This window comes from Leptodactylus fuscus, chromosome 1 (genome assembly GCF_031893055.1).
Source record: "Leptodactylus fuscus isolate aLepFus1 chromosome 1, aLepFus1.hap2, whole genome shotgun sequence".
In the NCBI taxonomy this organism is placed as follows: domain Eukaryota; kingdom Metazoa; phylum Chordata; class Amphibia; order Anura; family Leptodactylidae; genus Leptodactylus; species Leptodactylus fuscus.
The window spans coordinates 82,811,998-83,100,355 of NC_134265.1; the positions used below are offsets into that span (position 1 = coordinate 82,811,998).

At 41.8% G+C, this 288,358-nt stretch overlaps 3 protein-coding genes and 1 non-coding gene across 7 annotated transcripts; 3 read left to right on the plus strand and 1 right to left on the minus strand.

The window, feature by feature from the left end:
* Positions 1 to 2,359: 2,359 nt before the first annotated feature.
* On the minus strand, positions 2,360 to 55,520 carry C1H5orf63 (chromosome 1 C5orf63 homolog). 2 transcript variants are annotated; one of them, XM_075272548.1, is made up of 4 exons: positions 55,454 to 55,520; positions 29,776 to 29,883; positions 25,153 to 25,209; positions 2,360 to 2,674 (listed from the first exon to the last, which is right to left on the minus strand). In XM_075272548.1, the coding sequence occupies exons 2-4, from the start codon at positions 29,881 to 29,883 to the stop codon at positions 2,498 to 2,500; spliced, it is 342 nt and encodes a 113-aa protein (XP_075128649.1). In that variant the 5' UTR covers positions 55,454 to 55,520; the 3' UTR covers positions 2,360 to 2,497. The 2 variants fall into 2 exon arrangements, with proteins under 2 accessions (XP_075128649.1, XP_075128658.1); XM_075272557.1 differs by lacking the exon at positions 55,454 to 55,520 and adding an exon at positions 38,565 to 38,646.
* Positions 55,521 to 68,602: 13,082 nt separating this feature from the next.
* MEGF10 (multiple EGF like domains 10) lies at positions 68,603 to 146,944 on the plus strand. Of its 2 annotated transcripts, XM_075272294.1 has the most exons (25): positions 68,603 to 68,882; positions 94,720 to 94,850; positions 96,284 to 96,385; positions 97,793 to 97,893; positions 102,972 to 103,064; positions 116,901 to 117,147; positions 117,542 to 117,662; positions 119,430 to 119,566; positions 119,846 to 120,058; positions 124,019 to 124,193; positions 126,844 to 126,964; positions 128,066 to 128,229; positions 128,848 to 128,950; positions 132,718 to 132,864; positions 132,985 to 133,119; positions 133,242 to 133,370; positions 134,349 to 134,477; positions 135,380 to 135,508; positions 135,630 to 135,758; positions 136,688 to 136,924; positions 138,118 to 138,245; positions 139,247 to 139,370; positions 140,992 to 141,198; positions 141,744 to 141,772; positions 144,574 to 144,715. In XM_075272294.1, the coding sequence occupies exons 2-25, from the start codon at positions 94,738 to 94,740 to the stop codon at positions 144,583 to 144,585; spliced, it is 3,225 nt and encodes a 1,074-aa protein (XP_075128395.1). In that variant the 5' UTR covers positions 68,603 to 68,882; positions 94,720 to 94,737; the 3' UTR covers positions 144,586 to 144,715. The 2 variants fall into 2 exon arrangements, with proteins under 2 accessions (XP_075128395.1, XP_075128394.1); XM_075272293.1 differs by lacking the exon at positions 141,744 to 141,772 and having other exon boundaries at positions 68,604 to 68,882; positions 144,574 to 146,944.
* A 40,536-nt stretch (positions 146,945 to 187,480) lies between these two features.
* LOC142190906 (U6 spliceosomal RNA) lies at positions 187,481 to 187,590 on the plus strand. Its single transcript, XR_012714553.1, has one exon. It is a non-coding gene; the product is annotated as a U6 spliceosomal RNA (small nuclear RNA).
* Positions 187,591 to 189,672: 2,082 nt separating this feature from the next.
* PRRC1 (proline rich coiled-coil 1) lies at positions 189,673 to 210,745 on the plus strand. Of its 2 annotated transcripts, none has more exons than XM_075272273.1 (9): positions 189,673 to 190,048; positions 191,977 to 192,114; positions 193,511 to 193,909; positions 197,102 to 197,247; positions 200,044 to 200,146; positions 200,389 to 200,552; positions 202,609 to 202,712; positions 202,916 to 203,018; positions 206,187 to 210,745. In XM_075272273.1, the coding sequence occupies exons 2-9, from the start codon at positions 192,006 to 192,008 to the stop codon at positions 206,394 to 206,396; spliced, it is 1,338 nt and encodes a 445-aa protein (XP_075128374.1). In that variant the 5' UTR covers positions 189,673 to 190,048; positions 191,977 to 192,005; the 3' UTR covers positions 206,397 to 210,745. The 2 variants fall into 2 exon arrangements, with proteins under 2 accessions (XP_075128374.1, XP_075128375.1); XM_075272274.1 differs by having other exon boundaries at positions 191,990 to 192,114.
* The last annotated feature ends 77,613 nt before the right edge of the window (positions 210,746 to 288,358 follow it).

Genomic DNA, 288,358 nt, shown 5'->3' on the forward strand with positions numbered 1-288,358 from the left:
CTAACACGGTACAAGGATATATATTTTTTCTTTTACATCTCAATTTAGTCAGTGCCAGGGTAGTTGTAGCCCTAAAATATTACCCTAACACTGTATTATGGGCATATTACCCCTTGGAAGCGTTCCTTGAAGGACAGAATATCCCCCCACCTACAGCAGCACACAACGAATAGTGTAAGACACAGAGATACAATCATAAAGCACCTAAAGAACGCAAACACAGGCACTTAACAGCCCGCTTAATATAAATTGCTGTAAAGGTGATTGACCTTTGGTGGTTCTTTTGGCTAATTTAGAGTATTTCGATCAATTTGTTCAAAGTAGCAGCAAGTGTTCAGCTTCACGGTACAACAAAAGAACAGCTGAAATCGATCCTTCAACACCAACAGCTGCGTGTGGTCAGACCAGGCGTTCATATTGAATTCTGCTGCACTACTAGAAAATACATGATAGATCCTAAATGGGAAATACATGAACTTTTGGGCTGCTTTATACAGAAATTGCTAGCTAGATTTTAAACCAGTCGCATGTCAATTATTGCTGTGAGTTCTACCCACGGATTTCAACCTTTGCAATGCAAATCTGCAGGTGGGCCGCAGCAAAAAACCACTCACATTTGAACAGTTATTGCTGCATCGGCTTGCATAAACATATTGCTGAATTTCTCTGGAGAAACTCTGCAGTATTTTCACAGTGTATGACCTAAGCCTCATCCACACTTCCATATACAAAGCTAAAGGCTTATTTTTTATTATTTATTTTTTTATGTAAGAACTGTATGCAGTTTTTAATTGCAATAATGGCTAGCGCATGTCTACTGTGCCAGTAAACCAGAGGCTAAGGCCTGTTAGTATACAGATGAAATACACAGTAACAGGGGCTGCTAGCATTACTGCTATTAAAGACACATGCAGTTTTGCAAACATGCAGGACTGTGCAAACTCAGCCAAATACTGACATATAATACAGATCAGGGCGGGTTTACACCTGACCCCGTTCTCTGCTTTGTGGGTCTCCGTCTTCTGTCTGAGAAACCCTGAGAGGAGACGGAAACACGTCAGTCAGTGTCCGCCTTCTGGTCTATGCGGCTAAACCGTTTTTTCTAACCGGACACAAAGTCCTGCATGTCCGACTTTGTGTGTGGTTAAAAAAAAACAAACAAAAAACACTTTCGCTGCGGAGACCAAAAGACGCTCATGGGAAGACACTTTGCAAACCCATTCAAATGAACACGTTTGAAAACTGACCGCCGGTTTCGGTCTCCTGTCCAGTTTCTCGGGCAGAAAACGGAAACTTGTAAAGCGGAGACCGGGCGCAAGTGTGAACCCACCCTCATATGTATGTACGGAACTTATTGAGGTCTGTATTTAATTCTTTACGTTCTGAGAGGATTCTGTCTCTATATACATCTATATATATTCTGTCTCATTACCTCTATATACATTACATCTTTATATGTCATCCAGATGTAAGATAAGATCTGTATTATGGATCTCTTTCTCAGGGAGACTACAGCAATCATATGGCATTCTATAAAGAATACTATGGAAATTACTGCCTAAGGAAGTGTATAATAGTGCCCGACCACCAGACAAAGATCCTACCAACCTAGTATTCATTGCAATGAAAAGGATCTAAAATGTATCTCTTAATATAAATAAAAAAGTGAATGTCTATACAAATGTGAAAAATAAGCACCTGTAGTGTGCTGTGCGTCCTGGTCTCAGTATATGGGTAATATCCAGTAGTTATAGCACTGTGAGAAACACCTATAGATTCCTGCAGAGATGTAGTCATTTTAAAATTTCTGCTGGACACCAGTCTTAATAAAGGCCCTGACTGGCGCAAGGCCCCAGCATCATAATAAATCAGGTACGTCCGCCCGCCAGACTAGAGATCTAAGACCAGTTAGGCTGGTGTGGATTTCCTTTGTAAATCATGTCAGAAAACTAGCATTATAATAAATGTGTTGGGGGAGAGGTGGTGAGCGAGGGATAAGAGCGAGCCAAATGTGCACTACAAGATCACCCATCTATGCCAGAAAATTAGTATAGCTGGGATAACAAATTTGTCCTATTGCGTTGCAGGCTGTGGTATAATGTAGGAAAGTAAATTTTGTTTCAGTTTTCCCAAAATCCACAAGTGAAGAAAACAGATCTTAAATCTGCAAGTGTGAATGTGCCTTTACTATTATTTCATTTGTTTTTTTGGACATCTATGGGTGCAGTGGATGAAGTAAAAACAATAAAGGTATCATCAGCCTTTATCAGGACAGGTTGACTATTTTTTGGGTTTACACCGATCACACTGACCACAATGCAATCTCTTAAAATAATTTTATTTGCATTTTTTTTCCCATACATTTGAATCATTCAGCTGCACCACTGCAGACCGGAAAATCTATTATTACCTACATTCAGTCCAATGTTTATTGCCCAATTATTAGAGAACACAGACAGATGTGATGTCTTCACGTTATATAGAAATATGTTCCACGTCATCTAACCGCATCTTCGTGTTCCAGCTTGCTAAGGTATCTCTCCAATTTCTTAATATTTACTCTGTGCATCATAAGGAACTGTCCATTAAGGTGAAACACAGGAATATCATGTTTATAGCGGTCATACCAAGCCGTGTTCTCTGGAAGTGTGATGTCCACTTGTTCTAGAACAAACTGAAAAAGAAAGGAAATGAACAACATAAGCCACAAACGTCATTCTTAACGTAAAATGTAAGTAATCCTGTTATACAGGTATATAAGTGCAGGGACCTAACTGAATGACATCACAATGATCAAAATGTGTTATTCTACCCATTCATTTCACTTTGTTAGGAGGTCATCATTAGAGTTTGACCAATTAGCTCTGATAAATCAACAAGAATACATTTTTATTTTAATTTCTTAAAATGACTTTATATACAGCATTAGCTTTATAATAGCACAACCCCATTATGTAAGCACAATACAAATAAAGATTTCAACTACACCACTGTCAGAATATGTAGTACAGAACATTGTCAAAAAGTTGCACGTACAAAAAAAAAAAAAAAAAAGTTGTAGAGCTTCCCCCTGACCCTATATAAAGGACCCTTGGCCAAGAGTTGATTTTGCTTGGAGAAGTTGACAACATTTGATCATTCTGCCCACAGCATCCATCAAAAGGGGTATTTTAATTTTAAAGGGAGTCTGTCAACAGGAAAGTCAGTATCTAACTAACGGTACCTGGCAGAGCGTCTTCTACACATTCCAAAAATGTATTTTTTATTCTGCATCGCAACTCCATCTTCATGAAAATCAGTGTTTTATTCTTATACAAATTAGATGAAAAGGGCTTTCGGGTGTTTCTTCTCCTCATTGCCACTCAGCTTCGCCACCAACTGCTCGATTGGCTTCTACTACTTTGTCTGCAGTTAGGGGGTTATCTAGAACAGAGAGTGAAGCCCTTGCAGGAGAAAAAAATCCTCTAAGGCCGGGGCCCTACGGGCCGGAAAAATCGCGACGTTTTACAGTATCTGCAAAGTGGATGGGATTCATGCAAACCCCATGCCTACTTTACGTTTAAAAACGCAGCGCGAACACGCTGCGATTGCCAAAACCGACACGGTTTTGGAAATTGCAGCATGTCAATAATATCAAGGGAAATGCTGGCGGCTTCCCCGTAGTTATAATGGTAACAAAGTTTGCGGAAGAAAACTCTGTGAACTTTCTGTTCAACGCACTGCGTGCAGAACTGCAATGCGTCCCATGGGGCCTTAGCCTAAAAATAGTAATAACACACTGATTTTCATGAAACCGGAGTTGCAATGCAGAATAAAATATACATTTTTGGAGAGTGCAGAAACCACTGTTGTTTTGATACTGATTCTTCTGCTAACAGACTCTATGGCATATCCATATCCCCTAGCCCAGACTGGTTCTGAAGCATCTGCGAGCATAGAGGTAGCCACACGTGCAGTCTTTTATAGGAATTCCAAAGACAGGCAGTGGATGGAAATTTTTATCTTATTTCATTTATGGTATATTCATAAGATAAGATGAGAATGGCGCTATGAGATAAATGGCTTTACTATCAATCATTGCTGTATGTGCTGATGTAACTTGGTATTTTTTATTTTTTTTATTTCATTTGGATCGCCTATTAAACTTAGATTTGACTGTCCTGCCATTACATACCACTATCTATCTGTGATCCTAGAATCATTGCTGTTTGCGCTGCTGTAACATGTTTTATTATTTGAAATACTTTTACCATTCAATTCGATGGCTTGTTACACTGAAATTTGTCTGTCCTGCCGCTTTCAGTCAGTGATCCTGCTTCCTGCAGATAACTGTTGTGTGTAGTTTCTCATCTGACTAACTTGTACCATCTGTACCACCCATTAAGATCTATCTACTCAAGTGAAATACAATAGATATTTATAGATATAAGGGCCATATTGTTTACAATGATAAGATTGAGAGAACAGATTCTGTACAAGGATATGCTCACTCAAGATCTATCATTCTATCATATCAGGAGTAACTTCTATTGCCACAGCAAATACACACATGGAGACGTACAGAACTCAGTACCCTATATATGCTGTGCTAGGAAATAACGGAGAATATCTAAGCAAACAATATAATTAGATTCCTGAACTCACTACAGTCAGCCTCTCTTATTCATACCAAATAGTATATGCACACATATCAGTTAAGGTCGACAGAAACAAAATAGTATATGCACACATATTGGTTAAGGTCAACAGAATTTGATCGGTGGGGTCCAACACCAAGCCCCTGCCCCAATCAGCTGATCTGGCTGCCTCTGGGCACTGAATGCTGTAGAGATGTGTCAATCCAGAAGAAGCTAGGCCTAAAGCTGAAGTACTTTGTTGTCTCTGCTATACAGTGGATGGGGTTGAGGCTTGTGCCTATTATCTGAATAGAAGTAGAGCTTCTTGTGGCTCCTTACATCTCTATAACTTCCAATGCCTGGAGGCAGCTGGATCTGCTGATCAGTGTGAGGCCTGGGTATCATCCCCCCACTGATAACATATTTTATCCTTTGGATAAATCATCTATATCAGGGGTAGGGAACATACGGCTCTCCAGCTGTTGCAAAACTACAACTCCCAGCATGCATACTTGCCCTGCTGTTCTTGGAACTCCCATGGAAGTGAATGGAGCATGCTGGGAGTTGTAGTTTCACAGCAGCTGGAGAGCCGAAGGTTCCCTACCCCTGATCTATATGAAAAAAAAACCTGGGGGTGGAAAATCCTTTTAAATAAATTGTGATAATGTTTTGACCCAATTTTATCCACCACCATGTGTGAATATACCCGGTTAGTGTTGAGCGAGTAGTATTCAATCAAATTCCTTGCCGGCATAGGAATGTGTGTAATCGGCCGAACACCAAGGGTTTATACGCATCGAATAGTTGAAGTGTTTAACCCCTTGCGGATTACAGGCATTCCTATGCCGGCGAGGTATTCGATCGAATACTATTCGCTCAACACTATACCCTATAACAGTGATGGCGAACCTTTTAGAGACCGAGTGCCCAAACTGCAACCCAAAACCCACAAAATTTTCGCGGAGTGCCAACACGACAATATAGACTTAATACTATGCGGATCCACAATTGCGGACAGTTACTGACCAAAAATTACAGTCATGTGGGGCTTTACAGAGCTTTCAATAATACAAACAACGTTGTACTGAAATGTAAAGGTCTCGGCATTTGGTACTTTGAACAATTAATTTTCACTATTTACATCGCACAGGATCTGTTTTATAGTTACCGTGTAATATTCTTACATCCTGTACTAATATCACGTCTGCTATAAAACAGATACTGTGTGATATAAATAGTGAGGGGACCCCAGACAGTATTATATGCTCTGCAGTGGGCCCACCACACAATATTATATTCTCCACAGTACCACAGTAGCCCCCCAGTGTTATGTGCTCCGCAGTAGGTGTCCCCCCCCCCACAGGATTATATGCTCCACAGTGGCATCCACACACAGTATTGTGTGCTTATAAATAGCCCCCCCCCCAGTATTATATGCTCTTTAGTACACCCCCCAGTATTATAAGCCACCCCAGTATTATAAGCCCCCCAGTATTATACACTCCCCCCAGTATTATAAGCCCCCTCAGTATTATACACTCCCCCCAGTATTATAAGCCCCCCAGTATTATACACTCCCCCCAGTATTATAAGCCCCCTCAGTATTATACACTCCCCCCAGTATTATAAGCCCCCTCAGTATTATACACTCCCCCCAGTATTATACACCCCACCCAGTATTATAAGCCCCCCCAGTATTATACACTCCCCCCCAGTATCATACACCCCACCAAGTATTATAAGCGCTCCCCCCAACATCATATACACAGTGAGCCACTCTCATACTCACCCCTGAAGAGCCGCCGACATCCACCTTCTTGTCACTGGCGGCGCTGATGATGTCATCGCGCCCGCGTCGGGGCAGAGGTCAAACTCTGCAGCCAGTGTAGGCCGCGGTCGCGCGATCCGCGGCCTACCCTGACAGCTTTTCAGCTGTATGTGCATTTGCACATACAACTGAAGGCAGTGATCGCTCATCAACGGGGAATCCTGTACCGGATTCCCTGTTGGTGAGCGATCCGGGCGACCGCACGCGTGCCAGCATGGAGGGCTCTGCGTGCCCTCTCTGGCACGCGTGCCATAGGTTCGCCATCACTGCCCTATAACATCAATGATTCCATTATCTCACAGCAACAATAACTAGGCCTTACATTTAATGATGCTGAATTTTATTGTAATCCTCAAATACTACTTCACATATTTCATTTTATATGATACACCGAAGGATTCAGCAGAATTACTAAATAGTATTTCCATGCTAAATGATGTGAAAGCTCTCTGCATACTTTATTGTGCACCGCTGTGTGCTGAAAGGAGACAAATGCCTGTAAATAGGAGCTTCAGTCTTGTTAAATATTTCATTTAGCTTTCTAAGAGCGAAGAAGGACACAAAGTGCAGAATTACAGGTCAAATGGTCCTGACAAACACATTTAGAGGAAACCGAGGGTACATAAATACTTCAGTAACAAGGAGTAAGCAAAACCGCTGTGCATTTCAGGGTACTAGCCAGCACCTCAAACATGGAGCCTATTGTTAGATCAAATACTAATCTGTAACAAAACTCATTACTAAACTTCAAAGAGAAACCTGGAGGAATGTGTGGAGAAACTGCTGCAAAGTGTGAATGTTTTTAGAAATAGAAGCATTACGAGTTTATTTTGTCAATTAACAAAATAAAGTGAATGAAGAAAAGATCAATATTATATTATATAAAAATCGATATCAACATTATTTAGGTTTTTCTCTCCTGTTCTTTAGTTCATTATGTGGCTTCTAGCAATTTTGCAATTTTCCCACCTACAAGAAATGAAGAGTTCTGTAAATTTTACCATAAGTACACTTCAACTGTGAGAAATACAATCTAAAAAAATAATAAAAAGAATTCAGAAAATCACATTGTATGATTTTTAAATAATTTTATTGTATGAAATAAGTATTTGATACAATAGTAAAACAGAACTTAATATTTGGTACAGAAACCTTTGCTTGCAATTACAGAGGTCAGATGTTTCCTGTAATTTTTGACCAATATTTCACATACTGCAGCAGGGATTTTGGCCCGTTCCTCAGGTTTCGGGGCTGTTGTTGAGCTACACTGAGTTTTAGCTCCCTCCAAAGATTTTCAATTGGGTTTAGGATTAGAGACTGGCTAGGCCACTGCAGGATCTTGAAATACTACTTACGGAGCCACTCCTTAGTTGCCCTAGCTGTCTTTTTCAGGTCATTGTCATGCTGGAAGACAAAGCCACGATCCATCTTCAATGCTCTTACTGAGGGAAGGAGGTTGTTGGCCAAAATCTCGCGATACATGGCCCCATTCATTCTCCCTTCAGTACGGTGCAGTCATCCTGTCCCCTTTGCAGAAAAGCACCCTTCAAAGTATGAGTTTTCCACACTCATGCTTCATGATTTGGACAATGTTCTTAAGGTTTGTAGTCGTCTTTCTTCTTTGCTGAAACATGGTGAGTGAAGTTGACACCATAAAGTTCTATTTTGGTCTCATGACCTACTCCCATGTATCCTCTGGTTCATCCAGATGGTTATTGGTGAACTTCAAATGGGCCTGGACATGTGCTGGTTTGAGCAGTGGGACCTTGGGTGCCCGGCAGGATTTTAATTTTAGTATGTTACTAACAGTAATCTTGGAGACTGTGGTCTCAGTTCTCTTCAGGTCATTGACCAGATCCTCTGTATAGTTCTGGGCCAAGTCTCGATCTTTCTCAGAATCATCCTGACAATCATCTTGTGTTCCTTCCATCTTCCAATAATTGGCAACATATTGTCCTGTAGCCCATCCTAGCCTTGTGCAGATCAACAATTCTGTCCCTGGTGTCCTTAGACAGCTCCTTGGTCTTGGCTATGGTGGAAAGGCTGGAGTGTGATTGTGTGTGTGTGTGTACAGGTGTCTATTATATAGGTAATGAGTGCAGAGTAGGAAAAACTAACAGGTCTGCAAAAGCCAGAATTCTTGCTGGTTGATATGTGATCTAATCCTTATTTCATTCAATAAAATGCAAATAAATTATTTAAAAATCACACAATGTGATTTTCTGGATTTTTTTTTTTTCAGATTTTGTGTAGTGTACCTACAATAAAAATTACAGACCTGTCCATTCTTCATAGGTGGGAAAACTTGCAAAATTGCCAGTGTATCAAATACTTATTTTCCCCACTGTAAATAGGTCATCAGTATGAAAAATAACTGGTGGAGGAAAACCCCTTTAAATAAATTCTGATGCTGTTTAGATGCTGTTTTATCTACTCCTCCTTAACTATGTGTGAACATATTGTATCACATCAATGACGCCATTGACATAAGAGCTAGATTTCAGCTTCTGGCACACATACCATCCAAGATGTGCAAACATTAGGAGGCAAACACATTTTAATATTGGTGGATCTAAATAAATGAGCCTCAGTAGGTATTGCAAATCCTGTATAGTGGAGCACGGAGGTTTCACAGCTGTACTAAGCAGCACTACAGACTCCGAGCACAGGGCTCTGTCTTGTACCATTGATAAGGGCTGCTTCCTGACATTGCAGTCCTTATCAAATCTGTTACAGTCAACTCTGAACGTTTAACACCATGTGTGTACTATCTGACAAACCAAAAAGTCGAAAATGTGCACTGCTTGTAAAATAAAAGCTGTTCGCTAACATTGTTTAGTGTCTCATAATAGGATTTCACTGGGAGCCCATGAAATAACAGTGCAGAAGATGGGGAGGCCACCTGGAGAGTCAGCTGTGTGGAATACGAGCAGAGCCAGGATATCCATTATAGATGAGAGAGTTAAATACTAACAGTATAGTCTGGAGTCTGCAGTCTTATTTGTGTCTGTGATACAAACTGTCTGCTTCACATACACTATAAAAGATTGATGGTTGCAAACACAATTATAGAAGACAAAGACGAGGTAAAGTCCTGCTTAGAATGGGGGGGGGGGGAATGAACATTTTGTGAGTGATAACGCTGCTATAACTGCAGTTGTGCACGGCTTCTGTGTTTGATCAAACATGCAGAAACAACATGTGACAGATTAATCTGCTGCACAACATGTGCCAGATGGAGGTCAGGGACAGGGACAGGTTTTTCTATACACACCTTGATTGAAGGGCTGTTTGACTGTGGATAGATACGGAGAGTAGACAGGTATCCACCTGACACAGCAGGCAACTAGGTACTGGCAGACCACTCAGCGTGTGGCATACAATCTCATACAGATAAATGTTAGCAGTTTTGGATTTACATTGATTTCTTACAGCTTTGTTTATCAAAAGATAAACAAAGAAAGCAACAAATGTCAAGGAAAATAAAAAAAATATATTAAAATGGAACCTTGCAAATAAAATGTAACAGTAACCATTGCTAAAATGAACCGGTATAGGTAATGCAGCCGTTGTAAGAATGTGAGAACAAATAAAGGGTTAACAAATAATATCAGAACTTTAAAAATAAATAAATAGAGATGAGCGAACAGTAAAATGTTTGAGGTTCGATATTCGTTTCGAGTAGCCCCTCAATATTCGACTACTCGAATCGAATATCGAACCCTATTATAGTCTATGGGGGGGAAATGCTCGTTTCAGGGATAGGCAACATTCGATCAAATTATACTTACCAAGTCCACGAGTGAGGGTCGGGCTGGATCCTCCGAGAAATCTTCTCCGTGCAGCGTCCCCGCGGCATCTTCCAGCTCTGAATTTACTCTGCCAGGCATTGGGCCTGGGCAGAGCCGACTGCGCATGTCCAAACTACAAGCAGATGCCTGGCAGAGTGAATTCAGAGCCGGAAGACGCCGTGGGGAAGCTGCACGGAGAAGACTTCTAAAGGTAGGAGAAGAACCAGCGTTGACTGGCCGACTGTATAGCATTCGGTTCTGCTGGTTCTGCATCGAACTTTTCCATTCGAATAGCGAGTACTACTCGCTCATCTCTATAAATAAATAATAAAGAAGGAAAAAGGGAGAAGGAAGCAGGATATGAGAAGTAGAAGTTAGCAAAATGAGGCAGGGGAGGTGAAAGGTTCTCAACCCCCTCAAGTTCATTTGGCGGGTGGACTTATGTCTGAAGATAACACACCCATTGGATCTAAATTGTACTGGTTCTGCCAGTTATAAGCAACTAATAATAAGTGAATTTACATCACCATCATGCACGTGGTTGTATATTATGATTAGCCATAGTATTCATAGAAGGGCACCCAAGTGCTTGGGCATTTATAATACTATATCTCAGTTTGTCTCCAATTTAGTACAATATATACTTATACAGGTTGCCCATAAATTCAAAAGAAAAAAAATCTTGGTTTGCTCCATTAGATCCAGTAATTCTGGGAAAAACTGCTCTGAACCTTCAGCACCCCATTGCATATTGCACCTTTTATAAAGTAGCAGCTGCTTGCAGCCGAAATCCCAACCACATGTGACTGCCAATGATTACATGGTTATTCACTATAAAGGGTACCAGGCAACACTCTCATAAGCATCTTAGACAAGGTGCAAGTTCATAAAAGGGGACTGACAACAATCCCCCCAAAAATGTCCAGTAGAAAAAAATATGCAACAGCACACTATACTATACACACTATACTTTAATACCTGCTTAATGTGTATTTTATTATGTCACATATCATCCACAACTCATCACTTATAAGTGAAACCTCTATACGGGTTCATCCAAAAATAATTACCGATTATTTCCTGTATATGTGCAATATTATGGGTTACGTAAACCCTTTATCAGACATGAGGTATTAGACGTGGCGAGAGCCCATGAAGGCGGAGAACAAACTCCTGTTTACTCTGCCTCCAGGCTTGCTTGGCTACATGATCCTCACTGGTCATGAGAAACAGGGCCCTGTGCCCCCCATGTTTGAATGGAAAAGCAGATGCACATTTCCATCTCCACTTTATTGATCACTAAGGAGCTGACAATGATAGCCAAGCTGAATGAAACTGCACCAGACATGTACATCCATCTCTCCATTCACACAGAGACAAGGGAGAGGGGACAGAAGGAGGTGTTTCATGATCAATGGTCCCAGAGATAACAGAATTGTCTCTAAGGGAGCGTTCACACTACTGTCATTGTCCGACAGGTAGTGTCCGCTGCTAATGTCCGTTCAAAATCTTGCACGGACATTAGCAGCGGACACTAGCTGTGTCTGTGACATTTTTCATTCATTTAAATGGTGATCGGGTGCGTCGTTTTACACTCCGTGCCTGTCCTTAAAGGGGTTGTCCCATCACAAGGATCCCATCTATACTGCTGGTTAATGTAGATGTAAGACTTTTCCTAAATACATTGCTTCAGCAAAACTGCTTTGTCTGTCCACTATCTTACTTTATTCAATTTTTTGTGGCCACAACCCTGACTTAGCTGCTCCTGAGTCAAATGATGTATCTGCTGCTCTCAGGGGGGAGGGAGGAGGGGCTAAGTGCAGGGAGCGAGCCTGTGTATCTAGCTATTCCTGTGTCTACACCACATGACCTAGCTTCCTGTTAGCAGATAGGGGAGAGGAGCTGCTTTCCCCCTACGCCCAACAGCAGCACAACTGGGGTATTCCTGCCCCTATGAGCTGTTAGGACAGGTGGAATTTTTAATTACCTAACAGCTTTTGACCTCTATAAGAGGCCGGAAGACCTGCTCCTCTCTTGTGTTTTTTTCTGTCCTGTGGGACAGGACAGGTGATCAGGGGGGGAGCAGGTGTTCTGACCTCCTATAGGGGTCCACTACTCTCCCCCACCGGTACCTGACAGCAGAAGATCTTTTTCTGGACATCCTCTTTTTTCAGCAGAGGTCCCCTTCTCCCGGCGGGGACCCTGCCGGCTCGTGCACGCTCCTGTCCGACTGGGGCGCCGGGTCGGGGCTTTCCCGTAGGAACGCTAGACCTAGGAACCTTTCTCAGGTTCCTCCGGTCCGCCGTCTAACAGGGTCCGCCGCACATGCGCAGTGCGCGGGTCTCGCGGCGGACGGGAAGAGAACAACCCCTAGACACGAGCATTGCACGGTAGTTCGGGAGGGGGGTCCCCCGGTCCTGGGGACCATACCTGGGTCAGATCCCCCTCCCCCTGTCTTCTCCCCTCCCTTTTTTTCATGAGATTCTGGCTCCGTTGTAGCCCCTACCCCTTGGGCGGGGCTCCGGGCAAAACCCCGCCCCCTGGCCTATTTAAGTCCCCTTAGAGCTTCAGTTAGTGCTTGTCGCTCCGGTTGCAAGCACATCAGTTGGTGAAGCTCCCTGGTCAATTTCTGTGCTGTCTTCATTGACTAAGGTTTGGTGGACATGGCCGGGGGGGGGAGGGAGGTTGGAGAGTTGCATCTCTGAGTGCAGTAAGTAGTTAGTGTATCCCTTTTCTTCCTCCTCAGAATGTCTTCTTCTTCCTCCACTGTTCCGCCTAGAAGGAAGGCTACTTCCAAAAGGAAGCGTCTGGCGTGCGCTTCTTGTAGAGTGCCGCTGCCTGATGACTCCCAATATCGCTTCTGTCAGGGGTGCAGGGCCCCCTCTGTTGAAACAACTCCCATGCGAGAGATGGTGTCCTGGGTGAAGGGGTACGTCCAGGACTCCATGAAAAGAATGGAAGCCGTCTCCCTGGCCAAGAGGCCACGGCTGGATTGCGAATTGTCCCTGCCGCCTCTGGAAAAGCTGCGCCTCAGGGATGTGGAGTCGTCTTCTAGTACGGAGGAGGAGAAGGAGATTTTTCCCCTGGACAAAATGTCCAGAGTATTCAAGACCCTAAGAATCAGAGACCGGGAAGGCGGGGAAGGCTCTAGCCGTAGGTCTCGTACCCTCTTCGGAGATGCTCCGCCTGATGGAGGGCGAATGGAGGCACCCGGAGAGATCCTTTGCGCCATCCACACGCTTCAAGGCACTTTTTCCCGTCTCTGAGAGTCAACTAAAGGCGTGGGGTCCCCCGCCAAAGGTGGACGTCGCCGTGGCCAAGTTATCAAGGCGCTCCATCCTTCCATCAGAGGATGGCTTGGGCCTCAGGGACCCCATGGATCGCCGAGTCGAAGGATCTTTGAGGCGTGTATATTCGTCCGCCTCTGCCCAGGCCTCTTTGGGCATGGTCGCGAATGAGGTAGCAACTGGCTTACGCGCAGAACTGTCATCCCTGGCCAAGGACATCGATTCCGGCGTGGATCGTGATGATCTCCTCGCGGCAGTGTCCGACATCACGCTGTTGGTGGATCACCTGACAGAAGCTACCCATTTTCAGACCCGTCTGGCGGCTAGATCCATGGCACTGGCTACTGTGGCTCGCCGACCCCTATGGCTGAAGCCCTGGAAGGCTGACCTTACTTCCAAAAATAGCCTCTGTGGTCTCCCCTTTGAGCCCGGACGGCTGTTCGGAAGGGAGCTCGACCACATCATGGAAGGCTGGGCCGACTCTAAGAGCAAGAATCTGCCACAGCCCCTTGAAGGTCGGAGTACCTCCTTTCGAGGAAGAGGCACTCGAAGAGGCACCAGAGGCCAGCGGCGATCCGGGAAAGGAAGAGGTCGGGGCTCATCTCGTGGCCGTAAGAATGCCCCCTTCTAATCCCCTCTCAGTACACCCCCCCTTCCTACTCCCCCCCCCTCGGGTGGGCGGTCGTCTTTCCCACTATGTGGAGGCCTGGCGGCAGAATATTCGGGACCCCTGGGTCATCCAGATGATCCAGGAAGGTTATAAAATTAATTTTGTTTCCCAGCCACCAGAGAAGATGGTAAGAACCCGCCCTCTTCAGGGCCCCAAACAACTTCATCTGGAGAGATTGATTCAGGAGTACGTGGACAAGGCCGCGCTAGAGATGGTTCCTCGCGCAGAACAAGGCACAGGCGTCTACTCTCCAGTCTTCTTGGTCCCCAAGCCATCAGGCGAGTGGCGTATGATCATCGATCTCAGGTATCTGAATCACTTCATCCGCAGGCTGCGGTTTCGCATGGAAACCATAAGGTCAGTACTACCTTTCATGCACCCTGGAGATCACTTCGTCACTCTGGACCTGAAGGACGCCTACCTCCACGTACCCATCTTTCTGGCACACCGAAAGTTCCTAAGGATTGCCGTAGATATACAGGGGAAAGAGGCGCACTTCCAGTTCGCAGCCCTCCCGTTCGGCATATCCTCCGCCCCCCACACCTTCACAAAGGTCATAGCTCCGGTCACTGCCGCCCTGCGCCTTCAAGGCATATTCATAGTCCCGTACCTGGACGACTGGCTTCTGAAGGCTCATTCAAAGGAGGTTCTTACCACGCAGGTGCAGACCGTCGTAGCTCTACTAGACAAGCTGGGGTGGCTGGTAAACTGGCAGAAGTCAGTGATGGTGCCATCAACACGAGTTCAGTTCCTGGGACTTATTCTAGACTCTCTCAACATGACGGTCACTCTACCCTCTCCTCGCAAAAGGAAAATTGTTCGGGCGTCACATCATTTGTCTTCCACACGGAAGGTCACCATCAGGACGGCGATGAAGGTCCTCGGATTGATGTCCGCTGCCCTAGATGCAGTTCCTTGGGCCCTATGGCATATGCGCCCTCTACAGAACGAGATCTTGAGAGTCTGGAATCACAGTCCTTCAGGTTTACAGAAGCCAATCCAGTTAACCATCAGCACCCGGCAAACCTTGCCCTGGTGGACCCATCTGCGAGATGGGAAGTCCTCGGTCCAGCCCGCCTGGACCCTGTTGACTACAGATGCCTCCCTCACAGGCTGGGGAGCTCATCTGGGGGAGACCCCGGTTCAAGGTACATGGAATCAGCGGGAGAGGACGCACTCATCCAACTGGCGCGAGCTTACTGCAGTTCATCGAGCCCTTCTGTCATTTGCACCACTTCTACGAGGGAAAGCGGTCAAAGTAAGATCAGACAATCTGACGACAGTCCACTATATCAACAAGCAGGGAGGAACCAGGTCCCCCTCGCTCATGCAAGTCACCAACCTGATCTTCTCCTGGGCAGAACGAAACCTCTCCCAGCTGGCCGCGGTACATATCCAGGGCCGCCTGAACATCCTAGCGGATCAACTCAGCAGAGGCCAGCCGACCGCAGGCGAATGGTCCCTGAACCAGGACATCTTCCACTACCTGACCAGGAGGTGGGGTCTCCCCGAGGTGGATCTGATGGCCACCCAACACAATGCCAAAGTAGAAAGGTTTTGCTCCCTGTACCGGGAAGACAACCCTTTGGCTGTGGATGCCCTGTCAATACCATGGAGGTTCGAACTGGCATACGTGTTCCCTCCCATCCCGATGATACCGAAGGTATTGGCGAAACTCAGGCAGGACCAGACTTCGGCAATAGTGATCATGCCGTTCTGGCCAAAAAGGGCATGGTTCACCGACCTTATCCTTATGAGTCGGGGGAACTACTGGAGGCTTCCACCAGTCAGGAACCTGGTGTCACTGAACAGTCGGCCGTGCCTGGGCCTAGACAAATTCAACCTCACTGCCTGGAGGCTAACCGCACCATACGTGCAGACAGAGGATTGTCCCAGGGAGTGCTAAGTACCTTAGCCCATTCAAGAGCAGAGGCAACCAATCAGAGCTACCAAAGGATCGCCCGGATATTCCGAGATTGGTGTACAGGCAGCCACCGCGATCCAGACAGAGATGCAGTCCTAGAGTTCTTACAGAACGGCTTGGAGAGAGGACTAGCACCTGCCACCCTCAAGGTTCAAGTGTCAGCTCTATCTGCTCTCCTGGAGACACGGTTATCACAAGATCCTCTTGTCAAACAGTTCCTTAGGGAGGCTGCCAGGCTCCGCCCCCAGGTACGGCCCCCTGTCCCCAGGTGGGACCTGGCCGCAGTTCTACAAGGGCTATGTGCGCCCCCCTTCGAACCATTATCTGAAGTGGACTGGAAGTACCTGTCATTTAAAGTGACCTTTCTGTTGGCAATAACCTCCGCCAAGAGGGTTGGCGAATTGCAGGCTCTAGCAGCCTCCGAACCTTTCATAACTTTCTTTCCTGACAGAGTACAGCTAAGGTTCGTCCCAGGATTCTTGCCGAAGGTACCCACACTTCAGAACACCAATCAAGTGATCACCCTACCGTGCTTCTTTCCCTCCCCTGCCACTGAGCAGGAGGAGAAGCTACACACACTGGATCTGGTAAGAGCACTACGTATCTATCTGGATCGTACAGCACCGTTCCGAAGATCAGAGAATCTTCTGGTTAATGTGTTTGGCCACAATAGAGGCGCTAAAGCATCAAAGGTAACCCTGTCTAGATGGATCAGAGAAGCTATCAGCTGTTCCCTACGGGCTCAGAATCTTCCTGTTCCAGATTTCCTACGAGCCCATGCCACCCGATCAGTGGCGACATCATGGGCAGAGACACGGTTCCTCTCTCTAGAGCAGATATGTGCTGCAGCCTCTTGGAGCTCACAGCTGACTTTTGCCAAACACTACAGATTGGACTGGCGTACGGCCGATGCTACAGCATTTGGGCACTCCATCTTGGCATCAGCCTGCCAGGAGGTCCCGCCCTAGGGGAGATAATACTTGCTAAATCCCCAGTTGTGCTGCTGTTGGGCGTAGGGGGAAAGAAAGATTATGAATGATAATCTGTTTTCCCTTAGCCCAAACAGCAGCACAAGGCTCCCTCCCTAAGAGGTGCTATTGTACAGATTTTGTGTATGTGTGTGTAGCTCTTGGCATAGATTGCTCTGTATATCATACTTGTTACTAACACAAGGGAGGAGCAGGTCTTCCGGCCTCTTATAGAGGTCAAAAGCTGTTAGGTAATTAAAAATTCCACCTGTCCTAACAGCTCATAGGGGCAGGAATACCCCAGTTGTGCTGCTGTTTGGGCTAAGGGAAAACAGATTATCATTCATAATCTTTCTTTCATTTCTTCTGTTCTCCCAGTTATCAGGCTAGCTAATTCAATTGTATTCATTATGGCAGAGACAGGCAGTCTCTGTATGTCACACAGAATGGAGTTGCTGCTGCCTGTACTTCATAGTCCAATGTGGGTGGGCGGAGCTACACACAAATTTGGGGGCGGAGCTAAACGGCAGGTTGCCTGTGAAACCCCCGCCCACCAAATGATGCAAGAAACCAGGAAGAAAGAAGATTTTACAAGAGTGAAGACTGCTGAGTATGTGAGGTGGGAATACCCCTTTAACTGTCTGTTCCTAAAGATGTCCGACTTTTCAAGTGGACAGAAAAAACCTACATGTATTTTAAGTGAATTGGTATGTATGAAAAGGGATGACTCAATATTGATACTCCCATATACCAGATTGAGATGATGTCCTGGTGGGGGCCATGGCTTGGACCTAAGCTCTCATCTTTGGATTTTGGGGGAAGCAACCTTGAGACTTATCCCTTTTCATACCTGCCTATGGATTAATCTGTGTAGATGCTCTATTTGAAAGGTGCCACGGCAATACCTCCCTATGTGTCTTCTGGCTTCATGTTGATGTGTGCCCATACAGATCAATGCACTTCCTCGTTTTTTTCGTGTACACTAATAAAGCACCTCACTCCCTCTCTTTCTCTCTCCATCCCCTCCTTGTTTTCTTCTCCCAAGTGTTTCCAGTATCCTATTATGTTGCAAGATACCTTCAAGGCATACCTGTGTTGGTATTCCAAAGTACATAAATCTTTGACAGACAGGGAATTGGCTTGGACACAGTACTGAGCACTATGGCTGCTTTGATCAGTGTTTCCAGCTCAGTGTTTCCACCAATATTATCTTCTGACATCTCTGAAATGGTAGAATGTCTCTAAACATGGAATTGCCATTTTACGGACACTTTGACAAGTCTTCATTTGGACTGGGATTTTTTTCTTCAATAATTCTTCCATTCGATTAAGGGAGTATACGTTTTTTTTCACTGTACATATAGGTATTGCTTATTCCCTACTCCTTTCTACTCTATTAAAACGACTTCAGTCTCTTACTCTCTTTAAGCTGATCTTTCGAATCCTATAGTGTAATATTTTGTTACTTAGATGTAAGACTATAAAACAAAGGTAATGCTTAAATATCAATTAACCGTAATTACCTGATTTAGTCCAACAGCTCCTGAGAGAGAGCAAACACTTAATAGAGCAAGAGATGATGCCTGGTGTTTGATTTAAAGGGGTTTTCTGGGATTTTCATATTAATTTCAGGCTATCAATTTCACATTGGTCGAGGTCCAACTATAGGTATGTATGGTACAGAGCTCAATCCCATTCAGGTAAATGAGACTAAAATGCAGTACCAGATACAATGGGTAATGGATCAGCACCTGGTAAACAGGAGCAGCAGCACAATCATTCCATGGATCAATGTTCTATTCAGTCCCATTGCTCACAGTTAACTGTGATGGTATTATTTATAATGGAAGGCATCTAGGAACCCCAGCAGCTCAGGCATGAAGTGGCAGACCATGTAAAGCTACTGACCAGGGTCACTGTGCACTGTGGCACATAGCAGAACGTTGGTGACTTTTATGCACTAACTAAATAACCAAAGCTCCTCAGCACAAAAATTGGGCACTGGGAACCTCATAACATGGGTTTTCAAAGGAGAGCAGCCATATGCAAGCTTTAGAAAACCAAGTACAATGTCAAAAAGAGGGATAATGCTATGGGGTTATAAGGATGTTGGAGCATATCCGACTCTCGCCTCTGCTAGCTGTAATCTACTGTAGTCTGCATTGCTTCATCTTCCCTTTAAGCTTTGCCTTTTGCTTTGAAGCAAGTCTGTCAGCAAATCTCTGTGTAACCGAGACGTCTCTAAATGTTATTTGAGCTAAATCTAATAATTTGCCATTAAAAAAGCGTTGAGCCTCTTGCTGATTTTGAGAGCTGACAATAAACGTAAGGATCATCATCACGTCTGTACCAATTCCTACCATTCAATGATGCTCACATTCTGTCTGCACACAGCATTAAACATATCTGGATGCAAATTAAATACTTCAGAAGTGTGACAGCTCCTTGTGGCAGACAGAGCTCAACCTATATTGCTCAATTCCAGCAATCATCACCATTAATTCGTTGTGACTTGTGTTTTCCATTAAGATATCAAATTACTCTCACGGTTCCTACTTGTAAAACAAAATATGCTGGGATTCAAGGCACAGAAATCGGAGCCATCGCCCGCTCTGAAATATGGTTTTCAATAAGAAAGCAAATATGATTAGAGATGGGATAATATATGAAATTTGATTCATGGGTCCAATTTATTTACCCATATATAATGTATTATTCCTGCAGAGTAGTTTTGAATATTAATAGCCCGATCTTAAAGGGAGTCTAGTGCAAAATATTGCCCCATTCTAATGACTTTTTGTAACATAAGAAAACATTTTGCATAGAAAATGAGAAGCGTTCAAGATAAATTTAACTATTATTATCGTAACATAAAGTTGGATTTCTCCCCATTGTCATGGCACCATCTGTGTGATGGAATATGAGGTCTCTTCAGGATTGTGATTTTTATTTTTAATATATTTTAAAGACAATAACTTGAGAAATAGCAATACAGATCTGTAGATGATATTCCTGCAGAAGTCATAAAAAGCTTTACTCAATAAGTACGTTATCTGCTCATATTAATGTAAAGAGTCAATGAAGTGCCAAAGGGAGATTGAAGTCTGAAGTCAGCAAGATACAGAGCGGGAGCAGCTCCGCACATTGAGATTATTTATTTATAGCGTTGTTTCAGGTGATTTTTCAGGTCAAGCTGTTATTTGTGTATATATGAGGGGGTAACACTGTTTCTGGCCATTATTTCACTTCTATTGTGCAGTGTATAGCAGTATTTTTCCCCTTTGCATGCTGAAGCTGAAGTTTACATTCCTCTCTGAACTGGTGGCTGGAGAATACCGTAGTTGCCAGAACACTCCAGAAAGGAAAGAGAGGGGAATCTGCTTTGTCTTCCTTTCACTCAAAAATAACACCCGGGCGATGCAGGACATACATAGAGAAGTAATGACCCGTACTGATGTGAATAAAGCACTTTGGTTGTTGGGACAAGTTCCTATTTAGCTCCAGCATCACAGTAAACCCTTGTTCCTGTTCTTATTTATTTCTACCTTTGCTCACTTCTGACCCTACCATATGAGCCAAGTGACCTGCTGTCCTGCTACAGACAAAAATAGCAGGGATTTCCACTTAGAAGTCCAGGGAGTAGTACTACTCAGCAATTGAAAGCCTTCTTGTGACTTTGAGCTTTATTCTCTGTCCAATATTACAGGATTTTTTCTCCTGTTGACTGATTTCTTTTACTGAACTATTTTGTTGAACATTTTTATGTTATATTCCACAATTCTGCTTCACATTGAGAACGTAACTATAGCAGACATAATGTTCAGTACAGTCCAAACTGCACAATGTTCAGTACAGTCCAAACAATATTGAGTTCATGTATCTTCTCTAGTCCACAAAGGTCATTGTCTATGGTGTTGTAGGGATGCTTTGTGAAAAGTGTAAGGTGACTGTTTAGGAATAAGGAGATGGTTTGCCGTTTTAAGTCCTGCCAAGTGTACAAGTGTTGGCTTTTGGAGTCACCTTGGCTGTTATATAACATGGAATTGAAGCTAAGAAAAGTTGTGCTGCAATAAAATGTAGTTTTAGGTCTCATCACAAGCAGCTGTCCAAACTTTAATACATCCTAAGTACAGGGAAACATTTAACTTTGAACTATGTACCTAAATAGACAAGATTATACATTATGCCCATGGCTTCTCACGGTGTGTCCGTACCAGAGAAAATTCTTACAAACTACTTACACAATGGTATAAGACGCCATCTTGGCTGCATAGCATAGACTCCTCTATTCCAGATACCTGGTGGAGGTGCCTTAGAGGGTTCCTCCATATTTGGTGGAAATGCCCCCTGATCAAACCTTTCTGGGACAAGGTAATCAAGACCACAGGTAGGATTTGTTTCATGACCATACCGCACAAACCGGAACATGTCTTGCTCTTTTTCCCCCATGACGACTTTCTTGCACGTGGGGAAAACCAAGCTACCCACCTTTCAGCTGCAGCCAAACTCTTGAGTCCATTACATTGGAGAAACATAACTCCCCCCTCCTTCACTCAATGGGTCAATAAAGTAAATGACATCTTTAGGACAGAGAAACTAGCACATTGGACCAACATGTCGACCAATCTTAAGACATGAGTGCCAGGGTTGGCTGTTAAACAGAAACCCATATGTTGACAATTTTCTCTTTTTTTTTTTTTTTTTATGTAGATTGTGAGCCCCCACATAGAGCTCACAATGTACATTTTTTCCCTATCAGTATGTCTTTTGAAATATGGGATGGAAATCCACGCAAACACGGGTGGGATTCGAACCCAGGACCCCAGCGCTGCAAGGCTACAGTGCTAACCACTGAGCCACCGTGTAGCCCCCATTGTGTATTGAAATTAGCGGATTTGCCCATAGATCAACTTACAACCACATCAACCCGTAGACATCACATGTCCACACTCATCCCACTACACCTGTCATGTTCCCCCTGACACACTTTTTCCTCTTTCACTTCTACTATGACATGTTTGTTTGTTGTAATTGATAGAGATGAGCGAACAGTGTTCTATCGAACACATGTTCGATCGGATATCAGGGTGTTCGCCATGTTCGAATCGAATCGAACACCGCGTGGTAAAGTGCGCCAAAATTCGATTCCCCTCCCACCTTCCCTGGCGCCTTTTTTGCACCAATAACAGCGCAGGGGAGGTGGGACAGGAACTACGACACCGGGGGCATTGAAAAAAATTGGAAAAAGTCATTGGCTGCCGAAATCAGGTGACCTCCATTTTAGACGAATAGTGGATTTCAAATCCGGGTCATATGAGAATGTGAACTTTGTGACTAAGAGACAGGGATAGCTGTACAGGCAGGGATAGCTAGGGATAACCTTTATTTAGGGGGGAATGTTATTAAAAATAACTTTTTGGGGCTCTATCGGGTGTGTAATTGTGATTTTTGTGAGATAAACTTTTTCCCATAGGGATGCATTGGCCAGCGCTGATTGGCCGAATTCCGTACTCTGGCCAATCAGTGCTGGCCAATGCATTCTATTAGCTTGATGAAGCAGAGTGTGCACAAGGGTTCAAGCGCACCCTCGGCTCTGATGTAGCAGAGCCGAGGCTGCACAAGGGTTCAAGCGCACCCTCGGCTCTGATGTAGGAGAGCCGAGGGTGCACTTGAACCCTTGTGCACCCTCAGCTCTGCTACATCAGAGCCGAGGGTGCGCTTGAACCCTCGTGCACACTCTGCTTCATCAAGCTAATAGAATGCATTGGCCAGCGCTGATTGGCCAATGTATTCTATTAGCCTGATGAAGTAGAGCTGAATGTGTGTGCTAAGCACACACATTCAGCTCTACTTCATCGGGCTAATAGAATGCATTGGCCAGCGCTGATTGGCCAGAGTACGGAACTCGACCAATCAGCGCTGGCTCTGCTGGAGGAGGCGGAGTCTAAGGTCGGACCTGAATGGAGACTGGTGTGGAGCGATCTTAGACTCCGCCTCCTCCAGCAGAGCCAGCGCTGATTGGCCGAATTCCGTACTCTGGCCAATCAGCACTGGCTAATGCATTGTATTGGCGTGATGAAGCAGTGCTGAATGTGTGTGCTTAGCACACACATTCAGCTCTACTTCTTCGGGCTAATAGAATGCATTGGCCAGCGCTGATTGGCCGAATTCCGTACTCTGGCCAATCAGCACTGGCTAATGCATTGTATTGGCGTGATGAAGCAGTGCTGAATGTGTGTGCTTAGCCAATACACGCCAATACAATGCATTAGCCAGTGCTGATTGGCCAGAGTACGGAATTCGGCCAATCAGCGCTGGCCAATGCATTCTATTAGCCCGATGAAGCAGTGCTGAATGTGTGTGCTTAGCACACACATTCAGCTCTACTTCATCGGGCTAATAGAATGCATTGGCCAGCGCTGATTGGCCGAATTCCGTACTCTGGCCAATCAGCACTGGCTAATGCATTGTATTGGCGTGATGAAGCAGTGCTGAATGTGTGTGCTTAGCACACACATTCAGCTCTACTTCATCGGGCTAATAGAATGCATTGGCCAGCGCTGATTGGCCAGAGTACGGAATTCGGCCAATCAGCGCTGGCTCTGCTGGAGGAGGCGGAGTCTAAGATCGCTCCACACCAGTCTCCATTCAGGTCCGACCTTAGACTCCGCCTCCTCCAGCAGAGCCAGCGCTGATTGGCCGAATTCCGTACTCTGGCCAATCAGCACTGGCTAATGCATTGTATTGGCGTGATGAAGCAGTGCTGAATGTGTGTGCTTAGCACACACATTCAGCTCTACTTCATCGGGCTAATAGAATGCATTGGCCAGCGCTGATTGGCCGAATTCCGTACTCTGGCCAATCAGCACTGGCTAATGCATTGTATTGGCGTGATGAAGCAGTGCTGAATGTGTGTGCTTAGCACACACATTCAGCTCTACTTCATCGGGCTAATAGAATGCATTGGCCAGCGCTGATTGGCCGAATTCCGTACTCTGGCCAATCAGCACTGGCTAATGCATTGTATTGGCGTGATGAAGCAGTGCTGAATGTGTGTGCTTAGCACACACATTCAGCTCTACTTCATCGGGCTAATAGAATGCATTGGCCAGCGCTGATTGGCCGAATTCCGTACTCTGGCCAATCAGCACTGGCTAATGCATTGTATTGGCGTGATGAAGCAGTGCTGAATGAGTGTGCTTAGCACACACATTCAGCTCTACTTCATCGGGCTAATAGAATGCATTGGCCAATCAGCGCTGGCCAATGCATTCTATTAGCGTGAACTGAGTTTGCACAGGGGTTCTAGTGCACCCTCGGCTCTGCTACATCAGATTGCTACATCTGATGTAGCAGTGCCGAGTGTGCATCAGATGTGTAGTTGAGCAAAACTGACTCAGCACTGCTAAGTCTCTGCATTCGCATAGGAATGCATTGGCCAGCCTTCGGCCAATCAGCGCTGGCTCTGCCGGAGGAGGCGGAGTCTAAGGTCGGACCTGAATGGAGACTGGTGTGGAGCGATCTTAGACTCCGCCTCCTCCAGCAGAGCCAGCGCTGATTGGTCGAGTTCCGTACTCTGGCCAATCAGCACTGGCCAATGCATTTCTATGGGGAAAAGTTAGCTTGCGAAAATCGCAAACTGACAGGGATTTCCATGAAATAAAGTGACTTTTATGCCCCCAGACATGCTTCCCCTGCTGTCCCAGTGTCATTCCAGGGTGTTGGTATCATTTCCTGGGGTGTCATAGTGGACTTGGTGACCCTCCAGACACGAATTTGGGTTTCCCCCTTAACGAGTTTATGTTCCCCATAGACTATAATGGGGTTCGAAACCCATTCGAACACTCGAACAGTGAGCGGCTGTTCGAATCGAATTTCGAACCTCGAACATTTTAGTGTTCGCTCATCTCTAGTAATTGATAGTTTTTTTAAGCCTTTGTTACTTACCCTTTTTTGCTTTGTATACCGAAAAATGAAGTACAATGCATTTATTATTGATGTATGTGTTCCCCTTTGCTTTAAATGTTGTACTCAATAAAAACAGTTTTCAAACAAGGTTATACATTACCCTGTCCATATATGGTACAAGAACTTCTTTAGCTTCATCACATAGTGGACATGGATTCTAGAAACAACACACATTGAACACATTTTTAGCTTGAAATATGGCAAATATAAGAGAGCATTGCTGGACTGTGGTCACATATATAATAGGGGCTGTCATCTCTCCTGACATGTCTGTTTTATTTGTATTCCCAATAATATAATCATTCTCAGACAGATTTCCTTAGAACTGTGTGTGGTGTCATTCCTCTCGTATGCCTCCCAGAAATTTCAGAATAAATTGAAAACTAAGAGTTATCAGTTAAGGGATTATTCACACACCCCTAGGACAAGGGAAGTGGCAACACCCAGTTTTTAGGAGGAATAAAAAAAGGAAGCGCGCACAAAAGAATTATAAAAGCAAATAATTCTGCTATATCTTGCACAGCCAAGTATTTACTAAAACAAGGGGTGGGAAAATGTGCTCTAAGTGCCTTGTAAATTATAATACTGGTACTGTTATATTTTATTTTTTCTGTTGACTGATTTCTTTTAAAGGGGCTCTATCATTGGGAAAAGTCATTTTTAGATAAGCACATCCTTGCATAGCAAACACTATTCCACACGTACCTTTTATATGGAAATTGCCTCAGCATATTTGGTATAAGTCTGTTTTTATCTATATGTTAAAGAGCTTCCACCGTGCACCGGAAGTGTCTCTGTCTGCTCTATGTGTATGTATAGCAGAGGCTGCTGTGCTGATGACATACATACACATAGAGCAGACTGTGATCACAGACACTTCCGATGCACGGGGAAGCTCATTAACATATGAATAAAAATGGACTTATTCCAAATCTACTGAGGCAATTTACATACAAAGGTACATGTGAAATATCCTTTCTAAAGCCTATGCAAGGATGTGCTTATCTAAAAATGACTTTTCCCAATGATGGAGCCCCTTTAAAGGGATTCTACCATTAAAAAACTATTTTCGAAAACCGACTGCAGCGCCACCTCTATGTTCTTCTGTATTCTCCCCTTCCTTCTTCAGCTTGATGTCGGACGCCTGCACAGTACGCTCTGTTCGGCGAAGACTTCGAGGAACGTACTGCGCATGCACAAAATTGCGGTGTCAGCACTATGGCCGCGGGCATGCGCAGTACGTTCGGCAATAGTTCGCCGGACAGAGCGTACTGCGCAGGTGTCCGACATCAAGCTGAAGAAGGAAGGGGAGGATACAGAAGAACATAGAGGCAGCGCTGCAGTCGGTTTTAGAGCAGCAATGGGGACGCCCCCATCGCATCTCCTGCGCTGGGGGACGCCCCCATTGCTTTGAAAGAACTAATTAGCATACTGCTACAAACCGGTATTTCGAACGAACGATGCGGCGGCGAACACTTCCAAAGGTAGGAGACGAATAGCCTTTCTAAAGGCTATTCCGACGTGCTACCTAGAAAAAATAGTTTTTTAATGGAAGAATCCCTTTAATGAACTATTTTGTTGGACATGTTGGAATTTTTATGTTATATTCTAAAATTCTACTTCACATTGAGAGCAGACATAATGTTCAGTACAGTACAAACAATATTGAGTTCATGTATCTTCTCTAGTCCAAAAATACTGTCTGCACTTCACTTTATTCTGGGCAAACCGACAGCAATACCATGTGTCCTAGTTTTTTGCCATTCACTTTTTCATAACATAGTATGTCTCTCTACAGACGCCATTTGTTAAGTGTAAAGGATGGGAACGGAAAGAGTCAGGAAAAAGCAAAAAACCTCGGAAGAGGTGTGAATAAACTGTAACACTTATTATAGGGATATGTGTGTCCCTTAGAAGTGTTAACAAGCCTACCCGTTGAGCTTAAATGGCAATATATATAGGGTTAGGAATATTTATTGCTGCCTGCACTTTTTTCATAAAAAAAGGACTCATTTGGTTCTTCAAGATGGGCTGTTTGATGGTGAGAACTAAATAGTATTTTCTGGCTGTTTATCATTCATAGATTGAACGTTTCAGAAGAGAAATTATTTATAGATGTATATAAAGGTTGTCAGCATTGCAAACTCCATTTTTCATCTGATACGATGTTGTCATGCACTGCCAATTTACAGGAGCTCTGCTTATTCAAATTACATTCTCAGACAGGAGAAAAACGGATTTATTTCCCTCTGATTACAGCCCATTACAGTTATAAGTCAGGAGAAGATTAGAATGCATTCAGAAGCAGAGCCAATCTTTTCGTCATGTGTATAAATGACAAGAGTATAAAGAAACAAAAAAAAAAGGAAAATAAATTATGCGGAGATTTTTGCATCAGTGAATGAAATAAAGAGCATTATCTGATTTACTACTGGCAGCATACATTTACACAAAGCCTTCATCAGAGACAGACTTCTGTACCAACAAAAGGCACGTATCAGCAGAGCTCATATTTTGTACATGTGTACCCATTATGTGACAGTACTTTACCCAGAAAATAGTGTTGATTTTACAGATCATAAAAAGTTGGAATCACATCTAATTTGTAATACTGATGTTTCATTTGCATCAGAAAACACAAATAACAAAAAGACTCAGATTAGCATTAATTCAATGTATCAGATTCTGTATACAGGACCTTATGAAATAGTTTATCACAGGGAGTGTGCCACCTTCTCCAAGCTGACTCATCTGCCACCAGTGCCTTTATATATTTACAGTGGTCCTACTATTATAAATGTGAAAGTTTGTTTGTTCCTCAATCACGCAAAAACTGCTGAATGGATTTGAATGAAATTCGGCACATAGATAGATTGTAACCTCGATTAACACATAGGCTACTTTTTATCCTGGTATATTACATGGTTTCCCCACTGTTATGAATTTATTTTCATATACTATATTAAACTGATCTTGCAGCAGTTTATCTCAGAATCTGATAAAGCCAGCTCTGTTATCTCTCTATGTAAACACTCAGCTAACCCTCAGTTCATTGTGTACAAGCATTTGCATATTATCTGATATGCTCCAGGCAGTGTTGACACACTGAATGGGAAAACACCTTTAATCCAAATTGGGAGTTTGCTACTTTTAAACATGCCGTGAAAAAGAAAAATCTAATCTGTCGCAAAATTCTAAAACAACGAGAGCTATAAAGGTAGCTAGAAATCACAGAGTTCTCCTGAAGTGGAGCTAAGGGGGTTCATCAGCGCCAAAAACATGCTCATTATATGGCGTCCCAGCGAGCTGTTGAGATGCCGGAACAATCACGGGCACAGCGCGAGGAACGAGTTCAGTGGCAGGCCTGCTTGACAGCTGTTGAAACGCCGGAGCAGGCGGATCATCGATGCCAACAACACGCTCATTATATGGCGTCCCAGCGAGCTGCTGAGATACCAGAGCAATCACGGGCACAGCGCAAGGAATGAGTTTAGCAGGAGGCCAGCTTGACATCAGCTGAAATGCCAGAGCGAGAGGATTATCAACGCCAACAATAAGCTCAGCAAGCTGCTGAGATGCCGGAACAATCACAGGCGCGGCATGAGGAACAAGTTCAGCAGCAGGACAGCTTAAGAGCTGCCGAAATGCCGGAGCAGACAAACCATCGACGGCAGCAATTTGCTGAATATAGGCAGATCATCGACGCCAACATGCAGACAAAGTCGCGAGCAGAGGCTAGTATACAATATACCTTTGTTATCTAAGTCACTTTTGAAGACTTGGAGAAAAACAACTTTGAAGTGACATGTAAGTGAAGCAGCTAGCGCACTCTGGTCACACTTCAGCTCCAGGAGAAGTGGGATGGGTGATGTTATAGCTGTGGAAGGATTAACGCCAATGGGCGGCATAGGCAGGAGAGGGGAGGGGTATGAGAGGTGGTCTGGGAGCTGAGAGCATGGCCGAGTACATCAGCTGCCTCAAATGTAGATTGCTTCAGAGTTAATTTTCTCCAGATTTACAATAGTCACATACATAAGAAAGATATATTATTCTCTGTTGCAATGCCGTGGTGGAAGTTAAATATGCTTGGGGGAGGTGGTAGACTCCCTTTGAAGAGAGTCTCTCACTAGGAATCTCTACATCAACCCTGCCACAGTGCTGAACACCATCATACATTTATATAGTCTAACAGGTGCACAGTTTCCTCGAAAAAAATGTTTGTTTTTTGTTTTTTTTAGAAATTTACAAATTAGGTTCAAGTGCGATGGAGGTGTGGCAGAACCACAAAGGGTTCTGTATTCATGCCTGAAAACCTGTGGTTTTGACATGCCCCATAGCAGTTGAACCTCATTTGCATATTTCTAACAAAAGCTATTTAAAGTAAACTTATCTGAAGCGGAGGCCCCACGTTGCGGAATTGCAGCTTTTTTGTTGCAGTGTTTTGAGCCAAAGCCAAGAGTGGATTGATTAGAAGGTAGAAGTATAAGAGTTTCCTATATATTTCCTTTTGTAACCATTCTTGGCTTTGGCTCAAAAAACTGCAGCAAAATCTGCAATTAAAAAAAAAAGCAAACAGTTTCTGCAACGTGGGTCCTCAGCCTTCGGCATGTTAATTCCTCCAGAAAGTTAAAACTAGTATATTACTACTGTCATTTTATAGTTTGAAGATTTCATTAAGTCACTAGCTGACATGTTTTTCCCACTAAACATACACATACTTTACCTTTGTGAAGAGTGTGAGCACTGGTTTTGGCTTCTGGGGTGTATAATGCCTTTTTGTCACTTGAAATGCTAAATATTTCATTCTGTGCAAATGTCGTAAAAGGAACATCTGTTGTGAGGATAGAGAAAGAGGAAAAGAACGGAAAGAAAATGAACATTGAGGAAACATTCTGCCAACAAAATAATCCAAAATATCTTAGAATTTCCATTAATCATACTGCTACCATAAGTTTGTTTTAAAGACTCTGACCTCTGGATCACTATTTCTGATATAAGGGCCGCATCACTCTGTGTAACCTTCACTGTATTTCTATATGCAATGGTGTGCTGATCAGCCACTGTACAAGAAACTGCAGTGCAGTCCCATTCAAGCTGATAGGCCCACAGGGACAGCAGCATACAGAGAAAGCTTACAATGGGAGAACTTAATGAACAAAGTACCCCTTCAGAAATAGTGGGGGTCCAAGAGGTCAGGCCCGCTGATCATAAAGTGATGGCACATCCTAGCAATAAACCGTCACTTTATATTTTGGGAATACTCCTTTAAATCTTTGACAAGTTTCGTCAGTTATAGTTGTCAGAACAAAACTCCTGAGCCATGCCAACAGTGTTAAAGGGGCTCTATCAGCAAAATCATGCTGATAGAGCCCCACATATGTGTGAATAGCCTTTAAAAAGGCTATTCAGGCACCGCTAATGTTATATTAAACTACCCCCCGTTTTAAAATAAAACTCTAAAAAAGAATATGTTAAACTTACCTATCGTGCACGGTGGGCGGGCATTCAGGGTCCGACGTCACCTTCAGCCACGCCTCCTCTTCCAGCGATGTCTTCGGGTCCCGTCTTCCTTGAGCGCTCGTGAACTGCCATTGATAAAAAATGGCACGGGTGCATGTGCAGTAGCATGCTGCTACTACTACTACTACTACTGCTGCTACTGCGCATGCACCCGCGCCATTTTTTATCAATGGCAATTCGCAAGCGCCGGAGGAAGACGGGACCCGAAGACATCGCTGGAAGTGAAGATGACGTCGGACCCTGAATGCCCGCCCACCATGCATGATAGATAAGTTTAACATATTCTTTTTTAGAGTTTTATTTTAAAACGGGGGGTAGTTTAATATAACATTAGCGGTGCCTGAATAGCCTTTTTAAAGACTATTCACACATATGTGGGGCTCTAGCAGCATAATTTTGCTGATAGAGCCTCTTTAAGTATGTTATAAAGCCCTTTTATTCTGCTGTGGATCTCATACACTGTCTACCAATAGGTATTCGGACACCCATGCAAATGAAAATATCTGCGGTCGTGATGTACGTCACGCCTTGGTCCCACTGCATGGTAAACTCAATGCCAACGCCTATTGCACTATTTTAGACTAAGCAAGCTTTCTTTTCTGAAACGCGTCAGCTAAGACGATGTTTGTATGGTAGGGGTTATTTTTGCCAGATAGCACCCATGTTTTATTCTTCAAGGGGTATTCCCATGTACGTAATCATATCTATATTTGTAGATAATTAAAAGTTAAACATTTTTGCAAATAAGTAATTAAAAATTCTGCAAAGTTTTAAAGATTTTCTCTAACTTTCTTAGTGGTGACATTCTGTGGTCTTGATCGGTTGCCAACAGTTACGACCACTAATGCAGAAACTTTCTTTGGTCTGGGAATTGTCAGGAACCCAGCCATGATTTTCTTATTGTAGCCGGGTTATCAGGCAGGGGGACTACATGTATCAGGAGATATCCCGGCCACAATAAGGACATCATGGCTGATTTTCTAACCTTAGAAAGGTCTTAATAAATAATAATAATACATTTTATTTCTATAGCGCCAACATATTCCGCAGCACTGTACAATTTGTAGGGTTCAAATACAGACAGATACATAACAAAGAACGTCATTTCACACAATGGGACTGAGGGCCCTGCTCGCAAGAGCTTACAATCTATGAGGTAGAGGGGTCTTGCATTCATGGTCGTATCCACTGGCAACCAATCAAGACAACAGACTGTGACCACAAGATATTTAGAGAAAATCTTTAAAACTCTGCAAAATGTTTAATTACCGTATATACTCGAGCATAAGCCCACCCGTATATAAGCTGAGGCCCCTAATTTTACCACAAAAAACTGGGAAAACTTATTGACTCGAGTATAAGCTGAGGGGGGAGACACAGGGATAGACTAATGTGTTTGTGCTTCACAGTAATTTTTTTTTTGCATGTATTCTAGGGAAAGGAGGGATTTAGAACTTTTATTTTTTTTAAAGCTTCTTTTTTCCCCCCACTATTTTATGGGAAATTATATACATTGATATTGTGGCTGGTCATAGACCCCCCACCCCTCCTAAAAAAAAAATAAATAATAATATATTTTTTTTTTTTGCTGACTCGAGTATGAGCCGAGGGGGGATTTTTCAGCACGAAAACTGTGCTGAAAAACTCAGCTTATACTCGAGTATGTACAGTACTTATATTTGCAAAAATGTTTAACTTTTAATTAATCTACAAATTTAAAAATAATTGCCATATATACTCGAGTATAAGCCGACCCGAATATAAGTCGAGGCCCCTAATTTTACCACAAAAAACTGGGAAAACTTATTGACTCGAGTATAAGCTGAGGGGGAAATGCAGCAGCTACTGGAAAATTTCAAAAATTAAAATGGTCAGGGGTTTTGGGTGCAGTAGTTGCTGGGAAAGAGGAGGGGGTGTTTTGGTTGTCTGTCTGATCCTTCCCTGAGCTTGAGGACTGGGGTGTTTTCCCCCCCACTTGGAAATCAGCCTGGCTGACTATAGGGTATCTGCAGTGCTCCTATTAACCCCTTCCCGATGGAATAGGAGCACTGCAGATACCCTATATTCAGTAGACTGGGCACTCTCAGACACAGGGATACCTAATGTGTTTGTGTTTCACAGTCATTTTCTACTTTTATATGTATTCTAGGGAAAGGAGTGATTTAGAACTTTTATTTATTTTATTATATTTTTTTAAAGCTTCTTTTTTTTCTCACTATTTTATGGGAAATTCTATACATTACTATTGCGGCTGGTCATAGAAAAAAAAACTCGGCTTATACTCAAGCATATTCGCTATGTACATGGGAATGCCCCTTTAAACATGTTTTAAAATTAAAAGTTAAGTTTTAGGAAATGCTGTACTGCTTGGCTTTTCTTCTATTTTCTCTATATAATTGCTATAGGACCCAGAAACTCTAACAGTCTCTGATCCGCTGGGTAAGAGGGAAGCCGCATTGTGTGCTATCCGTGTATTTCACACTGATCCATTCTTTTCTATGAGCCCATACACACTACCGTGAATTACAGGGTCCCGTGTGCGGGCCAACTGTCCAGGCCACAAAATATAGAAAAGGCCCTATTCCTGTCTTATGTTGAGGCCCTTGCTTCCGGGGCTCCAAATCATTTAATGAAAGAAGCCACGGAAGCATGGCCTGTGCACAGGCGGCACACAGGGGACATCCCGGTGTGCAGCTCTTGCCTTTAATTCACGGCCGGCCGATTGCAGAATAGTCATCTGCAACTGGCCTTAGGAACAGTTTTTGGTGAAGTTAGAAGAAAAAAGTTACCGACTCCAATTTTACTATTTCAAATTATATTATCCAACTAACAGTGTTTCATAATTATTAGATTTATAGCTTGTTTGTTTGATATTTACTTTCATAGAAATTCAATCAGATCTGGAGCTCTATTGTCATTTATGGAGCTTGACTATAATCTTTACAATGACTTTGGACTCAGGCTGTAGAAAAATAGGAGTTGGAGTTGTCAGCTTAGACTACCGATTCCACAGCCCTGTAAACATCTCAGGTTTACATTACAGTCGTATTTGGGCAATGCCTCTGTCACATGAGGTAGTTCGATCATGTATCTGCAGCCCACAAATACAAACTTTCATTGATTAATATAGTAAATTCTAGTTTTTAATTGCATTAGTAAAACTAATTACTAATATTCTTCATGTAAATGATCCAGCAATGAGTGGGTCAATAGATGTTTAACTACTTCAACAAGTCTATCGTATTACCACCTATCTGTCATAGCAGGCCATCTCTTCCAAGATAGGAGAAGTTGGTTACTCTTACCAGTCTTTTTTCAATTTTTTAAAAATTATTTTTAAAGTAAGGACAGTCACAACATAGCCGCTGTCATTTCATATCTATCATTTCATAAATTTAGAGAGAAATGCATAGCCAGCTTTTGATATGCTCCATGTAAAATGACTTGAATACATTATAGTGGATGTGCAGGAAGCCGGTAGCAAATTTCTGACTGGGGATGAAATCAAACAGAAAATAATAGTGTGAGCCTTTATGCTGCATTTTATACAGAAATGGAAACCTACAACCAAAGAGAAGAACACTGAAAGCCTCAGATCTATCATAAAGTGTATCGCAACTATATTCCCTGAATATACAGAAAGTATAGCAAAACCTAGCTAGCATACATAATATATAGAAATAAAATTATTTATACACATCCACTGTAAATATATATATACATCCCACATCCTAATTAAAATATATAAAATTATGTAGCCGAAGCAGATCTCGAGTATTTAGCACAGTTTTGGAAATTCTAAACTAAACCTAATTTAATTATTTCTAGCTGCCTAGCCCTCTCATTCACACAACCGGGCCGGGACTTAGCCTTGTATTTAATGAATTAATGCAGCCTCTATCCAATCTCCCCAACAAAAAACCCTACCCCTGACCACCACAGGGCCATCTGAAAATGGTCTTGCATAAAAATGGCCCTTGGCACATAAAAGGAAGGGGACCACCAGTATGAAGGACATCATTAATACCAAACAGAGACAACTAAAGATGGACTGGACCAGAACCGCTAAAGTAGTGGTATATTTCAAGGGTTAATTCATTATAGTATATGCTTTCCAGCTCATAAACCATATTTTTTAATCAAATAACCCCTTTAATAGCATTCTGCCAATGATCCTGTTACAACGCGGTACCAAGCTTAACTCAAGATCTCTCTAAGGCTGCCTACTCCTATCCTACATTATGTAGCGGTATTTTGCATGGCAAATAGATGTTTGTATACAGGCGATATGTTTCAGCGATATTAAATGAACAAAACATGAAACGCCTTTCATACATTAGTTTCTTTCCTTGGTGTTTTTCATATTTTATGTCGCTTTTTTGTGTTTTTTAAAGCAACAAGCTTGTGGTCTGTTTTTGCTTTTTTTTTAAACCGTTTTCCAATTTATATAATTTTAGAAGAAAATGTCTACAAAAAAACACTGAAGAACTGTGTGTGCAGTAAAATGGCCAAGATAATAATAAATAAATAAAAAAAACGCCCAAAAAATGCTAAGCAACCTTGGCAGGTTTTTTTTAGGGATATCTTTTAAAGAAATGAAGCTGTATGCAAAAACTGTGTGAAGACAGGCAAAGTATAGCTTTGCTGTATGAAAGTATTTGACTTGATAAAAGGCTTTTTTTCTTATAACTACATTTTCCTTTGGTATTTGCCGGATCTCTGTCCTTTACACGATTACTGCATTACACTTGATATTTTCTCTGTTTTCCCTTGTTAAACATTAGACTTTATTAAAAAGGGAATGAAAAGAAAGATAGTGAAAAATGTATTTAAATGGTGCAGTCACTTGGTCAGGCAATAAGTGCGGTACTTAGCTGAAAGACAATCTTTGCAGCTGAGCCTAGGAAAGATGGAGCTGACGGGCGGCCATAGTAAGAGACACTTTACAAATAGTAGACGGGAATCATGCAGCCTGTATTAGAGAAGCATTGGTGGCCACAGATGACAACCACCATGTATGTACAGAACAGTAGGTACTTGTGAGCCTCTCTAGACTACAGTTTACTTTGACCAAGCAAATCAAGTTTCGGTAAAATTCGCCATTTTAATGCTCAGCTTGCACGCATTTCTATATTTATACTTCATAAAAAAAGGATCAGAGTGCAGCAACATGAGATTATATTATATGAAGTACTAGTTTCTTAAAGGGCACGTTTACATTTGACGCTGATTTCTGTTCTTTACAATCTTACACAATATTGTATTTAATATTAGAAAGAAACGTTGCAAATAGTCGTAAAAAAAAAGAAAAAAAAAAGGAAAGTTCAACTACATATACATCAAAATTATCGACAATGCGTGATAGCGTAAGAAAACCTTTATTTATTTTGTTTATAAACTTTGCAATATATGTCATTAAATAAAAAGTTTTTTTGCCTTCTTTTGGATCAACACTTCAGGATTATAGGTTGGACCTGATAGAGCTGTCTTTATCTAACCTCATATACTATGGGGGTTGTCTGGCCCACCAGTCATTTTTCATACTCATGACATATCCACAGCATAAGTTATCAGTATCTGATGACATCTAGACTCTGCTCCGATCCAATTTCCTCTGTGCCGCAGAAGGTATAGAAATGGACAGAGCCAGAAACACCTCTGCTCCTATTAAAATGATAAGACAATGGCTTCATCCACTGTATAGCAGGGCTGCCAATATACTCCAGCTCTGTCCATATTACTTGAACAGCAGCAGAGCCGCTTCCGGTGCTCAAATTCATCCAAATAATCTGATCTATGTTTGGATATTGCTAAACTATCCTGTGGATAGCAACACAAAAACTGTGCACCAAGAGCTCTATTGCATGGGTTTCCATAACTATGCAACTGCATCACCAAACAACAGCAAGCTTTGGAGGAAATGATGTACACCATACCACTACTGGACTCTGGAGCAGTGGTAACGTGTTCTGTGGAGTGATGAATCACGCTTATCTAGCTGTAGTCAGCTGGATGTTTCTGATGACGTCTCCGTTTGGCGAATGTCACTTGCCAATGTGCCAACTGTTAAAGGGGTTGTCCAAGCAAGAATGGACAATCCTTTTAAATTTTAAATCAGTCAGTGGCATTAAAAAAAAAAAAAAAAAGAAAGATTTATACTCACCTTTCCTTGATGCTCCGGTTTCCGCCCAGTGCGTCCTGGTTCTTCTGCTGAATGAGTCTCTGAGTTCCGCTAAGGCCAATCAGTGAATGGCATGGGTTGTCACTACCTGTGATATCACGGGTCCTCTTTTTAAGGCCTGCTTAGACCGCTGAGGTCAATCAGAGTTTTCAGTAGCACTCTGTCCAGAGTCCAGAGAGAAGCCACTGGAACAGAAGAACCAGAACACGTCAGGGAGATACCAGAGCATCGAGGACAGGTATGAATTTTTTTAAATGCCCCTGGCTGATTAAAAAGTTGTTAAAGAGTTGTCCATTGTTCCTGGACAACCCCTTAAGGTTTGATGAAGTAGGAATAATGCTATGGGTTGTTTTTTGTGGGGTCAACCTAGATTTCTCATTTCTAATGAATAAAAATATTAAAGTTGTTGTCCAGCCACATCATGTTACCCCCTATCCAAATGACCCACCACAGTACTGGGGTGTTTTGCACCCCCGTTTTGAATGGGGCGGCTGGTCAGACATTGCACACCGTTCTATTCATGCCGGTGATAGGTTGGTACTTTAGCATAACGACATTATGGACAACTGTATGCTTCCAACTTTTGTCAAAACCGTTTAGGGAAGGCCCTTTTCTTGTCCAACATTACACTACTGTGTACAGTGATGCAGACGCACAACTTAACTAGTTGCCTTTTCTCCCTTTAGTCCACTCAACAGTTGCAGAGAGGGGTGATGGACAAACTCAGCCACTATTGACAGTGCACACGCAAATTGACCAAGGCACATCCTCAGTGCAGAGTGATACAGCTTAGTACAGCCATTGTTATTAGCTTGTATTACATGTACTGTGTTGATTTATGAGTTCCACTATGTAATATGTTGTCACTTGGAGCAGGTCATTGCACAGTGATTGCTTTGGGAAGTTTTTGGAAGTTGGATCATGCGATGGCTCTCAACAGGACTAGAGTGGCGCCACAGTTTCTCTGCTGTGGTGCCAACTGTTGTTAGAAGTTGCCTGAGAAACCTATGGTGGGTTCACACATGGCTCAGCCAGCTTGACGAAGAGAAGCACCTTAGCAACATCTGATATAGCAGCAGTTTCCTGAAACCGAAGCACTAGCAAAATATTTGTAGCAGTGAAATAGATTTTATGAGGCAGGCAGCATTCTCTGCACCAGTGTAAGTGTGGTGTCTGTTGCCAAGGTTCCAGAGAGCTGTTCATCAAGTGTTCCTGTTCAGCTGTATCTATTTATACAAATAACTACAGAACTTTGCAGTGAAGGTCCCAGTGTCTCCATGGTGTGTGTCTTCATACCTTTGCCGACAGAGATACAGTAGGCAACGCGTGAAGGAAGAGGATGGTGTGGCAGCATGACTGCTCCTGAAGGCTCAGACAACTGGTAATTAGAACAGCACATTGGTGTGGCAGGATGACTGCATTATTGTGCACGGCTCCACCAGAGCACGTGGCCAGACTGTGCACTACGGGTATGTTCACACGGCGGAATTTGCATTATGTAGTGCACCGGCATCCTGTCGTGGCATTCTGCACCGGATTAGGCCCAAATTAATGGGCCTAATCGGGAGGGAGCCTCGCACCGCAGGCTGAATCCGTGGCAAGAAGGGTCATCTCGCTTCTTTTTTTCCGCTGCCAAAAAACTCTGTGTTAACTGACCCTTACAAGGTACAGAAAAGCGTGGTTGAGTGAATTTGGTTGGGAAAAGCTTGACTGGTCTACACAGAGGCCTGACCTCAACACTTTTGGAATGAACTAAAAAGGAGATGGCGAGCCAGGCTATCTCATTAAAAATCACAAGCATTTAGTCTTACCTTACAAATGCTTAAATGGATGAATGCGCAAAAATTCCCATAGACAGTCCAAGTTCTTGTAGAAACCCTTTCCAAGAAGAGTTGATGCTGTTTTAACTGCAAATAAGGCAAACAACTCCATATTAATGTCTATGGATTTAGAATGGGATGTCATAAAAGCTCCTGTGTGGTTGTCCAAATACAGTACTTCTATCCATTAAGTGCATCACTAACAGTATTGACTTCCAGTAATAGGCCCCATTCACATGGGGCGAGAAATGGCGGATTTTGGTCCTGATTCTGACATGGGAAGCCGCGTCAGAATAGGGCCAAAATCCGCCTGCCGTGACTTCCGACAGTCGCGGCACTCCGGTCCGGAGTAGGCCCAAGTGAATGGGCCTAAACCAGAGTGTGCTGCCGCGAGGTAGACGGCATGGCTGAATCAGCTGCGGAATCCGCCTGAAGATAGGGCAGCTCACTTCTTTTTTCTGTGAGCAGAGCGCTAGCGGTCTACATAGATCACTATTGTTAGGGGGCAGATTATTGCGTGGATTCCGCACCAAAATCCACCCCTTCTTGTCCCGTGTGAAAGGGGCCATAGTGTCCTTGCAACATAGCAGCCGGGTGATGGATCCTAAACACCATGTTACTGGAGACTGTCAATGCAGGTCTTTCATCAATGAGGAGTGATGCCATAACTCAATGGGTGCTTCATGAGCACCACACAATTATGAGGGTATGGGTTAGTGACGCAATATAATAGTGAGTTTTCCCATCAGTAGGGATTGTTGGGTATAGATTAGGGAAGTTACACTAATCAAATATACTATTGAAGAACGGAAACCTGGACACTAGTGTGAACTAACAAGTTGCTGTACCTATGCCAAGTCCTAGTCCTAATCACTATGATACAAGGAGTCTCACTTACTGGACCAAATTCTGAGAAATGTGGCCACTATAAGGCCTGGATTTTCTGGAGATGCAAATGAAGCCAAATCAGACATGGATCATAAAGAGAGTAACAGCATAGAAGACATGTGCTGCTTATCTTTATTTTCAAACCACTCCTGGTTTTTGGCTTTAAAAATGCATCTGAAAACCTCTACATGCAACACACCCTACTATAACACCCTACTGGTGCTATTGCACATCTGCATTTTTACTCACATTAACACATGCACAAGTGTTTTACATTTTTATCACTGTCATTTTCATTACTGTAGAGACAGCACATGTGTTACTGTGAATAAAAAGCCGCTGGGTAATAGCGTGCCAACACACATGAGCATACAGCTCTGGAGCCAGTGCCTGAATGTGTGATCACTTGCTGAGAAGCACATACAAGCATTGATCCATTCTAATGAAAACATGTAGACAACAGACATATCCAGATACAAGACAAGTATAAACTGTCAGACTCCAGAATAGGTGTATGCAAGCAAAAAGTGGCAGGTAGACAATTTCATTTATTTTACTATATTTTCTGCTTTAAACCATTCAGGGAATTAATAGACTAGGAAAGGAATATGCAGATAAGTTCACCTTGCTGAAAAAGGGAAACTTGCTCCAGCGCCACCTTTTGAAAGGTAGCTCCCTATAGAGAAGTGCTTGATATTCGGGATACCAATATAGTAGCAGAATATGGGAATAAAGCCAAGCCAGAATATTTCCTCCAACAGGAAGCAGGAACCCATCCACATATTGTCATTCGAGTACTTTTTGTGAGTTGGACTCCAAAAGTCTAGAAATTCTTTGCTGGTGCCAGCATTGTTTGGCTAGTTAAATAAATAAGAATACTCGAAAACTTGCATCTACCTATGTGCTCACATTCTCATAAACATATGTCCACACCTTCATACTGAACTATATACACTGATCAGCCATAACCTCTATTACAAAATTGTCTGACCACAGTATAAGCAATGCTATCTTTGATGCTGCCCCTGCTACCTCATAGATTGTAAGCTCTTGCGAGCAGGATCCTCAGTCCCATTGTGTGAAGTGACTATTTCTCTGTAATGTATCTTTTTGTCTGTACTTGAACCCTACAAATTGTACAGTGCTGCGGAATATGTTGGCGCTATATAAATAAAAAATTATTACTATTATAACATTTAGGTTATTTAGGTTAAGTCGTGAAATGCAGGGGAGGCCCAGAATGGCAACGTTATGCCAGCAGTGGAATTACAAGTTACGCTGGGTTCACACCAGTGTCCGGTCTCCGTTCTCAGGTTTCCGTCTTCTGCAGACAGAAGTCGGAAACCTGACAGACCGTGTCCGGCCGAGAGCGCCGGTGAGCATTTTATGCTCTCTGCAGCGAAACCGTTTTTTTTTAAAACTAGACACAAAATCCTGCATGTCTGACTTTGTGTCTGGTTAAAAAACACAGGTTTCGCCGCGGAGAGCACAAAACGCTCACAGGTGCTCACTGCTGGACCCTTTTCAAACCCATTCATTTGAAAAATGCCTGCAGGTTTCTGTTTCCTGCCCAGTTTTGGGCAGGAAACAGACACCTGCATAACGGAGACCCCAGGCACAGATGTGAACGAGCCCTTAGGTAATAAGTCTTACCCTTCATTCACATTTGCATTTGTATTTCGTTCGGGAGAGTCCACATGGGGACCCCCATCAAATAGAATACCAAACGCAATTGCAAGCGCTGTACAATAAAAGCACACGAACCCCATAAGTTTATAATGGGGTCCGTGTGCTTGCCGCGTACACGAATCATGCAAACAGGAAAGTAGATTGTGAACTACTTTCCTGTCTGCATGTTCTGTGCAGAGATCTGGCGGCAAGCACACGGCCCCCATTATAGTCTATGGGATCCGTGTGCTTTTATTGCACAGCGCTTGCAATTGCGTTTGGTATTCCGTTCGGGGGTGGTCCCCATGTGGACTCCCCCAGACGGAATACTAACGCAGACGTGAACCAACCCTTACACTTTTTATTGCATTTCCCTCCCTTTGCTTGATTTTGTCCCCTATCATCTCCTTTAATGTTAAAGCTGATGGCATATGCACATAGTTCCGTTTTAAAGAGAAAGTTGTGAAAAGGAAGACCTCCACATGTAAGGTTTAAATATAGAAGTTCTCTGTGGAAATGACACATCAAACATTCATAAGAAAGAAAAAGTTTTTTTTGATTAACATTTTCCCTTCAACCCTCCTTTTGAAGAAAACAATACCTAGTCACTAATGTGAACACGTTACAACATAAATTGCCCATTCTAACTATTGCTTTCTTCACTGTGTTTTAAGACACCACGATAACTCTGCACCCCCTCATTAAATGACAAAGAAAGCAAAAGCTAGACATGAACAATAGGGGGTACAGCATATGGTTTTCAGCTCAAGCAGCATTAAAATCAGCCCAAAGAGTGCGCTTTCAGACGAATGGGCTTTTAATGTTCTTAAACCTGCTGCTTTGTTAGGCTAAAGCAGGAAAAGGCAGAACGGCAGACTTCATAAGCACAGTGCTTATTAAAGATAAAGGCACCGATTCATGTAGCGCTGAGACAGGCAGATTGGTGTACGGTGTTGAGAACCGTTTCAGCTCATGACTGTAACCTTCAGGTTTAGGGGTAATTAGTAACAAACTCGTCAAAGTGCCAGCTACAAGAGAACCTGAGCATCCAGGGCAGGGATTTGCTGGGAGCTAGCACAAACCATCCTCGATACATTACTTAAATGGTCACTAACCTTTCCAAAAACTTTTCAGAAATCAATACTACTATATTTTGATCTTATGAGGCTGTTTCTCTGCTCCCCTCTGATCTCATAAACTAAGGGTAGGTTCATACTAGTGCTCACTTTCCGTAGTTCAGGCCTGCATGGGGACCCAAAGGACAGAAACCCTGTTCCCCTAAAAAAGCAGTTACCTGAGGACCCCATAGACTATAATTGGGTTCACTGGATTTCCACCGATTCTATACGGAAATCTTGCATGAATTTTCTCGCCAACGATTAAAGTGGATTTGCCCACACGCTGGTATGAACCTAGCGTAACTTTCACTCTATAGATTCTGCTCTATCTGCACAAGGAGAGCAGCAGAAATAAAGGTTTAGGGTACATTCACATGGAGGAAAATGAAGAGAAATTCCTCTTCATTTTTCACCGCTGTATTCGCCCACGTTCTAGCCGCAACACAATGCGTGGATGCAGGGCATTCACATAATGTAGCAGCTTTCAGCTGCCAATTAGACCCGGATGAATGGCCTTAAACAGCACGGAGTCTTGAGTGCAGAATCTGTGCCAAATTGCGCAGGACGCTTATTTTTTTAGCATCTTGATGCGATCTCTGCCTCCCATTGAAAACAATGGGAGCCAGATTCAAGACACAAACTGCTGTGGAATCTACCCCTAAATCCACTGCAAATTGCTATGTGTGAACATACCCCTTAGTATGATGCTGGGGCTGAATGGGAGCTTTCCATCACAACCAAAGTGCTATAGTCACTTAAGTATAGAACAAAACCTCTCAATATGTGTCCTGTAATGTTCTGGGGCTGTTTCCAGTAACCAACTCAGAGAGGAATGCAAACTCTGACTTCTGTCTGCAGAAGGTGGAACTAGTAAAAATTGTAGAACGCACAAAATAGTGTTATTGCAAACACTGTACTACTGACTTAAGAAAAAGTTGTCTTAAAGGGGTGTTCCCAACTCGCCTGTTCATCACCTTGCAGGCTGTGTGCTCTGTTCACTTCTTGATTTTGGGTGCATTCGCACTACTGATACGCTGCCTGATTCTGAACGTTAAAACACGTTTAGAATCAGCGCGTATAAAGCAGTTCCCATTCATTTCAATGGGAGCCGGCATACGAGCGCTCCCCATTGAAATGAATGGGCTGCTTTTTTCACTACGAGCGCTCCCATTGAAGTGAATGGGAAGTGCTCGCGTGTACGGCTAGCTCGGCTCTGAGCCGTACACGCGAGCACTTCCCATTCACTTCAATGGGAGCGCTCGTAGTGAAAAAAGCAGCCCATTCATTTCAATGGGGAGCGCTCGTATGCCGGCTCCCATTGAAATGAATGGGAATTGCTTTATACGTGCTGATTCTGAACGTGTTTTAACGTTCAGAATCGGGCAGCGTATCAGTAGTGTGAATGCACCCTTTCTCTGTGAATTGGTGGACAAGGTTTCACTTGCTGTCTCCCAGACAAAGCCAGCTCTGCTATCTCTCTTTGTAGCAGTACATGTTTGCAGTCAGTAATGAGGGATGGTTGTAAATAAATTAGCACAGTATCACTGGAAGATGCACAATATGAAGATGTAGCAGAGCTGGATTTGTTAGGTGATGAAAATCATAAACTTACCGTATTTTTCGGACTATAAGACGCACCTAGGTTTTAGAGGAAGAAAATAGGAAAAAAAAAATTGACGCAAAAAATGGTAAAATGTTTAATATAATGGGAGTTGTAGTTTTGCAACAGCTGCAAGGCCACATTTACAGGTCACCCTGCAGCTGTACGGGGATGCATAGAGTGGGTTTTTTTGCGGGGCCAGAAGTACTTTTTAGTTATACCATTTTGGGGAATATCTATTGCTTAGATCACCTTGTATTGAAAAAAAACCCGGTGGTTTATGACATATGATTTTCTACTTTTATATATATATTCTAGGGACAGGAGGTGATTTAGAACTTTTATTTTTCATATTTTTAAAGTTTTTTTTTTTTTACTATTTTATTCCCCCCCGGGGGCTTGAACCTGCGGTCACTTGATTGCAAGTCCCATAGACGGCAATACAAGTGTATTGCCGTCTATGGGACATTCTGTCTATTAGTATTACGGCTGGTCATAGAGACCAGCCGCAATACTAATACAGCAGTGACAGGCCGGGGAGCCTCATTAGGCTCCCGGCTGTCACCCGGACAGGTCGGCTCCTGCGATATCGCTGCGCAGGAGCTGGCCTGCAACTTTACAGGTACGGGGCCGGTGGGGACCGGCCCCGGGGGAGAAGAGGCCGCTGACAGACTGCAGACCCGGCATCCGCTGTACTAGAGAGGTGGATGCCGGGGAGGGATAGACGCCGGGGCCTGAGACATCGCTACGATCCTCTGCCCTGCCTGAAGCCAGCGGCGGGGGGACGGAGGAGTGGAATGGCTTCAGGCAGGGCAGAGGATCGTAGCGATGTCTCAGGCCCCGGCGTCTATCCCTCCCCGGCATCCGCCTCTCTATTACGGCGGGTGCCAGGCCAGGCACATTCAGACTATAAGACGCACCCTTCTTTTCCCAAAAAAATTTTGGGGAAAAAAAGTGCGTCTTATAGTCCGAAAAATACGGTACATGCTAGAGGACCACGAGTCAGCTTGCAATAAACTCAGTTTTAGGTCTGTGTTTAAAGAGGACCTTTCACCATTTTGCCCACAGGCAGTTCTATATACTGCCGGAAAGCTGACAGTGCGCTGAGTTCAGGGCACTGTCGGCTTTCCCGATCTGTGCCCGGTGTGAAGAGCTTACGGTCCGGAACCGTAGCTCTTCTATGGTCAGAAGGGCGTTTCTGACACTCAGTCAGAGACGTCCTTCTTCACAGCACAGCCAATCGCGCTGTGCTGTGAGAGCCGGGAGGAACGCCCCCTCCATCTGCTCGCAGTACTTGTCCATAGACGAGCATTATCAGGGAGGGAGGGGACGTTCCTTCCCGCTCACACTGTACAGCGCGATTGGCTGTGCTGTGAAGAAGGACGTCTCTGGCTAACTGTCAGAAACGCCCTTCTGACCATAGAAGAGCTACGGTATCGGACCGTAAGCTCTTCACACCGGGCACAGATCGGGAAAGCCGACAGTGCGCTGTACTCAGCGCACTGTCAGCTTTCCGGCAGTATATAACACTTCATGTGGGCAAAATGGTGAAAGGTCCTCTTTAATGGACTCCCTGTCTCAGCCCTTATCAGCAAAATTCAATTAGCTGACTGATAACTGGAAGAGCCAGAGATAAAGAGCTCAGAAATACAAGCTGCTCCAAGCAACACAGCTCCCCCTCCCCTCCTGAGAGGAACTATGTCACTTGTCCTGGGCTTATAGATAAGATCATCCCCAGGTCCATGGTTATGGAAAAACAGTGTAAACAATGAAGTGAATAATCTCAGATAGCGGCCAAACAATGCAGTTTTGCTTAAGCAATGTATTTAGGAAAAGTCTTAAATCCACATAAGCTAGCAGTATAGATAGGATCCTTGAGATGGGACAACCTCTTTAACGTTATGTACTCCTTAAAGGTCTGTTCACATGTTGGAAATTGAACAAAAATTTGAGGCAATTTTCTACCTCCTATTCCTGTCCACTTGCTGGGCTTGAGATTTCGGCTGAAGCTTTTACTCACTCAGATGAATGAGGGCATTCGAAGTCCAATGTCCTGGGTTCTGCAGCTGAGTCAGTACCGTAATCCACAGCAAGTTTTTTTTTTTTTTTTCATTTTTCAGCTTCAGTCTCTTCCACCCATTATATAAAATGAGAGGCAGACACGGGACTGAATTGGTAGATGATTTTAAAGTGGAATACACCTCAAAAATAGCTCAAAATTTCTCTGTGTAAACTTAGCCTAAGCACCCATGTAGCAAATTGCAGCTAAATAATGCTGTGGGAAAAAAACACCTGCAGTATTTTTCGTAGAGATATTGCTGTGTTTTTCTCTTTTTTTTTCCTTTTGCTATCCAATATATAGAGAAAATGCTTGTGTTTCTGCAGCTAAAATTAACACATGCTGCATTTCTCAAATACAAATAAATATGTTTTAGAAAACACAGATTTTCCATAGCGCTTTTTTCCCCACAATATGTGGATGAGATTAACAAAAATCTCATTCACTTTTCTGGTACTGTAAAAAGCAGCATTTTTTAATACCGCTTTTCTGCAATGTAGGGCCTTAGGCTAAGGGACATATCTACTACGGAAAACTGAGTGAGTACTGTAATATTTGCAGTCCCTTTTTCCTCAGTTTTGGAGTGTGGATTTCATTGCAGATTTTATGTTACTCATGCAGAATCTATGGGGAAACGTCTAACGACTCGTTCACATCTTCGCCCGGTCTCCGTCTGTCGGGTTTGTATGCAGAAGACGGAAACCCGACAGACAGTATCCGGACATGAGCGTCCGTGAGCGTTTTGGGCTCTCCGCGGCGAGACCATTTTTTTTAAACTGGACACAGAGTACTGCATGTCCGACTTTGTGCCCGGTTTAAAAAAAAAAAACGGTTTTGTCGCGGAGAGCCCAAAACGCTCACGGCCGGACACTTTTCAAACCCATTCAAATGAATGGGACTGAAAAATGCCTGCAGGTTTCAGTCTCCTGCCCTGGGGCAGGAAACGGAAACCTGCAGCACGGAGGCCGGGACGCAGGTGTGAACCCAGCATAACTAATATGCAACATACAGTACATTCACAAGCAGTGAATTACAAATTCACACAAAGAAAATAAGAAATCTTATTTACTTTGCAATGACTGTAAAACACTGCAGAATTTCTGCAGCAAAATCCATGGTGGAAAACCAGAGTATTGAATCCCTATGGACCGACCCAAGATTTGATATGTCCAGGTACCTGTGCAACCAAGGTTGTGGAGTCGGTAAATATTTTTCCTTGCTCCAACTCCTAATAGCCATCTTCAGATAGCAGCAGTAAAGATCGTTCATGTTCTCTAAGACTGGACTTGCTATATGCCATGGTAAAGCTGAGTCTACTGAACTTAGCAAAATTTCAGTTTTGAAGGTATCTGCCCCAGTACCATAGACATAGCTGCTGTTAGTTTTGGCTACCGATATCACTGGACTGTCAGTGGGGTCAGCGTCATCACTGGGCAGTGAGGATCACCCCTTCACAGTACATGACTATTGCAGTGAACAGGCGGGGGTGTTCGATACCGCTCTGCATTTTGCGGGTCTGTGCAAACAGATTTCAGCACCCTAGGTTGACAGGTATCCTTTATACAAGCACATTAAAATATGATTGAAACAAAGAATGAAAAAGGATACACAAGTTCCTTCCACAGAAACAATGCTCTACTAAACTGAACTTCAAGTATCATGGCCACTATGCAGAAGCTAAAATTAGGTTGTCTGTATAATAAGGAAGGAGGAGTTGCGATTTTTGTCAAATAGCCTATTCTGGTCCCAAAACTACTACTTTTTTTGCTGATTTGTGCATCACATGCAGCTTTTTTGTAAAGCTATTTTGTGGGAGTTCAGCGAAAGGGGCAAAGCTTCCCGCAGTCTACTAGATTCATCAGAAACTGGTACAAAGTATAGCTCAAATCTACACCAGCTCCTTGCTGAAGTAGCTTTACCATTCTGTCACATGCAGGGCAGGAGATGTTCCTAATTCATTAAGCACCATGTCTCACACAGGGGGTCAAGACTGGTATTGGAAATGTCAGTCTTGGTAAATTCCCCCTCCAGAGTCTCTACTTGCTGCCAAGATGCTCAAATCCTTGTTTATAACTCCAGACTAAAATCCTCTAGAATAGGGGTCAGCACCCCAGGCATATCTGTCTGCTACAGGGCTCTCTGCTGTTCTAAAAACATGGCATTGCTGGTCATCTCTTGCTAATAGACCATGCAAATACAGTGGGAGGGGAGGATGTACTAAGAATACATGAGGAAAGATGTCTTGGTGTTCAGGCCAGCAGGCTTATTCACTCTACTCTTAGCCCCATGTTCAACAAAAATTCATAAATTCATATCCAACTAATAGGAAGTTTTGCTAAATAAAAAATACATGACTTTCATGTAGGAGGTCGATAAACTTAGGTGACATTGCATGGCACACTCAGCATTTTATCTTAGATTATTTTTTCAAAATCAGCATTCCAGAGACAAAAAAAAAGGTGCTGACCCCTACTCTAGAGACCTAGTTCTAGTACCCTGCAACATGCCCCCCCGCCCCCCAATCATACCCCAGCTAACCCAACACTCTCAGGCTCCTAACAAATCCTCCCAACAATGGCATAAGAATAATCCAGCTGTGTGCACCAATCTAACAGACATACGTTTCCTCTAGGTGTACCCAATAAGAATATTTATTAAAGGGAGTCTTCCAGCATCAAAATCGCTTCCAAACACCTATCTCCTGAGCTGTGAAAAACCTGCATATTGTTGCTAAGACAATGTATTAACTACTAACTATAGCACAAAGCGCTCCTAATGGCATATAAGTGGTTTAGAGAGATTGTCAAAACTCCCTGTAGAGAGGACCTTTCACCACCTCACCCAGCTTTATATATATATATTTTTTTGAGTGTGCCAGATGAGAATTGTGTTGACTTTAGGTATCACTACACAGTCACAGAAAATATATAATGGATCTTGCAAGCAGCAGAATGGAGACTTAGACTGAGTAGGGGGGATTTTGTTTAAAGAGGACCTTTTACCACCTGCACCTCTTTGTGGCCCTCAATAAGCACTGCTCCACTCATTCTGGAATAGACAGAATTGCCTCTCTAGTTCCCACTGTTCCAAGCAATTATTTCTGTTAGCTTCAGCACAACTATGTTCTCTACTGTCAGGTGGGCGGTCCCAGACAATCTGCTCCAGTCCAAGACCACCCAACTGACAGTAGAGAGCCTAATTAGCATATTGGGTGCTGAAAGTAGCACAAATGATTGCTCAGAAATGCTGGGCCCTTAAAAACAATTCCAAATGCATTGGAATTAGTGGAATGACACCTACTGAAGGATGTAAAGATTTGGTGTTGTAAAGGTCCTCCTTAAAATCTTTCCCCAATTGGGGCACATCCGGTTTAATACACCACTAGAAAGCCGACAAGTGCCCTGGTGAAGAGATATCAGTGCCGGTACCGTAGCTCTTCACTGTCAGAAGGGCATTTCTGACAGTCAGTCAGGAATGCCCTTCCTCCCAGCAGCGTATATAGCAGTACTATGAGAGGGAGCATTGCTTACCACCCAGCCATGATGCTGAGCAGTGAGGAACAACCTCCCAGTACTCGTCTATGGACGAGTACTGTGAGGGGGAGGTGGCATTCCTTCCCAGTCTCATAGTACAGCGCTATAGACGTTGCTGTCAGGAAGGACGTACCTGACTGATTGTCAGAAATGCCCTTCTGACGGTGAAGAGCTACGGTACTGGCACCGATAGCTCTTCACCGGGGGCACAAAAAAAGGAAAGCCAATAGTGCGCTGAATTCAACATAGTCTCAGCTTTCTAGCGGTGTATTAAACCGCATGTGCCCCAAATGGTAAAAAGTCCTCTTTAAACTTTCATATAAAGGACTATGTGAGTGCGATCGTGTGTTTATGTCCAGGATAAAGCAGTCTTTTTTGTCAGAATGTAAAAGAATACAATATAAATATCAGACTCTACAGTACTAGTTTATACTAGTTTCAAAAATAATTGAGAAGTGAATAAAAACTACCGCCCATAAGCAACGGTTAATCAGCCTACATGATGGTGGAATTACAACAAGTGCCTTCAACACGTTCCTGCTGGAAAGTAATCTGTCAGGCTTGTCTCAGAAGGAAAACATTCTCTTTTCATGTTAATTAATGTGTTGCTACATATCACAAGCGTCTTCTCATGAAAACATTGCGGCTTCTGCTACAGATATCAAACTTCTTCTATTCCAATTAGTAATTTATGCAAGTTACGATGAGCGCCATACATTCCACTAAATTACAGATGACCCCTCTCTAACCTGTGAAAGAGCGGCTTGGTAGGAAAATGCAAACAAATCAGCCTCATGGGCTCTGGCATGTGGTTGTGTATTTTGTACAGCGCTGTAATAAAGGTGTATTAGCCTTCTACTACTGTACATCAATGTACATCCAATTTCATATGAGGGCAGAGATTTCTCTCAGCTTTTAATTCGCAAAAAAAAAATAAAAAAAAAATCTGTGGCACGTTCCATCAGATACCATATCTGCAGATGCATTTCTCTCCTAGAACCATTGCTCCTCAGGCAGGAATCTCACTAAATACAGTAGCATACATTGGCCATGAGCATAAACCTGAGCATCACTATAGCAGATATGGTTTGTATACAAATTATTAAGCCAAAATAAGGTGCAACATATATATATATATATATATATATATATTCTTCTCTTTCTGATGAACTTTTGGTTTGGGCTCAAAGGGAGTCTGTCACCAGGGAGAAGCAGATTAAAGGGGCTCTATCACTAGGAAAAGTCATTGTTAACTAATCACATCCTTGCATAGCCTTTAGAAAGTCTATTTCACACCTACCTTTAGTATGTAGATTGCCTCAGTGGTTTCTGAATAAGTCCTTCTGTCCTCTTTTTTCGTGCGGAAACCACATGGACCCCATTATACTCTATAAGGTCCACGGGTTTCCTTAGGTAACCGCTTTATTATGCAGTTCCTGTTCGGGGGTTCCCCAAGCGGACTCTCCGAATGGACACCCAGTGCAGATGTGAACTGGGCTTAAGTCAGGCCATATTTACTATTCCTGAGTAACAGTTCAGTAAACTTAAAGGGGTTGTCCGGGGGTTAAATTACTTTGACTGATCCTATGAAAACTGTACGATGATCGCGCTACCCAATCTTTTGCCCCAATCTCACAGCTAATTACTATAGTCAGCCCGTAGGGACCCGGGGGAAGGGGCTGTTTCCAATCATGTGACCTGGGGGTCAAAACCTTTAAGTCCACCATCTGGTGTCCTCCAGATCAGTGAAGGTAATCTTAACTTCCCAGACAACACCTTTAGATGTTTTTTTACATGGGCCAAGCAACAATCAGGAACAGAAAACACTGCATGTATGAGGATAAACCCCGTCTTCATTCCCCTAGAGTTTGCATTTGTCAGCAGGAAACATGCACATGCTATAGAACGTGCAAAAAGATTGTAATTCCGGCACTCCCAATCAGGTAGGTAGTTGATGCTCCAGAAGGGTCTCACTCCAAAGTGTAAAAAGAGTATAATCCAGGCACTCGATACTGTAGATATATGCTATATTTATTCAGTCAATATGCAGTCCATAAATCAAGAAGATAAACGTTTCCAGTCCTGCAAGATATTTATCAGATCTGGGATTGCTGCAGGAGAGAGCAAGGCAGAAAAAAAATGGAGAATTTCCTCCATGCGGTTTAACCACTTATTTCCTCCATGCTCCATTTTCTCTGCCTTCCCCTCTCCTGTTGCAATCCGAGATCTGATGAAGGTCTCACATGACTGAAAACGTTTATCTGCTTGATTTATGGATTGTATATTCCCTGAATAAATATAACATATATGAGTGTGTGCTTGTGTGTGTGTATATATATATATATATATATATCCTTACTAATATTAATGTGAAAGTTTGTGGATTTGGATGTTTGTTCCTCAATCACAGCCAAACGTCTGAATGGATTACAGTGAGATTTCACACATACCTAGAATGGCGCCTGGAAGGAAACATAGGCACCTTACCATGCCCGCAGATTCCCGGTTTTCCCAACCGCGAGCACCGAAAGCACGGTCGGAGGAGGCTGAAGGACCTGAGATGACGTCATCGCAGGCCTTCACGCTGAACTGCGATTGGAGCAAGTGATGGAGGGGGCGAAGCTGGAGAGACTCACGGCGGCCGCAGAGCCATGATGCTGGGCTCAGATTGGACCGGCCAATACAGGGGGCAGAGCTATCACATCTCAAGCCAGCTGCCGAGTGAGACGGGTATTGCTAGTATAGATATATAGATACACACACAGTGTCAAGTGCCGGGGTTATACTTTTTTATGCTATACAATGTGGTATCTTTTATATAATAATCTCTTGACAAACAAGCATTCTTTTGCAGGAATACATGCTTGGCAAGCAAGACTCCTTTTCCACTTAGCCATGCCCAATTTTTCTCTAATATAGCAAAGCAGAGCAAAAAATGTATTGAATTTAGATTTATGCTGCATTTTTCTTCCTAACATCTGTCATACTATTATGGTTCTTTAAACATGGCGGCCACTGATCACAGGTATTAATCCTACAGATGCCAAAGCATCTTCTTACCATTTTGGTGATCACTGTCCCATAGGACAAGATCCGGGGGCAGCAATCGATAATGTAGCTGCAATACTAAATAAAGGTATAATTGGAAAGTGTACACGGTGCACTACAAGCTACTGTGGTTACTTTTATTATGCTTTTTCAGCTCACATACTCCCTTTAAGGGGGGCATTATATAGTAGGGGCTTCAAGGAGACATTATATGTGGTTACAAGGGACATGATACCATGTCAAGGTACTGTATGAGAAAAAAAAGGTTCTAGTGCTAAAATAGTAATGTCTAAATCTTCAGAAATGTATCAATATGCAATAAACCCCCCCAATTATAATGTTTTTGTCATCAAGACAATCGGATTGCCAGGAAGAACTGAAGAAGAATTGAGCGAGAGGTAAATAGTGGCAGTTACCGATGAGGGCCCGTTCACACGGGCACAGAGGGGGCGGATTATGGCGTTGAATCCACGTCATGATCCACGCCTTACAATGGTGGTCTATGGAGACCGCTAGCATTCTTTTTTCCGCTAGCGGAACGTGTCTAGCACACGGAAAAAAGAAGCAGCATGACCTTTCTTGAGGTGGATTCCACCTCTGCAGGTCAATAGAAGTGAATGGGAGGCGAAAACTGCATAGCGTTTTTTTTTGCAAAAAACGCAATGCAGTTTTGGACAAAATCCGCAACACTTTTTTTTACGGTCCATTCACTGTCCGGGAGGAGGAAACTGCATTACCAAAAACCGCTCCAGAAAACGCTCCAAAAAAAGCCTCAAGGTCCAAAAACCGCTTGCTAATTAGGAAGCGTTATTTTTACGGACCAAATTACGTCATACATAATTCACGTGTGAACTTAGCGTGAGAGGACGAGAGTTCCTTTCTGAGCAGTAACTTCCACCTCACATCACCTACTATAACAGTACTGTATGGGGGAACAAAGGAACAGGGATAGGAATGGGTGGAGCCAAAGTGGACGTGGGCAGGGCTTACAATAGACACATTTACCACAGCATGCTGCAGATTGTGTCTGAAGGTGAATTGTGTCGAGAGGTGAAGTTCCTGCTGTATGCCGATGACCTCCTACTCCTGGCCCCCACCGAGAAAGACCTCCAAGAAAGCCTGTCAGTGCTGGAAAAATTCAGCACCACATGGGCCCTACCCATCAACCAGAAGAAGACCAAAATCATGGTATTTCAGAAGAAGGGCCACAATAAAGCCTCCACCACCCCACAATTCACACTGAACGGCTCCACACTGGAGAAAACCAACAGCTACACCTACCTGGGGCTGGAGCTCAGCCAATCAGGAAGCTTCAAAGCAGCAATAGAAACCCTGAAAGCAAAAGCCTGCAGAACCTTCTACGCCATCAGAAGACAACTGTACCACCTCAAACCACCGGTGAGGGTCTGGCTGAAGATATTTGACGCAGTCATCACCCCGATCCTTCTCTATGGCAGTGAAGTTTGGGGCCCAGCCACCTACCCAGACCAGTCAAAGTGGGATTCCAGCCCAACAGAGAACTTCCACCTGGAGTTCTGCAAATACCTGCTCCATGTCCATCGCAACACCTCCAACATGGCCTGCAGGGCAGAGCTAGGCAGACTCCCCCTATGGCTCACCATACAGAAGAGGGCGCTAGCTTTCCAGGCACACATCCAGGTGAGCAAGCCCGACTCCTACCACCACCAAGCCTGGCTAAGCCACCTGAGCAAACCAGACATTCACCAACCAAACAGCAGCCAACCACCAAACCAAAAACACCAACAGATGATAACCAAGGCCGAAATAAAGGCGACCACAGAGGCAAACAGAGAGCGGTACATTGAAGAATGGAGAAATGAAATAAATAACTCCAAGAAACTCACCGTGTACCAATCCCTACAAAGGGACTACACCATGGCCACCTACCTGGAGAGAATACGCCACCCCAAGCACAGACAGACCCTGAGCCGGTACAGACTGAGCGCCCACAACCTAGAGATAGAGACGGGGCGATACAGGCAGACGTACAAGCCACGGGAGAAGAGACTGTGCCAGCACTGTGACCAGGGGGTCCTAGAAGACGAGACCCACTTCCTGCTACACTGCACCAAATACTCAGCTGTGAGGGCCGTCTACTACCAAAGACTCTCTGCCCACATCCCAGACTTCAGATCTGCAGACGAGAAGAGGAAACTCTACATCCTACTGGGAGAAGAAGAAGCCACTGTGGAGATCGCTGCCCAATAAGTGTCCAGCTGTCACCAAACCAGAGGAAGATGAGACTCCATGGACTGTTATATTTATCCCAAAACACCCGCCCCGCCCCCCCATATAGCAGTCACCAACGAAGAGGAAGACGAGACTCCACGGACTGTTATACCCCAAACCAACCGCCCTGCCCCACCCCACCTCCAACCCCCCCCATATAGCAGTCACCAACGAAGAGGAAGATGAGACTCCATGAACTGTTATAACCCAAACCCCCCCCCCCCATACCCACCCAACCCCCCTCCCCCCCCCCCCCACTTTACTAGCTTTGGCAATGCCAAATACCTATTCGGACGTGCCAATAAAGCATTTTTTGATTTGATTTGTGTCCCTTTCTCAGTCCTCTGGAAGGTATTATGGGGCAAGCTACATATTAGTAAGCTTAGCTAGTGCAGGGAATACCCCCATAACACCACCACTATGGATAACTCAGCCCCAGTGTATGATGGGACACAACCTGTCTATATGTATACGCCAGGCCTCACATTGACTGCAGTGATGGAGAACCCGACCACACTGCACCCCTCCTCTTCTGAAGACAAGAGCTGTCCCTAGCCCACCACTCACTATGTAATAACACGACTTTAGGAGCAGCAGCCCTACAAGCCTCTGACATTAGTTCTGAATGCCCAGTATCCGTACAGCTATCCCCACATAAACATAGCACAGCAGTCACACGACAACACCCGGGCGTGCACCGCACGTGTCTCACCCACCCTGTCTGTATCACACGGAAGGTCACAGAGCCGGACACGGAGAGCAGAAGAGCCGCTCTACTTCCTGCAGTCACAGATGAGGCGACACTGCCCTCTAGTGGCAAGAGGAAGAACTGCACACGCTGTACGGCCTTTACTATTAGCCTGGCTGAACGTGACAGTGTTTTAGGAATACCTGTATAATGTCTGCTCTTTGTTATCACAGCTTTAATGTCCATTCGATCTGTGCTGCAGGATTCTCATGGCACTGGCCTCCTTTCTGGATACATGTATCTCTTCTTATTTATGGAGGTCCACCTCCCTCACTATTAGGCTATGTTCACAGTAGTGTTGGTATCTCCACATTTAACCAGTTTTTGTGATCCATCCAAAGATCATATAAACTGATTAGAACGAGTTGTTCTGAAACCCCCCCCCCCAAAAACATTGATTTCAATGGGATTTTTAAAACCATCCGCAAGTGTATTTGCGCTATTTCCACTATGTACCAAAATAGTCTTACTCTAGGTTCACATCTGCACTTGAGTTAACATTTGGTTCCGCTTGGGGAGCTGGAAAACGAAAAGCCAATCCACTGTTAAAGCAGCTACTTGCCTGGTTGTTGCCTGAAAAACACGCAGAGAAAAATCCTTCCAACATTTTTCAAGCAGATTCTAAGACAGAATCCCTGAACAGAAACCAAGCGCTGGTGTGAACCTAGATTGACAGTGTTCAGATGTGTATGACTTGCAATAGATATACACTGAGAATGCTATATAACATATACATTTCTTTTATGAAGATGAACCCTGTTGATTTACCATTTTACGATATATTCACACCCGGGTTCCTTGGATTCACTTGGGGACCTGAAAAACAGAAAACCAATCTTCTTAAAAAGCTTTACATAGATTATATTGGGGTCCTCCTGGTTTCTGCCCAAAAACGCAGAGATAAATCCTGCTTTCAGGACTTTTCTCTCCACATTTTTCAGGCGCAATGGGGAACAGAATCCCCAAACGACAAGCAAGCGACATTTTTTCCTGCTGCAATTTTGATGCACCATGTGAACGCACCCTACAGTCAAATCCTTGACTTTGAAGTCCGTGTTTGCTTGTGTTATGCTTGGATCAGATCTGCATTGGTATTCCGTCCGGGGGAGTCCGCATGGGATCCCCCCGAACGGAATACCAAACGCAACTGCAAGCAGTGTGCAGTAAAAGCACAAGGACCCCATAGACTATAATGGGGTCCGTGTGCTTGCCACGCACTGTCCGCACGAATCATGCGGACAGTAAAGTAGATTGTGAACTACTTTCCTGTCCACATGATCCCTGCGGAGATCTGGCGTCAAGCACACTAACCCCATTATAGTCTATGGGGTCCATGTGCTTTCAGTGGCACACTGCTTGCAGTTGCGTCTGGTATTCCGTTCGGGGGGTCCTCATGCAGACTCCCCCAGACAGAATACAAATGCTGATGTGAACGAGGCCTTAATCCTGCAAAAGAAGCTTTACCATTGTAGAGTTTTCCACACTAGTCAGTCAGATTATAGACTGTCATACATGATGCTTGTTTTCTGCTAGTGGTGTCTGTATGGCGTCAGCGAGAAGTTTCCAATAGTATATAGTATTCAGTTATGTTACTATATTGTTTTATGCTATTATGTGTAATGTGACCAATGTAATACTGAACGTTGTCCCAAGTATTGCTTATCACTTCCATTAACCTGAGAAAAATATTTTCACAGTGGCATCTGATTACATGTTGGAATATGTATTTCTATTATTTGTTATAGTAAGTGCCATAATGTTCTTAACATGTTTACATTGTAAAATTATATAGAATGTTACTATCTCTAAGATTAAAAGATTAAATAAAAATACTATATTGTACGAAGATGTGAGACTTCAGTGGCCACTTCCCTCCTATACGTCTTTGTTGACCCTCTGAACACCAGGGGGAGCAGTATGACTGAAAATGACATTACTATGACTAACTTAGTGCTCATTGTGATGGAAGTTTGATGAATGGGCCCTACAACATCCACTGTGTCAATTTTACATTCCCAGTATCCTATAAAAGATCACAGTTAGATTATGTTTTGCACATTCATGTATGTGTCTGGGAATAAATGCATATTTTACAAAATTAACTCAAAGTATGAAAACCTTTAAAAAATAATATTTTTAATACAAATACATACTCTGCACCACTTTACACTGGAACCAGTCAGACTTTATAAAGAGGTTTTCAGTTTTCTGGGCGAAACCAATGGAGAACCTGCCCTAAGGATAGGTTATCAATATCAGAGTAACGGGGCGGGGTGAGCTGAGTTGTAGTAACCTGGTGTGACCACTAGACAGAGAAAAGAGCTGTCTGCATCCTGCTCCATTCTCTGCATTCTCTGTATCGGTTGCCCAGGACAGCTAATCGATGGGGGCGCTGGGTGTCAGACTGATGATTTATTCTTCCCTGCGGGATATGGAGGAAAATACCCCCTCATCAAATCAACAGCCACAGCAGAAACCCACCTCAACCCCTGAATGTATGAGCAAATATTCCCAACCATTTCTTTGAATAGTACAGGTGCACTAAGTGAAGCCAGGTGGGACCCAAACACCATTGAAACAGCATTGATAGGGGATTGATGGAGGGTGAACATAAGCACTTTTTGGCTTTCCACCCAGTTGCACCCTGATGGAGCAGTTATCATTACACTTTAGCTTCTCTAACCCCCTTGACATTTACCCTTTGGGGGAATAGGGCTATTTTCCCCAGTGATTCCCAGCAAGAAATATGGACATAGACTGTTTTCATAAGACAGCCCCTTAAATGAAGGTTTATAGGACTGAATTGAGGAACTACATAACATTAGGATACACATATAGCTCACAATATGTGTGAGTGTGTGCAGAGCTTTATATTTAGTGCACACATATAGTATATGATGAATCTTTAGGGTCTGATATTTCATCATATAATACATTCTATCAATGTAGCAACTGGTCTGTTTTCCTAAACCAAAATGTATTAAACCAGGAATAAATTTTACCTTGATAGACAAACGTGCTCCCTCTGGAAAATGTCTTCTGAGCGTAAACATACACAAACAAAAAGAAGTGAAGATGGGTTCATGCCAAATTCTATGTTTCTATGGAAACCTATACAAAAAAGCACCAAATTGATTTCTTTGTTTTGCTTACTGATTATTGTGTGGCGCGATAATTTTTCATATTTTTGCAAGATATTATATAAGGCTGAGAATCTGTGACAGAACATCATGGACGGCGCTCTGATAAATGGCTTGTGTCACGAGAATGATAAGTGGATCAGATACTAAGGTAACTGTCCCACCTAAATAATAGATGGTGTGACAATACCATATATACCTACATACTACTACTCCATCATTGTGTCCTCAGCTGAATAATCCCTCCTACTTCATACTTCCATCAGTAGAAAATGGGCATAGTGGATGATGCAAACACCAGTCGCCATATAGACTGACCTGTGTCATAACCATCCACAAGGAGTTTATCACTGGCATCTGTACATCCATAGTAAATTTCTATACAGTACTATGAGGAGGAGAGGAGTACAGGTAACTAAAAGTGATTAGGAATATTCCTCTTTTCTACTCAAACCAGATAGTTACATTATACTTATTTGCAATGATCCAATTACAATACTGTTCTTGAAATGATCAGACTAATTTTCTTACTCATATTAAACATAGAATAAATATTTTTTTGTTGTATGTAGCATTTAATCATTGACTAAATGAGAGTAAGATCAACAATAAATCTCACCCACCAAATCCATTCCCATGCCACTGCTTTGGCGGTCCCTTCTGGTAAGCGACAGACAGATCAGATCAGAATTAGATTAGCAACAATCAGAGATGTATATAGTTCAGTTGTTAGGAGGAAGTCTGGGATCAGCTATGAATAACCAGTAGGATAGATGGCCCAGTAGACAAGGGCACAGTCAGATACACATGCCTGGGACAAAAGGAACAGAAATGCCATGCAAGGGGTCTAGTTTAACTAGGAACCTTACTCAGGTAAAGCATGAGTAGAGAAGCAGACTTTGATACTCACAGTCAGAGATTGGTTGTAAAAGGATTTGGGTGAGCATGCTGGCCCATACAGTTTCAGAAAGGTAGTCTGTTCCCATCGATGCATAGCAGCATCAGTAGGAAGTACACATGCACAACATTGCAGAGGAGCAGAAGTACATGTCCACTGTGTCTACTGGGAGAGATAGTATGCCAGCAAATGATGAGTAATGCTCATTTAATGAGCTCAAATAATTTAATGCTCAAATAATGAGTAATGATCATTTGCGGGCTCTGTTTCTTCCCCTCTTTCCCTTGCTGTTGGGGTTCCTCAGGGCTCGGTCCTCGGCCCCCTGCTCTTTTCACTTTACACAGCCCCCATTGGACAAACCATCGCCAGATTTGGCTTCAGGTACCATCGTTATGCTGATGACACCCAATTATACACATCTTCCCATGAGATCACCCCTGTACTCATACAGAACACCAGTGACTGTCTTTCTGCTGTCTCTAATATCATGTCCTCGCTCTATCTGAAACTAAATCTCTCCAAGACTGAACTACTACTGTTTCCACCATCTAATAGATCTGTCCCTGATATATCCATTGCAGTCTCAGGCCTTACTATAACTCCTAGGCAGCATGCCCGCTGCCTTGGGGTCATGTTTGACGCAGACCTTTCCTTCACCCCTCATATTGAATCACTTGCACGTTCATGTCACCTCCACCACAAAAACATCTCCAAAATACATCCTTTCCTCACCAGAGATACACTAAAGACACTTATTGTCTCTCTGATTCATTCTCGCCTTGACTACTGTAACTCCTTACTAATCGGTCTTCCCCTCACTAAACTCTCCCCTCTACAATCTATTCTGAATACAGCGGCCAGGCTCATCTATCAGGCTAGACACTACAGCGATGCCTCCGGTCTGTGCCAGTCGCTACATTGGCTGCCTATTCATTATAGAATAAAATATAAAGTTATCACTCTTATCCACAAGGCTCTCCATAATGCTGCACCTCTCTACATTTCCTCCCTCATCTCTGTCTACCATCCAACCCGTGTTCTCCGCTCACTCAATGACCTAACACTTACATCCTCTATTATCAGAACCTCCCACGCTCGTATACAAAACTTCTCTCAAGTTGCACCACTTCTCTGGAATGCTCTACCCCAGACAATCAGATTAACTCCCAATTTCTATAGTTTTAAACGCAAACTAAAGACGCATCTTTTCAGACAGGCCTATCACAATTTCTAACGTAAACCCTTCCGAACTATAATTAGAATCCCCAAACCTTCCTCTGTCCCTGCTCCTACATTACCCCACATGATATGATGTCTTTTCAGGCTAACTTTATTTATTTATTTATTTTTTTAATGTAGATTGTGAGCCTCACAATGTACATTTTTTTCCCTATCAGTATGTCTTTTTCTTTTTCGGAATATGGGATGGAAATCCATGCAAACCCGGGGAGAACATACAAACTCCTTGCAGATGTTTTTTGCCCTTGGTGGGATTTGAACACCAGGACTCCAGCGCTGCAAGGCTGCAGTGCTAACCACTGAGCCACCGTGTGGCCCCCTAGGCTAACTTTATTTGTCCAAGCTCCATCCACATGTTACAGGATACCACTAGTGACGGCTCATAAAGTTTTGTTTGTGTAATAACAGTAACCTCTATTACAAAATTGTCTGAATACTGTATAAGCAATGCCGCCCCTGCTACCTCTTGTATCACCCCCTCTACCTCATAGATTGTAAGCTCTTGCGAGCAGGGCCCTCAGTCTCATTGTGTGAAATGATGTTCTTTGTTATGTATCTGTCTGTATTTCAACCCTACAAATTGTACAGTGCTGCGGAATATGTGCTGTCCTCAGACAGTTCTTTGGTCTTCTTTCTTTTCTCCATGCTCAATGTGGTACACACAAGGACACAGGACAAAGGTTGAGTCATCTTTAATCCATTTCAACTGGCTGCAAGTGTGATTTAGTTATTGCCACCACCTGTTAGGTGCCTCAGGTAAGTAACAGGTGCTGTTAATTACACAAATTAGAGAAGCATCACATGATTTTTCAAACAGTGCCAATACTTTTGTCCACCCCCTTTTTTCTGTTTGGTGTTGAATTACATCCAATTTAGCTTTTTGACAATTCTTTTTGTGATTTTCCATTGAAGACAAATTAAATGAAAATAATAATACCAAAGAATTTGTGCTTGCAATCATTTTCTGGAAGAAAATGAGTATTATCTGACAGAATTGCAGGGGTGCCAATACTTTTGGCCAACACTGTATATGTACTGTGCCTATCACATCTCATCTGCACAATCATGTATTTTTAGAATAGACATAACCAAATAAGATTGGAGTAGTGTTTTTCTCATCTTACATGGTTAGACAAGCTAAAGGTTGTGTAGTTGTCACAGTTGTCAGACAATAGTGCTTTGTGGTCTGTTTAATAATCTATGGCGTCAGCAGTAATGATGGGGAGATCTCTTCTTCATGTGCTCTATCACAAACCCCATAAAGCTTCCACGGCAGCTATGGTAATTGTATCTTGCGACCACCTAAGTGTTTGGTCAGGAGCAGCTCTTGAAGTGAATACAACAGCTGTCAGCCAGCAATATATATTCAGTGGTTGTCTCTCCTGACTCCAGTCTAGTCAGTGTATACAGTATGTAGGTCACATTTGTTGTGGGTTGTCAAACATTGTGGTCTTGAATTTTGAGACTATTCCTCCAAGCCATTATTACATATACAGTGGAACCTCTTTGAGATGACCACTCAAAACTGAAAATGGTCAATACATGAAATATAGGGGAACAGAACAGATTTTTTTTTTTTAAATGATGTTTTGGAAACATCTGAAAGTCTATTGATTCAATTAATTGTCCTATTTGAGTATAGTATATGAACAAGTTCTACTGCATATACTGTATAACCATATATCCAGTAAAAATCATACATTAATGTGTAGAAGTATAACATTTATACGTATTTGAGGAAAATATATCCACTTATCTCACACACAATAAATGAGATGTTACATCATATATATGCTAATTGTATGTATTTAAAACAAGTAAAAATTCCTGCTGTACATTTATGATAACTGGTGTCTCATATACTAGTATTAAACTGAAGACTGGCGCAGTAAGGTAGGGTTCACACTACCATTGGTGTCCGCACAGAAGGTGTCAATTTAAAAAAAAAAGACACCTATCATAACGGACACAAACAGACAGTAACTATCAGTGACTGTCCGTTGCCCATAGACCTCAATGTTTAAAAAAAAAAATGGACACTTGCTGTTTTTGTTTTTTTTTTCAAACTGACAGAAAAGTCCTGAATGTAGGATTTTTTTTTGTCTGCTTGAAAAAACAGATATGGTTGTAAACGGACAATTAAGGACACAAACGGACACTAAAATCCCATTGAAATGAATGGAAATTGTAACGGACACAGCTAGTGTCCGTTGCTAATATCTTGAACAGAAAGTAGCTACGGAAACTGCTGTAGGACACCAACGGTAGTGTGAACGCCCCCTAAGATGCATGACTCTTCGTAAGTTTGTCCCGCTTGGATTGCTATAGAGATATGAAATACATACTTATGCCAACTAGGAACAAGTGTAGAATAGCGCTTAAAATTTCCTGGCCCCTACTACTGCTTAAAATTTATTGCAAATATGGCATGCAACAAAATTTCCAACTTGTTTATGCCAAAAAACTGGGCAGACAACTGTTGATAAATTCTACCTTTTATTCTGGTTATAGAAATGAGGAAGAAAAATGGGAGGGATTTATGAAAGATTTTATAGGATAGATGGATGGGCCATATGCCATAATAAATTGAGCATAACCAAATGGAAATACTAGACACTTTTCTTTTTAACTCCAGCTGATGGATGTTATATATGGAACGATATTGTAAACCAGCATATAGACTAACACTATTAGGCCAGGGCCCCAAGGCTCGGAAACGCAGCGGGAAAATCACAGAGTTTTACAGTACAGATTGATGCGAATCCCATGCCCACTTTGCAGCAAAATCTGCAGCGTGGACACGCTGTGATTTCCAAAACCGGTGCGTTTTTGAAATTCTTAGCATGTTAATTATATCTACGGAAACGCCAGTGGCTTCCCTGTAGGTATAATGATAACAGAAAGTCCACGGAGGAAAACTCCATGAACTTTCTGTTTAAAGCAATGCAGGAAGAACTGCAATGCGTTCCACCATGGTTTTTCCCGCAGCGCTTTACAGCTGCGAATCATCCCGTGGGGCCTTAGCCTTAAAGGGGCTTTCGGCAAATTATTTCATAGGCCATATGGTAATAAGTTGGTTTGCTCTATAGTTAGCGATAGGCAAAGAAGCTGTAAGCTAATAGACTATATAAATTAGTATGTAGTGTTGGCAATACATAAAGTTATAAGTTATAAATAGTGTGAGAAGGTGACAGGCACAGTACTGGAATCACGCTATACTAGCCCCAGCTTTCTGACATATGTGTGGTCCAGGACGGATCTTAAATAGGCTGCAGCCCAGGTGTGGGTCCTGAGGTTCATTACTGGGCTAGAAAAAGGGCTACAGATCCTCTAGTCTAGAGCAGAACCTGGGAGTGAGAAGAGGTGGGGACTGCTCTGACATTTTTCAGTCATGTGAGACCAAGTTGGACTGGCTTGTTCTTGTTTGTGCAGCTGACAGTAAGCCACATGTATAGTGAGGTATTTTTTCTTACTGTATAGTTAGCACTCAGACAAGCAGGTATTTATTTTGTTTTTTCCTAAATGTATTTTTTATGTCTGAAGCCAAGGTTTGTTTTCATTTTTTTGTTTTGTTTATTTTGTAAATAAAACAGTTTGCTGCATAGTTTGTATCTCTGTCTTGACTGTTTGGGTCCACACAACTGCTGTTATTGAGCTAACTTCCCCACAATAGATAAAGAATAGATAACATTATAAGTTATAATAGCAAAAATTGTTCAGAAACAGTTTGAGGAACATGCTAAAGGTGTCAACTTGGCAGCCAAAATCGAAATCCATTTAGCTATCTGTATGCTGTGAGTTCAATCCATAGAGACCCCATTTCACAATTCACAGGACTAAAAGGTTCTGCATAGGGGCGCATCTAGCAAAGACTGGGCCCCACAGCTTTTGAGTTGGGGCCACCCCCGCATAGTGCTCTTACACTCTTAACGTCTATTTACACACAGTATAATGTCCTATAGTGGCCCCTCCACACAGTATACTGTCCAATAGTGGCCCCTCCTCACAAGATGTTGTCCCATAATGGCCCCTGGAAACAATATATTGTCACATAGTTGCCCTTTCACACAGTATAATGTCATTTGGCGACCCCTCCACACAGTATAATATCATATAGCAGCCCCTCCACACAGTACTATGTTTGATAGTGGCTCTTCCACACAGTATAATGGCCCGTGCACACAATATAATGTCCTATAGTGGCCCCTGCACACAGTATAATGTTCCATAGGGGCCTCCATACAGTAGTGGCCTCTCCTCACAGTATAATGTCCCACAGTGGCCCCTCCACACAGTATTATGTTCCATTGTGGACCCTCCATGCAATATTATGTCCCACAGAGTCCCATCCACACAGTATTATGCCCCATCATAGCCCCAACAGTGTTCATTGCAAATATTACAAAAATTTCAGGTTCACCAGAACCCAAAAATTTTGCGGTACACCACCCACAAACTGTTATTATACTCTGCCCCTTTAGACTCCAGAGTATAATGATTGGAGACCAAGAGGAGGTGGCAAACATAAAAAACAGTCGTAGTCATCTCTCCTGTGCTTTGGCGAGACTCACTGCTGTTTTCGGACCTCTTCAACACCGACCTGACCATGTGACATCTGTGACGTCACTACAGAGACCGAAGGACAAGGAAGAGTCATACTGGATCCCAGGAGAGGTAAGTAACATTGGTTTTTATGTTCGCTCACCTCCCCTGGGCCTCCAATCATTATACTTGGAGGTACTTACACTACTGGCTCTGCTGCTAATGCTGGGGAGGACATCATGTTTCAATATATATAGCTGATTTGGAGGCACAGGGACTCAGGGGACTCAAACAACATAGATTTTTACTTTAATGGTTGATTATTGTATATTGCAGTTGTTACTTTTATTCTTGTGTTTATAGATGATGTGGCATATCAGTCCCTACTTTTGACTCAAGTCCTTCTATCCCTCTTTGTAAATGTCCCTGTACATTAATAAACATATCTATATTATTCATGAAAGTAACAGGTCCCTAACTATATATTAGACCACAATTTATATACTGTATCACAATTTGGTGTATTTTAAAGGGGTTGTCCCATCACAAGGATCCTATCCATACTGCTTGTTAATGTGGATGTAAGACTTTTCCTAAATACACTGCTTCAGCAAAACTGCTTTGTTTGTCCACTATCTTACTTTATTCAATTCATTGTTAACACAGCCCTTGACTTATCTGCTCAAAAGTCAAGTGACGTATCTGCTGCTCTCAGGGGGAGGGAGGAGGGGCTAAGTGCTCGAGAGCCAGCCTGTGTTTCTAGCTATTCCTGTGTCTATACCACGTGACCTAGGTCCCTGCTATCAGATAGGGGAGAGGAGCTGCTTTCATTTCTGAACGTCTTCTGTTCTCCCAGTTATCAGGCTAGCTAATTCAGTTGTGTTCATTATGGCAGAGACAGGCAGTCTCTGTATGTAACACAGAATGGAGTTGTTCCTGCCTGTACTTCATAGTCCAATATTGTGCATATAGTGTTTAAGGACCTTTGATCACATCACAGACCCTTCAGCCGCCCCATAGGATCACGCTATGCAGTGGGCGAAGCTGCACGCTAATTTGGGAGCGGAGCTAAACAGCAGGTTGCATGTGAAACCCCGCCCACCAAATGATGCAAGAAACCAGGAAGAAAGAAGATCTTGCAGCAGTGAAGACTGGTAATTATGTGACGTGGGAATACCCCTTTAAATCTCAGAATATCCAAGAATATAGATCTGAAAAAAAATTTAATCTTTCAGTCAGTAACCTATAGTGTCCCTTTAAGACAGTACAAAAAAAGGGAGATATGTCATAGACAGGGATGGATGAACCTTGTCACATTTGTTTTGGAGTATTTGTAAGGTTTGCCTGTCAGGCTGGGTTCAAATCTACGCTTGTTTACCAATTGGGGATTCTATCCCGCATTCCACTTGAAAAATGTGGAGAGAAAAGTGCTGCAAGCAGGACTTTTTTCTCTGCATTTTTTGGGCAGAAACTTGGCAGACCTCATTACAGTCTATGCAGATTGGGCTTCTGTTTTTGCCACACAGTGGCCACACGGTGGCTCAGTGGTTAGCACTGCAGCCTTGCAGCGCTGGAGTCCTGGTGTTCAAATCCCACCAAGGGCAGAAAACCATCTGCAAGGAGTTTGTATGTTCTCCCTGTGTTTGCATGGATTTCCATCCCATATTCAAAAAAAAGACATACTGATAGGGAAAAATGTACATTGTGAGCTCTTTGTGGGGCTCACAATTTACATTATAAAAAAAAAGAATAGAAATCTGAGCACAGGTGTGTTACAGTCAGTTTTATTCAAAAGTGCTTTCATTATATCCTGGAGTCTCTTCAGAACCCAGAATATAATAAACAGAGGCCCAGGGAATGCCATAAAATAAAAATGGTAGTGAAGGAAGTAAAGGAAACCAGCTGCATCCAGGAAGACGGTCAAGTAAACTCCACGGTAATTAAAATGTAACTTTTATTTTCCATACACGAATAAAAAAGTTGCATGGTAACTTTTGCGGTTAGTCAGTCAAGATAAGCGACGCGTTTTGGGAACACATGGTCCCTTCCTCTCGGCTCAACTATCTGGCTACAATGCAAACCTTATAAACATACATGTCTAACTAAACCACTCCCACCATTAGACTATTTAACTCTTACATTTCCAATACGTCCACATTGAATGAAATAAAACATCATAAATATCACATTACATTATATGAACGTTTCTAATTGTGAACAATATTAATACAAACATAGTCAAATGTAAAACATATCTATTATGTATTGTCTACCGTGTAGAAAAACTGCTGAAAAAAACACAGCATAGTTTTCAGCAGTTTTCCCCTTTGCATGTTTTATCTGTAGTATTCATTCTTCTCTAGTTAAAGGCTAGCTGCTATACACTGCACACAGTAAGTGCAGGAAAATCTGCCCTGTAATTGTGTCTCTCACTCAGAAACTCTCCCAGGACTATGCTGGATATATACAGAGAAGTAGTGACCTATATGTAGGAGAGCAAATTGTTTTGGTTGTGCTAAAAAGCTTCTATTTAGCTCCAGCATTAGTCAAAGGCTACACTCGCAAGACTGTGGTGTGTACTTGACCATTAAAAAGTACTTTTTCATGGCCAACTGTAGACGTGACTCTATTGAGGGACCCGCTAAAACAACACAAGAAATTGCAAGCTCTATTTTTTTTCTTGGATTGTTGTTAAAATAACGGTTGCAGGAATAAATCGGAGCTGTGTACTGGCTGTTACTACAATAGCCTACACACGCCATGGAATCCTGTCATGTGAATGAACCCTATACCTGTCTTTCTTCTCTTATCTCGTGCCCTTTTTGCTCACTTTTTCCCCATCCCCTCTGCATAGATACACAAGTAATCTGACTCATGTAACCTGCACTCCTTCTCGAGATGGATATAGCAGGGATTTTCACAAAGAGAAATAGAGGGAGCAAGGTAACAGTGTCATAAGTTCAGCAGCAGACATTTCCCTTGATAAGATATATTACAAAGTTTCTTATAACCGCCCATACTATTCACACATTTGTTATAATGACAATGCCTTCTTAAAAGTCATTTCTAAAGTTTCTCTGGTCCGAAGCAAGACATCATAAGTAACTGTGAAAAACCCACCCAGCCTAGTTACATGAGTTTCCATGACTTCAGCATTTCTTATTGGCCTGCTTTTAAGAAACTATGATGGGGCAATGAAACTCCAAGGAAAACCCTTTGGTACTTTTCTCAGCAGCTCCAACAATAGGTCTATCAGAGGCAGCCAGTGAATGATGCCTGGCCTCCCCGCCCCCTCCTCAACCTCACAGCCTCTGTGAATGGGACTGTGAAGAACAGTGACAACAGGCACTGAGCTCTGAGCAATGCTGAGGTCTGGAGGCTGCTTCACAGTATACACATCATCACATCTCAGGACCCACAGGAGCTTTCCCTTTGCACAACAGACATCTTGGACTTCAAGTTTCAGCTTCTACATATTTTGAGCTTTTATGGTGGAAAGTTCATGAAAATCCAGAAAGTTACAGCAGGATCTCAGTGATCCAGACCTTTGAGGACTATCATCAAAGTCAATAAGTGAGGTAAGAAGCTACTCTGCATGCTGGGATAAGCTTTACTGCACAATTTCCCCAGGTTTTTAGCTTATGTAATGAACATGTTGTAATAGCTCATATTATTATAGATGAGCAAATGTATTCTTCTGAATTGTTTTCGGATGGATTTACTATGTGGACACTTGGAGCAAATTGAGTCGACCTGTTTGTTGTATACTTTTATTATTATCATCATGTGCATTACGTTATATGAGATGATTTGGCAAATAACATGGCTCAGTTTGCTTTTCTGTAACTATTTTATACACTACATTACTTTCTTCGATACAAAGTTTATGTTTTGTAAAAATAATACACTTTTCTGTTTCTTATGTGTTCTTGTTCACTTTATGTGACAACTAAGCAGCGGTGTTTTATGGGGCAGCCTTGGTTCCTGCTGACGTATATCTTCTGCTAATGTGATGCATGATAGTTGTAAAAGTGATAAATGAGACTACGGTCAGCTATAAATCTTATTGTAGATCTATACATTGGCATTGGGGTGTAATTAAAAGATGCCAGCCTCAGAAAGTATTTAGTTACAGTATAGTGCACTTAGTTTTATACTCAACAACTTCAATGTTGACAAAAAAGTAACTTTTTTTACTCTTTAGTGTAAAATATGGCAAATTTTTAATCCAATTTCTCTATTTCTGGCTAGATCGTATGTTGTATGTTGGAAAAATCTTTCCCCAAACTGTAATAACAATAGAAAAACATTGTTTACATTGAAAATATCTACCTGATACCAATTCCCAAGGCAATATTATTATATAGGGTGCAAGAATGTGCTCAAGTAAAAGAAGCTCTTTGAGGGCACCACTAATGGGCAGCAACTAATTGTTCTATACTGGAGGATGAGCATGGTTTTAATCATTTTCTGACTATGACACAGGACACAATTTAGGATTTCTGTTTGTATATTCTGAATATCATAGATAACAACACTGTAGACGTGAGATCTAGTGACTTGAGTTTGTTTGTGTTTACACCTGCTGGAAGACAGCTGTAGATTCCGTCACAGTAGCACAGCGCTCCAGCCACAGCCCACTGCCTGACCAGTAAGCCGTGGAAACACTGCTTTTTGGCAAAAACATGATGCGTCTTAAGCAAGGCATGGAAAGTGAATTAGAGACACCCGTTGTGTGGAAGCAGGTGTAAAAGACATTAGGCCTCTCCAGTTTTCTAAATTCAAATAATAGTGGCTGATCGATTGTCAGGAAATATATATATATATAAATTCACTATTGCACATCAGCATAGCAATTGTAATATTCTTACACAACAGTCAATTTTGTATATTTCTATTATATTATACTTTACCATTCTTATGTGATCTATACTGACTGGGGATATAGTTAAACAGACTAATTTCTCTAAAAAGTTTATCATAGAGGGTTCTGTCAATGTCACCTAAGATGTGCCTTACTGGGTAACAATTGATGTTACTCAATACTCATCTCTCCTGGCTCCTCCTCTTCAGCCGAGCATGCTCCTGCACATGGCGTCTTATGCTGTCAGTGTCTGGAGATAATGTGCAGCAAGTCCCAAAGCCACTCCATGGTGGCAGTGTCAGGGTCCTACAACTGATATGAAAGGCAGTGTGGAGACCACTCGGGGGGTAGTATGCTGTGTCTGGGGACACTAAGGGGCAACATACTGCGTCTCTTGGCTGTATGGAGAAGTATACTACTATCTTTTGGGCACTAGGAGGCACTATAATGTGTGTTGGGGCTAAATACCATGTGTAGAGACACAATGGAGGCCATATTAGAGGGTGTCCAGATATAACATTGAATGGGGCCCCAAGGGGCTCCTGCTTGGCATACTATGGCAGTGTTGGTCCCATTGTAAATGCATGGTCCTATATGACTGCATCAATACTATTGACACAGAACATGATATTGTGATGTTTGGTTGTGCCCAACTACTGTCGAATCTGAAATCTGTCGTTTTAAGAAGCTGGCCATGCTGATGTATTACTATCTAAGATTTGACCATCTGTGATTTCATCTTTTTTCATGCGTAAACTACACATAAAAATGTTTTTCATAATTTCCAACATTTACGAATGGCTTTAAATACTAATAGGAATCATCCCCATCTGGACCCTTTTCCATATGGCCAATTAGGCACATGACTGCCATAGGGGGGCCCCAACTTGTGACCCCTTATCTCAGGAAGATTGAGAAGCCACTAGAAACCACTGTTATAATTAGACAGGATCCTAGACTATTGATGGTGGCCCAGTGGTTAGCACTGCAGTCTTGCAGTGCTGGAGTCCTGGAGTTTGAATCCTGCCAGGACCAACATCTGCAAGAAGTTTGTATGTTCTCCCTGTTTGCATGAATTTCCTCCCATTCTATAAAAAAAACATACTGATAGGAAAGAAGAAAAAAAAAAAAAGAACCCTAGAGTATTGATACCGATTTGGACCATGTATTGCTGCTTTTGTTCCATGTAACTGCCCATGGCAGGGGTTAGAAAAGCTGAACTCATGGAGTCTGTGAAGATGTTAACTCAATAAATGTTTTCTGATAGCTGTTCTTACATGTGGCAACCTTTTTTTTTATTATGGATTATTCATCTGGGCACACAGATGCACCCATGGCATAATGTCATTCTTACAATTGGATGTGTTGAGATGCTGAATGATGTCACTACAGCACATTGGTTTATCATTGATCTTATTCCTATGGGGATCTATTCATTTGATGCCTTCCATCTTGACTGCTGTAAGTAATTTGCAGTTGTCAGGGAGGGGTGTTTTGTGGCTGAATTTGCTTACTCTGATGTCTGGGAACTGTCACAGAAAGCCTTATACTTTGCTTTTTGGCATGTGTATTTAGGGTTTGAAGTAAATCTTCTTCTCTTGACAGATTTCTGTTTTATGCTGTTTAGGATGGATACTGTATAATGTGCTGAGATGCTATTTTTATACTCTAAGAATATAGAAATACTCTTGATGTCTTTCATTATTTGCTTATCTGTAATATTTTATACTTGTATATAATACATCATTTCCAGCAAGTTACACCTCCATAGCTATCTCCTGATAGATTCTAGTTAGAAATACCTGGGTTAGTTGATGGTGGGCTCCTGTACAGGGATGCTCTGTCCCCAGGCTCTACAAGTTGAGCAAACAAGGGAATGGTGATGCTGTTCCAAGACTAAGTTTGTGGTAACATAAAGAAGTAGTAGTAGGGGTCGCTCTCCGCTACATTCCCCTATAGCTGAAAGATTGCTTAAGAATAGAAATGGATTGACTATGCAAACCTTCTATCCACATTTCTGTATTTTGTAAACTGATAATACTGTGCTTTATCCAACAACATGGATTAAAGAATTTAGGATAAGCAGATCCGCGAGTATGCCTTTCATTGTTTACCAGTCACAGCTCTGTACATGTTACAGTGGCGGTTTCTGGTACTACAGTTTCTAGTGAATGGGACTGAGCTGCGATACCAGGCACAGCCACCACAACATGTGCAGAGTTGAGCCTGGTAAACAATAAAGGGGATGTACTGTTATCTCATCGAAGGTACTAGATTGTCCAGGCTTTCAGCCAAATATATGGCATGCACATCTTCCATCTTGAAGTTCCAACACATATAAAATTATTGTTGGGTATAGATTACCAAATTCTTACCCTTAAATGCATAAAGTTAACTAGGAATGGAATGACCCATTATTTAAGAGCCTATTCCTGAGCTCAGACGAAGTTGGCCAGCTTGGAGGACTGTTTGTAGGAGTGGATGATAACACTGAATTGCTTGATAATGCAATAGACAGCTTGAGAAGTGAAGTCTCCTCCTGGCAACAAGAGCACCTTCTGGTTCTGCAAACAAGACAATGTAGGACACTCATGGGTAAGGGGACAGGCTTCGGTGACAGGCATTTCTTCTCCTGTAACAGTGGAAGTGTGCAGGTCATTGCGGCGGCCTGTGATCTTACACACTAGCCCTAATTACTGTCAACTTATCCTCTGTCTCTTAGGAGTTACATACTCTTGTATTATATACTCTTATATACATTTATAGTCATGATCTACCTCAGTAAAGAGGACTTCAGTGAGAAGAGAAGTATCCATGTCTTTCAACCCTTGGTGGGCGACATCAGCTGACCTCAAGGGGTGGGTGTCTGGGCTCCAGGCTAGGCACAGGGGTGTGTTAGCCTTGGAGGGGTGCAGTACTGGCTACATTGGACTGGTCTGGAACTGCCAAGTAGTTGCCAGTGCCTGAATACAAACCCTCTTGTTTCTTCTCAGCCATAGAGAATGCGATTCTCAGGTACTAGGACTTAGCATAGGAGTGTATGCAGATGCAAAAGTAATACAATAGCTGACTGTTCTGGGAGAAACTGGAAAGAGTTTTGAATGATCACCAGGGGCAATGAAAGTTGGGCCACACTTTTGGTCAGTGATACATTATGACTCAGGTCGAGGGTAATGCTTCTTACAGGACGGTAAGATCCATGAGAAGGTCTTTGTGCACCGAATGTCAATCAGTGTCCCAGAGCATCCCTTTAAGGAAGGCTCTGATCAGCAGATCTAGAGGTTAGTGAAATTTCGGAGTACTGCAACTTGCTCAATACGTGCAGACCCTAAGCTAGGGTAAACTTTAAGGAGGAGGCGCAAAAGAAATCTCCCAAACCCCAAGGTGCAGATTGATGACATAATGGCTGAGTGGAGTTGAAGAAAGAGGCGAGCAGCCATTGTAGTTGACCAAAGGGAGGGCACAGGAAGAAAAAGCACCACATTGCATGAGAAGTTGACTCCAAGAAGAGACATTGAGGTGTAATTTGGGATGATGGTCGAAGAGAGAGACCAGAGTGTAGTGTAGCCTGCTGGTGGCAATGGGAACTGTAGGGACTTCAAGAGAAAGCATCCAAGCTGAGAAGCCAGTCAAGCGAGGTTAATGGGTAATAGTGGACAAAAGAGGTGCTACGCAGCTGCCAAGTCCATCATGGAGGAGTCAATGCCAGCATTGGCCCTCAAGAGACAGGTGTGCCTGGCCTCTGGCTGGTGACAAGAAAAGCAACAGTCCAAAGGAGACAACTGGGATGATTGGGAGGAAGACAACTGAAATGGTGACATGGTCAAGCACCAAAGTGAGAATTTCTTCAAATGTGGATTGAGGGGCTTTGGAGGCATGCAAAATTTCTGGTAGATTGCCAGGTAGTTCAAGTAAAATTCCAAGACAGTACTAGGCCCCAGGTGTGTCAATATCAAAGTGAATTCCTGAGAGAGATTATACCCCAGGTATATAGTTGGGCAGAGAAAGGTCCCAATGAGCAAATCGGGATGATAAAGTCCTGGAAGGTTCGTAGAACCCTGGTGCTACTGTGGTACTGTGTTATGGAGCGCTAGATGGCATGTGTGGCCATGGTGAGCTGCATCCTTCTGAGTAAGGTGAGGCGCTGGCTATCAATTGTAGCTGTACTAGGCTACAGAGTGCCCCTGTGAGTAGGTTAGGTGCCCTGGTGTAAGGTGGTGTGGCCGACATTTTGAAAAACATAATACATAATAAACATAATAAAACATTTTGATCTATTGCATAGGAAAGGTTTAACCCCCAATCCCAACTGTGCTTGTAGCTGTGATGAGAAGTTTCTGAGAATGTCCTAGTACTTTCTGTATCGCGCAAACTGTATCATGCAGTGACTTCTTAGAGGAGGAATTTCTATCAACTATTTTGCCACTGAAGAAATGCACACTCCTTATTGCCAGCATCTTCCTTAATAATGAGAATTTCAGTAAGAAGTGAAATGTTCATTTCCTTCGTTGCCGGTGGGCATCTTCAGTTGTCTCACTTTGGGTGAGTAGTCTCCAGTGTCTCATTACACATTCATTATGCTGTACTGCTTTTTTTGACTCCGTACACTGTGTAAGCCTTGGTGACATCAGCTGATTATTAGGCTAGAAAAACCCTTTAGGCCGGGGCCCCACATGGCATAAATGCAAAAAACGTAGTGTTTTACAGTCTCTGCTAGTGAATCCATCTACACATTGTACAAAAATACGCACAGCAGAAATGCTTCGATTTCCAAAATCATTGCGGTTTCCCTATAGGTTTAATTGAAGGAGAAAGTCTGCAAAGGAAAACTCTGCAAACCTTCTGAGGAAACCACTGTGGGAAAAACCACAATGTATTTCCGCCAGGTTTTTCCCCGCAGCGCTTTTTTGCTGCAGCCCGCTTTGTGGGGCTTTAACCTCATTGGGACAATGTGCCCCAGCATAACTCAAATAGGTAAGACACTGAGGTAGGTTATTTGAGATCCTCTTTGTTATTTTGGTCTACTATCTTAGGGGGCGTTCACACTAGCATCGGTGTCCGACAGTTAGTGTCCGATGCTAATGTCCGCGCAAAATATTGCACATTAGCATTTTTCAAGCGGAAACTTTTTCAACCCTACATTTAGCTGTCCACTTGAAAATTTGAACATCTTTGTGACCGGACACTTAAGGACAGGCATGGACTGTAAAGAAAGCACATGATGTCCCATTTAAATCAATGCAAAATGTAACGGACACAGCTAGTGTCCGATGCTAACGTCTGCCCAAGATTTTTCATGGACATTAGCAGCGGACACTAGCTGTCGGACACTGACACTAGTGTGAACCCTGCCTTAGAAACTGTCAGCCTTCTTTTTTGTGTGCAGTACCCTATAAAGAGTTTGAACGTGGGCTGGGTTCTGGTACAGACGCCCTATAAATATAATATATTAAGATAGAACAGTTATATAAGCATATTTCTCACTAAAAGACAAAGAACCTGGTTAATATTCCCTTATGATTATAAAGAGTTGATGAGACTCGCTTATGTGTATATAAATAACAGCAGCATTTTAGATATAGTATGTCTTGAAGATCAGAAGGGGAACATTAATTTTGCATTTATGATATTAACTTTAGTATTCCAGATCATACAAAATGAAATGAACGCTTTTTATAGAGCCACCAAGGAAATAAATTGAGTTCACTATAAACATTCAGATGTGCACAATGATGTTTCTGATCATTGATCACGTAAATGAGTTTTTCAATATGAAACATGATTTGATGCACATAATGATTTTATCTAACATAGCAACACATAAATTGATGATGAGAATGTTAAATAACAGCCACCGGCATCGGGGAATCATATCACAGAACAGTGATCATATATCATTCATATAATAGGGGAATGAATGATTATTCTACACTCAGAAGTGGAAACCTCTAGTACGCACCTGTCACATCTCTTTTTCTTATTCAAACCATTTGGCCAATTGTTGAAATAGGAGGAAAGAGGTAGAATATTTCCTAATACTAAGTCAACCTATACTTATCAGTATTCATTTTTGAGCATATGTTGACTTTTGTATTAGGAATTATTGTAGTAAATCCAATACATAACAGGATCTGTGTGTTTAACTTTGCAGATATAACATGCTATAGTGTGTGTGTCTTGGAGGAAAGCATATTATGGAATTAAAATACATTATTCTCTTGCCACCATGTCACTCTCATCAGGCTCAAAGTGGATGAGATATGGGTGTTTAAGAGAATCCTAAACTTTAACCAATTCTGGACTGAGCCACTTTCCCTGGTTTAACTTAAATTTTTTATTTGTCTTTTTACTTTGTTTTTTTTACATGGTGCCCCCCATAAGGTCATAATAGACCTTTGGGAGGGATCTTAACAATACTTTTTTTTGGGGGGGAGGGGGCTGCTTTCCTCTGTAGTTGGGGCTGATAACTTTATCTTCAGTTGGAGGAAATCAGCCTCCTAACATGAACTGCAGAGCTGATCCTCTAGATCCCACTAGCTCTTATATTTTGTTTTTGTTCCCTGGCAGATCATGTGACCGGATCAAAGGAGAGCTACATCATGGCAGCTCCCATAGCTGTATACACAGCAATCAGGAAGGCAGGGACACACTTTCCAATGAAGATTATGTTTTCCAAGAAATTATTTTCCAATAGTACCAGTGTGCTACCTTATCTCAATTTGGTTAAGTAGTCTACTTTCTCATGAAATCAGTAAAATACAATCACAATAAGCTACTAAAATATTTGAGAAACTGTAACACACAACACAACCACTGGGTGGACAAAAAGAGACAAACATCTGAGAGACTAGTAGTTACAAAATATTTACAATTATGTTGTTTTGAAAAGTTGTTCATCTCCTAACACACATATATGAACATGACCAGCCAAGGGGAGAGGTAACACACTGGAAAAATGGTAGCAGAAGAGTCTCATGATTTACGTAACGCATAATTGTAAAAGAATGTCATTTTTCAAAAGAAATGGAATTTCATAATTGAAAAGTCTATCATGCTTCCTCCATCCGGATCACTTTACCAGTAAATTGGTCTTGATTTCTAAGGAAATTCTCTGCACACAGCTTTGTACATTTAAATCTATGAGAGCATGACATCTAAAAGCAGCCGTGCATGGACACCAATTCAGGGAGCTTAAAGCCGCTTTGTCAGAGGTCACTTTGAGCAAGATACCTGTTAAGTCAGCTCTTCTACTAAATATGAAGGCTGCTAAAATATATAATGTCTCACTGTCGCCGATGTGTAAATTTGAGAACTAGTGTTGTATAGTAATTCTCATCTTGCTAACTTTTTATAGGGATCAGCCACACTAAAAACTAAGGATTTCTACATTATGAGCTATAAAGCATTCAAAGAGACTCATTCTAGATGATCGTATACTAGAAGGTAGTCAGAAATTGAAGCTGCTCTTTTGGCACTTGTTTTGCTATGTAATGTCACTAGGATATACTTGATAGAAATACAATCATGTAAAAATATAGACACTATATATACTGCTTCAAATATAGACACTATATATACTGCTTCCAGTAAATCATGATAGTGTAACTATATAATTGTACAGTGAATATGTCCAATACTCTGATTCCACAAACAAGACTCCATTAGCTAACAAGTGTAATAGCATTTAAGTGACAGTCGGACAATAGAAATATCATTAATGGCTGACTGGTTATATTGCCTATAGTGGCTTGATGCTACTAGAATGCACTCTATAGTATTCTATAGTATATAGGTCAGTGCAGATACATGGTGGCGTCATTTATTTGACTGCTTTCCACTTTTGATTCTCCACTTTTTTTACCGTATACTATGATCATTTCTGTTAATACTATGACATATGATAGCAAGGATATTTTCTCACCAATAAAGAAATTATAATCCCAATGTATTTCTGTAAACAAAATCATCAACCTTTAGAAATATACAGAATACTACATATATGTTAGTGTCCACAGTATTCTCTATCTTGCTGAGCAAGAACTTGGGGTATCCAGATAGTAACATAAAAATTGCCATCCATGCTGCCCTTTCTCACACTGCCATTGGCTAAAGGATATATCAGTAACTATAGGTTATCCCATCAGGATGTGAATAACTCTAAAATTCTGTGGTATGGCATATAAATAGGAACATGACATATAAAAAGGGGAGTGTCCTAATACACGCATTCGTTAATTGTTTATATAGTCAAAGTTTTCAATTAATCGTGATTTTCATTGAGGTCATTATCGCCCAGCTCTGCTTCTAACTTGCATATTAGATTGTGGCCTATGGTTTCTGGCTGGTGTGTTATATGATATAAGCTACAGTGCTGCAATGGTAAACTTTTTATGCTATTAATTGGATGAAGCGGTACATCTGTCAATGGTGGCTGTGTAGCTTAAACTAAGTATATGTTGTGTATGGGCAGATATCAGGGGCCACCTAAATGTTTGTTAGATACCTAATGGGGTTTTGTCTATAAGCATTTATCATGTATATATCCACAGGATAGATGGTAAAGGTATAATCCTTGGGGCTCTCACCCCTGCAACCCACACCAGTAACAAGAATGGGGGTCCATGAGTCCCCAGTGTGTTAGTACACATGTGTAACCACTACTCCATTCACCATGGAGTGGTGGTCTAGCTTGTGAATTACTGCTCCATTTACACAGGGGCTGAAGTGACCACAGTTCTCGTGGACAGGTGGTAAATATTGCTTACACAAAAACCTGTTTCAAGAGTTTCTTTAATTCATTAATACAATCTATTGAATTTGACCTGTCAGTCAGCTGATCGATGCTTTAGAAACTCTGAATGATGAACTGCATGGGAAAGCTGCAGATGCCCCAGCAGGGGAAACGTAGAATTACATGATGACAACTGAAATTAATAGTAAATCTGTAATATAATCATATGTGGGGCTCAGGGCTGTTCGTACTTAGCAACTTTTCTGCTTTAGTCATCGAGGTGGATAGTAGAGTCCTGTCTGACTTTCATATGCTCTAATATTGTATATGGGCAGGAATTGTCTCAATGAAGAAAACCCCTTATCGACTTAGATTACCTGTTATGGATGCATTTCCTCTGATGTTACTTTCTACTTCTGTCATCTTAAAATCCGCTGCATTGAATAAATAAGTTGACTTTTTTCTCACCCTATGTTTATGCACATAAGGATAGGACTATAGCTACATGCAACAGAGCGTATCTGGGCATTTTCTATGGATTAGGACACTGTAACTTTATTTGTTACATATATATTTGTCAGCCGTAACCTTGTCTACTTTCCCACCATTTTCCATGCCTACATTTCCCATGCATACCACCAGGTTCTGGTATTCACTTACATGAATGACATAAAGTACCAGGCATAACTGCTGATGTATTACAGATGGAACTAAAACGCTACATAGAAACAAAGCTTCCCCCACTCTAGAGTAATACAGAGGCAGTATCCAGAAAATTGTGTTAGTAAGTAAGAGTTTTTGCAGGACTGGAGTATGATGAGACACCCTTCAGTTTTCCTTTTCTTCATCATCTCCGATAAACAGCTTGTTACTGAGCTGTGCCAAGCTATGTGCCAGGAGACGTCTCCCCCTCTATTCATGAGATGCAGATGCTTCCTGGGAGATCTCCACGTACAGGAATGTTCATTAGTACAATTATTGTCGCAGTAGATCTTAATTATCCTTAGAATTATATTCTGGTATCTCCTTTAGTAAAATTGTTCAATTATTAATTTTTATTGGAAAATTATATGGCACTTTCATATTGTGTCAATGAAGTATTGATCATTTTTGAGAACTTCTTAGTTAAAGATCATAACATAGATGATAACTTGTGCTAATAGCTGCAATGGGAGCCATATTGGTTGTTTCTTGGTGCTGTCTCAATTGATTTATTATTTTTTATCGGTTAAAAAGTGTTTGTGATGTTCCCAACAATGACCTTAGAGAGACATGATGGTGAAGGGAAAGGTTCCAATGAGGTACAATTCATGGCTTTGAGGACTTGTTGGGAGTTTTGTATAGCTTTAAACTCAGGTCTTACGAGGTGTGGAAATATTCCCCATTGGAACATAGAAATGGTATAAATTCAGGACTTATGAATGATACAGCTGCTGTGGACTTGTGCACCAAGTGAACTTGTAGACTGTAAAGGTACATTATACAGCTATAGCATTGTGGAAGTAAATCATTGGACATGTACACATATAAGAATAAGATCTGTATACTTGTGGGATTTCGGAGCTGTAGGCTTGTGGAACTGTCCAATACAATACCCAGAATCTTGAAGGGGTTTTCCAATAAACATTTATCATCTTTATATACACAGGATAGTTGGTAAATGTTTAATCTTTGGAGCTCTAACCACTGTGACCCAAACCAGTAACAAGAATGGGGGTTCCTGACTCCCTTGTTCGAATGGAGTAGTAGTCCACATGTGGATCCACCACTCCATTTAAATCAATCCCATAGACAGTTATTGTAAAAGTACAATATACGGGTACAGCATTGTGGAGCTGTGAATCCTTGGACCTGCAGATAAGTAAGACTAAAAGTTTGGACCTGTGGGATTCTGAAGCGTTATAGGTTTGTAGAACTGTCCAGGCTTGATCCATGATTACAATTTATCCCCTAATCATATGATAGTTAATAAGTGTCTGAATGGTGGGGGTCTAATTATCTGAATCCTTACTTATCATAAGTGTCATGGATATTTCATGTATGTCACTCCATTCAACTTCATGAGATTGCTGGAGATGGTGATATACTCAGTTTCTTAGGGACACCCTTAAACTAGAATGGAGTACACATATCATGACCACCACTCCATTCAAACAGAGATTATGGGACACTTGTTTTCATAATTAGTTGTGGCCCCTGTAGTCTGATCTCATGATCAAATATCTTCTACTCCATGGATAGGTAATAAAGTGTAATCTTCCATCTAAACCCTTATGGAATAAGATTTATTAAAAAAACATAGCAGTGTATGCTGAGATTTTGAGTTTCAACAATTCTGGAGTAGCATGATCCTATATATAGAATGGGAACTTCATTTTGTGGGAGTTATCCTTTCTAGTAGTTTCAGAATCTTGTGTCCAGAAAGTGACTAAAGTGACCTTAATCTGTAGGGATCATAACACTTACTGTATGTATGTAACCTATAGCCTTGTCGCCAGCAGATAAGCCTATATAGGTTGATCAAAATGTAGGCCAAGAACCTTTTTTCCTGTGTGTGTGTGTATATATATATATATATATATATATATATATATATTTTAGGTATTTGTAGTAATACTCTTGCTGTTGCAACTTTTTATGTATGCTACATATTATAACCCATCACACGGATCAAATCTTACCTATAATTTACATAGGACTGAAAGCAAACAGGCCTCCTTCGGTTATGACTATATGTCTGATATTGATAACTACAAGATATGTATGGCTGTCATGTAAGATTTGACAATTGACAATTTCTAATACCTTATTCAAGAAGCAAGTACACAATAGCCCTTTGCTACTGGTTTAATCCACAGCACATGCAGTTGACCTGTGTAAACCCTTTCAGAAAACAGAAAGTTTGTTGTACGTGTCAGTAACAGTTGCTGCAGTCCAGAAGGGGCAGCTGTTGTGCAGCTTGTTAGGAAATAAAGGGAAATCTGATCGTTTAATCTTTTCTGTTTTTCTCAGACATAGTTTGCAAATGGCAACTGTTTTAGTCGGCTGCGTTCTACATATTAAGTAGATATTCAGACTTTCAAGTAAACACTTCAGTGTGTGACTAATATGACCCTTCTACTGACAGGGAACAAATGTGGTTCAGTTTAATATGAGCAGGATGGTGCCAATTGTAAGTTGTCCTTCTCAGAAAGGTAATACAGTATATAGAGAGAGTTTTTCGTTAACTTTTTAAATTGTGACACAGGTTGAGGCATAGCCATGGAAGGGGCTGACTGTGTATGTGTCCTGGGTGGTGGGTGCCAAGCAGGGTAGGGGAAGCCTGGGCATCTGTGATGGTAGTCAATTTACCCTTGACCAGAGTATATAAACACAAAGCAAGGAAAGTGCAGAGAATTATTAATTTAGGTGATACAATGCCTCCCGAGATCTCTTGGTACAGGGTTAAGGCTGCCCAAGTATCCTAAATTTATTTTTAGTTATGAATGAGGTTACAAAAACTAACATGAATTGTCTGCATGTACATTGTCAGGATACGGAGTCGCCGCGGTCTCCTTGCTGCGTGGCATCTCCCTGGGAGACGTGTTAGGAGTTCTATTGGGTGTGCTTAGGTCATTAAGGGTTAATCTTTTCCTGGCCCTCAGTCTCCATGCCGTTAGCCATCAGGTGTGTTCTCTGCTGCTATTTAAACCCCACCCAGGGATGGATCCTTGCCAGCCATTCACTTTGTGTTTCTTGGTTCCCCTGCTCAGTCTGATTCCCTGTCTGTTTGTATTCGGTCTGTTCCTTGGTTTGTATCCCGGCTTGTATTTTTGACTATCCCTTGTCTTTTGATTCGGTACCTTTATTATTATCTCCTGGCTCGACCTCTTGCTCGTCTGACCTTGCCTTCTCTTCTGTGTCTTGCTGGGACTTGTGGTCCTCCCTGGTTCCATGCTGTTTAGTCTTTTGTTTTGCATTGCATTTACACTGTGCTTTATGTTTAGGTGTGACCCCCGTGACTCCAGTCCCTAGCAAATTCAGGGCCTCCTCTTCCCTTATCCTAGCCACCGGATAGAAGGTTAGGAGCCGTGGTAGGCGCACTTCAATTAGGAAGTGCATTGGTCTGCCTCATCTCAAATATTACAGCATAGTCATAGCCGCAGGGCCTACGACCCCTTTTGTCATTAGTTGCATAGTGTTGCTTTCCCAGCTGTGTCACTTTGCACTGCCTGACCCTGACTCCAATCCTTACATACATAAAACGAATGGTGTCCATACACCTCAATAGCAAGCCAAAAAATTAGTTTGCTCAACAGTTACTCTCGCTGACTTCACTATAGGTTTGTAAACTTGGCTCAGCCGAGTGTGCAAGTGTTCTCAATGGGCAGAACATGGGTGAGCCACTGCCAGACTGTTAATTCATTTGAGTTTTATACGTGTGGGCATCTTAAATGCAACTTAGTTGTTAGCACTAGTGTCTTGTTTTTGAAGCCAACCAGGGCCACATTAACATAGAGTTTGTAGGGTCTTCCCGAGTTTGCATGTTTATCATGTGGTTCACTCACCAAAAACATACTGGTTAACCAGCCTCCTCTTAATCTGCCCTTAGCGTGTCTGTATGTACAAAGGCCAAGCTTGTTTCACCAGTGGGGCTTATAATCGAATACATTTTTCATATAGCTTTGTTCAATATGTTGGCGGTATATTAAAAGCTAATAAATATATACTGCATAAACACATGCTACCTAGAGAACCTGATTAATACAGTAATATAATATACAAGTGCAGCATTCAATTAAGAAATCAATGGAGAATGTGAAACATAGCTGTAATAAAGGAAAGATTTAATGAGTGTTTAATATAATGAGCCAGCCGCCAAGATAAGTAATGGCTGCCTGTTTCATTATTAAATACTCCTGCTACTTCCATGGTTTGCTATCTACCATCTTAATGGGATCTGTATGAGGTCTTCACTGATATCAAATTGCAGTAGTACACAACCAGCCAGTGAAACACTATTAGCTACAATGGTATTATCACTATGTATATATTGACTGCTTCCTTTGTGATGCCTTTTTTCTTGTTTTTTTAATTTTTTTAGTAACATCTAATATCTTCTTCATTGTCTGGTCATCCAATGCATAAAATGTAAGCTGTCAACCACTTTAATTATTCAAAGGTCAATAATATCACTTATAGCATATATACAGCTGATAATGTCAGTCGTGTTTATGACTAATTGACCAGTAATCCTGGGTAACTATCGTCATCCTAATTAACTAGGCTGAATGCCAGCAGTAAGGAACTGACACCAGACACACAATGCTGGTATTAGTTCCTCTCTCAACCGAGGAATATGTGCTGACACACTTTTATTAATACAGTGCTACTATTTAGCAGAGAAGGAGAGCAGAGAGCAGAGAAAGGAAGGAATAGAGATTACAACAACGTAAGTTTTCATATTCATTCCTGATTGGTATGGTACATCTCAATCAAACAGAAAAAGTTTAAGCAGTTCCATGTATAGTCAGCTTCTCCCACTCCTGCGTGGTAACCTTAGGGAGTTGTCTTCTGGCAGCAAGCCAAGCATTTGTTTTTCTTGCACCCACCCTGGATACATCTTATCATATAACATTATACCAGTTTCAAGCATAAGCAAATACCGGTATATCTAGCATTCAGCTTTTAAGGATAACAATGTTTTTCATACATTACATGATTATAACCTTCACACAGGTATCCAAACACAATAAAGTTGGCCAAATCTGCTAATTTTGACGGGTCTGACTATCTGATGTGTAGAGAGGTGTTGTGACTTTTAGGATTGGGCAGTGGAATTTTTAAGCCACAAGCAAAGGTGTCCGGTACTCTCCCCATTCAGGACATGTCACCTTGGCTGAGCCTAGTGTTCATGTGTATGGTGAAGAGATAGTTGTCCATCAACCAGCTATTGAAGCTTTATGACTACTTTTAAAGGGGTGGTCCAGCATTTAGTATTGATGATCTTTTCTTTGGGTGTCATAACTATACATTAGTGGATGATGCTGGAAAAAAATTAATTTGGCTTGGTAGTTAAACTAAAGTAACCTGAAATGGTCCCTACACCATGGATGGAGCCGTCAGCTTCTAGTCCTGTCCAAGTTTAATTCCTCCTCTGGTGGCTTCTGTGAAAAGCTAATAAATAGGGACGGCTGGGTGTCGAACCCTCACTGATCTGGTATTGTTAAACTATCCTGAGAATAGGTTTTCAATATCAAAAAGCTGTACAACTTCTTTAATGAGAAGAAGTGGTGTTTCTCGATACAGAAGCTGCACATGGATTATATTTTTCTTAATAATGTCTTGAATGTAAAATCATTGTGTGGAATCCTTTGTCCTGTTATGCACAAAGATGCAGCTGAACCAGAGGAAAGGCACTTTTGAGTTGAAGAGGCTTTAGATGCATCAGCTGTGATCTGTCATTCTTCAAAGACACCTGCAATCTTTGAATTGCCTAGTTCTGCATTGATTTAGAGGAACCCTTTATATATTTCAAGCCAACTGTGAGTCAGACTTTTAAGAGGTTGTTCATATAAGTTCCAGTTACCAGGATGAAACAGACATGAAGGGAGATCAATGGAGATAAAACAAACATCAGCTTTGTCCCACATAACATGGCAAACTCTAATAACTGCGTGTAAAGCATTTATTTATATCACGTTTCATGGAATTTATGTTAACATTAATATTGTGAAGCAAATCATTTACAGTAATACACCAGTCATACTGCATGTAGCTCAAATTCATCTTATGCATATATAATAGATATGGAAAGAAATTATAAATCTATCTATCTACAGTCCTATGAAAAAGTTTGGGCACCCCTATTAATCTTAATCATTTTTAGTTCTAAATATTTTGGTATTTGCAACAGCCATTTCAGTTTGATATATCTAATAACTGATGGACACAGTAATATTTCAGGATTGAAATGAGGTTTATTGTACTAACAGAAAATGTGCAATATGCATTAAACCAAAATTTGACCGGTGCAAAAGTATGGGCACCTCAACAGAAAAGTGACATTAATATTTAGTAGATCCTCCTTTTGCAAAGATAACAGCCTCTAGTCGCTTCCTGTAGCTTTTAATCAGTTCCTGGATCCTGGATAAAGGTATTTTGGACAAACAATTCAAGTTCAGTTAAGTTAGATGGTCGCCGAGCATGGACAGCCCGCTTCAAATCATCCCACAGATGTTCAATGATATTCAGGTCTGGGGACTGGGATGGCCATTCCAGAACATTGTAATTGTTCCTCTGCATGAATGCCTGAGGATTTGGAACGGTGTTTTGGATCATTGTCTTGCTGAAATATCCATCCCCGGCGTAACTTCAACTTCGTCACTGATTCTTGAACATTATTCTCAAGAATCTGCTGATACTGAGTGGAATCCATGCGACTCTCAACTTTAACAAGATTCCCGATGCCGGCATTGGCCACACAGCCCCAAAGCATGATGGAACCTCCACCAAATTTTACAGTGGGTAGCATGTGTTTTTCTTGGAATGCTGTTTCTTTTTGGACGCCATGCATAACACCTTTTTTTATAACCAAACAACTCAATTTTTGTTTCCAAAATGAAGCTGCCTTGTCCAAATGTGCTTTTTCATACCTCAGGCAACTCTATTTGTGGCGTACGTGCAGAAACGGCTTCTTTCTCATCACTCTCCCATACAGCTTCTATTTGTGCAAAGTGCGCTGTATAGTTGACCGATGCACAGTGACACCATCTGCAGCAAGATGATGCTGCAGCTCTTTGGAGGTGGTCTGTGGATTGTCCTTGACTGTTCTCACCATTCTTCTTCTCTGCCTTTCTGATATTTTTCTTGGCCTGCCACTTCTGGGCTTAACAAGAACTGTCCCTGTGGTCTTCCATTTCCTTACTATGTTCCTCACAGTGGAAACTGACAGGTTAAATCTCTGAGACAACGTTTTGTATCCTTCCCCTGAACAACTATGTTGAACAATCTTTGTTTTCAGATCATTTGAGAGCGGGCTGTCCATGTTCGGCGACCATCAAACTTAACTGAACTTGAATTGTTTTGTAGAAAGAAATGGTCCAAAATACCTTCATCCAGGATCCAGGAACTGATTAAAAGCTACAGGAAGCGACTAGAGGCTGTTATCTTTGCAAAAGGAGGATGTACTAAATATTAATGTCACTTTTCTGTTGAGGTGCCCATATTTTTGCACCGGTCAAATTTTGGTTTAATGCATATTGCGCATTTTCTGTTAGTACAATAAACCTCATTTCAATCCTGAAATATTACTGTGTCCATCAGTTATTAGATATATCAAACTGAAATGGCTGTTGCAAACACCAAAATATTTAGAACTAAAAATGATTAAGATTAATAGGGGTGCCCAAACTTTTTCATAGGACTGTATCTATCTATCTATCTATCTATCTATCTATCTATCTATCTATCTATCTATCTATCCATCAGTCTGTCTTTCTGTACAGTGGTACATTTTCAGCATTAGGATGGCTTCCTCCCTTCCTAGTGTGTAATAGAAGTGAATGCGGTCACACTGTAACATCACAACCAAGATATGACCATCACAAGAAATCCAAATGGATTTGTTGCAGTCATGGAGACTTATTAAGAAAGCACCATAATCCTCTAACCTTTGACCCTGCAATGTGTAACACCCGTAGATTCTATATCACCCTAACCTTACCCTAGAGCTCTAGAACCCTAATATAAAATCTGTACTAGGGTCTTAATGAGTGTTTAATATAATGAGCCATTTTGTACCATTGCTGAATTACAATACAGTATATTATAGAAGTACTCACTCTGTGATTCTTTATAATGAAATTCTATCACTGTACTGGTAGCACTATATTACTATTGTTGTAGTATTTGTCATTAAAGCTGATGGATCCCCCGCCATCTCCAGGGGGAATGGTGTGTCTGTGACTTCTACGCTGAATAGCCATGCCACCATATTTACATGTAATGTTTAGAGATGAGCGAACACTAAAATGTTCGAGGTTCGAAATTCGATTCGAACAGCCGCTCACTGTTCGAGTGTTCGAATGGGTTTCGAACCCCATTATAGTCTATGGGGAACATATACTCGTTAAGGGGGAAACCTAAATCCGTGTCTGGAGGGTCACCAAGTCCACTATGACACCACAGGAAATGATACCAACACCCTGGAATGACACTGGGACAGCAGGGGAAGCATGTCTGGGGGCATAAAAGTCACTTTATTTCATGGAAATCCCTGTCAGTTTGCGATTTTCGCAAGATAACTTTTCCCCATAGAAATGCATTGGCCAGTGCTGATTGGCCAGAGTACGGAACTCGACCAATCAGCGCTGGCTCTGCTGGAGGAGGCGGAGTCTAAGGTCGGACCAGAATGGAGACTGGTATGGAGCGATCTTAGACTCCGCCTCCTCCAGCAGAGCCAGCGCTGATTGGCCAAAGTACGGAATTCGGCCAATCAGCGCTGGCCAATGCATCCCTATGGGAAAAAGTTTATCTCACAAAAATCACAATTACACACCCGATAGAGCCCCAAAAAGTTATTTTTAATAACATTCCCCCCTAAATAAAGGTTATCCCTAGCTATCCCTGCCTGTACAGCTATCCCTGTCTCATAGTCACAAAGTTCACATTCTCATATGACCCAGATTTGAAATCCACTATTCGTCTAAAATGGAGGTCACCTGATTTCGGCAGCCAATGACTTTTTCCAATTTTTTTCAATGCCCCCGGTGTCGTAGTTCCTGTCCCACCTCCCCTGCGCTGTTATTGGTGCAAAAAAGGCGCCAGGGAAGGTGGGAGGGGAATCGAATTTTGGCGCACTTTACCACACGGTGTTCGATTCGATTCGAACATGGCGAACACCCTGATATCCGATCGAACATGTGTTCGATAGAACACTGTTCGCTCATCTCTAGTAATGTTATTAAACATGAAGCTTGTGATTTTCCATGGACTATTCCATGTAACCAGTTGTTTGATATTGAAATGAAATAAGAATGGGAATATGGAAAAAAAAATTTGTTTTGAAATGTGTCCTCAAGATTAAGGCCCCATGTAGGAGGGCAAAACAAAAAAGCACTGCAGGAAAAATCACGGTGGCAAGGCATCGCGTTTTTTCCCACTGCACTTTTCACATAAAGACTGCAGAAGTTTTCTCTGCTGACTTTCTGCTTCCATTATATTTATACCTCTGGTGTTTCCGTAGGTATAACTGACATGGTGCAATTTCCAAAACCACAACGGTTTTGGAAATTGCTGCGTGTCCTATGTGTATATATTTTCACAGTGTGTGGATGGGATTTACACCACGTGGGACCCCAGTCTAAAAAGGTTTTCCAGGATAAATGTATTGATGATTTTCTCTATGGATAAATCCTCAATAACAGATTGACACTCAACACCCGCATTGATTAATTGTTGTCACAGCTGATATACAGAGATTGTACAGGAAGCAGACAGCTCTGTTCTCTGCATAGTGTCCAGACTTGGTACTGCAGATCAGCTCCCATTCATTTGAATGAGGGCTAAGCTGCACTGACTCAGTTCTGCCACTACACAGAGAACAGCGCTGTCTGCTTCCTGCTCTATTCTCTGTATATCAGCTGTGAGAGCAGCTAGTCAGTTGGGGTGCTGACTGTCAGACCCCCACAGATCTTATATTAGTGTCCTATGCTTAGGATAGATCATTAATATTTTAGATCAGAACCCTTTAAGATACTTACTATATATAATACTCAGCATGGTAATCCTATATCCTACAGAAGTTTCATATAGTTTATGATCGGGGTATCACAAGCACATTCAAAGGGTTAATAGCAGTCATTTTTATTTTGGAAAAGTTGTCCAGACCTTTTTGGTAGGGTCAGCTGACTATTGTTTATAAGGGACCTCTAAGGGCTAGTTCACACGTGAGTATAAGGGGAGGTTTTTGACAGCGGATTTCGCGTCCAAAACCTCCCCTTATAATGGTGGTCTATGGAGACCGCCGGGCTTCTGTTTTCCGCTAGCGGCGAGCTGCTGCTAGCGGAGAAAAGAAAGGACATGTCCTTTCTTCAGGCGGAAGCCGCGCTGTCTCAGTCGCGCGGCTTCCGCCCCCCGCAGCTCCCTCCTATGTCGGCTCATTCATTTGAGCCGACAGCAGAGGGTTAAGCCGCGACAGCGATGGTCGCGGCGGGCGGGTTTTGACAAGAGAGAGACGCGGCTCGCCGCGTCTCTCTCTGTGTCAAAACCCGCGCGGGCAGTTCACGTGTGAACTAGCCCTAACATGATGGCAGGTAGTGAGTGAATGAAAGATGTGACATCTTACATATTTCCTCTGGCATTGGCGTGTTTCCCTTTCCCCATTAGCTGAAAGTGCTTGTTTATGGGATAGCTGGGAGAGATAGCTGTCACCCAAACATCCCTTTCATGTAGCTTTAGTATACAATGTAGTTTAGGGGCCTGCACCCAGATCTTTTGTTATTTTGTGGTACATTATAGAGAGCACATGTAGTAAACAAAGTTGTAAGTACAAGTATAAATATCAGAGTACATCAATAGATAAGTGCACACATACATCAAAGTATGGAAGTTGTGTCGGTCCACTTAATCCTATGGTAATAGTATTTGATTCTTCTGGACTATGATAGCCATTTCCAGTAATAGACTGCTCAGGTGCATGTCAGAGTTTGTAGACACAGGAATATTTTTAATGCCAAAGTTTCTTTGTCCATTAATGTCGTGATTGTCTGTGTCAGGTTTTCTCCACCTGCACAGAACATGTGAAAGAATGAGCATTGTCTCCTGTCTTTGATGTTGGCTAACTTTGTGTACCTTGTAAAACCCAGGTGTCTTAGCCCTTCTTAGATCTTAGACTTGTTTGATAACAATGTTTAATGTTTCACAACACTTCCACGTTTTTCTTTGCACTACATGACAGTCCAATATGACTCCAAACACTATTCCCTTTAAACTGTACATTATGGGAATGAGAGTGAAAAAAATCCCATGTCAGGCAGACAGGTGTGTGTTAGGACCGAGACACAAGTTGCAAAAATTTTTGTATGATAATAAATTACCATTAGTCAACTCATGACCGATGGTCCGATCCAGTATGCGACTGGCACTGCAGTATGTGTCTTCACCTTCATTGGGCTTGTAGTATGTTGTTTTAACTCTTTCCTAGATGCTCAGCATAGAGGGATCACTACTTGTAAATAATGATATTAAAGGGGTGTTCCAGTCCTCCCCAATGTTTTTATACTGCTGTCCTACCCACAGGATGCCTCCTTAGTATCCGATGGAGGGACGGATCAGATATAGATCCTCCATTTGACCAAAGCTATAGAGATAGGTGGAGTTTAAAGGAGCTCTGCTTTTATTCAAGTAACAGGTCCTGAGCTGCAGCATGTGAGCACACCATTATTCAATGTGCAGAGCCTGTAGCTCTGGTCCCAATATTTGAAAAGGAATAGAGCTATTTCTGGCTCCATTCTTCCCTGAAGCTCCAGATGCACAAGGCAGCCAGATCAACAAATGGAACTTGGGTCCAGAAATCGTACCCCCACTGATCAGATACTGATGACGTGTCAGAAAAATCCTGGGGGGCTCAGAAAACACCTTTAGGCTGGGGCCCCATGTGGCTATGGCGTTTTACAATCACAGCAAAGAGGATGGGATATTAGTGAATTCCATTCCCACTTTGCAGAAAAATGCCTGCAGTGGACATACTGAGATTTCCAAAACCATTGAGGTTTTGGAAATTGCAGAATGTCAATTATGCCTACGGAAATGGTTTCCTTATAGGTATAGTGGAAGCATTGCTATAGCAGCTGCTGTGACTCGTATCCTGATAGTTATGCCCATGTATCTAATCTATGACCACTCTCTTAGCACAAAAGCATTTTAAGGCTAAGGCCCCAGGAGCCAGAAACGTCGTGCTAAAGTGCTTTGGGAACAAGCACGACGGGAACGCATTGCGGTTCTTCCCGCAGCAACAGAAAGCTCACAGAGCTTTCCTCCACAGATTTTTTGTTACAATTATATCTATGGGAAAGCCGCTGGCGTTTCCGTAGATATAACTGACATGGTGCAATTTCCAATTCTGCACCAGTTTTGAAAATCACAGTGTGTCTGCACTGCGATTTTTACCGCAAAGTGGGCATGGTATTCGCATGAATCCCATCCACTTTGCAAGTACTGTAAAACGCTGCGATTTTTCCCGTGAATCGTGGCGTTTCTGGCCCATGAGGCCCCAGCCTAAAGCTCCATTATGCAAAGACATTTATAAAATGCCAGCAAAAAGAGTTAACAGATGTGAGCGAGCTCTGCAAAGTCTTGAGTCAGCTGCTTTTTCATCCTTTTTAGAAGAACTTTGGAAATTACATTTTGTAACTCCCAGTGCTGGTTCCGGGCGCTGTATTATACCTGGTATTCTTTATATCTTCTATTGAACCCTTTTGGGGTGTCTGATAGATTGCATTATTTAAATCCCTTCAGTCACAGGACAGTAAAACTTAAAGATCTATTTCAAGGACCTTGTGTCTTCAGACAGTTGTTGCTCAGTACTGTATATTTTCGCAGTGTTAACAGGAGGGTTTGTTTGTACAGAACATTGGCTCTGCTGGGAAAGAGTGCAAGCTGCTTTTGGCATTAGAGCGTGGGTGTGAATTTTAGCTGTAGTATAAACCATTGCTTCTGCCAAAACCAGGCTCATGGACAAAGTCAGGGCAAGGTCTCATCAAACTCTACATCTTATACATTACAAGACACTCATTACAGGGTGCTGGAACAAATGCCCTTTTCATTGATACTATCAGTCATTATGTCCTATAGAGAGTCCTTTGTTAGCTTAGAGTGTTCCATACATTGAAGTCAGTCACTACTAAGTGCTACACCAGTTGTTGTGCCAAATAAACCATGGTCCTGTAGAACTCCTATGAAGCATACTGGAAAGTGTTCACTTTGTATCAGTCATTCTGCCTATTTTTGAGCCTGTTGTTCTGATCCTCTGATGGGTAAGAACAATGGACTTTAAAATGGTACTATAAAACTAACCCATGGCAGTAAAACACAGCAATCTATTGTCTAAGACCTCAATTTCAAGAAATTCTGAAAATAATTCCTTCCCAGCAATGCTACTGCAAATACCACAAATCTGATTATAAACCAGCTTCTTAGACCTTGCTTCTGCTTGTGTCTCATAGATTATGCTCCCCTGCTTTGATGGTAACTAAATAAGAAATTATTAGGGGGTGTTATAGCCTCCACTTTATTTCCCACAGTATATCATACATAAATGTGCATGAAATGAAGGCGTATTAAATTATACTGAACAGATGTTTTGTTATATTTTGCTACTGCTGTGAACAAGCTGAAAACAAAGTCTGAGATGTTTCTAATTTGACTTGTTTGTAGTGTAATGGCAGCGTGCGGGATAGTCATCTGTAATTTAACCCAGCGGTAAACATAATAACAGACAACGCAGTCATGAAAAGGCTTTAACGTTCTGTGATTTAGACTTTGTACGTAACACTATTGTTCAGGATGTTGATATGTTGAGTTAATCCCAGCAAGGCTAGGTTCACATCTGTGCTGAGCGCCCGTTCTGGTCCTTCGGAGCCATGCCATGAAGCTGCCACATTTTATACTGATGTTAGAGAGGGTCTGGAACAACTGACTTGTTGCAATGGTGAAATCCAATAAGATGTCAGTACATAACTGAAGGCAAGAGGCCTTTGAGATAAAAATATTGACTGCATATATTTTATGCAGTAATTTACGATGGGTAATTTACAAGGCTTTAAATACATATATAATAGAGCAAGTAAAGCCAACTTTTGTCATTCAGTTACATAAGAAACTTTATGCTTCACTTTACGCTGGCCCCACACCTACCTAGCTCTTGGAGACCAACTATTCCTCCCGACTTCCATATATGCCTACCCCCTTATCTCAAGACATGTATTCTAAATAAGATGTTCACAGCCACTGCAAGAAACCCTGGCAGTGAATTGCCCTCCCTAAGAACAAAATGATTGGGCATGTTGAAATCTGACAGCCCAATCTTTCTGTCCTCCAAAATCTATTATCTAGGGAAAATCATGTCACCTCCAAAACACATTAGCTGCCTTCATACTGATCATGAAACAGATCTTCCTATGTTATCAACTATCAGGTGCAAAAGGTGCTCGAGAGCTTCTATAGTTCTCCTCTATATAACCAACGCATTGAAGTTTTATGGTTTCCTTTAAAAATAATTGACACCATGGCATGGGAATACATGTCAATTGCAGTCTTGCCGGTCATTATGAACATTGATATTGGGGTTTCCCCACAGCTAACAGATGACTGGTAATTGATCCCAGTGTTCGAACCCAACTTGGGCAACCTGCTCCATGGCTCTTCTATTATAGCATGTAGACTGTATTGTATCTTATACTGGAGTTATAATGAAATATTACATTCATACTATAGACTTTGATGGAAAAAATAATAGATGTATTAACAGCAAACCGTCAGGTACTTCCCTTGTAATCCACAAATGTAGCACAGCTGTTCTGGGTCCATTTTGCCTGTGACCTTATTTAATGGGTAGACATTTAAAGATAGTGATCTGTACCATCTGACCGCCACCATGCTGCAGATGTCTACGAGTTGCCATACCTTCTTGTTATTAACAGATGGTAAATCCCTCCGTGACTTGGTCTCTATCCTCACAAGTGACCATTGGTTGACTGTAATGTGATATAGCTTATACATTATCTTCCTTGGTTTGGTACATTTTCTTACATATTACCATGGCCATTATCTCTTTCCACAGGTCGTCTGATGCCAGAAGATGTTTTCGATATCTCACTGCAATGGGCTCTTTGGATTAGTTTTGTACCAATGGTTTGGAATGTCAATTTCTCTCAATCTTGAGGATCCAAACGTGTGTAGCCACTGGGAAAGGTAAGTCTGTATGCAACAGAGGAATGGATTCATTTATGACTGACACCTCAACATAGTCTATATGAATGGCATGAAGGGTTATTTCACAGGTAGAGTAGTTGAGGCTTAGAACAAATATGCAGGAGATATAGTAGGTGAATGTAAGTATGCCTGGGATAAATATATGTCTATTCTAAGATAAAATGGAAATAATATAAGGGCAGACTAGATGGACCATGTGATCTTTTTCTTCTGTGTTTTTCTGCATACTGCTACTACCTGATGGTCCCTGAATAGAAGAATAGCTATGTATGGGGCCTCCTGATGTGGAAACAGGTTTCCTCTTGATAATTCATTTGACAATCACTTATAGTGCTATTATTCTTATTGCTTTGCATTTTTATTCACAGTATGTAATGGTCTCACTCACAATCTATCATTTCACTTACTATTATACAGTAATACAGTAATAATATCTATAATCCATCCATTGAAAATATTTTTCTTTCCATAAATAAAGCGGTAAGACGATTTTGCATTGCATATGATTTACATTCCCAGTAGACAATAAGTCAATTTCCCCAATTTAAATGAATATGGGCTGTTGGCTACTATATATGTATATTGCACTGCCTAGATGTCCACTCTGCTGACATGGAGTAGTATATTTCATCTCTCGACGCTAGACTCTCTGGACTAACAGCAGTGAGTTGTAAACCATACAATAGTGTTCAAAGGTGGACACAGAATTTAAGACACCGAGAAGATTTATAATGGTTTCCCACACTCCATGTGTTTCACCCTTTCCCATGAACTGATTTCTGTGAAAATGTCGGTGGACAAAAGCATATGTGAAGGAGAGGGTCACTTAGGATCTGCTATTTCCCATATTTATAGTCACTCTGTAGTCTCATGATCTAAGAGATCAACTAGTTTCAATAGGAATTCTGAATATAACCAGTTGTGGAGCCCAAACTCGTTTCTACATTTTATAATGATGGAAATCCAATGCTGGAAGTCTTATTTCACCTCTGTATACAATCCGAAACCCCAAAATTGTGATATTCTAACATTTTATGTAAGTTAACAACTTATACTTCTATTTCCTTGAAAGAGGACCCTTCATATCGTACACGCAGGCTAATCTGCAGGTATCATGTTATGAAGCAGAAGGAGCTAAATAGATATAGATATAGTTTTGTAGGAAAACATTCAGTATAACTTGTAGTCCCTGTTCTAGCTATGCAAGAAGATCTCCCAATTTCTAGTTTGGCGTAAAGCGGTGATCAGGAGCAGGATTCATAGCGACAGCCCAGGTCAATTTCATGACGGAAGAGAAAGAAGCGTGGCAATATGGATGCAAATGATTTCCAGAAAATGTTGTTTTCTTTTTTGTTACTGGACTACAAACCAAGGCTGGAAATATAATCGGTTTATTGTTCATTGTTTTGCAGCTATTCTGTAACAGTTCAGGAATCATATGCACATCCATTTGACCAGGTCTATTACACCAGCTGCACAGATATATTGAATTGGTTTAAATGCACAAGACACAGGTAAGATATTCCTTGCCATAACCTCATTCATAAAACCTGGCATATACTGTATATTATTTAGCATTAAATTGTCGTCCATGTACTATAGATGTATTATCAAAACTGCCCTATTCATTACTTTTTCTTGTACACATGGTAAATGCTATGACCACAACATTTGCAATTTGCTGCTGTCCATGTGTCTTACAGAATGTGAGGTCTAATGGAGGGTTATTAATGCTGGGGCCCCATGTGGCGCAAACACTGCAGTTTGCCTAGCGGTTTCCATATAGATATAATTGAAGCAGAAAGTCCACAGAGGAAACCTTTGTGGACTTTCTGTGAAAAACGCTGCAGGCAATACCATGATGGATTTCTACGGGACGCTACGTGGGGTTTAGTCTTAAAGAGGTTTATTGAAAGGCAATATGGACAGTTCGAGTTCCCTGGACAGAAAACCCTTAATTCACTCTCACCCCACCATATCATGATGCTAAAATGAAAACTAAAGGACAGACCTGCTCTAGTGGGGGTGCCCATACACCATCAATATTCCCCATACACATATACTTGGTTAGGGTGAGTTTGTATTTGTTTTTAGTGGAGAGGAAGGAGTAATGCAGCGTTCACACTTGCGCCTTGACCTGTGTGCCGTGATTCTGCCTAAATCCCAGAAAAAACAGAAGAAACATTCATTTCAATGGGTTTTTAAAGCAAACCGCTGGTGTCCGTATGCAGCCTCTCCGCCATAAAACTGTTATTTTTTTTAAACGGACACAAAGTCCTGCATGTCTGACTTTGTGTCCGTGCAAAAAAAACCAAAAAACAGTTTCACGGCGGAGAGGCGGAATCATTGCGGACAGGTCATGGCGCAAGTGTGAACACAGCAAAAGTTGCCACCAGACACCTTTTACGTTACTTTATCTCCAGAAACAGCTAAAGTTTGCCCTGACCTTGCTTTTTCCTAACATTATTTGTGATAAGAGTTGAGAGGCCTCTGTGCATATTAGATAGTTGGCCCAGAAATCAGCAGGTTTAGCCAACTCGTCTCTCATGTGCAAGAGGCATGGGGAAGTAAGAGTGGGGAATGAACACAAGAATGTTGGAAAAAAGATTAAGGACAAAGTAACATCAATATCTCTTGCATGACATGGGTGATGGATCAATCAGTACCAGTTACCGACCTAATTTTTCCACAGGTATTACAAATTCTAGGACCCCAAAGGAGGCAAAATGCGCTGCAAAGTTGTATAGTGCCACCAAAATAATAGTAATTGAGGGGACTCAGAAACTTTAGAGTGTAGTGTTCCAGTTGGACTAAATAGGCTAAAGCCGAAACAATGCATGCATGAAAGAGACTTAATAATATTAAGAAATTGAGAAACTTGGATTTTTCTTGATAACTTATTTGTGCTTTTATTCCTACAGAATAAGTTACCGTACTGCATATAGACGTGGAGAAAAAACTATGTATAGACGCAAATCTCAATGTTGCCCTGGTTTTTATGAAAGCAAAGACATGTGTGTGCGTAAGTATTTTTCAAGAACTGCAATTAATATAAGTTTTGTGAGGAAGCTTTTTTTTTTAACATAAAAGCATAAGACATTCAGAATTGCCTTCACTGATCTTACAAAGTACTATGTAATAGATTGAGTATTTCATACAGTACTTATCACTTATGCCATATACAGATTGCTGAGAGAGCGATGACATTGTGGATTGTGAGGTTTTATTGATGGCATCTGTTTATAAATGTGGTCATTTCTGACCATGAAACATTTTCAGATCATGCCAAGTGGGGATATGGAATGTCCCACTTCCCTTACTGTGGGTTATTAGTAGACACTTCATTTATTTCTCCCAACAATGGTAACCTCTTCTAAATCCAGTGGATGGTATCCAACTATTTGCAAGGGCATGGTCATGTTTCTGACTGACTGCAAATACTGTACAGAATATTATAGTGGTTCCCAAGTGTTGGTGACATTAAACACATCAGATTTACTGTCGTATTGTACAGATATAGCTAAAAAAAAATTAGTCAAATTGGGGTTTTCAAGGACTATTATAGTAATGATCTACTTTTAGAGTAAGCCATCAATATCTGATTGGTGGGGGTCGGACACCTGGCACCCCTGTTAAAGAAGCTGTGGAGGCGGATGAGTCCTGAGGCCTCTCTACTGTACATAAAGCAAAGTGCCGTTCATTGTATAATGGCTGAGTTTGATGTTGTAGATCAATTCCATTTATTTAAATGAAAGAAGCTGTCTCATGAGGATAACACTTGTTAAAGGGAGTTTGTCACAAAAATCCAGCGTATCAACCCAGATAAATAGGTTAGGGTCAACTGAACCAAACTGGTTTCCTCTTGTGACTTGGTGCATCTGTTGCTGAGATATTCTATATTGACAAAAATGGGAAAAAAACATTGTTGTCAATTTTATTCATTTTTATTAATTTAATCGGCCAATTTACTTAATCTCTGCATCTAAATTTGAACAATCTTCCTATCATGTATTGTGGCATTGCTTCGCTATATTTGGAAGCTATATACATACACCATTCACATCCCTTTCAAAGGACCTGCAGTAGAGCGAGTGGCTGACAGGTATGATTGACATCCGTGAGGATGAACACATCATTAGAATCTGTAGCGTACTGATATGGGGAAGTCTCTATTTCCTTTACACTGTGTGTACATGCTCCTATTACATGACACTCGGGCAGTGATTGACATGAGCAGATGTCTAGACAGAGCTGTCCCTGGAGTTTTTACAGAAGTTCTACTAAGTGTGTAAGCATTTAGTTCTCAGGGTAAATACTGTACATATAGAATTTTATAACTTTTAGATATGCATTAAATAATGCATATAGTAGAGCTTAAATGCATTAGTATAGGCTGTAAAAACATGATATACTGTATATTATGACTCATCATATGCAGAAGATATACAAAAATTGAGTTAATACATAGAGAAAAAAAGAGTTAAATGAGTCCATGTCCATCTAAAATACACAATAGTGCAAAAGAACAATGGTACCGCACACTTAATACTGGCAGTTGTGTGGTGCAGACAGGTATGGGCCCTCCGACCCTTAAATCCAGAATTTAAAGAAGCTGTCACACACATTGAAAAGTTGCTTTTCAAAAACGTGAAAGACAATTTATTGACAAAAATAGTTTGGAGTACAAACGTTGTGCCGTTGGACAAAGGACCAATTTACAATAAAGCAATAGCTCAATGATGACATTTCGGTCACGTGGACCTTCATCAAATATGATCTCACAAGGCAGTGCAGGTACAGGGATGTCCGTCACGGCACCCGTGGCACATGGCCACTGTTCAGTCCCGCGTTGCCCTGACAATTGTTCCGGCAGAAGTCCTTGCCGCACATGAGCACTGAGGCAGCCTAAGGAAAGGACCCGGAACGTCACGGTTTCTTTCCTTTGGTAGCCAAGGCTGCTGATTGGCCTCAGCGGTCACATGTGGTAATGACTTCCACCTGAACAAGCCTTGGGATGCAGCGGGACCAGACACCAGTCTGGCACACTGGAGCATCGGGCACAGCTGAGTATGTGTTTTTTTTTTATTATTATTTTTTAACTTCACCAGAATGTTTTTCATATCAAACCCTTTTAAATAAGGATGTAAATGAAATAATTATTGAGCTGGCCATATACTTTGGACAGCTATTCCTCCCAGCCATCTGCCACTGGGGAAGAGTCGACAGTTCCACTATATAAATTTGATGCCTATTTAGTCCCACCTGACATTAATGTTTATGGCCAGCCTTGATCACTTATTATTAAGGTCTTATGCACATAAAAGTATTATTGCTGTGGACTATTTTCTGGTGTTTTTTTTCCAGAATGTTATGTTAGGCTTGTACAGAAGTCAGAGGTGTAAGTTGAAGCTCCTGGGCCTCAGAACAAAACCTGTAACTGGGCCCCCAATAGATATTTCCTGTCTAGAATACTAGTGTCTTCACATTGTAGAAATGTCTTTGGGCCCTTGACCCTGTATCAGGTGCTGCCTTCTCTATAGCTACGTCCATTACAGATGTGATAGTGCAGAACACCATGCAGTCAAGCATGCAGTAACTTGCAGAATACCAATTGGTATAACAGTCATATGCATGACCCCATACTGTGATGGATTGCTTACCAGAGGTCTTTATAAAAAGGAAGACATTTGCATGAATGTTAGATAAGATAAACCACAACACATACCAACACTTGATTTGTTGTGTGGAATGCAAGGACTTGACAGTTTTTTCAGTGTTTGCTGTCATTTATTTATTTTGCTTACCTATAGAGCGCCATCATATTCCACAGCACTTTACAGACATTGTCAATCACTGTCCCCTATAGGGCTCACAATCTTTAGTAGGCAGTACATCAAGTATTGGAGTAACGCGATCTTAAGGTGCTCATACACCTTTAAAAGCTGTCAGCACAATGCAACAGTTATTCGGCCCAACTACCTTATAGACATACACTCTTGGATTGGACAAGTGTGTATGAGTATAGCTTATCTACAAGGAGAACAAATGGGTCCGGTGCTGAAATACCACATACTCAATTTTTTAGATGATCTCGGAGGGGAGTCAAGAGACCCCTATACACATTAGATAGCTTCCCACTCCACTTTTTGCAATGTCTTAATTGATGCCTGGTCTGAATCTACAATGGCAGCGTAAGTAAACAAGATATAAAGTAATAACATACAATCTACATTACAAGCCTTCTTTAGATTAAGTGGGAGTGTGTAATACACATATTTGTTACAGAGATTACAGATCCAAGCTCATATTTTTTGTCCCATTTTAATCAACCGGATTAACCCGGGTATATGTAACAATAGATGCGCCTTCACTAGCTCTTTGCGAACGTAATACTACATAAACACAGTCACAGTGTCTACTGCCAGCTGCTGTGCCCAATTTTTCCCTTCAGTTGGTGACTCTGGATGGCAGTGAGCCAGTTAAGTGAGCCAAACTCAAATAATAAGCTAACTCACAATGCGCGGGGAGAACGGTATTAAGTTCAGGATTAACCCTTTAGTGCTAGCAAGATGCTACCAACTCCAGCCCCATCTATTATAAGGATCACATATTTCAGCTCCAATTTCAGAGAGAATTCCTAGTAAAAGTTTCCCCAATTTGAATTTGGCGTTGTTCATATTATTGTATAAGCAGCTGTCCAAGCAGAACGCTTCATGCTGTATTAGGCCCCCTAATCACTAGGCTGAAGGCTGGGAGGAAGTTACAGAGTACATTATAGTCGCAACGTAGTCAGAGGAATAGCATATTTAACATAATCTATGCAATATTAAAGGGATATTTTCATTTCATTGGTGGAGGTTGAATTTCTTGTACCCCTAGGATTTTGAGAATGAAGGGGCTGCAGTGCTGTTGCAATGTCGCATCCCATACTATGTTTCTATGGCACATCAGTTGCTTCCAGCTATCTAGTTGTACACTGTGGCTACCCCATACACTTGAATGGGCCGTGCTGAACTTTTATGCACAGAGAGTGAAAGACAACAGACAACTCGATGAATAGTTAGGGTCCATTCACACGGATGAAAATGGTGAGGAATTTGGTGTGGAATTTCAGCGCTAAAAAAAAAGCCTCCCATTGACTTCAATGGGTTCCATTTTTTTTCAGCGCTGAAATTCCACACCAAATTCCTCACCATTTTCCTCTGTGTGAATGAACCCTTATACTAAATGTACAGTGATGTTATGTAAAGATCCATCACTATACTCACTATACAAGGAAATAACTGATATATATAGGTTGGGTATAGAAAGGGTTGTCTCCGGTTAGGTGGCGAGCTCATGTAAGCTATTTGCTCTTGGTTCAAGAGGAACAAGCCAAATCTCCTAGAGATCTCAACAGTATGTAAACTACACATTGTGTGTGTGTGTGTGTGTGTGTGTGTGTGTGTGTGTGTGGGGTTATTGTGTAAAATATTCATTTTGTGTAAATATGCAAAAAAGTGGTCATTCTGGGAGGTTTAGAGGAGTTTCCATACTGTGTCTTAACAGTATTGTGAGGTATGCAAAATTTAGAAATGAGGTATGTAAATGTTAGAGCATGCAAAATTAGTAACAGTCCTCTCGCCTACCTTTTACTACTTATAATACTGGGACCTTTGGCCCCCATAGACACTACAGCCTTGAAGCTACTTCTACCTCCTTACTATACAGCCATCTCAGTCACTATACTAATCTCAGCCATCTAAGTGATGAATGTGGTAAGCAGTGGCATATAAGCAACTGGTCTATCAATAATGATGACTTAGACTGTGGCCCAGGGACCTAAATAAATCTTCAATTTATAGCGGTAAAAATTAAATGGAAATCCCTCATTTTACAAATAAGAAAGGGAATAAATCACCCAACACTTTGCTGGAAGATTTGACTTTTAACCCATGCAGTTCTTGTTCTACTTCATTTATATAAAATAAATAGCGATAAAGGAATAATATCCATTTGATATGATATAAAGAAGATAAATGACTGTGATAAGTCCTGATGTGCTGCTAGAACATGTGGGGCTGTTTGGTTTACTCTTCTCTTTCTTTTGATGTGTGACAGCTCACTGTGCTGATAAATGTGTTCATGGCCGCTGTATCGCTCCCAACACCTGTCAGTGCGAGCCGGGATGGGGGGGACCCAACTGCTCCAGTGGTAAGTACACAGCTGCTGCTGCCTGTCTCCCAATGCGTCTGCTCCTCTGTCTGGGAATAACACTTGGTTTACAGTAATGCTTTGCTCCATATTCAGATGTATATGCTGTATTTCAGCCAATACTAATCACAGGTTGAAGGGGTTTTCTGGAATTGTTTCCCAATAGTGACCAAATGCCAAGTAGCCATACCTTCTAATATACCTCTTGTATCGTGGTAGGCCCCACATGCACCCAGCTGTGTCCTTCTGTTTTCCTATTGTTCATAAGCTCTATATCCGACACATAATCTACCCTGGCTGGTTTACCCACAACATATGTGATGGCACATATATGGGCCGACTCTAGCACTGTATTGAATCACACATGCATAGAAAATAAAAACATGTGCCTTAGAAAACTACAAGTTACCCTTGGTTCACATCTGCGTTCAATAGCCCATTCAGGGAGTCTGCATGGGGACCCCCCGAACGAACTATCGAATGCATTTGCAAGTGGTGTGCAGTGAAAGCACACGGTATGGCCTCGTTCACATCTGCATTGGTAATCCGTATGGGGACCCCCCTGAACGGAATACCAAACACACTGGCAAGCAGATTCAACATGCCAACCTGGAAATGAAGTGGGTGGAGTGGGTGGCTAAAAGTTTAAAAACAAACACATCTTTATTGTGTCTATAATTGTATAACATGTTGGATTGAACATTTTTATATGCTGGGTAACCCCTTTAAGTATAACTATAAAAGTTATTTATTTTTTAGTTAAAAATCTGTTAATCTGCAGAATAATTTATCATATCAAGAGTGAATATTACTGATATCTTTGATATCCACAAATATTGTCAGATGAGGCAATTTTTGTTACAGCCTAAGGGTGCATTCATACTTCGGATACGCTGACTGATTCTGAACGTTAAAACACGTTCAGAATCAGTGCGTATAAAGCAGATCCCATTCATTTCAATGGGAGCCGGTATACGAGCGCTCCCCATTGAAATGAATGGGCTGCTTTTTTCTCTATAGGGCCCCTTCACACGGCGTAAGCGCTCGGCTCATTCCGAGCCGTACACGTGAGCGCTTCTAAACACTTCCCATTCACTTCAATGGGAGCGCTCTTAAGAAAAAAAGCAGCCCATTAATTTCAATGGGAAGCACTCGTATGCCGGCTCCCATTGAAATGAATGGGATCTGCTTTATACGCGCTGATTCTGAACGTGTTTTAACGTTCAGAATCAGTCAGCGTATCCAAAGTGTGAATGCACCCTAATGGTGTTGTTTTATTTTTGGCATTTTCTCTATATAGAAAAATATGACATAAAACAACATAACAAAGACACCAAAATGGCTTGTAAAAAAACCAAAACACTAAAGATGTTTGAAATGTCTGATGTTATTTACAGTCATTTCAAAAAGTGTATGAGAGAAGTCTATGTGTGATGTGTCTTATTGCCTTGAGACTTGTTGAGTCCTGTGCAATGGTACAATGTATGTGCTCGGTGAACTTTTTATTATGTATGTGTATGTAGCTTGATTTATTGGTGTGTAATTTGGGTATTACCTATTACTTATCTTGGTGTGTGGTTCTTTGCTGTATTTCATTAACTAGATGGTTCATGTGATATCAGCCACAATCTTTTGCAGGATATTTTAAATGTAGATTTTTTCATTGTATCTAGATATATATTATGTGGTGTTATTGGTAATGAATACAATATATACGGTCTATATTAGCTACTGGGTGTCTTCAAATTATCATAGAGCAATATATTTTATGACATCAACACATTAGGGTGTGTGAAGGGTAGTGGTGCTCTGGCAAGTGCTGAAGCCTCTTTATTGTTAGGCTAAGGCCCCATGTTGTGGAAACGCAGCTTTTCTTGTTGCAGATTTTGCTGCGTTTGGCGACTTCTGTAGGCCGGATATGCAGCACTAAAGCGCTGCGGGAAGAACCGCGTTGTGAACGCATTGCAGTTCTTCCCGCAGCGCTTTGAAGAGAAAGTTCACAGAGTTTTCCTCCGTGGACTTTCTCTTACCATTATATCTACGGGAAAGCAGCCGGCGTTTCTGTATATATAATTGACATGCTGCGATTTTCAAAACTGCAACGTTTTTGGAAATCGCAGCGTGTCCGCGCTGCGATTTTTTTTCCCGCAAAGTGGGGATGGGATTCGCATGAATCCCATCCACTTTGCAAGCACTGTATAACAATGCGATACCCTGCTCAGCTGCTACTATGTAGATATCGATCAGTGTAAACAATGAATTATCTGCAGTATCCGTCTGCTGCAGCCCATTCAAACAACTGATCAATAAGGGTGCTGAAAATCGGACCCCCACCAATCTGATATTGATATCTTATAAGGAGAGGCCACCTGTTTTGTAAACCTGGAAAATCCCTATAGTTAATAACTAATTTCACATTATTGAATGTATGCCTACTGTATACATCTTATAAAATCCTCCACTTTACTGATACCACAACTTACTATTCTCCCAAATAAATCGGTTGTGGTCTGTTCTTTCCTAATATATAATAACTGTCTCTCTAGAGCCATGGGGATTCAGTGGCACCTCCATAATGTGTCTGCATTCCAGACTATGTCCTGCATTGACATCTTGTCATTCAGAGGAGGATTATACAGAAATGAGCAAACCTCTCACCGGGTGCTGAATCAGACTTTGAGACATTGGTTTGGAAACGTTCCAGTGGTCACACAGACATACATATTCAGATCTTGTTTCATTGACTGAGTTTTTCTAAATCTCTCCATGTTATGCAGCAGTAACATGACTAGCAACTAGACAAAGGGGGCTCCTAATTTAGGTTTAGGGTGTTAATGCTCTACTTCTGTGGACTTGTCTGGAATGACTCATAGAAGGAAGGGTTATATTTCAGCGATAAAGCATAGGCCATACAGGATAATGTCACTGCCAAGTTATAGCCCTAAAAAAACCTATGTCAGCGTATGTACATTGAATTGTCTGTGTAGTTTGAATATAGTTAAATTAAGCAGTATAGGCTAACTATATTAATACATCTCCATTGTTAGCCATGAACATCCTACATAACCTAGGGAATGGTAGTGAACGTAAAAAAAGTGCCAAATCAGTTCAGTGATCAAATCAATCTACGTTCCGATGCAGCAGAGCTGACAGTGCAATCGTTGTTACTTTGATGAATAAGACAGGTAATGTGAACATACCCAATATTTGATGTTTCTCACAATATTGCTTTTGTGATCACACATTATTGCTTTTCTCTTTAACCACCTTAAATATTTTTCAGGTAGTACATGTCCTACTGTTTGTACTCATTGAATATATTATGTATGTTGTATATGTATTTTCCTTAGACATTTCAGCTCTGAATTTAACTCTGTTGTGGATACAAATACTGTCTATAGAGCAGTTATACATTAGGCTCACACTACTGTCAGTCCTCTATTGTGATGGTCAAAGGACCAGATCAACGGAGAGGCAAACCGCCAAAATAGTGGTAACACACACACGGTATCTGACGGATACCATTGATTATAATGGGGTTCTTCAAGTGTCCGTCATTTTAAAACTGAGACTGCTACAGTCTCCAATGCATTCAGGACTGAAATCCATTTCCTCTCCTCAGTAAGTGGCATCATGCCTGTAGGTCATATGGCCATGTTGCAACTCCATCCCATTCAAATGAATGGCACAAGGCTGCAGCATGGCCATGTGGCCAATGGACATAATGTCACTTCTTCAATAGAGGAGGTAGAGCTCAGTATCATAGTCCTGGATAACCCCTTTAAGTATCCAAGATTAAATCAAACTAGTGGACACTTGGAATAGGACCCCCCAAATAATCTCCATACAAGGCTGTAATGGGCATCAAATCGAGGGTCTAATATATAAATAGTAATCATTTTTGCAAACAAGTAATATATAATAATAATTGTTAAAAACCATAATGAGCAATATAATAGTGACATTTATCCTTGGAGTTGCATTGTTTACATACAGTGAAGAACTCCTTAAGATGCTTTATAGTAGTGTAGTAGGTTCACCTACAGTGCCGTGTAAAACAAGGCAAAAAATATTGTCACATTAATTGTCACTCATGACAACCTGACTACTGCTGGCTTTGACAAGCTCGGTTCTACACATGGTAACAATGAGCTACCATTTTTAGAGCTATAAACTACATAAGGTTGTATTTTCCGTACAATGTGTCAACAGTATGCTTGATGGGTAAATAATACGGCCTTCATCATAATATGCTAACATTGAAATACACACGTTGACATACATGTGCAGTAAATTAGTCTAATAAAGATTTATTGAGCAAGCACAATAGAGCAGTCGATGAAATGTGACCAGATAGCAGACGTATTGAACTCATCCCTCCAAGCTACACTATCGAGCCATCCATCAGACATGATCAGGATCACTTAGAAAATACTATTCATGAACTTTCAAGGCTTTAACATTGATTTGTTCATTTTGTTTGTTCGGTCACAAAAAAGTAAAATTCAGAGGAATTAACAAGACCTGATACAATGTGTTCTGGTACACAAAGCGGCTGTTCTTTTTAGTTTTCTAATTTCCCCTTGGATTTGTCCTTCAAGAGTAACACAGTGGCAGCCTTCCTCACTGTAGTATATTATAATCGTAACTGCAACTATGTGGCTTAACATTAGCAACCATGTTTCAAAATTTACAGTCTTTTCCATAGAATCTATTCCATATTTCTATATTTATTTCTCTTACTTGTATAGGGTGAACATATTCTGCAGTTAGCTAGGTATCAAAGTATTACATTACCCATTGCCTTCAAAGTCTGGCAAATAAGCAGATTTACAACTGATCTATAGCCCAGTCATATTCAGTCTGATATTTTATTCAGGACAGTGGACCTGGACGAGACCAATTTTGGGTGGAGTCAGAAAGAAGTGACTCCAAACTTAAATGATTCATTATTTTCAAATATATTATACAATTTTTAATATTTTATAATGAATAAGTTTGGCCTACTAACTCTATAGTCCTGAGTTTATTGTTAAAAAACTTATAGAAGACAGCAGTAACATGAGACATCATTATTAACTAAGAATTCTCATGGGAAACATCCCATTTAAGGGTATGTTCACAATAAGTTTTTTGTGGCTCCCAAAAATGGCTCCCATTGACTTCAATGGGAGTTTCTTGCTTTTTTTTTCCTGCTACCTAGTAGCGGAAAAAAGAAGCGACGTGACCTATCTTGCCCGCGGATTCCGCAGCCGAGTCAGTCACAGCATCCGTGGCTTGAGACTCGCTCCTGTTTAGGCCCATTCATTCAGGCCTAATCAGGAGCAGGACATTTTGACGGAATGCCGATGCATCCCGTCGCAGCTAGCTATGCGGATGTTTACATGGTGGAAACCATATTCTGCATTGTGAACTTACCGTAAGAATACTTCTGAGCTTACATTCACGGATGAATAGGCCTAACCTGGAGCGAGTCTCGAGCTGCGGACCCTTTTTTCTGTGTCCTGCTGCGATAGTATAGGCATAGTAATATATATTTTTTTTTTATTATTTTTTTTATGTAGATTGTGAGCCCACATAGAGCTCACAATGTACATTTTTCCCTATCAGTATGTCTTTGGAGTATGGGATGGAAATCCATGCAAACACGGGGAGAACATACAAACTCCTTGCAGATGGGTTTTTGCCCTTCGCGGGATTCAAACCAAGGACTCCACCATTGCAAGGCTTCAGTGCTAACCACTGAGCCACCGTGTGGCCCCTGACATAGTAATATTTGAGATGGAGCCTGAAGAGAAAAAAACTAGTGAAATGTCTGAACATAGTTACATGTAGTTTAATTCCTCAAACATGGCTACCTATTCCAAAGAGACACCTAAAACCACAAGAACCAGATTATTAGTCCAGGTTCTATGAAGAAGATCTACTCAATATGAGATATTACACATGAATAGCTAGAAACCATGAATCATATGAACACTAAAGCAAGCTGAATCTAAAGTAATAAGGGGTTACTCTCTGTCACAGGGTAGTGATTGAAAACCACAAAGTCTTTGACTATTTGGGAGAGGCTTATTTTACAGGTACAGTCTGTCTTGGTGTGTAAACATCTTACACCCTAAAGCTGGGTGGTTATACACAAGTGTGGGTTTCACCATGAATGTGAGGCTAATATGACATGTATAATTATGTAGACTATATATTGCACAATGGATGAGATATAGTTATTATTTCTTCAACGCCGTCTTTCCTCACCTGTCCTTGGCTGGAATAAGGTCTTCTAACAGAAGGAAGAACAGACTTCCCAAGATTTTACCTTGCCCTGGAGAAATAATGTATTGAGTTTTAATAGAGTACATTGTTAGAATTAGGCCACACCTGGAAAATACATTGACTCTGCCAAATCCTCATTTTGGATCTTTTCCTCCAGGCTTTGATGTGGTGTGATCACATTTCCAACCTCATCCCAAAAGTAGCACACAGAGATCCTATTTAATACAGCATATGATGTGAATGGTGGCATCTGACTTCATATACAGCATAAGGAATCTCATTATATCATTGTAAAGGAAAGATTTACATCAATATTAATATTTAGATCACAAATTACATTACATGGCGTATTTATAGCTTTACTAATAATTCATAATGCCTAAACCTGTGAACAGTAAATTTGTTATCCTATATCTCCAACTTTTCTGTTTAACCATATCTTAGACTATCTTAGACTATGTTGTGTTGTTTAGTCTGATGTTCTAATCTGTTGTAGGATCAGAAGAACGGACTGAAGATTTGACAGAATTAAGGATATAGACAAATCGCCTTGAGTTTGCATCTTTTTCATACGGAAGATAAAGTCATATGTTGACTTTATATTCTGTTTCTGTAAGTTATTCCTTATCCTGTGAATAAGGGATAACTTGCTTAGATAAGAAGACCCCTTTAGGCTATGGCCCTACATTACAGAAACACCGCAGTGTTATACAGAACCTGCAAAATGGTTTTGGATTCCAGCTAATCCCATCCACACGTTGCAGAATTAGATCTGCAGTGGACAAGCTGTGATTTCAAAAACCGTTGCGTTTGTGTAAATCGCAGCATGTCAATTATACCTACAAATAACCTGCTGTTTTCTGTATAGGTATAACTGAAGCGGAAAGTCTGCAGAGGGAAAATCTGTGGATTTTATGTGGGAAAATCTGCATTACATTTCTGCCACAGTTTTCCTGCATCGCTTTTTGGCTGTGAATCGCAACGTGGGGCCTTAGCGGGAAAATGCAGTTCTATTTATAAAGCATTCTAAGATTAAAGGGGTTGTCTAAGATCAGACCATCCAGCCAAGGATGGAAATGCAGTAAAAACAAAAAACAAAGAAAGGCGCTTACTAACCTGGTGAAGTGGCAGTCACTCGTTGTAGAGGTGAAGTCAGGTAAACAAGGACTAGTAGATAGGACCAGAGCAGCGTTATTACGTTGACAAAGAGTTCACAGTGTATGTAATGGGTCTAAATTTGTTTTTCTCACATTTGTCTGCTTTCCTGGATTTTTGGGAGGTGCTCTTTAAATAATATGAAATATTTCCCTATAAATGTGTCCTTAGTTATTTGTCTGCTTGTTTATATCATTTGGATTTGATCCGCTGTCCAGATCATATACGTAGCTTTACCTTGATGGTGTAGTCTACTGTACTCGTCTTGGCCTCTTTAGTAATACAATCCTGATACTAAATTTATATTCTCCTCTTTACTATAAAAGAATTGAATTCCTTAGCACAATAGAAGTGTATTACAATACGTGCACAAGTGAGTAATAAAATTCTACCTCGGGAAATGGGTTTGGAGAGCATGCTAAAGAAAACTAACTGCAAATCTTCAAAGAAGGAAAACAAAACTGCACATTTCTTTTGTGTGAGCTCTTCATGGCTCAGAAAGCATTGACAAAATGACAAAATGGCCTAGATTCCTCAATAGAAATCCTTCCTTAGAAAACAGGACACTGCATGAGGGCACAGTTGCCATAGGGGTAGAAAACCCACAGTGCGGTAAATGAATATGGGACAAACAAAAGGTCTGAAATAAAATCCACATTTTGATATTGTTGTCTTTAGTTTCAAAGTAGCCATTGCTTTTATCTGGGACACGAGAGATTGGATTGATTTTCATGTTACTACTAGATATTATAACATTCTGCTACATGGTCAGTCTTAGGTCGACAGCCTGGATTATTTGGGTTCACTGAACATTATGCTTAGCTGTACACTGTGATCTTCAATGGGATTAAATACATCACAGCCCTCTCGGGAAGAAAAAGTATTGCTCAATGTTACCTGAAATCACGTACCTTACAGCCTCATTTAGAAGGGTGTGTTATACCAGTACTAAAGGGGTTGGCCAACTCTTTAAACTTTCTATAACTTTGTTATGGCAATAAACTGAGTGCAGAATGTCCTGGCGCTGAGTCCTCCAGCAGTCAGCTGAGACCTGAGTGGATGTCTCTCAATAAGTGCTCATTTGTCCTCTAGCACCATCACAGGAGAAGTTAAGAATTACACTGTGCTTGAAATGCAGGATAGGTCAGGTCTTCCAGAGTGAGAGACTCTCTTTATAATCTTTTTTTTTTCACTCAAGAGATGACAATCCTGAACAAAAGGCTCCTCCATTATCTCAAAGTGCCCTTATAAAGTATAAAGAAATGGGCTCGCTAAAGTGGACAGGCCTTTCAAAGGTGTTCTATACCAAACCTACAAAAATATAGATCCTAGTGTTATAAATTTGCTTTAGGAGATCTAAATCTGTCCATGAGATTTGTTTAAGGATTATATCTCTTCTTGAACACTATGTGCTAAGCATACACCCACAATAGTAAATGGGTGGCAATATGAAAGATGGTGCACTTTTGGGACATTTTTGTGGTTAAGAAACAATAGTGCTGATGCAAGATATCGAACTATCAGCTGAGCATGAGCTCTTACTACCTGCCAAAGGAACTGCCACATGTTATCGGGATAGCTGCGTATGTCCCCCACCTCTGCAAAAAAAAGCTGATTCTGCCTGTTATGTCTACATGCTGTGCCCCCCTAATCGTGTCCTCCAATGGCAGTCGGACTGTATTATCAACATCCCTTTGTACAGAGAACTAAATGATCCTGAAGTTTTCTTTCTTTTTTAGTTGTCATGACTCCTAGCATCTTTTTTCTATCTGCTATAAGATTATATCTTTTCTCTCTTGCTCTATATTTTACTGTACTATTTATTTTGTTGTAACACATTGAATTTCCCCATGGTGGGACTATTAAAGGATTACCTTTTCTTATATGTTTAGCCCCATGTTCCTCCAAGCGCCATAATTTATCTCCCTACACTTAAGAGGGCATGTGGCATATATTGATGGCTGCCACTGGCACATTATTAGTACAAGACTGTACCTAGTGAATGAACTCTTGTCTATACTTCACAAACCAGAATGAAGTCTCTGTATGTTGGTTGTGGTATCTGACAGAAGGACATATCTATATCAGTGGTATGAGCAACAGAAATGTGTACAAGTACTCTATATATTATGTAGCTATATGTACTGCATGATGAACATTTGTATCCACATGGATAAACAGCATGGCAATGATAGTTCTGTAGCATGTAAAATAAAATGGAATGAACTTGGAAAAATATAGCTGGAAACTTGGAAAGACTGGCTATATAGGAAGACACATGAGCGGAAATGTGCAAATTACATTTATATTCCTTAAGAGATCACAAATGTAGACTACTTTCCAAGGTCAGCTCTACTGCCAAAGAAAATACAGAAGTGTAATGGAGTAAGGCCCTATGAAATAAGACTCGTCAGTGCGGGGTGGTAGCCACGCAACAGGAGGTTCCTTCAGGGAATATAATGTCGCCAAGAGGATAAATTACGTTACCATAATGGATCTCTTTACTAAAAAATTAAGGTAACATAGAGACAATTGGTTATAAAATTGACCTTGAAGTTAAAGAGCAGACGCTGTGGTCCCAAATCAGCCTGAATCCCATATGACTACTTGTAACCCAAATACATCTTTTTTACAGATAAGCAGCTGTCCTTCTTATGTTACCCATCAGCCTTTAGACTGCATTCATGTGACATATTTGTGATAATTAGCTTTTATGCATTAGTCTTGGCTGTACAACAATTGATGATCATGAAACAAATGCATGTCATAACAATAGCAGTGGGTTGTAAACAGGGAAAGAAAAAGCTTTTACAATGTCTTAATCATTTTCGGCAAATGCTGCAGTAAATCACGCTGGCCAAGTATTGAAAAATGTGTGATATAGACAACCCCTTGTAAAGAGAACTTGTCATCTCTTCTGGCAGGTCTCTTTCTGTTTTAGTACATATATGTAGACCCTATAAACTAATAATTCAGGAACATCATTACAAATGTATAGATGGGTAGGATTAGTAGTTGGTGGTATCTCCTTACATGGTCTGACGCTGTCCAATCAGGGCAGATAGTGTCACACTATATAGGGACTCTATAGGGTGTTACTATTTCAAGGGTAAAACAAGTTCATTGGCATCAATGTCAATCATAAATTTCAAGGAGGTATAATTTAGGGACAACACAATACAAAGTGCTAAAAAGAGATTATCCAGAATTGTTATTATATTACGAATATGTGTATTTACTAAACTAAACATGTGAGCGGTAATAACCCTTATTTAAAGGGAATCTGTCACCAGAACCCAGCTTGCAGAGATCTAGGTTAGGGAGGCACTGTCTTTTCTCCTTGTAGAATGGAGCATTCATCACTAAGATATGTCTGTTTTGTCAATATGGAAATTTATTTTGGCCAATGAGAGCAATGCTGCTTACCTCTTTGTGGAAATGGCAACACCTTCATTGCTCCAAAGAGCTTATATTAACCAAAATATTTGCAGCAACGGAGGTACCAGTTCACTAAGGGAAAGACCATTTGATTCAGTTGACCCTAACCTATCTCTGGGGGTTAAGATGGTGTAATAATAATAATAATAAATTTTATTTATATAGCGCCAACATATTCTGCAGCACTGTACAATTGTAGGGTTCAAATACAGACAGAAAGATACATTACAAAGAAAGTCATTTCACACAATGGGACTGAGGGCCCTGCTCGCAAGAGCTTACAATCTATGAGGTAGAGGGGGTGACACAAGAGGTAGCAGGGGATGCTTGGTTCTGGTGGCATACTGTGCCAGATCATAAGTTTCTAGATAAGTAGGATTTTTTTTATACAAAAGACTTGTAAACAGGCTTGAAAAGTATTGTGATTATTGGCAAGGAACTTTTTATCTTCCTACTAGTGTTTAGAGGGGATGTTTCATCATAGACAACCTCTATTTCTGCAACTCATACTTGCAATTCAGTCCATTTTATGTGATGCAGCCTTAGCCTGTCTCTCCTACATCCTGCTGTACAAGCAGTAGGCAGGGGGAACTGTATCTGATAGGATACACTGAAGATTCTGCACACAGCACACACATATCGTATAGACCGAGTCTGAGTTAGGATTATTTCATAACTATGTAGATAATCATTATAGGGTCTCAAGTATTATATACTGGAATGCTACTTGGTTTAAAGGGTTATCCATTTTCATATAATTGATGGCCTTTCCTTAAGATAGGATATTAGTTTTAGAGTGGGGTCCCAACAAATCAACTATTTTTATGACTATGGCATCATTTACATGCCAGTGTTCACTGTCTAACTTTGTCATAGTTCCTTTGCTAGAATCTCTGAAATGCCAAAATGTAATTGTTATTATGTTTCCGGATGGGTTAGTTGATCTGTTACCTTCTTTCTATAAATAATGTATCTCCAAATTCCAGAAATACATCTGAAGCCCCTTTGCAAAGCTCAGTAGTAATGAAATGATTAGAAAATGTGAGAGGTATGCATGCCAATAAATACCACACCCACAGTGGTACATAGCAAAGAACTCAACTCTAACTGAGTCATCTCTTCCCACTGTATTTTAGATATTTTATTTGGAACAGCTGAAATTGTTATCCCGTCCAGCGGTCACTTGCAGTCCTGTAGACTGGGCTGAGCACAGACATTTCCTGTGTCTTAAGTCTGTTGCTACAATTTCTGCTCGTATTGAGACTAGGATAAGAAATCAGCAGGAGGTGTTAAGTCTGTAAACTACAAAAATGTTAATTTTTCACAAATCCAACTAAAGAAAGTGTAATAAGCAGATTTCTAGTGGTTGTATAATATAGAATTTGTATGAATTACCGCTTTGATTTAGTTGAATTAGTAATGAGGTTTTGCCGACATAATCCTCTGTTTGTTTGTAGTTTATTGAGTGCATCATGATGGATACATAATCGTATTGTTGTCATAATTCCTGGAATTAACAGTGCCATTTCGCCTGGTAAATACTTACACAAGGCTGCAATGAGCATCTCTGGAAACGGCGCTAAATTAAGCGTAGAAATTAGGCTGCAAAAAGATGTTGTAAAAAACACCCATGAAAAATGGATTCGATCTCAGTTTTCTTTTCATACCCATTTTGTATCCATGGGGCATCCTCATTCAGTGGGTTCTATTGACAAAAAAATTGACAGAAATTGGATATGTCCTATTTTTTACAGCCTGTGTGAATAGCCCCATTGAAATCAATGTGTTCTAAAAATGGCTGTCTCACAACCGTTACAAAAATGGCCATCATGTGGCCGTTTTTCAATGTCGCAACTTTCTATGGTTAGGTTCACACCTGCAAGCAGCACTTTTTTCTTGGCATTTTCTGCCTTTTTCGAGTGGAAACCGGGTGGAAACTCGGCGGACCCATTATAATCTATGAGGTCTGTGGTTTTCTAAAGATAACCGCTTTTTTAAGCGGATTAAGATTCTGTTTAGGTTGGTCCCCAAATAAACCCCCTGAACGAAAACATGAACACAGGTGTGAACCTAGCATAAGGCTTTACTTTCGGGTTTTTCTAAATTGGACCATAATATTCTTTATAGCCATGTTGGAAGTTAAAGTAAAGCTGACCGTATACATTGAAGGTATATCGTCCAAATACAGCAATTTACTTAGTGTGCCATATTTTTGGCCAGACAGTTCTATTTTTTGTAAGAAATTAACAAAATCTCCATCACAACTCCATCATGATCAATGTGGTCCAACAGTAACACATGGAACACATTATAAATTGAGTCCAAGAGGCTAGTGTACGAGGCCAGTGCGAGGTGTCCATATCAACAGCAATACACCAAAACACTGACCACAATATAGCTGTTCCAATTAGAAATTACTTTTAAGTGTGCAAAATTTCCATTATGACGTAGCCGAGAAAAGCTCAGGATTTCATATAAAGTAGCTTACCAGTTCATAGCACTTCTTCTACAGCTCAGGCTTTCATCACCATGCCCTGGAACAATTAGGAGCTGAAGTTGAACTTGGCATTCCAGGACATTAAAGTAATCTTTTCTTTGGTTGGGTGGTGTGTGCAATGTTGGCTTAGCAAGAAGCGGATCCATAAAATTACATGTGCGCCCAAACTCCCCTGATCTAATGCTTTGTGCCATCCTCTCACTTACACTGTTGAAAGATGGAGGACATCTGATGTTTCAGTATTTTCTCATTCTTCATCAAATAGGTCATTAACAACATGCATTCACTTCTTTCTTTTCCGCTGTAAGTCAAGCATACTTTCTTTCTATAATGTTTAATGTATCATTACTCCGTTTTTATACCTAACTCAACCCACATGTAAATCCTGGCTTCTTGATCATAAACAGACATCAATGTTGTTTTTTTCATCTAGAAGTTAATCATAATTTTAACATGATTTTTTTGGTTGGCAGCTTGTGATGCTGATCATTGGGGGCCTCATTGTAGCAGCCGATGCCAGTGCAAAAATGGAGCTCTTTGCAATCCCATTACTGGAGCATGTCACTGTGCTGCTGGCTTCAAGGGATGGCGTTGTGAGGAACGATGTGATCAAGGGACATATGGAAACGATTGCCACCAAAAATGCCAATGCCAGAATGGAGCAACTTGTGATTACGTAACTGGAGAGTGCAGATGCCCCCCTGGTTATACTGGAGCCTTGTAAGTATGTGTGAGGACAGTGGAATAATACAATATAGGGCTGAGCTATACTAACACTCAAGTGTACCTACAGCAGTGGCGTAAATACTGGAGAAGCCACATTTCAGGAATTCCCAAAAGATATGTCTTAAATACCTGATGAATGCAGGTCCCACCTCTGAGACCCTCACCTGTCTTGTGAATGTGAGTCTGGTCTTCTATTATTGCTTGTCTCACTATACAGTTTGGCAAACACATAACCATGTTGGCTCAGATTGACTCCACTGGAGTCTTTTGGTGTTATGGAAAAAGGCAGGATCGGACATTTATATCCTGTATATATAAACACTTCTACTAAATAGTATAGTCTTATGATACCGTTTTTATTAAGAGTATTGTTTTTCCAACCTTTCAGCTGTGAAGATCTCTGTCCACCGGGTAAACATGGCCCTCAATGTGAGGAAAGATGTCCATGTCAGAATGGTGGAGTTTGCCACCATGTCACTGGAGAATGCAGTTGCCCTGCGGGGTGGATGGTACGTCACATGAACTCATTATTCTAGCTAGAATTAGCTTTGCAATGCAATCAATGAAAAATAATTAACTAATTCAGTCAATAACCCTTTTTCTATCACACGGAATGACCTTTGGTAAAAATAGTAATTAATTAAGTGACACAATGTAACAGAATGCTTTCTTAATCCCTTCAGTGCCCGGAGGAGTGTGAGCCTATTATTATAGGACGCAGGGCAGATAGTTACATTTAAGAGCTAAGTCTAAGGTGATTTATTTATTTGCTCTCAGCACTATTATGTATGCAAATATATTAACGTCTTACTTGTGTTAACAGTATAAAGAATATCTTAATACTACATAGAACAGCGTATTAGTAATGATTGAGAAGTCTATATACATACACTACTATATGGAGTCATTCCAAGTTTGCCGTAATGTTTGGCTGATAGGAATAAGTAATGCCAGGCAATAACCTGTAAATCTGAAAATATTACCTTAACTAGGTCATATTATAGTGAATGGGTCATCATTTATGATAATTGTTTTGCTGGGTTCAATTTAATGCCCATTAGTTACACCTGAAATATATAATAAAAATGTGCTAGTCATTATTGTAATTAATAAAGCAAAAAGAACTTTAGATTAAAATAAGCAAAACAACTGTAACAAAAACACAACTGTAAAGAACTGTGTGAGCATAGCCTAAAACTAGACATTTTGACCAGAATTTGGACTAGTGTGCACAAAAGAGCTTTAAAGTCAGGGTTCCACGTTACGAAAACGTACCGTTTTGGCCACAGTGTAAACTCTCTATCCGCAACATTGCAGAAACAAATCCACATCGGAAATGCGGCAAGTCAGTTATACATGCGGAAACGCTGGCATTTTCCATATAGGTATGATATGGGCAGAAAGTGGAAAACAATGCAGAAAAATCTGCGCTGCATTTCCACCAATTTTTTTTTTTTAAGCAGCATTTTTTTGCTGCATTTTGCTCCTTGGGGCCTTAGTCTAAGGATCCATTCACATAGAGGAAAATGGTGAGGAATTTGGTGTGGAATTTCAGCACTGAAAAAAAAACGCCCCATTAATTTCAATGGGTTCATTTTTCTGATAGCATGGACCCATAAGTTAGATTGTCCATGATTCTTCAAAATGTATCTATAACCTGCATTCACACGACGAGTCAGTCTGTGTATGTAATGGATTTGCTAGCTTGAACATCATGCTGGAAGAGGGGCTCTTACAATAATAATAATAATAATAATAATAATAATAATAATAATAATAATAAATTTTATTTATATGGCGCCAACATAGTCAGGGCTCTTATAGTTGACTATGCTGCTAGGTGTCCCAGCGATATACTGTCCCAATTGCTGACAATGGCAGCATGAATTTTAAGATATTACTTGTTTAGTCTTTGACCATTGCGAACAGCGAGGGATTCGACTACACTCGGCTGACAAAGTATTTGGTCACACTCTTAGATTTTTCCCTGAAAATAAGTATTTTTATGATTCTTAAATTTACAATATACATTCAAAAAGTAACAATTTTCCATACAAATTAAATGCATTTTTCTACCTCTCCTATCCTTTTCTTTATGCGCTCATATTGTGCAGTAATACTTGGCATCTCACAGTATGAACTGACAGATTCTATATTCTTTTGCTTTAGGGTACTGGCCTACAATTGATGGGGTCAGGTGCTTATTGGAATTATCTGCAGTCACAGTGTGTTGATCATCTTTTGTCGCTGCATGATAACCTTCTGTTTCAATTTAGGGCACAGTCTGTGGCCAGCCTTGCCCTGAGGGTCGCTATGGCAGAAACTGTACTCAGGAGTGCCAGTGTCACAATGGTGGTACATGTGATTCTGCTACAGGTCAATGTCACTGCAGCCCTGGATACACTGGAGAACGGTGAGGAAGAATTAGTTATAATGATATTTAGAATGAGGCTCTAGTAAATTTGTAATATAGATATAGAACGATGAGATGACAATGATGGCATGAGCTGGGATTTCCTTTTATTCTGTAGTTATTTTAGAATTTACTATAAAGCATTGTTCCTTATAAAGAGTCTTCTTTGACTAAACTATTATTCCCATCTCTTGTCTGCCTTTAGCTGCGGTTTAATAATGGCAGACTCTCTACAGGTCGCTAATACTAGTGAATCATACTTGTTTTAAATGTGTTTAGATGCCAGGAAGAATGCCCCTTTGGGATGTACGGAATGAATTGCGCTGAGACCTGCCAATGTCTTCATGGTGGAAAATGTTACCACATCAGTGGAGCTTGCCTTTGTGAGCCAGGTTATACCGGGAAACACTGTGAGAAGACTCTATGCTTGGAGGGCCTCTATGGGATGAAATGTGACAAAACATGCCCATGCCATGGAAAGAACACACAAAGGTAACATGAAATCTGCCATCTTAAAGACAGTTAAAAGAATCTTAGAGTGTTGTTGGGGCCACACGGTGGCTCAGTGGTTAGCACTGCAGCCTTGCAGCGCTGAAGTCCTGGTGTTTAAATCCCGCCAAGGGCAAAAACCATCTGCAAGGAGTTTGTATGTTCTCCCTGTGTTTGCATGGATTTCCATGCCATATTCCAAAGACATACTGATGGGAAAAAAAATGTACATTGTGAGCTCTATGTGGGGCTCACAATCTACATTTAAAAAATAAATAAATAAATCTTAGAGTGTTTATTAGACATAAATATCACCCCCATTACTTGCCCCTCCTACCATCCCCCATCTCCCTAGCTAAGCTATTCCGCCCACCACTAGAAGACAGGAAGAGGGAGGAGCCATTCCCTGGACACAGGAAGGCTTGGTAAGTATTGATGAGGATAGGCAAGGGAGAAGAGTATTGGTGGTGTTCTGTTTCCCATTTTTAATTGAAGTAAATCAGAAGTTAGGTGGGGGGAGGGAGTTAAGTTTAGAGGTTAGTTATCAGTTTATCCTGGACAACTCCTTTAACAAGCCCAAGGTAGCAGTTCCTATTATTTAACAACAGTTTCATTTTCATATACATGTGGATCCTAAAGGAATAAGTCTTAAAGGAGACCTGACACTGCTCCTTTACTCCAAAAAATGTATTCTGCATGAAATAAAAATTGTGGAGAATTTTTTCTTATATGAAAGAAGAAATGTAAGAATATATGAATAAATTGACAGCTGGGTGTTACTAGTTGGGGTCATGTCCCCGCTGCAAAGTCTGACATTGTCCAATCAAGTGCTGATAGTGCCAGACTATATTAGGACACGCCTATTTGACAAATAATAATCTTATTTCATTGAGAATACAGATATTAACTAAACAGACATGTCAAGAAAAGTCTGTCCATAAATAAAAAAAATTCTAAAGACCATTAGCATTGATAGAAGTAATGTTAACCTAACCCGTAAAGTCAGTATATCTTCTTCTAGACATGGCCATTTTTGGTATAGTGAGGCGCTCCTAATAAATAAAAGGGCTGGCCACATAAGCAGTTTGTGTAATTGAGAGTGTAACTTTCTGGGAAGGATTGCAGTAAAGCTGAAATGTCTCTTCCTCTAATGAAGTGGATTCACATCAGTTTATGTAATATACAGTATATTCAGCATTTTCTGGATTTTACTAGTCTGTAGAAGAAGAAAACAGCATAATGAACAGTCCCCATTAGCGGAAGCAATCTCATCTATTGACTTTAGGTGCTGTGATTAATCACCATTAAGACCATAGTTAATGCCTTGTTGGCTCATCTTGGATAGGAATGATTTTGACTACTCATTCCAGACACATACCCCCAAAGCAGGCCTGGCTCAGACATAATCTGAAAAGACCGGGACGCCTGCTCATTACTCATGAAGGACCAAACTTATCACAAACAAGCATTACTTCCCTGTCTGTTGGCATATTCTCCCTCTGTATCACACAATGTCATAGACTTTCAGGAAATTAATGAAAAGAGGTTTTTCTTACAAATTTTTTAAATTATTTTTGCAGCATGACAACTCAGACATATTATATACTGAGGAGGCAGCTCATTAATCTATAACTCCAGTTTTTTATGTAAAATTGTTTCATATTGGAGATTTTTAATTATTTAACGCCACTTGTGAGTAAAATAGTCACAAGTAGTGTTTTTGCACTGGCCTTGCCCCTTTTCAGAAACTGGGGTGGGGCGTTGGCAGGGCTATTGGTCACTTCATATTCATCATCATTTATGCTGCTTTTGGGGCATAAATCTCAACAACAAAAAAAAAAATCTATACCAGTACGGAGTTGCCATAGATCTTTGACTAGGCACAAGGACTCCTGGAGGTCGTGCCTAAATGATGAGTAGGTGCAGGCGCATCATGAACTAAGCTCATCCTCTGATGACACAGGGAACATAAAGACCAGGATACACGTGTGTGGACAGATTTAGAAACAATTATTGAGGAACACAGCGTCACTCAAATGTCATTGTCATTTAGCATTTTGTACTTTGATAGGTTCCCTTTAAGCTACCAGTGTGGTGTCACTTATAACAACTATAAATTGCTTTTGCTAGAAGTTGCAACATACGGATAAAGTCACAAACTGTGGTGTAAGCAAAATTGTGCAAAAAAAGCAAGCAAGGTACAACTAGATACTTCATTTTCAAAGGGCATATGAAATAGGAAAGCAGATTTAGACATCCTGTAGAATTCACACTCAATAGTTGCACGCTGTAAACATTCATTTTGCTCATCTGTGTATTTAGTATGATCACTCATATATTGTAAGACTGGCTATTGATGCTTGTGGCTTAGGACACTTGTACTTGGATATTACTCTGTAGAACAAAGGACATATTTTGGGTGGCAATAACGCTCTGCTCCCAGTTTAGTTTTCATGACTTTACCTCCCGTTCAGCATATTAATTCCACAGACGCCCAGTGGAGGCTGACAGTCTGAGGATCCTCATAAAACAATCTTTACACTGACAAGACATTTGATTTGGTTCTTAGACCTGCCCTTGTAGTGTGTGGGAGGAGTGTCCCAGAAAAAAGTGGCACAAGCGTCCTATTGTACTGTTGGTCTTAACATGCTTCTTATTACACAGCTGACCGTGTCAGTTTGTTATGTAGCAGCAGCTGCCATTCACTTTAGGCTCAATGGGGCTGCTGTTTCAGGTAGACAGATGGTCTTCTACCAGGTAATGGATGTATAGTTAGTGCTTGTAAAAGCAAAGGTCACTGCACTAATGTGTCCCTTGCCATGTGCTCAGCAGAAAATAAAATAAAAAGCTATAAGTGATTATTCACTGATGCCCTTGTATTCAATAAGAAGTGTCCATACATACTACAAAAGAGGTATATACTGCCCACATAAATGTTACAATAGCCCAAAAGCCAAAATGATGGTCAAATGCCGCCATCACTACTACTTATATGCTGTGGTGCTGTCAATGGCAATAGCAGTCTTGTTTCTGAAAAAATCAACATAATGTGTATATAAATGAGCAGCCTGCATTACTTAGACCTTGGCTGTGCCTGTCAGAGAACCCATATTCACCTATGGACCTGCTAATAACCTATCACAACATCATATACATGCTTTAGAAACAATTTTGGTGGTGGTAGACTCTTGGCTCTCCCTTAAACGGATATTCAACATGTCCAATCCTTTTATTGTCTGGCAATGGATTACTCCCCTCTCTCTTTTGAGAATACATATAAGCTTTGCAGAGTGTTCATGTGTATAGGAAGGAGGGGTAGAGGGTTGTTGGAAGAAATAGCTGTCTGCCAGACAAGCTTTTGGCTGACAACTGAGCACAGCCATAATGACGGCCACAATGCCACCATATTGTGACTTATGGAAATTTTGCTGGCCAAAGTGGTTAAATTAAAGAAAGACTTCTTCCTCCTCCTGACTTTCATCATTTCTTCTTTACATAAACTCCTGTAGAGGTTGAAGATTTTGTCTATAGATAGTACATCTTATCAGAAAAAGCTCAAAGAAAACCCAGACAGGTCACTATTATTTTTCCCAGTATATGAGGATTATAGTTGAAGCTAAAACAATATAACATTTGTGGAACCAGATAGATCTGTGACTAATATATATATATATATATATATATATATATATATATATATATATATATATTCAATTCAATTTGTTTTAGCAAAATACTAAAATACGGGATTGAGGTTATAAGGTATAATATAAAAATCATTTTTGATGATGAAGCAATTATGTTTTGGACAGAATAAAGTAAAGAATCCCTCGTCATCAGAAATGATTCAGTTCAACACTTTTGTCCTCAATGTTGAAGAAAAATGGGCTAGATTCTGCCCTTGGTGTCATATTCGGCCTCAGAATCATTTGTTGACTTGTCTCTTTCATCCTGTCCTCTCAGCTGTCATCCTATGTCTGGAGAATGTTCCTGTAAGCCTGGCTGGTCTGGACTCTACTGCAATGAGACTTGTTCTCCCGGCTTCTATGGCGAATCCTGTCAGCAGATCTGCAGCTGCCAAAATGGGGCAGACTGTGATAGCGTGACTGGGAAATGCATCTGTGCTCCGGGTTTTACGGTAAATCAGGATTTAAGCTGCTCTATTTCCTGCTCTTGTATGTTTTCAGAAAACCGAGTCCTGTATTTTGAGAGATGTAAATGACTATAAGCTATTACTTATGAGATGCATAAGACCTTATAAAGATGCTTCAGAATTGAGATACAGAGATGAAGTTTTACCAACACCGTACATTCTTAATAATTTTTTACATTTGTCATCCGGCACTTGACACGGATTTACCTGATAATCTAGAATCCCAAAGGATTGGGAGCAGAACCCTGCACTTATTATCTGAGTGGTAGACTTCTCCAGCAACAAATGAAATACTATATTTTATGGAGCTCTGTTATTTTCATTGAATTGAATTTCTAGAAGGATCCACATTTTGAAAGTAGACATCCACTATTATAGCTTTACAAATTTGTACTCCAAATACTGTGTCTCACATAGATTGTGTATAATATAGTCGTTAACACTGTTTTAGTGGCCAGGTCGCTCCATGTAGACATCACTTTAAATGTCCTGTATTCTGCAGCTATTGTTCCTAGCCTAACCTATACCCATCTGGGTAGGGTATAGTGAAGAGACCTATTACTTGGATATGTGATAACTTAATAGTTCCTGCAGGAAGAATCTGAATCACTTCTAAACTACTTATATATATTGTTGTAGGGTCTATTCATGACATAGTGAACAAAACTTTTATATCAAAATGTCAGCTTTCTGTTGAGAAAATCAACTTTAATCCGTATGCATATGAGCTATTTGTGCATTTAGGATGTAGCTGCATCCCGTCAGGTGTCACTTCTCTCCCGTGGTCACTGTACATTAGGACTGGCTGCTTTTTATGTTAGAGAGTGATACTAGGTGGTGACCACAGGGGAAAAGGGGTGCACTGGCAGACGCACTTATGTCCTGCGTACACCAAACAACTTATTTGCATATGGATTAAACATTGATTTTTTTCAGTAGTAAGATTTACTGTATGAATGTTCACTTGTAACTTATACACAGTCCAGTCACAGTAAGGTGACCACCTGTCAAAATCCAGAATAACCACCTTTGGCAGAGCGGACCACTGCGAGACGTGCAGGAAGAGAGGAGATGTTGTGATGATGTTAACTGGGATGTTGAGCCATGCCATCTCCAGTGCCATGGCCAGCTGCGCTAGATGATGCGGTTGAGCATCCATGGCGTGAACAACCCGATCGAGGTGGTCACACCGATGCTCGATTGGGTTCAAGTCTGGGCAATTTGCTGGCCAAGGGAGTACGGTAAACTCATCCTGGTGCTCCTTGAACCATGCACGTACACTACGAGCTTTATGACATGTTGCATTGTCCTGCTGGTAGATGCCATCATCCTGAGGAAAAACAATTCGCATGTAGGGGTGAACACGGTCCGCAAGGATAAATGCATACTTGTGTTGATCCATCGTGCCTTCCACAATGATGAGTGCACCCAGATGGCTGATGACACGTTCCTTCTGTGATTGGTTATTTAACGTTGACGTCAAAAGTAGGCCGTTGTCACATTAATATGACTGGACTGTGTATATCCTCCTCCTTTTAAATTGCTCCTATTAGATCCAATCAGTTTGAGATGAAAGAAATTCTACTTATAACCACTGGTCTAAGTGATCCTGTTGAGATCTCTATCCCAGTATGCATGTAATAAATGAGTGCCACAAGCTGGCGGTTTTTATTTCAATAGGTCTAGGCTAGATAGCTCACCATATTGCTTCAGTGGAGATATTCTTGTGTATTTATGGCTCTTCTACTGGAGAATGATATTAGTCACTAGGGTGTTATCAGTCACTGAGGGTGAAACCTATAGATGACATCTTTGTCATCTGACATGTATGTTAATGTTACAGCAGTATTCACTTACTCCCTGTCAAGACTTGCAAGGACTTGTTGCCCAGAATTGTATATGGATTATATATGGCATTCTTGCCTTCCAACATTTTTCAAGGTGGCAACCTAATCACTTTATGTGAGGCTAGGCTTGTATAACAGCAAGACCTTGTATTTTCATGATATTGGTCAATATTACTTGATACTTATATTAATATATATACTTATATTGTACTTATAGCAATTTTGTACATGTTTTATTGCTCAATTCAAAGTACACATAGAAACATTAACACATATATACAAACTGTACAATGTCTGATGACAACTCTAAAATCTTTGGGTAAAATAAGACAATTAGCAACTACCACCTAAGGATATGTGCCATCCTTGTGAATCAACATTGTAAGATTATTTGTAGAAATTGTGTCTCATTTTTACTTTTACTATGTCAATGGCTCATTGCTTTTACAATGACTTTACAGTGTGTTATAGATTAACTTTTGTGACTTGAATGTAGGTACAGATGGATTTGCACTTTGCATGGTGTCTTAGTTCTCACGATAGAGGATTCTTAGCACCCTACAATTTTACACTAGTGGTATTAATATTAACATTAAGGCCATGTGTGTAACAGATAAGGCTATAGTTATGTTCTTCAGTCATTGTATAAAACCAGACTGTACAAGGAACATGAGAAAATTATCCTTTAAGTGTTTTTATGTCTGTGTTTGTGTTAATAGACTTTTAACAACTCCCTGTTTGTCATGAAATGATGCTGTTAATGATCTCATAAAATTTTGCTGTTTCAGGGTGTGGATTGCTCAATAGCTTGTCCATCCGGCACATACGGAAGCAACTGCTCCTCTGTTTGCATGTGTAAGAATAATGCTGTGTGCTCTCCAGTCGATGGTTCTTGCACATGTAAAGCAGGTAGGATTGCCTAATATTCTGTAAAATATTTAAAGAGCCTTGAATACAAATATAAACCTGACTACCTTGTCTACCACCTGAAACACATTTCTCTTTAATTCATTCACTTCATTTATTTAATGACAAAAATAAACTATTGACACTTCTATTTTTGAAAGGATTTTTGTTTTGCATCATTTTTTTCACAATTACGTAAAACTATTGCACATCACTGTGTAGTACAGTTTTTAATACGTGCGCTTGCCTATTTCAGTAGGACCTATTTCACAGGTTTGGGTATAGGCTTGACGTATTATGACTTTTCAGTGTGTTCTAGGGTCACCTGGTAGAAGGTAGTCGTATGTTATAAGTCAATTTCCAACTTGTGTACATGCCTTGCAACATGACTAGGGTTTAAGTCAGATCAGACACTCATCTGCAGACAGCTGTTTTGGGGTGTTTGCTCTTCAACAATGCAAAACAGCCTAACTAGGTGAGAGGCCTTTGATCACAATCTGGGGGGAAGTGGAAGAAATCAGCAGTAACTGAAGGATGCTCATATCCAGGGGTGTAACATGAGGGGGTGCAGAGGGTGCAGTCGCACTGGGGCCCAGGAGCCTTAGGGGCCCATAAGCACTGGCATCAGTACTGAGATTTCAGCTTCCATCTGGCCCATAAGCCAAGGAGACCCACAGATTCCCCTAACCACACTAAGGTGGATTAAACTCCTTAGCACCCGTAACATTCACTATCAAGAATTCACTGTAGAGATGAGGTAGGGGGCCCCGGACAAAACTTTGCATCGGGGCCCACAAGACTTTAATTACACCACTGCTCATACCCTTATGTCAAGAACATATAAACACCTTGTATACTTAGCCAATATCGACTAATGTGAGAAACCTTACAAAACCTTACAGTAGGACTTCATGTGATTGCATCAGTACAGATAGCTTACAGGTAATGATAGATAGATATAGATGGATAGATAGATAGATAGATAGATAGATAGATAGATAGATAGATAGATAGATAGATAGACTGAATTTTTTTAAATTAATCATAGAACTTCTAATAATGAGTTTTCTTTTTAAAGACAACCTTTCTTTTTTTTCTTCTCAGGTTGGTATGGTGTGGACTGCTCTATTAACTGCCCCCGAGGATCTTGGGGTTTGGGATGCAATTTTACCTGTCAGTGTCAGAACGGAGGGGCCTGTAATGCATTGATTGGGACATGCACCTGCCCCCCTGGCTGGAGGGGTCTAAACTGTGAACTTCCATGCCAGGTAAAATACTGTCTTTTTATATTCTCTTTTAGAATAAATATCCGTTCTGTAAATGATTTCTATGCAAATAGATGGAAATTTGTAATAATATGCTAAATAAATCCTGCAAATGGCAGTCACTAATCATGGACGCCAGTGGAGCAATACACTTAGCAGTGCCAATGATCAATAAACATATATCTTTCTACCCTTCACAACAACTAAGTCTCCATTGATGTGCCCGTCACAGACTGAGTTATGAGAATTGTCTGAAAAGCTAAACTGCCAAAATGTTGCCAGAGAGTATTTATTGTATCTTATAGGAATCAACAAGAAGTCGGCAAAGAAATAACAAACTTGCCATATGTATCCAAAAAAAGAAAAAGATATGGACTGTACATCCCAATCTTATACATTGATATACTGCTTCTCCGAAAATTTTACAATATTCCAATTTTTTTTAGATACATAAAGAAATAACAGGACTGTGATATTTTAGAGACTGCATTATATTAACTTTGGTCTTACTAATATCGTGTAGTTTGGTGGAAACAATGATATTGCTACAGAAACATGTGTTAACTATCATAGGCATGTCCAGTATCATATTTACATTTGTGTAATTCTGTATATTTGAAGGACGGTACCTATGGGATGAATTGCACTGAACGCTGTGACTGCAGTCATGCTGATGGTTGTCACCCAGCCACTGGGTACTGTCGCTGTTTAGCAGGGTGGGCAGGTAAGTAACATGTTTGCAGACCTATAAAACTGTTACCAGTTGGAAGGATTAGTACATTAAAGTTGTTTTTCAGATTCACATTGCTGATGGCCTATCCTTAGGTCATTGGCTGCAGGGTATTATAGCTTGATCCTATTTAAGTGACAAAGGAAAAAGCTGTAGACAGCATGTACATAGACAGTCTAATGAAAACTATGACAAGGTCGCAGCATTTGCCCAAGTGCTGTAACTCCTTCAAACACAAGTTCAATTTTGTGGACAGTCTCCATTGAGGGAGTAAGTTCTAGAGGGAACACAGAGAAGAAATCTTGGAGGCAGTTGGACAAAAGGAATGTGAGGAAGGAGGTCTTATGAGGTTTGAAAATTAAGTGTGGGGAGGTATAAGGAGATTATGTCAGAGATGTATTGAGGGCACTAGTTGTGGACATCCTGTATGACACTGAAGTTCCGGCAATCCACACAACATTTCACAGGTACTGCCATCCTATACCCTTCTGGAGACTAAAGCTTGAGTTTACTATGGCGAGACCCTGCATTGCGGAAACACAGCCTTTTCTGTTGCAGATTTTGCTGTGTTTTTTTCAGCCAAAACCAAGAATGGCTACAAAAAGAATAGGAAATATGTAGGAAGTTCATCTTCCTTTTGTTCAATCCACCACTGGTTTGGCTCAAAGGTTCAAAGCAAAATCTAAAACAAAAAAAAATGCATTACCGGAACATGGGGCCTCAGCCTATATTGGATTCTCTTGCTTGGCAATAATTAATATATGTTAATGTATAGGATTAGCTTGGTCAGTGTGCTTTATTATCCAAGCTTCCGACTGACTAAATCCATACATTCCAACCACCCATGTAAGTCAAGGATAAAGTAGTGATTCATATGGTTCTTAGACCATATTAGTAGTCATGTGTCCAGACCTATTCATGTCTGGCTAGCACAGTTTTGTCTTTACTTATCTGTTGAAAAATGTGGGTCATTTTGACACAATAATAAATAAAAAATATTAACATTTTCAAGATGATTAAAGAAAAGGACTTGAAAAGGAGATGACATTAAGCAGACACTATATATTTGTAATGAGATAAATAATGTCCTGCATCTAAAGTCCCTCATATTGTGGGATATCTCATTGTATTTCCTATTAGATGCATTTGACTCTAAAGTCTGAAGCAGTGATGATAATTGGTCTGATGTACATTTCCATTGTTTATAGAATTCAATTCATATTAAAAATCATTGTTTATAATGGCATAGAATTCAATTCTTATTAAAATCATTAAGTACAATTATTACAGTATAGTGATATTGGTGGAAACTGGTGCCATTGCATTGCTTGAGTGTGAGCTGTCCTATACAATAAAGTTGTGTGTCTGTTACAGGTGCTCCTCGAATAGGAGTAGTATTTATTGTTGTGCGTTTTTATATAGTAATTCTTTTGCATTTATGGTGTTATTAGTTCAATATTTCACGGCTGAAATTTCCAGTAGATACAAAAGAGCCTTGCTTGTGAATGGCCTTGCGGAATAGGTTGGCTGCTCTCTAGGGACAGGAACAGATTTTAGCTGATATACTGTGGATATGCTGTACTGTACAAAGTGCCTTCCTATGTTACTATTGTTTTGGTTCAAAAATAGATATTTCTGTTTAAGGTGTGGCGTAAATGTCCCTGCAAAGTTGATGGGATTTTAGTGAATCCCATCCACACATTTCAGAAAAATACATGCAGCGGAAACTGCAACATGTCACTCATACCCACTGAAACGCCGCCGGTTTCACTATGGGTATAATTGAAGCAGAAGGTTTCCTTTAGCTTACTTTCTGTTAAAAGCACTGTAAAGTGTAATTCTAGATATATAGGATGTCAAATGTAATTCGAGAAATATGTATAATATTCTTTCTAACTCCAAGAGAAAAAGAAGTATCACAAAAATATATTTTTATTTTTTATTTTATGGTTTTTGGTGTGATTTTTTTTTTCCCATTGCATGTAATTTACAATCTCCATGAAAAAAAGAACCTTTTCATGCCTTTTTGAGCTTGCAATGAGCTTGCACATAAACTGTGGACAGCTTGCAGGTTTATTGTGTGCATCCAGAAAACCATACTCCTGACCTACCAGCAAAGAAGAAGCAAATGGCATTAAAATCCAGTGTAAGATGGGAATCTGTGCCTTCTTGGGCAGGGAGTTTACATTACGGTCTGCTGGATACAAGCTTTATTAGGGCTGCGGCTGGAGAGGGAATGTTGATTACACAAGACAGTTCCAATAGTGCAGCAAGCATAAAGACATGAGCACTTCTGAACAAGCGGGTGAAGTTTTATCATGAGCCCTCAGTAATTGCCTAGCAACTTGTGCAGACCATCAAAGACCTCTTTGTCCGGAGCCCTGGCAAAAAAAAAAGAAGCAAAAAACCATTCCTTCACAAATCTCCTTATCGACATCAAAACAGCCCAAAATCAGTCAGAAAACTGGTTTAGCTGTAGACGCCGCACTTACAGTACGACAAGCAACTTATTGTAGATAACATCCAAAGCATCCAGTGTCCTTCACACTTTATAGGTCATTTTGTATGCGTGAGACAAGAAGCTTCACACACTTTGTAACTTTGCCAAGTTTCAGGAACTTATTGAAGGTGAATATTTGTCAACTTTCTCTTTACACAAAGGCTGAAATCATCCATTCACTTGTCAGGCCGCTTTGATTGTTATAGCGGAGCAGACACAATTAGATTTGAGACGCTTGCCGGCATGTAATCTGCACACAGAGCATTCATTGCAGAATATGTTACTCCTCCTAGAAAACCCGATTTTGCTTATTGCTTTGCCTTAGAACTAAAAAGTAGCGTCCATTAAAGCAGGTCTAAGCCATAATTAGGATTTCTTGTTAAAGGTTTGTTCCTGGCCAGAGATTAGTGGCTCGGGCAAGGATTTTCTTCTGTGCAGTTTTATAAGACAAGGAGGAAAAAAAAAGTTTAACAAAACAGGGGACTATGAATGAGCTTCTCAGTGCAGCCTTCTGGAGCGGTCAAATGACGTGATTTCCTTCGTGGCCTCTATTTGTTATAGGATTAATAGTAATCTGCTCAAGACTTATTAGAAATTAACCCCCTGGTTTGGGGCTGACATAAGATTCAATATTTTATTTTTTTTAAAAATGGCAAGTTTAAGTAGTTGGAGAAGTTAGACACAATATAATAATATAGAGGTTAGAGGTTAAAAAAGATTATTGTCTAAGTTACGGTTTCTATTGTTGATAGTTCAGTAATTTGGTAGTACTGCACTAAATTCTCACTTCTGGCCCTTCTCATGTCACAAGACCATAATGTAAAGCTCCTCAATATTTGGGAAAGCCAGTACCAAGGTCACCTTAGGCATCACATTCTATTTAGAAGAGTGACATCTCAATGAGGTAAAGGGACATTTTGACTTCCACCTGTACTGGAGTTTGGGTGTAACTGAACCTAGATATATAAAACTACCCAAAATTGCTTCTTTCTCTGATTTTCTGGCTCCTCCTCCCTCTAACCTGTTAACCTGACATTCACTAAATCCATCTTGGTCTTGAAACAGAGAGGCTTAAACAGGCAGCTGCAGATATTATTAAGTTTTCTACCTCAACCCATGTGCTCTATTCACATTAATATTGTTCAATGATTGAGTTAGTGAGAGTAAGGTTGGGACCTCATGTTGAAAGTTTAGATATGATTTTACAAGTATTCCTGAATAAGGATATTTGCCTTATTTCCTTCTTTGTTCTTATTACTAGGTATGCACTGTGACAGTGTCTGTCCTGGAGGACACTGGGGACCAAACTGCTCGAGGTCTTGTAACTGCATGAATGGGGCCTCCTGCTCACCAGATGAAGGTATCTGTGAATGTGCCCCTGGCTACAGAGGGACCACATGTCAAAGGAGTGAGTATAAACTGTCCTCCTTGTACTGTATGTCTGCCTCCAGTGTGTGTGTATGCATATTATAATATCAGATAAGATATGTAGTTACTTATATGATCTTCATGCTTTCTCTGCCTGCAGTTTGTTCCCCGGGTTTTTTTGGACATCGCTGTAGCCAGGCTTGTCCACAGTGCGTTCACAGCAATGGTCCTTGCCACCATGTGACAGGCATGTGCGACTGCTTAGCTGGATTCATGGGCTCACTCTGCAATGAAGGTTAGGGCTTTTTTACTTCTTCTAGTTGTGTTTTATTTTTCACTGATAGAACAGACTGCCAGAAAGATAATTCAGACATTTTCTATAAAACAATTAAACTCTTGTACTATTTTCTCCATTAGTTTGTCCCAGCGGCCGCTATGGAAAGAACTGTGCTGGCATTTGTACATGTACCAACAATGGGACTTGTAACCCCATCGATGGATCATGCCAATGTTACCCTGGGTGGATTGGCAGCGATTGCTCCCAGCGTAAGTCTATTTTGTTTATTTGTTTAATGGAACAGCTTTATTTTATGTGTTACCATGTTGTATTTATGCTTGTAAATGTATTTTTCCAAGAAAGTTTAGCTCATCAGTACACAGTGTTTGTCATATGTTGCTTTAGTTACAGGCTAAAACATCATTAAACTAATGTTATCCAAAAAACGTAGCAGCAGCTGAGGCAGTCATCACATTCAATAATGAATTATGAGCAATTAGCCGGGAACAGGAAACTAGGACACCAAAGATTCAGCCAATTCATTACATTGTACACATTTAGAGCCTCTGTTTAGGCCACATAAGAGGGTAACAGGCTCACCAGTATGACTTTCTGCCCACAAGGAACGAAGCCGACATGAAGTCAAAGAGTTATGACACCCTGTTAATGGCAGGAAACAAAAGGAGTGAAGTATAGACAAAGGACTCCCATGTAAAATGATCCAATTCATGCCGAAAAGAAGAGATCTTTCAGTCTCTAATATTATAAACAATGGCTTTCATATAAGAGGACACGACCTACAACATTTCACAGACATTCCAAGTGTATAAAAGCTTATACAAGAACAAGAAAATTACAATTACACACTAGTGAAACAGGCATTTTATAGACAGGAAAGGAGAGATGGGTATTAAATGAGAGACCAGTTATTTCTATGACTGATGTCTTTAAAATATCCAAAAATAGTTATTTGTTTACTGGTGGAAGCCACACATCATCTCTAGAGTTGCACATCATCTCTAGAGTTGCACATATTCTCTAGAGTTGCACATCATCTCTAGAGTTGCACATCTTCTCTAGAGTTGCACATCTTCTCTAGAGTTGTACATCTTATGTAAACAATATATAAGACAAACATATAAGAAAAACCGCTATTCTGGACAACCCCTTTAAGGTATTCATAACTGAGGAAAAATTAGAGAATTTAGAAGTTTGGTTAATTTATGAAAATATCTGGTTAATTTCAGCATGTCCACCCGGTCACTGGGGTCCCAACTGTATTCACACCTGTAACTGCCATAATGGAGCCTTCTGCAGTGCATATGATGGAGAGTGCAAGTGTTCCCCTGGATGGACTGGACTGTACTGCACTCAAAGTAAGATTTATAAACCAGTAAAATAAGCTATTTTGCTATAGTAAGAGAACATTAAATAGGAAATACAACTTACTGGTAAATGTGGGGGAGGGGGGAATGATTTAATTTGTACCAGTTATTTCTTTGTGTTCCTAAAATAGTCTTGTAAAAAAAACCTGCAGACCGCAAAAAAAGGTTGTCTTCTACAGAGTTTAATGATATTTTTGCACTTCTGCGGACAGGGCATAGCAGTAAGGCTTCTCTGTTCCTGCCAGTTGCCTTACATCTAGACACAGTATTGTAAAATGGCTGCGCCCCTCAATCACAAAGAGATTTCATTGTATTATATTACAATTGATGCTGAGAAAATATGAGGCAAAATAGGATCAAAGAGAAGGAGGAGATTAATGCTGGGATATTTATTACAGTATTTTTAGTCTATTTTGTGTATTTAGTGTTTCTTTTAGAATTAATATTCCCAAAACACAAACAGATACGAGACAGCATTGAATATTTATATTTTCATGTACAACATGAAAGACCATTATGTTGTGGTTTCAGTGTATTCTCTAGCACAGACAGACAGAGATTAGATGTTATTTGTAAGACGATTACTTCTGAAATTGTTACAAATTTGGATTTCAGCATGCCTTTACCAATCAATACTATATAGGTACTGAAAATGTATCAATAACATATAAATATGATAGCCCGTGAGAGACTGTCATCGTAACAGCACAAAAATAAGCGTAGGAATAATATGAGTGTTGACTAATTCTTTGCTTTCTCTGCTCTTCACACTCTATACATTTAATGGAGGAAACTGAAGCAACGTAGCTGTTAGTGGAATACCCCATTAGTTTTTGTAATCCCTTATTTGTATGGTAATGATACATATTGATATTATCTCCTCATGCCTATAGGATGCCCACTAGGATATTTTGGAAAGGAGTGTTCCCGAGTGTGCCAATGTCAGAATGGTGCAGACTGTGACCACATAACTGGCCAATGTACATGTCGCACAGGATTCATGGGAAAACACTGTGAGCAGAGTAAGTCCTAATATCTGTATTGTTTCATAGTAACTTTGGTTGTGTTACTGTTTGAACCGATACCCATTATCAAAGTGAATCAATCCATTTATACTTACATATGTGTTATATTTTCTATTAGAATGCCCGGCAGGTTCATATGGATATGGATGCCGACAAGTTTGTGACTGTGTTAATAATTCCACATGCGACCACATTACCGGAACTTGTTACTGCAGTCCAGGCTGGAAAGGTACAAGGTGTGACCAAGGTGAGATTCTGTTATATGTTGAGGATTGTTGAAATGCATTAGCTACAATGTAGACATCTGTTAGACAATACTATGCTGAACAATGCCATCTATGTGAAAGCATATGTACTGTGTACTATTTTTGTACATATAATCAATAGAATAGATTATATTTAGCTAGATATATTTTAGGAGTATTAAAGAGGACCTTTCATGTCCTCATGAATGGGCAGTTTTATATAACGCTATAAAGCCAAGAGCCTGGAAAAATGGTTCTGAAACTGAGATATAGGTAGTTGAAAACACAGTTGAAGTTAATTCTTCTATAGCTAGTAATGCAGTCATTGCAGCTGAAGATCTCAGCTTACATGTGATATTAGAGCCATTTTTTCTTGGTGGTATAAAACTGGAGATATGGCCATATGAAGTGACCATCCCGCTTTGGCAAATGCTACAGCTCTATATACTGTATTATATACAGAAAGTAGTCTTCCTGGCAATGGTTAGTTAGAGATTTCTTAATGGGAAATTTACAGCCTGTCTTCTGTTAAACAGAAGTTAGATAAACTAATTAAGTATATATTAAGTGTATGTATATAAAAAAAAAATGTTCACCAAGCACCCATCGACACAATAGCAAAAAAGTATAAAGTTATACTTTATGTTTAGCAATAGGAAAATAGTAATACATCACTGGATTATATGTGACACTCACATTAAATGGAATTAATGGTAGAATTACAATGTACATAATATATGTAGATATAATTATTTTGTATCTTCTGTATAGTAAGACATCTACAATATAAAATAACCATGTGTTGACCTCTGTATGATGAAGTAATGCACTGCGTCAGCTGATGTCCTCTCTTATACTCTTTGCACCCTCACATCTACAGGATTAGATGTGTGCTAATTGATTGTTCTTTCTCTCTGCAATTACCTTCTAGCTGTTATGATAATTGTAGGAAACCTGAACAGCCTGACCCGCACAAGTGCTGCCATCCCTGCTGATACTTACCAGATTGGTGCTATTGCTGGCATCATTATCCTTGTCCTGGTTGTCCTCTTCCTGCTAGCCCTTTTTATCATCTATAGGCATAAACAGAAGGGCAAAGAGACAACGATGCCATCTGTAACCTACACCCCCACTGTCCGAGTCCTCAGCACAGACTATACCATTGCAGGTAACTGATTACTATACAAGGATACATTCAGTCTGATTGTTGTACTGTAAATATTGAAGATTTAAGAAATTCTTTCTGAATTGTTTTTGGCTCTGAAATTTATTTTATTATTGACTGGATTCAGTATTGGGGCCATTCATCAATATGTCCTAAAGAATATTGCACCATGTCACATAATATTGTGTTATATGAAATCATCATAGAGCAGCAGATTAAGTGCTTTCACCTGTATAGTCTCTATGTGCCGTTATAAAGGCTTCCTAAGCCTTTGCAGAGGTCTTTTCATGTCCTTATAGATGTTTAGTATTATATAATGTCGGCCTTCTAACGGTATATAATACCGCACATCTATAGACGTGAAAGGTCTTTAGACCCATAGAGTCTATAAGCCAGAAAAAAACATCTGGGCCATAGACATCAAATAAGTGGGAGATCAGGAGACACTTCTGTTTTTACCTCTTCAGAAGTTCAACAGTGAGATATAGAAGTTGATAAAAGGGGGTCTGTCACCAGGGTGAAGCACATGAAACCAGCAACACGGATAGATAGGTCAAACTCACCTGAATACAATGATTTTTCCCTCATGATTTACTTTATTTTATTTAGTTTTTCTACTTATATAGCACTATCATATTCCACAACACTTTGTAGAGATAGTGACAACACTATACCAAGCAGGCTCGCATTCTTAATTCCATATCAGTATGTCTTTTGGAGATGTTGTTCTTCAATCCGAGCACTCCAGCGATGCAAGACATCAGTGCTAACCTCTGAAACACCGTCCTAATTTATATCTCAATATTCAAATGAGTGTTCTTGAGCAATGAGCGTGGCGCTGTTGCATCAAACTGCTATTCACCATACGACTCTAAGGTTAGGTGCACACTAGTGCTTGCTATATGTTCGGGGTTTACGTTCCCGAACCCATTTAAAAAAGCTGAGAGAAAAGTCCTGCTTGCAGGACTTTTCTCTCTGCATTTTTCAAGCTGAAACCCGGCGGACTCTATTCTAGCCTACAGGGTCAGCGGGTTTTCACAGGTAACCATTTTGTAAGCATGATAGTTTTTAGTTTTTCCCAAGTGGACCAGTAGAATGGAAAACTGAACATTATTGCAACTCTAGCGTAATACAGATGGTTTTGGTTAGACAGGACTGGAAATAATTACTGAATTAAAAGAATATTTCTTTGACAGACACTCTTCCACATAATAATGGAGGGAATCCTAACAGCCAGTACTTCTCTAACCCAAGTTACCACACATTGAGTCAGTGCACTACAGGACCTCATGTCAACAACATGGACAGAATGGTTGTTCCTAAGGTAAGGCACCGCAATCTAATCTTCATGGTTATTAAATCAGAATTTGTCAACTATCCCCCATTTTATGATTTGCTTGTATGTTCATATATATTCTACTTGCTTGTATTGGAAGATTGTAAAAATGTTATAAATGATAGTGCACATATAAATGATGTAATGTTATCACAGGGCCAGATTCACACTTACAGATAAAAAAAAAAAATCATCAGGAAACAAACATGATTTTTATTATATTCGTCTGTACAGTCCACAATCCTGTAGATAAGACAGACGAGAACACCATTGGATATCAATTTCTCCAATGGTCTCCTTGTTTGTGTTGTTGGCCATATAGTTCATGCCACATGGGCCTACACTTATATGAATTGCACCACACACTATTATAGGTACGTCTGCTATCCCGGTGTGAACTGAACCAACCACCGGAGATTCCATCAATACTGCCCTCTAGTTTGGGACCATCTAACTTTCTACTACATTTTCTACAATGTCTCCTGTTCTATTGATCCTATTGACCTGCTGTCTTCAAATCTTCAAATTCTCAGTTGACTTCTGAAGGCTAAGCTATCGCTTGAAGCTGTGGATGGGCCTAATATCCAACATAAAAATAAAACATTGATTTTTTTTTTAGCAACACAATTTTGTCTCTGATTTTTTAAGCTTAAGTGCATATTAATAGGACTGGAGGGGATTATCCTCAAAGGATTTTTCCATCAATAGATCAATAACACCATTTCATTATTTGACATTTCTCTTTGGTCTGTTAATTAAGTCTTTCACAAATACTTGAGGCTGAAGCAATAATACTAAGTAGAGTTCAAGAAAAATATAACTCTAATGATGTTATTGATGGATTGAATGAACTTATCATCACCTTTTAATTATATATTAGGATTACATCCCCCATAGTCTGCCTTCATATTAGAGGAGGTGGTAATAGTGGAGTAACGTAATTAATTTGCAATAAAATATTATATATTCATTTTCTTCTTTTTATGCAGTCCAAAAGCAGCCAGCTCTTTGTAAACCTTAAGAGTTTGGATCCTGGAAAGAGATCACACACTATTGATTATACAGGAACTCTGCCAGCAGACTGGAAGCAAGGAGGATATCTGAATGAGCATGGTAATAATATGCATTCTATATGAGCTCTATGCACCCTACACACTGAATTTTACATTTGTAGTATACCTGAATCCTAAGACTTGGAAATTTGGGGAAGCTTCGCAGAATTTTTTGTGGGGAATCTTCCCACTGAATTTAATTTAGTAGGAAATCTTTCTGGCGTCAGCAGGATGATTTCTGTAGGGTATTTTGCTTGGCAGTCCAGCCTCAAAATTTGTCATGTAAACTTACACTTAGATTTGAAAGCAAATGAACAGACTCTACTATTTCACCCTATGCTATGAGGTCATGAAAAGAGTATGACATCCATTATAAAACAGATCATTGAGTTGGGTCAGTAAAGAAAGACCAATGAAATTCCTCTGTTTATTTTTTTACTGACAGTTGAAAACTCATGTAAAATGGATGTTACTTGGTCATCAATAGTGGAAAAATTGAATGGATGAAAAATAAAGGCCATTTTTAACAGCTATAAGATCTATCAAAAATGTCAATGTTGTGTGAATAAGACCTTAGAGCTGAGATACCAGACTTTCTTAAGTGCAATCAGATTTTTATCATGAACCAATTTAAGGCTGAGGCCCTACTTTGCAGAGACACAGTTTTTTGTTGCAGATTTTGCTGCAGTTTTTTGACCATGTCCATTTTTTTCAAGTGGACAAAAAAAATCCTACATGCAGGACTTTTCTGTCCATTTAAAAAAAACCAACAGTAACTGTCCATCTTTTTTTTTTTTAACACTGAGGTCTACGGGCAACGGACATATAACGGACAGTAACTGATAGCTAACAGTTCCTATCTGTTTGTGTCTGTTATTATAGGTGTCCGTTTTAAAAAAAAAAAAAAAAAAAAAAAAAACGGGACACCTTCTGAGTGGACACCAATGTTAGTGTGAACCCTATCTAAGCCTCAGCCTAAAGCTGGGTTCACACCAAATCTTGGATTCCGTTCAGGAATTCCATCCCCGTATCCATTTGAAAAATGCAAGCAGGACTTTTCTCTCTGCATTTTTCAGGTGGAAACTGGGCAGACCCCATTATAGTCTATGAGGTCAGTGGGTTTCTGTGGGTAACCGCTTTTTAAAAGGATTAGGTTTCTGTTTTCGGGTCTCCAAGCGGACTCGAAGAATGGAAACCCAATAAAGTTCAGGTGTGAATCTAAAGTAAGACTGTTATGAGTCTAGGTGCACACATTGCTGTAGAAATGCCCCACAGGCTATTACTGGACAGTGAAACCCAGCTGCATTTTAACTGAAAAGAATGTGTAGCCAATAGCTGCAATGGAAAACTACAAGAATTTATCGTAAGACTCGTTTCAGTGAGATACATTGTGAATTCTGCATTCGATTGCTTTTTCATTTAGGGAAAACATCTGATTTTTAGATAGCTCATTTGAACCTAATAGCCCTACTTGTGTAAACTATTACCCTGAAAAACCTACACTGAGCGGAATGTAGTAATGTGTCTTCAAAGCTGCTGTAGGTTGAAATAACATGAAATACAAATATCTGATATTTCCAGGCAATATACATCCATAAAGGAAAGAAAAGATTCTGTTACAACATAACACACTATTTATCAAGAACACTTTTCTGAACTTGTGTGGTTTATGTCTTTTCCAGGTCTTCTGAAGAGTTCTGCATATAGCATTAGCAGCTGTTCCTTGAGCAGTACTGAAAATCCATATGCAACCATCAAGGATCCACCAGTTCTTCTACCAAAACACACCGAGTGTGGATATGTGGAGATGAAATCACCAGCACGTCGAGACTCAGCCTATGCCGAGATAAGTAATACCAGCCTGGCCACCAAGAATGTGTATGAAGTCGGTAAGTGTTCTTTCAATTCATAGTTTTACTTTTCTTTAAATATTTTCAGATTCTCTTGCATGAATGGAGTTACGGAATTTCATTTCTAGAAAAATATAATAATATTTATTATCATTTCTTTACTGTTCTGGTTAAGGACTTGGTAACACATTCCAAGTGGCCATAAACATTGCTTAAATATTGGGCGAACCATATAATGTGTATGAGGGCCTCACTTCTTTGTAACTGATGTTGGAGGAGAGAAGGATTGGAAAATTGGATTACAACAGACGAATATGGCAGCAGCTTATTCTCCTTTCATTATAAAGAATACATGCTTACCCCATTAAATAGCTGATTGGTGGACAGCCAAGATTCTGTCCCCCAACAGATGGTCTTTCTTAAGGATAGGTCATCAGTATTCTCATTCTGAAAATCCCTTTAACATCGGACTAGAATGTTTCTATGGTATTGATCTTCTGTGTCACGCCATAGATTAATATTTTAGGGGCTAGATGGCCAGCAATTATTTTAGATAGTTACATTGTTGTTGCTTTTTATTGCAGCACGTTATTTTTCAAGGCCACCTAAAATGGTAAGGCACTTTTGGTTGACGCTTCTTAGTGTGCATGTATCTGGAATGTTCTTTTTCTTTTTTTTTTTTGGATCATGCTTGTTGTCTTTTATGAGCGACATTTTATTTTACAAATTAAACACATCACTAGATAATACAAGCGACTGATCTCTCTATTTGCTGTCCTAGTTTTAAAAAATACCATAACAGTCAATCTGACAGCAAGGTGACTACCTGCTAGATGGAGAAGTGCAGCATTTTTATTTAGGCATAGTTTATAGTTCCACTTGCTACGTAATGCAAGGACTGAAGTTTTTTTGTTCTTGATCACAGTAATTCCTAGCACCTATAGAAATACATGATTAGCTGACAATGTTCATGCTTGTTTGCCTTGTAGAGTTGAATTTAAGAGGTTTTCTCATCTCCATTAGAGATGAGCGAGTACTATTCGAAATGGCCGTTTCGAATAGCACGCACCCATAGGAATGAATGGAAGCGGCCGGCACGCAGACTTTGCATCCATTCATTCCTATGGGTGTGTGCTATTCGAAATGGGAGTTTTGAATAGTACTCACTCATCTCTAATCTCCATCTCTCTCGGCAGTTTGCCTGATGTATCGTTTTCACTGTATTTTTCAACAAGATGCTGGGAGGGTTTTGATTGTTTGATGAATAGGACACTATAAAGTACCAAAGATATTGCATTTAGTATGACAGATTATTTATTGTGATTTTTAGAAATTTGACATAAATGTAGATCAAATATGCACAGTAAGTGTATATTACATTACACAGGTCTGGAGAGAAAAAAAACCTTTCATACTGCCAGAACCCAGGACAGAGAGTGGGATTGCATTCAACCCATGTCAGATCCTTTATTAGCAAAATGTAATTAGGTGACCTGTAAGAGATGGAGATAACAGCTCTGAAAGCAAATTTGATCTTGAGAACTCAGCCCCTCCCCTCCAGAGAGCAGTAAGTCATGTCATTCATCTTGGAACAATGGAAGGAATAATGGGAGGAATAATCTCAACAGCATGCAAATGAAGCAGCTTTGCTAAAGTAATGTATTTAGAAAATCTGAATTTACATAAGCTAGCAGTTTAGATAAGATCAATGAGATGAGAGTACCCCTTTAAAGCATTTTTGACTAGCATACTGTATCTCCTCCATATTTTATTTAGAGAAAAATGTTCATATGATTAGATCAATGCTGTGGGGAAATTTCAGTATATTACAGTAGCATAATAATACAGATACAGGATAATGAAACAGTAATATATTAAAGAAGTAGACACACATTTGCTGAGAAAGGAAGATTTATTATGGAGTCCATAGCAGCTAAGGAAGAGAAGAAAGAAGGAAGACTTCAGGATCATTTAGTTCACTGTGTGGAGCGATCTTCACTTGGTCTGATGTAGACTGTGTAGCCTGATCACAGTTGGGAGAAAGGACTTCCAATAGCTCTCCTTCTCACACATGGGGTGAAGCAGTCGGCAGCACTGTAAGTGACCAAGTGTCGTCAAGGTCTCATACATGGGGTGGGATTTATTCTTCCACATGGAGATAACCATGGACATTATCCTTCTGTCACCCACCACCTGTACTGGGTCCAGGACAGAGCTGGCCCCTCTGATCAGCCTGTCAAGTCTATTTCTGTCCCTGGTTGATATACTGCTCCCCGAGCAGGCTACACCGAATATGTAGACGTAGATTTTATCTTATTAAACAAAGTAACCACCACTAACTTTAAAGGGAGTCTGTCACCAGAACCCAGGATATCAACTCAGACCTATATTTTGATTAATTCAGGTGGTGAGGTATTTGCTGTTTTTGTCAATTTTAAGCTATTTGCAGTAACAAGAGCACTGTCATTGCACCAAGGAGGTAAGCAACATTGCCCTCACCGATCCAAAGAGATCATTTGCATATTGACAAAACAGTGGTATCTCAACAACAGAGGTATCAGTATACAAGGGAAAAACACTCATTCAGATTACCTTAACTGGTTGATATGCTGGTTTCTGGTGAAGGAATCCCTTTAAAGGGATTGTCCAAAATATAAAAATAAGGGAGTTGGCCATCAATACAGAAAACAACATGTAAACTGAACATGCATTTTCGAGTATGTATTGTTATTTAAACAATGTTTCCTAGATGAGGTCTGAGGTTTGTGTTATTCATGCATGCCCAGTAGAATACAGTACAGCTTCTGCTGGATCTTCAGTGAAAGAAGCAGAGGGAAAGCTCAGCATAGGCAGCAGCATTTGTCCCTGACTAGCAGCTTCATTAAAATAACCTATCCATATATATCACTTATAATTTTCTTTGCAGGGGTTCAAAATAAATATTTAATAACAATACTTTGCAAAGTTACTCTGAAATGTATATTAATTTCACATATTTGCAGTTTTCTTATTGCCATTTTGAATGATAGCACAACCCTGCCCTCATAAATCCCCATCCTAATTGATTTGTTTTTATTGTGCTGTGTCACATGGCAATATATCATACATGTTCAGGCAGTCATGGTCCTCAGCCTCGGCAATGATGTTTACATGTATGGCATGAGAAGTATATGAAGTCATCACAGTTGGACGAGTAAACAAGACCATGGGGACAACTGCAGGAGTTTTTTTTTTTTTTTTCCCCTTTTTGTTTAACTTTTTCAACTAAGAGACCCGAAAATTACTGGGTTTACATTGGGATAAAATCTAGCTTTTGTTAATGGATTTGCTAAATGTTAATGGTTCTCATGAAGAAATTTGGGCAAACCTAGACTAAATCCTGTTAATAACAGAACCATGTTTTCTTTCTTTTAGAACCCACTGTGAGCCTTGCCCAAGGAGGATTTAACAGCAACTGTAAAGCCAGCCAAGATCTCTATGATCTTCCAAAGAACAGTCACATTCCCTGTCACTATGATCTCCTTCCTGTCCGGGACAGCACTTCATCTAATAAGAATGAGACAACCAGTGAATGATAGTAGCAGTCAATAAAACCACAGCATACTAAGTTTGACTGCTGCAAAAACGTATGCTTCAGTTTACTAGACTGATATCCAGCAAGACTGCTGTCCTCTGCATTGCATGACTGCACCAGAAAAGCTGGAAACATTGTTTGCCAAGCAAAGGACAAACGTACTGATGATGCGGATGAAGAAGCAATGCTGACTTGAACATGTACAAGGGCTGTTTATTAAGCTCACCAATATGCTGTATAACAATAGAAAAGATTTCCAGTCTTTGATATACATACCACTAACAACTCTATACGGACACAAGCTGGAGGACTTTCATTCCATGGATTCTTTTTGATCAACTCTAATTTCCCGATGACAAAAATACATTTTGGAGATTGTTCTTTAATTTGCACTGACCTGGCTGTGTTACACAAGTCAGTGAGTGTTTGTATTATAGTACTGTGTATTAGTATGTTAGAGATGTTGTATGGATGCAACACAAATATGAATGGAAATTTGAAAACCACATGTAAAACCACTACATGAAACATTAAGCAGGGTTTAATAGGTGTGTGGCTGTGTTTGTGTGTACATATGTATAAACCCTGCCCTAAGGAGATGCCTACAACATTTTATTAATGTATGGTAGTTCCAATGTGGGCTTTATTTATGCTTCGTAGTGAACCCTTCACAAATTATGCTTGACGCTTTAGTTGAACAAGACTAAAATTGGTGGCCACGGTAGGATATATTGAAGGATAACTGTGACCATCTTAATATTATAGTAGGGTTGAGCGATCAGGATCGGAAAAGATCGGATCCCGATCGTCGATCGATTAAATTTCACGATTGGGATCGGCTGGAAAATTATCGGAAATCGGATTTTGAAATCGATCCTGAAATCTCAAGATCGGCTCAACCCTGTATGGTAGCTTTCAGTTTCCTGCTATGAATTTAGATAAAGATAGACTGAAAAGTAACTAATTTGCAGGTTCCTAGTTATGTACAATGATTGATCAAGCATTCTAGCTGTCAACAAGTCAACGACATGGTCCTTCCCAATTCTACACGCCATCTTGCACACCCTATGGCACATACAATGTTTGACGATTACATGTTTACAGGTTTTTTTTTACTTCTACATTTATGGTCTAACTATAGGATAGGGTATCAATGTATGATCAATGAAGGTCTGATCCCTCATACCTGTATCAATCTACAGACCATTGCAAAAAAGGCTAAGCTGTAGGACCAGGCAAAGCCTTATTGTTTCATTGTCACTGTACCTATAAAAAGCCCCCAAAAGCCATTAACACCACACAAATTCATTTACATTTGCAAATTGGCATGTTGGTGTGTATGATTACATACTGCATACTGTATAAATTACCTTTTAGGAAGTCATTTTGTGGACCAGGATTTTGTTTATAAACATAGCTTGTATTTTTAGAAATATTCGTAGAACCCACAAAATTGCTGGGTAATTCTGGGTAATTGCTGGGTAAACAACTGCAAATTGTAAAAATGAGGACTTCACAAAATATAGTTTTGGAACACAAGAAGAAAACTTAAAATACTCTTGGTGTCATTGAGTAGGATATTGACTTTATGGACTGAATGGGCTTTCATCCAATTTATAGCTACAAAAAGTACATTGGAATTAATGTAATAGGTCGTAATGAGAAACCTAGTAACCTGTAAGAAATTGTGCTTTGCCATTACCTTTGAGGACTTGAGAAACTATTGTCATTGCCAAATGTTTCTGCACATATTTGGATGTCTTTTTACTGCATTATGCACGGTGCATATCAGCAACTATTTCCAGCTATTTCTCCTATGGTTGTGTAGCGATTTTGCAGAGTATTGTACAAGACCAGTGTTATAAATCTTAGGCCCGGTTCACATCTACGTTCGGGCCATTCCGTTCCCCTATCCACATGAAATATACGGAGAGAAAAGTCCTGCAAGTAGCACTTTTCTCTCTGCATTTTTTGAGCAGGAACCAACCGGAAACCGCCCGGACCCCATTATGGTTAACTGCTTTTTTATGTAGGTTTCCATTCAGGGAGACCACTTGGGGAAACCCGAACGGAGATGTGAACCGGGCCTTAGTTCCTTTTTTAATTTTTTTTTTCTAAAGATGATCATATGTGTTGTATTATAGCAGATGCTTTACAGTACCATGTGTAGATGATTTTTATGCTAAGAAACCGAATTCCTGTGCATACTTAAGTTACCTTCTATTTTATTTTCTTCTTTTATAGTGAAATTAGATTTTATGCTTTATGCTTAAGCTGGTCTTTTGCATAGCTTTTTAATGTTATTATCCTTTTAACCTTTTTTCTGTTTTTCAATACAAAAAGCTTTGTTTGTATTTTTTTGTTCAGTTTTGTTTGCATTAATAGACAGTTTAATGGGAGGTAATGGGGATTCTCCAACCAATTTAAATATCCTGAATGAATTTTAAATATACATACATACATACATACATATATACACACAACTATACCTTCAGGGTCAAGTTTTTGGTGACAGCGTGTCTTTCTTTTTTTTGTAACTTAAAAAAACTTGAAGGACTCTTAAAATTGGGACATACCCAGCTTTATCATCTACTGTCTATGTTCTGAGTTTGTTGGATAAGTATAAAAAGGTATATGAAAAAGAATTAAGGACAGCCACAAATTGATAAGGTGTCTCCAGCAATCTGGAACATATTGTAGCAATACCTTTAAAGGTGCTGATAACATAGTTTTATGTCATTTCATGGAGTTATTGCCATTGCTGTTATTTTCTATTATGTATGCTTAGTCAAAAGGCCTACACAATGTTTAATGCAGACTATAATAATGATAGAAACAGAGTTTTTGGTGACCAGTCGCTGACTACAATATTGTGACTATCGATTGAACTGAAATGGACTCATGTGTGTAGGCAAAAGTGGGTTAGGATGAGTCTATTCTACATCTAGTCTGGCCAACCCTTAAAGACAACCTATATTTCTCCTTACATTTCTGTTTTAAAGCAGTCATGATTTTCTAATCTTGACAACCTTGTTAATAACTTGAATCACCTCATATTTTATCCAAAGCAAAAATGTCCATTTGGATGGAGATACCTTTTATGATATGTTTCCATTTCCTTTTATCACTTATTTCAGCTCTTTGCTTTCCCATGGGAATAATTTGTTTTGCTTTCACTGTAAATTGATGGTTGTAATTGTTTTGTATGAAATACATTTGTTTCAGGTTTGTAATAAAAGCAATAATATAGGAAAGGTAGCTGAATAACTAACTACTTTCATGTTTCGTAAATTCCATAATGATATGTGCTCAAAGGCGGCGGAAACCATCCTTTGGCTTGGGATCTGAAGCACATCTCACAAATTCTGTCTTTGGGGTCCTACAATAGTAACATAAATTCTCTTGGGTGTTGTTTGGTTCAGAGTGTCCTAGGACATATGTCATACTGATGATACTAGAACAATGTTACAATGACCCAGAAGGTATCTAGAATAATGGAACATTGATATTGGGGTCTCGGAACAAAAGCCCATAGAAGCTTGTTGCCCTGGGTGGAATAAATAGGTTGAATGTCACACCATTAGTGTTATACAGCAATAAGAAGGATGCACTGTATACCTGTGTCATACTGCAAGCCTTAAACAGTATGCATCCTTGTTTTATACAGTAGATCATATAACCTTCAACACAAGGATGCAATGAAGCCATACCTGTGATCTCATTGTATAGAAATGTGGAAATAATATGTTGTATGAGTGCGTTTTATTGTGTTAGCTCATTGTGTGTATATACAGCAGTTATTGTGTTGCAAGATGGAGGACACTGTTTGTACTTCAGCCGGTTTGAGGAAGCGTGGTACCCTGTTCTTTTAATGCTCTTGTCATAAAAAAAATCAAAACAAAAAAAATTCAAGCCTTTATTAAGATATTTTTGTATTTCTTCCACAATAAAAACTATATTGTTAAAACAAAATAAGATACATCATGAAATAGATTTTCTTTGAGGCTACAACTGGGTTTCGTGTCTGACATATTACTGCCACATTAAAACAGAAAAAATATTTCACAGTTATGGTCCACAACTATGGAATGCCAAATCATGAACCATATATGGCAAGATATAAGGTCATACCATTCCCATAGTACAGACCTGCAGGTGCTTTATGTGCCATAGTATTAAAAAAGCAGAGCTACTAAATGAGTTCTTTTAGATCTGTATATACAAAAGAACAGTAGTGATGTAGGTGTCACCAATAATGGTAACACAGTAATTAATACACTAAATACAAAATGGTCCAAGTCAAATTAAACATGAGCAAGGCTCCGGGTCCAGATAGATTGCAACCACGAGTACTTAAATAACTCAGTCCTGTCATTGTTGTATTCCTGTTCTTAATTTTTAGGGCTTCTCTAGTGACTGGTACAATGCCAAGAGACTAGTGCAAGACAAATATGGTGACTATTTTCAAAAAGGCTTTAAGATAAGATAATCCTTTAATAGTCCCACATTGGGGAAATTTCAGCATGTTACAGCAGCATAGTAATACAGATACAGGATAATACACAGTAATATAATACAGACGTAGGAACGCGTATGCTGAGAAGAGAAGATATACTAGGAGTCCAAAGCAGCTAAGGAAAAACAGAAGAGAAAGAGGAAGACTTCATGGTCATCATCATAATCATTAGTTCTCTGCGCGGAGTGATCTACGCTTGGTTTGATGTAGATTATACAGCCTGATCATGGTTGGAAGGAAGGACCTGCGATAGCGCTCCTTCTCACACTTGGGGTGAAGCAGACGGACTTTAGGTGTTCTCCAGGTAATTACAGACCGATGAGCTGAACATTCATTGTACGGAAAATGATGGGTTCTTAAGCAACTATATACAAGAGTATGTGACTATACGTAATGTTATAAGTAATAGACAACATGGTTTTACTAAGGACAGAAGTTGTGAAACTAACCTGATTTGTTTTTATGAAGAGGTAAGTAGAAGTGTGGATAGAGGAGGTGTGGATATCATGGTCCTGGACCTTGCAAAGGCTTTTGAAACTGTTCCTCATAGACATTTAATAGGTAAAATCAAGTTCAATGGCTTGGAAAATATAGTTTGTAATTGAACTGAAAATATCATATCCAGAGAATTGTGGTCAATGACTGCAGCTCAGGCTGGTCCTCTGTTGTAAATGTTGTACCCCAGGGATCATTGCTGGATCCGCTGTTATAAGTGGTGTACCTCAGGGTTCAGTGCTGGGTCCTCTATTATAAGTGGTGTACCTCAGGGTTCAGTGCTGGGTCCTCTATTATAAGTGGTATACACTAGGGTTCAGTGATGGATCCTCTATTATAAGTGGTGTACCTCAGGGTTCAGTGCTGGCTCCACTGTTATAAGTGGTGTACCCTAGGGTTCAGAGCAGGGTCCTCTATTATAAGTGGTGTACCTCATGGTTCAGTGCTGGGTCCTCTATTATAAGTGGTGTACCTCAGGGTTCAGTACTGGGTCCTCTATTATAAGTGGTGTACCCTAGGGTTCAGTTCTGGATCCTGTTATAAGTGGTATACACTAGGGTTCAGTGCTGGTACACTGTTATTTAACTTCTTTATTAATTATACAGAAGATGGGACTAATAGCCTTGTCTCCATTTTTGCAGATGACACCAATCTATGTAGTATAGTGCAGTCTATAGAGGATGTACATAGGTTACAAGCAGATGTGGATGGACTGAGTGTTTGGGCATCCACATGGCAAATGAGGTTGAATGTGGATAAATGAAAAGTAATGTATCTGGGTAAAAATAATCTGCATGTAACATATGTTCCTGGGGAAATATAGCTGGGAGAGTCACTGGAGATGGACTTGTGTGTACTTGTAGATCATAAAGTAATTTACAGCATGCAATGTCAATCCGCTGCTTCTAAAGCCAGTAGGATAATTGCTTGTATTAGAAGGGGTATGGACTCACGGGACAGGGATGTAATATTACCACTTTATAAATCATTGGTCCCATCTGGAATATGTCTTGAAGGCCAAAAAAATCTGATAAGGGGCATAGAGTGCCCCAGCTATGCACAGAGATTAAATGAGATAAAGGAGTTGTCCAGGTTAAAATTTCATTTTTTAATTAGGCCGCAGGAGGTGAAAAAATCAAAACAAAACATACTCACCTGTCCCTGTTGCTTCTCAGCGTGGTCTGGTCCTGCAGCTCTATATTGTTTGCTTCCGGTGGAAGTCCCCACTGCACGTGGCCGCTCAGGCCTATTAGAAAATAAAATTTAATTGTTTTTTACGCAATATTTTCCCTAATAAAGGATGCTTTTTAGAAGATGTTCGTCTATGGGTAAGTGCCCTTCCTGCTTTTACTTCTACCTTGTTCATTTTGTAAAGATACTTTTTGGATGTTGAGCACCCCCGGACCTACCACTCATATCGGTTGTCTCTTCGTGAAAACTTTTATGTATTTTGCATCTTGGATTTGATCCATATACGTTCGTCATTAGCAGTGCCATCCTTAGCTTCTCTGGTTAAAATAAAATTTAAGCCTGGACAACTTTAAATTTGTTTCATCTGGAGAAGGGGCATTTAAGGAGAGAGGGGAGACATGATAAACCTATATAAATGGCTCATACAAGAAATATGGAGAAAAGCTGTTCCATATAAAATCCCCTCAAAATATGAAGGGACACAAAATACACAAATACAAAGAATTCATCTGAAAAGCTGTCAAGCCTTCTTTACTGTAAGGACTGCGAACAGTGGCGGATCCAGGGTTTGCGGGGCCTTGGGCAATTGACTTTGGCGGGGCCCTACTTACTGGGGGTCTCGCACTTCTAACCTGTACTTCCCAACTGTTGAAGACTAGAAAGAGGGAACAAAACGTGCGGCGCGCTCCGCGCGCCGCAGCAAATTAGGCCCCGCCCACTTTTATGTTGACTCCACCCATTCTCATTCAATTTTCATGTGATTCCACACAGTATAATCCTCCTACAGTCACCCGTAAATTATATCTCCCCCCCATTTTCATATATACCCTTCATCTACCCCTAGTTTCATGTCCCCCCCTCTATCTCTGTCCCCAGTTTCATGCCATTCTCCCCCTTTATCTGCCCACAGTTTCATTTCCCCCCCCCGTCTCTGCCCCAGTGTCATGCCGTTCTCCCCCCTTCATCTGCCCCAGTGTCATGCCGTCCCCCCCCCTTCATCTGCCCCAATGTCATGCCATTCCCCCCCCTTCATCTGCCCTAGTGTCATGCCGTTCTCCCCCTCCATCTGCCCCAGTGTCATGCTGTTCTCCCCCCCTTCATCTGCCCCAGTGTCATGCTGTTCTCCCCCCCTCCATCTGCCCCAGTGTCATGCCGTTCTCCCCCCTCCATCTGCCCCAGTGTCATGCCGTTCTCCCCCCTCCATCTGCCCAAGTGTCATGCCGTTCTCCCCCCTCCATCTGCCCCAGTGTCATGCTGTTCTCTCCCCCTCTATCTGCCCCAGTGTCATGCCATTCTCCCCCCTCCATCTGCCCCAGTGTCATGCCATTCTCCCCCCTCCATCTGCCCCAGTGTCATGCTGTTCTTCCCCCCTTCATCTGCCCCAGTGCCATGCCATTCTCCCCCCTCCATCTTCCCTAGTGTCATTCTGTTCTTCTCCCCTTCATTTGCCCCAGTGTCATGCCATTCTCCCCCCTCCATCTGCCCCAGTGTCATGCTGTTCTCTCCCCCTCTATCTGCCCCAGTGTCATGCCATTCTCCCCCCTCCATCTGCCCCAGTGTCATGCTGTTCTTCCCCCCTTCATCTGCCCCAGTGCCATGCCATTCTCCCCCCTCCATCTGCCCCAGTGTCATGCCATTCTCCCCCCTCCATCTGCCCCAGTGTCATGCCATTCTCCCCCCTCCATCTGCCCCAGTGTCATGCCATTCTCCCCCCTTCATCTGCCCTAGTGTCATGCTGTTCTTCCCCCTCCATCTGCCCCAGTGTCATGCCATTCTCCCCCTTCATCTGCCCCAGTGTCAGGCCGTTCTCCCCCCTCCATCTGCCCCAGTGTCATGCCGTTCTCCCTCCTCCATCTGCCCCATTGCCATGCCGTTCTCCCCCTCCATCTGCCCCAGGGTCATGCCGTTCTCACGTTCTCTCTCACACACACACACTCACCATTCCTCGTTCCCTCGCAGCTCTCTCCCTCAGACACATATTGTAGCCGCGAGCTAAGCGCGGGGCCCCGGGCGGTTGCCCGGCTCGCCCGGCCCTGGATCCGCCCCTGACTGCGAATCTGTGGAATAGCCTACCCTAGGAGTTAGTCACATTAGTCACAGTTAGCCTCAAAAAAAGGCTTAGATGCGTTTTTAGAGAAAAATAGCATTGATGCTTATGGACCTTTTGATGACACTCAGATATACATCTTTGGCCCTGAAATTACCTCTTTTCTGTACAGAGCGCCAATCAGATATATTGTGCTTCTTTTCCTGCTTCCTAAACCTCAACATGAATAAAACAGAATTTTTCATCTTTTCCTACTTTCACTTAGCCCACCAACCAGACCTATAAATCAGAGTAAATGACTCCACATTTTCACCTGTCTCTGCTGCTTTAAGGGTAACTGACTTGTTTTTCAAGCCACATACCCAATCGCTCACCTCCTCCTCCAACTCAAAAACATCTCTTGTATATGCTGTATCCTCATTCCTGGGTTTACAAGTTTAGTACATCATCATCATATCCCACATAGACTACTTAACATCCTCTGTGGCCTCCCAGCTAACTCTCTAACACTTCCAATCCAAACATATCTCTGCTGCCTGCTTAATCCACCTTTCTCCATGTTTCTTTTTGGCTCTTATCATCTGCCAATGTTTTTAGTGGTTATTGAATGACCAACAAATTCAATTCAAAATATTATCTATGACATAAAAGCTTGTCCACAACCCTATTATGTCTTCTTCGTACAACTGACTCCAAGATTCTCCAATGCTCTGGAACCTACTACACCAACACATCAGACTGTTCCCTAAGATTGAAACCTTCAAACATAATAGAATCTGAAACCCCACCTTTTTAGAACAGTCTGCAACTCACAGCATCCCTGCTGCCTTTACGCTACCATATCAGTAGCTTTCACTTTAAAGGGATTCTACCACTAAAACCCTTTTTTTTCTAGTTACCACGTCGGAATAGCCTTTAAAAAGGCTATTCGTCTCTTACCTGTGGAAGTGCTCTCCGCCGCGCCATTCGTTCAAAATACCGGTTTGTACCGGTATGCTAATGAGTTCTCTCGCAGCGATGGGGGCGTCCCCATTGCAGGAGCAGCGATGGGGGCGTCCCCATTGCAGCTCGAAAACTCACCGCAGCGCCGCCTCTCCGGTCTTCGGTGTCCTCCCCTTGCCTCTTCAGCGTCTGTCGGACGCCTGCGCAGTATGCTCTCTGTTCGGCGAAGATTGCCGAACGTACTGCGCATGCGCGAAAGTTCGGTGCCCGCACTATGGCTGGGATGGCAATTTCGCGCATGCGCAGTACGTTCGGCAATCTTCGTCGAACAGACCGTACTGCGCAGGCGTCCGACAGTACGCTGAAGAAGCAAGGGGAGGACACCGAAGACCAGAGAGGCGGCGCTGCGGTGAGTTTTCGAGCTGCAATGGGGACGCCCCCATCGCTGCGAGAGAACTCATTAGTATACCGGTACAAACCGGTATTTTGAACGAACGACGCGGCGGAGAGCACTTCCACAGGTAAGAGACAAATAGCCTTTTTAAAGGCTATTCCGACGTGGTAACTAGAAAAAAAAGTGTTTTAGTGGTAGAATCCCTTTAACCTATTGTCTCCATTCACCTTCTCTAGTACTTTGTAAGACCTACTGGCAGGGTCCTTTCTTCCACTGTACCAGTTCAGTTATTTTGTATTTATTGCATGTGTATGTAAACCCATTTTTCAAAACCACAATTTCATGGAATTAATGATGTTTTGCAAATAAGCAATAAACCTCTTACCTGTGGTTGTATTTGTGAGTTATTAAACTCACGCCTGGTCCTGAGCTCTGTCATGTGACCAACATTCTGACTCTTCAAGTGACACAGCATCTTATGTAAGACATGGAAAGTCACACAACAAATGTGAATGACACCAACAAAGACAGATATCAGTGGAAAAGTTGACCTCATAGTCATTGTTCACTGCAGTCCTTGAGAAGTGATTCATATCAAACAACAGATCTGCATCCCATCATTAGAAGTCTAGTGAAGTTACTGACACAAGAATGAAGGCACTGGGAACTTTAGAACCTTAGTTTTAATTATTGGTGGTCAATAGCGGTCACGGGCATCCTTAGCCATGTGCGGCCTGTGCAGATGTACAGAGCTCTGGATGCCACACTTGTGCCATTACCTGTAAGGGGCACTATTTTCCAATGTGAGGGGGACTATTATCCAATGTTGGGGGAAGTGAGCCACCATTATTCAATGTGGGTGGGGGTGACTATTATCTGGGGGGGCACTATTTTCCAATGTGAGAAGGAGGTCCCTGATAGCATCTATATTGGTCATATATTCATCACCAATCCTAACCTAGCACAAATTACCATGGAAGCCAGACAAATGTGGAAGCAACACTAAGGAACACAGTACTATTTAGGTTTTTTTTAGCAAAGCAATCAGGTTTTGGCTTTCTCTGTGAAGGTTCAGTGTGTGAAAAAAACAATTCATGTAAAAACACATCCCTATTGAAGGAGAACACTTTCCTGCCAATATATAGTCAGTACTTGGGAAGAAATAGCTTGTAAATTTAAGCGCTAGTTTTGTGAAAATTAAAACTAAAAAGTAAACCAGAAATAAAGGAAAAGATGTAACAGGATTATATCAGTTGAACAATATTTCCAGCCTGCAATGCACATGAGTCCATTAGATATAATTACAGATTATGCACGCCGTCACAATTAATCAAGACCTAGTGGAAAATAAGGCAGCAGTAAGAAATTACCAATCCTTCACAGAACTTGGTAAAATGACCTTCTAGTATTAAATACAATGTGATTGAGTACATGCTCTAAGGAATTGCTTAGTTAGGCCATTGGAGACTGCATGGCTATTTCTAGCATTGTATATATTGTCCTTTTACATTTTAACCCCTTTTGTCTAGAGTACCTACCATAGACAAACAATCTAGTTTTATTGATGTTCCTTATATAAAGTCAATATATTAAAAAAAGGCTTCAGTAAAAATGATTCCTGAAAATCTACACCTGCCAATTAATGCATTTATAGAACAATACAATTATATCAATATATCACTGCCAAATTTCTTGGGTGGGGAAAAATGTTAAAAACACAAAAACATGGGCTGCTACAATTTAGCAACTGCAATCTAACAGAAAATGTCAACTTCAAGCTTGTACAATCGCAGAACACAATCACTGTGATAGGCAAAACACTCATTAAGGCTGGGGCCCCCTGGGTTGGAAACACCACGATTTGCCTGCGGCGGAAACACCGTGGGAAAAATCGCAACGTTTTACAGTAACTGCAAAGTGGATGGGATTCTTGCGAATCCCATGCCCACTTTGCAGTAAAAACCATGGTGCGGACAAGCAGCAATTTCCAAAACTTGTGCGGTTTTGGAAATCACAGCATGTCAATTATATCTACGGAAACACCGGCGGTTTCCCCACAGATATAATAGTAACAGAAAGTCTGCGGAGGAAAACTCCAATAACTTTCTTTTTAAAGCGCTGCGGGAAGAACAGCGATGTGTTACCGCTGCGGTTTTTCCCGTTGCTGATTATAGCTGCAGGTCATCCTGTGGGGTCTTAACCTAAAATTTAAATTGCAACATATATTAACCCTAGGGCCACAAACCATCAGAAGGCTACATTCGGCTACAAGCCAGACGTCCAACTACAGGTGTTCCATTGACCTCATGCGACTGCTGTCAAAGGCTATCATGGTGCACGTCAAGATGGCAATGGAGGCTATTTATGGAGGTCTATCCTCTTTTGATCAAAGAGGCTTTCAGAAGGGAATGTTACACCAGTCCTACTTCCAGAATTGTGGCCTAGGATGGCATAATGTATGGTAGCTGTACTCCTTTAGCCTTCATGTCAGGTATACTAACAGCTCGGGGTTACATTGATTTAACATGGAACCAATGGTACAGCCATTTCTCTCAAGCGTTGCAGGAGTCATTTTTTTAAGGGAAAACACCAGCCTGCATGTTTCTAATGATATTGTGAGCAATCTGTGTGACATAAACATGGTGCCAAGTATTGCAGCGTCTCTGGACTTAATCCCATTGAAGACATCTGGGACATCATTGGTCAAGAATTGCAAAGTAAGCTGCCAGCAGCCAATCTTGAGGGTTTTCATAGCCATACTTTGCAAAGTGTATTCAGCATGGCATAACGTTGTTCAGAAAACCATTAATAGCCTCATTGATATGTTAGGATACGTTTGTCCATTTATTTCTGGGTGTGACACACATGCTCAATACTGAATAAATTTATCTGTCATGCAAATTAGCATTTGCATATTATTATGTCTGTCGATCCTGTGATTTTTATATTTCCAAGATTTTCCCTCCTTGTTGCAATTTCAATGTTGAGGGGTGTACTTCATTTATCTGAAATGTTCTAAGGATTATAAAACGGTTACAAATATATTTTGCTATATATTTTTCAGCTTATTCTATAAACCATGTTGGCTATTTAGCAGCATTGTTTTATGAAGCTGTATTAGCTGTAATAACTTATTAAGGTAATTGTAAACCATATATATTAGCATTATGACAAGGATGTAACATGAGACTTAATGGTAAACTTTTCATCTCCATTCATCTTTCCACATCTGTTGATAGATTCCTGCTAGCAAATGTTTGGTGTCTGGCTAGACATTTGTTCAGTTAGGTATAGAATATCTAAAATACCATAATAAAAACTAAAGCATATATTCATCTAAAGTAAAAATGTTTCTGCCAAAAGGTCAAATCAAGCGCTAACATGTTGCCACAAAAGGATTTAAATCCTCTAAAAATAAGATTTATGTTACGTGTTTGTGCAGCCATGGAACAAAACAAGGATTGACTATGATCATGTGATACTGAACTGGCAAAGTCATTACTTATAATGAGCACATTTCATCAAGCAGATGCTACATAGAGATACATCAGGAAATCATTCTATTCTTAACTTGTTACTTCAAATTATAATCACATACAGTATTAGGGTGAAAAGAAGACCTTCAGGTACACACATTTTATACTTAGAAACCCAATTGATCCAGAGCAGGGGTAGAGAACCTTCGGCTCTCCATCTGCTGTGAAACTACAACTCCCAACATGCTCTTCACTTCCATGGGAGTTCCAAGAACAGCAGAGCAAGTATGCATGCTGGGAGTTGTAGTTTTGCAAAAGCTGGAGAGCCAAGGTTCCCTACCCCTGATCCAGAGGAAGGTAAAAAATACTATCTTACTAGCACATACTCAATTTACCATAAAGTAGAAAATATTATACTCTGCTAACAATCGCGTAGATCCCTGGATCAACAGTCAACATCAATATCTGTAGCCCTGTGTACTGTGGTTTATAAGGAGGTAGATATCTAGTCCTTGTTCAAACCCTTCTACATCTTCTACCATTACCAAATCTTGAGGGATCATGTTCGATAACGTTACAGTTCAGACAGTAAAGTAATGATTCCGAACTTAGTGACGAATTGCACTTCCTTTATCCATAAGCAGGGATTCCATATTCTTTTTTCACTTGTGCAAGAGATAATTCATTGCATTAGGTTTTATAAGACAATTTACAGATTTATTTAAAGACTAGTATCTGCCCGCGTCTTCATCCGCGGGTTGTTTGTTGGCGCGATCCACGTATACATATGAAATGGGTGCTGGCAATAATCCACCTGGGTTTGCGTCCTGGTTCTGCAACATCTAAGTATATATGCAGTTTCCGCAGGTGCAGCCCGGCTCCCCCAATTCCTCCAGCCACCTGCGCATGCGCACGACACTCACTTCTCGTGCATTCTCGGCGGCCCCCACAAACACCCTTCTGCGTCCCCACATTTCAATGCACACCCCCCAGCGGGCTCCCCCCTCCAGCAGACTCCCAGACTCCTCCCCCCTCTCCAGCAGGCTCCCGGAACCCCCCTTCTCCCATCTCCAGCTGGCTCCCGGCACCAACCCCTCCCCCAGCAGGTTCCCGGCATCAACCCCCCCCCTCTCCAGCAGTCTCCTGGCATCAACCACCCCTCCTTCTCCAGCAGTCTATCTTGGGTCCTTTAGCCCAGCGTGAACATGAATTTTGCGGCTCCGGTAGCGAAGTATGGGCATTTAGCTGCATAATAAGTAGTCTATGTTTCCTTCCTAGTTCCACTGTATGTGTGTGCCGATTGTGAGGCTAATCCGTGCAGGCGTTTTGGTGTGATTGAGGAACAAACACCCAAAAATTCACAAATTTATAATATTAGTAGGTTATCATATCCCCCTAACCTTCTGTTCAGTAGACTAAATACATTTAATTTTGTTAACCTATCTTAGGGCTAGTTCACACGTAATTGCGCGTGTGCATATTCCGTCGTGACTGGTGTGACGCGGTTTTCCGCTACGGATTAGGCCCAAATAAATGGGCCTAGACTGGAGGGTGCTGTCGCAAGACGGACACTGCAGCTGATTCAGCTGTGGAATCCGCCTGAAGAAAGGGCAGCTCGTTTCTTTTTTCCACTAGCGGAAAAAAGAACGCTAGCGGTCTCCATAGACCACCATTGTGAGGGGGCGGAGTATGACGTGGATTCCGCACCAAAATCCGCCCCCTGTCTGTTCTACTTTGCTGTCTTACACAAAACAGACAGAATTTACTCTAAGTAGATGGATGACCATCTGTTTTTTGCTTCCGTAAAACAAGTCCATTAACGGGACGGTAAAGACGTGATGTGAATGGCCCCTAATTGAGACAATTAAGCATATTAATTTAATTGTCCTATTAACCCTGATTTTATCTTTTAGTTATAAAATTGAAGATTAATAGAGTTGCCTTCAAAGTTTTTACCCATTTCAGACATATATGACATATTGACAAGATATCTTATAAATGTTTTAACAGCTTTTTTTGTTGCAGATTTTACATTATTTTTTTAGCCAAAGCTAGGAAGGGATTGAGCAGAAGGGAGAAGTATAAGAACTTTTGATATCCCATTCCTTCTGTAGTTCAAAAAAAGAAAAAAAGAAAGCAGCGTTCTTAACCTTAAAGGGGTATTCCCAGCTACATACCGTATTTTTCGGACTATAAGACGCACCTAGGTTTTAGAGGAGGAAAATAGGGAAAAAAAATTTTGAAGCAAAAACTGGTAAAATATTTAATATATGGGAGTTGTAGTTTTGCAACAGCTGCAAGGCCACATTGACAGATGACCCTGCAGCTGTACGGAGATGCATAGAGTGTTTTTTTTGCGGGGCCAGCTGTACTTTTTAGTTATACCATTTTGGGGGATATCTATTGCTTAGATCACCTTGTATTGAAAAAAAAAACAGGAGGTGATTTAGAACTTTTATTTATTTCATATTTTTAAAGCTTTTTTTTTTTTTTACTATTTTATTCCCCCCCGGGGGCTTGAACCTGCGGTTACTTGATCACAAGTCCCATAGACGGCAATACAACTGTATTGCCGTCTATGGGACATTCTGTCTATTAGTATTACGGCTGGTCATAGAGACCAGCCGCAATACTAATATAGCCGTGACAGGCCGGGGAGCCTCATTAGGCTCCCGGCTGTCACCCGAACAGGTCGGCTCCTGCGATATCGCCGCGCAGGAGCCGGCCTGCAACTTTACAGGTACGGGGCCGGTGGGGACCGACCCCGGGGGAGAAGGGGCCACCGATACTGACCCGGCATCCGCTGTACTAGAGAGGCGGATGCCGGCACGGGATAGACGCCGGGGCCTGAGACATCGCTACGATCCTCTGCCCTGCATGAAGCCAGCGGCGGGGGGACGGAGGAGCCCCTGCCGCTGCTGGCTTCATGCAGGGCAGAGGAGCGCAGCGATGTCTCAGGCCCTGGCACCTGTAATGGCGTCTATCACTTGCCGGCTTCCGCCTCTCTATTACAGCGGATGCCAGGCGCCACCTTCAGACTATAAGACGCACCCTTCTTTTCCTCCCAAATTATGCGTCTTATAGTCCGAAAAATACGGTAATTATTTTTTCATTTGTAGATGATTAAAAGTTAAACATTTTTGCAAATGTAAGTAATTAAAAATTCTGCAGAGTTTTAAAGATTTTCTCTCACTTTCTTAGTGGTCACAGTCTGTTATCTTGATCGGTTGCCATGGATACGACCACCAATGCAGAAACTTTCTAAGGTCAGAAAATCAGTCATGTTGTCCTTATTGTGGTCGGGATATCTTCTGATACATGTAGTGTTCCTGCCTGATAACCCGGCTACAATAAGAAAATCATAGCTGGTTCCTGACAAGTCCCAGACCATAGAAAGTTTCTGCATTAGTGGTCGTATCCATGGCAACCGATCAAGATAACAGACTGTCACCACTAAGAAAGTTAGAGAAAATCTTTAAAACTCTGCAGAATTTTTAATTACTTATATTTGCAAAAATGTTTAACTTTTAATTATCTAGAAATATAGATATAACTATGTACATAGGAATACCCCTTTAAAGTGGTTGTCCAGGCAAAAATGGACAACCCTTTTAATATTTAAACAAGCTGGGGGCACTCAAAAAAATAATGCATACTCACCTGTAACCAGGGGCGGATCCAGGGCCGGGCGAGCCGGGCAACCGCCCGGGGCCCCGCGCTTAGCGGGGCCCCGCGGTGCGGCCGGGACCTAACAAAATGGTCCCGGTCGGCATGTCCCGACTCCAACAGAGCTCAGCGTTAAAGCAGGAGCTGAGCTCACAGCTCCTGCTTTAAACGCCTATGTATTTCATCTCATCGGCGGTAGGACGCCGATGAGATGAAATACATAAGCGTTTAAAGCCGGAGCTGTCACAGCTCAGCTCCGGCTTTAACGCTGAGCTCCGGCCTCCGGCATTTGTAGCCGCGATGTGATGACGTCATCACATCGCGGCTACAATATGTGTCTGAGGGAGAGAGCTGCGAGGGAACGAGGAATGGTGAGTGTGTGTGTGTGAGAGAGAACGTGAGAACGGCATGACACTGGGGCAGATGGAGGGGGAGAACGGCATGGCAATGGGGCAGATGGAGGAGGGAGAACGGCCTCACACTGGCGCAGATGGAGGGGGGAGAACGAAACTGGGGACAGAGATAGAGGGGGGGGACATGAAACTAGGGGTAGATGAAGGGTATATATGAAAATGGGGGGGATATATAATTTACGGGTGACTGTAGGAGGATTATACTGTGTGGAATCACATGAAAATTGAATGAGAATGGGTGGAGTCAACATAAAAGTGGGTGGTGCCTAATTTGCTGCGGCGCGCGGAGCGCGCCGCACGTTTTGTTCCCTCTTTCTAGTCTTCAACAGTTGGGAAGTACAGGTTAGAAGTGCGAGACCCCCAGTAAGTAGGGCCCCGCCAAAGTCAATTGCCCAGGGCCCCGCAAAACCTGGATCCGCCACTGCCTGTAACTGTTGCCCTAATATCCTCCCGCGTGTTCCAGTGGGTCTCTTATGGAGTTGTGCTGAAGCCGCTGATTGGCCACCACCTTTCACATCACGGGTCCTTTTCCTGAGGCCTGCTGAGGGTGCTGATCAACGGCTTCAGCAGAACTCTGGGAGAGGACACATGAGGTCACAGGTAGTGGCATTCAGGCTCTTAGGAAAACCTGGTTTGTGATGACAGAGGGTCAAAGACTGCGATCTCTAGTAGCACTGCTAAGCAAAAGACTTAAAATAATCTAACTCAGGGCTTGTTCACATCAGCGTTCGGGTCTCCGTAGTTCAGGTTTCCGTTTCCTGCCTAAAACAGAGGCAGGATACGGAAACCTGCAGGAGTCTCTCTCACCCATTCATTTGAATGGGTGAGAGAGATGTCCGGCCGTGAGCGGTGGTGAGCGTTTTAGGCTCTCCGCCGCGAAACCGGGTTTTATAATCCAGACACAGAGTCGGACATGCAGTACTCTGTGTCCGGATAAAAAAATCCGGTTTCGCGGCGGAGAGCATAAAACGCTCACCGCCGCTCACGGCTGGACCCGGTCTGAGCTTTCCGACTTCTGGCATGCAGAAGACGGAAAGCTCAGAACGGACAGGAGAACGCTAGTGTGAACCTAGCGTCACATGTTGTGACTAAAATTCACAGCACAAAGTGACTTGCATCCGGGGTTTCAAACCGACAATTTTTGGCCATGATGGCTTGCAGAAGAACATGCTGCAGACTTTCCCTGTGGAAACTCTGAAGCCTATTCACACTGTGTGGACTTAATCTTTAGGGTGCATTCTCTAGACATATTATTAGGTTCACCTTTCCACTCACTCATTTAGTATGTATCAATCACTCATTTAGTATGTATCAATCAAGTGATCGGGTAGCACAAATTCAACGCATCAACCTGCGGACGTGGTCAAGAGGTTCAGCTGTTATTCAGACTAAACACCAATATGGGGAAAAAATCTGATTTGAGTGACTTGGAATGATTTCTGGTGCCAGACAGGATGGTTTGAGGAAGTTAGTCACCTATGTTCCTCTGGTATATTCAGATTTAGTAGTCTCTAGAGATTACAAAGAATGTTATACCAATTGAAAAAAAAATTCAGTTAACAACTGTGGGTGAAAATGACTTGCATATAAGAGAAGTCAGAGGAGCCACATGTTGTTAACTGTTTATATTCCAGCCATCTGATTGCACACCCTATGGCCAACCCGTGACCCTCTACAACTCTACAATACTAATGAAGTATTTCTAGGACTGGAAGCTATTCTTACCAAAAGACACCACTGCTGACTTCACTCCTCTTCGCACAACTGGAGTCTTACATATCTGTTTCTCTTAGACAACAATGGCACTCAAACTGGTGCCATTCTATGCTAAGGAGCGGTCAACTGGACACATTTATTGGAGCACCAGCACTGTATTCGGTTGCTGTTTGCTTGACTGTACACTGCGTAATTGACAGATTTATTCCTGACATCCTTCTTTGACACCTTCTATTAACAAGTTTTTTTTACATCCACAGGATTCCCTTTTGCTGGATGTCTTTCTGGGATCCCACCATTCTCAGTATACTAATGATCCTGTAGCCTGAGCCCAACGCTCTTCAACATCTACATCAATGAACTGGCTACAGCCCTGGAGGCCTCACCAACCCCTGGCCTCACCCTGAACGGCTGGGAGGTGAAGTTCCTGCTATATGCCGACGACCTCCTACTCCTGTCCCCCACCCCAATTTTTATAGAGGGAAGCTCCAATCGTGATAGGGATGTGTAATAAAATGGCCATTCAGTTTATATAACATGCATTTCCATAGCATGTCACAGCAAAACATGACAAGCTTTACTGTATGAACCAGGTGGGGTTTCTATTGCAACTGGGTCTGACGTAATCCATAGCAACACAAAGCATACAACTGCAAGCTGAATTTAGCAATGGGGTCCTTATTTTTGGGTGGAAGACACAATTTTAAACCCTCTAACAAGCATAAAATCCCAACAGAATTTCTCATGACAGAAAACTGTTTTATTCTTAAAAGCGTTGGAGTTTCAGAGGAAACAGTTTTATAAAGGAGCCAGAAATGGGAACATGAGCATACTGTGAGGCCTCTTTACACCCTGCTCAGCTTGAATGAGAATTCTCCCATTGTTTCTGTGTAGGGTGAAATCTGACAGTCAAGATGTGCTAACAGCTAACAAATATAAATATGACTGCATTATATAGATAACACGATAAGACCTTGATGTAAACCACATATGATAACGGCACCACCATGCCTTATCACATCAGTTCAGGTTGGTATTAATAATGTAATAACGTGGAGAGAGTTTTCTTGCCACAGCTTCCCCAATTGTTGTGCTGACCATGTCTAATGGGTACTTCCTATAGCATAAAGAATATGTTATCTGAAGCTGGCTCCATGGACGTGGCAAGTGTAATCAGATCTCCATCCAGCTGAGAACCATTAGGATATGATGAGAGAATCACAAAATCATCTAGTGTGATTTTCTAAAAATTGTACAATGGAGACATAAAAGTTAAAAAACAAAAACAACAAAATAACAATGGGGTGATTTATTAATAGTATTCCAAGAATAACTAAGGTGGTATTATATTGTATATTTGGCATAAATTACTAGGCGACTCCTTTATATTGTATTATATTTCTATTGTTCACGTTAAACCTTCCATGCTAAAGAAGATGGGAAGAATATGCAAATCTGTCTCCCAAGATGTAAACAGGGAGACAGTGCCTCTGTTATGCTGCCCTCTATAGCAAGCACCCTGAACAACATGCCCGACTTCCCAGAAGCCTTTACTGCATGATACGAGGTTATAACCAAATCAATTTCTCAGCTACAGACGGCACCATTTCTGTCTCTTTGGACTTCATCAGCGCATCCTAGAGAGAATTGATTTGGTTTAAGTGAGAGGCTGTGAGACCAGATTGTGGGGATAACGTCACTCCTTAGGGAGAGACCACCTTCTCAGGTGTGTGGAGACTTATACAGCCATAGTTGCTCCACTGCAAAGGAACATGAGAAGAATATGCAAATCTGTCTCTACATCTAGGCAACACTACTCTTGGTCTTGGCTGCACCTCCAGTAGTTAAAGCACTGTATTTCCTGTGAACAAAGAAGAAATTTAAATTACTTGACTTGATCATCTCAGTTACAGCAGGATATTACAAAAGACAGTGACACTGTGACTTTGAGTCAGTGTTCAGTGTTAATTTACTGAGCAACCTTCCTGCTCTGTCAACCCTGTCTTCATCTTCACTGACACAAATCCCTAATGAGCTGCCTTCCATGCCCCAAAGAGTTGGAGCAGTGATAAATATTTAAAGGTTGGATTGCAGAGATAAATATTCCTAGGGGCTTCCGATTCTTGATGAGCTAGAAGAAAACAATCAACTTTTTTTTTATTTACAGGAGTTGAGGTGGAAGTAGAAAGCGGTGGTGGTGATAGTAGGGCATGGCATGAGGTATTAGTAGCCCGGCTGGTAGAGATAAGACAGGGAACTCTAGTGGGAATTACGAGAGGGTGCAGGAATCCCATGGCCATAGTCATGAGCCTGAAAAAAGTGACAGCGAGATAACATTGGAAGCAGGTGCTGACGGGCTCATAATAAGCCAACATGCAGACCTAAGGCAAGCTCAGGTAGTTGTGATGGCATTACTGGCAGCATTGCTAGTGTGGTGGCAACTTTGTGCAGTCTTCTCCCATGTCTGAGTTTTTCTATATATTACCAAATGACAAATCCATGGCACCGTGCAAAATCGGCAAGCATAAAATAAGCCATGCCTGAGAAGGCAGAGATGTAAGAAGTATGTCTCTCCTTCCTCATGTGAAAAGACATTTGGTAAAATAGAATTAGGAGCGCAAGCGAAATGAGCAGGATCATCCCACGCTTTCTCCCCACATCTACAATTAGTACACTGAAGATCCCACAATCTTCACTGTCTGCTTCTCCTAGTTCTGTTCCATTCCAATGTCTGTCAGACATCCATAATGTGTGCGAAGGAAATAGCAATATTTGGCCAGTCATCTGATGTTTCATCAATGTAACTCATACCTGGCCAAGTTATTAGTGCAGTTGCTGTTATACTACTTAGTGGTTTCCACTGCATTTTGCCAACCGAAATTATTGTGTGAACTCGTGATGGAGGATACCTAGTTGCCATTATTTTAAAAGGAGAAGTTGTGCATTTCCTATATTGCCATGTGTCAGAGAATGTGGTCCACTACTAGGATGTGTCATTGTGGGGAAAAGAGCATGTCATTGTAGACATACAGTCCTATGAAAAAGTTTGGGCACCCCTATTAATCTTAATCATTTTTGTTCTAAATATTTTGGTGTTTGCAACAGCCATTTCAGTTTGATATATCTAATAACTGATGGACACAGTAATATTTCAGGATTGAAATGAGGTTTATTGTACTAACAGAAAATGTGCAATATGCATTAAACCAAAATTTGACCGGTGCAAAAGTATGGGCACCCTTATCATTTTATTGATTTGAATTCCCCTAACTACTTTTTACTGACTTACTGAAGCACAAAATTGGTTTTGTAACCTCAGTGAGCTTTGAACTTCATAGCCAGATGTATCCAATCATAAGAAAAGGTATTTAAGGTGGCCAATTGCAAGTTGATCTCCTATTTGAATCTCCTCTGAAGAGTGGCATCATGGGCTACTCAAAACAACTCTCAAATGATCTGAAAACAAAGATTGTTCAACATAGTTGTTCAGGGGAAGGATACAAAAAGTTGTCTCAGAGATTTAACCTGTCAGTTTCCACTGTGAGGAACATAGTAAGGAAATGGAAGACCACAGGGACAGTTCTTGTTAAGCCCAGAAGTGGCAGGCCAAGAAAAATATCAGAAAGGCAGAGAAGAAGAATGGTGAGAACAGTCAAGGACAATCCACAGACCACCTCCAAAGAGCTGCAGCATCATCTTGCTGCAGATGGTGTCACTGTGCATCGGTCAACTATACAGCGCACTTTGCACAAATAGAAGCTGTATGGGAGAGTGATGAGAAAGAAGCCGTTTCTGCACGTACGCCACAAATAGAGTTGCCTGAGGTATAAAAAAGCACATTTGGACAAGGCAGCTTCATTTTGGAAACAAAAATTGAGTTGTTTGGTTATAAAAAAAGGCGTTATGCATGGCGTCCAAAAAGAAACAGCATTCCAAGAAAAACACATGCTACCCACTGTAAAATTTGGTGGAGGTTCCATCATGCTTTGGGGCTGTGTGGCCAATGCCGGCATCGGGAATCTTGTTAAAGTTGAGAGTCGCATGGATTCCACTCAGTATCAGCAGATTCTTGAGAATAATGTTCAAGAATCAGTGACGAAGTTGAAGTTACGCCGGGGATGGATATTTCAGCAAGACAATGATCCAAAACACCGCTCCAAATCCTCAGGCATTCATGCAGAGGAACAATTACAATGTTCTGGAATGGCCATCCCAGTCCCCAGACCTGAATATCATTGAACATCTGTGGGAGGATTTGAAGCGGGCTGTCCATGCTCGGCGACCATCTAACTTAACTGAACTTGAATTGTTTGTCCAAAATACCTTTATCCAGGATCCAGGAACTGATTAAAAGATACAGGAAGCGACTAGAGGCTGTTATCTTTGCAAAAGGAGGATCTACTAAATATTAATGTCACTTTTCTGTTGAGGTGCCCATACTTTTGCACCGGTCAAATTTTTGTTTAATGCATATTGCACATTTTCTGTTAGTACAATAAACCTCATTTCAATCCTGAAATATTACTGTGTCCATCAGTTATTAGATATATCAAACTGAAATGGCTGTTATAAACACCAAAATATTTAGAACTAAAAATGATTAAGATTAATAGGGGTGCCCAAACTTTTTCATAGGACTGTATGGAACAGTAGTTATGGGCAGGCATTTATGGCCCACTAGGTCAATGTTTTGAGCTGTAGCAGCAACAGTCAACAAATGAAATATGGCCACACTTGTGCAGGCCAAATTCAAATTGTAACATATCCTGAACCAGTTTGAGGAAGCCACCAAGTTTGACAGTAGGGACAACTGCAACTGCATCAGTGGTGACGTCCCTTAACTATTAATATCATAGACTAATGCAAAAAGAGATGGAAGAAGAATAGCTTTCGCACTGGCAACTTGGGGTAGTTTGGGTCTTACTAGAATGATCTTATCTGCAAAAGGAGTGAGGCGGATGAGGAAATTGGTATGAATTGTGGTGGCCTTGGACTTGAGGAGGAGCAGGAGGAAGAACAGTTTTATGTAGCTGCAGAAGGGTGCATTAATAATTTCACACTCAGGTTGATCTTTATGTAAAGATGATTATTTATTATTCTTAGTTGCATAGTGCCAATCAGATTCTGCGGCACTTTACAGCCATTGTCAATCACTGTCCCATAAAGGTTTCACAACTTACATTCCCTATCAGTATGTCTTTAGAATGATGGAGCTCCCCTGCCTCTGCCAGCTCTGCCACTACAAGTTGTAGAAGAAAAATAAGCAGCAGAAGCAGCCAGTACAGTATCTGGAAGCACCAACTGTCATGCTCACTTAGGCTATGCTCACACAACCATTATTAATGTACATTGCTGTCATCCGTCATAGTGCAGTCGTGGAGTACCCTGTACTAAACAAGAGGGTGGTGCTGTGCTGTGCAACTGAGACAACCATTTCCTATGGATTTCTGCCCCTATTAGGACAGGCGGAATATTTAATTAAATTAAATTAAATAATTACACTTATTCCTTCCCATAAGAGGGTAAAGGGAGACCTCCCCAGGGTGTTTTTTCTGTTCTGTGAGTTCTCAAGGTATGGAATCATAGACCTCGAGGTCTCAACAAAAGAATCTGCCTGTCTCAAAGAACCCGTCTTTCCCTCAGATGGTGGATTCATCTGAAAGACAAGAAGTCTATGGTCCAACTTCCTTGCATCCTGTTGGCCACCAAGGCATTCCTCTTGAATTGGAGAGCACACTTGGATGGAGTCCCAGTCCAGAGAGTCTGGAGTGTCCTAGAGAAGAACATGTCTTCCATCCTGAGGAAGGTCAAGGCTATTCCTTTGGCGCTCCTCCATTTCTCCTCCCAATTACCCTAAGATGTGGTTACCTAGAGGTGCACCTTATGGAGACCATACTCAATGCCAAGGTGGAGAAGTTCTGCTCGCTGAATCAGGAGGACAATTCTTTTGCAGTGGATGCCCTCTCCATTCTTTAGAGGTTCAGGTTGACTTATATCTTTCTTCCAATCTCATTGATACTGAGGGTATTGATGAAAATCAGACAGGACCAAGCCAGGGTAATAGCCATAATACTCATCTAGCCCAAAAGAGCTTAGTTTTCCCAACTCACTCAAAAGAGTCAAGGGCTTTGCAGGAGGCTTCCCAAATCCAAAACCTGGTTTTGCAGGGATAGCAGCTCTGCAAGGATTTGAACAGATTTAACCTGACAGCCTGGAAGTTGAGCATTCCCTTCTACGATCCTCAGGGCTTTCAGAAGCTGTCTTGAACTCTGTCTCTCAAGAGCAGAGTCTATCAACAGAAGTTACACCAGAGGACATTACATAGTATGGTGCTCCAATAAAGTCGTCAACTCCAATCCTTATGTTGCCGATATTTTAAACTTCCTGCAGGTCGGCCTAGACAAAGTCTCAGCCCTTCCACACTGAAAGGTCAGTAAGCTGCCTCATCTGCTTGTCTGGGCAGACAACTCTCTCTCAAGATACTTTATTAAAGGGGTTCTTGAGGGGAGTCATGAGAATTAGACCTTCCATCTCTGTTCTTATTCCTCAGTGGGATTTATCTACAGTGCTGACGGGTTTATGTAACTCTTCCTTTGAGCCCCTGAAAGTGGTTGATATTAAATTTCTTCTCAAGATATCTTTTTTTTTTTTAGCTGTTACATTAGCAAAGAAAGTCGGGGAACTTCAGGTCTTCTCAGCAGAGGAGCATTATATTTGTTTTTTTTCCCGACAGGGTCCAGTTAAGATTCCTTCTAGGGTTTCTTTTCAGGCCAACATCAATCAAGTTGTTTTTTTCCCAGTCCTTCTTATGAAGGAGTCTAAATTGCACTCCTTGGACCTATCCAGGCACTTATGTATCTACTTAGATTGCTCTTTATCCTTTAGGAGATTTTTGAGGCTCTCCCTAATGGTTCTACTTGCTAGATCCCATTATTACGCTCCTGGGAGGACATAAGGGAATCTTTTAATATGATGTTAATCAGCAGCACAAGCTCCCCTCCATACATTTTTTTATTTTTTATCTTAAAAATTAATAAAGGGAGGGGTAAGTGTGCTAAATTAAATTAAAAATTCCTGCTGCCCTACCAGCGTACAGGAGCAGAACCCCCCCCCCCCCTTCGAGTTATTGTGCTGCTGTTCGATCTACAGGGAAACAGATTAACATAATGATAGATTTTTCACTAAGGAGTTTGCAGTTACTTAAATCTGGGTGAAATCCATTGTGAAAAAGAATTCACATGTTGTGAATTTGTAAACCTGCAACGTGCCCTGAAATCTGCAAATTATTAAAGTAATTCTGTAGTTCTTGTATTTCATGAAACAGGGAGCCTGGATGATCACTACATAAAATAATGATAGGGCTATACAGCAATTTGGACTCTGACTCCTATCGCATGACCAAAGACTGGTGGGTCGCTTTGTGACTCCTTCACACATGTTAGTGAATGGAGTTGCATTGTTATCCTGTGAGTGCTTGGCTCCCCCCCCCCCCCCCCCCCCCCCCCCCCCCCCCCGAGAGCAGGCAGCTACATAACTTGACAAATGAGCAGATAATCCCAAGGGTAGAAACGGAATGTAAACAATGAAGTGAATAAATTAAGATAGCGGTCAAACAAAGCAGTTTTGATAAAGCAATGCATTTAGGAAAAGTCTTAAATCCACATAAACTAGCAGTATAGATAGGATCCTTGTGATGGGACAACCCCTTTAAGTTGTACAATTCCCTGAGTATACCAAAAATATATCTGTAACTAGCTAACACAAGTACTGCACATGCCGTTCATTTTAGAGCAAAACTTGGACAACATCAAAATACTTCTGAGAACAGATTCATCCACTTTATTTTATAATAATTCATTACAATTTGTAACACTAGCGCAAATCCTAATACACCTTAACTGATGTGCCAAAAGTATAATACAAAGTTATGAGTGTTTTTCAGCCTGCAATACATTCATTTACCACCACCTGCTGGACGCTTGATAAAATTGCATGGCAAAGATAAGGCGATAGCTGTGGTCTAGTGTCACTATAATGCGGATTGAAAACAATAATTATATTAACCTGTAATTTAATTTCAACAATTCCATGATAGCACCCACAAGAGGAGGATCTGACTCAGTGTAGTTACCAAGGGTGATCCAGGAGAACATGGTTAGTAATATATCAATATAATCGCAACATAGCCATAATACACTAAAGAAAAGGAACCCTTTATATGAAGTGCACCCCATGACCAAATAGGGATTAGATGGGGTTGCGGTCACAGAATCGAGGAAATCAAATTACCAACAAGTGTAATTATCATTTTCCTTCTCCCCACAAAAGATGTACCAAAGAAAGGAGTAGAGATGAGCGAACACTGTTCGGATCAGCCGTTCCGAACAGCACGCTCCCATAGAAATGAATGGAAGCACCTGGCACGTACACTTTGCCGGCGGCCGGTCGCCGTGCCAGGTGCTTCCATTCATTTCTATGGGAGCGTGCTGTTCGGAACGGCTGATCTGAACAGTGTTCGCTCATCTCTAGAAAGGAGGATTGGAAAGGACGACAGCCTGAAGTACCCTATGCTCAAAGGAAAAATCCGAGCCCTCCAAGCCAAAACAGTGAGGAAAAATGTAGAAGCCCAAACATGTACACAATATGCAAATGAGCAAACTAAAGCACTGAGGGAAGCTCTGTTACCCCACACAGCTCTAATATGTCCCCCTCTTTTCCCTTATTTGATTGATAGGGCCAGGAACCTATCCAGAAATCTTGCTTGGCCGTGAGTTCTCTCGTTCATGCCGGCATAATAGAGCATTGGGGGCAGAGCAGTTTGGAGCAATGGTACTGCCCTCGTTGCTCTAGACTGCTTATGTGTGTATTCGGAAAGAAATGACAATCTTGACAATGAGGACCTGAATTTCCTTGAAGAAAAAGGTGTTACATTCAGATGAGTCTGAAGTATCTGTGTTGTTGGTTTAATATGATTCATGCTGGTGACAGACTCCCTTTACTGTTCTAGGGGTTGTTACAACTTCCTGCAATCCATGGAAAAGGGGAACAACTTTTAGGAAATATAGAGTCAGGTATGAGAAAAATACTATAGTCCCTAATTTCCATGTTGGTAGGAGAAGCCAAGACCTGTTATTCCCTCACTCCCCTAGTCGGGGTAATGAGCAAGAGAAAAATGTTTTTCAAGAACTATAGTTTAAAGGGGTTGTCCAGGGAGTTAAAATTACTTTAATTGATCCAAGAGATACTTGATAATGGATCACTGGGGTTTTGGCCTGGTTCCAACCATTGGGTCACATGATCATACCCAGCCATGACCCCCAAATTACTTCTGATATCATCTGTGCTATGGGGGCCAGCTGATTAAGGTATAGCTGGGTTCTTCATCAAGAATCTGTAGGATCAATTAAGGTAATTAACTTCCTGGACAATCCCTTTAATAGGAATGTCTTGGATAGGTTTAAAGGGCTCTGTAAATGATCCACTTTAAAAGTGAAGAGAGTCAAAAACACCATGTTTTTTCTCTCTGCCCCTTAGCCTTTTACCAGCTTTTCACAGCATTCTGGTCAAGGGGTGGCTTGTTGCTTCTCAGTTACTGAGCTTCCTCTCATATCTTACTCCAGGATCAGATCTGTCTTACCCACCTACCCCATTTGAACCCCTCTGCACAACTTCCCCGTGTCACCTTGTTTATTTGATTTACAGGTTATTTATGAGCAATAAGTAACCAAAAATTTTAAGTAAATTTTATTGGGCATGAGAGAGGGCGTTGAGTAGCTCCTTTTTCCCAAAAACTCAGTGTCTTGTCAAAACCAGGAGACCAATTATAAGATCCTTTCTAGGTGGTACAGAATTCTGCATCATTTTAGTACTTTCCTTCAGTCCTCCCATGCTCCGCAGATGGTGGAAATTCCCCATTAAGAGATATGTGGGATGCAGTTATCCAACCAAGGAAAACATCTGCTGGGAGTTTGTATGTTCTCCCAGAGTTTTTGTGTGTTTCTTCCGGGTACTATGGTTCCCTCTCACACTCCAAAGACATTCCAATAGGGTATCCACACTTTTGTCCATGATACTGAGCTCTATGCAAGCTATCAAGAAGGATTACTTAGACACTGCTTGGTTGCAGTGCACTGCTATATTCCTTGACTATGGAGATCCCAGACTAACTTCTTCCCTCCTTCCTCAGGGTGCAGTGTGTGGAAGCGTTAAACTTTATCATAAATATGAAGGAACTTGTAAGGATGGACAATTTCTCAAACTACTAAAGATCCAATTAGAGTGGCTGCCATAAAACCTTCCAGGATTTACCCCAATTTGAAGTCTAGTTGATGGACATTTGGTTCCCCTTCTTTTTCCAATGCCCTATTAGTGAGCCCTCTACATGACTCTTTCTTATCCTTCCTGTCCCTTGTCACCCTCTACCATTGTATGGCCCTTTTGTTTCCTTCATACCCTTCCCCAGTCCTCCTTTTCTCAATGCCTGTTCCGTATCTGTGCTGTCTTTTTACATCTTTTATATTCAGCATCTTGGAGCTTATCCCCTTCCTCTTCCCTCTTGAACGCTCAAGTAGTTAGTTACACTAGGCTCACACTAGCATGTGGGTCTCCGTTCTGGAGGAGAACGCAAAAGCTAATGTGACCTGACGCTTAGTTTTATTATGTTGTTACCTTGTTTTCGTTTCCACATGGTTAAGAACATTGTTCTGTATTGCTTTTTTTCCCTTTTTCTAAAAAAAGAATATCTCTTTATGAAACCAACAAAGCCACAAATAGCGACGTTCTATGCGCTACCCAAGGTGCACAAGGGGGTGGACCCGCTGAGGGGACGTCCGATAGTCTAGGGCATAGGGAGTGCAACGCAGAACATCAGCTAGACGATCTGGTCTTACCCCCTGACACGAAGGTGGCTAGCCTTGATGTTGAGGCACTTTATAGCTCCATACCCCATGAATTGGGGTATGGAGCTATACGACACTTCCTCAATCAGAGAGGTAATTATTTCTCTGAACATAGCGAGTTTATTCTCCAGTTGCTCTCCTGTATCATTGAGAGGAATTATTTCATCTTTAACGGGCGCTTCTTCCACCAGCTCAGAGGAACAGCAATGGGCAGTCCTGCCGCACCCACTTATGCGAACTTGTTCCTGGGATGGTGGGAGGAGGGGATGGAGAACTGGACTAGCCATATACTTATATGGCTTCGCTATATAGAAAACATCCTGTTGTTTTGGGATGATACGGAGGAAACCTTTTGGTCATTTGTGGCAGCCCTCAATAAAAATGGAATTAATTTAAGTTTTACTGCTGAGTTTAGTGAATCTGAGATTAATTTTTTGGATCTCCACATTCGTATTAATCCTGGAGGCACTTTGGATACTACAGTCTATCAAAAACCTACATCCACCAACAGTCTATTACGGTGGGAGAGCTTCCACCCGGAACCCCTCAAGAGGGGAATTCCTAAGGGTCAATTCCTCCGTATGAGGAACTGTTCCGACATTGATGAGTTCCATCGCATAGCACAAGATCTAGGCCATAGGTTCGAACAGAGGGGAAATCCGAGGGAAATTATTAAGGGAGCTATGAACCATGCCACCTCCAGTAACAGGAAAGATCTATTGGTACCAAGGATTAGGACTGGGGATGACAAAACCATCAGGTTGATATGCTCATTTGACAACAGGCAAAATTTTGGAAGATACTGCTGTTGGATGAGGATATACATGAAGTTCTCTCCCCACGTCCCTCTATTACATACAGGCGGGGGAGGAACCTTAGGGATCATCTGGTACACAGTCATTTGGATACAATCACAGGATCAGGGACATGGCTGGACAGGGCAATCCCTAATGGGATGTTCAAATGTGGAGGCTGTAAAGCCTGTTCTTATGTACAAAAAGGTGACATGTTCAAGAGTGCTACCACTGGAAAATCCTATAACACCAGGGATTTTATTAATTGCAAAAGCAAAGGGGTTATCTATATGGCGACATGTGGGTGCCCCAGCAATTATGTAGGGAAGACCTCCAGGGAGCTGAGAAGGAGGATCTTGGAACATGTTGGCTATGTCCTTCGGAAAGAAGACCAGCCTATAAGTAGGCATATGTGGCAAGCTCATGATGGAGACCTTAGATTGCTTAAATTTCAGAGGATTGAGCTTGTCAAACCCTCTGTGAGAAAAGGAGATTTTGATAGGACATTGTTATAAAGCAGTGGTTCTTAACCAGGGTTCCATTGAACCCTAGGCCATATGCACGGTTCATTTTGTGTACCAGTAAAAAAAACCATATACCGTACCTACAGTATGTCTTATCATATTTGATTTATCACTAAAGAAGGGTTCAGTGAATGTGCATATTAAACTGGTGGGTTTGGTACCTCAAACAAGGTTAACCACTTCCGGACCGCCCATAGACTATATACGTCCGGGAAGTGGTTGCCTTGTTCTGACAGGACGTACCTGTACGTCCATCAGAACACAGCAGCTGCACAGAGATCGTGTAACTGCTTTCACTAGGAGCCAGCTGTAACTTCAGCCGGAGCTCCCAGAGAGATAGCAGGGAAGATTTATTACCTCCTCTGCTATCTTGATCGAACCCTAGGCCATATGCACGGTTCATTTTGTGTACCAGTAAAAAAAAACATATACCGTACCTACAGTATGTCTTATCATATTTGATTTATCACTAAAGAAGGGTTCGGCGAATGTGCATATTAAACTGGTGGGTTTGGTACCTCAAACAAGATTAACCACTTCCGGACCGCCCATAGACTATATACGTCCGGGAAGTGGTTGCCTTGTTCTGACAGGACGTACCTGTACGTCCAGTCAGAACACAGCAGCTGCACAGAGATCGTGTAACTGCTTTCACTAGGAGCCGGCTGTAACTTCAGCCGGAGCTCCCAGAGAGATAGCAGGGAAGATTTATTACCTCCTCTGCTATCTCGATCGCTGTGTATACAGCGCTCAATGAGCGCTGTTTACACAGTTATGGACGCTGCCATAATTCAGCTGCCCTCTGACCCGGCGGACACGTGATCCGCTGGGAGCAGTGTCCTGCCAGAGCTGCTGGGTCCTACAGGACCCCAGATCAGCTCTGTATACTGTGTATACAGTGTGCAGGAGGCTGGATTTCTCCTGCAACTGAGGTTAAATGTACCAGCCCCAGTTATAGGAGAAATCAGCCTCAAGTACAAAAAAAAAAGTGATCAGATGTCCCCAAAGGTCTCTTATCACCTTATGGGGACACAATCTGGAAAAAAAATAAAATAAAAATATCATAAAAAAGTTTTTAAAAAAATGTAAAGAAAATAATAATAAAAAATAAATAAATAATACGCTAATAAAACGCCGTTATTAAAGGTTATAGCCCCACCCCCGACGACACCATACAAAATAAAAATTACCATAACGGAGAGGAAAAACTATATTATAAAGTTTTTCAGTGACACTTTGTGTTATTAAATTTAAAAAAAAATTATAAATTGAAAACCAGACACAATTTCCCTCCTATTTTGTTTATATTTTCCTGGATATAAAAAAAATTAAAACACATTTGAAAATAAAAATAACATAAAAATAAAGCCCTATGTGTCCCCGAAAAAAAGACACAAAAATTAGTTGACTAAGACATACGAGAAATATTTTACAGACCTCAAAACCGCACATACATAATAAACCTAAAATGTGTCTGGTCCTGGACCACAAATTGGCCCGGTACTGAAGTGGTTAAGAACCACTGTTATAGAAGGAGGCCAAGTGGACCTATAGACTTCAAAGTGTTAGTCCTGAGGGCTTGAATGAGACCATCTCTTATGCCTCATTCATTTCCCTGTGACAGTTTTTTCCTTACATCGTGTTCTTTAGGATTACTTCATCTGATCGTTACCGATATGGCGTTTCCGATTATGAATAAAAATTAACTAAAATACTTTTTGTCCCTTTTCTGATGACCTGCCTTAGCAATTTCCATCTGATACCACCGCCATATATGTTCCATCTGTATTCTAGCGTGACTTTGTGGGATCTCTTTCCACATATTCATGTTTACAAAACAAATTCAGGGAGCGATGTTTTTGCTAGATAAGGGATTGTCCTTATGAACAGGGTACGGCGTAGTGTAAATGAATATTCAGTAAGACGCTCTGGGAATTAGTGGGCAGATGTTTATGTCATTTATTTCTATGTGGCATTTAGTGGGTTATTTGAATTTATATTTATACAGACTCCCGGACTCTCAGCTTCCCTTGACATAATATATATTCATGCGTTTGAAATTCTATGCTGATATGGGGTCATTCGCACTCATGCGGTTCTGATGCGATTTTATGCAGACAACACCAATTTAGTCACATCAACTAGCTCCAAACCACACTTTTTTTTGTTTGCGCTTATTGGTGTTGCTACATAGGGGATACCAATAGTTATATCCATATTATACTGATTTCATGTATCTAATACACATGCCATAGGACGTTCATATGCGCCTATAATGGATCTATGGAGACTTGTCTGTCCAATGTAAGCGTGGATGTGTTGAGCCCCTTGACTAGTATCTCTGTTTAGTAGCAAGGCGTTGCTTCGGTCTTCTAAATTTTGAGTTGTTATGAATTACAGTTTCTACCCAGGACATACACGCTCGGAGAAGCGTCCGATTACCATAGTTACCTATCAGGCGCGCAGGAACCAATCAGTGGACAGGGGCGGGGTTGTGAGACACGCGCATGTTCCAGAACCTAGCAGCACTGTGATTGGTTGGATTGAGCCCATGATCCCGGGTATAAATGGATCAGTTGTGGGGCTCTGCCTTCGGCTGTATTTTTGAGTACCTGCACCTACCATCGAGGTGCGGGGAAAGGTGGTTTTTACTGCCGTATCTAAGGCTGAGTTTAGGAATGGCAACAACCATCATTTTTTGTAAACCGCTAGTCCATATACTCTCCTGATGAACTCCAGTTATAGTGAGGGAAACGCGTAGAGAGATATCGGAGCACTTATTAGCCATTCACTACTAGCGTATGGGCGGGCATATTGCAACATTGTATCTAATGCTTATTCTATCCTGTTACGGCTATTGGTTATGTAGGAATTTCTAGTTATCCAGTATTAGCGTGCAGGGTGTGTAGATTACAATACTGTACCAAATGCTCAACCTATCCTGCTATAGCTACCTATTATGTAGGAATCTGAATTACTCTAGACTTCCACTATTTGGGGCTCTTCTGAGCTTTCACAATCGAGGGTTTGCCCTGATGCTATTAGAGCGCGTTCCCGCTTAGTGAATATACATCTCAGTGTCCCATTTGCTTAGCTGCTATGATATATGCTGTAGTCATAGTGGTGCCACCTACTATATATTGAATATTACTAGCTGAGGCAGACCAAACATATGGTCATCATCTGGGACGCCTCACTTAGTGTTTTTTTAAATTGGTCCCCAAGTTCTGGTTGTTAAAGGGGCTCTATCACTAGGAAAAGTCATTTTTAACTAATCACACCTTTGCATAGCCCTTAGAAAGTCTATTTCACACCTACCTTTTGTATGTAGATTGCCTCACTGGTTTCTGAATAAGTCCGTTTATATTCATATGCTAATTAGACTAGTGCACAATAGATGGTGCACACTTCTCCTATTGTCTTCTATGGGAGACGGCTCCTGGTGCTGCTGATGACTCAGCTTCCTGTTTGCTTCACACACATAGAAGATAATAGGAGAGAGGAGGCTGCTGGGAACTTCCTGTACTGGCTGGAGGCTCATTAGCATATGAATAAAAACGGACTTATTCAGAGACCACTGAAGCAATCTACATACTATAGGTAAGTGTGGAATAGCCTTTCTAAAGCCTATGCAAGCATGTGTTTAGATAAAAATGACTTTTCCCAGTGATAGAGCCCCTTTAACTTAGGTGTGGTTGAATAAGTGAGAGCTAGAAACGTATGCTCCCTTACTCACAATTGAGATCTGTGTGACCACACGGCAGGGCATTTAGGTGTTGGGTTGTGAAATTCAGCCCACACTGCTGCAATCATATTTGTTGTGGTCCTCCCAATATGAGGAAGATTTATATGAAACGGGGAATAGTTGTTACCTTATTTTGATACCCGGGAAACATTTTAAAGCATATCAATAAAATTGTGTTTTAAATTTGCCATTTATTTAGTTGGATTATTCATTTCCACATGGTGCTTTATCTTATTCTGTAATAATTTGTGTAACCCAGGAAGTAATATGTATTTCGGAACGTATGCTGTCTGCACATTTCATTGATTTGTATTCATTTGGAAGACCATGTAATGTTCATTACTTAGGATCAATAGCATTTTATTAAATAGAAGAGTGAAGAGAACAAGGCCCTTGTGTACACCAGCCTGCAGAAAGTCAAGGACTCGGAGAATATCAAACTAGGGAATACTGCCATTCTTTCTGCTCTTTAACCTTTTTCTTGCCGAGGATGTGTCTCTAATAGAGATGAGCGAGTAGTACTCGATCGAGTAGGTATTCGATCGAATACGACAGTATTCGAAATACTCGTACTCGATCGAGTACCACTCGCTGTTCGAATGTAAAAGTTCGATGTAGAACCAGCACTGATTGGCAGAATGCTATACAGTCGGCCAATCAATGCTGGTTCTTCTCCTACCTTTAGAAGTCTTCTCCTTGCAGCGTCCCCTCGGCATCTTCCGGCTCTTCATTCACTCTGCCAGGCATCGGGCAGAGTCGACTGCGCATGTCCGCTTGCAGATGCCTGGCAGAGTGAATGAAGACCAGGAAGACGCCGCGGGGACGCTGCAAGGAGAAGACTGCACGGAGGATCCAGCCCGACTCTCACTCGTGGACTTGGTAAGTATAATTTGATTGACTATAATAGGGTTCGTTATTCGATTCGAGTAGTCGAATATTGAGGGGCTACTCGAAACGAATATCGAACCTCGAACATTTTACTGTTCGCTGATCTCTAGTCTCTATGTCCTCCCAGGGTGGCACTTTAGTAGCGGAGGACGTAGCTAATACTTCCTCCCTACTAATGCCGATATCTCAGGATTGCATGCAGATATCTCTACGGTCTAAGATTCATTTTAAAGATGAGAATCTCATCTTTAAAATGATACCAAGGACTTCATGATAGAACGTATAGTCAAAACCCGCGCGGGCAGTTCACATGTGAACTAGCCCTAAAGGTGAAGGAGCACTGCTTCAGCTGGCTTAGACTGAGGCCGCACATCAATGTTAAAAAAACCAAAAAAAACGCGGTTGTCCTTTTTTTTTTTGATGGACACAAAACTATGGTATATTACATTTTTGTGTCCTTAAAAAAGCTCAGAAAGCCATCTATTCAGCGGTGTAAACCCATGCCAATGCTCTGAATTGGCATTCCACCATGTTAAGTGGAAAATCAAGAAGGTGATCATAGAAGTCTTGTCTGACAAAACCCTCACATTTCTGTCCTGCATATGAGAAAGCGATCACTGTAGAACTTACCTTATCACTAGATCTTTGGCATTGCAGGACAGGTGTGCCTATATATACCCCCAATGGCCCAGAAAAGCCTGATCCTGGATATAGTCTTCCCACCATCAAGGGCTGGCATTAGGCCCCTAATTTTACCACAAAAAAATGGGAAAACTTATTAACTCGAGTATAAACCGAGGGGGGGTCAGATAAAAGTCTGGTCAAGTGCAGTGCAGCTTAGTAACTCCATGGGGATCATAGTAATGGCAGTTAACCGCATCATGTCCCTTGCATTAACCCCGTGTGCCTCACATAAGAGTTACTGATATGTGAGACATTTGGAGGTAATAATTAGGTATCTTCATAATTGAGGTCTTTATTAGCAACCTCATGTGTCTCACATAGTAGTAACCCTTATATGGGGCACACAGGGGTTAATATGAGGGACATGATGGGGTTAACTGCTATTAATGTGAGGCAGAGCTATCAGTGTCGTTACCGTAGCTCTTCAGTGTCAGAAGGGCGTTTCTGACAGTCAGTCAGGAACACCCCTCCTCACAGCAGCATCTACTGTGCTGTATTGTGAGAGAGGGTGTTCCTTACCACCCAGCCATGACGCTGAGGAATGCCCCCCAGTGATCGTCTATGGACGAGTACTGTCATGAGTAGGAGAGGCGTTCTTCACCGCTCAGCGTCATCGGAGTATCATTGCAACATTGTAACAGCACTGATTGCTCTTCAGCGGGGCACAGAATGGGAAAGCCGATAGTGGGCTGAATTCAGCGCACTGTTGGCTTTCTAGTAGTGTATTACACCGCATGTGCCCGAGGACATGAATGGTCCTCTTTTAAGGGCTTATGTTCAGATTTGGAAACCTGAAGCTCTGGTATTTTCCACTGTACTTAAGCTTCATTTGCATATTTATAAAAACAGTCTTTTTAACCCCTTAGCGACCCATGACGTAACTGTACGTCATGGGTCGCATGGGGATGTATGGAGCGAGCTCACACGCTGAGCTCGCTCCATACAGGGCAGATGCCGGCTGTATCATACAGCCAGGACCTGCCACTAACAGCAGCGGTCGGTGCCCAAGCCGATCGCTGCTGTTAACCCTTTACACACTGCGGTCAAACGTGACCGCAGTGTGTAAACGGCGCCGGCGGCACGGGCGCCGCCATGTTTCGCCGATCGCCGCCCTCCTGAACGTCACATGAGGGCGGTGATCGGTTTCTATGACAGCCGGAAGCCTATTGAAGGCTTCCAGGCTTGTCTCTGCACTAGATCTATTAGACGATGCCAGAGGCTGCGATTTTGCTATTCACTGCAATACTGTAGTATTGCAGTGAATAGTATGAGCGATCAGACCCCCTAGGTTTCAAGGTACCTAAGGGGTCTGATCATAAATGTATAACAAGAAAAAAAAAGTTTTTAAAAGTATTGAAAAAATTAAAAAAATATAAAAGTTCAAATCACCCCCCTTTCCCTAGATCAGCTATAAAAGTAATTAAAGAACATTAAACATATTAGGTATCCCCGCGCTCCAAAATGCCCGAACTATTAGAATATTAAAGCATTTATCCCGTACTGCGAACAACGTAGCGGCAAAAAAAATAAAAATAGCCAAATAGCGTTTTTTTCAACACTTTGCCTCCTATAAAAAATTGAATAAAAAGTGATCAAACCATCAGATCTTTCCCCAAATGGTATCAATAGAAACGTCATCTTGTCCCGCATAAAAAGACACCACAACCAGCTCCATACATGGAAATATGAAAAAGTTACAGGTGTTAGAGCATGATGACACAATTTTTTTTTTCTATTTTGCAAAGTTTATCATTTTTTTTTAAAAGTATCAAAACATTTCAAATACTATATAAATTTGGTATCACCGCGTTCGTACTGACACGTAGAACACAGGTAACATGTCATTTGTACCAAACAGTGAACGCTGTAAAAATTAAACCCATAAGAAAATGGCGCAAATGCATTTTTTCTCCAATTGCACCTCATTCTGAATTTTTTCTCCAGCTTCCCAGTACATTGCACAGCATATTGAATGGTGCCATTACAAAGTACAATTTGTCCCACAAACAATAAGCCATCATGTGACTTTGTGAACTGAAAAATGAAAAAGTTATGGCTCTTGAAATGTGAGGAGGGAAAAACGAAAATGCGAAACCAAAAAATTGCCTGGTCCTTAAGGGGTTAAGGGCTATCTATTGCATTAGCTAAAGCTATGATGGTGCTCAGCATAATGTCCCCTAGAGTGCACTGTAGCTGGTTTCATATCAAGATTCCCGGCGACAGACTCCTTGTAAGTTATTGTCACGTACATCATTTATGCAATTGCTTTAGCCAATCACTAGCCTCAGCACTTAGGCATCTGACAACTGGGGCCACAGATGGGCTGCAGTAGTCACATCAATGATGTACATTTGATCATCTCTGCATGAAGAGTGGAGATATATGATCTTATGCATAAAGCTAACAAAACATGCCAGTTTTCTCAGCAACCATGTAATGAAATTGCTCCTAACCACAGGAGACAATAAGTTTAATTAGCAGGTAGAAGAGAAATTGTAGATCAGTGTTATTTACTGGAACATAACCGTACCGCTGGTGTCCTCCATGTGCAGAGATATAATTATCATGTAACTAGTCCTTTGTGACTAGTTGTCCCCATACACATGGGCATATTCAGTATCCTTGTCACACAGATCCGAAACGTGACCGCAGTGCACCACAATGGGGAACTGCAAACTTTCCAATTTTCACAAAGGTTCACACGGATATTTTCTAAAGTTTGAATTCCTTGACAAATCCAGTCCCACACAGTACTAATACAATAGGCGATACTGTACCAGATCACAGAAAAAATGCATAGCCCAATACACACACCTAGATCTTACTAAGGGGCCACAATATAAATCTAGCAGAAATTCACTTCAAAATGAAAACATTATTCCATCGTTGTCAAATGTTTTATTTTTTTACGCTGTCCATGTAGTGCAGTGGTGTCTTTTGTTCCTTGGTAAACCACACATTATAGTAAAATGATACTCCAGATACACCATACCCACTTTCAACTAAAAAAATGCAAACTAGGGCCCGGTTCACTTCTGCGTTCGCCCATTCCGTCACCCTCTCTGCGTGAAAAATGCGGAACGAATATTCCTGCAAGCAGCACTTTTCTCTCCACATTTTTCGTGCAGAAACCACACGGACCCCATTATAGTCTTTGGAGTCCACAGGTTTCCTAAGGTAACTGCTTTTTTATGCGGATTAGGTTTCCATTTGGGGGTCCCCAAGCGGACCCCCAGAACGTTGCTGTGAATCAAGCCTAACAATATTTGTGTAAAAATCATTGAAACAGGTGCCAAAGAAAGATAAATGAATGGTAAAAGCACCATTCGCAACAGTTATCCCCTTACACTAGGTTTAGGCCTGTGTCATTCGGGTCCGGCTGGTTTTATACACTGACCGGCCACTTTATTAGGTACACCTGTCCAACTGCTCGTTAACACTTAATTTCTAATCAGCCAATCACATGGCGGCAACTCAGTGCATTTAGGCATGTAGACATGGTCAAGACAATCTCCTGCAGTTCAAACCGAGCATCAGTATGGGGAAGAAAGGTGATTTGAGTGCCTTTGAACGTGGCATGGTTGTTGGTGCCAGAAGGGCTGGTCTGAGTATTTCAGAAACTGCTGATCTACTGGGATTTTCACGCACAACCATCTCTAGGGTTTACAGAGAATGGTCCGAAAAAGAAAAAACATCCAGTGAGCGGCAGTTCTGTGGGCGGAAATGCGTTGTTGATGCCAGAGGTCAGAGGAGAATGGCCAGACTGGTTCGAGCTGATAGAAAGGCAACAGTGACTCAAATAGCCACCCCTTACAACCAAGGTAGCCAGAAGAGCATCTCTGAACGCACAGTACGTCGAACTTTGAGGCAGATGGGCTACAGCAGCAGAAGACCACACCGGGTGCCACTCCTTTCAGCTAAGAACAGGAAACTGAGGCTACAATTTGCACAAGCTCATCGAAATTGGACAATTGAAGATTGGAAAAACGTTGCCTGGTCTGATGAGTCTCGATTTCTGCTGCGACATTCGGATGGTAGGGTCAGAATTTGGCGTCAACAACATGAAAGCATGGATCCATCCTGCCTTGTATCAACGGTTCAGGCTGGTGGTGGTGGTGTCATGGTGTGGGGAATATTTTCTTGGCACTCTTTGGGCCCCTTGGTACCAATTGAGCATTGTTGCAACGCCAAAGCCTACCTGAGTATTGTTGCTGACCATGTCCATCCCTTTATGACCACAATGTACCCAACATCTGATGGCTACTTTCAGCAGGATAATGCGCCATGTCATAAAGCTGGAATCATCTCAGACTGGTTTCTTGAACATGACAATGAGTTCACTGTACTCCAATGGCCTCCACAGTCACCAGATCTCAATCCAATAGAGCATCTTTGGGATGTGGTGAAACATCAGTGTGGTGCAGCTTTCTCAGAGCTCCTGAATGTGGCTAATATGGTTATGACATATATGGCAGACTACATACTGTTAGGGTAAGTTCACACAGCAGAAAGTGAAGAGAATCACTTTCCACCACCGGCTTTTTCGTGCGGCTAGCAGTCGCGGCGTCCCACTCCTGATTAGGCCTGGATGAATGAGCCTAATCAGGAGGGATAAATCACTGTGAAATCCGATAGATCTACGATTCCCATGCAAAATCAATTCACTGTGGAGAGAATCTTTGTAATCCTCAAAGGGCAATCAAAAATAGAATAAAACTTGACTTTTATTAAATACTATTAAAAGTTGTCCCAATGGACCAAACAATATAAGGTGCTGGCCAACCTACTATGTAAATAGTCAGGTCTACATGGAAGGAAGTAAAAGAAAAGAATCGTTTGAAAAAAAAAACTCATCCTACCTCCCTAATAATCAATCAAGAGGATATAGACTCCTGTCACCATATTAGAATGTAATCATCTGTATGACTAGTCTGAAATGATCGGTCTTGGTGCCTAAGTCGGCGCGCATGCGCAAGGCGGAGGTTGGGCCGCAGACACCCTTCAGTACTGGTTGGTATCTGGCTTGCTTATTATCATACGGTGTATTAACTATCAATCGTTGATGTTCTGTTGATGTCACAGATACTTACCTTGGACCTATCTCCCGGTTAGATTGCATAAAATTAGGACCTAACTATTTTGATGACTATAGGCAATCTGCCTGATGTGTTTATAGGGGTGATTGGCTCTTGGTTGTGAAGCGTTCTAACTAAATGGAAAGCGGTATATTTTCTAAGTCGGCGCGCATGCGTGAGATGAAGGCTTGGCCATAGTCAGCATGTATCATTGGAACCTATGCTGCACGCTCACTGATAGGATGAGTATGGATGGGCGTGTATTTTATGTACACAGTGTGCATGCGCACCAGAGAGTAGGCTTGACCGTGGAGGACTTAAATCTATTGGTTGCTGATTGAATGCTCAAGGACCAATCGGCTTATGAGGGGGCGGAGTTTATTCTCTGCTATTAGCTCAGTGTATGCGATCGTCCAGAATGATTGTAAACATCTAACTTTTGCTAAGGACGCTGTAACCTGGCAAAGGGGGTATTGTCTAGCAGGACATAAAGAGATTGGTCTATAAATAATGGGGGAGGGACACTGTGTACTCAATTAAGTTGTGTTCGGCTTACAGACGCTGATAAATTGGCGGACCTGCTAGCGGTCAGTCCATATCACCGATGTAACAAGAGCAGTTGTTACTGCTGAAACCATTTTACATATGTAGCCCATGATGAATCCGTATAGGATGAACGCGTAGGGACATGAAATTGAGTTTATAGCCCTACTCTCATAGTCATTTGTCTCCTCTGGTAGTCTGGCATTTGTATCTCCTGTGTTGGCGTGGCATTAGGCCAGTAACCTCACAGGACAGCCTATGTCCAGCTGCTGATGTCTAAAATTTGGAGTAAATTTGTATTCAGCTATCATGGCATGAGTTGGAGTCTATATCCTCTTGATTGATTATTAGGGAGGTAGGATGAGTTTTTTCAAACAATTCTTTTCTTCTACTCCCTTCCATCTGGACCTGACTATTTACATAGTAGGTTGATCAGCACCTTATATTGTTTGGTCCATTGGGACAACTTTTTAATAGTATTTAATAAAAGTCAAGTTTTATTCTATTTTTGATTGCCCTTTGAGGATTACAAAGATTCTCCACAGTGAATTAATCAGGAGGGAGTCTCAAGCCGCGGATCCTGAGGCTGACTCAGCCACAGAATCGGCATCAAAATAGGACGTCGCGTTTTTTTCCCGCTAGCTGAAAAAAATTGCTAGCTGAAAAAAACTGCGAGTGACTCCCTGAAATTAATGGGAGGCGTTTTTTCAGGCGGATTCCTTGTCAAAATCCGACTGCAAGTGCTTGGTTAGGCAGCACATATGCTGAAATTGGAACGATACAGAGAAGATTAGCATGGCCCCTGTGCAAGGATGACACGCTCGCAAATCGTGAGGCGTTCCATATTTAAAAAAGAAAAGAAAAAAATCCGCCTGCAAAAAACTCTGTGTGAACATACCCTAATAGAAGCCCTTAGGGAGGACTACACACAGTATAAATTGTTATAGGAGAACCTACGCATGATTATTCATTGTTATGGGGGACATCTATGGATGATTATAGATTATTAGGGAGACACCTATGGATGATTATAGAGTGTTGGCCAAAAGTATTGGCACCCCTGCAATTCTGTCAGATAATACTTTTTTTTCTTCCAGAAAATGATTGCAATCACTAATTCTTTGGTATTATTATCTTCATTTAATTTGGATAATACCACAAAAAGAATTGTCAAAAAGCCAAATTGGATATAATTCCACACCAAACATAAAAAGGGGGTGGACAAATGTATTGTCACTGTCTGAAAAATCATGTGATGCTTCTCTAATTTGTGTAATTAACCTGTTACTTACCTGAGGCACCTAACAGGTGGTGGCAATAACTAAATCACACTTGCAGCCAGATGAAATGGATTAAAGTTGACTCAACCTCTGTCCTGTGTCCTTGTGTGTACCACATTGAGCATGGAGAAAAGAAAGAAGACCAAAGAACTGTCTGAGGACTTGAGAAGCAAAATTGTGAGGAAGCATGAGCAATCTCAAGGCTACAAGTCCATCTCCAAAGACCTGAATCTTCCTGTGTCTACCGTGCGCAGTGTCATCAAGAAGTGTAAAGCCCATGGCACTGTGGCTAACCTCCCTAGATGTGGACGGAAAAGAAAAATTGACAAGAGATTTCAATGCAAGATTGTGCGGATGGTGGATAAAGAACCTCGACTAACATCCAAACAAGTTCAAGCTGCCCTGCAGTCTGAGGGTACAACAGTGTCAACCCGTACTATCCGTCGGCGTCTGAATGAAAAGGGACTGTATGGTAGGATACCCAGGAAAACCCCACTTCTTACCCAGAGACATAAAAAAGCCAGGCTGGAGTTTGCCAAAACTTACCTGAGAAAGCCAAAAATGTTTTGGAAGAATGTTCTCTGGTCAGATGAGACAAAAGTAGAGATTTTTGGGAAAAGGCATCAACATAGAGTTTACTGGAAAAAAAAAGAGGCCTTCTAAGAAAAGAACACGGTCCCTACAGTCAAATATTCCCTGATGTTTTGGGTTTGCTTTGCTGCCTCTGGCACTGGACTGCTTGACCGTGTGCATGGCATTATGAAGTCTGAAGACTACCAACAAATTTTGCAGCATAATGTAGGGCCCAGTGTGAGAAAGCTGGGTCTCCCTCAGAGGTCATGGGTCTTCCAGCAGGACAATGACCCAAAACACACTTCAAAAAGCACTAGAAAATGGTTTGAGAGAAAGCACTGGAGACTTCTAAAGTGGCCAGCAATGAGTCCAGACCTGAATCCCATAGAACACCTGTGGAGAGATCTCTTGATGGCAGTTTGGAGAAGGCCCCCTTCACATCTCAGGGACCTGGAGCAGTTTGCCAAAGAAGAATGGTCTAAAATTCCAGCAGAGCATTGTAAGAAACTCACTGATAGTTACCGGAAGTGGTTGTTCGCAGTTATTTTGTCTAAAGGTTGTTCTACCAAGTATTAGGCTGAGGGGGCCAATACTTTTGTCCGGCCCATTGTTGGAGTTTTGTGTAAACTGATCAATGATTTGACTTTTTTTTCATTCTCTTTTGCGTTTTTTCATTGCAAGCAAAATAAATGAAGATAATAATACCAAAGAGTTTGTACTTGTAATCATTTTCTGGAAGAAACTGAGTATTATCTGACAGAATTGCAGGGGTGTCATTACTTTTGGCCAACACTATACTTTGTTATGGGGGACACCTATGGATGATTATTCATTGTCATATGGACACCTATGGGTGACTATACATTATTAGGGAGACACCTATGGGTGACTATACATTGTTATGGGGACATCTATGGGTGATTATATACGGCTATGAGAACATTTGTGGTGACTTTTTCCACATAACATCTGTAACCAGCTATCCCATCCTGGCGCAGTAGGCCGCAGCCTGCCTGTGTGTGCAGGGCGCTGTAGTGACACCTCAGTAGACAGTCATCCATATTTAGCGGCTACTCAGTGCCCAGGCCGTTCCCACACCACCAGCAGGCATGGCGTCCTTCCCCTCAGGCCCAGGCCGTGCTCCCACCTCCAGCACCATTACAGGAGCCGCCGTGGCGTCCTCCCCCTCAGCCGCACAAGCCTGCACCGCCGCGTCCCTGTCACACCCGGCTCCCGGGATCCCACGCTGTAGACACGCCCCCGGCCTTGGTCCAGCTTACTCTCCGCCTAGTCCGGGTTACGTGGCAGCGCTACCGTCAGCAGCAGCACAGCGGCGGACATATTTCATGCCGGCCTGGGGAAGGTGGAAACAGTGAGCGGTAACCGGCTGCTGGAAGTGTCCCGTTATCCAGGGGTCCGGGCGGTACAACACAGAGCGGATCTGCCGGTGCACAGGTGAGGAGACGCCCTGGTACTGTGTGTGACATGTAGCGGAGGTGACGGCTGCAGGAATGTCCTCCCGGCTACACATCCAGCCCCGCCGCCTCCTCCGCACCTCACAGCCGCTGGTAATGTTCTCTCCATTATCTGTAATAGCGGGGACAGAAGGGTAACGTGGCAGCCGGGACCGGGTGCTGCAAGGAATGCTGGGAAATGTAGTCCTGTAGTGAGGGCAAACAGTGACAAGTAGTCACCCAGTGTGAGGGCAGCCAGTGACAAGTAGTCACCCAGTGTGAGGGCAGCCAGTGACAAGTAGTCACCCAGTGTGAGGGCAAACAGTGACAAGTAGTCACCCAGTGTGAGGGCAGCCAGTGTCAAGTAGTCACCCAGTGTGAGGGCAGCCAGTGACAAGTAGGCAGCCAGTGACAAGTAGTCACCCAGTGTGAGGGCAGCCAGTGACAAGTAGTCACCCAGTGTGAGGGCAGCCAGTGACAAGTAGTCACCCAGTGTGAGGGCAGCCAGTGACAAGTAGTCACCCAGTGTGAGGGCAGCCAGTGACAAGTAGTCACCCAGTGTGAGGGCAGCCAGTGACAAGTAGTCACCCAGTGTGAGGGCAGGCAGTGACAAGTAGTCACCCAGTGTGTGGGCAGGACAGCTAAGTCGTACATGTAGGGGGGGGGGGGGTGCCAGGTTTTGAACTTTCTCTAACATTGATAATATATCCTAAAGCTAGATCTTCGATATTTGAGAAGTTCTCCCTTCTGCAGCCACCATGGCTGAGATGGGAATAGCTGACCACAAGTTATGACCATCGGGGCAAGCTTATGAAAACAGCTATGGCCCAGTTCACAGCAGTGTTCAGGTTTCCGCTCGGTAAGTCTGCTTGGGGAGCCCCCGAATGGAAACCTAGCATTTTTAATGCGTAGACCCCACTATAGTCTATGGAGTCCATCGTTTTCCAAGGTAACCGCTTTTTAATGCATATAGGTTTCCATTCGGTTGGTCCCCAAGCAGATGTGAATAGGGCCTTAGCTGCGGTGTACAATATTGTTTTCATAACTTCCTTAGATGTGGTTGGAAACTGCAGAGCTAAACTGTTTCCATATCTCTTTAGTTACAGAAATGGCAGTGCCAAATATGCTGTTCTATTTCGGCAGCCCTTGTTCACGTCTATTGCAGTTTTGGAAAGTGTGAGTTCGGGATAGCCCTTTAAGTCCAAGAGAATCCCAATAACCCGCCTTTTGTTCTTGTTATTGAGTTATTAAAGGATTTTTCCAGGACTTGGATAATGGTGACCTATCCGTAGCATATTAGTTGGCAGAAGCTGTGACCAGCGGTAGTAGTACAATATACAGTGCTGTGTTCGGTGACAATACACTGCTCCGTACACATTGTAGTGGCCTTTCATGGTTACTGTAGGTCAACCCCCATGTGAAAGGTCTGTCTGGGCTTGAGGTTTTTATTTATTTATTTATTCATTTATTTTTGCCCAGTGTGATAACAATATATTACTCATTTACTGCAAACAAGTCATTGTCCTGTATTAAGAGTACACAATAAAATACGTGTCAGGATTACACAACAACCTCTACAACTGCTCGTATAAAGTTTACGAGAGGTACGTTCTGTGGGAAACTTCATCACATACACTAGTGTCTGCTGGAATTGTATAGAATACTTCTGTAACTTTCTAATGTTATACTCTTTTCTGTTCTGTTTCTTTTTTGTGTACAGTGCTGTTTTCTATTGTGGTACGCTATGCTAATGATGTATTTTCATTCAATAAGTACTTTTAAAACTAATAAGTTTTACAAGAGGTTTATAACTCTTAATGGAGTTTCAGATCTCTGTGGCAGTGACGCAAACATCCAATAAATGTAGTGCAATGTGTGAGAATGTACAGTGTGTGTATATATCAGTTACAATGTGTCTGTTCTGATCAGGTATTACTGACAGTGGCCCATCACAGAAAATGATGGAAGAGAGTGGCATTGAGACAACTCCTCCTGGCACTCCTCCTCCCAGCACCTTGGGGACATCGAGTGCAGCTGCCACAGCAATCGCCACGCCAGTTCCACCAGGTAGAATCTGTCTTCCTGTTATGAAATGAGATTGTATGCTGTACACGGTATAGTATCTTAAGTAAATACTGTATTTGTTTCTTGAGAAGTCATGTGGGTTAATGGAAAGTAATCTGCTCAATAAACCAAACATTTATGTCTCTTTTACACATCTGCATTTTACTCGTGTTGAATACATTTTTGGAGACAACGCGTGTTTTGATCAAAGTTATTATTTTTAATTGGTGTAGAAAAATCAACAGATCAGTTATTGTGAGTAAAAACAGCCCATGTAATAGCACCGTAAAGCTAAGGCCACAGGTCCGCAGCGCTCTTCTTGGCGCAGTTTCCAGCCTCAATTCCAGGGTGGGTACACAGTTGTAGTCCTTTCAAAAAAGAAGGGGTGATTCATGAACTGTCTAAAAGAAAAACTGTAAAAAATGAGCGTTATGTTATGATTTGCAGCTATGGGCAATAAAGTTTAATAAATGTCCTCCCATAGTTCTTGGAAAGTTTTACCATCTGCTTGTAAACACAAGAATTGGGTGATCAATAAAGCCCATGGGGAAAAAAAACACGTCAATCAGTCCCAAAACTGGGGATTGTATAGTTTCTAATGTTATGAGGATAAAGAAAAGTATTGTTTATGGAGCGCACAAATGTTCATCCAACACGATGTTTGGCCTGTCTTACCATAATTTGATTATAAGGTACACCCTTAAAGGGATCCCGTCATTGGATACCCTTTTTTTTCTGACTAACTCATAGGAATAGCTTTAAGAAAGGCTATTCTTCTCCTACCTTTAGATGTCTTCTCCACGCCACCGTTTGGTAGAAATCCGGGTTTTCTTCAGAATGCAAATGAGTTCTCTTGCAGCACTGGGGGTGTCCCCAATGCTGCGTGACAAATCTCCAGTGACGCCTCTATCATCTTCTGGAACGCCCTCTTCCTGTGTCTTCTTACTGTGTAAGCGGCCATTTTCTTGTGGCCGAGGGCATACACAGTCGGCTCTGCCTGAAGCCCAGTGGCATGCCTAGAAGATTGAAACCCAGGACAGAGAAGACACAGGGAGAGGACATCCCAAAAGAAGATGGAGGCGTCGCTGGAGAGTTCTCTCGCAGCATTGGGGACGCCCCCAGTGCTGCGAGAGAACTCATTTGCATACCGAAGAAAACCTGGATTTCTACCAAATGACGGCACGGAGAAGACTTCTAAAGGTAGGAGAAGAATAGCCTTTCTTAAGGCTTAAGTTAGCAAAAAAGGGTATCCAATGATAGGATCCCTTTAATCCCAATGCACATGATAATGCTGGATCTACTGAAGACATTCATGTCTGTCATTGTACAATTCTTTGCCTTAAGACAAGGGAACATGGCTGTTTAACCACTGATGTTCTGTTTTGTTTTCACCCCACAGTTTTATCAAGTCCATTGGCTGCTCCAACAATCCCATCTGCCCTTCCGTATTCTCCACCTACTTTTTCATCCCCTCTTCCCCCTTCAACCATTCCTCCCATGAGAACTTCTGCTCCTCTGCCATTTACACCTCCTCCTCTTGCCTCAGGGAGCTTGCTGCCTCCTCTTCACACATCTGCGCCTGCAGGTTTCAGCAGTCCAATGCCGTCTCTCTCTTCTGGATCTTTTCCTCCACCTCCTCTCAGCTCCACTCCTGCACCACCTGTCTTGTCAGCACCACCTATGGGTCCTCCAGTTACGGGATTTTCTGTGGCTTCCACCTATGATATTACAAAAGGTCACGCGGGGCGAGCACCACAGACACCATTGATGCCTTCATATTCAGCACCCCCTGTCTCAGGTTGTGTCTTTGTAATATTTTATGTTCTTATTTTCCTCTGTTTGTTCAATATTCATTGGAACCAACGTAATGGCATGTCTTTTTATAAGTGTGCCTTGAGAAAACAGATCCAGATGTTTATAATGGGGCATTCACCAATTTAGTGTTATTGCAGAGCCAGGATCTCAGATGATGAAGTAAATGTTGGATCAATCCAATGACAACCTTCTTGTAGCTTTAGATTCTCAGCAATTGCCCATTTGAACCTGGTGGTACTGGGATATAGAATTCTGAGTATGGCAGCCTGTATTGTATCGACTGCTCCCATAGAGCCGGCATCAGGAATTTCATGTTATTAGTTTGTGCTTGGAAGTGTTTCCTATAAGAACATTTTATTAAGAAGTTAGATGTAAGGCTACGTTCACACTACCATCTTTGAAGTCAATTTCTCTGATTTGTCATAGGATCAGAGCAATGGACTGAAACACCTACAGATTTATTGCTACACCCTTCATCTGCATCCATCTCCGTTCACTGTAATGTAACAATGAGAGACGCTTACTTTGTGTTATTTGTTTACTTTCTGAATATAGAGAAAGTTGTGCAAGACTTTTATTTCCAGTAGACAAGTAAACAAATAAGACGTAAGAAAGATTCAGTCTTGTTTTTTAAATGACGGCAAATGGCAATTGATGCAAATGGAGGGTTATTCTGTCAACCTTCCAGTCTGTTGCTCTTATCCTGTGATGGAAGAAAGAAAAGTGTAATCACAACATATTAAAGAGAGTCTATTGCCAGAATCACAGCATTTCAACCCAGCTGTGCAGATAGATAGGATAGGGTCACCTACATCGAACAGTGTTTTCCACTTGTAAATCTGGGCCTCAGTTGCTAAGATGTTTCTGGGTTTTGTTTTTTTTTCAATATGTAAATGAGCTCTTTGGAGCAACTAGGGCATTGCTGTTGCTCCAAAGAGCTCATTTGCATGTTGACAAAAACACTGATACTTCTGCAACAGTGGCAGCAATTCACAAGAGAAAACCACGATTTGATTCAGGTGACCCTAACTTATCTATCTGTGAGGCTAGTTTGATATTCTGAGTTTTGGTGAAAGACTTCCTTTAATGTAGGGGTTTTCAAACTTTTCAAACAGGGGCCCAGTTCACAGTCCCTCAAACCACTGGAGGGCCGAAATATAGTTTAAAAAAAAATTAAGATTCAATGCTCCACAGTACGCCACCCCACACACAGTATTATCTGCTCCTTAGTACAACCAGCCACACTGTATTATATGCTCCTCAGTAGGCCCCCTAGAGTATTATATGCTCCTCAGTACGCCCCCCACACACACATAGTATTATATGCTCCTCAGTAGGCCCCCTAAAGTATTATATGCTCCTCAGTACACCTCCCTGTATTATATGCTCCTCAGTATTAGACACTGAGTATTAAATGCTCACACACACACGCTTATACTTACCCTTGAAGAGCCATCGTTGTGCGTCCTCCTCCTTCAGACTGCAGTCAGTGTAGGCTGTGGTTGCGCGACCTACACTGACAGCTTTCAGTTGTATGTGCATTTGCACATAAAACTGAAAGCAACAAAAGCTCACTAACTGGGAATCCTGTAGTGGATTCCCTGTTAGTGAGCGATTTGAGTGACGGCACACGGGCCACATTCGGCGGCCCAGACAAATGTCCTCGGTGGGCCACAGGCCATAGTTTGAGGACCCCTGCTTTAATGGGTCGATTTTAGGATAGACCATCAATTGCAAATTGGTGGGGGTCCAACTCCCGCTGATCAACTTGAGCATTGCTGTCTTTTAAAAGTTCATAGGCCTAAGCACACATTTAATTTTTGTGTGTGTGTGTGTATATTTATATATAAATCTGTATACAACAATTTAATACAAAGATATAGAAGTTTAGTAGTTCAGCCTGTTCATAACATAGCTGTAAATATCTTATATATTTTTAATTTCCATTACATAACACTGCCTTGCTGTCTTCCACGTACCTTGATAATAATTCCCTAACGTAAGAGGATCAGGTGCTGTCAGACTTCACTAAGCAACACTAAGCAATACGTTGTAATCCTAAAAACGGCAATGAATCACTTGATGTTGTAGTACAAAATAAAAGAAGAGGGTAGCAGGTTTGCATCTTTTCTGCATGGTTTCAAATTTCCTTCAGAATCTGTTTGTTTTAAAGCTTTTATAGATCTTATTTTGTTAAGTGTAATGTTGGGTTAGACACTTCTAATACTCGCTACTAGGTAGCATCCGTAGTTGTGCAGCATCCTTAGTTAATTATTATTATTATTATTATTTTATTTTATTTCATGTAGATTGTGAGCCCCATATTGGGATCACAATGTACTTTTTTTTTTTTCCTATCAGTATGTCCTTGTAGAATGGGAAGAAATCCACACAAACACGGGGAGAACATACAAACTCCTTGCAGATGTTGGTCCTTGCAGGATTTGAGCCGAAGACTTCAGTTCTGCAAGGCTGCAGTGCTAACCACTGAGCCACTATGTTGCCCCTGTCTTTAGTTAACTTACTAGTATCCGTATTATAATGAGGAGCACAGAGATATCAGGGAGAGATTTGTTACAGACCTGGAGACATTTGAATTGTTTCTACTAATCTTTACAAGCACCAGTGGGCAAAAAAGGGGTCTTCTGTTGGATCAAGGTGTGTATCACCACCCCATTACAGAGAATATTACAGCGCTAAATATCATACTTTTGTTATGTGTCTCACCTTTGTAGATTTGGAAACAACTTGAAATTCTCAGCCCTGGGAGCACTTTTGTTACTTATCAAATAGCATGGGTGATGTCCTAGCAATGGAAGGAGCAACTCTCACTCCAAGAGGTGATGCAGGCAGGCGATGGTAGGGGTCTGAATGGCACAAGCAGTGCTCCCAGTGCTGAAGCCCTGCCCCTGTGCATCAACTGCCTCATTTGCATAAGACTTCACTTTTTTTCCCCAAATCTGCAAAAGTAGCAAACATAACAATAGTATGAAGTTTATCACTGTAATGTGCTTTGTGGCAGCTGAATATGTTTTAGGGAGATGGTAGACTCCCTTTCAATAGATGGATATAACTCCAGATAATAATGTTGTGAAGAGCAAACAACTTCAGATTCTTGGTATTGGCACATTTGTCCTAGACCCATAGTTATTGTATTCCTTCTTTTCTTTTCTAGTTTTAGCAAATCCTGTTACACAGCTTGCTCCTGTTGCCCCAGGTGTAGTAGGATCCTCCATTACATTTCCAGAGGAGCCTGAAGACCCCAGAATGCTTGCAGCACACAATGAACCGCCTGCTGGAGGAATCTGGGGCTTCATTAAGGTAAGATTCAACAGTGAACCTATGTCCAAGAAAATGCAGTCCTGAGCTGAGCAGATATATAGTTTGTGGGGAAAAAATTGAGCATAACTTGTCTTCTCTTCATTTATATCTTTGCCCTTTCCATGTTTAGAAACAGTCATCTAGTCATGGGGGTGGTCATACATAGTGATTGACACCCCCCAATGTTTGATTCTATATACAGAGATAGCTGTCATTGATAGGAGTGCCCCCTCCCATGTCTAGATGACATGTTTCTAAGCACAGAGCAAAGACACAAATGACAGAGTATATCTTTTGCCACACATATGTATATCAACTTTCACAGCTTCTCCTACTCTATACATGTAACTTAGTTTTCCATATGATAGATTTATTTTAAAAAGCAAAGAATATCCCATAATGTTCATGATTTTAAAAGGATTTTCCAACCCTGTTACAGTGTCTAAAAAAAACAAACAAAAAACCCCAACTACTTACATTTAAATAAAATAACAAATGCAGTAATACCTTTTCAATCCCCTGCAACAGCCTTGTCGACTCTTCTGTGGTCCTCGGCCAATCTTTTGGGCCTTAGTAGGTGACAGACATAAGTTGACAGATTTATGCCAACTCGGCTAAACTACTACATAACGTTAACCCTAATACATAAAATGTGTTGCTTTTTTTTTTATTGACCACACAAACATAGTACAACAAGCTTAACTGTATTTTAATGCATTATATTTTACTTGGTTAATTTATGTATTCGATTTACATTAGTTAGTAGTTTAGATAAGTGACAAAGTTGGCATATGTGTGCCCTAGTGGCCATTGTTGATAAAAGACATGGTGTGTCAACAACAGTGAGGCCACCACTAGAACAATTCTTAGCATATATCGGAGAGGAGGACCTCTAAAATCGTGGTAACACATGCACCCTGTTGACTATAATGGGTCTGTCCATTGTCCATCCTTTTAAATCCGAAACTGGTGGATGAAAATGTCCAACGGAGACTCTGGCCTAAGCAATTTGTAAAATATTTCATGTGGTTGTAAAACCCCTCTTATTGTGTTACACAGAGAGTAACTAGAATACAATCACGTGTATTTGCCTAAATTATTCTTCTTTTTGTCCTTTATATGATACTATGGGAAGAATATGCAAATCGGCCTTCCATGATGTAATTAGGAAGACAGTTGCTGCCTCATTGTTGCAAACCAATAGAGGGCGCTCACTGGAATGTGCAAGCCTGTCTTAAGACAGGATTCCAGTGAAATAACCCAATAATGGCTGCTCCCTTTAGCCTCATGCCCGACCTTCCAAGAGGCCTTTGTTTAGCAATGACGCTGGGATTATTACCAGGTTATAGTCTCTCAATCGAGGACAGCTGTTTCGATCTGGTTGGATCTCATCAGCCCGATGTAGAGAGGACTATAACCTGGTAGAGGTGAGAGGCTTAGACAGGGTTCGGGGGATATTGTCACTCCTTAGGGAGAGACCACCATATAGGTGTGTGGAGACTTGTTAAGCCTTTAGCACTCCACTTTGCAAGGAACTATGGGAAGAATATGCAAATCCGCCTTCCATGATGTAATTAGGAAGACAGTTGCTGCCTCATTGTTGCAAACCAATAGAGGGCGCTCACTGGAATGTGCAAGCCTGTCTTAAGACAGGATTCCAGTGAAATAACCCAATAATGGCTGCTCCCTTTAGCCTCATGCCCGACCTTCCAAGAGGCCTTTGTTTAGCCTTTGGGTTATTTCACTGGAATCCTGTCTTAAGACAGGCTTGCACATTCCAGTGAGCGCCCTCTATTGGTTTGCAACAATGAGGCAGCAACTGTCTTCCTAATTACATCATGGAAGGCGGATTTGCATATTCTTCCCATAGTTCCTTGCAAAGTGGAGTGCTAAAGGCTTAACAAGTCTCCACACACCTATATGGTGGTCTCTCCCTAAGGAGTGACAATATCCCCCGAACCCTGTCTAAGCCTCTCACCTCTACCAGGTTATAGTCCTCTCTACATCGGGCTGATGAGATCCAACCAGATCGAAACAGCTGTCCTCGATTGAGAGACTATAACCTGGTAATAATCCCAGCGTCATTGCTAAACAAAGGCCTCTTGGAAGGTCGGGCATGAGGCTAAAGGGAGCAGCCATTATTGGGTTATTTCACTGGAATCCTGTCTTAAGACAGGCTTGCACATTCCAGTGAGCGCCCTCTATTGGTTTGCAACAATGAGGCAGCAACTGTCTTCCTAATTACATCATGGAAGGCGGATTTGCATATTCTTCCCATAGTTCCTTGCAAAGTGGAGTGCTAAAGGCTTAACAAGTCTCCACACACCTATATGGTGGTCTCTCCCTAAGGAGTGACAATATCCCCCGAATCCTTTATATGATAGTAATGATAGTTTTCCTATGTTTAGTAAATTTGTGACTTTGTGTTTTTGGGTACAGATATCTGAGAGACATATGAGATGCACATGTCAGAGCCGCTGCATTGTTTCTCTAACACATGTTATTGGACTAATCAATATCTAGCTAATAAAACTGTGATCCTGCACGGCAGATGTTTCTCAGCTCCTCATGAAACCTACTGAGCAAAGGGGGTGAGGAGAATCTGAAGCAAAGTGCAAATGGGACGTGTAGCATTTCTGAACTCAACAATGTCAAGTTGCATAATACTGCTACTGTTTTCTGAAATAGATTGAAGTAATAGTCATTGTTTTTATTTTCCTTTGTTTTACTCTTATGATCAGTTATCGCTTTTCTATAATCGAGAAAAACATTAAAATTTTTTGATTTTTGACATAGGGAGTCGCTGGAAATCCTGTGGTGAAATCTGTACTGGATAAAACCAAGCACTCTGTAGAGAGTGTGATCACCACTCTTGACCCTGGCATGGCTCCATATATCAGTAAGTATCAGTGCCCGATCTTTACTCTTGATGATGGTTTAGAACATAAAATACGTTCAGACATTTTTCTGCAGGAAATTTATGTTCATGTTCAGTGGGCTTTGTCCACCCATATAATGGACACGTGGCCTCAGTGGAGGAAGTAGCAAGTTCTAGATTCTTTCAGACATATGTAAAAAAAATGTGGTCTTCAATAAGTGATATTGTGTAATAGGTCGTACATGTGTATCTTATTTCCTTAGGATCTGGAGGAGAGCTTGATATAGTGGTAACCTCGAAGAAAGAAGTGAAGGTTGCTGCAGTGCGAGATGCTTTTCAAGAAGTTTTTGGCTTGGCCATTGTAACAGGAGAAGATGGACAGTCAAACATTGCTCCCCAGCCTGTTGGTTATGCTGCAGGCCTAAAGGTAATATCTTTACTAGAAGTAAATTCTGTAAGGGCATACGATATTAAAATATCTGGTAAAATAGTGAGCTGCCGATAAACCCTAGCACCCACAAGACTCCCGCCCTAACAAGGGCAGTCCCAAACTGTCCCTCAGAAAACCCTAAATGTCCCTACGTGTTTCCTGGCACAGTATAGCACCATTCATCAGGGGACCTTATGCTGAGATAACTACAAAAATAGACAGAACATCCCTCTCCATCTGATATGAATATGCCCACAGTGGTAGGACACAGTCCAGATGAAAGAGACTAACTCCTAGTGCTGACTACAGGTAGTGACACTGGCAGCAAAGTGCTGTTGGGGCGGGAGTCTTGTGGGTGCTAGGGTTTATCGGCAGGTAAAAATCAGGGATTATTGATCCTCCTGTGTTACACCCTGCACCAGCTGAATATCTCCCACCCGCTGTTTATGGTAAGACCGTTTCTTTTTACCACCTGCTTATTCACCAGGCACACTGTAAGTAATATCTTTATGGTATTAGGCAGATAAAACCTGCCCTCACAGTGATATGGTGCTGTTCACAATATACCAATACATATTCCTCTGTGTGAGGATTTTTTTGGTATGACTGTTTTATATAACATGTCTGTAGCATGGTTTTAATGTATATTTATTAAATGTTATGTTTTATTTGCATCAGTGCTTTCTCTTTGCTGAATTATTTGCTGTACAATACGTGCCATTTGTGAATATTGAGCACGTATGGGCTCGTGTTTTACTTTTTCTCCTGTTGTGCTCATTTGTCCACGGAACCCATTTATCTACTTCTTGTACTTTACCTGAAGGTTTAATGCTTGCTTTGGTACCAGCTGCAATACCTTATAGTAGTGTGGATACAGAGAGCCTGATTATAGGAGCGTTCCTATAACTGGTTTTCTTGCAATATATTCCACAAAATTATGCTAATATAAAAAAAGAAAAAAAACTTGATAGTCTTCAGTAGTTGATACCTTTTTAATGGCTAACTAATAATGATGACAGATTACAACGTTTTGGAACCCTAGGGTCCTTTCTCAAGTAAATTTAAAACCATTTCTGAAGGAATATATATATATATATATATATATATATATATATATATATATATATATATATATATATAATATAATATACACAAAAAGGGATAGAATTCAAGGGGGGGTAGAGGGTTGTTAGTAATTGGTAGAAACAATGTAAACACTTACAGGTCCTTATCAGTTCTCAGGGTCTCAGGTCAGTGATTTCTGTAAAATGACATAAAACCATGTCACAAATTTAGCCCCCTCTCCAGTGTTTGAAGCAGGGTCATGAATTTACACTCATAAATGCGTCATTCTCTCTTTGATTTGACATTCCCTCCCAAAACCAAAACTTTCATGTGATCGGTGATATTATGATCCTCATTACAAAAATGCTTTGAAACAGGAAGGTCAAGTCTTCATTCTCTAATTGTATGGCGATGTGAATTCATACGCATTCTAAGTTGCTGTCCGGTCTCTCCAACATACAGATTTTCAGTGGAACATTTGGTTAGCCATTAAAAAGGTATCAACTACTGAAGACTATAAAGTTTTTTTGTTTTTTTTATATTTCCTACCCACTGGCTAACACGGTACGAGAACAAACATTTTCCTTATACAAAATTATGCTGGCATCTTTCTCTCTATACATAGTAATGGGAAGAAAGCTGTCAATCTTCCTTAGAGGGTGTACCCCATGTACCAAATAATGTGTGATTTTGTAATGACAACAAGAAATCCATCTAGAATCTGGGTGTATGTCACTGCTTTATGCTGCCCTCAGGGTACCATAAAACTGGTGACGGATTACCTTCAAGCCTGGAAACCCTTTTTATTTTGCTTCCATCAACAATCTTTTTGCAGTAAGTACATAAGAAAACTGAAGTAACCTAACATAAGAAATTGCTGGGTTATATGATAATGGTTATTAGCTCCTGTACAGTCTATTCATGAAAAATAATACATGGCAAGTGGGTTCAAGTATTGTTCTAGGACCTTAATACCTGTTGTCTACAGGGTGCCCAGGAAAGGATTGATAGCCTGCGTCGGAGCGGTGTGATCCATGAGAAGCAGCCTGCTGTGTCGGTGGAAAATTTCATTGCTGAGCTTCTGCCAGACAAGTAAGCAATGGATATATGGGCCGAATAACATCGTTTTTGCTGATGTCCATCATTTAAAAAACTGCTGTCCATGTTCTTTTGTATCATATTGGTCATATATAAGCATTCATTGAAAATACCGCTGGTTCATATCTTGAAGTGTTATTTACAGGGATAAAGGGAATTTTGTTTATATTTGTTTATATTGTTCCATTTTGCTTTAGGTGGTTTGACATTGGCTGTGTACTTGTTGATGACCCAATTCATGGGGTACGTTTAGAAGCCTTCACACAAGCCACACCTGTGCCTTTGGAATACGTACAACAGGTATGTCAGATTTTGTATATTGAGATACTTGCTGAATGTAAGAAAAGTAGTTTTGTATGTAGACCTCAGATATGGTCATTTTTACCATGAATGTTTGATATTGTATGCTATATGATGTTACAGTCAATTTTTTTATTTATGAGGGTGCGTACACACTTACTCTGCTGTCCGCCCGCCGTGATTCTGCCAAAATTGCAGAAATACAGCTTGGGGATGCCTTGCATATGGTCAAGTTTAAAAACCCATTCATTTCAATGGGTTTTTAAAGCAAACCATCGGTATGCGTATGCAGCCTCTTCATCGTGAAACCACTTTTATTGCACAGACGCAAAGTCGGACATGCAGGACTTTGCGCAAAAAAAAGTGGTTTAACGGCGAAGAGGCTGCATACGAATACCGGCTGTTTGCTTTAAAAATCCATTGAAATTAATGTGTTTTTAAACTGTCCGTATGCAAGCCCTCCCCAAGCTGTTTTTCTGCAATTTTGGTAGAATTACAGCAGGCAGACGGCATCACAAGTGTGAATGCCCCTTAAATTAGATAAACATATGACCTGAAGAAGGATTATTTGCTGCTGTTATTCTATTGTGTGGTATGCCTCTTGCATATTAAGTAGGACCTGTCAGCAGATTTTAGGCCCCCTGAACTTGCACCATGTCATTATTCTGCTGGTTTAGGGCCCCAAACTTGGTAACGTTAGTCCCACTCATGAATGTACAAGATATAGTGTCATCTACACCTGCACTAGGAGCCACTGGGGAAAGAAATTGATGATTTTGGAGGTGTAAACCCCAGCAGCTAAGGACAAGCAACTAATTTAGGGGCCCCAATTCCATTTTAAATTCTGTTATATAATAAAATTCCTCCAGTTCTATGATATCAAGAAATTTCACAAGTTCTTGACAGTAGACTTGGAAATGTAGTTAGTTTTCTAAACAGCAGATGTCTCTGTTCCTCTGAGCGTGCCTATTGCACATTTTGTAGTATTACATATGTGATTATTTCACAGCTTTGTTAATTTGCCATGAGTACTGGTATCCAAAATCATTCCTGTCATTAGGCAAGCATTTTGTAGTTTCTAGCATTTTGGCTATTATACAAGCAAACCACAATTTTTTTTTCATATAGGAAGTATCATTGTACTCAAGTAGGGGCTGACAGACTGAGAATCTGCTCAAATAATTCTACTGCCAGAATTCAGTCTTTTAAAGTAGCCAAAGCTATGAAGCCCTTCATCTGTCTCATCCGACTTCCCCATGTGCATGCACGTGTGGCTGACATGAACAGGGACAGGGGAGAAAACTACTGTCAAACATGTCTTACCCCATGAAAAAAGATTATGCGGTTAAATTACAACTAACCGATACTTCTGCCATTTGGGGGTGAATACACATAATATGAATAGACAGCTTAAAGCAGCAATTATAACAGTAGACGGGGAGTGTTATAGGAGCAGCATAGCAGCCCCACTCATTGCACGTTGGTGATTCCAGGGAAGGGCAGCGCCACTCCTGTGGAAGAATTATTAGTATAAAAAATAGATTTGGAGTCAGACAGCCCCTATAAGAACTGCTATTGGACCATGGCTGTTGGGAAGTCACTGTTTTACATTGCCATGGCTATTATAAAGAGCTACATAAAGTTATTTCTATACACATAGATAATCTCTATGGCCAAAAAAAAGAAAAAAGTTTCCTCACAGTCCTATTGCAATTATGTGCTTGTAATGACATCCTGTTGCTCTAAATGTTTAAGGGTAAGTTCACACAGGGATTTTTTGGTCAGGATTTTGAGGCCGTATACGCCTCAAAATCCTGCCCTAAAAGACGGCTCCCATTGATTTCAATGGGAGCCGGTCAGTTCTTTTTTCCGGAAGCCGTTTGTTCCGGCTCCCGGTAAAAAGAAGTGACATGCTCATTCTTTCAGGCGGATTCGCCTCGCAACATCCACCTGAAGACACACCCTCCCGACTAGGCCTATTCATTTGGGCCTAATCCGGAGCGGAGTGCACGACTGGATGCCGGTGCAGTGCAATACTGTTTAAGCGGCCATTTTTTGTGGCCGGCGGGCATGCGCAGTCGACTTTTCCCTAGGCCCGAGGCCTACAAGTTTGAAGCCTGCGCCAGAAGAAGACGTGTGAAGAGGCTGTTCCTGAAGAAGATGGAGGCAGAGTTCTCTCGCAGCATTGTGGACGCCCCCAGTGCTGTTTGAGCGCTAGGGCCCGCCCGCAGTGCTGTGAGAGAACTCATTTGCATATCGACGAAAACCGGGATTTCTACCGAACGGCTGCGTGGAGAAGACCTCTAAAAGTAGGAGAAGAATAGCCTTTGAGTTTTAATAATAAAATTCCCTTTAAATTTAGTTAAAAACTCATAATTTAAAAAAAAAAAAAAAAAAAAAAAAAAAAAGAAAATAATTTATGTTATTTTAATTATTTGTAACGTTAACAGCAGCCTTGAGAAACATTCATCTCCTGCCCGCTGTCTCCCAAGTCCATACACTAAGTGACGGCATGGATCAGCAAGGGATCAGGTCTTGGTAACAGCGGGCAGGAGATGAAGGTTTCTCTTTCCCACTGACATAATGAAAATGTCGGAGGCTGGGGTCTGGACAGCTGGTAGCCGCTGTCCGCCAGTTGAGTATCCCTGATAGATATAGATAGCTATAGATCTAGATATATAGATCTTAAATATCAACATACAAATAAAGAGGTTGTGCATTTTGGAGGACAGACATGAAAAATATGAAACCCGGTGACAAGCATTAATACCCAAACTACACTGCGTCGCTTTCCCCTCACTGCTTGGAGTCTGTATCTGGATGTCTACCCTTTACTGTTATAAATGCTGCTGTCTGTGTTTATCTTTTTTTGGCCAAGAAAGCCTGCGTCTAGCAGATAATTGTGATTTCTCAGAAAACACTTTTTAATATCAATACTTTACATTTGTATTGATGTGCTATACAGGTACTCAGTGTGTTAACCTCTACTTAACCAAAGTGGCTATAAAGAACACGCGTGCAGTGTAATGATAGTATTAAAAAAAAATTCCCAAAGTAACAACTGGTACAAGTAAAAGATGTCTAATTTTTTTTCTTTTTCTGGGATTGATATGGAGAAAGTGTTAAGATAATACAAGATTTCTAACTTTTCTTCCCTCCTCTATATAGGCCCAAAATCTGACCCCACAAGACTACAACCTTCGGTGGTCTGGGCTGTCGGTGACAGTGGGCGAAGTGCTGGAGAGAAGCTTACCCCATGTCAGCAGGACTGATTGGCACGTGGCCTTCACTGGCATGTCGCGTAAGCAGATGATTTACAGTGCAGCCAAAGCTCTTGCAGGAATGTACAAGCAGCGTCTCCCACCAAGAATTCTTTGAAGGCACCTTGACTTGACATTTCTTTTTATATAATTGTGTTTTTTTTTAGATCTAAAATTTAGACCCAACAACTTCGAACAGTAGTTTTCTATTGCTAAAAGGAAACCCAATAAGCTACACAAATGTATCAAGATCTAATTTTCTGTACAATCAAAGTTACAACCTTTGTTAAATACATTGTTATAGTGGGAGGCACACAAAAAGATTACTTACCTATTCACAGCATGGGGGACAAATGTAGGATTACTAGTTGTCTGACAGCAAGGACCCCAACACATGCACATTGAGCATATGAAAGAGGGTTGTGTGCCCCTCATTTGAATGGTACGGTGGTCTTACATGCTTTCAATTTCTGTCAGTCCCAGACAACTAGTGTGATGAGGTGGTCAAACATGCCGGACCCCATTTTTGTAATGAGTAGTGGTCCCAGGGATCAGACCACCCCCAGTGATTTTAAAACATTTGTGACCTATTCTGTGGATAGGTATAAAACATGATTTGTGGGCCAATTCCTTTAAAAATCTGGAGCTGAAGTGGCCCGGTTCCTGTCTCCACCCATAATATCTGTGTGTTCAGCTGCTATAAGGGTAACTATGTGGCAAGTGGTATGCCAGGCTTATGAACAGAGGAGTATACATTATATACTGCTTAAACATTAGTCAATAGATACTGATTTTGAACTATATATTTGCTTTCTTGCTAAGCTTTAATTTCTATGTATGTCAATGTATATAATATAAAATGTCTGTTCATATGTGTAGACCGTACATCCAGGAATATATTGGGTAACATTGTACATTAATTGTTCATTTATTTTCTTAATTATTACGGTATTTGGAAAATATTAGCTCCAATAACCATTTCCAGGTAACTGTTATAGCAGTGACCTAGAAGAATTGTGATTTTTATGTCCCCAGATTAGACAAAGACATGTCTACTCACTGATAATCTGTAGTTGGTAGACAGGGTCATTTGTTATCTGGGACACGTCATCTCTATTTTGGTCCCTGGGGACCATTTCATACTGTTCATCATTCCTTTCAGTCCAGAGGGATTGCAGTGATGTAAGACAAGCATATGATCTTTGGACCGATCCTTCACACCACGTGTAACTGAAATCAAACCCACCTCCCTTTTTACCCCAATGTACATACAGATATTTCCATCTGTCTTTTTCCAGCTAGAAAACTGGCAGTGCCTATAGCTAGACAAGACTCTGAATGTCCTTTGTGCATCTTGTGTACTGCACATATTGTCATTTGGTGCTGTTCGCCTATTTCGCAAGTTCTCCAAAAGTAAAGTGCTATATGACATCCCAGTGCCTAGGAAGATTCTTCTGATCACATAGAAAAAAAATCACAGTGCACAGTTGATATCAGACAGTCTTCTCTGATTCCCAGTCCTTTCTTAATTTTTGTAAAATTGGCATTAGCACAACGGGGAAGATTTACTAAGCAAAATGTGGCAGAAATCTGGTATCTATAAAGACACATTTCAGACACCTTCATGGCTTGTGCAAAAAAGGGAAAGTGGAGAGGGGACAAGACATTATTGAATGTGGGCGTTACCTAAATTGTGACAGGGTACGTCAAATTACATATTATTCTGGCGTAAACTTAGACTAGATAGTCTAATATTGTTACAGATTTATCAAACAACATTAGGCCGTGATAAATCTGGTGCAGTTTAAAGGACTTTCTCCATGGAGGGATCAAAACTTATTTCCCCTGGGTTATATTGCAGATGAACCATGGGTTTCCGGGGAGGGGTTCTGACCTACAGTCACATGACAGGAACCTGGAAACAATATCCAACCTGTGAGTCGCTGAGCCTCCTCCTTCCTCTCAGTGTTCACTGTTTTGTGGGGGATAGGACATCTTCATAATAGTAAAGTCTATAGCTCCCATAATGATGGTATCAACCTATGAACACGGGAGACAAAGTGTCTCAGGTGGGGGAGGGGGTTTACTTGTATGACCCCTGGTGAGAATCAGCCTGAATACCTTGTTTGCAATAGAACCCAAGGTAAGTAGGTATTGAAACCCTTAGTTTGCACTGTCTGCTTTAGTATTGTAGGACACACTGTCCTGCCTGAGAGTAGCGGTAGTGTCCCGGAATACCAAAGCACAGTGTCCCTTATTAGTTGCAGTTTTCCCAATAAATTCAACAGGAAAATGGTGTAATGCTGAATAACAAATGTAAAAAGTATTTTACTATGTTCAGTGCAGTGAAAAGGGACTGAAGAAAAAATAACTTTGTAAAATTACAACATGATAAATCGCTTTGATGCTATGTATTCAGTTCAGAAAAGTCCGGGCTATGCGACCATCACACAGACCATGTTTCATGGTCTTTGCACAGGCCCTTTGGGACCCTTGCGTTGAAGTTTCTTGTAATCTGTACATGGTTACTGATTCAGAGCTTTACTTTAACTAAATCCTGTAGTTACTGTAATTAAAATAATATATAACATAGGTATTTAGTTTTACTGCATTCTGATAACGGTGCAAATAGGAAAAAGAACAAACAAAAAGGAACAAAAAAACCCAACCTTTTAAATCTTGATTTTTGCCACAATTTACAATGTAATCATAGAGTAAATCCAGGTGCAGCAGCACACCTAAGCAATATGTGGAAGAGAGGAACATTTTTCTACTGGAATTTATGATTTCTGTGGTTGCGAATATATTGTAGTGTATCCCCAGCATCTATGTCTATCTGACAGGAAGGTAAATCCAACAGCCTGCTTAGGTGCAATCTTGGGCTACTACCTATAAGGGCTCGTTGACACGGGGCAAGAGGGGGTAGATTCTGACGCCAAAGCCCCCTAACAATAGAAGTCTATGTAGACCGTTAGCTTCCTTTTTACCGTGAGTGGTATATTCCGGCTCACTGTAAAAAGAAGCGAGCTGCCTTCTTCAGGCAAATTCCGCAGCTGAGTCAGCCCCGGCGTCCACCTCCTGACAGCACCCTCCGGATTAGGCCCATTCATTTGAGCCTACTCCAGAGTGGGAAGCCACGACTGTCAGAAGCTGCGACAGTCGTGGCAGGTGCATTTTGGTCCAATTCTGATGCTGTTTTCTGCATCACAATCAGGACCAAAATGCGCGGTCCCATGCCCCGTGTGAACTTGCCCTTAGACACAAATATACTGAATTTTTTGCATTGAGTGTGGAATGTCTCCCCCTAAAACAATTAAGAGATTGTCTAGGGTTAAAAATAAAAAATATTCTCTTTTTTCCTATAAAGAGCTCGTATTTTATCCATAGACTGTAGCTAATATTTATTTCAGCTTAGTCCCATTTAAATGAGAGATGGCATTTCTAAAAAAAATACCTTTTAGTAATTCTGAACAACTGCTTTAAGAACAACTTTATTCATCCAGACCACATCCTATTAAAATACTCCATCAGTTTCTATCAAGTAAAGCTTGTTGTTGTCATGATCAGCGGTGCCAATAAAAGGGAAGAAATTCTTGTCTTGTCCTTCTGCCTAAAATATCATTTTAAATGTTATCTCTGGTTGAAATTTAAAAAAAAAAAGATTTTTGGAACCAATTTTATCAGGCACTTGATAAATGGTGTGTCCAAGTCCTTATATTACAAATGATAGTATCAGCGTTGCATTTCACTGTCCTTGCAAGAAGAAACTTTTACAAGCTTTACTCTCCTTTATGCTGTGACTCACAGTATACATCTCCTTGTGAAAAAATAATGCAGGAAAGCCAAGACTGCAACGTGACTCGTGTCATAGCGTACGTAGCCCTAGCAGAAATGATTGATACCGCCTGCCATTGGTTTGGCTTCCAAAGTACAATACCCTGTAGCCCTGGTGTAGACGGTGAAAGTGAGCAGTAATTGTTTATGGTTGCTGTGTTTTATAACAACGCGTTGTCTTGTGATTTTTAAGATTTATTACAAGCCCATGATACATACATGATTTCTAAGGGCTTTACTTCTAAATAATTTATATGCCCTTCATGACTGGGGATTACATGCGAAGATCAACTTAGCAGATGGATTTTTAACTTTTTTATATACAAGTGGATATTTCCATTTTTTAATGCTTCGTAATAACGCTTTATTAGTCCAAATTTTTTATTTTCAATTATTTGGCCAGTTTTTATAGTGTAAAGTGAGATTTTTTTTTTCTTCTATTTGATGAAGAAATGATAACACAGTTTCGATGCGCATGCTCACTTCTCTACTTTGGGGTGAATATATTGCTTTTGGTCTTATATACTGTTTATTTTGCTGCTTAACCTACATGACTAAATATGATTTTAGATTTTTTTTTTATCCAGTTTGAAAGCAGTACACTAATATATTTGCCTATAGTGGCTTATTATGTGTATGAGCATTAAATAAATGTTTTTACATTTACACTTGTTTCCAGTTTTTCTTATATGTTTCACAATTGAATTTTGAGGAGGAGGCACAACTTACAATTGTAGACATTTTAGCAGTGCCCTGTCAAAACTGTGTTAAGCAGTGCAAGGCACCCAACCTAAAGGGCTATCGCTACTCTCTAGGAATATGTGTATTGACTAAGGAAGGACTGATATGGAGCCAATTCACGCAATAGGGCCATGTACTCGGCCGTGAAAAAGTATATTTCGTACCTCCAAATAACACCCTAAGGTAATCTACTTTCATGGATCCCCCATTAGACTTGAGTCTATTGAGGGATCTATGAAATGACTCAATATATGATATTTTCAATTATTAATTGGATTGGTCATAAAAAGTAAACCAGAAAAACAGTTCTATGAATCCATTATTTTCTATGGAGCCATGTGCTATCAGTTGGAGACAGTCCTGACCAGAAAAATGCAACATCTATACATATTTCAGTGGTTAGAAAGAAGAGCTGTAGAAATACTAACGCACAGAGGTTGATTTTCTTTCTTGCTCTCCTTAACTCTAAGGACTTTTTCACACGACCAAGTCTGATTCGTGGAAAAAGGTATATGATATATGGGATGTTCAGTAAAAAGAGTGCTTTTTTTTTTTTAACCGATCATTACCCTTTGTAAACAATCCACCGATTATCTGACAAACTAGCAGGTACATTTCAACTGTGAGAGATGGAATTAGAAAAAAAAAAAATCTGAAAATAACATTATATGATTTTTTTTAAAATAATTAATTTGCATTTTATTGCATGAAATAAGTATTTAATCACCTTCCAACTAGCAAGATTTCTGGCTCTCATAGACACTCTCCAACCTCTAGACCATAGCCAAGACTAAAGAGCTGGCACACCAGGGACAAAATTGTAGACCTGCACAAGGCTGGGATGGGCTACAGGACAATAGGTAAGCAGCTTGGTGAGGAGGCCATAACTGGTTATGCAATTATTAGAAAATGGAAGAGGGGGTGCGGCCTAGTCATCGATGGAGTAGGATGTGTGCTGGCTGAGCTCCTACTCCACCTGCTTGAAATTTGGACCTCCCGCTTCACTCACCTGCTCCATGGGGAGAAAATCCACCCGATCTGCCTCTCCTGCTCCTCCTGCCTCTGTCGGCCACTCCTGTCACGGCCACGCTGTCGATGTTCCTCCACTCCGGCTTGTCCGCTACAAGGCCTAACATGCGGTGGCGGCCATCTTGCCTGGCAGAGCCGCCTGCCTTATCAGCTCCTGCTACAGCGGACCCTCTGTCCTCCCCCCTGGACGTGGTATTACACTGCTCCCCTCCGCCAGCAGCATCATCCTTTGTGGACCCTGCAGGTTCCTTGGGCCTCCCAGCTATGGTTTCCGCTCCTCCACAGGTACTGGACACGGGGAAAGTGGGCCCTGCTACCCCTCCCCTACTCCCCCAGCATGTCTCCTCCAATGCGGGCTACGTGCCTGCTGTGCAGACTGTCTCCATGGGCTCCCTTCCTCCCCAGGCTCCTGATGACAGCCTTGTGCCTCTGGGAGATTCCTCCACCCAGCTCTCCCAGGCCTCCATCTCGGGGCACTCTCCTGCTGCCTCCATGTCTTTTACTGCTACTGAAGCTGATTTAGGGGGGAACCCACCCCTGTCTCCTTTTGCGGCCCACACTCAGGAATCCCCTCCTCCGCAGTTGCAATCACTCCTGGATTGATTTTCTGGCTCGTCTGCCCTCCAAAGAGGATCTAGACGCCATGGTTGCTAAAGTCACTGATGCTTGCCGCATGGAAATACGCACCGAAATTTCTGCTCTGAGACAGGACTTTCAGCATATTGCTCAGAGGGTTGATACCCTGGAGGATGATCACGAACAGACCCGCTCGTATATTTCTTAGCTGCAGGACACTGTTCTACGTCAATCCCAAGTGGTCAGTGACATGCAACGCCACCTAGAGGACCTGGACAACCGTGGTAGGCGTAACAATATAAGAGTTAAGGGTCTGAAGCTACGCAGGAGGAGGATCTCCACGTCACTTTGGAAGCTATACAGGAGCCCCCCGTCTCATAAGATCAAACTGGACCGGGCCCATAGGGCCCTCCGCCCAAAAGGCTCTGGCCCCATGCCGCGATATGTGGTATGCTGTGTGTATGATTTCGCATTGAAAGAATCTATCCTGGCTAAGGCCCAGAGACTTAAGAACATAGACTTTGATGGGGCTAAGATTCAGCTTTACCAAGATCTTTCACTGATCACTCTTCAGAAATGGAGACACCTCAGGTCTCTGCTGCAGCTCCTCTGAGATCGTCAGATCCCGTACCGCTGGGGTTTCCCCTTTGCTCTGACTGCCAGACATGGAGGTCGTACTGCCACACTTAGAGTCTATGCTGACCTCGAAGCTTTCTGCTCCGCTCCGGATTTGCCTTCCTGGGAGATCTCGTCCCCACCTCCTCCCTCAGTCTGGACTGTCCAGAAACCTAAGCGGCGTTAGCTGCCCTCTCATACTGCCTCTCTCAGGAGACCGAGACTGGACCCTTCTACTTCCTGAAGAACACTATGCTGATTCCCTTCTTCGTCCTCATTGAAGTTGAACTGCTGTCCTTGATTTTCCTCATGTTCCTGTTGGTTTTTGTGTCTCCTGTTTTCTTCCCCATAGGTCCCACGATTTTTCTGACTGTTGGTTTTATATTTGCAGGTTGGGTAGGCTCGCACCTCCCCATATATTATTTTCCTCTTCAGATACTATTGGACCACCCACTGGTGGCTCCGTCATGTCTCCCCTCGCTCCCACACCTGAAGGGGCCAAGTCCGGCTGTGGTCCCCTGTTGTGGGCCCACGTGGTGCTGTTGTCGGCACCCACATGGACGTTGATTTTTTGCCCCTGGCCAGGGGACTTGGCCCTGGCTGGTCACCATTGTTTCCTTTTGAATTTTGTTTGCCAGTTTATTGCTTGCTTTTATTTGTGTTTTTGTCTGTTCTTCCCTTGTGTGTCCTCCCCTCCCCTTCTCTTCCCTCTACCTGTCTCTTCTAGGTCTCTGGTCTACCGACTGCCATCCGTGATGCCCTTTTGGAGTCTTGCTTCTGCCAGTGTGTCTCCTTGGTAGGTGAGTGCACTTTCAATCTGCTGCTGTCCCTTTACTTTGGACTCCCATGGTTAGATGTGTGACAATTTATGGAAAGGGCCTGGGCTCTGACACCAAGTGGCGTCTAGTACTTAGAGAACTTCGTTCTCTCCATGGTGATGTTGCGTTCCTCCAGGAAACCCACTTTGACCATACGGGATCTTTCAATTTTGCTAAACACTACTTCCCCACTGCCTTTTCTGCTTTCCACAACCGTTATAGGGCGGGGGTCGCCATCCTCCTTTCCCATACATGCCCGATTTCAATTACGGCCTCCCACCTCGACCCCGGGGGTCGCTATGTCATTCTGGAAGACCTCCTCCATGGCGCCCCTATAGTCTTATGTAACCTTTACGCCCCCAACTCAGCCCACCTTCCCTTTCTGCGTAGGATGTTCTCATGCTTGCGTTCTCTTTTGTCAACGGCCTGGCTGATTGGTGGCGATTTCAACTTGGTCTTCTCTGAGCGGGCAGACTGCCTTTCTGTCCCCTAGACTCCTCCACCGCGGCATCAGGTTCAACTCGCTATGGACTTCTGTCGTCTGATCTTCTCCCACTCGCTTTTTGACCTCTAGCGTGTAGATAATCCCACGGCTCGCTCCTTCTCTTTCTTTTCCCACCCTCATAACACTCACATGCGGATTGACTATTTTTTCGGCAACGCCCAGACACTCCGCCTGCTCACAGACTTTGATATCTGTCCTCTGTCCTGGTCGGATAACGCTCCGGTGGTTGTGACCCTTTCCTCGGCTCCTCGTGTGGTCCATCGGTGTCACTGGCGCCTCAACGAAACGCTCCTTAAGTCCCAGTCTTCGCTTCCTGTACTGCTCTCCCATCTGACTATTTTCAGGACAATTTTGGTTCGGTGGACTCCTCCCCCCATATCACTCTCCCTAATCTTATGCGTTTACTCAACACTTTTAGAAATTTCTCGGGATATAAGGTGAACCCTTCTAAGACTGAGGCTCTTCCCCTCCATATCCCAGCGTTTTACCTCGCACTACTCCAAGCTAATTTCGATTTTCAGTGGCACTCTTCCTCCATCCACTACCTGGGGGTCCAAATTACCTCCTCCTATTCCACCATCTATTCGGCAAACTACCCACGCCTATTTAGTGACCTTAGATCCCTCCTTGATAAGTGGCAAACCCTCCCCATATCCTTATTAGGTAGGATTGGTGCAGTTAAGATGACCCTCATCCCAAAACTTCTATACTACTTTGAGACTCTCCTCATCGCGGTTCTGCGTGCTGAACTTCGTGGCTTACAGAATGCCATCTTCCATTTCATCTGGCAGGCTAAGCGTCACCGTATACCAGTTCGGTTGTCCTTGCAGCTAGGGAATGTGGGGGTCTGGCTGCCCAGAACTTGCTGCATTACTATTGGGCTTCCCACCTGTATTGTATTCCAATTTGAGCTGCTGCGCCGGCTTACACCAGGTGGGTAGAGATTGAAAAGCTCTGGTTAGCCACCATGCATCCCAATGCTTTTCTCTGGGTAGTCTCTCCCCCTCCGTTCCCCCCTCTCCTTACTTATTGGGCCCCATTCGCTTTACCTGCTCCATCTGGTCGGCTTGTAAAACTCGGTTTTCTCTAATGTCCCCACAATCGACGATGGTCTCCGTCCTTTACAACCCCCTCCTGCCCCCTAGCTTGTCCTCCGATATGGTCAAGGTGTGGTCCAGAGTGGGCTTATTCCGCATTCTTCCTAGGTCTGAATGGCTCCACTATGCTCAGGTTGCTCACTTCGTCCGTTCTCTCCATGGATCTTCCAAAGTCTGTCTCCCCACAGCATTTGAGAGAATCTGCCGCGCAGGTACCTCTACCAGGGGCTTCATCTCATCTGTATATCAGATTCTCTCTAGCCAAGCGCTTGGCTCTCCCATCCGACATCGATATATGACTAAATGAGAGGAGGGGCTGGGTGTGTCTATTTCCCAGGGACAGTGGTAGATGGTTTGGTCGTGAGCTCAGAAATCTTCCCAGTGCGTAACCTTTAGGGAAACACAATTTAAACTTTTGATGCACTGATACAACACACCGGCCCTCCTTCATACTTTGAACCCTGCCCTTCCTATGCAGTGTTGGCGTTGTAACGCTGCTGTAGGTACCCTGTATCACATATTTTGGACTTGCCCCCTTATACTTGGTTTCTGGCAGGAAGTCAGAACATTAACTGACTCCCTTTTCCTACAATGAGTCCCCTTAGACCCCCTTACGTATATCTTGAACCTCCCTCCCAGGCATCTCGGCAGTAAGACTACCAGATTGTTTCTTCACCTCTGCACGGCCGCTAAGACCCTTATTGCAAAGCATTGGAAGATCTCCGCCCCCCCCCCCCCTTCCCCCTCTGCCACAGAACTCTTGGCCTGCATTAAGGATGTGCGGAGCCTAGAATCCCTGACAGCCAGCCTCAGCAATACTTTAGACGCTTTCAACTCCGTCTGGTTTCCTTGGGATGCTTATTGTGCCATTCGAGGCCTCTGCCATTCGAGGCCTGTGACCTAGTACCCAACTCCTCAGCTTCCCCCCTCTTCCCTGCTCCCTTCCCTTCTTCCTTGTCTCTATGTGTCTGTCCCCCCTTCGTACTTTTGTTTTTTCAATGCACCTTCCTACTGTGACTTATTGCATTGTTTTATACTGCGGGACTGGCAATGTTACCTGTTCTCTATCGTTGTTACATGTTTTTCTCCAATGTTCTTTTATTTGTTATGCTAAAAATTTCAATAAAAATTACAGTTGAAAAAGCAAATGGAAGAAACATAAGATGACTCTCAGTTTTCCTCGGTCTGGGGCTCCATGCAAGATCTCACTTTGTGGGGTAAGGATGATTCTGACAAAGGTCAGGAATTGGCCCAGAACTTCATGGGAGGACCTGGTCAATGACACGAAGAGATCTGAGACCACAGTTTCCTAGATTACCGTTAGTAACATACTACGCCATCATGGATTAAAATCCTGCAAGTGCATGCAAGGTTCCCCTGGTCACATCAGCACATTTCCAGGCCTGTTTGAAGTTAGCCAATGACCATCTGGAGGAAACATGGGAGAAGGTCATGCGGTCAGACCAAAAAAGAACTTTTTGGTATCAACTCCACTCGCCGTATTTGAAGGAAGAAGAAGTATGAAAAACACCATCCCAACCATGAAGCATGGCAGTGGAAACATCATACTTTGGGGGTGCTTACCTGCAAAGGGGACAGGACTATGCCACCGTATCAAAGGGAGGATGGAACCATATATCGCAAGATTTTGGCCAAACACCACCTTCCCTCAGTAAGCGCATTGAAGGTGGGTCACGGCTGGGTCTTCCAGCAACACAATGAGGTCAATACACAGTAAACCAGCTATACACAGAGATTACACCTTTGTATGAACTATCTAGGCTAGGAATTTAGGATCTTAGGCGCCGGAGTGAGGACTGAGCTAAATTTATAGAAAAGAGCAGCCAGGAATAACTGGTACATGTGCTGGCTCTTTAAGAAAACAGAAGAGTCGGTGTACTTTCTGCACACTTCAGACGCTGACATAGAGATGGACAAGAATGTACATGGTAATGTAACAATAAAGGCATTATTTACTGTTAACACAAACATCATGCACACACTGCTTTCACAGTACAAAATAATGCATGCGGTGATGTCATAATGCAATGACAATACATAAGATGATGTCACACTAGAAGGATAATTGAGTGAAATTACAGCACAGAATTTGCGCATTGTGTGTTAAAAGCAAAATGCAGACTGATATCACAGCATTTAGATAATGCACAGTACATGGATAATCTACTCTGTGAAGTGATAGCAGATAAATAATGCAAACACTGATCTCAGTATGCATAAAATGCACTAACTTATGCCAGAGTACAAGAATAATGGATGCAAAATATCCTAACATACTATACACCTTGCCTCTAAGCAGTTTTTATGCCTGATTGATAAAACGTCAAATGCGAATATATATTAATATCTACCCTAAAAGGCTGCTATTAATACACTTTATTCAACAACAATAAGCCCCTAAATAATGTGTATAAATGGAAAAAAAAAAAAAAAGTAATAGCCAATTCGTTATGTGGTTAATATAGTCTTTGTTAAACCAGAGAAATATTTGCTTGCTATATTCGTTTTCAGGAGCAGAACAAGTAACTATAGGACCCCATAGCAAAACTTGTAACAGGGCACCACTCTACTATGACCACCTTAAAGGGAGTTTATGACATCCCCAACCCCCCAACCATATTCAACTCCTACCACCATGTTACAGAGCACAATACTGTTATTTTTATCACTTTTGTAGATTTGAAGAAGAACAATTTAAAGTCTTATGCAAATGAGGCAGTTGGTGCTCTCTGTACCACCCTGTGCTGTAGGAGTTGATCCTCCCACTGCTATTACATCACTCATCCTACTTGAGGGGCTGAAAGCCCGCCTCCAGTGCACTAACTGCCTCATTTGCATATCACTTCAAAGTTGTTTTTCTCCAACTCTACAAATGTGACATACATAACAGAAGTATGTTGCGTCACAGTGTAATGTTCTCTGTAACGTGGTGATGACAGTCAAATATGCTTAGGGGAAGTGGCAGACTCCCACTAGGCAACAAGTCTCCTTTATACATTGTGGTAATGCAAATAGTGATATTACAATGCAGATAATGTACACATTCATATCACAGTACAAGGAAAATGCACATAGTGATGTCACAGTATCTGGATAATACGCACAATGATATCACATGATTGAGATAAAGCACGCAGTGATGTCACAGTACAGATATAATAAATGCTGGTATGTTATAGTACTGAGAAAATTCCCACTATGACATCACAGCACAGGGCTAATGCACACACTATGTCATCATAACATCGATAGACAGTAATTATAATGTCCTAGCAAAGTAATGGAGACCAATTCAAATTTTCCACATCCCCTTCCATAGTTATCACTAATTGTTCCCTAAGTCTCAGAGATAATGGGCCCCCTTAGTTGCAGGGCCCCATAGCAGCTGCTATGTCTGCTCACATGGTTGTTATAGCCATGTTTTTTTTGAGTAAGAAATTTAAGGCTAGATCACTTGGCCCTTGACATACACTATCCACCAATAAGTATTTGGACACCCATGCAAATGAAGATATCTGTGGTCGTGATGTATGTCATGCCTTCCGCCGTTAAATAGTAAACAGCATTGACATTAGTGCATTGGCAATAGTCACATGCAAGATGCCACGAAGTGCAGAGTTGTCCAATTTCGAGAAAAGGGGTAATTGTGGGGTATCACAGAAATGGTCAATCCTTAAGGGACATAGCAAGCGAACTGAATTACCCAAAATCAACAGTGGCCTACGTGGTTACGAAGTGGAAGGTGAATGGTGATTGTCAAAATGTGCCCCGAGTCAACAGATTCCCGAAACTGGGAGATAGAGACCGACAAGTGCTGGCCAGAGAAACCGCACCCAACCGATGGCTCTCATACACCAGGAGTTTCACCAGGCATCTGGCAGTATTGTGTCGATCAATACCATCCGTAAGGAAGCATCTGCTGGGTTCTACCAACTATTGAATAGGAATAAATGTTGTTTTTCTATTCTACCACAGGTGTCCAAATACTTATTGGTAGACAGTGTACTAGCTGTATCATGGGTGTGGAAACTTGCAAGTCACAGTGCATTGTTACACTCAGCCTTTGGCTGCACAATGTGTGTCACTACATGAAGATTTTCTATAGCGCTGCTCATTGATTTTAGCTATCAAGCTGTCCAAAGCAATACATAAGGCTGCATACAGCTGTCATCTCATAGTTACAAATGAATCAGAAACCCTACATTCACACAACCGAGTTTCACCCGGGAAATTTAGTCCATATGTGTGCTGGATTATCTCTCCCTTCTCCCCCCTGAACATGCTGGGAGAGGGATTCTTAGCATTATAGTTATCTATCATGCTAGGAGTCCATTGCTCTGCGCTACATACTGTCCTGTACCAATTATAGTACCACACAGTATGTTGCTGGGAGGTGGTAACTCCTAGAAGCACAGATAATTATAATGCTGGGAATCCCTCTCCCGACATGAGGCCGGTAAATCCAGCATACATACGGGTCGAGTTTCACGGGTGTCAATTTGGGGTACGGCTACCAAAAAGCCTCAATTTAGCACTGGGCCTTGTCAGACAACTATAGTCATACAAGCCTAGCTTTAATCCGTATAGGTGGAGAGGAGTACAAACAATTATATCTGCCAGGTCGGCGGTAATACTGCACATCACCCTTTTATATGATGTAAGTGTGCTATTCTAAGCCCACATCATTTTTACACTTGTGATCTATAAATCAAAAGGTTAACTTGTGCTTATGTTACAAATATAGCTCAGTGGGAGAAGACAGGTTTACTGAGAGTGATTAATGGCAACCAAGAAATTCTATTAGTAAATGCTTTAGGCAGGACATGCAAACCTGAATAAAAATCCCAGTGGTGTCTGTCCAGATAGCTACAGTTACAGAATAGTCGTATAGCTAATTAATAGCTAATGGCTAATCATAAAACAATTAATGGCTGGGGAGAAGCTGTACTGTCCGCTCCAATAAAGAACATTGCACTGCTGCATGAAATTTGGGAGTACTGCCTTTTATTAGAGGTAAAATTGCATATACAAACCCCTTACTGTACATGAAGCAGAACAAATATGTCAACTTTATCTAGACCTATGGATTCCTGGGTCATGGAGGCACAGGAAATAATGGCAGAAATCTTTATCAGTTGTGTATTTTTCGGACTATTAGATGCACTGGACTATAAGACGCACCTAGGTTTTAGAGGAGAAAAATAGGGGAAAAAAATTTTTCATGCAAAAAATGGTAAAATATTTATATGTATGGGAGTTGTAGTTTTGCAACGGCTGCAAGTCCACATTGATAGGTGACCCTGCAGCTGTACGGAGATGCATAGGGATTTTTTTTTGTGGGGCCAGATGTACTTTTTAGTTATACCATTTTTGGAAATGTCTATTGCTTAGATCACCTTTTATTTAAATCAGAGGCAAAACGGTGAGAAAAACACGGCGGTTCAGCACTTTTGATTTTGACGTTCACTGTACAGGAAAAATATTAGTAGACCGGGAATTTGCGGACACAGGGATACCTAATGTGTATGTGTTTCAAAGTAAATTTATACTTTTATATGTGTTCTAGGGAAAGGAGGTGATTTAGGTGAACTTTTATTTATTTTATTTTTTATTATTTTTTTTCTATTTTATTAGCCCCACTTAGGGGGCTTGAACCTGCAATCATTTGTATTGCCGTCTATGGGAGATTCTGTACATTACTATCGCGGCTGGTCATAGACTAGCTGCGATAGTAATATTGCCATGACAGGCCTGGGAGCCTTCATTAGGCTCCCGGCTGTCACTGGCACAGGTCAACCTCGCCGCCTAGGTGCCGGCTTCAATTCTAAAGATATGGGGCCAGTGGGGGCCGGCCCTGGGGCTAATTTTAATCTTTGGGGGGGGGACTTTGATGCCTGTGATCTCTGATCATTAGCTCCGGCGTCTCCTTGTTATGGTGATCGGCTGCCTTTACTTACAGACCCGGCATCCGCTGTAATAGAAAGGCGGATGCCAGGGAGGGTTTTAGCCGCTGGCACAGGTGCCGGGGCCCGCAGCATTACTCTCCTGCCGCCGCAGAAAACCAGTGGTGGCAGAAGCACGGCGTCTTCCAGCATCTTCGGACTATAAGACGCACTCTCATTTTCCTCCGAAATTTTTTTGGGAAAAAGTGCATCTTATAGTCTGAAAAATACGGTGTATATATATATATATATATATATATATATATATATATATATATATTGTCAAGGTCTGAGGTTGCTAGGTGGGGTGGCATAGACACACAAGTCTAAATTTTTAGTCCAAAAAGGTAGAGTTTTGTTTTTACTCCACAAGAGACAGTGCAGCAACAGCCAAAGAAAAAAAAAAACAATACAAAATAAATACCTGCCTGGCTAGGCTCTGGCTAAACACATAAATAGGTTACCTCACCTATAATAGCAGATTCAACAGCAAAATTGAATGGTACAAGACACAGCTCCCACAGTATGACCTTCCAGCTGGCTCTGCAGCCCAGCTCTGTCCAAAGTCTTGCTGCTGGAGCTGACCTTTTTAAACCTCACTGATGAGGACAATCCACAGCAGCTGACACGCTGCAGAAACATCCACAATGTGTGGACTGGAGGGGGTGTGGAATAACAGGTCCCACTGCCACCTGACATTCCTAAAAAATCCAGCCCAATACTGAGCATGTAACAATATGCTCAGCAAACAAAAGCTGTCTGCTGAGAACAAGTCATTCCTGGACTTTCTCTCATCTTGCCCACCTGAGAAGTCTGGGCGAGATGTACACCCCCTCCATTATTTTGCCGGCCATTGGCTTACAATATATATGGTATTATATTAAATTATTAAATGTCTAAGCTTATTTTAGTGCCCCTTTGAGCTGATGTCAGGACACGTTGACTAGGTGTAGGTAATTCTAAGGGGTTTGTTGTCTGTGTACAAGTTCACTAATACTTAGAGAGATAATAGTACATTTATCCACAGTGCAATTCAGATGCAAAACCTAAAACCTGGAAACATATTTGGTGAAGAAGAGTAATGCAAGCTAGTGCTAAAATTGGCAGCAGAAAGGTCAGAAAAGTACACAAAAAAATTTTGAAATTGCATAAAACTATGAATGTTCTTTATTGAGTACGTGATTTTTTTTTACAACTAGAGGAAAGAAATGCAAGATGAAAATTCATAATCATAAGGGACACAATCTTAATAAGAAAAGGCTGAAAAGGTTACAAGGCATAGAAGGAATTAGTATATGCCTTCAAACTTGTGCTTTTGCAGTACCTTGGATAGAATTATTTGGTCTAAGCGCCATCTTTGACTACAGTAATGGTGCCTCTTTTGTCCATGGGGTCTGTCTGATATTACATTTGATTTGCTCATCCCAAATTCAGTGAATGCATATGGTCTTCAATACCAGTAACAACACAGCACTGGAGAAACCAGGCCCATTTCTCTAATTCTGGAAAAACACTTTAACGTTGTGAATTTTCAGATTAATAGACATACAAGTGTTATTGGACACTGTGCCCACCTGCATACAGAGGCGTGACCTAAAGTTCATTGATCAATGCAAAATCTGTAATGGGACCCTACTTACCTTGTGCCATTTAGAACAGAGGTATATTGTATGTAGCAGAAGGAAATTTTAGCACTACAGCAGTGCCGCACCTCTAGTGAGGTGGCTGCCCCAGGAGGAACTTTGGAGGGGACGGCAGCCACAGCAATTAGATTTCTTTTTTTAACTTTTTTTTGTTTTTAAACTAGCGCAGGAGAGGGACGCTCTGAAAACAAACTGAGCAGCCCCTTCATGAGCTGATTTAGACCTCTGTGTTGCAGCACAGGCGGCATCACCACTATGCACAGACATCTTATTGCTGGATGAATGGAGGAGGCGGTGGCAGCAGGAGCAGGAGCAGCAGCGGCAAGGTGGGTAAGTAATATATTTTTTAATGGGCCGCTACCTGCTGGAGTATCCTGAAAATAATAATCGGAGCCCCAGGGGAGGGGAAGGATCATAATAAACAGTTTTACTCACCTCTCTGGGATCCAGTGTTAATCCTAGCAGGCTTTGGGTCTGGGACATTACTACACAGGCCCGAAGCCTGTGTTAGCAGTACCATATAGGTCCAAAGTCTGTGCTAGAAGTAGCAGCCTGTTACTGCTAGCACCGTGACGTCTGGGACATTACCATACAGGCTGTTACTGCTAGCACAGGCTTCAGACCTGTATGGTAATGTCCCAGACCATGTGACATCTGGGATATTACCATATAGACTTTGAAGAAGGATAGACATCCGAAACGCGTTAGTCTGGCGCACCTTTTTTCCTGTAGACTGCGTGAAAAACATTTTTGACTTTTATATTGCGAGCATGAAATAAAGAAGAAGTTTTATATTTACATCTTCATTTTTTGCTGGATGATTTCTTCGTATTCGATTCCTATATTACCATACAGGCCCAAAACCTGCTAGGCGTAACATCGGATCGCAGAGAGGTGAGTAAAACTGTTTATTATTTTCCCTCCCCTCCCCTGGGTCTCCGATTATTATACTTGGAGTTCTGAAAAGGCCCCCGAGTATAATAATAGTTCATAACCTCTATTATTCATTAACCTCTATTATGTCCCACAGCGGCCCCTGCAACCTCTGTTATACCTCACAACGGCCCCCTGCAACCTGTATTATGCCCCACGGTCTATTGTGCCACTGTGGGGCATACTGTAGGCTGCAGGGGGCGCTGTGGAATATAATAAATATATATATGAGAGTTGGGTGCGTGGAGAAGTGAGAAGTCAAAGATGTCTGTGTTGCAAACATTACAGAGTCAAGTCACAGCTGGAAGAAGTGGTCATGGCTGTCCAAAGGGAAGAGATGGGAAATGTGGGAAGACGTCTCCTGTCAGTATTACTGCACAAAATATTACTGCATTGTATTCACTGTAATGTTACCACTAGCACCCCCCCTCCCCCCCAGTATTCAATCTGGGGGGCACGTCTTTTGATTGTCCGCCTCAGGCAGCAGAGAGGCTAAATTCACCACTGTCCTACAGGTACAATCCTGCCTGAGGCATGTACTAGTTATTGTGTTTTATGGCCTAACCCCTGCTGCAAGACATAATGCTAGTACTATTAGCACACCTTTTACTTGCAATGATACTTCAGCAATATTCACTTTCAAAATTAACATGCAAAGCATTCATAGTCGAAGACATCTCAATGTCCTGGATAAATAACCTTGTAAAGTAGAGCAGGTCATAACTATGAAATCTCCAAACTCTAGCTAATGAAGTACATTATATTAATCACACAGGATGCAATATGTGTTAAATCAGATTAAATTGATATATCAAAAAAGGTTATTGTGAAGAATACAAATTGTATTTCTGACTCATAACTAAATGATTAGGAATCATGATTGCAAAGAAAATCTAAATTATATCACATAATGGAAAGAAATGTTTGGTCTCATGAACACAACCAAGTGTACAGTCCAAGGGGGGTTCTGATGCTCCATTCCATTCCAGAGGTTATGGAGCATGTCCTATGCAGCTTATGCAGCTCCATGAAAATGTCTAGGAACAGAATGGAACCACCATTGAAATCAGAAGAAAGTGCCAGTTTAGAGGAACTATTGAGATGTCCTAGAACAGCAGTTGGCATCCCCTAACAAGTGTTCCAATCTTGGCATATTTTCCTAGCACGGCAGCCCAAGTTTCTGACGGGACAGCACTTGGATAAACATGCCTAGTAGGTTTGTTCAGACCAAATACATCTGAAATTAAACTGTTATTTGTAACTAGAGATGAGCGAGTAGTATTCGATCAAGTAGGTATTCGAACGAATACTACCGTATTAAAAAAACTCATACTCGTTCGAATACTATCGCTATTTGCAGTAAAGATTTGATTCAGAACTAGCGTTGATTTGCCGATTGCTATACAGTGTATAGCATTTGGCAAATCAACGCTGGTTCTGCAGCAGGCTCATCCTTGCTAGTCGGGAGAGCTGGCAGCTTGCTGTTACGAGGGAGCTTACTTTTTCTCATAGGAATGCATTGACCAGCGTTGATTGGTCAGTGTACAGCATTTGGCCAATCAACACTGGTTCTGCCGGGGGCTCGTCTGTGAGGAGGTGGAGTCTAAGATCGGACCACAATGGAGACTGCTGTGGTACGATCTTAGACTCCGCCTCCTCACAGACGAGCCTCCGGCAGAACTAGCGTTGATTGGCCAAATGCTGTACACTGGCCAATCAACGCTGGTCAAAATGAGAAAAAGTAAGCTCCCTCGTAACAGCAAGCTGCCAGCTCTCCCGACTAGCAAGGACGAGCCTGCTGCAGAACCAGCGTTGATTTGCCAAATGCTATAAAGTGTATAGCATTTGGCCAATCAATGCTGGTTCTGCAGGACGAGTAAGGGCCGGTTCACATTAGCGTTTGCCTCCTGTCTGGAAGGAGTCCGCAGGAGGAGCCCCCCTCCGAATGGAATATCAGCGCAACTGCAAGCGCTGTGCAGTTAAAGCGCACGGACCCCATAGACTATAATGGGATCCGTGCGCTTTAACTGCACACGCTCCTCCTAAACACTCTCCTCCTGCTACTCGTGGACTTGGTGACTCTCCTTTAGTCGAATAGTGGTTTCCCCTGAAATGAGCATTTTTTCCCATAGACTGTAATGGGATTCGATATTCGATCGAATAGTCAAATATTGAGGCTCTACTCGAAACAAATATCGAATCTCGAATATTTCACTACTCACTCATCTCTATTTGTAACATCTCCGCCTGTTCAGGTATCCGCGCCACCCTACACTCACACACTGTGGCACAGGAGGCGAGTTCAGTTTGATTCTTTGCTTAGAGTTTTTTGTTGCTCTGTCTGAACACTGCTCTGCTCTGCAATTGAATTTCTACCACACCCATCTCTTGCACCTTGTTTCCCTCTGTCCATCTAATAGTTAATCTTAGCCTTACCTGTGTCAGGGTCAGTTCCTAGACTTCCTATATACAGGTCATCAGCCCACACAGGTTTTCTGGCTATTTTTACTCTGTTCTGCGACTTTGTCCTTGCTAGCTTCCTACTTGCTGTTTCTATTGTGTTACTGACCTCTGACCTTTTGCTTCCCTTGTGACTATTCTTTTGGATTATGATTTTGTACTGCTTTGTCTCTCTGGCTTTTGACCCTTGGCTTGCTGACTTCGATTATGTGTTGTTTTGTCCTGTCTTATTCTGTGTGACACTTATTTGTAGGAAGGGTTTTGCCAGCTAATTGTCATCTGTCACCTAGGACAGTTCAGACAAGTAGACAGGGACATTGTTCCAACAGCAGCACTAGGGAATTGCACACCCAGCAATTCCCTTACATTATTATTATACTCTGGGGTCTCTTCAGACACCAGAGTATAATAAATGGAGGGCCAGGGGAGGTGATAAAACATAAAAAAAAGTTACTCATCTCTCCTGTGCTCCAGAGTGACTTCCTGTTCTCTTCAGCAATTCTGTCTGACATCAGAGACCACTGATAAGACTTCAAGGGTAACATCAGCGTCATGACACATAATAACCCCTGTGACCCAATCATTGGTCACTGATGTCAGGCAAAAGTGCCAAAGAGAACAAGGGGTAACTCTGGAGCACAGGAGAAATAAGTAACATTGTGCTTTATGTTTCATCACCTCTCCTGGCTCTTCACTTATTATACTTTGGGGTCTGAAGAGACGTCAGATTATAATAATAGCTGGTGAGTGGTGAAATTTTTGGAAAATTTGTTGGTATACAATACTGTGTGGAGGGCCCACTATGGGACTTTATACTGTGTGGATGGGCTACTATGGGATCTTATACCGTGTAAAGCAGCCACTATGGGACATTAGACTGTGTAAAGGGGCCAATATTGAACATTATACTGTGTGGAGGGGTCGCCATGGGACATTATACCACGTAGTGGGGTCACTAAGGACCACTATGGGACATTTTTATGTATGACGATATGTTTTTGCACAAAAAAGCAGGCAGTTTTCCAATAAAAATGTATGCATTTTGTGCAAAAATGCACCATGTGAATGCAATTTTATATTAAAATGAAAGTACCAGTGGCCTAGGACTGGATGCAGCTTTAACTATATCCACATACAGTACATAATGTGTCACCACCCTAAGGATGCTGCTGCATGGTTGGACATATGCATTTACCACTAATTGAAGCCTGCACATTTTCATTGCTTCTAATGGGAAAGCACAGGTATATCCTGGGAAATAGCAGTAAACGCATGTGTCCAGAAGCATCTCGTGGCAGCACTTCTGTGTTATGGTTTATGGTATATGACTTTATTATAGGGGTCGCCAGCCTTATAATTATTGCATGACATTCCAAGCACCTCATCTTTGATTTTTTTTTTTTCATTTTAATCAGCACGCTGTACAAAAGAAGTTACCTACACCTGTCTACCTTGTAGGTACCATTGACATAGTTATACAAAAGTGGAGACTTTAGGTACTGGCTTGACACTTTTAAATTGGGCAACCATTGCTGAGAAAGCCATTACCTGGCTCATACCACATCCCACAGTGGAACTTCCATTGCATTACTGCACCCATCTAGGAGGTACTCCTATTGCTGTTGCCTACTTCAATAAATTTCCAACATTTTTTCAATTGCAACTTCTGTCTCCCGAGTCTTTCCTGCACCAACCATCCTAGGCCATTCTGATCATCACCTGGCTCAGTGAGGCTGAGGAATATCACCAACTGGAAGAACCCTGGAATAATTACCACTACCATCAGGTACCCTATATGACCTTTCAAAACTGCCTCAACTTGGGAAGCGGACTGGTGAAGTTGGTTGAGCATTATTGGCCATTATTGACAACACCATTTATTGGTTACTTCCATTGGGTGGTGGCAATAGATCAAAAATGTTATCATGAGGAATACAAACTAAATGATCAGTTATTATGACTGTAAAGAAAACTTCTGTTGTATTGTATAAAGGAAAAGAAAAAAGTTAAGGTTCCGCAAGACTAGGACTTAGATTATTTATTGAGTGTGGGAGTCAACACTTACAACAAAATACCAGCTGTCTACCTCTAGGTGTGACTGAAGGAAAACCAGTTCATTTTCGTTACAAGATTAGAATTCTATGGAAGGAAGCTTAGTCTTCGATGCTTGGCCATCTCTCTATACAATACAACAACCTTTCTTCTATATTAGTCATTGGTCATTATATTGGAAAATCTCTAAGGGCTCGTTCACATCTGCGTCCAAGGGGTCCGTTCTGCAGGTTTCCGTTTCCTGCATAAAACAGAGCAGGAGACGGAAACCTGCAGGATTCTTTCTCACCCATTCATTTGAATGGGTGAGAAAGATGTCCGGCCGTGAGCGGCGGTGAGCGTTTTATGCTCTCCACCGCGAAACCGGGTTTTATAATCCGGACACAGAGTCGGACATGCAGTACTCTGTGTCCGGATTAAAAAAAACTGTTTCACGGCGGAAAGCATTAAATGCTCACCGCCGCTCACGGCCGGACCCGGTCTGTGGTTTCCGTCTTCTTGCATGTAGAAGACAGAAAGCACAGAACGGAGTGCTGAATGCAGGTGTGAACCTAGCGTAAGGCATATCCCCTTTCCACCATGTACTTATGTATTCCATTATGTATTTACAAATAGAGTTGTGCCTGCAACAGAGAGAGCTGTAAATGGCATGTTAACCACATGGAAATAGCCAGGATAAGAAAAGATGCAATATGAACAAAGTAAGGAGTTGTTCACACTTGCTCCTCTGTGCATCTATGTCAGTTCCCCGTGTTTACATCCTAAACCCCAGGAAAACTGGACATAGGACGGCTTCATGGTGGTCAGTTTTATAACCCATTCATTTGAATGGGTATTTAAAGAAAACCGTCGGTGTCCATATGCATATGTCTGTGGGGAAACCTGTTTTTTGGACAGACACAAAGTACTGCATGTCAGACTTTGTGTCCGTGCAAAAAAAACGTTTCCAGGCAAAGAGACGGTATATGGACACCAACGCTTTGCTTTAAATACTCATTCAAATGAATGGTTTTTAAAACCGACCACCGGCAAACTGTCCACTGTCCCCATTTTACTGGGGATTAGGACAGAAACACGGCAGACTTACAGGGGCGCAAGTGTGAACGCACCCTAATGTGGCCATTACACAGAGAACAGTGCTGACTGCTTCCTGCTCCTCTCTCTGTAATTCAGCTGTTGAGAACATTAGAGATGAGCGAGTACTGTTCGGATCAGCCGATCCGAACAGCACGCTCCATAGAAATGAATGGATGCACCTGGTACTTCCACTTTGACAGCGGCCGGCCGCTTAACCCCCCGCGTGCCGGCTACGTCCATTCATTTCTATGCGAGCGTGCTGTTCGGATCGGCTGATCCGAACAGTACTCGCTCATCTCTAGAGAACATCTAATCAGTGGGGGGTTGGTTGTGATATGAGTGATATCGATGACCCATCAATATATCAATATTTTTAATCCAGAAAACCCCTTTAATAAAACACAAAAATTGGGTCATGTATATATATGAAGCTGCTTTGTTTCTACTTTCAGGATTAACATCTATGTGACCTATGTATTGATCACCCATGGTCAGTTGTGTGATGTTTTTCCGGCTAGTTGAGTACGGAGTTCGTCTCATTGGAAGGTCATAACAATTTAGAAACAAGTTGTGGTATGAGAACTCCTTTAAATAAAGAAAAAAAGTACCATGACGGTTTATGTTGAGCCCATATCCCATAGCCCCCTGAAATTTAGCCCACCACGAGTCAACTGAATAAGCAATAAGCTCCATTTTGCTATTAGAATCAAAAAGCAATGTCAGAAAGTATACATGTATATATATAGTGCTGTATATGTCATTGTGATTCGGTTTATTCTTTTGGGCAATTCTCCAGGGTAAAAATCATGTGTTTATAAAGTATTGTTCATCCTCCTGAAATGTTTTTTGTCCAAGTGCCAGAAACCTTCAGCATTAGCATCTCGATTATATGTAACATTATCCATCTTAAGCAATGACTTTCTGAAATTATACAAGTATAACTCATCCAAACAAAATTGTAGAGATCTTTTCTCTGAAAACAGGTCAAACATTTACAAAGTTATTCAAGAAAGTGTTATGAAAATATTTTATGGGTCAATTTTTGTGGTCCCGGGTTATAGCACAAGTGATAATAATGTTCATGGTTCCAAGATACACTTTAAGGAAGAGTGGGTTTGCTTGGATTTATAAGGCTTGATCAATCAGCTGAATGAATGGACAAGCTGGCAATATAGTGCAAGTCATCATTATGATAAAAAATTTTTTTGCATAGGTTTACATGGATATATATACAGTCCTATGAAAAAGTTTGGGCACCCCTATTAATCTGAATCATTTTTAGTTCTAAATATTTTGGTGTTTGCAACAGCCATTTCAGTTTGATATATCTAATAACTGATGGACACAGTAATATTTCAGGATTGAAATGAGGTTTATTGTACTAACAGAAAATGCGCAATATGCATTAAACCAAAATTTGACCGGTGCAAAAATATGGGCACCTCAACAGAAAAGTGACATTAATACTTAGTAGATCCTCCTTTTGCAAAGATAACAGCCTCTAGTCGCTTCCTGTAGCTTTTAATCAGTTCCTGGATCCTGGATGAAGGTATTTTGGACCATTTCTTTCTACAAAACAATTCAAGTTCAGTTAAGTTAGATGGTCGCCGAACATGGACAGCCCGCTCTCAAATGATCTGAAAACAAAGATTGTTCAACATAGTTGTTCAGGGGAAGGATACAAAAAGTTGTCTCAGAGATTTAACCTGTCAGTTTCCACTGTGAGGAACATAGTAAGGAAATGGAAGACCACAGGGACAGTTCTTGTTAAGCCCAGAAGTGGCAGGCCAAGAAAAATATCAGAAAGGCAGAGAAGAAGAATGGTGAGAACAGTCAAGGACAATCCACAGACCACCTCCAAAGAGCTGCAGCATCATCTTGCTGCAGATGGTGTCACTGTGCATCAGTCAGCAATACAGCGCACTTTGCACAAGGAGAAGCTGTATGGGAGAGTGATGAGAAAGAAGCCGTTTCTGCACGTACGCCACAAATAGAGTTGCCTGAGGTATGCAAAAGCACATTTGGAGAAGCCAACTTCATTTTGGAAACAAAGATTGAGTTGTTTGGTTATAAAAAAAAAGGCGTTATGCATGGCGTCCAAAAAGAAACAGCATTCCTAGAAAAACACTTGCTACCCACTGTAAAATTTGGTGGAGGTTCCATCATGCTTTGGGGCTGTGTGGCCAATGCCGGCACCGGGAATCTTGTTAAAGTTAAGGGTCGCATGGATTCCACTCAGTATCATCAGATTCTTGAGAATAATGTTCAAGAATCAGTGACGAAGTTGAAGTTACGCCGGGGATGGATATTTCAGCAAGACAATGATCCAAAACACCGCTCCAAATCAACTCAGGCATTCATGCAGAGGAACAATTACAATGTTCTGGAATGGCCATCCCAGTCTCCAGACCTGAATATCATTGAACATCTGTGGGATGATTTGAAGCGGGCTGTCCATGCTCGGCGACCATCTAACTTAACTGAACTTGAATTGTTTGTCCAAAATACCTTTATCCAGGATCCAGGAACTGATTAAAAGCTACAGGAAGCGACTAGAGGCTGTTATCTTTGCAAAAGGAGGATCTACTAAATATTAATGTCACTTTTCTGTTGAGGTGCCCATACTTTTGCATCGGTCAAATTTTGGTTTAATGCATATTGCACATTTTCTGTTAGTACAATAAACCTCATTTCAATCCTGAAATATTACTGTGTCCATCAGTTATTAGATATATCAAACTGAAATGGCTGTTGCAAATACCAAAATATTTAGAACTAAAAATGATTAAGATTAATAGGGGTGCCCAAACTTTTTCATAGGACTGTAGATGTCAATTAAAAGCAAGCAGTGCTAGACTAAAGAGTCTTTAGTTTCTTACCAGACTGCTAAGCTGGTCAATAGTTCAATGTGGTTTTTAATACTAATTTAATACATATGAAGGAAATGTTTTATGGAGTTCTTGGTTCTTTTTTCTTTTGCTAAGGAACCCTGAAGTGGTTACATAAATAGTATTCTGTGAAGAATAATAAGTGTATAGTACTCACACCAATGCCCTGTGACGAACTGAATTTTGCACTACTATGTCCTAACATCCAATTTTGCTTCTAGTTTCATACTTATTGCTTTTGTATGTCTCACAGTTATATATGATGGATATGATGTCTGTGAGTCCAGGATTTTCCTGTCTTCGCTCACTTTCATGTATGTCAGAAGCAGCAATACAGCCAGCAGTGGCGTAACTACCGCCGTAGCAGCAGAGGCAGCTGCCACAGGGCCAGGGACATTAGGGGCCTGGTGACAACTGCTACCGCTGCTATCATTATACTTGGGGGTCTTTTCGGACCCCCAAGTATAGTGATCGGCGGCCCGGGAGAGGTAAGAAACATAAAAAACACTGTTACTTACCTCTCCACGATCCAGTCAGGCTTCGGCCTAGTCGTCTGACGTCTTATGACCCCGGCCTGCGTCCCGGGTCATGTGACGTCTGACGTTATTGAAGATGGACTACTTCAGAGGCTGACAGTGTAGGAGCCGGGAGGTAGGTGAGTAAAAGGTTTTTTTATGTTTTTCTCCCCCTGGGTCTCCGATTATTATACTCTGGGGTCTGAAAAGACCCCAGAGTATAATAATTGTTTATGGGTGTCCACAGTGGGACATAATACTGTGTGCAGGGGCCACTATGGGGGATAATACTGTGTGGAGGGGCCACTATGGGGGGTAATACTGTGGAGGGGCCACTATGGGGGATAATACTGTGTGGAGGGGCCACTATGGGGTATAATACTGTGTGCAGGGGCCACTATGGGGCATAGTAGAGTGTGCAGGAATGCGTAGGAGGGGGTCGGTCGAGGTCTTCGGCATCGGTGTCAGTCGGGGGGGGGGCATGTCAAAAGTTCGCCATGGGGCCCCGCCGTTCCTAGTTATGCCACTGACAGCCAGCTAAGTGAATGAGTTACACAGACGCTACAGCATAAAATGATAGTTAATATTTAATGAAGATTATCAGAAAAGCTTAGTTTTGCACTTACACAATGAAAAAAATATCATAAATAAATCCTGATCATAAATCTATATATACAGTATATAAAACTCAAATTCTGTACTAGTCCGCTCTATAGAAATCCGCAGTTCTCGCCCGATTTGACAGAAATTTGGCACGCCCCCTCGCCACCCATAGGAGCAGAATACTGCGCACATTACATCTCGCTAGCGCTGAGGGGAAAACAACAGTTGTGACTGACAGGGACGGATTATAGTGACAGCGCCAAAGAGTCGCTGCTGAAGGGGCCGCACCACCACACAGAACACACAAACATTTTTAAAAACACCATATAAACATCACACAGACACCAACCCACAAGCACAACACCACACAAATGCCAGAGCAGTCTAGACACACACAACACAAACACCACCCCATAAATACCACAGGCGCACACACACACACACACGCAAACACACTCGGATGGATGCAAACTATACACACAGACGAACAGAGCACACACAACTACTGCACGCATAGACACTTGCACTGCACACGCACAAATACATGGATCACACGCACGCATACATATATATGGACCACACACGTGTATGCACAGATGCATACAAATCCATGGATCACATGCATGCACAGACGCAAACACGGACCACACATATGCGCACACACATACATATACGCACTGACAAAATGTCTGGTATCCTTAGTGGCTGCTTGCACACTACAGTACTTTTCACGGGCCTCCAGGCCATGGATTTGGTCTTTAGACTTCTTTGTGCACAAAGCTGTGAATTTTGCAGCTCCATATAATCCACGGCTCAGAGACTCGTGAAAGCTCCTGTAGTGTGCAAGCAGCAGGGGCGTAACTACCGTGGTAGCAGCAGTAGCAGCTGCCACAGGGCCCGGGCCATTAGGGGGCCCGGTGACAGCCGCTACCGCTGCGGTTTTTTTCAATAGGCAGTTACGGGCCCTATTCACTTGCTGATCCTGGCTGGGCCGGGATCGGCAAGTGACACCGCGGGCCCCACAGAGGCTATCATTATACTCGGGGGTCTTTGCAGACCCCCGAGTATAATGACCGGCGGATCGGGAGAGGTAATAAACATAAAACACTGTTACTTACCTCTCCGCGATCCTGCCAGGCCTCCGTCCTACTGCTGTCTGACGTCTCTGACGTCACATGAACCCGGCATGCTTCCCGGGTCATGTGACGTCCGACGTCATTAACGAAGGACGCGAGAGGAGGACAGCACAGCACAGGAGCCGGGGAACAGGTAAGAAGCAACAGTGGGGTTTTTTTTTAATGTTTTTATTCCCGATTTAGTCTCCGATTATTATACTCTGGGGTCTGAAAAGACCCCAGAGTATAATAATTGTTTATGAGTGTCCACAGAGGGACACTATTGGGGTTAACACTGTGTGCAGGGGACACTATAGGGGTTAACACTGTGTGTGCAGGGGACACTATAGGGGTTAACACTGTGTGTGTAGGGGACACTATAGGGGTTAACACTGTGTGTGCAGGGGACACTATAGGGGTTAACACTGTGTGTGCAGGGGACACTATAGGGGATAACACTGTGTGTGCAGGGGACACTATAGGGGTTAACACTGTGTGTGCAGGGGACACTATAGGGGTTAACACTGTGTGTGCAGGGGACACTATAGGGGTTAACACTGTGTGTGCAGGGGACACTATAGGGGTTAACACTGTGTGTGCAGGGGACACTATAGGGGTTAATACTGTGTGTGCAGGGGACACTATTGGGGTTAATACTGTGTGTGCAGGGGACACTATTGGGGTTAATACTGTGTGTGCAGGGGACACTATTGGGGTTAATACTGTGTGCAGGGGCAAGTAAGTAAGGGACATAATAGAGTGCGGAGGAGGGGGTCAGTCGAGGTCTTCGGCGTCAGTTGGGATGGGGGGGGGGGGGGCCCATGTCAAAAGTTCGCCACGGGGCCCCGCCATTCCTAGTTACGCCACTGGCAAGCAGCCTTACTGAGCAGAAATATTGGTCAGGTGAAATCTGCCTGATAGTAAGATTGCCATTATTGCTGACTATACAGGAGCTTTCATCACTGAAGCTGCTGAGGTAAAGTGAAAGCTGAGCTCTGATTGGTTGCTTTGGGCAACTCCACAAGTCTGCCTGTGAGGTGGTTTTCATTACTGAGATGTCAGCTCCTTCAAGTCATAGTATGGGTCCACTCACACGGAGGAAAATGGTGAAGAATCTGGTGTGGAATTTCAGCACTGAAAAAAAAGCCTCCCATTGACTTCAATGGTTTCTTTTTTTCTGCTAGAACAGTTTTTGGTGAGGATTTTGGCGAGGAAAAAAATCCGCTTCAGGAATTAAGAAATGGTTTTTTGAAGAGGTTTTTGGAGCATTTTTTGTCTTTTTATTTTTTTCCTTCAGCATAATGCATGGGCCTTGAAAAAAACTCTAGAGTTTTTTTCCGTGCGTTTTTTGACAATTCTGCGCCCAAATCTGCAACGTGGATTTTATGCCACCCATTGACTGTATTGGTTTTTGCAGGCGGAATCCACCTGAAGGAAGCTTTTTTTTCTGCAAGTGGAGGCGTTTTCCGGGAGCCGTTTTGTTCCGACTCCTGGAAAAAGAAGCGAGATGTTAATTCTTTAGGCCGTTTCGCCTCGCGGCATCCGCCTGATGACACTCCCTCCCAACTAGGCTCATTCATTTGGGTCTAATCTGGAGCAGAGGGCGCGAGTGGATGCATTGCGCAGCATCCAGTCGCAGCTATCTGTATTTTGGACCGCCTCAGGTTACGGTCCAAAAAACCCAGTGTGAACTTACCCTAAACAAAGCACAAGGTCAATCACTTAAAGTAGCCAGCATTAATTTGGAGAGCCCGTGTTCTTCACATGGACATTTGTACGTTGCTTTCTCTAGAGTGGGTAACCCCAAAAACCTTTTCATATACAGGAATGCACCTGAATGTAATACCAGAGGCATTGTGTACCAAAAAGCACCACAATAGATAGTTTTGTCTGTGAACTACTTATAGATTACACTGGAGGGAGGGGGGATGGGATGCACTATATTGTTAATTGGGTGTAAATGTTTTATATATTTGTGTAAGGTGCATAAATTTACATTTTTATGAAAAAAATACAGTTAAAAAAATTGTTGTTATAGTTTATACTACATAATATGTATTGCATATATAAAATCAATAAAAATTTTGAAATTAAAAAAAGTTGTTGTTCACATCAATGTTACGACAAATTAGTAAAATGCCAAAATAATAAAAATTTAAAGTGGAAAAAAAGATTTACTGTAACTCTGAAAAATGTCAATTTATGTGTGACACTGAAAATTTGACTTTAGCATAACCAACAATTTAACATATTTTCCGCGAGCGAAGCCGCGGGTATTCTACTAGTCATATTATATTACAGCATCTCCGTTTTAATTTTTGTATCTGTGTGACTGAAAGATATGGGGTTAATGGGGAAAAAAGCTGTGAATAACATCAGGAAGAAAAATCATAGATGAGCCACAGCAGATTACTGCCCTAAAGAACCCAGTTGGATACATGACATATTCTTTGTGTTATTAACCCCTTACCAATCAAAGGATATACAGATGTATCAGAGTTAACCCGAAGTTCTGCAATTGGTTAAACTGCTACCCCGTGATATCAATGACTTTTCATTGTTTTGTTGTCCTCTGTGTTAAAGTATCATGCTGCAGCACTCTAACCAATTGTAGAAGTTTAGATTAAAGGGGGTTTCCTGGCATTTTTTTTTCTCAAAAAGGTCTGTTAGTGCTATTAATGGGTTAATAAGTACACCCATATATCTTTAGCAGTGTTTTGTGTGAGCTGTGGCTTTCTCTTGGAGCTAGAGATGAGCGAACACTGAAATGTCCGAGGTTCGAAATCCGATTTGAACAGCCGCACACTGTTCGACTGTTCGAACGGATTTCGAACCCCATTATAGTCTATGGGGGGAAATGCTCGTTTCAGGGATACGCAAAATTCGATAAAATCATACTTACCAAGTCCACAAGTGACGGTCGGGCTGGATTCTGCTTGACGTCTTCTTCCGGCGCAGGGTCCCCGTGTCTTCTTCCGGGTGGAATTCACTCTGCCTAGGCATCCGGCCTAGGCAGAGCTGGCTGCGCATGCGCGGGCATGCACGCACATGCACGCGCATGCGCAGTCGGCTCTGCCCAGGCCCGACCCCTGAGCAGAGCCGACTGCGCATGCGCGTGTATGCGCGTGCATGCCCGCGCATGCGCAGTCGGCTCTGCCTAGGCCGGATGCCTAGGCAGAGTGAATTCCACTCAGAAGACGACGCAGGGACACAGCACGGAGAAGACTTCAGAAAGGTAAGAGAAGAACCAGCGTTGATGGGCAGAATGTATAGAATTCTGCCCATCAACGCTGGTTCCGCATCGAACCTTAAACTTCAAACAGCTAGTAGTTTTCGATCGAGTACGAGTATTTCGAATACCGTAGTATTCGATTGAACTCCTACTCGATCGAACACTACTCGCTCATCTCTACTTGGAGCTTATGGCATCTTCTGTATTTGTTTGTGTTTGCTTCTTGCCTACAATTACTATAATGCTTTGCTTCCTTCCATCTTTCTCCCTTATAACCCCTCCCTGTCTCCCTTTGCAGTTTTTTGATCCAAAGCCAGGAGTGGATTGAGCAGAAGGGAGAAGTATAAAAACTTCATATATAGTTCCCATTCCTTTTGTAGATATTCTTGGCTTTGGCTAAAAAAAACTGCAGCAAAATCTTCAACGTATCACATTGAAAGCAATAGGTAAAAAAGCCTCCCATTGATTTCAATGGGGAGGGTGCGTGTGGCGGCACCCATTCAAGTCAATGGGATCTGTTTTTTATGCCACTCACTCTGAACGAGTTTTACGTTCAGAATGAGCAAGCGTAAACTCCGTGTGAAGGCTCCCAAAAATGCAGCCAAAACTAAATGAAAAATACATTGTTGTGTTTTTTTCTGCAGCGTTTTTTTCACCATGGTTTGCTACATGGGTTTTAGCCTAACGCTAAGGCCCCAAATTGCAAAAAAAAAAAAAAATGTGCAGAAAAGCTGAGATTTTGGAAATGCAGCATGTCAATTTTCGCTGCGGAAACACAAACATTTTCCATATTTATTTAGTAAGAAAAAAATATAGAGAAAAAAAGTTTTTTTCACAGCATTTTTTCATTGTGGTTCCCTACTTTAGGACTTATCTTAAGGAAAACACAGCATTTTTGACTGCAGTGAAAAAACAAACAAACTATGTTTTACTGTACCAGCAAAGTGTATGTGATATTTGTTAGTCCCATCCAAACATTGCAGACAATAAGGATTGAACTGTGCACAGAAAATGTCAATGGGGCACCAGTTTCATTTGTTCCCATGGCCAGCAGGGGGTCCCGCTTGTCAGACTATGTAAATCAGCCATTGAATGCATTAGTGAATAAGTTTATTCTTGAAATATTTGTTGATGACCTTGAAATGAAGTTTTATCATATTAGAGATGTCCTCAGAATAAAAGGTCAGACTAGAACACCCTGCGTGGTATCCTATGGTTACTTGAAACAGTGTGACATATGTTTATAGACTTATAATAGCCTGGTTGTTAAGGTCTCATTAAAAATGCATTTTCAGTGGTTCCAAATAACACGTCAGAAATCAAAGCTGAGTTCAAGAAAGGAGACGCATTAGTTTTAACAAACAGATGATGGTAAGAAAGGAGCAAGAATGAATATTACCTTTGGATTATATATTTTCACCACATAGGATCATTAATATATTGCGGGGTGCCATTAAATCTGTTATACCACTTTTTTGCATAAAACACATGTGACTTGATGATTTAATAATTGACTTTTTGTGCCGACCTCACCAGTTTTCCAAAAGTGTTTGGTGCTGAAGCATGAGTGGGCAACCTACGTATTCAATATCACTTCCGACACAAAAGTGGCATAAAACATGGCAGTAGTTTTGTATGTTTTCCACTGTTGCTAATTATAGTATCACACTTCAAACATACCCTGGGCTTGTTTCTTGCACAGTTCTGGCCGCAACCCAGTGCCACTTATTAAATGTGCCTATTGGAATATTTAGGTTTACATTCCAGAATTTAAAAAATTATACTAACAATTAAAGCAGTCAAATTATACTATCAATTACTATGAACCTGTGTGAACCTTGTGAAAAACAGACAATTTAAAGGGGTTTTCATAACTACCAGTAAAAAAAAAAAAATATGCCAAACCACACGCAGGGAACGTTTAGTGCCTATGATTGGTTAAAGGATTTTCCAAGCTAAAAATATAGATGATCTATCCTAGGGATAGGTCATCAGTAGCAGATAGGTGGGCATCTGACACTCTGCTCCCCCACCAATGAACTCCCATTGACTTCAATGGGAGCCGCTCGCTTTTTTTTCTGATTCTGTGGCTAAGTCAGCCGCAGCGCCCTCAGCTTGAGGCACGCTCCAGTTTAGGCCCATTCATTCGGGACTAATCAGGCGTGGGGTGCCGCAATAGAATGCCGATGCTGCTTCGGCATCCTGTCGCGACTAGCCGCGCAGAATGTTCACAAGGCGGAAAAGATTTCTGTGACCTTTTCCTCCGTGTTAACATACCCATAGAGCTCTCTGCTTCATTAACCACTCAGTGTATCAGCTGCTGAGAACAGTCTGATGTGATTACCTATTCCTAGGCTATCACCCTCTCCCGCAGATTGTCAGCAACTATGTCCTATAGACGGGGTAGGAGTAAGAACACCTAGGTAATATGAACTGTATGTGGCATATCATTGGGGCTGGATGAAGCAGTAATGTCACAGGACATGTGACATGCCTTCCAGAATAAAGAACAGGTGCACATATATACGAAAATAATAATAATTAAAAATAACTTGGACAATCCCTTTAACCAGTGGCATAACTAGGAATGGCGGCACCGCAAGGCAAAAATTTTACATGAGGCCCTCCAAGTCCCCATGAACCCGCACCAACCCCCCCTTCCCTGCACAAACCGCATTCCTACACACACTATTATGCCCCATGGTGGCCCCTGCACACATTATTATTCTCTATAGTGGCCCTTGCACACAGTATTATGCCCCATAGTGGCCCCTGCACACATTATTATTCCCTATAGTGGCCCTTGCACACAGTATTATGCCCCATAGTGGCCCCTGCACACACTATTATGGCCAATTGTGGACCACCCATGAACAATTATTATACTCTGGGGTCATTTCAGATCCCAGAGTGTAATGATCGGAGACCCAGGGGAGGATACAAACATAACAAACACTGTTGCTTATCTCTCCCTGGCTCTGGTGCACTCCCCTCAAATGTTGGACCAGACGTCATCTGATTCAGGCTGATGTCGTGATGCATAATGACGCTGGCCTGGGCCATGTGACGTCTGTGATGTCAGCAAACAGACCCGAAGCCTGCTGGAGTGCAGGAGAGGTAAGTAACAGTGTTTTCCCTCACCTCCCCAGGCCCAATTATCAACATATTCTGGGGTCTGAAAAGACTCCAGAGTATAATGATAGCGGTGCTTGTGGGGTTCTCAGGCCTGCAGTCTAACTTACTGATCCCAGCTCCTGCAGCTGTGAGCAGGAGCGAGGATCGGTAAGTAAATAGGGCCTGTTATCTGCTGGGGTTACTCCAGCAGGTAATGACCTATTAAAAAAAAAACCCAAAAAACCCCACACATCTGGGGCCTGCTGAGCCGCCTAATGTCCTGGGCCCTGTGGCAGCGGCTACCACTGTTACCTTGGTAGTTATGCCGCTGCCTTTAACATATTTTACACTCCCACATACGTATGAAACGTTTCAGACCATAAGTACTTTTGATTACAATTGTAATAAATATATTTTCACAGTCAAGAAGCACCAATTTTTTTCAGTGCCCTACCTTTTGTTGCCATGGTTTCCCAAGCACCGAGTCCCAGCTAGTGGCCACACACTTGTTAGCCCCATTTATCATCAGTTCAGAACTGCAATACACAGACGAAATCTGAGCTTTATTCCCACAGGTAAAATACTGTGCAACTTGAATATTTCTGACATTATTATTACTATGTGAACACAACCTAATATTGATTCTGCTGTATACTGCATTTTATATTTCATTTACTTTTCTTTTTTTTTCAAGCTTTAACATTATATAAGTGCAGCAACCCAGTGGAGGAGATTGGAGGATGGGAGTAGTCTTGACACTGGCTGTGCCACCTGCTAGGCCGGGGATACTCCTCACACACTCCAATCCCACTCCAGGGTTGGACACAGCCGTGGGGAGTCCTACAGCGCTACCAGGTGGAGATGATAGTAGTATTATTTCCCCTGGGGTACTTAAAGTTGAGAGAGGGGACCTCTCCTAGCTGAGCCGGTGTGATGATGTTCAGAAGGGCCCTTGATGGTGATGCAGGCACAACTCAAGAGTCCAGTGTTGCAGGGTAAAACAAAGAACTCTTTATTAACAGAAACAACAGCTTCACCAGCAGCTTGCAGATGGGTTACAGATACAGTTCGATTCCCAATGCCTTGGTCATAGGACGTTTGCCAGGTAAAACACAGACTCTAAAGAAATACGCTTCCATTACTCCTCCTCTTAAACCACTCTCAGCATCAGTAGATAGGGATTGTAGTGGGGCAAAGAGACCTGATAGGGACCTGGGTACCTGGAAACTAGGCCCCAATGAGTTACTCCTGACTCTTTCAGAGATACACCAAATTATCTCCCAGTCTTAGGGGCTGTTTCCAGATGAACCTGGGACAGGAAGAAATCCTCTTAGGGGCTGAAGTGGTGACCGATGGGATCCTGTCTGAGTTCTCCCTCTGCACAGAACAGCAGGACTTGTGCAGGTAGGCTGCTCACCTAGGCTGCAGACATCAGACTGAGCTTTGTAACTGCCACCAGGACAGGAGACTGGAGTCTCTTTACAACCCCGCCCAGTGGCCTGTGATTGGCCAGGGCTGAACCAAGGCACCAATTTGAACTGCAGAGGGGGACAACCCAGAGACAACCTGCAAGTACAAAGGACAAACATAGAAATGGCAGCTCACTCCAGGATGCTGCATAACTACAAGTTATCTATTAGCATTTTTATTGGTATGAGATCTATGGGGGTCACAACAATCAGCATTTAGGTGCCATAAGCAGCTAGTGCAGTGTTGCTTCTATTCAAGTAAAAGGAACAGTGCAGCAGCTCTGTCCACTGCATAGTAGTGGTTCTGGAGAACTGCTGCACCGATGAAGCCCATCTGCTGGCAGCTTCCAGTGCCCAGAAGCACATCTATGCGGGATCTTGGTGACACAACCAGTGGTGTAACTAAAGTCTTGTGGACCTCGATGCAATCTTTTGTTCGGGGTCCCCTACTTCATCCATACAGGTAATTCTTGATAGCAATGATTACGGTGCTAAGGAATTTAATCCACCCTAGTGTGGTTAGGGTAATCTGTGGGTCTCCTTGATTTATGGGCCAGATGGAAGCTGCAATCTCTATACTGATACTAGTGCTTATGGGCCCCCCTAAGACTCCTGAGCCCTGATGTGACTGCACCCTCTGCACCCCCTCAAGTTAAGCCCCTAGACAGAACTCCACAGATCACTCATACTAATGACCAATCCTGTGGATAGGTTATCAGTGTGAAAAAATCAATATGGAGCTGGAAAACTCCTTAAAGTATGCAAGACCATGGGTGCACAAATTATCTATCTATCTTTCCATACATGATGATATTTTTCATTGTCAACACACCTTCTCTTTACATTGCAATTATCATTCATGTTCAGAGCTGAATGTTTGTACCTTCGCCTTTTTCTATATTGATATGAGGTTAAGCAACTTTCCAGTGTTCTAATAGATTCTGACATGAAAAGCTATTCTGATTATATTAAATAAATAGTGATTGCTTCCCTGTCTGAAGGTCATTCTGACCTTACTGGAAATGCTAGACAGGGAAACAACAATGCTGCTTATAGCTTGCTTATAAATGAAGGAGACAGCAGGAAGCTTCCCTGTGCCACTCATCTACTGGAAAATAACACTTAACTCCCCTTCAGTAAGAACGACACCACCTCATTGGACAGAAAGATATTAGTTATAACCTATGAATTATGAATGCAAGTCATTTCACTGCAATTAAAATGTATCTTCTATATATCTTTCAATCTGTTCCATTTGTGACTTTACACAATTAAATTTAGCAAAATATTTAGACCAGTCTGGAATGTATTATCTAAAATAATAATAATAATAATAATAATAATAATAATAATAATAATAATAATAATAATAATAATAATAATATAATAATAATAATGTTTCTTAAATCCCCTTCTCTAGAAATATAGAGAATTGCAAATACTGAAATAGTGATGTGTGCAATATGGAAATCTCTGGGGGTTAGTCATTCTATATACTGTATACAGTATTCTACAGGTTAGTGCATCAAATTAGCAAACACAATTAAAGCCAATACACTGATATATCCCACTAATCCTACTAATAATAAATGTGAAAGTTTGGCTGTTTGGATGTTTGTGTGTTTGTAAGTTTGAATGTTTGTTCCTTAATCACGTAAAAACAGCTGAACGGATTTGAATGAATTTCAGCAAATAGATAGTTTGTAACCTCGATTAAAATATAGGCTACTTTTTATCCCAGTAAATGACATCATCACTTCACGACTGTTATGAATTTATTTTCACATACTATATTACACTGCTCCTGCAGAAGCCTTATCTCAAGTCCCAGGGCTGTTATCTGTCTGTGTAAACACACGCTAATCCTCAGTGTACATGCCTTTGCATATTGTCTGATCTGCTCCAGGCACTGTTGACACACTGACATGGGCAATCACCTTTAATCCAAATTGGCAGTTTGTCAATTTTAAACATGCCAGGGAAAAAGAGAATCTAATTTGTTGCAAACAATGAGAGCTATGAAGGTATCCAGAAGTCACAGACTTCTCCTCAAGTGGAGCTGAGGGAGATCATCGATATCAACACATGCTCATTATATGGCGTCCCAGCGATCTGCTGAGATACCGCAACAATTACAGGCATGGTGTGAAGAACAACTTCAGTGCCAGGCCAACTTGAGAGCTGCTGAATGCCGGAGCAGGCAGATCATCAATGCCAACAACACGCTCATTATATGGCATCCCAGTGAGCTGCTGAGATGCCGCAACAGTCACGGGCACAGCATGAGTAACAAGTTCAGTGGCAGACCAGCTTGACAGCTGTTGAAACGCCGGAGCAGGTGGATCATCAACACCGACAACACGCTCATTATATGGCATCTCAGCGAACTGCTGAAATGTCCGAACAATCACAGGCAAGGCATGAAGAACAAGTTCAGCAGCAGGACAGCTGGGCAGCTTACGAGCTGCCAAAACGCCAGAGCAGGCAAACCATCGACACCAGCAATTTGCTGTATATAGGCAGATCATCCACTCCAACAACCCGCAGATGAAGTCGGGGGCAGAGGCTAGTACAATATAAAGTATAAACCCACTATGAAGCTGTGAAGGCTTATATAGACATGTGTATAAACCTACAAAAATCTCTACACTAGTATAATAACCACACTTGATACTGTAAGCCGATGGCTGGTCAGGTAATGGAGCGGGTGTACATCTCACCCAGACTACTAAGGTGGGTGAGGTGAGAAAACTCCAGAAGGAATGTTTGTTCTCAGCAGACAACTTTTGTCTCAGTATTGGGCTGGATTATTAGGAATGGCAGGCAGGTTGGTAGTGGGACCTGTCATTCCACCCCCCTCCAGTCCACACTTTGTGGATGTTCCGGCAGCGACTCAGCTGCAGAGAGTCTGCTCTTCAAGGAGGCTTAAGAAGTCAGCTCCAGTAGCAGACTTTGGGCAGAGCTTGGCTGGAGAGCCAACAGAGAGGTCATATTTTTGGAACTGTGTCCTGAATGATTCTACTGGTTTTTGGATTTCTGTTATCCTAGGTGATGTAACCTATTCTTATGTTTAGTTAGAGCCTAGCCGGGCAGGTATTTATTTTTTGTATTGTTTCTTTTTGTTGCTGCACTACCTTTTTTTGAGTGAAAATAAAACTCTACCTTTGTTTTGGACTAAAGAAACTGGACTTGTGTGTCTATGCCACCCCATCTAGCAACCCCAGACCCTGACAATACCAAAAGAAGAACAACCACTAGACCATCTGGTATCTATGTCAAATAATGAACAGCATCTACACACAATATTAAATTGATCCACAAAAAGATTTTATTATTACATAAGATTTGAGAGAAAAAACCCCATTTAAAATCAATTACAATATACAATCATCAAAAAGTGGAGACATAATACCAAGAAAACAAGCATTTAAAAACATGCATGAATGTAAAGTGTCAAAAAAGGTATTCAACTACAGCAAATACTGTATATTGCCGAGATGATAACATTGCACAATTATTGGAGAATAAAATCTTTAATAATATAGGTATAAATCTAACATAAATAATGGACACTCTAAGCCAATACCTGTAATGTATATAGAGATGAGCTGGACACTGCAACCTCCACTTTGAGCCTCACTTTACATTCAAGCTTGTTTTCTTGGTATTATGTCTAATTGCACAGCGTCCTCTGCTTTTTGATGATTGTATTTTTTAATTGATTTTAAATGTTTGTTTTTTTCTCTCTAATCTTATGTAATAATGAAATCTTTTTGTGGATCAATTTAATATTGTGTGTAGGTACTGTTCATTATTTGGCATAGATATCAGATAGGCTAGTGGTTATACAGACACGTGTTCTGTGTGTCATGGCTACATTGCGCGCCACCTGTTTTGTAAGTCATGCAACAGTTTGCTACAACTACATTGCTGAAAGAAGAGATAGAGCAAATAACACATGACTACAGGATCAGACTTCATGCCTCAGGTTGATGTATATATACCGTCAGGATAAAAATTAAGTACACGCTCTTTGAATTCTATAGTTTTATGTAAGAGGACATAAATAATAATTTAGCCCCTTAACGACCAAAGACGTACTGAATGTCATTGATCTCGATGGACTGTATGGAGAGGATTCAAGAGCTCCATAACCGGCAGATGCCGGCTGTATCATACAACCAGCACCCATCGGTAACAGCTGCAATCAGTTACGGCACTGATCATCACTGCACACATCTTAGATGCCGCATTTAATTGCAGCATCCAAAATGAGCAGGCGCAGTGGGTGCAGCCATGTTTTCCTGATCGCTTCCCTTTGAAACATCATTGGAGGACAGGAATTGGTTGCCATTACAGCTATTGAAGGCTCCCAGGCTTATCATCATATTACTTCTATGGTTATGGTAGTGTGTAAAAGAAGTGAATGGATTTTACTATAGACTGCAATACATTCATAAGGTCCCTAGGGAGATTGAAAATAAAATAATGTTTTTTAAAGTATTAAAAAATACCAAAATCCCCCAAAAGTTCAAATCCCTTCCCCTTTCCTTAGATCACATATAAAAATAAATAAATAATAATAAACAAACACTTTAGGCATCTCCAAAATGAAAAATGGCCAAACTATTACAATATAAAAATGTTCATCCCATGCGGTGAACGTTGTAGCAGGAGGAAATAATCAAAATAGCCAAATGGTGATTTTTTATTTTTTTGCCTTCTTAAAAAGTGGTCAAAACATCAGACCATAATTAATTCCCCCAGATGGTATCAATAAAAACAATGTCTTGCCCCACATAAAAAGATGCTTTACCCAGCTCCAGTTACAGGTATCAGAAAATGGTGACACTAATTTTTTTTTCTATTTTGCAAAGTTTTTTTTTTATTTTTTAAAAGGTATCAAAACATTACAATTATTATTATATTATATAACTTTGGTATCACAGTGATTGTACTGACCCACAGAATACTGGTAACATGATTTTTACCACATTTTTACCCTGCGGGCACTGTGTTATGGTTGCGGCAGTCGCTGTACAGTACAGCACCCAGTAGAGTAGGGACCCACTATAAAGAGGTTGCCGTGAAGTGGCTAGTGGGCTTATACACCTTGATAGATATGTATACTAAAAACCTCATGTTCGGTATTGTAGAATTTGCTGAGAAGCACTGGATCAATGTATAAGACTGGGATGTGCGGGCCATGTCTTTTCCTCTTTTTGCACATATATATATATATATATATATATATATATATATATATATATATATATATATATACCGTATTTTTCGGACTATAAGACGCACTTTTTTTCCCCAAAATTTTTGGGGAAAAGAAGGGTGCGTCTTATAGGCCGAATGTGGCGCCTGGCATCCGCTGTAATAGAGAGGCGGAAGCCGGCAAGTGATAGACGCCATTACAGGTGCCGGGGCCTGAGACATCGCTGCGCTCCTCTGTCCTGCATGAAGCCAGCAGCGGCAGGGGCTCCTCCGTCCCCCCGCCGCTGGCTTTATGCAGGGCAGAGGATCGTAGTGATGTCTCAGGCCCCGGCGTCTATCCCTCCCCGGCATCCGCCTCTCTAGTACAGCGGATGCCGGGTCAGTATCAGCGGCCTCTTCTCCCCCGGGGCCGGTCCCCACCGGCCCCGTACCTGTAAAGTTGCAGGCCGGCTCCTGCGCGGCGATATCGCAGGAGCTGACCTGTTCGGGTGACAGCCGGGAGCCTAATGAGGCTCCCGGGTCTGTCACTGCTATATATTAGTATTGTGGCTGGGTCTATGACCAGCCGTAATACTAATACACAGAATGTCCCATAGACGGCAGTACAGTTGTATTGCCGTCTATGGGACTTGCGATCAAGTGACCGCAGGTTCAAGCCCCCGGGGGGGAATAAAATAGTAAAAAAAAAAAAAAAAAAAAAAAAGCTTTAAAAATATGAAATAAATAAAAGTTCTAAATCACCTCCTGTTTTTTTTTTTCAATACAAGGTGATCTAAGCAATAGATATCCCCCAAAATGGTATAACTAAAAATTACAGCTGGCCCCGCAAAAAAAACCGCTCTATGCATCCCCGTACAGCTGCAGGGTCACCTGTCAATGTGGCCTTGCAGCTGTTGCAAAACTACAACTCCCATATACAGTCCTATGAAAAAGTTTGGGCACCCCTATTAATCTTAATCATTTTTAGTTCTAAATATTTTGGTGTTTATAACAGCCATTTCAGTTTGATGTATCTAATAACTGATGGACACAGTAATATTTCAGGATTGAAATGAGGTTTATTGTACTAACAGAAAATGTGCAATATGCATTAAACCAAAATTTGACCGGTGCAAAAGTATGGGCACCTCAACAGAAAAGTGACATTAATATTTAGTAGATCCTCCTTTTGCAAAGATAACAGCCTCTAGTCGCTTCCTGTAGCTTTTAATCAGTTCCTGGATCAAGGTATTTTGGACAAACAATTCAAGTTCAGTTAAGTTAGATGGTCGCCGAGCATGGACAGCCCGCTTCAAATCATCCCACAGATGTTCAATGATATTCAGGTCTGGGGACTGGGATGGCCATTCCAGAACATTGTAATTGTTCCTCTGCATGAATGCCTGAGGATTTGGAGCGGTGTTTTGGATCATTGTCTTGCTGAAATATCCATCCCCGGCGTAACTTCAACTTCGTCACTGATTCTTGAACATTATTCTCAAGAATCTGCTGATACTGAGTGGAATCCATGCGACTCTCAACTTTAACAAGATTCCCGATGCCGGCATTGGCCACACAGCCCCAAAGCATGATGGAACCTCCACCAAATTTTACAGTGGGTAGCATGTGTTTTTCTTGGAATGCTGTTTCTTTTTGGACGCCATGCATAACGCCTTTTTTTATAACCAAACAACTCAATTTTTGTTTCCAAAATGAAGCTGCCTTGTCCAAATGTGCTTTTTCATACCTCAGGCAACTCTATTTGTGGCGTACGTGCAGAAACGGCTTCTTTCTCATCACTCTCCCATACAGCTTCTATTTGTGCAAAGTGCGCTGTATTTTTGACCGATGCACAGTGACACCATCTGCAGCAAGATGATGCTGCAGCTCTTTGGAGGTGGTCTGTGGATTGTCCTTGACTGTTCTCACCATTCTTCTTCTCTGCCTTTCTGATATTTTTCTTGGCCTGCCACTTCTGGGCTTAACAAGAACTGTCCCTGTGGTCTTCCATTTCCTTACTATGTTCCTCACAGTGGAAACTGACAGGTTAAATCTCTGAGACAACTTTTTGTATCCTTCCCCTGAACAACTATGTTGAACAATCTTTGTTTTCAGATCATTTGAGAGTTGTTTTGAGTAGCCCATGATGCCACTCTTCAGAGGAGATTCAAATAGGAGATCAACTTGCAATTGGCCACCTTAAATACCTTTTCTTATGATTGGATACATCTGGCTATGAAGTTCAAAGCTCACTAAGGTTACAAAACCAATTTTGTGCTTCAGTAAGTCAGTAAAAAGTAGTTAGGGGAATTCAAATCAATAAAATGATAAGGGTGCCCATACTTTTGCACCGGTCAAATTTTGGTTTAATGCAAATTGCACATTTTCTGTTAGTACAATAAACCTCATTTCAATCCTCAAATATTACTGTGTCCATCAGTTATTAGATATATCAAACTGAAATGGCTGTTGCAAACACCAAAATATTTAGAACAAAAAATGATTAAGATTAATAGGGGTGCCCAAACTTTTTCATAGGACTGTATTAAATATTTTACCAGTTTTTGCTTCAAAATTTTTTTCCCCTATTTTCCTCCTCTAAAACTTAGGTGCGTCTTATAGTCCGAAAAATACGGGATATATATATATATATATATATATATATATATATATATATATATATAACAAAGGTATATTGTTTGCCACTGTAATGTGCTATATAATTCAGTGGTGACAGATTCCCTTTAAGGATGCGAAGTTTATACAGAAGTCAGAGACAGATCAGAAGTGAAGCTAGATAATTGGGCATAATGGAGTGGCATACTCTTTGAATGGGTTGTCTTCTTGAACATTATTTAAATATATTTATACAGTTTCTACAATTAATACTACACAGACTAATTGGCTCCTTATTGCTAAGTTCACTAAGTCGAGTAACCTTAATGGCTTGTCTGACTGTTAATTGTTGAAAACCCATAATCCAGTGGACAAGTGTTATGCTGAAAAATTGCAGAGCAGCTTAACAAGTAGCCTTCAGGATTCCAGAACATGCATAATAATAACCAGGCTTGTGCGGAGCTCCTCTAACATAGCAGTGGGAGATCAAGCAACCGAGACACTATTTTAAGACTAGCTACTGGTTCATCTGTCTAGATTTACAAAGTCTTAGTAAAGAAGCCAGCCGATGAAGGAGCGTCGTCCAAAGGGATTATCGTCTGTAATGGGCAACTGTTGTAACTATTTCACAGTTTCATAACTATTGTTATCCCAAATTGCTGTCCTTACTTAGTAGTCCTCCTGTATTAGTCAATGCATGCCTAGAGCAGAGCTATCTAATCGAAACCATATTCATTGTAAGTAACATTCATCAACATGACAGAAACTTCTGTTCTAATAATTCTGTGTTTTCACTGGCAAAATGCCTTTTGTTTTATTGATTTTTATTTATTTCAGAATTAACCTTTGGGTTCTTTGTTACAAAATATATATTGGTTTTTCTGCAAAATCCCTGTCATACTGTTCACCGCTAACAATAAACAATCTTACATATTGCTGCCCTGTGCAAAGAGATTAGACAGTCCAGGCGCTGATTCTCGATGAGCTCATGTGTTTCGTGCAGAAATCACTTTCTATTTTTTCTGTAGCCTCACCAGTTATCTTGTGTCAATATAATACATTTCATTTATAAGCCAGAAGTTTCTATTATACATTTGCCAACATGAACATCTCAGGAACTGTAGGTGTGGTACATTCAACTTGCATCTATCATTGTTGCATAGGCGTTACTATAAGGCAAGTAATTCTACTCATCTAAATATGCTGAAAACCATTCTCCCTGTTTCTGATTCATATATTCTGTATACCAGAGGTTATATTTGCCTAATTTTTTCCCCCTATCAGTATGTCTTTGTAGAATGGGAGGAAATCCACGCAAACACGGAGAGAACATACAAACTCCTTGCAGATGTTGTCCTTGACAGGATTTGAACCCAGGACTCGACTCCAGCACTAACCAGTGAGCCAGTATGCTGCCTATATTTGCCTAATTTATACTCCCTTGTTCTGTTTTGTCTGTAATACTTTTTCAACTTCTCTAGTCATTGCACTTAAAGAGGACCTTTCCCCATCTTCCACAACTCCAATTCTTTTTGTGATTCTGGGACAGTTGGAATTTTTCCTATAGCCCCTACCATTTCAGTGACATTGTAGTTAGTTTTAGTCACTGATATGCTATTTAGACTCAGGAGTCAGGTGGGCGGTGTCAGGCAGAAGTAGACAATGGGGTGTGATTCCAAGCTCTGACACTGTCTGCCTCTGCAGCTAATGAAAAAAATGGCACCAGAATCAATAGAGTAGTGCCTGTAAAAAGATGCAAGAAAGTGGAGAAAGGTTCTCTTTAAAGGGATTCTATCATTAGATTTAGGCAAATTTGCCTAACGACATGTTGGAATAGCCTATAGAAAGACTACTCTATCCCTACCTTTATTTAGCTTTTATCCGACGTCGTTTTTGAAATACAGACTTTATTGTTATATGCTAATTCTATGCACGGAGCACAGGGAGCATTCCCATTGTGCTCCAAACACAGCATCATCATATCTTCTCTGGCTGCTACACGCTCCTTCATGTGAAAAGATCCTTCTCTTCTTATTCTTTGCTGTGTAAGAAGCAGCACTTCTCACTACAGCGCATGCGCGGGATTTGTATGCAATGTGGTAAGAAGCGCTGCTGCTAACGCAGCAAAGAATAAGAGAAGGATATCTACACATGAAGGGGCGTGTAGTGGCCAGAAGAGACAGGATACTGGATATGATGGTGCTTTGCTCGGAGTACAGGGGGAGCGCCCCCTATGCTCAGAGCTCAGAACTAATATGTAAGAATAAAGTGTATAATTTAAAAATGGCATCAGATAAAAGCTAAAGGAAGGTAGGGATAGAATAGCCTTTCTACAGGCTATTCCAACATGTTATTAGGCAAATTTGTCTTAATCTAATGATAGAATCCCTTTAACTGTAAGACTGGTGACAACAAAGTACCAGGATTTCAACTGGTGTCAAGGGAAGAGGAAGTCCAACAAGTGAAATTTGTTATTAGGTTCAATTCATTCTCAGAAAATCACAGAATAATTTTTTTTTCCTACCGGCACATTAGTGTTGCTGTAACATCTCTGCCTGTTCGGGCCTCTGTGCCACCCTCTGCTCGCATGCTGCGGCGCAGGAGGCGTGTGCAGTTTGATAATCTGCTTAAAGTTTTTAGTTGCACTGTGTGAACACGGCTCTAGTCCTTAATTGGATTTGCACCACACCCGTCTTCCGCCAAGGTTGCCTCTGTTCATTTAGTGTTTGATTTTGTCTTGCTTGTGATTGACAGCTTTCCTTCCTATCAGGTTCAGGGCGGGTTCTTCCTTCCCTATTTAGTCTTGGCTCACAGTCACACTGGTGCCGGTTATTGCCTCTTGCTTTCTGGTTTTTCTTGCTGTTATATTACTTGTACTCTAATCCTTGACCTCTGGCTTCCCTACTGACAATTCTTTTGGACTCCATTTTGGCACTGCATCGCTCTCCTGTTACCGAACCCTGGCTAGCTGACCTCCCTTTGTTGTTGTTTGTCTTGTCTGCGTTTTGTGTTTCACGTATTCAGGGAGGGATTGTCTTCGTGGTTGTCGCCTATCACCTAGGATAGGGTCTGGCAATAGGAAGGGAAAGCGGGGGGCTTCAGTTTAGGGCTCACTGTCCCTTGTGCCCCTCCCTCCAGGGTTCACCAGCAGCTTCTGGGGAATTATTGTCTGCCATTCCCTAACAGTTGCTTACAAAAAAAACCCTTACCCTAGGGTAAAACATATAATTTGAGTATTTAATCTTATTGGAGGAGTTTTCTTGTTGTCATAGTGTCCTTTGTCAGACTACTCTGCCCTTTGCTGTCCTAGTATTAAATATCTCTTGCAGAAGACAATATTAGACTTGATTCACACAGCCATATGTACAGTGACTTTATTAAACCTGCAAATCCTGACTGTGTGTCTCATGACCAGAACTGTGTGTCTCATGACTAGATCCCTATGATGCTGCTATTTCAGGTTATCAAACCCACAGCTGGGACATGACTTGAGCTGTAATATGATCTGAATAATATGATAATATAGATTATGGCCATATGAATCATGTCCAAGGATTCACACATTTAAATTCGATGTAGATTTTTCTGCAGGCAAAGTTTTACTGTGTAATTTTCCTTTGTGAATCCACTCTTAGCTTAGGTTAAAAAATGCTTTAGGCTAAGGCCCCACGTTGCGGAAACACAGTTTTTTTTTTGCTGCAGATTTTGTTGTGGTTTTTTGAACCAAAGCCAGGAGTGGATTGAGCAGAAGGGAGAAGTATAAGAACTTCCTATATATTTCCCAATCCATTTTTAGTCACTCCTGGCTTTGGCTCAAAAAAACGCAACAAAATCTGAAACTAAAAAAGCTGTGTTTCCGCAATGTGGGGCCTCAGCCTAAGACTGCATGTGTGAATCCAGCCTAAACAAGTTTTTCATTGAAACACTGAGAGCTCAGAAATTTCTTAACTTGAACCACATACATGCTGTGTTTCAACAAAATCATCAATCCATTAAATGTGATATTCTGTCTCAGACATATATGGCATGTCTAGAGGATATGCAGTGGCATAACTAGCAAAGACTAGGGTCCCCTGCAAACTTTTGATTTGGACCCCCCCCCCCCCCGCCCTCCACAGCATTGCGCCCCTTTTCAGATCCCCACACAATATAACGCCCCATTTACACACATTATAATGATCCCAGAGATCAAGAATCAGGCACAACTAAAAAGGGGTACAGACACAGGATCACCCACTGACTCAGGTGAATTACCCGTGACATCCCCCAACACAAAAGTCTCATCTGCCAGTACACAAGCCAGCAAGCCCTCCCCCGACTCCTCACACCTCTCAGTAGAGTCCCTCACAGAGACTGTATCCCGGCTGGAGAGAGATTTTACTATCTATAAACACAATTATAATAGAAACTGTAATGTCAACGAACTGCCCAGCACAAATGGCGACACAAAAGCCACTCACAAACTTATCCAGGAAATTACAAATCTAAAACAAGAGATAGCAGCCTGCCAGCAAGAGAATATCAAGCTGTGGGATACAATGGCGCAATGCCTACAAGAAATCACAGAACTAAAAGGAGAGTTATCAGGCCTGAAACTACAGACACAAGAGATAAGATCTAAGGGGGAGGAAAACAGAACAGACTCTGATCAAGGTATCAATAAGCCAGAAATGCCTCACACATCACAAGAAAGACCAGAACTGCCCATCACCCCAGACATAGAGCCAGAGAGAACCCAAACAATGAAAACTATAACAAAAACCTCAAACCCAGATATAGTCCTGATCATAGACTCCAATGGCAAGTACATTAATACAAGAAAGCTCTTCCCACGGCAAAGAGTCAAGAAAATCCACAGCCCAACCATTGAAAAAGCCAACAAGGTCATTTGCAAGCCTTTCTTCACTACCCCGAAACACATTGTCATACACACAGGCACAGAAGATCTCTCTGACCAGCCCCAACAGACAGCGGGCCAACTGGTCCAACTAGCAGAGAAAGCAAAGCAACAGTTCCCAGACAGTAGTATCATCATGTCCTCTCTGCTCCCACGAGACGGCATCTCTGAAGCTACCATCATGGGGATCAACAAGGAGCTGGCGACCAGAATCAGACAAACACCAGGCATCACCCTGGCACAACACCCCTCCATAGATAAGCGTCACCTATATGATGACAAACACCTCAATAAACATGGCGTCAGCCTCCTAGCGAAGGAATTCAAAGACTTAGTGCTCAACAGAGACCCCGGGCCTAGACAACAAACAAAACAAAGAATCATGGAAATAATACCCGACAACCGCCAATATCCAAGACAGAACCCCCCAAAGATGCCAACTATCAAGAAAAAGCCAACCAGAGCAACCCAGAGCACCAACATAGAGACAATAAAGAGAATAGAGCATGCGGTCACTACAATGGCCACAACAGCAATGCACATAAACCAATACCTGGCCAAACTGCAACCAACCAAGAACCCAGCCCGTCCTCTGCAGGACAGCTCATTACAAGGTTTACACACTGAAGATGAAATCACTAACTATTAGTAGTTGGAACATACAAGGGCTGAACGCCTCAGCCTTTGGATCTAAACCAAAAGATCCAGACTTCATAGACAGACTAAAAAACATAGACATTCAAATCCTCCTAGAGACATGGACCCGGGCAGATGACGAGTCCCTAACACCCATGGGCTACAAGGAACTCTCAGTGCCCGCCCAGAAAAATAAGACCACCAAACATGGCCGCCACTCAGGAGGCATACTAATATGGTACAAGGAGGAGCTCAAAGAACACGTAAAAGCTACCAAACGTGGAACCAATCACATATGGATAAAAATAAGCAGCTCCATCCTCAGCGGCCAGCAGGACATCTATCTCTGTGCAGTATATATGCCCCCACCAGGGTCCCTCTACCACCACCCCGACACTTACGAGGTCCTACAAAGGGAAGCTGTCCACTTCCAACCCAAAGGCAGAGTACTAATATGCGGAGACCTGAATGCAAGGACAGGCACAGAGTTAGACTACCTGCCCCCTGACGACAACCCACATATGCACGGTAGTGAGATCCACCACCCAGAACCCACACAGACAAGAAGAAACAGCCAAGACAGAATTGTCAACAAGAGTGGGAGACAACTGCTGAACATGTGCTGAAGCCTAGGACTGTACATAATAAACGGACGTACCACAGGCGATCCCAGAGGACGCTTCACACTAAACTCTCAAGTGGGCAACAGCGTGGTGGACTATGCCATTACAGACGCAGACCTGTCAGACATTGAAGACTTCACAATCGCACCTGACTCCCATCTATCAGACCACAACCAGATCCTACTATACATGAGAACCATGAACAAAAACACCCACACATGAGCCCCAACAGTCCGGCCTCTACAACCTACCAAGACATTTCAAATGGGCCAACCAACAGGCCATAGAATATAGCAACGCAACCAACCGACCCGAAATCAAGACACTGCTCACAAACTTCCATACAAACACCTATCAGCCAGACCAACAGGGAGTCACCAGAGCTGTGAAAGATCTCAAGTACATCCTACAGACCACAGCAGAACTAGCAGGCCTGAAACGAACCAAACCAATAAGACAAACCAACAAACAGTCCCACAAATGGTTCGACAGCGACTGCAGAGCACTACGCCATACCCTAAGAACAGCCTCCAACCAAAAACACAGGGACCCCAACAACAAGGAGGTGAGGGAAGCCTACAACAATCTATGCAAGCAATACAAGGGCACCCTCAGAGAGAAGAAACAGAGATACCTCTCCCACAAAATAGAGCAACTAGAGGACTCCCTCCAGGACAGCTCATTCTGGGAGACCTGGCACCACATGGGCACAAAGCCCAAGAAAAACTCTCTCCACATCCAAAATGGCAATATCTGGCTCAACTACTTCAGAGGTCTCTACAAAAACATCCCAGAAGAAGACCTAACTCCAGAACAGCAACAGATAATCACCAAACTGAGGGACATGGAGAAAGTCATCAAAGACTTCCAGAACCCTCTGGACTCGCCAATCACCATAAAAGATATACAGGAAAGAATTGCCCTGCTGAAAGGAAAAAAGGCCAGTGGCCCTGATGGCATCCTACCAGAGATGATCAAATACAGCCCTCCAGCAATACACGCGGCACTGGCAAAGCTATTCACCCTCGTGCTCAATGCTGGACACTTCCCCGAAGACTGGAACAAAGGGCTCATAACCCCCATCTACAAGAATGGGGACCAATATGACCCCAACAACTACAGAGGGATCTGCGTCAGCAGCACGCTGGGGAAACTGTTCAACAGCATCATCAATAACAGAATCCTCACCTTCCTCACACAACACGGGGTCCTCAGCAAGAGCCAAGCAGGGTTCATGCCAAACCACCGCACCACAGACCATATCTACACCCTGCACAGCCTCATCAAGACGCACGTCCACAACACCAGAAGAGGCAAGATATTCGCCTGCTTCGTGGACTTTAAGAAGGCGTTCGACTCAGTATGGCACCCAGGCCTACTTCTAAAACTCCTAGAGAGTGGAATAGGAGGAAGAACGTACGACGTCATTAAGAGCTCCTACACCGGAAACCAGTGCAGTGTGAAGGTGAATGGGAAAAGGACCGCATACTTCCAACAGGCCCGAGGGGTCAGACAAGGCTGTAGCCTGAGCCCAACGCTCTTCAACATCTATATCAATGAACTGGCTACAGCCCTGGAGGCCTCACCAACCCCAGGCCTCACCCTGAACGACCGGGAAGTGAAGTTCCTGCTGTATGCCGATGACCTCCTACTCCTGGCCCCCACCGAGAAAGACCTCCAAGAAAGCCTGTCAGTGCTGGAAAAATTCAGCACCACATGGGCCCTACCCATCAACCAGAAGAAGACCAAAATCATGGTATTTCAGAAGAAGGGCCAAAATAAAGCCTCCACCACCCCACAATTCACACTGAATGGCTCCACACTAGAGAAAACCAACAGCTACACCTACCTGGGGCTGGAGCTCAGCCAATCAGGAAGCTTCAAAGCAGCAATAGAAATCCTGAAAGCAAAAGCCTGCAGAACCTTCCATGCCATCAGAAGACAACTGTACCACCTCAAACCACCGGTAAGGGTCTGGCTGAAGATATTTGACGCAGTCATCTCCCCGATCCTTCTCTATGGCAGTGAGGTTTGGGGCCCAGCCACCTACCCAGACCAGTTAAAGTGGGATTCCAGCCCAACAGAGAACTTCCACCTGGAGTTCTGCAAATACCTGCTCCATGTCCATCGCAACACCACCAACATAGCCTGCAGGGCAGAGCTAGGCAGATTCCCCCTATGGCTCACCATACAGAAGAGGGCGCTAGCTTTCCAGGCACACATCCAGGTGAGCAAGCCCGACTCCTACCACCACCAAGCATGGCTAAGCCACCTGAGCAAACCAGACATTCAACAACCAAACAGCAGCCAACCACCAAACCAAAAACACCAACAGATGATAACCAAGGCTGAAATAAAGGCGACCACAGAGGCAAATAGAGAGCGGTACATTGAAGAATGGAAAAACAAAATAAATAACTCCAAGAAACTCACCGTGTACCAATCTCTACAAAGGGACTACACCATTGCCACCTACCTGGAGAGAATACGCCACCCCAAGCACAGACAGACCCTGAGCCGGTACAGACTGAGCGCCCACAACCTAGAGATAGAGACGGGGCGATACAGGCAGATATACAAGCCACGGGAGAACAGACTGTGCCAGCACTGTGACCAGGGGGCCCTAGAAGACGAGACCCACTTCCTGCTACACTGCACCAAATACTCAGCTGTGAGGGCCGTCTACTACCAAAGACTCTCTGCCCACATCCCAGACTTCATATCTGCAGACGAGAAGAGGAAACTCTACATCCTACTGGGAGAAGAAGAGGCCACTGTGGAGATCGCTGCCCAATACGTGTCCAGCTGTCACCAAACAAGAGGAAGATGAGACTCCACGGACTGTTATATTTATCCCAATACACCCGCCCCGCCCCACCCCCACCTCCCCATATAGCAGTCACCAACAAAGAGGAAGACGAGACTCCACGGACTGTTATACCCCAAACCAACCGCCCCGCCCCACCCCACCTCCAACCCCCCCCATATAGCAGTCACCAACGAAGAGGAAGATGAGACTCCATGGACTGTTATAACCCAAACCCCCCCCCCCCATACCAACCATTATGTCCCACAGTGGCCCCTGCACTCACTATTATTCCCCATAGTGGTCCTTGTACACAGTATTATCCCCCATAGTGGCCCCTGCACTCACTATTATTCCCCATAGTGGTCCCTGCACACAGTATTATGCCTCATAGAGGTCCCTGCACACAGTATTATGCCCCATAGTGTTCCCTACACACACTATTATGCCCCATAATGGCCCCTGCACACACTTGTATGCTACATAGACTCCAGAGTATAATGACAGCAGTATTTGTTGGGGTTCGCGGGCCCATGGTCTCACTTACTGATCCCTGTTCCTGATCACAACTGTTTCTGCTTTCCTTTCTGCCCTCCAGGGGGCCCAGCGACATGATATGGGACTCAGAAGAGGAAGTGGAGGTGGCTTTGATGAGGAGTGGGGATAGGTAAGTAAATAGTGTACATTACTCCAGCAGGTAACAGCCTAATAAAAAAAAAAATGGACCCACTGGGCCCTCACAGGTCCTGGGCTATGTGGTAGCCGCAACTGCTGTTACCTTGGTGTTTACGCAACTGAGGATATATTACATAAATACCTAATAAACTAGGTGAGTATCTCACTTAGAGACTAAGCCCTATTCTCCAATTCGCAGCTGCTACATTCTCCATAGATGTCATTTGAAGCTTATGAGAGTTATAGAAATATCTGTAATTACTGACCACCGTTCTACCTTTAGGTAGGGTTCCAGGGGTAAGACCCACACCTATCGGGCATTTATGCCTAAAATGGAAATACCTTTTAATGGATTAAAGGTGACTCCAACATTACTATTAAACTAATGTAAAAAGTAATAATAAAAGTATTTTATTAATAATTATAACAACCTGATTCTAGACCAACTTAATATTTCCTCAAAGTGTGCAATTTGGTTTATTTTAGCATCCCATTCTTGGGTCAAAGGGGGAGAAGTCTGGATCCAGTGAAGCGGGATGACCGATTTGGCAGCCACAAGCATGTGCATTATCAATGGGTCTCTCCGGGGGCCATGTTGTCTGGATGGCCTCACCAGATAGACTACATCAGGTGTCAATTCAAAGTCTGGGGAGGAGATCTGTCTGATTCTGTCCACCGCATGGAACCAAAAGGGAGTAATCAATGGGCAAGTCCACTAGAGCTAAATAGGATCTGGGGCCATTGTGACATCGCCAGCAGACATTGAGCGAGCTTCCACATCTGATACCATTGTGCCTGCTGTTCCTATTTATTTATTTATGTAACTGCTTTGTCTGTTAATTCTATGATGCCTTATTGTCCTTATTGTTCATTTGCATTTCATGTCGTGGTCTGTATTTGTAACACTTTTAAAAACAATAAAAACTTGTATAAAAAAAATAAAAAATAATAATGATTCTAATGATAAAAGTAGAGAGCTGCTGAGCTGGATTAACAGGAAGACATTTATTGCAGAATCTATTATGCACGTGATTTTTTTCTAGACTTCACCTAATGTAATAGTGCAGTGTGTACATTATTAATATTAAAAACAGTACGACATAAAATCTATACTTGTCTTCTTACATTTGCTTGTAATTGCATTGATGGTAAATTGCAATTAGTATATAATAGCACTTTAGTTAGGCTTCTTATGGAGCATGTACTGCTAACAAGAATATTTATTAGAAAATAATACAGAAGTCAAGGCATTACTAAACAACCCTGAGTCCTTGCTATCCAAGCAAACACATCAGTGAGGGCGGCTGCTTTGAAGTGAAAGGGTTAAATGCAATGTGGTCTCCAGTTGGCAGAAAGCTTCAGTGAGAGGCACAAAAATGCAGAGGGTAAAATACTCTGAGGCCCCCCCTCCCTCCATTCCTATCAGCATATTCAGTCTCACTACTATTCACAGCAGGTTTATTGACTTAATGACCAACTTACTGACTTATACTCATGAAGACAAGCGGTTTCTTCTACTGGACGGTAAGATTATTGTGATATTCTTCATATATGGGGATGATTATCAGTCTTGTCAAAATCTATTGATAATGATACTAATGATTTGTTTTATTGCAATTAAAGTTTCTGACCATTCAGCACTTGAAACATTACATATTGTATTCAATTACAGAAGAGTTAATGCTAAATATTGTGTGTGTGTGTGTGTGTGTGTGTGTGTGTGTGTGTGTGTGTGTGTGTATGTATATATATATATATATATATATATATATACACACCTTTGATTACATTCCTCATCATTGAAAAAACAGACACTGATGGTCAAGGTCACCTGTAATGGCCAATACTACTGTCCGAGTGTATTATACACATCTGATTCACTCTAGTTTGGTAATCAGAACCCTAATGAGTACTATTAACGAAACGCATAGGGAATTTTTACTTAGCCTTCTGCTATACAAATAGGAGTCCTTTAGGATTTCCCTTTGGCTTGCTGTGTAAAGTCTAAGGAACCAGCCTGGACTCTAGGAGCAGAATTCAGTAATATGGACTGACATAACATTATTGCCCTGTTTATAACATATAGTCTTGGTTCCTTTGTGTATCATCCTGAACCAAACCTATGGTGTTACCTATATTAGATCACGCTCTTTGTGTTCATCTTTATTTAGTTTTTTTTATCGGCTAAACTAATAAAAGTTAGGTTTTCTTATTATTTTTTGGACAGTGCCTCTATGTCACTGAAGTACATAATTGTGGTAAAACTATTGGGTATAAGCCACCTCTATAAGATTGACCTCCATGGTGAAATGTGTTAAAGGCAATACAGTAAGATTCCTCTAGTGTAGAACCTAACCCATACTGGGGCCCAATATAGAGTCTACTTTTCCCCAAATCAATGCAAAATGAAGTGATTACTGGGACCCCCACTGATTATGAGAGGGGAACCATGACCTGGTGGTCGAACACATGTTCTCCTTCTGCCCCACACATATTACAATATCCATCTCCACATTTCTAGATCTTGCATTCATCTCGCCCTGTTCCCATAGACACCAATTTATGCAGAGGCTTAGTACAGCAGACATGATGGAGTGACATCACTACAAATTCTCACTAGTAAGTACATAATGAGAAATAGCACAATGAATATTCATCTGTGATTTTCTATGGAGCACAATGTATATGAGAAACCTAGTAATGATATTGTGGAGCCATATATACACTCACCGGCCACTTTATTAGGTACACCATGCTAGTAACGGGTTGGACCCCCTTTTGCCTTCAGAACTGCCTCAATTCTTCGTGGCATAGATTCACAAGGTGCTGGAAGCATTCCTCAGAGATTTTGGTCCATATTGACATGATGGCATCACACAGTTGTCGCAGATTTGTCGGCTGCACATCCATGATGCGAATCTCCCGTTCCACCACATCCCAAAGATGCTCTATTGGATTGAGATCTGGTGACTGTGGAGGCCATTGGAGTACAGTGAACTCATTGTCATGTTCAAGAAACCAGTCTGAGATGATTCCAGCTTTATGACATGGCGCATTATCCTGCTGAAAGTAGCCATCAGATGTTGGGTACATTGTGGTCATAAAGGGATGGACATGGTCAGCAACAATACTCAGGTAGGCTTTGGCGTTGCAACGATGCTCAATTGGTACCAAGGGGCCCAAAGAGTGCCAAGAAAATATTCCCCACACCATGACACCACCACCACCAGCCTGAACCGTTGATACAAGGCAGGATGGATCCATGCTTTCATGTTGTTGACGCCAAATTCTGACCCTACCATCCGAATGTCGCAGCAGAAATTGAGACTCATCAGACCAGGCAACGTTTTTCCAATCTTCAATTGTCCAATTTCGATGAGCTTGTGCAAATTGTAGCCTCAGTTTCCTGTTCTTAGTTGAAAGGAGTGGCACCCGGTGTGGTCTTCTGCTGCTGTAGCCCATCTGCCTCAAAGTTCGACGTACTGTGCGTTCAGAGATGCTCTTCTGGCTACCTTGGTTGTAACGGGTGGCTATTTGAGTCACTGTTGCCTTTCTATCAGCTCGAACCAGTCTGGCCATTCTCCTCTGACCTCTGGCATCAACAACGCATTTCCGCCCACAGAACTGCCGCTCACTGGATGTTTTTTCTTTTTCGGACCATTCTCTGTAAACCCTAGAGATGGTTGTGCGTGAAAATCCCAGTAGATCAGCAGTTTCTGAAATACTCAGACCAGCCCTTCTGGCACCAACAACCATGCCACGTTCAAAGGCACTCAAATCACCTTTCTTCCCCATACTGATGCTCGGTTTGAACTGCAGGAGATTGTCTTGACCATGTCTACATGCCTAAATGCACTGAGTTGCCGCCATGTGATTGGCTGATTAGAAATTAAGTGTTAACAAGCATTTGGACAGGTGTACCTAATAAAGTGGCCGGTGAGTGTATATTGTGCCATCTATGTGACTGTTACACCTGTTAATGCATCTTCTGGTTGGTCAGGTAGGGTTGTACCATTCTCATTGTATATATAATGTTGGAGCGGTTGGAAATGAGGAGAGAGTGCTCATGACAAATTTGCATTTGACCTTCTAATTTGTTTTGTGCTGCATAGAAATATAGATCTAGCAGGCACGAGGAAACAGTTACACCCAAGAGACTTTGTTCTGTGTCATGGGGCTCTATGAAATTTGCATTGGGCAGCCACTCTAATATTTGTGATATGTTTGTACAATGCTTCCTCCATTTATAAATGGATGACTATGTGGCGTTTCCTAGACTGCCTGCCCCATCTGTACATGGATGACAATGTGGAGGTTCACAGACTGCCTGCCCCATCTGTACATGGATGACAATGTGGAGGTTCACAGACTGCCTGCCCCATCTGTACATGGATGACTATGTGGAGGTTCACAGACTGCCTGCCCCATCTGTACATGGATGACAATGTGGAGGTTCACAGACTGCCTGCCCCATCTGTACATGGATGACTATGTGGAGGTTCATAGACTGCTTGCTCCATCTGTACATGGACGACTAGGTGTAGGGTCATAGACTGCCTGCCCCATCTGTACATGGATGACTATGTGGAGGTTCATAGACTGCTTGCTCCATCTGTACATGGACGACTAGGTGTAGGGTCAGACTGCCTGCCCCATCTGTACATGGATGACTATGTGGAGGTTCACAGACTGACTGCCCCATCTGTACATGGATGACTATGTGGAGGTTCACAGACTGCCTGCCCCATCTGTACATGGATGACAATGTGGAGGTTCACAGACTGCCTGCCCCATCTGTACATGGATGACTATGTGGAGGTTCATAGACTGCTTGCTCCATCTGTACATGGACGACTAGGTGTAGGTTCACAGACTGCCTGCCCCATCTGTACATGGATGACTATGTGGAGGTTCATAGACTGCTTGCTCCATCTGTACATGGACGACTAGGTGTAGGGTCATAGACTGCCTGCCCCATCTGTACATGGATGACTATGTGGAGGTTCATAGACTGCTTGCTCCATCTGTACATGGACGACTAGGTGTAGGGTCATAGACTGCTTGCTCCATCTGTACATGGATGACTAGGTGTAGGGTCATAGACTGCTTGCTCCATCTGTACATGGATGACTAGGTGTAGGGTCATAGACCACCTGCTCCATCTGTACATGGATGTCTATGTAGCTCTGTTTGTGTCTCTATGGATTTTGGTATATGTGTAATGAAATCAGAGAGAAAAGTGATACAGGACACTGGAATGGCTGATTTTATACCTTTTATTAGCAATAAGCAGAAGAGCTATTATTAAAAAATAAGGGCTTGTATGATATTATACTGAATGATGGGGGTTGTGGTTCTTCTCTCAGCTCCATGGAGTCTGAGCTCCTGAGCTCAGACAGGAGTTCTTACTTGCTTGTCATAACGCAGCTACATTCACTTCCATTACAGTTAATGGAAAAAGCGCTACACTGCGATCTACAACCACATGACATATGCCGCAGCCAAGGCCGCCATATAGCCCTACCTCAGAGACAGGAGCCATCCTGGTCATCATTAGCCCTAGCCTAAATAGAGGATTCCTGCTAATAAAGTCAGTCTCCAGCTGTCTTTTGTCTAGAAATGGATTTTAAGGCTTACAATCTATTCCATAGGGTTTCTTCCAACCTTCCCTGATAAGACCGGTCCTAGTCTTCTGAGCTTACAATCTAAAGGAAATCATCATTGACCCTTTAAGGACCACTGTTATGAGTTGCAACCGGCAGCAATGCTACAAAAAAATCCTGCGGCTGCGTCCAGGCCATGAGCTGTTACAGTTTTATCTGCACAGACCCCCCCAAAAAATCATAGCGTGCAATATGGACTAATTTAGGAGAAAAAAAAAAACTATTGTAAACTAAGAAGGAGCTCATAGTATGAAGTATAGTGTGTGAGAAAGTGACAGGCAGGATGCTGGAATCTGGCTCTATCTACCCCCAGGTTTTTAATTTATGTGTGGTCCAGTGCAGGTCTTGAGTAGGCCTCAGCTCCAGGTGTGAATCCTTGGCTCATTACTGGACCAGAAAAAGGCTGCAGATTCTGCACTCCAATGCAGATCCAGGGAGTGAGAGGAGTTGCCTGGGTCTGTCCTGTAATTTTGAGTCTGGTGAGACAATATTGTGTTTGTGTTGTTCGTGTGGATGGTAGTAAGTCACATGTATAGTTAGGTTATCATTTCTCTTTAGTTAGTCGCTCAGACAAGCAGGATTTTGTTTTTGCCTGAAGTTAAGGCTGTATTTTATTTTGCTCATTTTGTGCCTGAAGTCAAGGTTTATTTATTTTCCTGTTTTTTTCTAAATAAACCTGCTTTGCTGCATATTTCGTGTCCATGTCTTTGACTGTTTGTATCCACACTTGTGCTGCTACCGAGCTACCTATCCCACAAGTGGGAGTGGTCATTAAAGGATTAATGTCTACCTCGCTCCAAGGAGCTTACAATCTAAACATAGGGACTCTATTCTGTAGTCTAACTGCTGTGTTATTGTTGCATTGAACTTTGATGCGTTGAGATGACTTTGTTGCGCTGAATTGTGATCAGTGGTGTAACTAGGAGCGGCGGGGCCCCAAGGCAAATATTTGATATGGTCTGGTGATGTTCAATGGGAGAATTAAACAAGGGTTGTGTTGGAGTTTAAAACTGGAAAATTTTGGCACAGCAACATATTCGCTATCATTTACACCGGACATTTGGACATTATGGTGCAGAATAGTAATAATACTAATAATATGTATCAAAAAAGAAAAAGACATGGCCCATACCAACCTTATACATTGATCTAGCTCTTCTCAGCAAATTTTATACCGAACATGAGGTTCTTAGTATACATATTGATCAATGTGCATAAGCCCACTAGCCACTTCACGGCGACCTCTTTGTAGTGGGTACCTACTCTACTGGGCGCAGCGCCGCACAGCGACCGCCACAACCGCAACACAGCGCCCGCAGGGCGAGCGACCCAGTGGCCCGGGCCGGCAACACCCCTGTCACCAGACCAAGCCCCCAGGCTCTGTGCTGCGCCGCCCCACGGGCACAGCGCCACAGAAGTAGCAGACACCATGCACGTGTGAACAGAGATACTAATACTAATAATAATACAATATTAATAATACACTCCCTTCTCCCCCACTTACACTGGCTTATAACACTCCCTCCTAATGAATACTCTTGTCCTTTCCCCCCAGCGTGGTTTGAACTTCCACAATAATTGTCCCCGCTGTTATGGTCAGCAGGGTTTATTAAAAAAATAAACAAATAAAACCCTACGGAGCCCTCTGGGCCATTACTGCAACCAACCTGGTGTGAATACAGACACCAGTTCCTGTTACTGCCAGCTAAATTAAATGACCAGGTGTGCTCTGTTGCAACTCACAGAGCTCTGTGCAGTAAAAGCAGCCGCACAAATAAGCTGGCTAGCCTGAACTCCAGGACTAGCCAGAGACCAAGTAAACCCTGTGTGCAGTTCCACCCAACCACCCAGGCAACTACTGCCAAGCCCACTCCCAGTCACCCTGTCTGGGAAGAGTTACTAGCTGCCCCTACAGAGTTGCACCACAACATACAAGGCAGCATGCTGCCTGACTACCAGTGGCATTGCTAGGTCAGGGGTCTTTTGCTAACTAGGGCAATTTCTAATATTTCAGGCAGGAACCCAAGCACACACAAAACACATCATTTCAGGGTTTGGAATTTGAATGAGATCATAGAGCGCCGGGCGTCCAGACCAGCCCCCTTATATAGGCAAGGGGCGGTCACCAGCAAATAACCCAGCTGCCCAAACCGAGCATCTATTGGTCGACTCCTATGTCAATCAACCAGTCGACCATGCCCGGCTGTTGCAAGGAAGGTTAACCCTTGCAACCCTGGATTGTGCAGAGGAACAGACAGCGACGCCCATATCATGGCCGCAGTCTCTGCACAATCCTAACACTACCCCCCCCCCCCCCTCCACGGCGCAACGACGCCATGCGTCTCCGGGTCGGAGACAAAAATGGCGAGGAGTGAGCCAGACACGATCCCTTGGGGACAACTCCGTCCCTGACCTATGTCTGATGTCAGCTGTTGCTCTTCTCCTGGCCTTGGCCTGACTCATGGTAGAGTGCACAGGCCATGGAGCCTTGCCATTTAAAAAAAAAATTGGCAAGTCAGGGGTGTATACAATTCTAGTCCCTTTATTCTGCCCAGAAACTGTGCCAACACTCTGCTTAGTGTTAGGTTTTTCCCTAGCTTTCCCTTGCTGGCAAAAACCCTCCCTGGCACCTGATGGCATGGGACAAAAAGACTTGTTTGCAGATTTACGCCTCCTGTTTCTGCGTTGAGGCGGCATTGCCCTTGGCAACAGGTCGGTGGAGTAATTTTGAGACCTAGGTACTGGCAGAGTCTTAGTAGCACTTATAGTAAAGATCTCTGCAGGCTGAGGGGCTAAGCCCTCCTGCTTTGAAGGCCTCACTGGAGGGACGGCTGATGGTATAGCCTCCATACACCTGCCCTTGCACTCAGGACTCCACTTAATAATCTCCCCTTGCCTCCAGTCTATGACTGGTGAATGCTGGCGTAACCATGGGAGACCTAGCATTACTGCATCAGTTAGGCCCTCCAAGATGTGAAAAGAGAGCTTCTCTGTATGCAGTGTTCTACACCGCAGATGCAACGGTGGCGTCTCAAATCGGATCTGCGGCCGAATTTGAGACCCATCTACCACCGTAACGTTAATGGGGGTCTTAAGAGCTCTCATGGGAATACCATTTTGCTGGGCGAATTTGGCTGACATGAAATTCCCCATGGCCCCAGAGTCTATCATTGCTCTAGTATTAACCCAACCGTTACCCAGTTTAAAGGCTACTGGAAAACGGACACGATTACGAGACTTTTGTGTACCAAGTAACCCACCCCCGATGGACACTTGGCTAGCTTTCTTTTCCAGTGGGGTCGAGCATTGAGGAGCAATATGCCCTGGCCTGTTGCAACGGTAACAAATTACCCCCCTGATTTTCCTACTCCTGCTGCCACCAGGAGTGGAAGCACAGGAGGTGTCCATAGGTTCAGTGGACTCCACAACAGGCGAGGCAGAGGTAGATTTTATGACCCCCCTCAGAGACATGAGGTTATGCTCGAGCCCCCGCTCCACTCTCCTATCAGACAACTGTGTATCCACACGAGTAGCTGAATTTATTAGGGCAGAGAGGGAGGTAGAAGGCTTTCGGCCTGCTAGTTCGTCCTTAATATTTGAGGACAAACCTTCCCAAAAAATTGCCACCAGTACCTTATCTGGCCAATCCAGCTCAGATGCCAAGGTTCGAAACTCAATAGCAAAGTCTGCTACTGAGCTCTGGCCTTGCTTTAAACGTAAGAGCTGCGAGGCAAAGGTGGACTGGGGCACTGGGCCATGAAACACCAGGCGTAGTGCTTCACACAGCGCGGCTAGTGTAGCCAAGTCCGCTGCATCCCGTTCTTTTAACGGGGTGACCCAGGCCAACACTCTCCCAGTGAGCAAGGAAACCACAAAGGCTACTTTAGATTTCTCATCTGGGAAGAGACTGGGACAAGCTTCAATGTAAGTTTTGCATTGGTGAATGAATCCCCGACATCCCTGCGGCTCACCCGCATACCGCTCCGGAGGCAGGAGTGGACACTGTGACGCTGCAGGGGTCGGCAGACTACCAACCAACTGAGCCATAGCCTGAACTAAACCTTGAGACAGGTCAGAAAAATTAATTGGAGCAGCTGGTGGAGATTGCTGCAAGTGTTGCTCCACCGCGCCCAGGCGTGTGTTCAGACTATTGACTAGACTCGCCAATTGCGAAGACGAAGTCATTATTGCGGCGGGGCTCTGGCTCTATGATACTGTTATGGTCAGCAGGGTTTATTAAAAAAAATAAACAAATAAAACCCTACGGAGCCCTCTGGGCCATTACTGCAACCAACCTGGTGTGAATACAGACAACAGTTCCTGTCACTGCCAGCTAAATTAAATGACCAGGTGTGCTCTGTTGCAACTCACAGAGCCCTGTGCAGTAAAAGCAGCCGCACAAATAAATAAGCTGGCTAGCCTGAACTCCAGGACTAGCCAGAGACCAAGTAACCCTGTGTGTGGTAGTTCCACCCAACCACCCAGGCAACTACTGCCAAGCCCACTCCCAGTCACCCTGTCTGGGAAGAGTTACTAGCTGCCCCTACAGAATTGCACCACAACATACAAGGCAGCATGCTGCCTGACTACCAGTGGCATTGCTAGCTCAGGGGTCTTTTGCTAACTAGGGCAATTTCTAATATTTCAGGCAGGAACCCAAGCACACACAACACACATCATTTCAGGGTTTGGAATTTGAATGAGATCATAGAGCGCCGGGCGTCCAGACCAGCCCCTTATATAGGCAAGGGGCGGTCACCAGCAAATAACCGAGCTGCCCAATCCGAGCATCTATTGGTCGACTCCTATGTCAATCAACCAGTCGACCATGCCCGGCTGTTGCAAGGAAGGTTAACCCTTGCAACCCTGGATTGTGCAGAGGAACAGACAGCGACGCCCATATCATGGCCGCAGTCTCTGCACAATCCTAACACCCGCTCACTTGTGTTTGTAGAATATAGATCCTCTAGTAAATTTTGTGTCTTTCCTGGGTCCATAGAGGGACATTTACAATTATCACTATCAGCTACACTCACACATGCAGTTTTGGAGCAGTTTTTACTGTGGCTTTTTGAGTCAAAGCCAGGAGTGGATCCACATGGAATGGCAAAGATAAAGTAGGGATGTGTCTAATTCTATCTGCTCTATACCAATTTTGGCTCAAAAAATTGTACCAAAAACTACATATGTGATTCCATCCATAGTCAAGTATCTTTGATTATGTCAATCTGTTTTCTCTTATTCCCAACAGCAGCAAAATATGGGGTATTTCTGCCCCTGTATGCTGGTAGGACAGGTGGAATTTTTAATTAGCATAATTAATTGCAGGACAACTCCCAAGAGGGCAAAAGAGACCTTATCCCCTTGTGTCAATTGTAAATAAAGCAATATTAACTGAGGGGGTAAGCTTGTGTTGCTGTTAGGAGTTAGGTAAAACAGATTAACATTATAATCAACAATTCCCTTATGTCTTACAGCAGCACAATATGGGGACATAGCAAGTAGATTCCCTAGGGAAGACAGTATGAATGTCTAAAGGCAGTAGCCTCTGAACTACGGCCATCTAACTCTAACCGATAGTGTTTAATAAAGTTTAGTTGGGATGACCAAAAAAAAGGTGCATAAATCTGCTCAAAAGGCCAGAGGGACTCTCAGCTCAGGAGGCCCACACAGCCCTGGCTGAATGGGCTCTGATGAACTCAGATTGTGTTAACACAAGCAAAAAAATTGCTTGAAAAAGAAAAACAGGAATCCAGCACTGTGTCCACTTAGTTAATGGGTTAAAATCTTCAACCTTTATTTAGAGTCATGCTCCACATTAAAAAGTATATACAGTGGGGCAAAAAAGTATTTAGTCAGTCACCAATAGTATAAGTTCCACCACTTAAAAAGATGAGAGGCGTCTGTAATTTACATCATAGGTAGACCTCAACTATGAGAGACAAAATGAGAAAACAAATCCAGAAAATCACATTGTCTGATTTTGTAAGAATTTATTTGCAAATTATGGTGGAAAATAAGTATTTGGTCAGTAACAAAATTTCATCTCAATACTTTGTTCTATCTCCTTTGTTGGCAATGACAGAGGTCAAACGTTTTCTGTAAGTCTTCACAAGGTTGGCACACACTGTTGTTGGTATGTTGGCCCATTCCTCCATGCAGATCTCCTCTACAGCAGTGATGTTTTGGGGCTGTCGCTTGGCAACACGGACTTTCAACTCCCTCCAAAGGTTTTCTATAGGGTTGAGATCTGGAGACTGGCTAGGCCACTCCAGGACCTTGAAATGCTTCTTACAAAGCCACTCCTTCGTTGCCCTGACGGTGTGCTTTGGATCATTGTCATGTTGAAAGACCCAGCCACGTTTCATCTTCAATGCCCTTGCTGATGGAAGGAGGTTTGCACTCAAAATCTCACGATACATGGCCCCATTCATTCATTCATGTACCCGGATCAGTCGTCCTGGCCCCTTTGCAGAGAAACAGCCCCAAAGCATGATGTTTCCACCCCCATGCTTTACAGTAGGTATGGTGTTTGATGGATGCAACTCGGTATTCTTTTTCCTCCAAACACGAAAAGTTGTGTTTCTACCAAACAGTTCCAGTTTGGTTTCATCAGACCATAGGACATTCTCCCAATACTCTTCTGGATCATCCAAATGCTCTCTAGCAAACCTCAGACGGGCCCGGACATGTACTGGCTTAAGCAGTGGGATACGTCTGGCACTGCAGGATCTGAGTCCCTGGCGGCGTAGTGTGTTACTGATGGTAGGCTTTGTTACATTGGTCCCAGCTCTCTACAGTTCATTCACTAGGTCCCCCCGCGTGGTTCTGGGATTTTTGCTCACCATTCTTGTGATCATTTTGACCCCACAGGGTGAGATTTTGCATGGAGCCCCAGATCGAGGGAGATTATCAGTGGTCTTGTATGTCTTCCATTTTCTAATTATTGCTCCCACAGTTGATTTCTTCAATCCAAGCTGGTTGCCTATTGCAGATACAGTCTTCCCAGCCTGGTGCAGGGCTACAATTTTGTTTCTGGTGTCCTTTGACAGCTCTTTGGTCTTCACCATAGTGGAGTTTGGAGTCTGACTGTTTGAGGGTGTGCACAGGTGTCTTTTTATACTGATAACAAGTTTAAACAGGTGCCATTACTACAGGTAATGAGTGGAGGAAAGAGGAGACTCTTAAAGAAGAAGATAGAGGTCTGTGAGAGCCAAAAATCTTGATTGTTTGTAGTTGACCAAATACTTATTTTCCACCATAATTTGCAAATAAATTCTTACAAAATCAGACAATGTGATTTTCTGGATTTGTTCTCTCATTTTGTCTCTCATAGTTGAGGTCTACCTATGATGTAAATTACAGACGCCTCTCATCTTTTTAAGTGGTGGAACTTGCACTATTGGTGACTGACTAAATACTTTTTTGCCCCACTGTATACATACATTTATAGCCTATATATATATATATATATATATATATATATATATATATAGTCAAATTAAAAAAAAAAAATAAAAAAAAAGGTAAAAGGACCCAACAGTCGTGCTCTGGCCAGTGCTCAACCACCTGCCATGAAAGGCAAAAAACAGACGTCAGCATTGCGTGTGTGTGGCAAATCCAGTATTCTGAATGCTGATAAGCCAGTCCACAGACAACTAATTACTTCATATATTGAAGCATCTTCTTCTGGAAGGACTTCCTCCTCATATTCCACTGAACGAAGCTTTGGGTCATCTGCTGTGCTAAATGTTCAATGGGGATCCAGTTCACTCCCTTCTAAATTAACCTGTCCAACAAATTTGACAGAAGCTGAGGGATCTGCTGCATTATTTGATCATTCAATGTCCAAGTTCACAGACATACTGCTGTCATCTGACGATGATGAAACACAAATTCCAGATGCGGCTGCCTTCACCATCATTCAGGCCAACCCATGCGTTAGTGTGGAAGATTGTTCAGAAGAGCCAGTGGATGATGACTATGATGACAAAATTTGGTCTCCACGTGAAGAGGATCAGGGAACTAGTTCTGATGATGAGGTTCAAGTTTGATTGCCAGTGCCACCAAAACCTCCTCCAATTAATGCACAAATCCCAGTTATAACACGAACACCAGTAAACGCTTCTCCTGCTGGCACTCTGCGACCCAAAGTGCCTAAACGTGCTAACCTGAAAAAGAAAGGCTCCAAACAAACTGTGTGGTTATATTTCACCAAAGATGAAAATGACCCAACGAGGGTGATATGCAAGACTTGCAAGCAGTCACTTAGCCGAGGAAAGGACACTAGGCACCTCAATACAAATGCTATGCCTAGGCATTTGAAATCTGTGCACTCATCACTTTTTAAAATATTTAATCAACAAGAAAGTGAAGAGAGGGATGTGCCTGTGAACGTTGGCCCACCACGAGCTTTGGCTAGTTTGTCAACCTACTTGTCCAGTGCCAGTGCCACGTACACACCAACTTCATGTGCGCCAGGCAGCAGTGCTGGGCAACAGTCAAGCAATTTGTATAAAAGAATTACAGGAACCACTGGCCAAAGAGCCACATCTGAATTCCGCATGCCAATTGCTCCAATATTCAGCCCACCCTCCAACAAGTATTGGAAAGGAAAAAAACCTATCCAGCCACACATGAGCATGCTAAGCTGCTTACCTCCAGTATTTCAAAACTACTGGCCTTGGAAATGGTCCCTTTCCGCTTTGTGGAATCAAAGGCTTTTCGCTCCCTGATGGCCCATGCTGTGCCCCAATATGTTGTACCCAGCCGCCATTACTTTTCACGAAAGGCGGTCCCTGACTTGCAGGAACATGTCAAGCAACAGATAAAGCGTGCCCTAAAGCAATCTGTTAGTGCATGTGTGCATTTGACAACAGACACGTGGACTAGCCAGCATGGGCAGGGCCATTACCTATCTCTAACCACACATTGGGTCAACATTTTTGATCCTTGTCAGAATATGGATGGCAGTTTGTCGTCTGTTCTTCCAACCCGAAGGAGGGTCCTTTCAAATTCATTGGGGGTTCCAACTTCCCCTTCAACTCATTCGGAAACTTCATTTCCTGAGAGCTCCGGGGATGGAATGATTTCCACACCAGAACCTCCATCACATCATGGGTCTGGAAATGCAAATAATTTGTATCGGCGTGCTAGCGGGCGAAGGCAGCAAGCAGTACTGAAATTAATTAGTTTGGGGGAACTGACTCACACTGCTGAAAACATCAAAGATGCAATAATTGCTGAAACTGAGTTATGGTTTGGTCCGCTAGACCTCAAAATAGGCAACGTGGTCTGTGACAATGGTAGAAATTTGGTGGCGGCCCTGAATTTGTTCCCATTGACACATATACCTTGCCTTGCGCATGTATTCAATTTGGTGGTGCAAGTATTCTTGAAACACTATCCCGATCTTGCACCCTTGATTGACAAAGTACGAACATTGTGTGCCCATATACGGCGGTCCAAGGTAACTTCATCTCTCATGGCTCAGTTTCAGTGCAAACACTGCTTGCTCGTTCACAGGCTCATATGTGATGTGCCCACCAGGTGGAATTCGACATTGAATATTTTGCAGAGGTTTGTCGAACAGAAGCCAGCAGTAATAGATCTTTTGATGACGAGAGGAGCCCGACGTACAAATGTTGCCCCAGTAAACCTCTATCTTATGGCTGTGGAGTGGGCACAGCTGCATGATGTCTGTTTGATTCTTCAGTGTCTGGAATACTGCACAATAGTGCTCAGCGCAAACAACACCAGCGTCAGCATGACTGTGCCACTTTTGTCCACATTGAAGGACAGTCTTATAACTTTGAGGGATCAGGTATGTCCAACAGAGGAGGAAGAGGATATTTTCTTGGAAGACAGCCAGGACTTGGAAGATCAACATGGCCACCATGACTCCAGGGCTGAACAGATCAGGCAATGGTTGGAGACTGGGTCACAGACTCGAATAGCCTGTGTGGGTACTTATTCAGAGGAGGAGGAGGAGGAGGATGATGAGGACAATTTGGATCAGGAGATTGATATCAGTGTGGAGGAGTCATTCCAGCAGTCCCAGTCAACAGGCATTGTGCATGGATGGGGGGATGCAGAAGAGACTATAGTCCGCTTAGATGAGTTGGACAGTGATGAATCGCCACCAGGTACATTGGCACACATGTGTCATTTCATGCTTAATTGTCTTCTGGAAGATAAACATGTATATAAAACATCAGATCCTGAATACTGGGTGGCAACCCTACTTGATCCTCGCTTCAGGGATAAAGTTCCGGGCTTCATTTCCATCACACCACAGGCTTATAAGGATATCGATATGTACCATCAAACACTGTTGGACAACTTAATAGACACATTTCCTACAGAAAGCAGTGAGTCAAGATCATCTCCAACTCCTGCACAACTTTCACAACGCCATGGTGGTCCCAGAGACAGAAGCACAGCCCGTTGCAAGGGAAGTGTGGGCATAATGGCTAGTGCTTGGCTGTCTTTGTTGAGGCCTACTACACCAACATTAAATGTAGAGGTATCAGACCAGAGACAGCATTTTTTGTTGCAGGTGCAAGACTATATGAAAACGCACATAGACATCTTACCACAAGAGTCTTTCCTGCTGGACTACTGGGTGTCAAAGATGGAAATGTGGCCTGAACTTGCCCAGTATGCCCTGGGGTTACATTCCTGACCAGCAGCTAGTGTCTTTTCTGAACGACTGTTCAGCACTGCAGGTGGTGTTGTGACGGAGCTTCGGACAAGACTCTCTGCTGACAATGTCGATCACCTGAGTTTTATAAAAATGAACGAGGCCTGGATTGAGAAGGGCTATAACACACCATTGGCATTATAAAGAAATCAGTGTTGTTAAAAAACGTATCATCGATTTTCTGTAGCTCCTCCTGCACATATTTTTTATTTATTTTTAAAGTTACAATTTTTCAGAGGCTCATGTGCTTCAATTTTTAGATTAGAAAGCAATGTTTTTATGGCCATTTAAGTCTCTTGCTGTTTCTATGAATTCTAAGAACTTGTATGTATTTTTGGGTAGCTGTTTTTTACTTTTAAAAAACAATCTTTAGAAAAAAAAAATCCCATAGACTTGCATTGGGATCGGAATTGGGATCGAGATTGGGTTCGAATGAAAAATGATCAGCAATCGGATTTCAAAATCGATCCTGAAAAGTCAAGATCGGCTCATGTACTGCGCATGTGCGCCTCTCAAATAGAGCGCGCAGAAGCACGTACGCCTCAGCTACCTTATAAACCAGCAGTCTAGATCAGGGAAACAAGCATCCCTGCCCGACTTGTTCCTTGGGTGAGTACCAGAAAGGATTCTTTCCATTTTTAATGTTTGGTTCTTTTAATTCTTTTAATACTTTGAGCATCCACTGAAGCTGATGTGTCCAACTTAGGATAGAGGCTGGGATACCTAACCTAGCTTACCTTCACATTTATCTCTGCATTCCATCAGCTCCTTCTATATGACAGCACTGGCTAGCCCCACTAATGGGCTGTGTGTGGGGCTGTTCCTCACATGGGTAGAGAAGCAATTTTGTTACTCCACACTATACACTAATTGTGTTTTTAATATGGACTCCTCTAGGATACATTCCTTTTACTATTAAGTTGTGTTGTCTTTTTACAGATGTATATCAATTGATTGCCCTATGTCTTATTTTAGTCTAATATTTTAATTGGCATACACTACTCATTTGCTTATTATAATCTATTTGCATTGATATGACCACTTTCAAGTGTTCCTAAATACAGTTTTTATGTCCGCTTTTTATCTCCTATACATGGGCTTATATTTGTATTTTCATCTACATTGGGCTTGATGCAAAGTTTTTCTGTTTTTACTTTCACAATGTATTTGTTTATCAAACCACTATCGCTTAGTGTATAGTTTTATGTTTACAGTATTTTACGCACTTGAAAAAGGGTTGGATTTACCCGAAACGCGTTGTGCTTTTTCTGTACCTGACATCAATAAATTTTAATCTAATTCCATCAGTGGATTAGTTTTCTCTATATGACCTTTTGAGCGCGGATCCTCGCTTTTTTCTTCTCTACTTTTAGGAAAAAATGGCAAGACAAAAGAGTCTCCCCCTCTACCTGTCCCACCACACAGGACAGAAAAAAACACAAGGGGGAGGTCTCTTTTGCCCTCTTATATGGGTGTTGTCCTGCAATTAATTATGCTAATTAAAAATTCTGCCTGTTCTAGCAGCACACAGGGGCAGAAATAGCCCATATTGTGCTGCTGTAGGAAGTAAGGGAATTACTATTATAATAAATAAGATCCACAGATGCTCAGGCTATGTATACAAAAGGGGAACACTGCAGACCGCTGTGTTATTTGATAATAGCTGTGTTATTTGATAATAGAGGAAGGTTAGATCTAATGACAGTGAATCCAAAATTATCCCTAGCATGGACTATAGTACTGGGATAAGTCTTTCATATTGTACATACCTGGTGTATTCCTCTCCTCAGCATGAATGTCTTAATTTGTCACCATCCTCTGAGCAGTTCCTGTAATGTCACATCTATTTATACCCTTGCCATCATTGTGATGACATGGTGTTCTGGTGATGTCATAATGGTGGAATTCCAATGCTAAAGGTCATCCTCATTTGCAGGCTCCATTGTGGTCCGATCTTAGACTCCGCCTCCTCACAGACGAGCCTCCGGCAGAACCAGCGTTGATTGGCCGAATGCTTTACACTGGCCAATCAATGCTGGTCAATTCATTCCTATGAGAAAAAGTAAGCTCCAATGCCTGGCAGAGTGAATTCAGAGCTGGAAGACGCCGCGGGGACGCTGCACGAAGAAGACTTCTAAAGGTAGGAGAAGAACCAGCGTTGATTGGCCGACTGTATAGCATTCGGCCAATCAATGCTGGTTCTGCATCAAACTTTTCCATTTGAATAGCGAGGTTTGTTCCCTAAGCTTTACATGGCAAGCCAGTTGGAGAACCTAAAGGACTCTTCTTACTTGTATAGCAGGAGGCTGACTAAATATCCATATAGTAATACACAACACTTTTCCTTCATAGGACTCAATAGGGGTCTGATCACAAAACCAGAGTGAATCAGATTTATATAACACACTCGGACTGCATGTCTGCAGAGATGACAGTGGCACTGCTGTGCTGAGCTAGTGATGCTAAGAAGGAAGAGCCGTACCCACATTCCTGCCCTAAAAGGAGGGCCAATTAATCCATGAGTGCCATGTCATCGGACGACATGATGATGTGGTTTGTATCCCTGCTCACATCTTCTGTTAAGGTCTATCAGGATGCATTGCACTGGGGGCTCATCTGTAACCAAGGAGATGGGACGCTACAACCACAGTGTCCCTGCCACCTATATATGCATGTATATAATACAACATAACACTCTGTGATAGGTGCACCGTAAGGCATGGATGGTAAGTACAGGAGAGTAAATGTACATAGTCCACCTATGTCTGCTCAAAAGGACATAGATAGCATTACAGTATTGGCCATTACAGGTGACACCATTGTCTCCTTATCTGCATCTTGAAAAGCTGGATGCCGTATGTATTTAACTAATGGAAAAAAGTCGAGTCAAAGTGATTAGCAATTGTTTACTTAGATATTAAATTTTGCTATATCAGTTGTGGTAAAGTGTATGGTAAAGTGGTGGATGGGGTATATATCTCGCCTGGTTTCCTCAGCCAGGCATGGTAGTGGAAATCTAGAAGGATACGTGTTGCTTTAGCAGAATGTAGTCTGCTGGGGCTCCTTATTTAAGTTATATGGGCTGGATTTTTTGGACTGGAGGACAGGTTGGTAGTGGGAGTCTTCCAGTCCACTAGAGGTTTTTTATCTAGTCGCAGGTTTTCTCAGATGAGGCTTCCGGAAGGAAGGAAGGAAGGAAGGAAGGAAGGAAAGAAGGAAGGAAGGAAGGAAGGAAGGAAGGAAGGAAGGAAGGAAGGAAGGAAGGAAGGAAGGAAGGAAGGAAAGAAAGAGAAAATATACAGTCTATTAGGGTGGTGTTCTCAAATAAGATGGCTGGTATACACAATGTATAGAGATGTCATACATGGAAAATCTGTCTCAGAAATTATGGTGTGAATAGAGGTTTTTTTTCTTACACGTGTTATTTTGGTTAGGCTTCACTACACATTATGCTGTTCCAAAAATGCAAAACACGCGTGTTTTTCAAGAAAAGCATGTGTTATTGCACCAAATACATAGATGTGTAATAGCACCCTTAGGAGAAGATGTTGATTAATGGGTAATTATTTATGACATTATTCTCAGGACAAGGAATTAATTTTATATTTTAATATATTTTTAAATATCTGTTATAAGAATACAGTTATCCCTTTTTTGTTTTTTTCTATATTTTTGAACATGGTTGTAAGGGAATTGCTAAGACAGCAATTCCCAGAACTGTTAAACCCTGGGAGGGGCACAAGAGACAGTGAGCCCTAAGCTGAAGCCCCCCGCTTTCCCTTCCTATTGCCAGGCCCTATCCTAGGTAATAGGCGACAACCACGAGGACAATCCCTCCCTGAATATGTGAAACACAAAACGCAGACAAGACGAACAACAACAAAGGGAGGTCAGGTAGCCAGGGTTCGGTAACAGGAGAGCGATGCAGTGCCAAATCGGAGTCCAAGAAGAGAAGTCAGTGAGGAAAGCCAAAGGTCAAGTATAATAGAGTAATCAAAAACAGCGAAAGTCAGAGCAGGTATGCGCACGGCAATAACAAGCACTGGTGTGAATGGGAACCAAGGCTAAATAGGGGGAAAGAACAAGCCCATGGAGTTCACAGAAAGGCAGCTGTCAATCACAGGGCAAGGCCAGATTAACCACTAAATGGACAGAGGCAACCTTGGCAGAAGACGGGTGTGGTGAAAATCCAATTAAGGACTAGAGCCGTGTTCACACAGTGCAACTAAAAACTTTAAGCAGATTCTCAAACTGCACACGCCTCTTGCGCCGCAGCATGCGAGCAGAGGGTGGTGCAGTGACCCGAACAGGCAGAGATGTTACAATGGTTTTTTGGAACAATTTTCTCAAGACTAGAGAAGCTATGCGTACTCAACATTTGTGAAGGTCCATGAATACATCTATGTATAATAGCTGAGAATAAGAAAGCAAGTTCTTATAGCGTTTCTAGCTCCGCTGAAACCCAGCTGTGTTCTATAAGCAATGTAACAAAACAACATTAAATTGAAGTGCCTGACATACCTCCACCACAAGCTGCAGCATTACAAGTATCATTTCTCAAACCTACGTTTATAATTGAATAAGTGTTCAATGATTTACAGCATTGAAAACTTGAATCCAAATGTAAACTGCGCCGGTTCACTCAGAAGTCCAGGGAATTTAATGAAAGAATAGCCCACAAAGAGCATTGGCGGCATGGAAGCCAAAGAGACATACTCTCTGCATGATATAGTTACTACAAAAACAAAGGTGGAGAGAACCTTTAAGAGACTTAAATTGTACAACTGATACCCATTAGATGCAAAGTCAATAATTCTGTATGTAGAATACCCGATAACATCCCTAAGTAATGGAAATTTGTACTAAGTAGAAAAAGATCTCTTATAGATGGGCTCCTTCTCTTCCATTAAAACTCAACAATACAATTATAAGTGTTACTGTCCCATGACTAATAGTGAATCAAATATTCATTTCACTGGCTCACAATATCTATTAAAGTATAACCACCTTACCTTTAAATTGAGATTTAAAAACTTGTATTTAAATATGCACAGTCATTTCAACAAACTTTGCATAAATGAATACTACAAGAGATTGTAAGAAGCTTTGTGGTATATCTTATGTGAGTGAAATGCTTCTTTCTGCTCTTAAGCTGTTTCCCAAACTGTGAAAATCATTGCTCTACCCATCTCAAGACAGACAGCAGGGCACATGACTCCTCTCTATAGAATCTATGGAGAAGGGTTGGTGTGAGCAGGAAGTGCAAGAGATAATAGAAGAAAAGAAAAGCTTAGACTGATGCTGGACACTGGTGGTATCACAACCAAAGCATTTTCATCAAATCCATACCAGTAAGTACTTCATCAAATCCATACCAGTAAGTACTTCTCTCTATATGCCCTGCATGATCCTGGAACTGTGATTATATGAGAGAGTAACAGTCATAGAGCAGAGTTTCCTGTGCTTACAGTGAGCAGTGTATTTCAGTTAGTGTCTACCCACTATTGACAAAAAAAAAAGGTTGCAGATGGAGCATGCAAAAAAGAAAAGTGATACAAGCTGCAGCATATAAGTCATAAAGTAAGCAGATAGTGGATAATAGAGAACTCCTGTTACTCATGTATATACACATAACAGGTTATCCTGAAAAGTCAAATGAAATGACAGGTACACTTAAGTATCATAGATGTTCTTTGGACAGCCTTCATAATAGTCTCTTTTAGAAGCGGACTTACCAAAAAAAAGTGTCCATTAAAGGGATTTTATCATTAGAATCCCATTTTTTAAAACTAACAAGTAGCCTTAAACAGGTATTCCCACAAACATAACCAATTTTGTATTTGTAGATAGTGAAAAGTTAAACATTTTTACAAATCTAAGTAATGAAACATTTTGCAGAATTTTAAAGATTTTCTTTAAATATCTTTTGGTCACAATTTGTTGTCTTGATTAGTTGCCAGTGGATACGAACGCTGTAGCGCTTTACAGTCAGAAGGGCGTTTCTGACACTTAGCCAGGAACGTCCTTCTGCCCAGCAGCGCCTATCGCGCTGTATTGTGGAGCAGGGAGGAACGCCCCCTCCCACTCCTGATAATATTCGTCTATGGACGAGCTGTGTGAGCAGAGGGAGGGGGCGTTCCTCCCCGCTCACACAGCACAGTACGATAGGCGCTGCTGGGCAGAAAGGCGTCCCTGGCTAATGGTCAGAAACGCCCTTCTGACACTAAAGCGCTACGGTACCGGGACCGATAGCACTTTACACCAGGCACAGATCGGGAAAGCCGATAGTGCGCTGAATTCAGCGCACTGTCAGCTTTCCAGCAGTATATAAAACTGCATGTGCCCGATCTGATGAAAGGTCCTCTTTAAGATCTAAGGGCTAATCCATTAGTGACTACTCACTTGGTTTTGGTCAATTAAATACATTCATGGCAGAGGCCCTAAGTTTAGTCCAGATGCATTGTGGTTACTATGGTCTGCTAAACTTACCTATCATATATGGGACACACTGTAACATTGGATAGCCTTTTTGGCATTGTTCATACACAAGGACAGAAAAGCATCCAGTCCTTACTATCTCCAAGGCATGGGTGCATCTAGTGGAATAAATGCTGTAATTGGCTTGTGCATAGCTTGGTGATTATATTAGTGATGAAATGTAAGAAATGTTCTCATGTTGTGGTATATTCAGATCAAATTTGGACCATTCTGATGCCAAATGAAAGAACATCTGCTAACACAGAGTTCGATGTAAAAATAAAAAAATAAAAAGTAACATCCCCCCGTCCCCCCGTCCCCCCAAAAAAGATTGATTGCCTTCAACTTTTTTTTTTTTTTTTTTAACATCACACTGATCCTAAAGAAATAAGTTTTCCTCTGTGGACTTTCTGTAAAAATGCTACAAAAAAAATGTGATGCATTTCTGCTGCCTTTTCTGCAGCCTCAATGAGACGGCCATCATATTTTATGTTTTGTATTATTATTAGAAATGAGCGAGTACATCACATGTGATAATAATTAGAGATGAGCGAGTACAGCCGATCCAAACAGCACGCTCGCATAGAAATGAATGGACGTCGCCGGAACGCGGGGGGGGGGGGGGGTGTTTAAGTGGCCGGCCGACGTCAAAGCGGAAGTACCAGGTGCATCCATTCATTTCTATGGAGCGTGCTGTTCGGATCGGCTGTACTCGCTCATCTCTAATTATTATCACATGTGATATATATGATATTTGGTCACTATGCATCGGAATATCAAACAGTAATAATTCTAATGCTAATGAAATAATAATAATAATAATAATAATAATAATAATAATAAATAATAATAATAAATACAATATCAGATACAACCCATAGACAGGTGTGGTGCTGTTTCTGGAAGAAGGTATTCATTTTTTCCAAATCCCTTGTAACCTGTTTAATGGCCATATTTGATCTTGAAAAAGACAGATATTTTTTCTCCAAATTTAGACTGAAAAGTTTAACATATAGGGGCTATTTATAATAAGGGGATTTTATGAAGCCTCTGTGCTCACTTTTTTTTATTTCTAGTGTGTTTTTTTTTTTTTTTTTTGCGGCAAGTTTAATAGAATGTCACATGCTTATTCATGCTTGTTTATAAATTTGTCACGATTCATGCTCCAATTTAGTCTCCAGGAATTTTTTTTAAACCAAGTTACAACTGTCAAGTCACATATGGTGACTGTACAATCTAAACCATGCCTATATTTCATACCACATTTCAGACAAGTTACATTAAGTGCAAAACTTTACAAACTATAAGTGAACAATAGTCATACACAAGAAAAAGGCACAAAATGAGAATGAAATATGCCAGAATTCTGGCATAAAACGATGACAAATTTAACATGTTTACTATAACATCATACTCATATACTCATCATACTAAGAAAACAAGGTCATAATTCTCGTCTGTACATGTATAGAGACTTCACTATGCATCTGAATATAAAGCAATAATAATTCTAATGATAGAATAAGAATAATGATGATGATAATAAAGGTAATGCTAATAATAATAATAATTTTATTATTATTATTATTATTATTATTTATTTTTTTTTTTTGGTGTTGATTTTTGATGTTATATAGCGGCTCCAATGATGGCATGTATTTGGCATAATGTCATCGGTGCAGCAATAACCTCATTAACAATTACCAGGTTACACTTTAACAGTGTAACTGGTTGTGCACCCTTCAGACAGTCAGATTTATTCCTTTTTGTTCCCTAGTTTAGATTATGAATTGTAAAATCCATAATGTCCAGCCTTCCCATTTATCAAATATACTTTGTGTCATTTGTGTCCAGACATCAAATCAAAATATATATTCATCACATGGCTGGCAATTCATCTCTTTTCTTCTGTGCTGCCACTTCCTGTCCTGTTTTCTGCCTTAATCTAACCTGGGAGATGAAAATCAATGTACAACTAGTCACATCTAATACAATGGTACTGATAAAAGATGGAGCGTTATCAAAATCGCTGAGTGCTAGGAATTCATATTGAGATGTATAAGTGTGCACTACACAGGAAAGCACTGCAGTTACTAATGGATATAGGTACGTTGTACGGCGTCTTATAGGTACTTTCTACTTAATAGGCAAGTATAATGAATTCAGTTATATTCAAACGCACCTATAATGTAGGATTATATGTCAAATCTTAGTATGATTCTAGGGCCTATCAGTGGTAGATTATAATATGGCCTTTCTGGGGCAGCCATCTAGGGCCAAAACTCCTGGGAGCCCATGGTCGCCAAAAATCTCTCACCAATCTCTCACCAAGTGTCCGCCACTTAGAAGTGGCCTGCGGTGGAGGTAAAGTTTTACCTGTACCTGTAAATATACTCATAGCATCAACTAGTTTTCTCATAAGCAAGGGGACAACATCACAGCATGCTGTTCTTTCACAGTGAAGTTGCCCGCTCCTGTACCCTGGGGCCATTAGAAATAAAACTGCCTACATCTACACTCATCTGACAGCAGCATCCTGGTTGCATGTTGTATGCATTGCATACATGATGTATAAACCCAACCTAACACTGGAAATTGATAAAGAATGAGCATTCCTATGAATGATGATTCAACTGATAATTTGCCCATGTAAAAGGCCTTGAAAGCTTTAGCCTACTGGGATGCCCACAATCTTCAAACAGCCCTGGGTCCCCGGTAGTCCCAATCGACTCCTGGGCTCTTTTTGTATGCAGAAAGTTTGGCTTCTTATCAACATGACATAAAGAGAAAGGCCAGGATTAGAAAACTTGTCTGCTTTAGAGGCCGCATTTAGAGGGTATTTCATGAAGATGTTTTATGTTGATTTTTGCAACAAGTTTATTATTATATTACATACTGGTTTATAAATGTGTCATAATTCGTGCTCCAATTTAGACTCTCAGAATTTCTGGTTCCTATTTTTTAAGCCAAGTTACAACTGTAGTACGCATGCCCAAAAATTTAGCGATTTATTTATTTTTTTTTCTTTTAAATTCACATATGGTGAATGCACCATCTAATGCTCACATTTCATACCGCATTTCAGAAAATGTACATTAAGTGCATGAATGAAGAAAGCGATCAATGAATTAGGCGCATACAAGAAAAAGGCACAAAACGGGAAAAATACATGCCAGAATTCTGGCATAAAAATAATGATATAATGGTAAATGTAATAAGTTTAATATAACTTAATATAAAGTATACTAAGAAAACAAGCACATACTTCTCATCTGTACATTGGTAGAGATCTTGACGTCAATACATTCAGTAGATTTGCTCAGTTTCTTGAGCTGCAGCCATTAGTTCTAGTGTGGATAGGATACCTATTATTTTCTATCACTGTGAGCAACAAGCTATCCCGACTGTGGAAATGAATTAACTGTAGCATGAAAGGATCTTTATCCAGCATCAAACTGTAAAATCGTGGTTTCTGTATATATTTAGTAACATAAAAAACATCATTTGTGAGTCATGAACCTATTTGAACAAAGGCGGATTATACTTTATTATGAGTCTTGGGCAGCGACTAGCCATCACCCAACATCTCTCTTCAATTTTTGATCACCTGCCAAAACACTCATAAATCTTTATCATCCACCCTTGACCAAAGCTGTTTTAAGGTTTCATTACAACATTCAGCCCGAACATTGCCAAGTATATTAATCTATACTGAATGCATCACATGTCAGGTAGTTTGTACCGCAAAATGTCACAATGTGAAAAACAATGCTGTGCCTTCATTTGTCATTTACTGAGAAGACCACCATTTTGTAAGTGGTCCATAAATTAACTCTCTCCACTGGAAGTTGGTAATGCTGGAGGTATGTGTTAACTAGAGATGGAACTTCTGAAGATACTCACTGTCCGTTACCTCTTTTGGGCCTTCTCGCATCTGGGGCTCTGGCACTCTTTTGTAATGTTATCAGTCTGGGGTCACCACTGAACCTGTGATTGGACCACAGCAGTAATATGGGAACGCGGAGTGTCATGACACCATGAGGGGGTCCAAAAGAGATAACAGAAGGTGAGTATAGATGTCACCTTCCCTGGGTCTCCATGTTCTACTCCCAGGTCTGAAGAAATCCCAGAGTATAATATAGATATATTTTTTTTCATGTAGATTGTGAGCCCCATATAGGGATCACAATGTACTTTTTTTTTTCCTATCTGTATGTCTTTGTAGAATGGGAGGAAATACACGCAAACATGGGGAGAACATACAAACTCCTTGCAGATGTCCAGAGTAAAATAGTTTAGCACAAGGCATGTCATGTGGTCATTTGAGTTCATCTGAGACGAATCCCTAATTGTTTGGTTCCCTTAAAAACTAAACAATTTGGAACAATCAGGTCGAATCCAGTTTGTTAAGAACAGACTCATCAATCTCTAGTTCTAACTAGTGTACTACTATTGTTACTTTGGTTTCTTGCTATGCAACCCATGCTTCTCCATCAGTGTTTGGGAAAATACTTTGGGAAAGTATTTTAAATACAAATACTAAATACTTTCATCCCGAAGTATTTTAAATAGAAATACTAAATACTACTTCAAAAGTATTTTAAAAATACTAAAAAATTAAAACTTTTTAATAAAAACAAAAAATGGAACAATTGAACATAGGTTTTAAAAAGGGTATTAATCTTCTTTTTTTATATATATTTCATATAATTATATTTAATTTTTAATTTGAAATCGGCTCTTTATTTTAATTTTTAATAGTGTGGTAAAAAATAAATCGTCCAAAAAAAAAGGCTTTTATCACTTTCAACTCACACACATTCTGAGCATTCAACACACATTCTACATTCTGTACATCCGGTTTTAAAAATTTGCTTCGGGGTTGGGGATTGTAAAATAAAAACCAAACTATGATGTAATTAAATAACTTACCGTTAAGTGCTTAAGGAAGTTGGACGTTGAGTTTATTTGACCTGTGATTGTCTTGTTTGGACGGGCCTTGCAGTAAGCAGACACTTTTTATCCTGCCCCTGCCGCTTCGGATTTAGTCTTGTTAATTTTGAAAAAAGTTCCGTCCAAAATTGCAGGGAGATGTGGGTCATCGAGATCTGAATCATTGTCGGTTGCTTCCCCTTCACTGGCATTACGATTTTCCTCAATTTTTTAAGTAATTTTACGGAATGGATTACGAGATCAGGATACGAGAAACAGTGCAGTGAGGCAGGTTATTTAAATTACAACATTTGTTTTGAATTTAGACAGTAATTAAAATACGTAAAATACTTCCTAAAGTATTTTAATTGCAAATGCAAAATACTGAATAAAAAAAAGTATTTTAATTACAAAATATAAATACCTGGCAAGTATTTTAAATACTATTTTAATTTCTTGTATTTTAAATACTCCTGAACACTGTTCTCCATTTAGCCATCTTCTTTCTGCTGATGTACCAAAGTCTGCTCATTTGGACGATGCAGCCTTCCTTTGAACAACTTGAGGGTTGA

What these genes read in the sequence shown, in the direction of transcription:
- C1H5orf63 (XM_075272548.1), bottom strand. Translation starts at nt 29,883, where the DNA reads ATGTTCCTTTTACGACATTTGCACAGAATGAAATATTTAGCATTTCAA. An exon ending in TGCTCACACTCTTCACAAAG is followed by an intron (nt 25,210 to 29,775) that starts GTAAAGTATGTG and finishes TGTTGTTTCTAG; the next exon opens with AATCCATGTCCACTATGTGA. An exon ending in TTGTACCATATATGGACAGG is followed by an intron (nt 2,675 to 25,152) that starts GTAATGTATAAC and finishes TTTCTTTTTCAG; the next exon opens with TTTGTTCTAGAACAAGTGGA.
- MEGF10 (XM_075272293.1), top strand. Translation starts at nt 94,738, where the DNA reads ATGTTTTCGATATCTCACTGCAATGGGCTCTTTGGATTAGTTTTGTAC. An exon ending in TTTAAATGCACAAGACACAG is followed by an intron (nt 96,386 to 97,792) that starts GTAAGATATTCC and finishes TTATTCCTACAG; the next exon opens with AATAAGTTACCGTACTGCAT. An exon ending in CATGGAAAGAACACACAAAG is followed by an intron (nt 120,059 to 124,018) that starts GTAACATGAAAT and finishes CTGTCCTCTCAG; the next exon opens with CTGTCATCCTATGTCTGGAG.
- PRRC1 (XM_075272273.1), top strand. Translation starts at nt 192,006, where the DNA reads ATGATGGAAGAGAGTGGCATTGAGACAACTCCTCCTGGCACTCCTCCT. An exon ending in TTCAGCACCCCCTGTCTCAG is followed by an intron (nt 193,910 to 197,101) that starts GTTGTGTCTTTG and finishes TTTCTTTTCTAG; the next exon opens with TTTTAGCAAATCCTGTTACA. An exon ending in GAATCTGGGGCTTCATTAAG is followed by an intron (nt 197,248 to 200,043) that starts GTAAGATTCAAC and finishes TTTTTGACATAG; the next exon opens with GGAGTCGCTGGAAATCCTGT.